General features: G+C 38.4%; 6 protein-coding genes and 3 long non-coding RNA genes across 10 annotated transcripts; 3 read left to right on the forward strand and 6 right to left on the reverse strand.

The window, feature by feature from the left end:
• Positions 1–267: 267 nt before the first annotated feature.
• nek1 (NIMA-related kinase 1) lies at positions 268–38,971 on the reverse strand. 2 transcript variants are annotated; one of them, XM_066719969.1, is made up of 35 exons: positions 38,915–38,971; positions 37,225–37,373; positions 36,643–36,739; positions 35,290–35,387; positions 34,822–34,905; positions 34,506–34,573; positions 33,969–34,055; positions 32,378–32,432; positions 31,400–31,600; positions 29,195–29,267; positions 28,717–28,874; positions 27,164–27,223; positions 26,836–26,895; positions 25,548–25,595; positions 25,382–25,465; positions 25,072–25,250; positions 24,851–24,979; positions 24,223–24,325; positions 21,053–21,136; positions 20,313–20,396; positions 18,918–18,995; positions 18,690–18,785; positions 17,847–18,002; positions 17,448–17,513; positions 17,030–17,276; positions 15,549–15,713; positions 13,541–13,708; positions 13,075–13,186; positions 12,305–12,390; positions 11,146–11,372; positions 9,595–9,749; positions 9,081–9,304; positions 7,257–7,390; positions 6,698–6,830; positions 268–1,151 (listed from the first exon to the last, which is right to left on the reverse strand). In XM_066719969.1, exons 2-35 carry the CDS (start codon positions 37,339–37,341, stop codon positions 1,138–1,140), a joined length of 3,930 nt encoding a protein of 1,309 aa, XP_066576066.1. In that variant the 5' UTR covers positions 37,342–37,373; positions 38,915–38,971; the 3' UTR covers positions 268–1,137. The 2 variants fall into 2 exon arrangements, with proteins under 2 accessions (XP_066576066.1, XP_066576067.1); XM_066719970.1 differs by lacking the exon at positions 21,053–21,136.
• A 4,674-nt stretch (positions 38,972–43,645) lies between these two features.
• On the forward strand, positions 43,646–70,430 carry rell1 (RELT like 1). Its single transcript, XM_066719971.1, has 8 exons — positions 43,646–43,828; positions 50,844–51,038; positions 60,046–60,120; positions 61,703–61,757; positions 62,901–63,137; positions 64,839–64,989; positions 66,922–66,957; positions 67,229–70,430. Exons 1-7 carry the CDS (start codon positions 43,792–43,794, stop codon positions 66,943–66,945), a joined length of 774 nt encoding a protein of 257 aa, XP_066576068.1. The 5' UTR covers positions 43,646–43,791; the 3' UTR covers positions 66,946–66,957; positions 67,229–70,430.
• Positions 70,431–74,754: 4,324 nt separating this feature from the next.
• Positions 74,755–85,356, reverse strand: LOC136766482 (uncharacterized protein C4orf19 homolog). The gene is made up of 3 exons (XM_066719972.1): positions 85,036–85,356; positions 79,023–79,075; positions 74,755–77,476 (listed from the first exon to the last, which is right to left on the reverse strand). Exons 2-3 carry the CDS (start codon positions 79,052–79,054, stop codon positions 76,621–76,623), a joined length of 888 nt encoding a protein of 295 aa, XP_066576069.1. The 5' UTR covers positions 79,055–79,075; positions 85,036–85,356; the 3' UTR covers positions 74,755–76,620.
• A 7,191-nt stretch (positions 85,357–92,547) lies between these two features.
• Positions 92,548–124,959, reverse strand: nwd2 (NACHT and WD repeat domain containing 2). Its single transcript, XM_066719973.1, has 7 exons — positions 124,689–124,959; positions 120,159–120,247; positions 110,783–110,899; positions 104,450–104,653; positions 102,021–102,168; positions 100,923–101,512; positions 92,548–98,561 (listed from the first exon to the last, which is right to left on the reverse strand). The coding sequence occupies exons 1-7, from the start codon at positions 124,837–124,839 to the stop codon at positions 94,662–94,664; spliced, it is 5,199 nt and encodes a 1,732-aa protein (XP_066576070.1). The 5' UTR covers positions 124,840–124,959; the 3' UTR covers positions 92,548–94,661.
• A 34,883-nt stretch (positions 124,960–159,842) lies between these two features.
• Positions 159,843–160,799, reverse strand: LOC136766379 (uncharacterized). Its single transcript, XR_010821725.1, has 4 exons — positions 160,713–160,799; positions 160,526–160,591; positions 160,184–160,311; positions 159,843–159,937 (listed from the first exon to the last, which is right to left on the reverse strand). It is a non-coding gene; the product is annotated as an uncharacterized LOC136766379 (long non-coding RNA).
• Positions 160,800–164,361: 3,562 nt separating this feature from the next.
• Positions 164,362–167,578, reverse strand: LOC136766327 (maestro heat-like repeat-containing protein family member 1). Its single transcript, XM_066719739.1, has 10 exons — positions 167,423–167,578; positions 167,075–167,200; positions 166,858–166,968; positions 166,681–166,760; positions 166,248–166,353; positions 165,745–165,840; positions 165,231–165,335; positions 164,980–165,112; positions 164,781–164,872; positions 164,362–164,523 (listed from the first exon to the last, which is right to left on the reverse strand). The coding sequence occupies exons 1-10, from the start codon at positions 167,576–167,578 to the stop codon at positions 164,362–164,364; spliced, it is 1,167 nt and encodes a 388-aa protein (XP_066575836.1).
• A 289-nt stretch (positions 167,579–167,867) lies between these two features.
• On the reverse strand, positions 167,868–169,861 carry LOC136766283 (uncharacterized). The gene is made up of 3 exons (XR_010821716.1): positions 169,518–169,861; positions 168,900–168,947; positions 167,868–167,993 (listed from the first exon to the last, which is right to left on the reverse strand). It is a non-coding gene; the product is annotated as an uncharacterized LOC136766283 (long non-coding RNA).
• Positions 169,862–222,885: 53,024 nt separating this feature from the next.
• LOC136766293 (uncharacterized) lies at positions 222,886–224,871 on the forward strand. Its single transcript, XR_010821721.1, has 3 exons — positions 222,886–223,229; positions 223,800–223,847; positions 224,752–224,871. It is a non-coding gene; the product is annotated as an uncharacterized LOC136766293 (long non-coding RNA).
• Positions 224,872–225,177: 306 nt separating this feature from the next.
• On the forward strand, positions 225,178–228,396 carry LOC136766328 (maestro heat-like repeat-containing protein family member 1). Its single transcript, XM_066719740.1, has 10 exons — positions 225,178–225,333; positions 225,556–225,681; positions 225,788–225,898; positions 225,996–226,075; positions 226,403–226,508; positions 226,913–227,008; positions 227,418–227,522; positions 227,641–227,773; positions 227,881–227,972; positions 228,235–228,396. Exons 1-10 carry the CDS (start codon positions 225,178–225,180, stop codon positions 228,394–228,396), a joined length of 1,167 nt encoding a protein of 388 aa, XP_066575837.1.
• The last annotated feature ends 34,799 nt before the right edge of the window (positions 228,397–263,195 follow it).

Raw genomic sequence — 263,195 nt, forward strand, 5'->3', positions numbered from 1 at the left:
TCATCAGAGTGGATGGATAACTTTCTTCCCCCTTAACTTGCCTGATTGAATGTTCAGTTGCCCATATGGTAAAAATCATGATAAAACACAATAGTAAACCTTTCCCAAAATCACACAATTTTGTAGAAGAAAACCCATCTATGTAATAAAACTTGAATACAGAGAAATAACTATAAATATTATAGATCATACTATACGATTCTGATATTTACAAAGATCAGAAATCTACAAGCAGATCACCTAATTTTGCAAATAATAAAACACAGGTTAGCAAAAGGTAAGCATTTATTCATGTGTCATTATAAAGTTTGATACATAATATCATAATTTATATTAAAGAACAAAAAAAAAAAACATGTTTTTATTTCCATTCATATAGCTTTCATTTATGTGATATAACATTATCAGTAACATGTGTATCGTCAACTAGAATTGGTACCCCAGCATTCCTCACTTGATCTGACTCCTTCAGCATAGGTTTCCCTTTACCCAAAACACTCCTGATAGAACTGGATTCTGTTTAAAAAGTCTGAGAAATATCCAAAAGTAATTTCATCAGAAAGTCTGAAAAGTACACAAAGACTTGTTGCCTGAAGACTCTGAGATAGAGCAACACTGGTCTCTGCGCTCAGAACGAATACCTGATACTGTGACATGTCCAGTAGACAGACACGACAGGGGAAGGCTTCTGAATTAAGGAACCTAAACTGACTGACAAGAATATCCTGTACACCAAGCTCTCTCTTTACCAGAGTCAAAAGAAATACAGGTTGATTTCTAATTACTAATAATTCATTTATAATTGAACCAGCGTTTATATTACATCCAAAATGATACTTTGGTTAGCTATAACTTTATATGTTTCCATATCCACTAAGGTTAGAAAAGTGCATCTCAGCAGAGCTGGGAGTAAAAAATAAATAAGAGGACAGAAAAGAAACAAAATGCTACAAATACTCTGCAGTGAACCTGTAATCCACCATGCATCCAGCCCCTGCCTGTGCCACCTTTCTTCTTTCTTCTCCAGTAAGCGTTTCTACACCCAGTGCTACTCCTTCCTGTCGCACAGCACACTTTGGGAAGACATCAAGTACTCAGAGATTGTCAGGGGCGGGCAGAGGCCTTGAAGAATTGCCACTATTCATCATTGTCTGTAAGCAAAAAAAAAAGAAAAAAAAAGCATGTTAATAAAGAAGGCACTCACTTTCAATCACAGGGTACCTAGATAGTAAAAAAAGATTAATTTTAATACATTTCAATATTTGAACTGCTATGTGCAGTATAATACACTGACCTCATTTGAAAAGTTGATTTATAGACCAGAAGCTTTGTAATGTTATTCACCAGCTCACCCTTGGGCTTGACGCACTCAACCATTTATAGAAGGTTGTTGTACATATTTGCAAACTAGTTTTCCACATCATAGGTTTTAAATTGACAAAGTGACTTTATTTCACTTTTACATTATTATTTTAAATACAGTATTTTTGCAAAAATGGTTGGTGTTGGTGAAATACTTATTTTCATGACTGAACATTCTGACAGATGAGACCTTCTCAGTAAGTAGGTACCACTTTACCCCCATCAGACAACAGTCATTCAATTCAGTTCAGCTCAGAGACTATTTTGTGTTTTTGTAAAAATGAAGTTGGTTACCTCTCTCTGTCTATCTCTCCCTCAGAATGTGTGTATGCTTGTGTATGCTTTTGAATCAAGATTTTATTCTTCTGAAAAGCAGTTTCACTTATTTAATTACATTACATTTAGATTACTTGTCATTTAGCAGACACTCTTATCCAGGGCGACTTACATTTGTACCCATTTATACATCTGGGCAATATACTGGAGCAAGCTAAGTGAAGTACCTTGCTCAAGGGTACAACAGCACTGCCCCACCCAGGGTTGTAACCCACAACCTTCCAGTTATTAGTCCAGAGCCCTAACTACTACTCCACAGTGCTGCCATTATTAATTGACTACTATCAAAAGTGGTGATTGAAACCAACACAAACCTTTAGATTACAACCATTTCTGCTGGGAAACATGTAGAAATTTAAAAGTGTAGTGATTAACATTGTAAAACCACATGCTCAGTGAGTGGAAAGAAAAGTAAACAAAAACAGGAGAAGTAGTCAACCTTGCTATTCCCAATTTCATTTGAAGACCACCAGTAATTTCCTTTAAGGACCCTAAGTGAAGATCATTATATGATCAATGTGGACTCGTGATGCCCTCTGAGTATCCAGTTAACTTCACAGTCTGAATAAGGGGACTGTAAAGTTAAACTCAAGTAACAGAAGCTCACCAATAATATTTAAAAAAAACTCCAAAATACTACAGAGCCATGCAGAGTTCCCAGAGACGGACTCTTGATCTGATTAGTAAGTTATTTAAAGAGCTCGCACCTTGCATGGTCTACTTACTTTAATCCTATCTGTGGTCATTACCAGTAAATCCTTTTATTGCTAATTGGACACCGATTTTCTCTCACTTCACTCGGACACATAATGCAGCTCTGTGTGTGTGGAAATGTGAATTTTAAGAACTGCAAGCAAGCGATTAATGTTGGCTCAACAACCTCCTCCTTGATGCCATTTTGGAATGTAGAAAAACAGTACAGCTGGAACAGGTGAGAAGCCCCGTTATAAGACGCATCATTTGCTGATACAAAGCGATAATGGAATTGCCAAGTTCAGTAAAAGAAAACGTCAGGTGATATCTCGGGCAAAAGCAGCCTCATGGTTGACACTACATCACTGACTTAATTTATCGCATACATACGCCATGCACAACATAGATTGAATGACAGTCAAACATGGAGTTCCATTGGTAATTCTGTCACTCAAGCTGAGCAAAGTATCGCCCTCTGCTGTTGTCCAGTCAGTCCATGTCAGTTTAGTCTTTCTTTGTTAACTGAAATAAGATTATCCATTTGGCCCAATTACTCACAAATATACATGTATTGTCAGAGCACTGTTGCTATGTAATTCTTAAAATACATCTTTCTATGGAGGAATCTATCAGAATCTTATGGCAAATGTGATTTTGTGAATTCACATTGTAATCCAGAGCAGCTAGCAGAATTAAACTGTTGAATCCATTTCTAAAGATCACTTCACAGCTATGTATTACAGAGAAAGCCCCGTACTTCACACAGTAAATTCTTTACTAGAAATTGTTATTGGCTTTCTTCTAGCAAGACTAATGCCATCAATCTTTAGGAAAACCTGCCTTCACTAAGGTCACTCCAGTCATAATCATCGTGTTGTCACAGCAGCCACAAGCAGGACAGTTTTCCTCACCCACGATACGTCACTTTAGATATAAGACAATTTGAACATTTGTAAAAATCTTTCCTGTAGGCATGGACTAAGATTTCGTTCAGACATTATTTTGGAAAATCAAATCGTAACCTTTTGAAAAGCAGTTTAAATCCACTAATATTGCATTAGGCCTATATCCTGTTACTGAGCCACTGGTAAAAGTTGCATGACGAATATAAAACCATGCTGTATGGCTTTACAAGAACTACAGTGTAGCATGCTCATTTTATTAGAGCATTGCTGGTTACAACTTCAATAATTTCCAGTCAAAAAATAATCTTGCTACATTTTTCTTGTGGAAAGCCAGCAATCCCCCCTCATAACTGGACTCCACACTTACCCTTGACCATTTTCAATTAGGTTTTTCATTATTAGAAGAATATGTGAAGCACCCGATGAGAAGAACATTTCAAATTCTTTATCCTTCAAGTAAATGCTGTAAAAGCATTGTCTGATTTATTATTGTCTTACAAAAGATATAGTCCTAAATAATTCTAAAATCCTGATTTTCAGAGTGAGGACAGTATTAATCATGCTCTCTTAACCTGCTGAGCCTCACAGCACAGCCTCCTTCTGGGACTCTGCAATTCTATGGAAAGTCATACGTGCAGTATAGCAACCTATGTTGAAAGTCTCTCAGCTGTAAAAGCTGAAAAAAAAAAAAAATTTGATTGAATTGAGATAAGACCAGGGTTGTGTAATATACTTTTGAAATAACAGTTCACACTCTGTATGAATTCAGTTCAATCAACTGGAATCATTATAGTTTTCTCTAGGCTTAATCATACACCAATTTTCACATTAACAGAATTTTATAATTGGTTGTGCTCAATTTTGAAATGCGCGACATTCACATATTTACACAACCACGCATTTGATCTCAATGTTTTACATGAGTGCAGGTAGCCGTTGTACTTTTGTTCTTTGTTTTTTTTAACTAAAGCCTGAAATCTGAAATATGCTTACTGGGACAACCTTCTTATTTATTTTTATTGAAAGTGCATAAATAAATATTAATTAAATATGAAGACTTAAGTGAAATAAGGTAATAGAACATTCACTAATAATTACACAATAAAATTAACATTGAAACAGAAAATAAAATACGGCAACAAGGAGTCACAAATGCGAGACCCAAATACAAAATGCAAATTATTATAAATTAATTAAAACTTAAAAACGATTTTTCTTATTGTCGTGCCAGATAACTCTGGAAAATGAACATCGTTTGAGAGCATCCCAGAACAACCAAGACAGTTCTGAAGTGTAACCATACGTTCAGTCTCTCTACCCAAGCTGCGCAGACCACAAACTGTAGTTATGCACAGCTTGGGATTCTGGGGAGGAAGCGGAGGTGCTCACCCAGCCTGTCCACTCTGATTTGTGAGCAACATTTTCGCCTCTGGCTTCTGCTTGAATTCGCATTAAAGGACCGTGAAATTAGTTCCAGGTGCCCTAGTATGGATTTTAATCATTAAAATCCTTCTCAATTGAACATGAACAGTCTTTTTAATTTTATAGTGCTTTATATTGATGTTCATTGAATACATATTCACTGAATATGTTGTAACTATACAGTTGTTTGAAAATATATAAAAATGTGACAGTGTATAAAATATGGTGTTTGAGTAATGCATATTACCACATTTCCATTGCTTGCATTGTGATAATGCCCTCTGGAAAGTTGCACAATTCTCACCTACGCAAAGTTTCCCAGGAACAACAATCTCGAGGGACTGTGGTCCTGCATAGCAGAAGTTTAAAGTACAGTACTTTAAACATTTTGTCTTAACAAATAATGCATCTTAGGTATATCCTCCAGATTAAACACTAGAACATCAGTGAGGAGGAGTAATCCATAAAACAGTTAAGTCTTTAGAGACATTCCAGATCAAAGCTGTCTCTAAATGAATTAAAATCGCTGTTAGGCATTATTTGAAAATGGGATTTGGCAGATTAATTTAATCGGCTTTATCAGCTTTTGGTACTACACTTGGGGAAATGTTTTTAGTAGGAATCAGCACAGTTAACTAAACAATTAAAAGGGTGATTTTGATTTATTCGATACTCATTTAACTGATAACCAGGGACCAAAGGAAGCCAACTGGGACCATTTTCATTTTGGCAAAATTGATCAGTAGGGGCTACGGTCGTTACAATCAGCTCCCCGTCTGCTTTGTTTAAGCAGGCAGCAGCAGGAGGTCTGCAGCCAGCTCTGAAGAAGGCTTAACCATTTTTCAATGGGTAATTATAGCATGACAGGTGCTCACACCACTGACGCTGCCTTTTATTCAACCGATGGTATCTCCCCTTTCAGTCAGCTCTATTCTGTTACTCACTGACACCCCTTCCTGTCGCTTTTTTAAAATATATTTTCTCATAAAATATTATCCAAATGAATAACAATTAAAAAAAACTTAAATAACCTGAAAATACTGAATACTTGAAACTGTAAATGTAAACCTATAGCTTCTGTCAAACAGTTCCCTTCAGAGCAGTGAACAAAAGTGAAAATATTCTGACAGGGAAGAAACAAATCTGATCTGCTCAGACAGCTGTTCAGTTTAAGACTGTTACATAATTTATAACTACTTCAACTGAAAAACGGCCAAAAATAAGGAAACCTTCCACGGAATTCAGGAAAATTCAAATTGTTGAACATTATTTGATTGAGAATGACAGGAAAAATACATTTAATGCTGCCTTTTCTTGGCTTGCATTAATTTCTGGTTAAATTGGCCGAGACTAATTCCTTAAGACATAATACTTTAAATATGCTTCCAGATAAATTAAAACCATTTGCTTGGTACCCATTTCTCAGTTACTGAAAATAATTTGGCGGCCATTACAGATAAAAGGGAAAATGAATGGAGCAACATATGGAAAAGCCCTTGAGGAAAACCTGTTGCCCTCTGCAGGAAAGCTGAAACTAGGATGGAAGTTCACCTTTCAGCATGACAAGAAGCGTGCAGCCAAAACGACACAGGTGCTTCCACAAAGTATTCACTTACGGGGGTGGAGACAGATCAAATTATAATATTTCAGTTTTGTATTTTTTATATTTTCCCCTTAACAGTGTGGTATGTAGATAAGTGGAAAAAAGCCTAATTTAAATGCATGAAACTTTGAGGCACTGACACGGCAAAATGTGAGAATAGTTTAAGGAGGTTGATTTGTGTGATTTTTGATTTCTGTTACAAATTTTCAAAAATAAGGTGCTTCTCAAAGTAGTCAAATAAATCACATGGGTCCATATCACCAATCCTGGGTGCACTATTCTAGCACTGATGATCACATGTTTATTCTGAATTTTATAAACGACAGGTTCCTATCTTTGATCCTCTCTATAATAATGGAAGAGCATTCCCACTCACCCTCCTGATAAGCCCCATCAGCCATTACGAGGTGAAGGATCTTGGGATACAAGTGCTGGTGTTCACTTCCCAGAATGTTCTGCACGATATTGGACCCGATATCGAGGTTCTCGTCTTCATCTTCATGAATAGCCTAACTCAACAAATTACAAACAATATTAATAAAAAGAAAAAGAAAAATGTGTACAATTGAAAATGTCTATGAAGAGCTATACACACCAAATTTATAATATTTTCAAGGTATAAAAAAGATTTTGCCATTTCATTGTCATTTAAAGATACATACATACATACACTTTCACATATCAAACACAATGCCATTCAATTAGTACTTGTGTACAAAGGCTTATTGTATCTGCAGAGAGAAGGACCTTCCAAAGCGATAAATACAAATACTAGAAGCTCCACATCATACAACTAATTACTGGAAAAGATCATCAATGACTTTTAAACACAATAAAAAATGTATAAAATAGAGCAACTGTGTATATACCATTTAATTTGTACTGGAGCAACTGTACACACAAAATCTGAAAATGGGGAACTAGTACAAACTGACCTTAATTTTATTATAGGCCTCGATGAAGTTCTCAAAACCCATGTCCTGCTCCAGACTGAACCTCAGCTCCTCCAGGCGGCTGAATATACTGTCCTGGTCATCAGTATCGCTTGCTGCTTCTTCATCACTGTTGTCTACACGATTAGTAACATTTTGAGGTAAATCAGAATACAATATATGCTTCAAACAGCTTCAACACTACATGACAATGCCAGAGGTTCTGATCAATCCCCAAAACAAACAGTGCTGAAGTTCTCCACAATGAGTTTAGAGTAGTCCAAACACATATACATATATTCTTTACATTCATTTTGATACAGTATTTAAATGGCTTGTTCTCAGACACAAACTACTATTGACACAAGAAGAAATCCTCAATAAACTTGAAGTAGTAGATGTTAATTCCTTTAGTTTCAGCTGCTAAAAGATAAGAACCCCTCAATTCAAATTCCTTCTTACTGGATGTCAAACCATCTCCAACAGAAAAAACGATAGACAACTTCAGCAAGTAAAAAACAAACACATGCCAATTCACAGATCTGGTCGACTTGTTAGAAACATAATGTAACAGGATTTGTCACACCTGAGAACTGTTACTGAAAATAAAATAAACATTTCAATATTTTCATTTTGAATGAAAGCCGAGTCAAAATTTCTCTCACTTTTTTTCCTTCTTTACACTATTGCATTTGGTCTGCAGCTTGTCTGTTTGAGGTATATATCTTGGGTATACACACCGATATGGCTGCTGTTTCCGTTTTGTTTTTTTCTTCATTGATTTACAGTTAGAAAAGGCACAACAGACGTGTTCGTTTTACAGCAGAGAACTTAATGTGCTTTCTACGGAGACCACACACACACACACTTGACATGAGCTAGAGAAAATAACATGAGCCGACAATTGTGTGTAAAGTATATTAATGCAATTACAATCGGGTAAATATGATGTAAAATGCATCTCAGGACAACTGATAAATAGCATTGGATTTATGCTTTGAATCCAATTACTCCAGTCTTGCTAGTAATCATGTTATGAATGGTATCCCTTTTACAGTCCCCCACAACCTGAACTAATTAATAGAAATACTTGTGCAGCGTACAAAATAAATTGATTGTACTGTCAATCACAAAATTAAATTAGTGTTATTAATGCAAATATCTTTATTTTATTGGAAGATAAAGGGTTGGTTTCACAGACCCAAAGTATCACTAGTCATGGACTACCCAATTTTTAGGTAGAATAGTCCTAGACTAGTGCTTGAGGTCTGTGAAACCAGGCAACAATGTTAATGTTCTTAGTTAGGAATACTTAACACAGATTTAAAACCGAATACATAGAGGGCTGCACGGCAAGTATTACTATGGTAAAAGACTGCCCACTGTTTTACTTCCATACTGTACTATACTGATCAAAACTCACTGTGCTCCAGCCATGTCAATATAAGCAGCAAGTATCAGCCCTTATTGCACTGATCAAACCAATAATAGCCAAAATTATTTTTAAACCATCCAAATAGGTTTAGCACTAGATTGGCCTGTAAATTAATTCTCTCACACAGTTGAAGTCACTTGTGAGTTATTCAGCAACCATGAGATTATTTAATTTTTTATAAGCCCTTTGTTATTGATTCAGTTTGCATTCTGAGCAACTCCTTGGCTTATGTTAAATGATTAATTAACTGCAAAACCTCTGAAGGCCTCTTAAGTTATAACATTCAAATCACTATCATCCAAGAGTTTTTCACATTGTATCTATTGTAAATACAGTGGTACATTCAGTTTTAGATTTAAATTCCTTAATTGCGGTGCTGGTCCACTACTCACCAGAATGCCACTCTTCATTGAGATCGCTGCCACTGCTGGGGTGGTTGTCCTCCTCTTCCAGTCCGTTGGCCTCCGGCTCAGCACCGTCCAGTGCATCTTCGGGTGGGCTGGCGTTGAACCCGGCCTCATCCTCCTCGCTGTACTCCTCGCTGGGCTGCTCCCGCAACAGTCTTTCCATGGAGGCCTGGAGCTCCTGGAGGTCCTCATCCCCATCCTCAAACATGCTGCAGCAGCCAAAGGATGACAAATCATGTTGTCGGTCAGCAGACACGCAACAGTGCGTGGAAAAACGAACATATAAAGACAAGAAGCTCCAGAGAGGTGTTATTATTGCACACATTATCTGATCGCCATTTTTACTGGCCGTTTCAAGAGTCATGCGCTCAAACATCGTCGTATACAAAGCAAGCACACAAAACATCCTTTTAAAATTGAGTAGTTCGTTCTAAATGCATGTGACAAGTGGGATAACCGTTATATTTTCACTAAGAAAGTAAAACTCTGAAATGTTTACGTGTCTTCAGAGTCTGAGTGTTCTTCAGCCTTCGTCGGCTCATCTTCCATATCATCAATGTCAAGGCTGTCCTCCGGTGCGTCGGCGGCACCCGGGTCATTCACCAGCGTCCTGAAGAGCTTGCTGAGGTCCGGCAGGGAGCACGTCCTCAGCATCTGAAAGTACGTTGAGCGTTTACTTGGGTCTTTAGCAACTGAACACACGGGAGGCAAAACCTTGTTTCATATGATAAAGCTTTTACAGAAACAACACTTTTTTTTCTGCCTTTCAGCCAAGGATTTACCATCTGTTAAACTGTAATTGACATTTGACTTATTTGTGAACATAAAACATTTAACTGCACACATCTGCATTTCTGTGCAATTTCATACTCTATACAAGTGGGTTGAGTATAATGCGAATACTTGGAAAATTAGGATCATTAATTGACTGAGTTGCAATTTGTTCCTCCGAGTCTGAACCCGATCATGCTGAACTTTCACATTTAAAGAGAACTGGTTCATTTAGTTGCTAAACTGCACTAGATTACATGGCATGTCAGGGATGCAAAAGAAACACATTAATAACAATCCACTTTTTTCTGGATTTCTTTTAGATGCATTCTTCATTGATGCAAAGCAAAAATGTATTACGAAGGATGAAGGCAATATCGAATCAGGATTGCAGGTCTGATGAAATTTCATAGGTTGGGGTCATAAATAAATAAACACGTTAGATAAATTCAATTTAGCTTTATGCTAGGTCTACTGATCAATATTCCACAGTGGCTATGCAACACAAATGTACAGAACTGTAAAATCATATTTCAGATACAATTTCAGGTTACGTCTGGTATTTTGTCATATTAGGTTAGCCTTCAATAGCTGCCTAAATGCACAGCACTGAATAATATTTAGGGATCTTGAAGGTTATTGCAATTATTATCTTGTCAAAACTGATAATCTCAGAATTCAAAACAAGTCAAGAATCTAGGCCTCATCAAAACATTGATCCTCCCGCAAATTGCGAAATTCACAGTTGTACCTTATTGCGTATAAATAGTATAAAGTGGCTTCTAACAATAAACATTAAAACACAAAACACAATGGGGTACAGATTCATGGGGAGGTCAAAGTTGAGCTCACTGCAGACATGAGCAGCTTGTATGCATCTGACCCTGTTATAGAGGAGGCTTTTTCCATAAGATCTTGAAGCAAACGTGTATTTAGTTAGTCTCCATCCTTGCTCAGATTTAATACAACAAATACGTATTAAAAGAATTAACATACATAATATGCCAGAGGGAACATGCATAAAAAGAGATGCTAAACACATACACTGAACGAATGGTTTATGCAGGATTCAATGCCGCTAGTTTTTTACAAATTAAAATGAAATTGGCAGTTCTTCGTCTCCTTGAGTTCAGGGTACTGACTGGCAGGCAGTACTGATCTCAGAGTGGACTGTGAAACGCATGCCAGTTTATACCTGCCACCACTATCTCTATCACTACCAGTGGCCAAAGATCAGCAGTGATTTATGTGCGGGAGGGGAAACAGCCAACAGACTTACCTTGGGGTTATTGGCGTCGAACAGACCGGTGGAGAGTCCGATGAGCAGCGAGTCCTTGTCTTTGGATTTAGCTGGTGAGACTGAGCGTGACCGTGACGCAACAGACTCGTCCAGTGAAGACTGCGCTGACAGGATGGCCAGAGCCACTGCCCTTCGGTGTGCCGGGGAGGACACCTTTTGGAAAAGGGGCTCCAGAGCTGGGCTCTCCTCCCAAACCCCCTCTTTGGCTGGGTGGAAAAAACAAAAACAAAAACAAAACCCAAGCTTGGGTGAAACAAGGTTTTAGCACACAGTGCTTATATAAACATTAGCACCCCACTGTGGACTTTAACTCCCCCACTGTGCTAATCAAAGCCATTTTACAGTTTACAATGAACGCGAGCGATTGCCCCAGGCACTGTCCCTGCCGGTCTCATGTCTGCCCTAATTTTAACTGCACTCACTGGTGGGTTAGAAGGCAAACCAAGGAATGTGCATGAAGATATTGTGCTTTCTATCTTCACATGAATAGTGGAAGAAAGCAGGCCAACTTTATGATATAACTTCCAGAAATTGGCAGTTGTCACAAGTTAACACAAGCCTTGGTGATGAAGTATAACAAACATGTATATGTGGTATAATTAAGGATGCGTTTAGAATAATAAATAACTATAGAAAAATAATTTAGAAAAATAATTGCAATTCTAACACTACCTCTTAACACTTCTTAGCCTGTCAGTCCTGCCTCTATGAATCATGACAGATTTCTGATGTCCCGACTCTTTAAATGTACCTTGTCCACACTGCCCTTTCCCAAGTGCCATTGCACATACTGTCATTTGTGATGACCAGGCAAACTAAAGTATAGCAAACCAAAGGGAGTTAGTCACAGTTAGTTACTCTGCTCTGCTCTGTGACGGGGAGAAGACTAAAATCTATTTCTGAGGAGTTTCACATGGCTTACAATACAAATAGACTGACACTTGACAATCATCAGTTGTGGTTAGAAAATCCCTCTTGCTTTGCTTTATCAACAGCCTTACAAAAAAAAAAAAGACTGATGACTTGCTGCCAAGATTATTCCTCCTTCAGGCAGTTTGTTTTCTTGTAATTGTTCCAGTCTAGCATATAAAGCATGATATACCCAGCTGAAAGTAAACAATTTATAAAAATAGCTAACCTCCAGGCTCTGCCCCTTGAGACAGCTTCTCAGCAGGTTCCCCATCTGTGATGGACTCTGCCTGGGGAAGACTGTCCCCTTCTGGCCTAACGAGGAATAAAACCGATCACGACATCACTTCAACTGCAATGCTGTGATTCACCAGACCTAAAATCATTCCTCTAGTCCACATTTTCTTACTGAAGTTGTAATTGTAATTATAAACTTGTTCATTGATACGTACAGTGGGTTAATGATGAGACAACCATTACAGGGATATCATAACCGCCTGTCCTATCAATAAAGGGATTATACTGGTAATGGCAATGCGAGAGCTACTGCATACAGTTGTATTTCAGAGATGGGTCTGGAAAATGAGCATAAAACTAATAAAGGAAATTCTGAGCTAAGAAAATGTGACATGACACACAGGATCAGTATGGGACATGGACCTCTCCTGAGAATGTGGACATGCAAAAGGATGCATAGATTCTTGGAGGATATGAACAGTTACCAGAAGTGCCGACTCGGGGGATTGGGGGAGAACAGCGGTTGGGGAATAGCATTGAGGGAAAAGTTCTAACATACGATATGTTATATAAAGCATGTCAAATAAATTACAAGTAACTTTACTCTTTGAAGTCAGTCTGCCTTCTGTTGGCTCCAGGTGTATGGAGTAAATCAACTGCAGGCCTCTTGGTTCTTGTTCGTTAATTACATCCAGAGGAACTGTAATTCACACTACATAGCATATTAAGAAAAATCCATTTCACTCTGAATGCCACACTTACTTTGGCACCTGTGACTCCTTCTCCCAAGCTTTAACAACACCAGGCGGAGGATCGACAGCATCAGGATTGCGGGCAACTTCTTCCAGTATCTCAGTTTCCAGGTCCTCTGGTTCTGTACAAAACCCGACAAGAGACAGGTCTTCAGTGACAAAAGCACAAGGATATCGCAGCACGACAAAGTGATTTAGTTGACAGAAGATGAAATGCAATGTATTTCACAGAATTTCCAAGAAAAATAAATCTAAAACATACTTTTAGAAAATATATTAAACATTTTTCACAACTCAAAGAATCATCCAACTGTTAAACAAGAGAAATAGCAAATTGCAGAGTAGAGTCAAGCACCGCTGGTTTAATCTAGTGAGCTACAGTTAAAACAAAGGGCAAATTTTATAATAATGCAACTGGAAGGATTACCCACTTCACAATACCGGATAATCATTATTCAATTTCTACATATACTCACCATCCGTAGGCTGATCTGATGAGACAGGCTGAGGTACTAAGGTCAGGTCTGCTGGAGGATTTTCTTCTAGCTCTACAGCTTTCATTTCTTTTTCTAGTGTTTCAAAATAATTCTTAATCACAGCATCTCCATCAGCACACATCTTGTCTGCTGTTGGCTTAAGACTTTCTGTAATGCAAAAGACAGCACAATTATTTTGTTATGGGATGATCCTGTGGATTACATCATTTAAACAAAATATGAACCTATAAAATAAGTAATGTGAGCATTGGGCAAATGAGAGAAAGACAGACGTTCTATGATTAATGGTAAAAAAGTAAAATACATAATGAAAATCTTTTTATGGAACATCGTTTTATGGAAAATGCACATTTTTAAAAACAAACAACAGACGGCTGAAGACGAGAGAAAATAATATATGTCCTTTGTCCGTTCTATAATACATGCTTACTGGGTAGCCTTGTTGGATCAAACTGAACAAAACAGAATAAACCTCTGCACTCTGCTAACAGCATAACTTCTGGCAGCACACCAGCACAGGTGGAAATCTTTAAACCAGCGCTCAGAAGAGGATTCAATACGAAATAATCACTTCTTTGTGAAACAATATTTCATTAAATTACATCAAAGGCAAAAAGAACAAGTGATAAACATCATGAGAACATCTCAGCTCACCTCTCAGAAAGGATTATTCAACGACTTTGAACCAAGTTAAAATGCCACTATTATTTAATTGAAATAAAATGTCAGCCACTGATGTTTCAAACAATGTTGAGTCTTTTCATTCACAAAATATATTTTCCATTCTACTTCAAAGAACTTGTTAAACCTACTATAGTTTTGAAACATGTTATTACAGAAAAGAGCAGCTTTAAAACGTGCGGGCACACACAGTTGATCCCCAGGTTACAAAGGGAATACTTTCCTGAAAAACACAGTTTATGTAAACCTTGTAATTTGAAGCATTATGTCTTTGGGAAAAAGGGGGATAGGGACCTGCCACCATGATATGATAAATAATGGAATTAATATCCTTAGTTAAAACTTAACTCACAAATTACAACTTGATATATTTGCTAGCACCGTAGCGGCAGATCCTGCTTCGCCTTTTAATTTCACGTTTCACAGAGTACAGCACTGAACAAATCTGTACAGTCAACCCATTATATGATGCATATATACACCAATTCACGTAACTTGGAACCTGTAAATGGGGGTCCGATTTAGAGCTGTTCTCATATATACTGTATGCGTTATATATGTGCACACACTATATATTTATTCCAGGTCAGACCAGCAAAGCTTCTTATTTATCTTCCCATTTTTTATCCGCTCTTCTAAATTTCATTTTTTGGGAATCAAGCTTAATTTGTCCACCTTTGGTGTTTTTTGCTTGCAATTTGTCCAGCGGTTTTAACATCTTCACTCTTTCAATATCACATAATTTGTTTTTGGATCCATGCATTTGTTTTTTTGTCTCCTTGTTATTCCAATTATACATCTTTCCATGCTGCTTTTTGTTTTCGCAGCTTCTGTATCATTGTCATGTCAAGTGCATTGATCAAATATTTCTCTTCCTTTCAAAAGTGTATAGTTTAATTAAAATGTACTCCATCCCATTTTCACTCTTCGTTTGATTTCTTCTATAAGATCTCTGTAAGATTTGAGTGTACTAAAACGTTTGACCAGTAGTGTACTTCAAATGTTCTTAATTTTAACAAAGCTGTTGAACATGACTTTGGTCTTACTCATGTTCATTTTGAGTCTTCTTACTTGCATTCAATTGTTCTTCAATTTGAAGCTGTAGGTCTTCAGGTGGTTTTGCAAAGACCACCATTTCATCAACAAATCATAGGATGTTCAAGTAAAGTCTCAGCTATATTATCTTGATTCCTTTTTCTTCCCACTCTAAAGTCATATACATGTACATTTTTTTTATTTTTTTTTTTTAAATATGCATTTTAAAAATTACAGTACAGCATTTCATAAAACGAAACCGATAAAATACCCTGTGCATCGACTTCATTAGTGTTGGTATTCCCCAGGAACACAGTCTGGGTCTGCAGTTGTGCCTCTCCCAGCACCTTTAACACATGTGTGTCAGGACTCTTTCCCCAGGCTCGCCTCCGGGCCTCCATGGCATCAAGTTTAATGACTTCTCCCACAGTGTGGTCTAAAGTACATAGAAAAAGAAACGAGAGACAAAATTGTATTCTCAAACTGACTCTGATTTTTCACAACACTCTTCGGGCCTTTTTAATTTAAACCTTCATTACAGATTTCATCTCTTTTAAATTCATTCAGTAGTCGAGTTCGTAAAGCTCTTGGTAAAACATGGCATTTAATTTATTACAGTCGTCTCTTTTGAAGCGGCGATTTCTTTTAGAACAGGTTATGGACCATACGATAATTGCCAGATAAGAAGAATGAAATGTATTATGTATTCATAGAACACAGATTAGACATTGAAAATGCAATTTCAAAAGACTGCCGAGCTTGACTAGAACACATGAAAAATGGATAGTGCTCTTTAATGTTTGAAACTTGAAAGGCTGTAAAAATCCTTTGGATACTTAAACCTTTTATATAATTCTCCATCTAAAAACCCACTCAAAACTAAATGTGTGGAGATGGTGAGGGCTTTCCACTCCTGCATTTCTGTACTGTGGGGATTTTGTCCTTTCAAGTTAAGCTTTGCCTTTGTATACAGAAAACATACTGAAACACAAACAAAATCAACATGTATTTAGAGGTTTGTATCCAACACGGCTGGCTGTAGCGGCGAAATCTATAAATCTAATTTAGCTTTATGTTAACCATAGAAAGATATTGATGACTACACCATCAAGTTAGGAAATCTCTGGCCTTAATGTTGACATTACAAGTTAAATAAATGACCATGAAAACTGCCCTATGCATACACAAAAGGAAAGACTGAAGTTCAAATGATCTACCTCTTTCTATACATACTTGACTAAAGTTATGTCTACCTTGGACAACAAATCAGTGCAGATGGAGATATAATGGAAGAAATCTAAAAAAGTGATGGGATGGGATGGAGTAATGGAAGAAACTGCACACTTTTCTATCCAGACAAATCTCTAATTTGCCTGACGAGAAAAGCATTTGATCAGTGCATGCTACCAGTGCTCACTTATAGCTCTAAAACCACTGAACTGAAAAATGTTACAGAAACTGCAGATGACACAAAGGAGCATAGGAAGCTGTATGCTTGGAATAACAAAAGGAGACAGAAAAAGAAATGTATGGATCTGAGAACAAAACCAAAATCTGTGACATCATTCAAAAAGCGAAAAGGTTAAAATGGCAATGGGCCAGACACACTGCAAGAATGGATCAAAGATGGACCAAGAAAGCTATCAAATGGATCACAGGAGATGGAAAAAAGACCTAGAAGATGACCACATAGAAGATGGACAGATGAGATCTGCCGAGAGTAAATTAATAAATAAATGGGAGTGGGCTGACCTGCGGTCCCCAGGCAGGTCTCTTCCAGTGTCTGCTGAGCCACAGAAATGACAGGCTGAGCTCCGGCATCCCACTTCTTCCTGTCCCCTGCAGCGGATCCTCTCTCCTCCGAGTGCTCTTCCCCGGCTGGAGGGCCACTATCTTCTGGGAGCTGGGGGTTTTCTGGGGGCTGACTTGCTTGCTCTTCATCACCATTCTGGGCCTTCAGATTCTGATTTAGCCTACGCAGTATCTCTCGTTTCTCACTCTAAAAGGGTAATTTGTTAAAGATCAAGAACATGTCGAATTTAATTAATTCCTTAATAGGAACAAAAAGCCAAGCAAACAAAAAACTATGTTCACTTGAATTTAGTAATGATAAAAACCCATAGATATATAAAATAACAAATTTAAAAAATCAACCAAATAGTATACCTACTTGAACAACTGTCGGGTCTGGCTTTTTGGATTCCTCTGCGGTTTTCTTTGCAGCTGCAAGATCCTCCTAGAAATAAACAGAAGCTATACTAAATGCCAAATAATAAATCGTAATTAATTAGGTTTTACCTTTCAGAAAACCTTAATGGGATGTCCTATTCTGGCAAGTTCTTTGGTGGCACTCTAACGTGAACTTTTCGCTCAGCTATATCGAATACAGAAATCAGAAAACTGATTTCCTGTCTGATCTGAGAAAGAAGCTAACCTTGGATTCCAATAACCAACAGCAACCTTATTATACTAACCTATCATTAAGACACTACAAAGACAAAGAAAATAAATTAACAAAAAACAAAAGCACCAGCACTGAAAGACAGTATTAGATTTGCGGTTAACTCACAGCCCCCACGTCCTTCAGAGCAGCAGTCATAGATATTGCCGGTGTGCCTGGTTTCCCCACTGGCTGAGCCCTGGCGGCGGGGTCCTGTGCTGGAAGCCCTGCTGGGGGCCCTGCTCCAGGGGCAGCCGGAGCCGCCTTCACACCCCGCCCTGCAAGCTGAACACAGACACACAGCATGGCACCATTATCCACAAAAACAAACAGAGAATGTCACTTAAAACTACCTTTTTACACAGCTGGTAAAAGTCATTACATTTTCTATGGGTTAAGCTAAGCATGTTGATTTAGTTTAGTTTCCTTTAATTGGGTAATACATTCTATAGTAATTTAAATTTTTCAGGCAGCACTGTTTACGGAACCAAACAAACTTTCTTTTAAAGCTAACACTAGGTCGGTTTCATTTTTAGCACACAACCTTGTGTACAAACATTAGTCTAAGCCAGCCTCCTAGTGGAAAATTGAAGGACTAACTTCCAGAGGAAATGGAAATCTTGCACCTTTCTCACAGACCTTTTCTACCAAACAGTGTTGTGACCCATTGTCAAGTGAATCATTTATACATTTCCTGCGAGATTCTGAAAAAGCAGGACAGCACAACAGACATCCTCTTTAAGTCTTAAAGGATTCTGGAAAACGTCAATTCTACAGAAATTGTTTTTCAGATGGTCAGATTTCATATCTACGGACAACTTTTTTTAATTTTGATCATCCTTGTTCTCCTGTATTGACATCTCAATTTAAAGTTTAGAGACAACCACCAGAGCTGGTATTTATAGATCACATTTTCCAAAACTATTGAGAAAAAACAACAACTTGACTTTTAAAAATCTTAAAACCCCTTACATGATCCTCCCAGGCTTTCTTCTCTCTTTCATAAGCCTCTCTTCTCTTCTTCTCCAGTTGTTCCTTCAACACGGCAGCTCGAGTCTTTGCTTGGGCCTGCAGTTCAGTGTAAGAGAACAGAATGGTTTCATTTTAAAAAACATCTTCATTTAAGGATACACCTTATGTTCAGAACTACAATGACCTTAAAAATGGCCCAATTCCAATTTTGGCGAGTGAACTGCGTACCTTGAGAGCTTCGATCTTCTTTCTCCTGAGTTCTGCCTCGTCGCTCGATTCCTGACTGTCTGACCCATCGCTGTCACACTTCACATGAAAAAGATGGAAAGTTACACAGATAATTTATGTAACGGAATAATCTAACTTTACCGGATTATAGGGGAGCCTATTCTTGATTATACTTTATGTAAATTTAGATCAATCATAATTATTTAGGTGTGAGGTTAATTGCCATATCTTCATTAACTGCAGATTTGGAGGTTTAAGAAATAGTTCACAATCAACAATACAATTCAATTAGGGTTACATTTTAGTATTGAATTTAGGCTTAGAGTCCCTAGTAAACATAGGCTTTCGTTAAGGCTAAGGATGATTTTCTACTAACAGCTCAATCAGGAGTAGATTTGAATGGGCATAGCTTGGCTTGGGCTGGTGCTCAAGCTGTTGTTAGGGCATAACATTGACAGGGAAATTAGTGATGTCATATCATCAGTTATAGTGAAAAGTCTCTCCATTCAGCACCGCAATGTATATGACAGTTCAGAATAAAGAATACGTTAATTTGTTTATCAACCTTTGAAATTAAGATTATCATGTGAAAGGTAGGCAGGTAACCTACTGATATAATACATTATAGCACTCCAACAATCTTTGATAAATTAAAACTTAAAAATCAAAAACATATTTAATTGAAATAAATTAAGTTTATTCTTTTTTATTATTTCACTCATGTGTGACTGTCACAATGTTTTAATACACATGCTTGAAAACCCACTGGTTGGGAAATACTGGTTTAAAGCACTCGGGGCCAATAAACTGCTGCATTCGAATCACATACAGCAAACTAGAGTAAAATCTAAACCAAATATCAGTGAAGATATTTCTTAACAGTTTGGTAGAAAGCCAAGATGCAAGCCTCTACAGGAATCAAAAGTTTGAATCTAAGAGGTACTTTTCTCATCGGCTGTTCTTAAATGCTGGTAGAAAGACATGACAGTAAAGGTATTTTTATAATGGTTTTGATTAATGTTGTCCTGGTTTGGACCTTCAGGTATTCGAACGTAAAACCAAAACAATATAAAACTGTAACCTGCCACAACCACCTTAAAAATGTTATGACAGCGCCACCAACGTGATGAGTTATTTACCAGCATGTAAACTCGGCCATAGCTAACAGGGGTCCTTTGAAACCATAATTCAACTTTCAGTGCTCAAGAAACAAAATGCATTTCAGTTATAAAATAATAAAAAAAGAAATATGATTGCAAGAAACAAGAACAGAGGTACAAAAACGTGTACCTCTGCTAAGAAATAAATAATGTGCCAACATGACGTTTTTTTCAAAAAAGCACAGTAGTCCATTTGTTTAATATGTACAGAAATACATTGAGATATGAAGCATACCTTTTCTCCACGAAGCCTGGCTTTAATCTCTTGACGCTCGTTGAAATTCTGAAGACGGATCTGTCGCAGTCTGGCCAAATACTCCTGGTGGAGAAAAAATAGACAAAACAAACAAATCACCAGAAAGGACAATACAAGATAATCATGAAAAAGTTACCAAAAGGTATGCTATGAACACTGCAAAAATCAGGCTCTTTAAATTACTGTGAAAGTCAAAGTAAAAATAAGGACAGTAAAACAAATATTGCCTTATTACTTCAACAAAAACAATATCCAGATTACAATTTGCCTGGTAGTAAATCTAATATGCCTCCCTGAATTAGCTTGGTGAGATGAGCGCAGCGGATAAATAACGATAAATGTCTGGCAGCTAAATTTGCGAAGCCCTTTGCAGACTTAAAAATACAACTTTTTTTTAAGTTAGGGAGGCATACAACTTGATTGCAGAGGTGTTTCGTAATTACAGAACGTAAAAAAAAAAAAAACGTTGTTAATAGGGGGAGGACAAGCCATTATGTCCAAGATTAAAGAGACCTTGCACATAAATGTGGCCAAACACATTCATGCAGGACAGGTAAAGTGGGATTGCTTTTCTGGGGAAGTGGAAACAATTTCAGTTTTATTTTATTTTCAATTGTGATGTTAGGCTTCTCAAAAAAGTGCTTAGGTTTACATGTCATGCACGTGAGGTTATAAAAATAATTGAGGGGACATCCAACATGCTGGAGGGGCAATCCTACCTCCTCTTCCTTGTTTCGTGTTTTCCCACCTCCTGCAGAATTTGGCCTGCCTCCATAGATAGCTGCCAGGTTTTGCAGGGCACCCTGTTTACCATTTAATGTACCACATTTCAGAAGGAACGTTGGATTTAACATTCTGTTTCAATACCTTCTATAAGTGACTGCACCTACTGCCAGAATAAGGGGAATTACGTACAAACGATCATTCAGTTCAAGCTCATGGGGGTTTCTCAGACCAATTTTCTATAGCTCGGTTAATTAATGGCACTTCATGGACCAATATATTCTTCTGCGAATAAACAGTACATTACAACAGCATCAGGACAAGCCTCCCTGACAGGAATGGATTGTCCCAGAGGTCATGTGCAATGTAGAGGGCATGTTGTTGTCTACAGGTGTATAAAATGTATGAATCAAAGGTGACAGCATAACGTGGAATGGTAGTCTGTAAGACTGCCACACAGGTGGGTCTGCTGAAAGTAGGGAATTATACGCACAAGGATTTTATGGCTAAGCGGGTGAGAATTGTGTGAATGTGGAGACAATCACAGAGGTCTAGTGCAAGTGGGGTAAAAAGGAATCTGGGGGAATGCAAAGACCAGCTTCTCTCGAGCATTACAAAATACACAGCAGTGGCAACGACACAGGAATTCTCCAGTCATCTACGAACAGGTGGTGGTAAGTTTTCCTTCTAGAATTGGTTTAAAGGACATTAAATGGTAATTTCATGGTCGATAAAGGACTACTGAACAATATTTCTTAAAATAATTAAATCAATAGTAACAGTCTACTCTCTGTTTCACGATTAGTATTAAAATTACATGCAGCAGATTATGTGCATTGTGCTGCTCAACAAGAATTGTCAACCTGTCATTTCTTGTTCTCTGCTCATTCCCTGCCAGCTGTGCACATCCCTCCCTCTGACACAGCTCCTCCTCTTGCAGTACACACTATGTGGCCATTGGCATGCCATCTATATATGCAATGCATACTTTGCACACCTTGGAACAGACATGGATGAATATCAAACAAGTAAATAATTACCTACAGCACTTTAAATAATATATGTCTACTTTGAAATGAAATTTGGTTAGATCAGCCAACACCAGCTGTCACCTTGCAATGCCAGAAGTTTAATCTCATTGCCAAAGCAATGTGACACTGGATACTTCTAACTGGCTAACTGGAAGAACAATACAAAGAGCCACTGAGGAAAAAGTCATGCAAAAGTGGAATAGAAGAGTCTGTGATTAACAAAGAATACTAGAATCAAATGTCTGATGCTAGACACTCTAAATATTTAGCTCTAGAAGACAACGCAAACAAATGACACATTCTGAATCCTAATAAGGAAATTGAGTACTTGGTATTAATATGAATGGTTTAATGACATTCTGTTCAGTAGTCGTTTATGGCCAAGGGTGGGCTAAAACCATATTCAAACCAGTAAACCACTTTCTTCCCCCCCACCCTCCAATACTTCTGGTAATACATTGACACACATGCATGCACACAGAAACAAACAAAGTGTACCTCTCTCACATCGTTTAAAATTAAATCCTATTTAGCGTTTAAAATTTCAAAGGATAAAACAATTTATATTTAATTTACTCTAACTTAATTTAAGTTTATGTACATCTCCAGTAAAGGAAAAGTTTTGTCTGCATATTAAATTTATGAACCACTTTCAACTGATTCCCCACATTACATTTCTTGACAAACCAAAATTTCATGGTTCATGGATAACTAGTTTTTGCTCATTTTTCCAAGTGTTTACTAGCCCTTTCATGCATGAATTATGATAACCTTACAAACAATTTTTTAACTGGTTTTTATTGGTCTTCAGGGCCTTTCAAACCCTTTTAAAATGATTTTTCTTTTAGTTTCAAATTTAAAGAATTATTAAAACATGTCCACTTGAGTGAACAAGAATCCACAACATAAAAAATTGCCCCGTTATCTTGAAACAGCATATTAAGAGTTTCATTTCTGCAGGAAAACTAATGCAAAGTGCAAAACTAAATGTCTGGTTTTTAGTACACTAAACTGTTCTCAAAGTTGAAACCAAATTAAAATGACAAACAGATTTTCATTCAATAATGAAAATCTCAAGTTAGCAGTATTTGTTGAATTTGGCTGATTTAATCAATCAGGGTATCAGAAAGCAGGTGCATAAAGAAGTGTATGGGCTCTGTTCCATCAACAGTCACTTTGTGCTCTCCTAGAAATGTAGGTAAGACTCCTTCAAAATCATAGCCTGTTGTTCCACAACTACTTCATCGTCACTATCTTTGTCATCGGTTTCACTGCCACCTTCACTGCTGCTACTCTGGTTTCCTGATCCCTCTGCCTGTGTGCCTGACTGCCATTCCCCGTCATCAGTGTCACTATCACTCGATTGCGATGAAATCTCCTCTACTACCCTGTATCTAACCCCTTGGCTAGATGGTCTTGATGTCTGGAGGAAAAAAACAATATGACAAAAACACTAAAACTACCACTAATGCGGTGAAAAATAATAATTTTATAATAAAATATTTTCCAGTTAACAATACTGGTGAGAGAAGATACAATTCTAAAATGAGCCTATTTATTAACAAAACTGCAATATATAGATTTTATATGAACTAAATTAGTCTTTGTATTGTATGGCATCCACTGAAATACTGATAAAAGTGAGTATTTGAACAAAACTGATAGCATATTATTCCCTAAACATTACCATCTTTGAAAAATGTTTGTATCTGCTCTCCTTGTGTAAAAGGATTTTACAGAAATCCCAGAGGTGCTCAGTGCTGCTGAACTTTTCTCCACCATTTTAATTTGACCTTTTTGTTTATGTAGTAACTGACAGCCACCAGCAGATGGCAGGCTTTGTAAGCTCAGTAGATGTCCAATAGCGAGGTAACTATGCATTTCTGCTTTCAAAACAGTGTTTCCATATGAATTAATCATTTAGCAATAGCTGTGCTGTAGTAACCACTATGCATGAAAGGGCTAGTTACAAACAGTAAATTTTTGATGTTATATTAGTTATGATTAGGGTGCTGCTGCAAAAAAGTTTGCAATCAAATAAAGAGCATATATATTTTTTTGTAATTCTTAACGAATTGACTCTGAAATGGAAACCCCCATGATCTTGAAAAGGGAAAGGAACAGGAGATCCATACCAGTTGTCCTTCAGCTCGGGCCTTGTTCAGCATCGCCTCTCTCTTCCGTTGCCAGAATTCCTCCACCTGCTTGGCCCTCTCTGCGGCCACTTGTCCTCTTTGTCTGGAAACATGTGACACAGCAGGGTTAAGCAAAGGCATTTCGTTGTGGCACCTGCACTCAAAAGAATGAAATAGTTCACACAGCAAGACTCCATACAGCAGCTGACCAACTCTGATGGTGCAGTTGTGGTTTACAACAACGTGAACTCAAATCACTGTTAGGAAGCATTTCAACTTTTGTGCAGGTGTGTTGAATTTGTGCTTTTCTTCGAAGAATCTAAACTTCTCTATCAAGCATGAACTTATTTGACACAGACTCAAATAATACAGACTCGTATGATACATTGTTGCACTGCTATAGCTCATTGAACAACTGTTATTAAGTGACCAATTTATGATGCATACATGAGAATGACAACAAACACTTTCAGATCAAAAGAGAATGAAACTGTGCATTGGTAACAAGATCAATTAACTCAGTTTCCGGTTTGATATGCTTTTAAACTGAGTCTCCGAAGCCACGATGTCTTGAATTGAAGTTTCTCCAGTAGCAAATGTCTTCAGTTTGGTACATTCAGAGACTGACCTGTTTGCATTGGCTTGCCTCGACACCAGCTCCAGTCTCTTCAGTTCTCTCTTTACAGCATCAGGATCAGGGAGACGAGCTGCAGCAGCCCCGTTGGGCAGTACTGGTCCCGCAGCTGCTGGCACGCCCCTTTTACACAAGGACAATGGCACACCTTTCACACAGAGCCATTCTCACAATGTGCATGGAGAGCAGGCTGAGATGGCTGAGGCCGAGGTTACCTGAGCAGAACGTGTCCCCCGGCCTTCACAGCGTCCTTCTGCTGCTGCTGCTTCTGCACTTGGTCCAGGGCAGCGTGGTACTGCTCATACTGGCTCCTGCTTGAGGCCGGGGCCAGAGCTGGGGCCAGAGCTGGGGCCAGAGCTGGGGCCATCCCTCCACCACCTCCAAAGAACGCAGCCTTGTGAGAAAGAGAAAGAAAGATCAAAAAAGAAGCAATGGGAAAAACGTTTTTTTAATGGGAATGTGAAACGTTGGTGATGAAGTTTCCTCCTGAATCCTCCCCCTGTACAGACACTGTTCATGCCTTACCTTTCGCTCTGGACTGCCTCCACCCCCACTGGAGCTGAGCACGTGCCTCCAGCCCTGCTCTCGAGCTCGGTTGATGCGATTCAGCTGGCGAGAGAACGTGAGAGGGCTTTTGTCAATACTTTATTTTTAGAGGACTCACAATGATTGAATGTTTAAGAGAAGTTACCTTTTCCCTTTCAAATCTTTTCATCTGTCCGGCCTTCAAGAGATACATCTACAATATTAAAAGTAAAAGTCAATGCGGAGAGGTCCACACAGCAAATAGCATCAGCTATTCTAATGAATAATTTGGATTTCACCTGAACTTGACCGTTTCAGTACTGAATACATTTACAATGGAAAAAAGTAAAAACAAATGTATACCAAAAAGTTTTATTCATTATCTCAGCTGTTGAAAGATAAGTTTAATGATGGTGTAATAACTAGGGTTATGGCAGTATTTCAAATAACACGGCTTTTGAAAAGCTTTTTTCGGTACTGACGATATTTACATAATTGTCCTAGGGAAGCAGGGGAGTTGCTATAAAAGCAGTTTTGACATCCATTGTATTTTACTGGTTTACTTCACTGAAACCCATCAGCTCTATCTTTGCCTATGATTTAATATCACAGGTCCAAAAAAAAAAGTCTCAAGGGGAAAGGGAAAGCATAACCAATCTCAGCATACATGCTGCTATGGAGAAGATGAAGTACCTCCAGGAGGTAGAGAGAGATGGGTAGAGGGTCACAAATGAGATGCGATTTCCATTTATGGCAAAACTTGCCAGAAGGTACTTGTGTATCTTTGCCACAAGTACACCTTCCGAATGGGCTTTCAGCACAGACTTTTTCTACACATGGAGTAGACTTTTGTTTTGTGAATGTCCAGTGTTCTATCATTACATTATTTATTATGTTGTTATTTGTTAGATACATTTAAAAGTAGCCCTTAAAATTGTCAATTTAATTTGTTCCGTTTATACAAAATGTTGTTCTGTTGCAGAAAATTAGATTATTCGAATAACCATAATTTATCTAATTATAAAAAATAAAAGTACAAATATTTATTAAAAACAAGATCCTTTGTTCGGTAGTGTTTTTAGCGAGTTATCGACAGCATATGATAAAATCCTCACCCCAAAACAATATCGAATATCACAATATTAGGAAAAATTCTGATATCAGACCCAGCTTAGTATGAAGGGAATGAATAAAGATCTACTATAAGTTTAATTCTAGTGTATGTACAAAAGTTACTTAAATGTTATTGAATCCTGTGAATTATGAATTTCAATGCTAGGGGGAATACCATTCATACTGAAAAAGTAATACAGCAATGAACTGCTGCCTTTTTAAGGTGAACTTTATCTGAGATCAATTATTTTCATCTCATTGTAAATTCATAAAAAAATAATTAGGAAAAGTATAAGAGTACCGCACAGCCATTTCTTGCAGAAAGACAGCTGATCACTCACTTGCTCCCTCTGCTTTCTGTCTTTTTCCATTAGCTCCAGCCTCTTCTTCCGGACAACCTCCTGCAGTTTCAAAAACATAAACACAAAAGACAGAGATGAAGGTAAGATACAAGTGAAGGAAGAACTTGTCAAGGCAAGCAGCAGGATTTGTGCTCCGATCGCAGATAAGGACAAACGAAATAAAGATGAAAAACAAGAAGAGATCAAGGGAGCTGGAGACTAAATGGAGGAAAGGTTGTCTGGTTTTCACTGGTGTTAAAAAGGAGGAGGGAAAGGAAGACATTGTTAGGAGTCAGGTTAAGAGTTATGTAGATTTCTGTCATTATACCTCATACTTTTTCCTCTGTTCTTCTGCATGACTCACTCTCCTCACTGGAGCTGGGTAGGCCTGGACAAGATATGAAACTTGACATTAGATTGCACTAACAAAGACCAAACTGATAATAAACTTAATTACATCAACACTGTACTGGTTCCAAGTGAGACATCCCCTTCAGTTTTATGAAACAGAATGAGAATCATCAAAATGTCAAAAGCATTCTTGCATTTCAATACTTACTGTGAATAGAACAACAAGGCAAAAAATCAATGCAGTGAGAATCTACCAAAGTTGCCACAATAAAAGATCATAAATGTAATGATTTTTTAATAAAATAAACTTTAAAATACTTTTTTCCAAAATACATTTTAGTCCCTTGAAAAGGTGATACATCACCAAGATAAAATTTCTCTTGGTCCAGACAACATTCTTCAGTTTGTATTTTAAAGTAAGTAAGATGCAAGTTAACTACAAGAATCGATAGTATTGAAATTAAATGAGATTTAAAAAAAGGATATCATGAACAATAACATCAGTCTGACAATGTATAAGCATACTGGGACACTACGTCATGTGTGGTTTACAGTCCTAAAGGTGATACACTAACAAAATAAATATGTTGCTGAATGTGTTAGCTCCAATGGTACCCATCAATGCTATGGTTAAAGATGCTTATTAAATTTACTGGAAAACAGACTCTTACACACATTGACCAGGTGTTTTATACTCCACTGTAAAGAACAAAATCAGAACAACTCTCTTGGGACAAAGATGAGATTAAAAGCTATCTAGTGTAGGAGATAAGACAAACCTAGGGCTAGACCAAATGAAAACTTTGACCTACCTTTAAATCACAAAGTTTAAATATATACCCCATCACAATATCATTTATTGTTAGAATCCACATTCTACAATGTATATATAAATAAAAACGTGATTGTAATTTGAGATTTGCAGGTGAGAAAGTTTTGATTTGAGCTAGTCCATAGGTTGATTATACAAAAATGCAATATTACTATAGTAGAGCAGATCAATCCTCCTGTCTGTAAAAGCAAAATCCTTCACAAACTGGACATGGAAAAAGGCAGATGAAGTTTGCACGAGAATAATCCCAAGTACGCCATTATTGTAACATTAAATAAAATTTATGAATTAAAGTGTTTTTATTTAGTGGGATGGATGGGTTTAGTCTGACTTGCACATTTAAAGTTATAACAATCTACCTCTCTGTGCTTCTTGATGTACACCAGCCTGCAACACACACACACACACACACACACACACACACACACACACACACACACACACACACACACACACACACACTAGAATTACAATTCTAGAGCAAACACAGCAGAGGTTTGATGTATCCTGTAAGTGTGGATAAGGGCGTCTGCCAATAAATAAATAATAATAACCAGAGGACATACACAGTGTTAACGGATGTCACCCAGCTTTCAGACTCTCAGCTAGGGACAGGAGTTCACACAAAAGGTATAAGAATGTGGTGCTGTAGAAGAAGCATCCCTTTGCTTTGTTAGTCTGTGGTTCAGTTTCCTCACCTGCTTGTGTTTCACTAAGGGCTTCCTCTCAGTGGACTTCTTTGCTCCATCCCCAGACTTTCTCACAGTTAAAGGCACTCCATACTTGGCAGCTGGTTTGGTGATTTTCTGAGCAGGTGCTACAGAGGCTGAGGTCGGGCCCTGGGCAGGCCTCTTTGCTACAGGGGGGGGGGGAACTAAAACAGTTAAACCTTCAACAAATTGGACCCAACTCTTTCAGTCTGAGTAATAGTTAGTTAAATAATGTGAATGATAATTCAATAATCAGGTTTAAGTTACACCACTTTAAAACATACAGTAAATAAACAGATTAAATCAGTAAATTATACTGGGACTGCTCCAATTCAGGTTATTATGATCTTCAAAATTATTATTATTAAAAGTATTAAAAAAATAAGTTGATGCAGCCAGTTTTTACAAACCGTGAATGATTATAATCTGAAAGTATCAATTTACATGCTTTGCAAGATTTGCATACCTGGTGCTCCTTGAGCAGCACTGACTTTAGGCTGGTTATGAAGAATTGAATGGCTGAATTCCTGAGCAATTATCTACAAAAAAGAAAAAGTTTTAAACATAGAAATTCTGACTATTTCACTAATAGATTACGTAAACAAACTTGTATAATTATCAATGAGGTTAATCTTGTCAGGACTGAATACAGACAAGTAACAAATTAAAATAAAAACCTGAATAAATGAGTGGAGGAACATAATGAATGCAGACACCTCCAAACAGGTGTACTGCATGATACAATTAAGAAATTAACATCCTATCATGCTCTGTGGCATGTATAAAAATGCTGAGCAGACCCAGTTGACCTTGATTTTGGATCAAGATGGCAAGAGGAAAGGATCTAAGTGACTTTGAAAGAGGGGCATGAATGGCAGGAGCTTCAGCCACACAGACGCTCAACTGGCCAGTGTTCTCGACAAGTTGGCAAGTGCATGAGTAGCGACACCAAGAGAACAGTACAGGCCTGACTGTTTGACCCCTACAGTGAGGGGGTCCGGAGGCTCTGTTATGCTGTGGGGGGCATTTTCCTGGCATGGTTTGGGTCCATTTGTCCCCTTAGAGGGAAGGGTCACTGCAAATCATGACAAAGTTATTCTGAGTGATCACTTTTATCCCATAGTGAAACATTTCTGTCCTGATGGGAGTGGTCTCTTCCAGGATGACAATGCCCCCATCCACAGGGCACGAGGGTCACTGAATGGTTTGAGTATGACAATGATGTGAATCATATGCTGTGGCCTTCGCAGTCACCAGATCTCAACCCAATTGAACACCTATGGGAGATTTTGGAGTGACGTGTTAGACAGCACTCTCCACCACCATCATCAAAACCCCAAATGAGGGAATGTCTTTTGGAAGAATGGTGTTCATCCCTCCAGTAGAGTCCAGAGACTCGTACAATCTGTGCCAAGAGCATTGAAGCTGTTCTGGTGGCTCATGGTGGCCCAACACCTAACTGAGACACTTTATATGTTTTTTTCCTTTGTCACCCATCTGTACATGAATGATGGATTCATGTACCTTTTATTATGGATACAATTTAATAATTCTGTCAAAGGTCTCAGGTAAACAAGATTACCAATTATTTAAGATGGCATTATTGAACAGTACTGCACTTTAAACCTCTAGCAGGATCAGGCTCAGAGGCAGACTCTTGAAAAGGCCAGGAAGTAATACATTAAAAGATGACTATGACATATGGCAGGGGTCCCCAACAGGTCGATGGCGAGCTACCAATCGATCATGGGACCTCTCTGAGGGGTTCGCCATACGATTTACAAAATACAAGCAAAATTGCAGCTCCCCCAAACCCAGAAGAAAGTACCATCAGCACTCCCCCACCCCAAACGAGGGCAAAATATTGTCGTCGTCCCCGGGACCAAGGACAAGATACCGTCAGCACCCCCCCAGGACTGTGGACAAAGTACCATCGGCACCGGAGACAGCCGGCGGAGATCCTTACACAAATCAGCTCTCATGATAAAAAAAGGTTGGGGACCCCTGACATATGGTAATAGCTTTCTATATTGAATTGCGTGTCGTAATACAGCATGCTGGGTAAAGCATTATGGCAGCATTTTCAGTAGATAGACAAAGGCCTTTGTGGACAGTTAGCTTAAAGCAGGTCTCCCCAGCCAGTAGATTATGGACATTCATTAGCAGACCTACAATAGCAAAAGACTAAAACGTAGAAATGTGCAAGCAATGTTCTTATAATCCAGACACTGCTCAGTAAAGACCTCGAGAGTACACTGGCTAAAAATAGAGAAAAGCAGACTGAGTGCAAAAAAGGAACAAGTTGACGCTCCTCTAAGGCAATGTTGTTTTTGTGTTTTTCAATATACCTCATGTCATCAATGAGAAATTAACAGCCATTCTGACAATCTCCTAATCTTGTCTTTTCCCTGGATGAATCTAGTTCATATGTTCCCTCCACTTATTGAGCTGTGCTAAAAAAATAAAGATTTGACCATCCAATTGGTTCATGTTATGCCTATCCTTTTATTTAAATCATTTTACCAAATGAGAGTCACCAGGTTTAATCATACGAGGGAAAACCACATCATCAATCTGTATAATTCAATGAAGTGTAACACATTCTATTCCATTATAGGTTGGATCCTGTACATTTGTGCTCAGATTTTTAACGGTTTAACGATCCACTCACCTGGGGTGTGAGGAACTTTTCTATGCGTCTGGATATGAATTGTTTCTCCAATATGGAGTTTACAGAAGGTCGATCTTTGGGATTTCTCTTAAAGAGCTGCGCCATTAGGTGACGTAAATCATAGGAGTAGTGCAGAGAGACGGGTGGGTAGGAACCACGAATTATCTTGAGTACCAGATTCTTCATGTTTCCAGCCTCAAACTGAAAGGTAAAGGGTCACGGACACTTTTTAGAATTTCACTAATCTCATTTGAAATTGTAGCCTTCAGTCTAAGGCTATACTTATCCTTCAGTCTGTTTGTTGAATACTGGCGTGCCTAAGGATCTCAATGTGCTTTAGTCTGAATGAGTGTTCAACAAACTCTGAAAAATAATTACTGACAAATAGGTACATCTTAGTGGACAATGTATATCAGACTATATTAATCACCAAATGCAGGGTGTGAAAACGTTCAACTATAGTAAGTCATTTTACTGCATATTAAGCTATTTTAGCTGAATAACTGTTATGTTCAGTATACATCTCAGCGGTGTAAACTATAGGAACCACTCTCCCACTTAATATGTTATTGGAAGTTCCATCATATACATCACGTCATGACATTTTGCAAGAATTTAGCCATCTTAATATTCTGTAAAAGATTAGTAGTTTAAAATCAGGTCTCTTATTTGGTTACACTATACTAAAGAAATATCTTAAGAATTTTATATTTAGTGAAGCAGTTTTTTCTAATGCTGCAAACCTGGCAGTGATGAAAACAAAGGGGATGCCATCTTCCTAAATTTGGAATCAGTCAAAGAGATTACAGAAGAATAAGATACATGACTCAGTAAGAGAGTAAAGACATTATTCACTGCACAGGGACACATTCAAATGGAGGATGAATACACTGAGGTCAACACCTCTTAGTTAAGAGGGAATCAACAGCTAAAAACATCATTATAGAGACATGAGGGAAAAATACACAGCATACTTACTGCATGCTTAAGGGTGCACATTTCATACAGGACACAACCCAAAGCCCAAATATCACTAGAGGGGAAAAAACAAAATCAGGGTTGCTTTACCAGGGATGACACAGTAACATCTTCAGCACTTTCCGTTTCCCCCTGAGCTGCACCTTCTGTTCTGTTCTAGTCTGTGTTGGACTGTTGTAATTTCTGCTTACATTTGTATGTGCCATGTTAACTAACTAGACTAGAAGGGAAAAAAACAAAACTTCTAAAAGTTGGTTGTAGAAAGTGTGCAGAGGCAGCAAACCAACATCACACATCTTCTCAGAAGGCATTTGTTATGGAAGAGTTGCGTTAGCATGTTAAATTACCCCAGAATTAACAGAGAAAACAACTCCCCGCAGAAAACGCAATGAGAACTAATTGAATAAGAGGAAAACACTTTATAATCAGATAATATAAAACTTGTTCATGGAAAATATTACTCAGGTCTGTATTGTTGAAGTCAAGCAACATTACCTAAAAGAGAGTGTCTATTCATTTACTACCGGCACTGTATACATCAATGCTATGCAAAAAAACAAATCTGACTACATCAGCAAAACCTTATGCATCAGACTAAATAGGAAAACCCACATAAATAAACGTGATACCTGAGATTGTTTTACAATATCTAGATTCTTAATGTGGAGTATAATACCTTATCAGGCCCTTATTAGTCTCCATGTTTGTCAATATACATTACTGGAGATACAAAAACACATGATCAGGTGCAGGCTGCATCAAAATCCCAGAAGGGCTGGGGAAACCCAAGGACAGGTTTGGGAAAGACTGCTGTAGATTATGCCATAATCTCAAACCTGTCAGTCAGGGGAGCTTTAGGCTTCACAAGTCACATAGGAAATAATGGATGAAACAACATGAGAGGATTCAAAATCAATACCCAGCCTAGTGCTCTGAATGAAGCCGAAGGGGGACCGAGAGCAGTAAACATTACATCAGCCTACACTTTATAGCTGTGTTGTGACTGGTCAACAGAGTGGCCTGCGGCCCTTACTAGTACAGCGATGGCAGGCTGTGATAATATTAGTGTTCAGATACTCATTGAAGCTGCAGAGAATTACCGGTTAAGCTGAATAGGAGGATTTGAAACAATTAATTGGGAGAGATTTTAGGCACTGATTTTCTAAAGAATTACTTTCTTGTGTTATTCCAATTATGCAATCAAGTGAAAATTACCGTGTTAATTTCAAAAAGCCGTTGATTAGGAGCAACAACTGAAACCTGTAATTATACGTGTTACAAACAAATCCATTCTTCCCTTGCCAGCTAAAGCAGTTTCCTGAATTCCCTCTCACGGAAGTGCCGATTAATCACTACAAAAACAAGCAGCTCTTCTCCAGCTGTAAAAGTTAATCATCTCAGTGTCATTCTAACATCCCTAATGCAAACACAATCTGAATTATTGAATACTACTTTCTATGCAGCCCTGATACACAGGAAAATGAAAACCTTCATTTGATGACACTTTGAATGGGAAATATATTCCATCTATATTGCATTGTCAGAACCAAAGCATTCTGGATTCTTACACAAACACAACACTATACACTACCTTTTGTTGTTGTAAGGTTTGTTTTCACAAATTTCTGGTGATAAATAGTAAGGTGTTCCTATGCAAGTCCTTGCCAACTCAACAGTGCTGGAAAAAAAGCAACAACAATTGCATTAGAACAATTTCAGGAAGAGGAAACTATCTTCAAAACAAAATTATTTGAATCATCCTTGAAAACTGAGCACAAGAATAACATGAGATAAATAAAGAGATTGGATGTCTCTTATTAACTGGCTTTATAGATGTTTAAAGACTTGTCTTTCACAGTATGCATTAATGTTTCCTGTGTATGACAGAAATGGGTGAAATCACCCTTCTTCAGCAATCCTTTGTGACATAATACACACCGATCTATATCAAAAGATCTTTTAAAGTTTGGCTAAATATGTTTGCAACATTTACCGTTGCAGGAAAACTGTCAGATGTTATTAAAATAAGTCTCACCATTTCCACTTTAAGGACTGATTCAATTAAGCGCTTTCTGCACAAATGTCTTTAATAATCTTGTTTTAAAATATTATCCATGAAAAACGTTACCTATTAAGGACTCTGGCAATTCCAAAATCTCCCAGCTGTATCGTTCCACATTTGGTCAAAAAGATATTCTAAAGTACAAATAAACAATGAAAGACGTATCATGGCCCAATAATAAGGCAATTGGGCAGGAACAGGACAGTACAAAATGCAGTACATTTATTTAATCACTGAAAAAGTTATAGAATAGGCTACTAGTTTCCATTTCAGGCATTCTGAGAAAACATCACATCTTCAGAGTGATTTCTTAAATTAGTTTTTTCCTTATCTTATATGCAGAAAAGAAAGCTTTAAATTGGGAAAAAAATCTATTTCATACCTGTGATTTTATATCCCTGTGAAGAATTTTTCTGTCATGCACATGTTTCAAGGCGAGGCAGATCTGTACAAACCAATCCATGATCTATACCGCAGAAAAGGCAAAATAAAATCAATTAATAAACAAATACATTATCGTTTGTATGCATACTTATTAGATAAACCACTAAAATGTCTTTAAGCAAGGTAGCTCAGACCTTTAATTCTGATTTTAACCATATAAAAATATTAAATAACTTAAAACCAACAATTACTGACTATCTGAGAGAGTATCATGCACATAGGTTTATGTCCACATCCCTCAAAATAAGAAAATGCTGACGATATTTCTTCACTAATTATAAATCTAATACTCATGACTCAAGCCTGCTTGGTTTATATAATTTGTACATAACATTTTTTATATATACAGTGTACAAGCAAATTGTGTACAAAACCTACAGTATTCTATTTTAATCAAACTACTTGCCTGATCTTCGGAAAACAAAATGCCCTTCTGAGCATTAATCCTCTTGAAGAGATCCCCACCCTCACAATAGTCCATGACTATATACAGACAGCCACTTTCTACACCCAAGAAAAACAAAGAATATAATTAGTGCTTTTTGGTAATAAATTAATGACTTGAAGAGAACATGACAATTCTAGATCATTCAAGTTACATTCAATAACAATCATAAATGCATACAATAATCAAAGCACATTTCAAAGTTTTCAACATATTTTTAATCCTCTATTGCACACATTATGAAAAAAATATATAATGCAGAAAAGTTATTTCAACAGGTTATTTTTAATGTTTTTGTTTACACATATATTTTGGAAGGTTAGTTCTAGGTATGCATCCTGAAAAGTAACTTTTAGTGCAGTTGCCAAACCAATTAGAATACATCACTATACACATTGTCTCCAAAACAATAAGTATTAAGTTTGCAAAATGAACACAATTATCATAATTACCACTCATCTGAACACTTTTGAACCAAACTATTATACATGAAAGTCAATAAAACAACTGTCACTTTCATTGTGCCTCAGGGCCCTCTTACTGTACAGGACTTACACCCAAAAAAAAAAGTCCCATGACCAAATAGCAGCCTGCCATTGGTTTACTAATCTGTTGACTTGGAGTTATTATAGCCTGCATCTACAGAATGTAAGCCTTTAATTGTATGTATATTATGCAGCAAAAACTGGATTGTTATTCTCATTTCATAATATGCAACAGTGGGTTTAAATAAATTGTAATACAAAGTGTTTAACCTAACAACCTAAATCAATAATAAATATATAATGTTATCAGTCTTTAGAAAGAAACCAAGTAAACATATTTGTTGATAAGCAAGTCAAGAGTCTGGACAGCCCTGACAATGCACAGAAGACATTTTGTGTACAAGTCTGTGAACCAAATCTCAGCTCTTGAATGGACTATACAGCGGATGTGAGACGTCTTTATTACCGACTCATCTTCTGGCTCTGCTGGCTGATATTTAATCATAATTCCTCTTTGGGTCTGTTCCACAGTCAGCTCAGCAATGCTAACAAACACTGTGTGCACTAGGTGACCTCATCTGTGTCATTTGATCAGGGCCACTTCCATTAAGTAATTTGTAGATTGCTGAATTACATTATGAATAAATTCAGGTCTTCTGTAGTAATGTGGCTCAATTATACTATCAGGGCAACAGACACAGGGGAAAAAAAAAAAAAAATCAATATGCCTATAAATATGAACTAATTTTTCAACTGCAGGATCACTGGGTCAGCTGTAATCAATATGAACCCACAAATGAACCCTTGGTACTTAGACCAATGGTGCTACCTTCAAATGATTCCTTGTACTGGACAATATTGGGATGTTTCATGTTTGCAAGGACAGCCACTTCTCTCCTCGATTCCTGCCTCTCCTTGTTGGACATCTTCAGAACACACAAAAAAGACAAAAAAAAGACTGATAACTGATCAGTTCCTACCATCGAGGAGTCTGATATTCAGCTTCAACATTTATCTATAGTGTATTTTTATGTACATCTGAAACCAATTGGAAAACCATTCACTGTTCAGTCTACCAAAACTCGAGATACACAATTGTACCAAAGTAGTTTATGTTTTAAACAGGAAACAAAATCAAACAACTGTCACTACAGCACTTTATACATCCTGAGTTTAAACATCAGTTTCACATTCAGTTACTTCAATTCTGATCCCTGAAAGAATATACGAACACTGACATCTGTAGCCTCTCTTTTCATAATTTTTGGGTTGTTTTAGAGCTAAACACGCTATAGAAAGACCTTATCAATAGGATTCAGGAAGTCTAATTATTTAAATGCAATATGCCTTGCTTTGTGATGCAATATAGCAAACAGCTGCTGTGACCCAGTAATTTACAGCTGTGGCTTACCCTTGAGATGCTGATCTCTTTGATGACGTACTGTGTTCCATCTTCCTTGGACTTCACCAAAATCGCTTTCCCAAACGAGCCTTCACCTATTTTGTTCACCTTAGTGTATTTATCCATGGTGCTTCAGAGGCTGCCTCCACATACTTTTTCTACATCAACAAAGCAGATATTGTCATTAATCGGACAGGCTACTGGCTGTCTATGCATAATCTGTTTAAAAAGAAAGGCTCTGGGTTTTGAAAAAAAAAAAAAAAACGTTATGGGATTATTATTATAGATCACTGACATTCCTATCAATTACAAAATATAATATATAAACTATACTATACAGTACTATACTATATCCTATGCTATATAACTAAAACCACAAAAATTGCAGCACGGTACACAAACAAATCTATACATAATAGATATTAAATCGAATTGTGTGAGATGTATGGAGCATCAGGCTTAAAAAATAATGTTGTGATTTAAAGTCTTCATGTCGGAGTATGCATTTTTCTTAGGTTTATATTTAATATCTAAAAGGACTCTAAAATGACTCTCTCCCTGGGAAAAAAAAAACCATGTAGATTTAAATTCCAGAGACTAATGAGGACAGAAGTGGATTTAGGTCACATTTCAAAATGTCACACTTCATCAGAATTCTCTCTGTATACTGTGGTTCCTAAAAGTGAATTGTGAACACAGTTTAAATACCCACCCTAGTAACTGACAGGTACATTGTTCTCCAGGTGTAAAAAAAACTAAACATTTAAATCCTACAATAATAAGAGAAGTGCCTTTGTTGATCAGTCAATACGATAAGCCAAAAAGCCTGAAGCTGTTGCAGTGCACTTATTACTGCGTATAAATACCTAACGTGTGTTCATGTAGGTGCACATAATATATATATACACATATCTTTTGACAGGTGTGAAATGGTTTCATGAACAGAGTATTTATTTACAATTTCTTCATTATTAACATGTACTGCAACTGTGTATGGTTATTAATAACTTGATTTTCTCTATATATACAACAGGGCAATAACTTATCTGTTGTTATGGCTTGATTTTTATTATTTGTTAGGTATATAGTTTGCAAATTATTCCATCTGATTCATACCAATTGCACATTGAAAACATGAGAATATAGGAACAGCTGCTACTTATTATTATTCCACAGTGCAGCTACTTTTCCAGACAAACTTACAACCAACCCTTCGTGCATGTTATTAACTGGCAACAGATCTAACATTCAAGCAACACATAAGAAACGTGACAAAAAGTACTTCATATATGCATTCATAATTAATACTTAAACAAAAAGGAATTCAAAACACCTTTGTTGTACATCCATTGAAAGCCAACTTTTTAAGTCTGAACACATAGTAGAATACCAAAAATAAAGGTAAATATTTAGTAATTTTAGAAATGCCTGAAGAAAGGGATAGACGTGTTTTATTACATTAAGTTAAGGTACTCAAATGCCATGTCTGAACCCCTGCTGGCATAGTAAGATGATGCTAAGGCAGGGCCTAGTACAGCACAACATCCCGGGCAACATCCAAATAAATCAAACTTCAACACATTTTTCGATATGTTAGTACTGCACAAACCCCCGAACAAGCGGTTATATTCAGATTTCATTAGCAGAGCTTCATGACAGAGGCCCGCTACCAATAAAATACCCCGTTTCATTCACTCACCATTGAAGTGCCCAGGTTACACTCTGCTGCAGCACCAAACCGCTCCAGCGCTCCCTGTGTCTCTCAAACTAACCTGCTGGAAGTGCCGCCCCCTTCCGCGGGGATTGGCAGAAGGATCCCGGACGCGTAACAAATCTGGGCTCTGATTGGTTGATAGTGCTGCCAATTAGTAGTTCGGTTGTGCGTTTTGTGTGTTTGGTGCAGGGATTGCACTTCCCTGGCAACGGCCGCCGCCATGTATACAAAGAGAAGAGGCGGATCTGTCCCGCTGTAGACACACAGCAGCCCGAAATGTACTTCGATACAGAAACATTGTAGTTACACAATACAAACTGTGATTTTACCCCGCGTTAACTACAAACAAACATAAAAACGGACTCAACAAGACAGACGGTCCGAGAGCACAGTTATTATACTGTTGCATTTTACAGATAAACCACAGTTTTTATTATTATCAAATGTTTTCCATCTGTGTGAATGTATACTTACACCGATCAGCCATAACATTATGACCACTGACAGGTGAAGTGAATAACACTGATCATCTCGTTATCATGGCACCTGTCAGTGGGTGGGATATATTAGGCAGCAAGTGAACATTTTGTCCTCAAAGTTGATGCGTTAGAAGCAGGAAAAATGGGCAAGCGTAAGGATCTGAGCGACTTTGACAAGGGCCAAATTGTGATGGCTAGACGACTGGGTCAGAGCATCTCCAAAACTGCAGCTCTTGTGGGGTGTTCCCGGTCTGCAGTGGTCAGTACCTATCAAAAGTGGTCCAAGGAAGGAAAAGCGGTGAACCGGCGATAGGGTCATGGGCGGCCAAGGCTCACTGATGCACGTGGGGAGCAAAGGCTGGCCCGTGTGGTCCGATCCAACAGACGAGCTACTGTATCTCAAATTGCAGAAAAAGTGAATGCTGGTTCTGATAGAAGGGTGTCAGAACACACAGTGCATCGCAGTTTGTTGCGTATGGGGCTGCGTAGCCACAGACCAGTCAGGGTGCCCATGCTGACCCCTGTCCACTGCCGAAAGCGCCTACAATGGGCACGTGAGCATCAGAACTGGACCACGGAGCAATGGATGAAGGTGGCCTAGTCTGATGAATCACAAGTTCAAGGTGTTGACTTGGCCTCCAAATTCCCCAGATTTCAATCCAATCGAGCATCTGTGGGATGTGCTGGACAAACAAGTCCGATCCATGGAGGCCCCACCTCGCAACTTACAGGACTTAAAGGATCTGCTGCTAACGTCTTGGTGCCAGATACCACAGCACACCTTCAGAGGTCTAGTGGAGTCCATGCCTCGACGGGTCAAGGCTGTTTTGGCGGCAAAAGGGGGACCTACACAATATTAGGCAGGTGGTCATAATGTTATGGCTGATCGGTGTAATCTACAGCAATCTACTAAAGTGCAAAAACCCTAACTCTATCTCTCTCTCTCTCTCTCTCTCTCTCTCTCTCTCTCTCTCACACACACACACAATAAAACATGGCCCATAAATGCAATTTTGAATTAGTATCATATATTAATATCATCTCTACAATAGCTCCCAGGCTCTGTATTTTTTCAGCTTTCTCGTCCACTCAGAAATACAATGCATGCTATAGGGAAATGTGAAGAAGGCTTTACATTGTATACAAAGTGTGGAAGTTTACATAATGCAGAAGTTGATATATTTAACAGTAAAAAGATTGCACCAGAGAATACAGTACAAATACACATGCAATGAAACCTGAAACTGGAGTTTGGTACTGCAGTGCATGGAGTTTTGAATATCGGTGTCTGCACAATTAATTATACTAATTATAACTGTCAGTAGTTGTGAGGTCAGAGCAAACTGTAGGAGTTAAAAGTGAAGTGGTGAGTTGAGGAGGTGCTGGGAGATATCATAGTGCTGATGTTTATTAGTATTTGCTGCAGTCACACAAAAAGCAGTCATGGGACACAGGAATGCATATAGAGAGATGAGACTGGAGCAGAGGCTAAATAAACACTCAAGACAAAACTCTTGAGCTAGTTTAGAGCAATAACAGGAAGCTGGTGTGAAGCAGTAGTACAAGAAAGAAGACGCAGAGAAAATACCAGGAATTCAATAAATGATGTTGGGTGAGCTGAAAAAGCTGGGTGACAGAGGTTCAGACTAGGCAGAGCTAGGGCCTCGACAAAGTATTATCACAACAGGTTATCTGAAAAGGGCTGATCCTTTAGAAGTTACTCGAAAAGAAATAGAAGTTTGTGTAAAGAAGGTAAGGTATGTAATCCTGCAGAAAGTTCTAGGAGTGTTCAGGAAACATAGATTAGTATCTAGTACATTGCTAGGGTTAATCCAATAATGTTTATTTCATAATAAACAGATTTGCTTACTCAAAACCTTTTTGTTTTGTGTCAACTTTTAGCCTGAAAAACACAATTTGTGTGCCATCTAGTGACTGTTAGTTGTATTGCAAGAAATCAACTCAATGATTGTACCTGGATACAGTTGAACATTTTTACTGTCACATTACTTTTCTTGTACAATGTGTCTGAATTAGGCTATGGGCTACTGTATAGTAGGTAGTAGGATGTTACATAGCGATTTTTTTCCCATAAAAAGTGGCAATGTGATGGCAGAGAAAATGATTAATTAATGCTACACTTTAAATAGAAATGTGTGATTATTTCGTAATCAGCAATAATGTCTGTGTATTGTTTCTTTACATTTACTATGGAAATAGCTCTCAATGTGCACACCATGGGGCAATTTACATAATTGGTTTAACTTTCAAACTAATTGTATGGTTGCCAAAGAATTCATGTTTACTTATATTTTGAAGAGTAACTAGTTTGGTAGGCTATCTTCTTTAATTCTTGTGACCAGGACAATGTAACATGTGACAGCATAATATTTGTGTTCAAACCTAAACATGTTTTGGCACCAAGACACGGGATAAAATACAAATATATTTCAAAGCTGGTGTTGCAAGTGGTAGTAATATACATTCCTAATTTAAATATAAAATGTACAAGAAATACAAAATTTGGGACATATTTTGGTTTTATGAGTGGTACACCTTCTTGTGCCCCCCATCCCATGCAACCTCCAGACAATGGCCCTCTCAAAATGGTCAACACTTTGTTTAATACAAAACAAACATCAAGAAAATATTATTATTATTATTATTAATAATAATAATAATAATAATTAATATTTCATTTGTCATCTTTATTAAATGTTATTGTTTATTCAGACATACTGAAATCATGCACCTCATTTAGTATATTCTGTATCTTGTACTATATAGTTTATTTGTATAATTCTGTATTTATTTCTATATTTGTTACACCTCATTAACAGGGCAGCAAAGCTTATGCATCAGTGCTAACCGATTTGTGATCTCCAAATGTTAAGTGAACATTGTAATTATTAATTATTGTATGCAACAATGGGGTTAGATCAACTCAAAACTTAAACTTTGACCTAATAGCGAATATGACCTTCGGCCACACATCCCTTACACATGGAGTAAAATAAACTGCTTGCATGATGGTCCTGTGATTCATTTTAGGTTGTTGCAAAATTCCTTCCCCATAATGTGATTATGTTAATTTGACAACAATGATGTTGGTGTTTATATCTTTCCACTATTTTCGAGAAAAGTCATTTTGTTCACATGAGAAACACAACATAAAAACTAAACAAAATATGTGAATCTCACCAACTTATTGACAGTAATTGTTTTCCCCATGACTTTTTCAATAGTGAAAACAGGGAAATTGAAAGTATATATGTGCAGTAAGTATACATGTATACAAGTATGTTTCTGAATTCAGAATTATAGCCTCAGGGACAACTAATATTTCACAATAACTGAAAGCTAAGTTGATTCAGTGTTGGCACTTGACAAAAGAGTAAACGTGTAATGTGTAATGGTTTATGAAGCAAATGTGATTAAATTAAAAATATATTGGTTTAGAATATTACATATTACATATTTGAAGAAGCGTAATCAGCCTCTTTGATTGTAGTTCTTTATCATGCTTTAACTAAGCCACCCAGATCTATAACTATTTATGAAAGATTCATTATAATTGTATTGTTTAAGAAACAATAGTATTTGTACTATTACAGTCTGCAATCATTCCACCTCCCATTTTCTAATGCTTTAATAGACTTCTGTTTTTTTCCTTCCATTCTTAGCTTACAATAGAAATGAAACCCCTCCCAATCCCCCGGGAGAATAAGAAGTCCATGCAATATTGGTCTACTATGAAGACAGCATTAAGAAGAAGAAGAAGTCTCAATTAACACAAGTAAAAAAAAAAAAACAGATGTGATTCCAGATGTAGCTGATGTCATCAAAAAAGGGAAAACACGTGGAGGTGATAGAAGAAATAGACAAAAGTCGTGCACACCAGTTCACAAAGTGACTCAGAGTTAAGCACATCCCACTTAAATGACTCCCATCCTTCTCCACAGATCAGAAGATGTGATAAGGCACAGAAATAAGAAGAACACATCAAAGATGGACAAAGGAAGTTACATGAAAAGAAGACATAACCTAGAAGAAGACCACACAGAAGACAGGGAGATGACATCATACGCGTTGTAGGCGTGACATGAAAAAGAGAAGTTTAGAGCAAGTGGAAACATTGTGGGGAGGACTTCGTCCAGCAGCGGATCGATATAGACTGATACAGATACAGACATGGCTCTGTAGAGGTCCAGGTGCGTGTACCGCTTTAAGAGAGGGGCGTGGCCAGCGCACCACGCTCAGAATGAGGAAGTGCTCGGACGCGTCACGCAGCCGGAATGAAAGCGGGGCATTAGAGACCGGAGTCCTCTCTTGAGCATCGCCAGGCAGACCCACAGCCACCACAAGAGCCGGGCACGACACTTCATGGCTGATTCAACTGCACCGGAGCCCACTCCTCAATGTAGGTCACTTTTAAATCCCTATTGTACGAGGATCGAGAAACCAGAAGTTCCTTGTCAGCCAACCGATCTGGCCTTCCCAATATGTTGCCACGAAGTTTTCAGGACTTGTGTGTGTGTCAGTGTCAGCCACCGCAGATGCAGAGCAGCTGACCGGGTGTGTTGTTACAGATGGCTTTAGTGCACCCAGGGGGAGAAATAAAATGAAAAAAACCAGGACACGTGTTGCTGGCAGACGCACAGAACAGGGCTGGACTCCTCAGCGAAAGCAAGAGCTGCCCCTCCAGGTACAGAAGCTGCTCTGGCTCCTGCAGGGCACCATGTTGTCATGATCGGGAATATTTTTGTTTGAAATGACTCGAAAGGCAACCAAAGCAAACAGACATTGAGCTGTATGAGGGAGAGTTTTGTATTTTGAGTTGAATATGGTTTGCTTCTGAAGTTGCTACATTGTATCAGCCAATGCACACCTTTGCAGTACCCTAACCCTACTTTTACTGTGCTATAAAAGTACTGTATCTAGCCTGTGTGTGAGTATATAGATAGATAGATAGATAGATGCATCACGACGTTATTCAATAAGGCAATTAAGTAAAGAAAGTGAAAATGATCATGTTTTAACTTTGAGAGAATTGATCTTTGCTTAAGTTTCCAGTCTAAAATTCACACCACCACCCTCTGATTCTCAGATCAAGTATGCACAATGTACAGTGACCTGCTTGTTAAGACTCTGCAATACTGAGCTAGTGGGTTGGCTGTTTGGACTTCCAGTAATTTGCCCAAAATATAATTTGACAGCTGCTTAAGGTTAGAAAACTTTGCTGTGTTCTGGAGGTGTGTTCTCCCATTGGCCCATGGTGGGACATGCAACTTGAAGGTATTTATTTGAGAATTAAATATAACCAGTTAACATTTATCAGTTATGTTATTGCACATTTTCTCTGGTAAAAGCCATATAGGGAACAAGATTTATCAAAATGAATGCTTTAAAAACCACTACTGTAGCAGTGAGTTTGAGGAGATTTTATTGTTTTGCCACCGAGGCTGTCGTCTTTACACTGTAATACTGTACAAATATTGTTATATTAAATTGCACTGCTAGCTCCGATGACCTGCACCTTTCTGTGCTACGTTGTTGTGACTGATCATCTTTAACAATTGCCTTCAAAAATCCCACGAGGTGAGCTGTATAATTCTGCCTTTTGTGACAAGAATCTGCCATTATTCCTTTGGTTTGTGAATTTGAAGTGGGTCTTTTTATTTTAGATTTAGGTACACTTTTTCTAGCCTGCATTTTTCAGTGTTTTAGGTATTTGAGGTGTTTGTTGTGAAAATAACTTTCTTTAATTGGAGAGTCCGAATATTTAGTTTCGTTTTGTTGCTCATGTTAAATGACAGCTGAGATTTTAGTGGGTTTGTGGTATGATGGGTATGAACAGCAAAGTCCTAACGCCTCAAATTCAGCTAAAGCATGGAAGTTGAAGTCTTCCCCTGCACTCACGTACAGCAGAGGGCACCTCTTCTTTTATAGCAAGGACAAGTTACTCGGTGTGTTGGGAAACTGAACTGAATGATTTTTTTCTTGGTGACGGGGGTGTAACCACATTCAGTGAATCTCTGACGTCACACACTACTAAAACCAGTCAAACCTAATACACTGCCAGCAGAGATTTTATACGCTATATTATGACATTGTTATACATGTCAAAACCATTGAGAAGTCAAGCCCTGCAGGGTGAAATCCTATACACTGTATAGCCTACTGAAATCACCCAGGATATTGCAAACAACTAAACGTAATGCTCTATAACTGCTGAAGTAACAAGCATGTTATTGGGATTAATCGGTTTGAACAGACTGGTGTAAGTTTTATTTTTAAGTAGGATGACAGACAATAGCAGACACATGGTAGAGAGAAGAATGGGGAAGAGACACCAGCATATTTGATGGAAGGCTTCAAGCAAACTCACTTAGTAATGACAAAATTGGCACTTGTCCAGGAAGAATCAAAAACAAAAATGGAGGTCTGACTCCTGCTTTGCAGCTGTAAATACAACGCAGAAATGTATAATGTTCCTCCAGCTGCACATAGAAAAGGTTTCAATAAACATTTTACTTTGAAACTATGAAATGAAGTTAATCTGAGCCAAATCCCATAATTTGAATTTGCTTATCCAAGCTGGAAAATAGCTTTTTAAATACAAATGAATACATTTTCCTAGCTACCAAATCATGGAAACTTCAGTAAACCACATTTGTTCACATCATTTTTTTTTTTTAAATCTAAATATAGGCTACACTTACCTTGCCAAATGACTATTGCAATGGCTGCTTGGGCCTAGTGCATTCCCCTGAAGATAATGTGAAAGAGTGTATGTTGTGGTGTAGTTAAAATTAGGTCTATTATTACTGCAGGTGCTGTACACAACGACCATGCTTTTCTCACCACAGCAAGTGAGATGAACTCAAAGAGGAATAGAAACTTTCAGTATCTTGTATGCGGTTCACTGTGTAGTTTATGAGATTGAATTATGCCCCTAAAAGCATCCCGGGCCATTCCCAGTACCCTCATCAGTATTAAAAGGATTCAGATAGGCAAATACTCCAGAGAGTAAACTCAATTTAATTAGTCAGATTGGAGTGGTGTCTGAAAATGAATAAGAAATGCTATTTATATTTGAAGGCCATTCAAGTTATGCAAAAATTATGGCTCGGTATATTATTATTATTTATTACTTGGAAGATGCCCTTATTCAGTGCAGTCTGGTTGAGACAACAGTAGAGCATCAAAGTCTTGAACTGAATGTGGGCCAAGATCGGGAGCCAGTGGAGGGAGTGGAGCAGTGGAGTAGCGTGTGTGAATCGGGACAACGGGGAGAACACCAGACACGCTCTGGATAAGCTGCAGTGGGCAGACCAGGTTTAGGCAGGCCAGCCAGGAGGGAGGTGAAGTGATTAAAAAAAAAAAAAGTTGACTGAAACAATCTTAACAGCCATATGAGCATCATTAGCACAGTGGGGAGAAACCGGGTAAACTGGTAAACCTTATCTTGTTTTCAGGATTTTTATGAATCTGTCGCCCTCATTTCTAGCCACTTCACTGATGAAGAAACAGGGTGTTTTGCAGTTGTTCATTTGTAAATGTATCACCTCAGTCAGGTTCCTCCCAGAAAACTATTTGAATACTGGCAACATTGTTTTGCATAGTACCTGTGTAAAGATAAAAATTGGATAAGTTCATACAAGAACATGTCAGAAATAACTGGAAACATACTGAAATATAAGTGTTGTTCTATGCCATTTCCAGAAAACGCCTTCTTAATAGTTAAATGATAATGTTCTGCAGCTTCTTCAATTTGAACACCCCTTCCTACATTTGAAGCATGTATTTAAAAAATAAAATAAAAAATACAAGTGTCTTTCTTTAATGGTAATGAAAAGGATCTGCTTCATGGAATTCCAGATAGACTAGACCTGACTGTGAGTAATATGAATGTGAAACTTTGTTTCATTTTGTTACATTGTACACAGTTCACACTCCGCTGTAGCTACACGGCAATACCTCCAATAAAATAATCATGTAAAATAATAGCGACATTTCTGGGTGGTGAAATTAGCTTTTTAAGAGTACAAACCTATGGATCTTTCGGAAACACAGGGTGATGGGGGCAATTCAACGTGCACATTGGTGACTTTTCTGATTTTCCCCATTGAATTCCAGCCAAGCAGTTCTAGAGTTAGCGCCCCCGTGACGCCATGGCCTATTCCTCGATCTCTGAATTCTGGTACATAGAATGAGCTGGACATGAAAAACTCACTCCACAGAATTTCTACTTCTGGAATAACGTGAGAAACTATGGAATTTCGTGGCGTTCCCCTTTAAGTGAAGTTACCTTATAACTGTTTGGCAAAGTGGAAAGTTATGAACATGTAAAATGTAAAATGTTGGTCAGAGCCAAACATCCTGGCCTGTGGATAGACGGAGTTTATTCTAGTCCTCACATCAGTGCTTCAGAAGTAAACAAGACCAAACGAACCAAGTCTGTGATTCAAATAGGGAACATCCCCTTACAAAAATCTACTTCAATAAGAAGTAGTATTTTATATCTCTAATTGTTATAGTTTTTATAATTATGTGTGCTAAATCTGGGGATCACTTATGTGATTCATTGTGGATTTGCACAATATTTGTCTTGGAACTACTATAGAGGACTGACTCATGGCCATTGTGAAGCTCAGGTTTGGGTGATTAATAAATACACAAATGCTTGTTGTTGGTTGTATCTGAAACAGGTGCAGCAAACATGCTAATAATACAAGCCATATAACATTACAGTTTTACAATAGTTGTTATTGTAAGACGTCTGTATTGTATGTCAGTATTGTTATATGCAGGCCCTATATTTAGAAAATGCATTTCACTTATGGAATTTCCATTTCACCTTAAATTGCATCTATCATAGGCTGTTGAGGCCTAAAGTCAGCTCCAAATAATCCTTAGAACTGCCTAGGCTGTAGACAATTCCCTGGGGTATTACTGGTGAAATTAATGAATAACACCGACCACATGGTGAAATTAAAATATGAAAAATATGGCTGGCATTAGGGATCTCCTACTGCCTGGTTTTGTGAATCATTTTGGAAAAATACCCAAATCTGGGGCATTTTAGAATTAAATTGCCTTTTTCCTCCCATTTACCTTAGTCACACATGTGATGCCAATTTTGTGCATTAGACTTAACAAAAAATCCTGTTACCACCAGATCCCATTACATAAAAGGACAAAATCTGTGCCAAGATAGCACGCTGAAATGTAATTGCAATTTAGTGTTGGAATGGAAATTTTGTGCAAAAAATGCAGCCTAATAGAACATTTTGTGTGGTAGTTTTACTTTTCTGTAATTTAATAATTACATTTTGGTCTGGTTGATATAAATGAGCATTTAATTTAGATGAGCATTTAATGAAAATGTATAATTTACATATCTTGTGACTTTAGTACTAAAGATGCATTTCTAGCTTAGGGGTTTATTCAGAATTTTAGTTTTCAAACTATCGTATCTGTTCGACACAAATGCCTTCCTTTTCTTGTAAGCTTCTTAACTAATCTTACAATAAGATCTAAATCCAGTGACTGTTAAAAAAAAATAATAAAAAAAATAAAAAATCCAATGTTACAATACACTTCATAAGGATATATCTCAAGCAAGTGACATTTTTGTACAGTGGTAGAATTGGCTCAGAATGGGTAATGTTTTTAATTATGCAGTCTCAACATTTATACCAAAATAACTATCGTCACATGTTTGGGGGATGTTGGCAACTTTGAGTCGGCTAACTAGCTTCTGTGGTTTGATTATGAAATGACACAAACTCTAACAGTTTAGTAGTTTTGTAATTTCTTGCTGTGTTGCAAGACTCAAGCCTACAGTACCTCTCCCTTTACTATTTTTAAAAGAGTGCACAAACTGTTTTTTTATATTAGATTTAATTGTTTTAAATGAGTACAGTATTATGTTTTTCCAATTTTATTTATATTTCATTTATTTTCTATCTATGTCAATTCATTGTTTGGATTTATTTTAAATTACTGTAGTAATAATTAACAATTACAATCTTTTTTATTCTTTTGATAGGGTTAATCTTTACCTTAGTTATGGCTTAGTATGAACTTTGTGGACATGTATGATGAACATTTTTGTAATTTCACCCAAACCAGTCTGCAATGTGTATGATCAGGCATTAGCCAGTTATAACTGGAAAATAATTTCAGAAACACTGAGTGACCAGGAGGCGAAAAGGCCAGTGTAAAAATCATGCAATTTGCTGATCAGTCCTCCTTTTACAATTATTATTATTATTATTATTATTTATATTATTATTATTATTAATAATAATAATAATAATATTTTTGTTAAAGTTCTTAAACTCATAAGCTTGTTATTTTCTGCACAAATAATAACTTTGGAAGTTTGATTTAATAAGTTAGAGTGTTTGGAGTTGGAAAATCTGCATACAAATGTTTAACACAATTGATTTTCTTTTACTGTTTAGTATTTTTATTTCAGATGAATCCAGCATGAACACTGAAATGAATTAAACTGCAAAATTGTTTTACTTTCCAGTAGAGGCAAGACATTGTTAGTCCTGCCCTACCTTAAAATCACTTCCTTCTGTCTAGCAAATCTAGTAGGTTGTGATTTTCCCCCCTCCCCCAACTAATTTCTTATCTAGTATCAGTACCTTGTTTAATATTTATAAGCACTTTAAGATCTAAGATTAAATGGCACTATGGTGAGAGTAAAGGTGAAAAAGTCAGCCTATATTATAGGATACTCTATTATCAGTTTCTATACTGTGAGTTCTTAGAAGCTCTTTCTATTGAATACGTGCAATATATGATAAGGTAAAGAGTTATGTCTGTCTGGTCTTGAATGAAGTAAACAGATCAAGAGATACTGTGCATCTGTCTGTGGTGGAAAGGTCTTTCTTCACTTCAATTTCGTAGTCATATATTATCATATAATAATGTTTATCTACTATTTATTTATAGATAAAATTAATGAATGGATCTGCATTTCCCTTAAGCACGCTTGACTTCAGTATTAACGGTTTATTACTGCATGACTATTAAACAGAAACTGGCAACTGTAACTAGAACACAAGTTCAAAAGTAGTGCTGTAGAGAAGGTCACCTTGACTTAATGGTTAATTACCCTTTTGTTTTAAAACCTGTCAACGTCACAATGTCATTTTATTTCTCCTTAGCTAGAGGGGGGCAGTGTGGGATGTGTGAAATTATTCAGTTGTCTTCGATATATAATATTATATAATAATAATGATGGGCCGGTTAAGTTGGCATGATGGTGTCAATTTCAATAGTAAAACTGAATAAAATAGGTTTGTCAATCTCCTGATGTGTGTAACATGACACCACCTCTTATTTTATTTCAAATTCCAATACATAACCATAGGTACTGATGCGCATAGTGTTTGTTTGTTTGTCTTTCTTTCTAGTGAAGATGACTGCAGGCAACACCACACACACGGACCGAAGCCCCGAGTACGTTGGCTTTGCCCTGGTGCCCATCTGCTTCCTACTAGGTCTCATTGGAGTCTTAATCTGTCATGTTTTAAAGCGCAAGGGATACCGCTGCACGACAGAATCTGAAGAAGTGATTGAAGATGTGAAAGATCCTGAGGAAATGAAAGGTGAGACATCCTGATTTATCTTCAACATCTTCTGTCTGTGATTTGAGCGTCATCAGTTTTTAACTGCCAAATAAATCAAATCAACAAAAACATCAAATGCCAATGCAGTTATGTGGCTTTCATCAGCATATTTTTGAATATTTTGGTTTCAATTTTAGATTTAGATTTAGATATTTTCCAAGAGAAACCCTGGAATTCCATGGACCATAAATAGGATAAGCATCAGCATACTGGGACAGATAAAGGCACTGTAGTTGGAGCCAAAGCTTTATATGCTATATGCTCAAAATCTAGGCCCTATACATAAGACATCTATGCATTCATTTTCGAAACCGCTTATCCTGGCGAGGGTCGCAGGGAAGCCGTAGCCGATCCTGGCAAAGGTGGCGCGGTGGTTAGCGCTGCTGCCTCACAGCTCCAGGGGTCCTGGGTTCGAGTTCCAGCTCGGAGTGCCTGTCTGTGTGGAGTTGGCATGTTCTGCCCGTGTCCACAATGGTTTTCTCCGGGCACTCCGGTTTCCTCCCACCGTCCAAAGACATGCAGGTTAAGAGAATTGGTCTACCTAAATTGCCCTATGCCTGCCGGGATCGGCTCCGGCTTCCCCGAGACCCTCACCAGGATAAGCGGTTTCGAAAATGGATGGATAAAAATATTAAATTATCTTGTGACATCACACCTTTTCTTATTTAGTTTTTCATCAAACGATTGCGACATAAGGTGCAATGTGGATTGTGAAGAATGTCAGGTGGTGTGTAAACAGTACTGCAATGCATTGTTGGGCACGAGTAATCTTAAAGACGTTTGTGTGAGAGGTTTGGTAGGTGGTCTGTTTAATCAGTAACTAGTCCAAGGCAGCAAACCTCTCATACCTTCACCATTATACATTAATTATACCATTACCATAATAATGGTGAAGGTATGAGAGGTTTGCTGCCTTGGTAGTAGTCTTAATTGTTATTTTCTATTGGATTTCGAGTTTCAGTGCCTCCCATTATGTTGAATTTGAAAGCAGTCTCCACCCTTTACTGGTTTTTCAACTGGTCACAAGCCTTTTGTCTACCTCAAAGCCTATATGTATTTATGAGTTGTGGGGAGTGGTAGGCAATGGACCTAACACAATTAGCTACATTGAACATTCTTTATGAGTCTTAATAACAGCTTTCTTCATGTGTCAGTAAGCTCTTCCAGCTCTTACTAGCTTGAAACTTGTTCTTTGTCAGATTTGCTAAGCAAGGCAGGGACAGGGTTATACTCTCTGTGGGAGTCTTCAAAGAGGCTTTCTCCAAATCTGTGCCCCAGTGGGTGAAATAGAGCATTGTGATACAGCAGGTACCATATACTGGATGAGACCAGTTAAAACCGATATCCTGTCATTCACACATAGCCATTAAAGATCACATGGCTTTGAAAAGCATGGGTGTTAACCACAGTGTAATGAAAACAGGTCATGAAATCTTGCATGCCTCTACAACTGACTTTAAACTAAAAGAGTTACTGGAAAAGTACATTTGCTTGATATAAGTACATTTTGGGGAGTATTGAACCTGGATTCTGTGGTGATACAGTGGATTTTCAGTGTGGTCATTTACATTAAAAGGCACCACACAGCTCCACCCAGTACACCAAAAGACCATGGGAGGTTTATAACTAATGATTTCACTGAGGGATTTCATCACTGTAACCAGCTGATGTACACGCTGAGCCCCGTTACACTCCCCCCCAAAACTCCTCCTTAATTTAGCCGCAGCAACCTCAGTCCAGGTCACCAATGTAACAGGTCTCTTCCTTCCCCTGATGAATACGAGGCCTTGTGTTGTGTTTTCATTTTGTATAAACAGAAAGTGTATAAATGAATGTCCAGGATGTTGAGGAGGTGATTTATTGAAGATATAGCAGATTTCTGAAAGCAGACTCTCATAAAGACTGTATATCATTGGAAAAATAACATTAAGATAATTTCAGAATCTTTGTTTGTCTCCTCCTTTCACTCCTTCCCAGCATAAATAGCAAATAGGAAAAGGTGACCCAGAATGGGAATTCTCCCACACCTTTAGGTAGTTTCAATATACTACTTGAAGAGAACATTTGTAACAGTACACAGGAGTTTGAAGTTCATGGAGTTCAACACTTGTAAGGCATATCTCTGTTACACTTACATTTTCAATATGACTGTTAGTAACCTATATATTTGTATATCTTGAGCAGCAGAAGTCACCCTGGGTATGGGCAATCACATATACTTTACGTATACATAAGAACATAAGAAAGTTTACAAACGAGCATGATGAGTCGAGTGGCCTCCTCTCATTTGGTGTTCAATAACTAAGTGATCTAAATGTCGCGTCCAGTCTATTTTTGAATGTTCCCAATTGTCGTCTTCAACCACATCGCTGGGAGTTTGTTGCAGGTTGTAACTAGAGCCCGACCGATACAGGTTTTTTGGGTCCGATACGGATAATTGTGAAGCAAAATTTCCTGATTACCGATATATCTGCCGATTATAGCTACCGAACAGACATTTTCTAGCATGGATCCCTCAAATCTCTCCCTGTCATATTTGTGTCAAATATGCACTGAAGGCAGGATTTTTACATAATAAACAACATAAATTTTTATAATAATTAACAACCACAAATCAAACGTTGTAAAAATGCATTAAATAAATTAGAATAAGGGAGAATAAAGGAAAAATATACAAATATGCATGTTCTATACACTAGAACAAAGCACAAGGTATGTTAACAATTTCACACAAATAGAAAAATGTGCATGTTCTATACATTAGAACAAAGAATAAGATAGTGTTAAGTGCTGGTCTAGCTTATATTTACATTTTACACGTGTGGCAGCACAGCGCAGATGCATTTAAAAAATACTTTTTTTTTTAAATGCCCTCAAGAGTGTAACTAATTTAATATGTATGTTAAACATATTGCAATATGAATCCTATCCAAAAACACGATGTACAATTTGAAATAGTTTTATAAATATGTATAGTTTCAGTTTTATCCAACATTGTCTGGGAGGTGCATTTTTTCACTCTCATTTTCTTAAGATTGTTCTCAGTGATCTGAGCTTGCTTTTCATTTGGAGAGTTTTTGTTTGCTGATATCCAGTCAACATCTTCAGTGAACATAAGAACATAAGAAAAACAGTATTAATGAGAATAAACACTAACTAAAACCATGGATACTAAAATGCAGCACAGCGTTCAAAAATACTTTCTATTACAGTGTTTACAATGTTTTAGTAAAACACGTTTATTGGTTTATAAGTCCAATGTTTCTCAGTGGGTGTGTTTTTGTTTCTCCAGAGCGCTCAGCAGTGTGTGCAGCGCTGCTGTGCGCAAGAATCACTATCAGAAGCTTCCAGCGGAAACTAAAACACCATAACTATTTTAAAAAATAATGGTAAATAATTATAATAACCACTGTAAAACCAAATAAATGTGTATTTATTTATTGTCTGAAGTCTGACAAAGGTAATATTAAAAAAAATCTTTAGCCAATAGTTTGAGAAAATGTATCGTTGCATTAACGGTTGAATATGTGCCGATACAGATATTTTTGTTAAAGGCCAATATCGGATGATATATCTGTTGGGCCCTAGTTGTAACAACTCTGTGTGAAGAAGTGTATCCTGTTTTCTGTCTTACTTTCTGCCTACTAACACAGGAGTTCATATCAACTAATCATTTTGGTGAATGTGCTAGTTAGGCTTTAGAAATTAAAAAGGATTTGGGTGTAAACTTTCATGACTCTGTACTGAGAAATCATAACCCAGTTTAGCTGGCAGAGTCTTGCTTTTGGCTCAGGTGACTATAAAACATAACTTGTTTTTGGGCTCTTATGGCAGAGTTGATTGAATATGTTTGTTGTTAAAAACATGAGATCTGATGTGGAATAGAAATCTGAATAGAGTGCTGGACTATCCCTATATCTTTTTATTATTTTTTAGTTGACCCCATGCAATCTTCTGCTCTGTTTTTACAGTTAAAGGTTTATTTTATCTTGGTTTGTATATATTTCCTTTTTATATAAAATAATTACTGAAATTAAGTTTGACACATTTAATTTGATACATATTTGTTTGTTTAATTGTTTAAATCAATTTTTTGATTTAATTTAACTCTAGTATTTGGTTTATAAATATATTTACTGCACTTTAGAATCGACTGTAAACCTCAAGTTTTTGTTCCAAAATTTGTGTTTTTATTTTATTTAAATGTATACAATTCCTCTAGTTCCTTTAAAGTACAAAAGACTGTTTATTCACCAGTTAACTAATGGTGTCAAGACAAATCATCTTGATTAATCGGTTTACATTTTTTAAATGTTATTACTCACACCTGAATGTTATGAATTCAGAAGGTAGTTGTAATTTACTGTCCTTACACCTCATGTTTTTGTGAAATCTATTTCTATATTTATTAATAATCAGCCAAAGCATTGATTTCTTATTCAATATAATAAAGATCAGATTTAGGTCAGTGATGTGCACTTCTGCAATCTATAGTTGCCAGCAAAGAAATGTGGAGGACTGACAATGCCACGATGCAGTATGGTCCCTGGTTATCTGTCTGTAGGCTTTCCAGTGAAAACACTGTGGAATTATTACCACTCGTGGCAATAGTTCCACAGAAATGTTACTCTTAAGTGTAAAATACATAAAATGCATACTTTGTGACTTTGGTTTCTAAAGTATTGCTGTCAGTGAAATGGATTTCTGATTGTCCCTTATTCTGGGGAGGAAAGGAAGGATATGGCAGATCAAGACCCTGAGGAGGTGGACAGAATTTGAAAACAGCTTCTGACATTGTTTAGGGAGGAAGGAAGTGGAGTTTTTACAAGGAAACTATTTTTAAAAAAATGGCTTCGTCACTGTTTTTTTGACTTGAATTGAGACCACTGCACATTTTTCTTAAATCAGCATCTCTACATGTATGGCAGCCATTCCATTCCATTCATATTTTTATTTGGAATTTGGGAGAAATGTTGCCAAATGTTGTCACAAAAATAATCATTTTACCCAAACACATACCTATAAAAAGTAAAACCAGAGAAACTGATAATTTTGCAGTGGTCTCTTAATTTTTTCCAGAGCTATATGTACTTGCCTTCTATTTGGGACATTTACCTGCAGCCACTCCATATTCCACTTTCTGATAATCGTGGAGAAAAAAGTATGTTTGTTTTTAGAATATTTGATTACACTGGTGTCTCGGGCCCTTTGTAATTTCTTTGCAATAGATACAATATTTACATGGGATTCCCTGCATTTACTATATTACAGAGCTCTCTATAATCTCCTTGGCTCTTATGTATTATAAAGCAATATTGCAATAGACACTGATCTCATGTGGTAAGAACCACTGTGGTTTTGAACTTGTATCCTGACATGAAGATACGTAGATTGGAAGACTTAAATGGTCTGACCAATTACCTGCTCAAAACCCATTAGGAAATGTGTGCAGAGTTCAGTTCTAAAGCCAGTAATAGCAGTCAGGAATGAAGTGGGAAAATACAACTGTGATAACATACTTTGGTGTTTTATTTTATTTTATCAAATAAAACTAAAAGTCTATGTATATTGTGAATGAAGAAGTGACCAAAAACTGTTTCTAATAAAAACAAAAGTAATACATTGATCAGCAATTTGTCTTTTTGAAAGGCAAAAATTTAAATATGAAAGACTAACAATACCAATAATCCCTTATCAACAATTTAATCTTGTGTAGCCAATTGCAGATTATGACATAGGGATGCTCATTTTGAATTTTGTTTCTGACCGATTACCGTGACTGTGTCTGTGACCCATTAAAAAAATACCAATACAACAAATGTTTTTTCTTTTTTCCGAAGGGGTTGATTTTTAAATAGCAGCATAAACAACAGAACAAAAACAGATTAACAAAACGAACACACATTGAATCCGAGAGCGCCGAGAGCGCTGGTTGTAGGCTAACGAAAACCACCTCCTCCTCCTCCGCTCTCGGCTAATCAATGATCAAAAACAACCAACGGTTAACAAAACGGAAACTTGTAGTCACATTTTTCAGACCTCAAAATAAAATAAAGAGGGCAGGCCTACCTCAGTCCTCAGCATAGTGGACTGCTTGTCTACTGGTTTTTATTCAGAAATAGCAATGTGTCGACATGTTTTGGGGTTAGTCTGGTGCGCAGTCTGTTATTATTATTATTATTATTTTATTTTTTTATTTTTTATTTATTTATTTTATTTATTTATGTATTTAATTTCTTGGCAGACGCCCTTATCCAGGGTGACTTACAACATAAGTGCAATACAAAGTGCAAGAATACAGTACAAGTACAAGGCATCACACACTACAAATTCAAATTTACATTATACAAAGCAATTCAAACTATAATACATTTTACAACTTCCAATTTACACAGGTAAGTACAGTAAGTGAGGTCATACATCACAGCTGTAACTGCCCACCGTTGTTCAAGAAGTCTACCGAACTAGTTCCATCTAGTTTTGCATGACTGGATGAGCTGGTGTTTCGGAAGTTTCATTTGTTCTTGTTTGGCCTCCAGTGCCTTGCATGCAGGGGTGCTGTGGCTGAAGTACTTGACAAGCTGCCCAGCTGCAATGATAACCCGATGCACAAACACATTAAATCCATCATTTACCGCCAGCTGCAGTGTATGTGCAAAACGGGCCAACTGAGTCCCAGTTCACCCGCGATGGAGAGTTAGCAGCCACGATGTTGCGTGCATTGTCGTGGACATATGCAGACACTTTCCTAGTAAGTCCCCAAGTCTCCACCGCATCAATTAGTTTAGCTGTGAGGTTGTCAGCTGTGTGTCTGCCTGGCATACTCTGTGTTAGTAGGACGGCCGATTTTAACCTGCCAGTCCTCACCGACATAGTGGCATGTAATTGTCACGTAGCTCTCCATTGTGAGCGCCGTCCAGCAGTTGGTTGTAAGAGCCATGAACTTAGTGCTTGCAAGTTGCGTTTTAAGCTTTTTTTTTTTTTTTCTATGCAAAATGGCCTTCAATTCGATGGGTAATAGTCGGTCTTGATGGGATTTGGTAATTAGGCTCGATATAGCACAGTAGCTCCTGAAAACCCTTGCCACAGACCATGCTGATGGGCAAAATGTCTTTCTCCACCATTTAACTGATTCTCTGAGATATCTCCTCATACCACCACGCATCGCATCTTCTCCCTGCTAACATGGAGGGCAAAGTTTGTTGTCCTCCATCACCCGATGCTGGATATTTGCTTTGCAAGTGGTATTGCATTGAGCTTGTACTACTGCTATATGTCAATACTGCATTGCATTTCTTACAAATAACCTCGTCGTCCTTCAGGTCGAAATGGTCCCACACAGTACTTCTTTTTGCTTGCTTCATTTTGCTCAGACTCAGCGAAATGTGGCTGTAGGCACATGTCCACACGCCCCCATGAGTTGACTGATATATTTTTAACTGTTTAACCGATAGTATTAACCGGTAAAGATTCGTATTGTCGGTTAACGGTTACACAGTTAATTATGAGCATCCCTAATATGACATTCATACCACACAGCAGACAAGATTTTCTACGAGAGCTTTTTCATACTGTATCATTATGACTGTAAACTTTCTTAGACTTCAAAAAAAGTACATAATATAAGTTAAGAACTATGTTTAATATACATGTTATGATACATGTGTGAAAACAGTACATGTATACATTTACCAATGGTAAATGTGCATTTCCCACAGGTAATCTGTACATCTTCCAGTTAATTGTGCATGTTTAAACAGCAGTAGGTCAGTGGATTAATTTGATAATTGTTCATTAAAATGTGTCAAAGCATCCTATGTGTTTCATTGTTTCTTCTGTTAATTGATAAGATATATAGTTTTACACTTGTCAAATGTGTCTGTATGAGTAGTTAGCAGATTATAAGATAAACAACGTGCTGGACTCCACTTTGTGATTCGCAATACATGATATTCATTTAAGTTTATGGAGTGATGTCTTATTTCTGTTATTTAGCTAGCCGACTACAAAGTGGACTAGTCTTCAGGATAATGACGTGATGTTAGTGTGGTGTTTAATTTCAAGCATTAGCCTATGTACTTTGATTTTGTCCTTACTCTACATGTATCCTTTCTAACAAATATATATATATATATATATATATATATATATATATATATATATATATATATATACACAATGGTGGTTTGGTGATCTGTATTTGATCAGATAGGTCTGTAGCTTATATGGAAATTCAGTCTACAAGCGATAATGAGCAAACAGTTCAGTAGACATTGTTCCAATGTGTGATAGGGTTAGGGTAACCATGTTAATTTTAATTACTATATTCTGAATAATGACCTTAATTTCAGAGCAGTGCAATTGAGGGCACCTGATCTGGATTGCAACTGTGAGTGCTAAGCGCACCTGACCTACCACTGTTCAAGTGTGTGTTTCTGTCCACATCAACTGGGAGATGTACAGATTATCAGTGGGAAATACACATTTTCCGTGGTGCCAGTAAATTTATACATTTCCCGCCTAGTTGGTAAATGTATACATTTACCGTTTTCACACATATACAACATATATATTCTTCTGTAACTAAAGCATCACAGAAGAGATTTTAGGAACTGTTGGGGATATGTATATATTATGCTTTTATTTAAACTGAATGTGGGGTTAGACCAATTACTATTTTATGTAACTTGATTTTTAAGCTTTTGCCTGGATATTAACAATGAAATCCTAAAATAAAAATCACTCCCCGTAGATATTAAATCAGTTGATTTTATTGGGATTTATTGCAGTGTAGCTTCAGAAATCTAAGCAGATCTGATTGTTTTTTTCTAAACCGTAAAATAGTCAAGTACATACAAAATGTATAATGCATTTTCTTCCTTTTTAAGAGGTATGATGAAGTTGAAGACAGATCCTATACATAATATGCAGCAATGGTTTAAACAGTTACATATTCATCATATATATATATTTTTTTTTTTTACAGAGATGAATGATACCTTCAGCGAATGTAATGCTGACACGGTTGGACAAATTGTGCATTGCATTATGAAAAATGAAGGTAAGTTAAAATGTCATGGTAACATCAGAGATAAGTAAAATCTATCTACAACTATGAGAGTGTGTGGGTATGCATATATCTTACATTAGCTAATCAGTTGTTATATACCATGGGGTAGTCAGTGTAGAAATATGTGTAGACATTAGGCAGTGTACGTTTTTTGATTGACCTCCCCATTGACTTATGATCATATGACTTATTATTTATCATAGTTTTACTAGTGCAAAACTGTCCAAACAGTTTTTCCACATGACGTTCCACATATATCCATTTTAATATTCAATGTGATTTAATGTAATATTCTCCACCTTAGCACACAGACTGTCACCTCTCTTTGGGACAGCAATACAATTTGTTATATACTGAATATTAACCCCCCCCCCCCCCCGCCAAACTTTAGCAAATGCTTCAAAGAGGAATCAAATGTCAAGGGGCAATATTAAATATCCTGCAAAAGTCAGTAGAGTGCAAAATATTTAGACAGACTACAGACTGGTCAACAGGTGCTGGATTTAAAGAGGTGAAAAACATTTGTGACAGTTGTTTGGAAATAAACATGAAAAATATATTCCCTCCTCTGCCTGCCTTTATAATCATGTTATATAGTTATTATTTGTTTGCATATGCCCTTGAAGGATCTTGAGACATGAGCATAGTTGAATTGTGTATATTAAATGGAAATACATGTTCTTATTTTGTACCATATACAAAAAGTATACCTTCATTTTAAAAGACTTAAAGACTAGAACAAGTTTCATAGCCGAAGAAACTTTCAAATTGATTTCCATTCAATATACAATTGAACTATGTCTCAAGATCCTGCAAGGGTGTATGCAAAGAAATAGATAATCATACTTGATTAGAAAGACAGCAAGAGGAGGAAATATATTTTTCGTGTTTATTTTCCAAACAACTATCATAATTTTTTGAATACACAAAGACCATCAATTTTGTGGAGCAAAAGCATTTAAAACACTGCATGCTGGAATAAATAGTGTTATTCATGTTTGAGAGCAAACAAGTTTACACAACAGTGATTTGTTGACATGGTGGCAAGGGTGGTGGTGTATTCTGTATACAATAGTTTGCACTATTTGTCTTCATAGCAAGTTAATATCATGGTATTTAATTTCTTACTTGGGTTTTATCCACTTAGATTAAGTTACTGGACAGTGGATACAGCGGAAAATGACAGGATTTCAAACTGTAGTGGACCGAAGTTGGCACACCCTGTCTTTGCCTCTCATCCGTAATGTTATCGCCCCTTAGGAAATGCATGTGAACATTCTTGTTATTACTAGTATTCAGTTTCACAGTTGTGAGCTATATTTCTATTTCCCACTATTTTTATTTATTTCCTCCTCAACTGTATTCTATAGAGATAAAGGTTCTTGGTTTAAAACAAAACAAATGAATGTAAGGGATTCAAAGTAAGGAAAATAAGTTTATTCCGCTCCTCTTGAACTGAAAGTATCTGCAGTGGTGCTTTATTTTAGTTTGAAATCAAATTTATTTATGATGTGTAATCAATGATTTATATTTGTTTTGTAGATTAAGGTTCTCTTCTAATTTTTTCTCATAGCTAATTCTGAGGCTTTAACGGCTATGTTTAACGATAACCGTGCTGATCCTGACAGGTAAGTTTAAAATATATATATATATTTTAAATGCATCTCAGCACAATTGTTTGTGTTCATCTCTAACTTTAGTGCAGGACTTCAAGTCTCCAGTTATTACATCAGGGTCACTGAACCTCCAACTAAGAGGCATACATGCAACATTGATGCATAAACATAATGCAGAATGAGTGACATTTGTATTGGGAATTGATATGTTTTATACTGATGTAATAAAAGATTTCCCATTACTCACAGTATTATGTAAGTGTATACTTTAACAATGTACTTATACTTATGTTACTTCTGTAGTTTGGTGTTTGTTTTAGTCTTTTAATAAAGGACATTGTTGAAGGTACTCACCTCTAGGTCTCAATAAATACGGTCCATATTCATGTGAGCTCATAATTATAGTTTATAAAAACAAATATGTGGTCATTGCTGCATTACTTTTGTCACTATAATTAATGGCTTAAAGTATTAAGATGACTGTACTATTTAGACTGGTGTGAACTGAATTTGACCCACAAGGTGGCATCATTTCCCTGCCTTTATTATTTCTGGAAGGTATTCAAGAGCATGGTTTGGTATTTAATTACACCAGTATTTGTATATATATAAGTATAGTCTGTAGAATAATTGTTAAAATGCTGCTACATATATCAATATCAAATACATCAATATAAATAAATAAATACATGCATTGCTTTACCTAATGTTATCTGCACATCAGGCTTCTGTCTTGTTTGTATGTTTTGTGGTCTTTTTGGATCTCTCGCTAAACATTTAAATGAATACACATATGCAAATGATAGATGTCTAATTGTTTTAAACATTTTATTTGAATTAATATGAATCTTTATTGCACTTCAGTCCCTGTTTTTTTCTGTTTCTATACTCAGATTTGAAAGATGGTGCTAGAGCCAGTAATTGAATAATCCAGCTACTCTGAATTAAAACAAAAAAGATGTTTGACATAATGTATATATAATAGACATAATATAACCCAAAATATGATATTGTAGAGGAGGAATTAAGAGATAAGCGCATTATTTAACGAAAGTGCACTTGACGGTTTGCAAATGAGCAATTATCCTTCCTCTACGCAAGGCAGTACAGGTTTCTGCGCTTGATTGTAAAGATGCTGATGCCCTGTTTCGACAGCCCAACCACTCCAATCACGCCTTTCACGCCAGCATCCCCCCTCACACCTGTGGCAGTCGCCAGCCCTGCCAAGCACACCTGCCAAGGTAACCATCTGCACACCGTTGGTGGGGTGGCCGAGAAGAGCGTCTGCTCGCGGTGCACCAACAAGAGATGGACCCCAATGCGCCAGGCCGGCAAGGTGAAAGAACACAGGAAGAGTAATGCCACAGAAGTCACCGTCCTCTCTGTGGGGAGGTAAGAGATTCATTTACACCTCCTCAGGTGTTAGTCTAACTAGACTGCTTCCTTCCATCTGTTTGGGAACTGCAGAGACATGCACTGAAGATACGGGGGGTGGGGAGGAATAGACATCACATAATAAAATAGTTCAAATTCCACTATTGCCTGCATTTTTCTTTTCTTTTTTTTGTCCCCGGGGTAAAGTGTGTTTTTTGGAACATTTTAAATGAAGTGCATTCCGGATTTGCCAAAGCTGTATTTAATCCTCGAGTTTCGTTGGCGTAGAGAGGTAAACAGAGAGATGCCACATGTTAAGGGAGCAAAAAGTGGCCGTTCTCCTGCTGCTGAAAGAGCCCATCAGCTCGAGTGTCAGAAGATGAACCTTGTTTGTGTGCATATTAATGTGGCAAACACACTGAGGACATATGTTCCGAATTTGTTCAGATATTCCACATGAGTCCAAGGTAAACAGGAAGGTCACAGTGCAATGAAGAAGCAGCAAATCAAAAGGTGTAACTAGATAATAAAAATGTCTAGAAACCCAAGTAATTTAAGAATAAAACGGTAAAGTATTTATTAACTGGTATTATTATGACTTTTCTATAAAGGGAAATTCTATTTGCCGATCTGAAAATATTTTTCCTTTCCTTTCCTTTCCTTTCATTTTTTACTTCTGTACTTTAGAAAACTTTATTTTCTACTTTACAGATTTTTAACATTTTCACATGAACAGTTTGCACTTAATTAGATTAAAGGAATGCGTTTTTTTAAATTAAAGTTTTAATTAACACATAGCATAGAAGGCACCATCCTTGGCATGCTTATCGCTGTGAATGCAGTGCTTTACCCTTTGTAGTGTTTTTTTTATCACAGCAAGATTTCAGACGGTATAACCTTACTATGCATTTCAAATAGATACCCAACGCTATGCCAGACTACGTGACAGATGCACTGCTAATTAACCTTTCACATATGTTTCTCATCAATAAAAAGCAACCATTTAATTATTGATAACTCTCAGTTGTTTTTTGCACGGTATGTGTTGATCTTGCAATAATTCAATACATTAAATCACTGCCGATTATATTTAAGGCTCAGGTCTCTGTTACTCAGATGATTAGATTTTTGTCCATTTGAGAAAATAATCTAATCATTTTTATTTGTGTCTGACTTGGAACAAATGTGTCTGTGTTAAATGCCTGTGGTTGGTCACAGAGAACATTTCTAGGCTAATTGTGGTTGTTTTTCTTTGTGGGGAGGGGGACAGAAAGGACAGTTAGCAGTTTTCCATCCGTTTATAATTGAAGAGCATTATTGTTCTTTATATGGACTCTGTCATTTGTTGAATTGAAAAATTGTACATTGTAAGTCTGGTGCCCTCTGGTGGGTACTGCCATGCATTATTTATTCTGTGTGTAATGGACTAGATTGCGTGTCACAGTTTAGCCAGAGGAGCTTTCAGTTGAAATTAGGAGACCAGGTACCTCTGGTTAATATTCCTTTGGCAATTATTAAATTACTGTAGTACTTATCTCTCAAATATTGACCAGGATCACAAATGCAGCCTTGAAAACAGACAGCCCAGTACAGTAATATACCTGTCTCTGTGTTTCAGACGGATTGCCAGACATCAGAAACCTTTTTACTTAGAAAAGTGTGATGTTTCTAACCTTTTGTAATAACAGAAAACATATACATATTTGTATTTCCTCGTAGGTTCAGGGTGACAAAAAGTGAAACCAGGAACCGGAAAGACAGGAAATCTGTTCAGTCCGATTCAGAGGACGGGAGAACCAATGCAAATGGGGCCGCCTCTCCTTCTCCGACATCAGAGCAACCAAAGAGCAGATCAACGTCGTTGTCACAGGTGGGAAGGGTTCTAAGAATGCACTCGGAACCTTGCATGTATCGCTAGGGTTCTTCTGGCACTGGTTGTACTAATTCAATCAAAAATCCAAATCGGAATAACTGGAATAAATCGCCATCTATTTTTTATCCGTGGTCTAGTTCGGATAACACGAAAGCAGTTTCACTTCCTCTATCTTTTCAAAATCAGAATCGAGTTCTGGTTCTGCTCAGGGGAGCTGATCTGTTGAGTACAATGCACCTTGGCTCAAGATCAATTTCAGAGCCTAGATCCAGTCTGTACATTTAAACATTATAGAATGGAAAAATATGTGTGTATCATTATGCTTGTAGTAGACTGCATTCTTACATGTCTCTAATTTCATAGGTATCTTGAGTGCATTAAGAATACATTAATTGTATAATAATGAAGATGTTTATTTTTTCATATATTCATTTCAACCTTTAAAGCAACAGTTACATTTTTGTTTTGTGGGTGCTCCCCACAATAAAACCAAATAATTATATATATATATATATATATATATATATATATATATATATATATATATATATATATATATATATATATATACACTCACCTAAAGGATTATTAGGAACACCTGTTCAGTTTCTCATTAATGCAATTATCTAACCAACCAATCACATGGCAGTTGCTTCAATGCATTTAGGGGTGTGGTCCTGGTCAAGGCAATCTCCTGAACTCCAAACTGAATGTCTGAATGGGAAAGAAAGGTGATTTAAGCAATTTTGAGCGTGGCATGGTTGTTGGTGCCAGACGGGCCGGTCTGAGTATTTCACAATCTGCTCAGTTACTGGGATTTTCACGCACAACCATTTCTAGGGTTTACAAAGAATGGTGTGAAAAGGGAAAAACATCCAGTATGCGGCAGTCCTGTGGGCGAAAATGCCTTGTTGATGCTAGAGGTCAGAGGAGAATGGGCCGACTGATTCAAGCTGATAGAAGAGCAACTTTGACTGAAATAACCACTCGTTACAACCGAGGTATGCAGCAAAGCATTTGTGAAGCCACAACACGTACAACCTTGAGGCGGATGGGCTACAACAGCAGAAGACCCCACCGGGTACCACTCATCTCCACTACAAATAGGAAAAAGAGGCTACAGTTTGCACAAGCTCACCAAAATTGGACAGTTGAAGACTGGAAAAATGTTGCCTGGTCTGATGAGTCTCGATTTCTGTTGAGACATTCAGATGGTAGAGTCAGAATTTGGCGTAAACAGAATGAGAACATGGATCCATCATGCCTTGTTACCACTGTGCAGGCTGGTGGTGGTGGTGGTGTAATGGTGTGGGGGATATTTTCTTGGCACACTTTAGGCCCCTTAGTGCCAACTGGGCATCGTTTAAATGCCACGGCCTACCTGAGCATTGTTTCTGACCATGTCCATCCCTTTATGACCACCATGTACCCATCCTCTGATGGCTACTTCCAGCAGGATAATGCACCATGTCACAAAGGTCGAATCATTTCAAATTGGTTTCTTGAACATGACAATGAGTTCACTGTACTAAACTGGCCCCCACAGTCACCAGATCTCAACCCAATAGAGCATCTTTGGGATGTGGTGGAACGGGAGCTTCGTGCCCTGGATGTGCATCCCACAAATCTCCATCAACTGCAAGATGCTATCCTATCAATATGGGCCAACATTTCTAAAGAATGCTTTCAGCACCTTGTTGAATCAATGCCACGTAGAATTAAGGCAGTTCTGAAGGCGAAAGGGGGTCAAACACAGTATTAGTATGGTGTTCCTAATAATCCTTTAGGTGAGTGTATTTATTAATGTTCACAGGTTTCAATATTGTTAAATCAGGGTGATTGTAATATTATATACAACATGTAGGCTAAATTGAATGCATTTATTTGATTTTTATATTTATTTTGATGTTTTTGTTTTACCTTTTATAGGAACATTCGAAATCTGACAAGTGATGGAGGTTGACGGTAGGTTCATTTCAATGAAAATACACAATTTGTGTAATCAGAATGCTCTCATTATTTCAAATATAATAAGCCATATATGCAAAGTTATGGATACGCTGTTCTTGGTTACAGAAGTATGAGTGTTTGTAACAGAACTAAAGACAGCAGTTCTAAAATGTTTATATATCATTTTTTATGTGTTCTGCAAATTCCTGTAGCTTAGAACTTAGTTGATAAGTTTGATAAGTACCTACATTTTTATTTTGGACACACAATTTGCATTCTTCCACAGATATTGGGGCCACTTTCGACACACAAGATGGAACTGCCTCAATCTGAACAGAGGAAAGAAGAGTGAAGGCCAACGTTTAAGAATAATGGAGTAAACGAGGCAGTTTTAAAAGAAACAGATTAAAAAAGTAAACATTTTAATTAATCATATAAGCCTTGAAGGCAGCTGGAGCATGTGGTTTTAGAGGCAGCAGATAAATTGAAGTAGATTAGAGATGCACCCCCTAAAACCTGGCAGTTGTTCGTTTGTGTCTGAGAGCCGGGAGCGATCGGTGCGTTAGATGAAAGGAAGTCACCTGAGGGGAACTTCAGAGGGAGTTCACAACAGCACCCACCCACCCCGAAGGGAGACGTCCTCGTGATTCACTCCCACGGTCACACAGACTTTTCATTTCTGGGTGGAGACAAAAGTACAAAACCTCTCTTCAGTCAGATTCACAAACACAAACCTTCACCCGAAAACACAAATGGATAAACACTCGTCCTGGACTTGTGGGATTGTTTAGTTAGTCTAAAGTATTTTTTTAAATGGTGGCAGTAAAGTAATGTAGTCATTTTTATGAAAGCAGTCAGAGTAGCATAATTGTATGTATTTAAAATGGTTATTGAAATGGCATAAAATGAGGTCAGATAAGTAGTGTTTAATTTTCGAGTGTTTGGCCCCCTTGGTGCAGTTTGACGTTATTCACATAGTGAAGAGCCATTATTATTGCAGGGAGGCTGATTGTTTTTATCGCATTGAATGGTGCATTGTCTATGCAAAATGTCTGTGTGAAAAGCTATGGGCACTTCAAATCTTTTCTGCCCGTTGAGGACTGGAAAGCTGCTGAAATGCAATGCAATTACTTGAACAATAGACCTACTTGCCTATAATATAAACCTAGTTTCATATTTCAATTCTCTCGGCAATTGAGAATTGTCAGGTGTTATTCCAGTGAATTAAATGCATTTAGAACAACGGCAGCCATTGAAAATGGTCAATGTACTCGTAACATGGGAATTAGATTGGACTTCTGTTTAATTATGCTTCATAATTTCTCAGACGTCATTTAGAGCCACGAAGTTTCAGCCACTCAAGTGTGTCTTAAATACGGAACAGGGACTTTACCAACAATGTCGACTGCGCAGATGATTTTGAAATTGGAATTTCATGGCTGACCTTCACTTCTGATGAGCTCCACTACCTAAAGTGCCTGCTTCTACATTTACGCTGTATTACATTCAGATAAAACACCTGTGCCTCCTTCTACAGCTGCACCAAAGACATGTTATAGATGCTAAAGCTTTAGTCCTAAGCTGTTAAAAAAGAGGCCTGCCAATTATTTTAGTAGGAAAGGATTTTATAAAGTGCTTAGACAATATACTAAACTCTGTTTCCCTTCCCCCCTATAAACCATATCTCTAAATTACCAAAAAGAGACTTTCAGCTGATGGATCAATAATGTTCATATTTGATTTGATATGGTGAGGAGATTCTGTAGACCCATACATAATTTCAGAAAATTATCATGAATTGACCTTTGAGTCACGCTACATTATGTGAAATTTATACGTTTGCATTGTTTCACTCCTTGGGTGTGCACTAAGACAGTGGTAGTGCACAGTTTAAAAACCATTTGTTTTTATTGATAAAGAAAGTGTCTTTGTTTGAGTAATATATTTTAATATTTCCCGTGTGTATCTAATACAATTTGTGTATATTGTAGGCACACACAATATAACCGGGGCGATTTTGACTGTTCTTGCATGTACCATGAATAGGTTATAACAAAAATGTTGATATGAATAAATTACATATACAATACAAGTGTTTAACCATGAATTTTTAAGTTCAAAATGTATACTGGTCTGCTTTTTGTAACCATTGTTAACTGTCATAATGTTTATATGTTGGCTCTCTCAGTTTTGTTATTTTTGACCTTTTTGATGGTCTTGCTTTAGTTTTCAAAACCATCTTATAGTTTTATCACTGTTTTTAGTTTTGTTTCTGCAAATGCATTAAATACAACTCAATGTCATCTACAATAATTCAGTGTATATAAACACATGGCAGACTAACAATGGAAAACTACTAAATTAATACTAGTTAATCTCTAATATTTTTTTTATAGGATTATTATTTTTTTATATAGGAATTCTAAATATTTAAATACATCCAAATTCCTATGAAACATCACTGCAGACAGATATCAGTTGAAGTAAGGCATTGTGGGGGATATTCATAAAACATGCTGTGGCACTGAGTTGGCACCGTTTGCTAATTTAATTTAGAAAAATTTAATTAAATGCTTTATTTTTATTTTTATCCACTGTGTAATTGTTTTTCATATTCCACATCATCAAAAGGGATGGCAAATTTAACGTGATGTTAAAGTTTTATGAATATGGGCCTGCATTGTCTCTGTAAGGACCATTTTGGTTCAGAGCAGACATCCTATCTCCTAAGTCTATTAAAAACTCTCAGAAGCAATGCATGCCACTGTTCTTCTGGAGACAGATGTATTTATTTATTAATTAATGTTTTAAAATCATAAGCTAGGACACATTTTGCAAGATTTCCAACATGTGTGGAAACTGACCTGTTCGGATTGGCATTTAACCATTTTCGATCGGGTACCTATTTGACCTTTAAAATATCTGTAATTTAATCCCATTCTGGATAAACTGGAAATTGGTGTAAATGTCTATAAACGGGTATAAGGTAATGTACACTAAGCTCTCAATCAGTTGGAGCAGAACTACACATTTTCTTTTCTACTTTCCATTTACTAACAGTTGCAATTTTGACTTAATTTATATCTTCATTATTGCACTGCCTTGCATGCTGTACTGGAGCAAACCTGTAGTGATATTAAGGCATTGTACATACATCCGTTGAACACATTTTGTGTGCAATGTGATGACCATGACTTTTTCTACCATGACCATGACTTTTTTTTTGTTAAAACACATAGAGAAGTTGGTTATATAAATATGTATTGGTGATACAATATAGAAATTATGGTAAAAAAAAAAAAAAAAAAAAAAAAAAAAAACTGCAAATGATCCAGTCTGTGATCATGCAAGAAAGGAACACTATTCACAGTCCTTGTTGATGCCAAGTTTTTTTGTTTTTTCCCCCATGATAAAAACATTTAAACAAGTGTTTAATAAATGTTTGTAGAACAAAAAAAAAAACTCTATTAAAAAGAATTAAAGCATAATTTGTCTGTGTCTTCTCTGTAAAGTTCAATTCAGTCACTGCCCCGGTTTTTCAAGTTAACAAATGATATTCAAAGCAGGTTTTAACACAACTGCGTGACTTGGCATAAAAGGTAGTTTATGGAAATAATTTTGTCGCTCTTCTTTTTCGCCTCTAAGTGTGTTTACTAAGAGTACAGAAGAGAGGATGTTCAGTGGCAAATTGTGTTGACATGTTATCTCTAATTATGGACAGTAATTTTGCTCTTGACAACTGCTGTGTCAAGGTAGTTTCCTGGTGTTCAAATTTATTGAACAGGGCTCAACAATAATAGCCCTTAACTACATATACACACTTTGTGTGACATCACAAAGTGTTTGACACCCATATGTGAGTTACGAGGGGAACGTTTCACAGCTAACAAGCTGTACATCTACTATGCAGAATATTAATTTTCAAATTACTTAATATAAATATTTAGTTATAGAAGTATAAGTTTATTTCAGTATGATGAATTATCTGATGTGTGGAGCTTCTTTTTATTTTATTTATTTTTAGGCATGCATGAAGATGTACTGTAATTGGTCATATTTTTAAAAGCAACATATCACCCCTGAATATACTGTAAAAGAAAGGTTTACAGGTAAAATAAAAAATAAACAATCACCGCCATAATTCAATAAATGACATCACACAGCAAAGGTTGCTCTCTCCAAATATTTACTCATTGTTGGCCTTTTAAAAGTATACATTGGTTAGACTAATTGCAAAGTTTGTTTGCATAACTTCATAAGGAAAGGAAAACACCCATATTAACATAGCTGACCATCGACATTAATACAATGGCAATTCCTCCTCCTCAGCATATGACCTTCAAAAGCATATTCTCTTATTACTCAATTTCTAAGCAGACACCCGTATCCAGGGTGACTTACAATTGTTACAGGATATGACATTATTTTTTACATTCACCCATTTATACAGCTGGGGATTTACTGGAGCAATCTAGGTGAAGTACCTTGCTCAAGGGTACAACAGCAGTGCCCCACCCGGGATTGTGCCCACGATCCTGTGTGCCAGAGTCCAGAGCCCATATACTGTGTACAGCAATCTAGATATTATTAGTGCAAAGACAGGTCTAAAATACTATTCAGGTTTGACTAACTGGCTAGTTCAGCTTAATAGGGTCCAAGAAAATGCCTATATTATTGGAGAAAACCAACTCATTCAAATAAATCTTCAGGAATTGATTATGAAATTATTTTGTTTCTGAAATTCTCATTTATGGAAAAGCTACACCTACAAAGCGTTTAGATACCAAGCTCAAAGAACAATATTCAATAGCTTTCAAATTGCATTTTAATAGTGGAAGAGTAGCGTGTGTCATTACATGCTAATACCAACTATAAATCTATTTGTATGACAGACTCATTCATTGAATGGGGTATCCGAGTGATCACCATTCACTTTACAATACTTCCAGTCGTCATGTATTTAATGTTCAGCTATTAACAGTACTAAGGAAATGTCAATAGAGTAGCTGTGAAGGACCACATTACAGTTTTTTGCGATTGCTTACACAGTTGTTGCGGAATTTGTCTCATTGTGTCAAAACTCTACACACAAGCCAAATAAGACACAACACTTGAGATCTCACTTCTATGTCAAAATGAAACTCTGCAATCAAAACCTAATAATCCTTTTTCAAAATGGCATTTTTACAACAAAATGATACACACATGCACCATATGAATCACTCTTTCAAAGCAGCGACAACACACTGATGTACTTTATACAAAACACTGCTGTCTTTAGTACTTTGTATACCTTTTTAATTTTCTCATACAGGATTCTGTGAAAGATTGTTCCAGTACAGTACATCTACTCACATTTCAACAAAAATAGAAATAGGCTTCAGAAAAAAATATATACAGCTTATTTTTTTGCCATTGCAGGTTTTTACAACAACAACGTTACTGTAAACTCACGGAAACAAAAATAATTACAGTAAAATTACAGTGCAATGATAAACAAAAAATTGTATTGTAAGGGATTGTAAGGGATCAGGTGGATGGTTTATGGATCTGGCTACATCATCCACCTCATCCACATCACAAGCAATGTCATCCCTGGCTAGGCAGCGGGGAAAATATCGCCTTGCGTGCCGTATCCAACCCTGGAGGGACCCCACCTCAGTGTCTCCACATGCCTCTTCCATCGCTTGCAGAAGAGGCAGACGGGCATGTTGTTGGCGGTCATACACTTTCCAATGCCAAGCCGAAAATAATTCCTCAATCGGATTGAGAAATGGGGAGTAAGGGGGCAAGTTTACAACTGTGAAGTTATTGTGGTTGGCGAACCAGTCCCTGACCAGAGCAGCCCAGTGGAAACTAACATTATCCCAGATGACAACAAACCTGGGCTGCTCTGGTCCGTCCTGCACAGCTGCATTATGTAGAGCATCCAGAAATGTGATTGTGTGCAGTATTGTAGGGACCTAGGGTGGCATGGTGAGGAAGAGCGCCTTGCAGACTAATGGTGCCACACAAGGTGATATTTCCCCCGCGCTGCCCAGGGACATTCACAGCGGCTCTTTGTCCGATAACATTTCGGCCCCGACGCCTGGTTTTAACTAGATTGAATCCAGCTTCATCAATGAAAATGAACTCATGAGGCTGTGCAGCTGCATCAAAGTCCAGGACTCTGTGTAACAGAAAATGCATGAACTGTACCGTGAATATGGTGTAACTCAAAACACAGGACTACAATGTCTACATTTTCACACAAGGATGGGGGTGGGGGATGGGGGACACATTCAGTCAAAACTACAAGCAACAGGCAAACCCCCTGCCTAGGTCACATACTGCTTTGTCTGAATGTATCTATGCAGTGCCAATAGGACACAATCTGCAGCCATTACTGTATCACAGTATAGTACAGTGACACTTACTTGCACATAGTCATAGTGAGGGTCTTTGACTCGGACGCTGTTCCTCTCAATGGAACCCTGTACAGCTGTGTCATCGTAGGTGGGTGTTGACGCAAGATGCGGCAGAGTGTGGACATACTGACACGGCTGATATTATGGAGTGTTGTGTGATCTGCGATGGTTTGCTCTCGTAGTTGATGTAGGCGGATGGTGTTTGCCAACACTAGATTGACAAGGGCCCAGTTCCTGTTCATGGGTGAGCAGACGTTGCCTTCCACCCTCAGCAGGTCGTCTGGCAGTTCTGTAGAAAATGCAAGAATATGATGTCATTGGTTGGGTTCTTTTTAAAAACTGTACTCTCATACTGTTCACAGTAACATCAAAACTGTATTACATATACATCATACCACTAGACCTATGTTTTTCTTCACTGAGGAGCATAGACCTAATATGGTAGGACTACATTGTGTTGTACTGTGATGCAGAATGATGTGCAACAGTTACACAGGTACAGTCTAGTGTAGAAAGTTGAAGACATGCCTGTTCTCCTGTCTAAATGTCCGTATTATGGATGCTACCGTGTAGTGACTCAGGTTGGGCTGGACTCTCTGCCCAGCCTCCCTCATCATCAGGCCATGATTTATGACATGGTCCACCAAAGTGGCCCTAATGTCATCAGAAATATGTCTCGGTCTATTGCCTGGTCCCCTTCTTTGTTCTTCTCGTCCTCGTCCTCGTCCTCGTCCTCGTCCTCTCTCTCTCTCTCTCTCTCTCTCTCTCTCTCTCTCTCTCTCTCTCTCTCTCTCTCTCTCTCTCTCTCACTGCCTCCATGTTTGCAAAGTTCTCACAGAAGAGGTGAGCTTACCTGAGGTCTATTTGTAGTGCTAAGGCTCAGACTAATTGGTGTTCAATTACTGTATAAGTGTTTTCCTGTGTGTGTGGGTGTTGCCAATTTCAGGTATGTTTTGCAATTTGAATAGAAGTGTTTTCCCAATGATTGCAAGAGATTTCATTCTTGATCGAAGTGTCTAATGTAAGAAACAGTGTGCAGTGTTTTGCAAGTGTGTTGCAGAATTGCAAACAAAGTGCAAAGCAGAAAATGTGTTTGTACTTTTGGTGCATTTGTTTAAGGCATGGTTACAAAAGTTAAGGTTTTGATGCTTTTGTCTAAGCATTCACTTTCAGTGTGTAAGCAATCGGCAAAAAACTGTAATACATGTTCCTTGTTTCAAATGTTTGTTCAATTGCAGTAACGGTATGATTCCCATTTCATTGCAAGATCTGGGAGCTGATTGGCACGGTTATGGTTATTACACTTCTGTTGATTTGACAAAGTCCACGTGACTGTCATTGTATACTAAACTGCTAACAAAATGTATTTTATAGATTAATCAACATAAAAAAAAGACTAAGAAAGCACAATATATTAAGGATTTTATTTTACAGGTTTAGGAATCACTTGCATACATTTCAGACAAAGTTGTTATACTTTTAAAAATATGTATTGTGTGCAATATTAAAATAGTTAAAGTACTGTAGAAAAATACATTCTTTGCATAATTTCAAGGAGAACTATTTTTCAGGAAGATACAACTACTGAGATGATATTTTTTCATTCAATCACTTAAAAAAATTATGTTACACTGGTAATTAATAAGCATTTCAACAGCTTTCTTCCATCCGTGCTGGTTGTGAAGCACAGAGCAATCTACAAATCCGTACAGAAGCTCAATGGTGGGTTTGTTTCACATCTCTGAATACCTTACAATTTGGGAGAATGCACATAAACTTTTAATGCACAGGGTCAACTGTTAACAAGAAAAGCCCCTAATAGAACATATCTGCTTTTGGCGTGTATCCAGAGTAAAAAAGCAGATCATAAGTCAATCTGACCATTAAATGTACTGAAATCATACCCGTATCTATTTTCTGTTCCTTAATGGAGAGGTTGCTATAACAACTGCTAGCAATTCGGGAGGTAAAAAAAAAATGCCATAAAAAAACAGCATACACAAATCATAGTTCTTCAAGGTAGTCTCTTCTCTCCCTTTATATTATTTGGCAGCAATAGAAGTCTTTCTTACACTGGCAATATCATTGTGCTCACGTTTTCCCTCCAACACATCTTTTGACTGGATTTAAAATATGGCTGTTGATGGAGAGGACAGTGGCGATCTTACTTTTGATGTATATAAACAGTGACAATTAACTGGAAAAAATTGAAATCTTTTAGGAAAATGTCACAGAAGAAATGTCTCCAAATATATATATATATATAATAACTGGTCAATAATAAGAAAAAAAACATTTACATAAGTAAAATTGAGGTTAGACCAAAAAAACTTTGACCCACCTGTGAATCGCACATTACGTTACATTAAGTGATATCACATTTTGATTTATAAATAGTACAGATTGGCTTCTAACAATTAATTAAACTGCAATAGTCTGCAGATTTGTACTTTTGGGATTCTGGTTTTCATTTGATCTTGCCACTTGTTTCAGTAGGGTGGAAAAAATAAATCAGCTACATGTGGTACAATAAAACATGTCCCCGTCTCACCCACAGAGCCCAAAATGTCAGAAAAGTTCATTTTTACAGCATTTCTTGGACTTAATCTTTTTAGTATTTAATCCAAGGGCTTTGTCTAGATAAGAAACATGTTTTAAAAGCGATTACATTTATTGGGGCTGCACTGTGAACTATTCTTGCACTATTTAGATTAAATGCATAAGGTACTAAACCATCCACATAACACTATATATTTTCATTTTCTGAATCCACTTCTTGACACAGCCTGTGCTGCGCCGACAGACTGCTGAACTCATAACTGTAACAGTGACAATGTATGTACAGGAAGATGCATATTATCAAATATATAAATAATACATCGATAGGAATATAAACACCATTCAACTCGACAGTGACGTTTCACAGTATACTGCCCAAAACACACTAATTGCTCTTCAGGGAGGGGACTCCTTTTGGTGCAAATGCTTCTCTTGATAAATATTTAATTAGAATATGTATCCATTTGTAATTGTTTTGGGAACATACTAGATTTTGGAATGTGAAGAACTGTCTTTATAACGGTTCATGAACTTGAATTTGAGCAGCTGATTTTCTAACTTAAAAGCCCAGTCAGGCCTGACATCATACAACAACTGCACACATTCCATTAACAACATTCAAGATAAAAATATATAAATATGTATTTATGTGGCACGAAAAGGAAATTGTCTTCCTCTGATGTGGACACCTCCAGCAGTGGAGAGTAAATTGCTACTCGTAGTCCTCTCCGGCTGTTGCGGCTTCCAGAGCTGCAAGTGCCTCCGCCACCTCCGAGTCTGTAATGCTATCGCAGCCATCTGGAAATGTTTCCTCTTCCTCAGAGTCTGTGTGCGCTGCAATTGATGCATCTGGCACTCTGCCATTCATTTTCGTCCAGCTAACCTTGGTGTCTGCAGAAGAGAGGCTTGCTGTGCTTGAATTAACCTCTTCAGAACTGTCTGAAGTATCACTTTTGGCATCTATTACATCATCATCTGAAGAGCAATTTCCTGAAACATCAGGCGTGTCTGGTAGGGGGCTGTTTGCTTCTGGCTGCTGATTGCACACAGGAGGCTGTAGTGTGTCCTGGAGATTTCCATTCGCAGCTGCCGGTGAAATGGTTCTCAATGCTGCAGGCTCGTTTTGAATCAAAAGATCTTCAAAATGATGGTTTTGTGATGGCTGGACTATGTAAGTATCCAAAGCAGAAATATCCAAAGCATAGGAAGAGCAGTGGCTGGGCTCTCTATTGTTTGGACTACCACAGTTTTCTTGAGCTCGCTCGGTCTCCAAGATATAGAGCTTATCATCACCTGCAGAACTTCTGACATGGCACTTTCCATCCCCCAATCCTCGTGGTTGATCTATAGAAAATACGTGGACACGATTTTTTTGATTGTTCTCATCTTCTAGATTTCCAACTCCTGGTTTCCCCGTCACTGCCCTCTTGTTACTGTGGTCTGGATTGTTAAAGGTTTGCGCTTTCCGGTGGTTGTCGGATTCAGGTGGCTTCCGTCTGTGAAGAGAGTTGTGTACATCTCTTCTACGGCCATGGACATCGACTGGAACAGACGGGTCGTATATGTAGCTGGAAAAGAAAGGAAAATCCATTTGTTTGTGCAATCCACACATTAACTCAAATCAATGCTTCCTAATGTCTACGCTTATTTTTAAAACTTGGGAGGAAATGTTTTGTCATCATTCAGTTTCTAGAACTCTTATAAGGTAGTTTACATCTCATTGGATTTACCACTACAGAGAAAGAAAAGAAAATATATTTTTTTCCAAAACTAAAGAAAAATGTATTCATAAGTTTACTCTGCTCAGTGATCTCAATCATTGATGGATTCATTTTGTTTTTGCACTATCCAGTATGATCACAAAACAAAAATAAATAAATAATACACAATTATATATATATATATATATATATATATATATATATATATATATATATATATATATATATATATATATATATATATATATATATATAATATACAATGACAGTTTGAATGCACAATCTGGATGACAGGTGTCTGTAAATGCAGCAGCCTCAGAACTTCTCCAACAATCTTTTATTCAGTCTGCTGGAGTTCAAGCCCTAGGCACCGCAACCTTTTTCCAAGCGGACAGAGCAAGAGATGTTCTAGAAAAAGCACTGGAAACATGACTAATTCACACTGACAGTAGTTCATCAGAAGTCCGATATCCAATTGCAGATACATACATTTCTTATTTTGTGCACATGATGCTTCTTGGCCAGATAAATGTTACAAACCTTCAAAAACATACAATTTGTTTAGACTGGTTTAAAGGATTATCAGTAAATAAAACATCTAGGTTTGAAAAACAACATTTTTACCATGCAGCTGCCTGACCTTGGTAACGGCAAACAGAGATCAGGGAAGCCGGAAGATAAATGCTTAGTGCATTAATTCAACACCACTTTAAAACAGAAGATTGCTATCCTGCAAAGAAGCTCGTCAGAAATAATACATCAGCACCATCTTTTCTTGAACGCCTATATTAAAAAGAACTGGAATCATATTTCAAATGGTAAGCAGTGCAAACCCATCATCCACTAATTCTTTTTTCACATTTCATGTCTTAAGTCAGCTGTGTTAAACTGACTCAAACAGGCATAATAGCTCCACAAGCACTCTGTTTATAGCAGGCCTGCAATTCTAATGCCACATCATGTGACACTGATAAACAGAGGTCCCAGCAGACCGCAGAGCAAGGAAAAACACATTACAGGTAAGAGTCTAGGAAACAATACAAATGCCTTAAAATATACCCCCCAAAAAAGAAACTGCTTGACTAGATTCTTTACAGTTTATTTGAATCCCCTTCATTATAATTGCTGTGCATTTAACATTTAGAGAAGTATTCACATGCAAACAACTGATATAACTGCCACCCTGCTATAGTGGTATATGAGTATTTACCTAGGTTCCCTGGTTGTTTATTAAAGTTAGTGTACAATTCATATGCACAACAGTACACCTTGATATGTAAAAAGTAAGGAAATTTGCAGTTGTAAGTGTAAAATGATTAGGGTGAAAACTGTACTTTTGCAAACAAAACTGCAAATCAGGGTTATATTATAGGTTTACATCGTCTTTTCTCACCTTTTTATCATCCGACAGCATCTGCACCCCATCTGGCCAGTTACGTATTCAAACTGGAGAGAGTGAAGGATTGGACTGGTTAGTATCAGGACAAATACATTCTTGAATAAGACATTAAAAAGGACTGTTGCCTTAATGTATATAATCGTGATTAGTAATATGTTGCCACTAAAAGAAAACAAATCATATTAAACTTGGTTTCATGCATCAATAAAACGCTTACACTCACGGGGAGATATAAACCTTTGACTGCCACTCTTGAGCTATATGCTTTGGTAGTCAAATGTATCCTGCTGTTTTAACTGAAATAATCAACAATTCTCTGAAAGGATAGAATTGAGACATAAGTACTGATTTTAATTAACACACATGTACCCATATAAATTAAATTAAACATCAAACACATAACCTGAAACTGTATCCGTTTATCAATATTTTAATGAACGAATCCAACATAAACCATATATAAATCCTTTATTACACTCAGCTTTAGGCAAGAAAGCAACAGAGAAGTAACTGAGGTATGGCATTTCTTTTTACGAGGCCTAGAAAATAATTCAGACAATTATTCAAATGGATGTGTTTATGCCAAGGCCACTGTAAACATCTGTTTTCACACAGTCAGGTATTTTTGCACAGAGATCTTCACCCATTCAAGATCAACAAGCACCCGATTACGTAATCATCATAAGAGCTACAAAGATGTTTAATGGTACACCTATAATTGTTATAAGGCACTAAAAGTGACAACATTACCCATGCCCTTAACCAGTTGGATGTTTTTCTCTCACAGCTCATAATTACATACATTGCCGTGCTGTGAAATGTCTTTCTGCACCCGCAGGGCCACATCTTTGCATGATCTCAGCAGCAAATGGATCTACATCTTCCACATATTAGGATTAACATTTTAGCAAATAGACCCGACACAATACAGCTGGTTGTAATACACATACTGCTTTGTCATCATCACTAATATTGACATAAGGTAATGTTTCAGTCTTTCCTGTTCCATGGATCAGGGTTTCCCCGAACACTAGAAAAAAAAGAAAAAAGAAACTTCCTGCTCTGGATTTAGATTGGGATTGTGGCACAGTGGAAAGATGGCAGCTTACTTTGATAGAAACCTCAGAAGGCCTAGATAACATCTTCCTTTATTGTATTTAAACAAAATCCCTCTCCTTCAACTACTTAAACATTCATCTGACCCCACACCCACTTTGTGCAACATATCCACCAGCCATTCAGTGTTTTACATACGATTTCTAATTTTATCTTTATTTTTGCTGTGAATGAAATATTGAAATATTTGAACTTGAACACTGCAGTGACTTTGAGACACTTTGTGACCGACAATGAAAACACATGCCTGAAAACACAGATCAAGCCTGATGTTTGAAACAATATTGTATGCGTATTTCAGTGCATAAAAGGTATAGGAAAACACCTGCTCACCTTTTCAACTTTGGAAGAATAGTACTCAGATTCTGGCACAATCTTTCACTAACTTAAACCGGATAACTACACATTTAGTGCAAATCTACAGTGTCACAGGATTCCCCTTGACAAGGTGCAAATTGGTATGAACAGTGATGAGGTGGAGTTGAATGTCCTGAAGTTGGTCTTGGCTTAATACAGAGCTCACCAGATACCCATGAATGTGTAGTTTCATTCGTGAAACCGACTAGTCCTCCACAGAATGCTTCAGCGGGATTGCCTGCACAGTGTTGATGAAGTGAGTGAATATATTATTCCAAATTTATTTATTCAGGAGTGCTTAAGGCTTCTGCACCCGACACTGCTGGGGACTCATGTTCAGCATATGCTCCCATCCAACCCTGTTATCTCTCTTCCAAGTGGAATATCTTATGGAGAGCTTACATCCAGATGTCGGAATCGCATTTTGAGGATTCAGAACATCCTCTCAATTACAGTGCGGTTCTACTTCTGATCGGTAGAGGTTTTAGGGTTGAGCACCAGAGTCCCTGACCCCCCACTTCATTGGAAACTCAACCGGCCGCTCAGACTGTCAAAAGGTGCCACATACAAATTTGAGTGAGCTTACATACAAATTTGTAAGCGGAGCTGGGAAAGCTTACATAGATGATTGGAACGTAATTGCTGGCAGCACTACTCCACATTGACAGAATCGATCCTCTTCCATTCTTTGGAGAGACACCCATTTTGGTTTTGCACATGTCCGCGATCAATGGTTTCCAGGACACAAGGCAATCCACATATCCCAGGAAATACTTTTCGCAGCTCATGAAACCAGGAAGGGATTATTTATTTTTGTCAATTTATTTAAGCTGCAGTCCCCAACTAGATACAATACAATCCAACTGACTATTGACTAGAAAATAGCCCACATTACATTACGATGCGCCAGTGGATTAAAATGCAGCATAGTACAGTGAATACACTCCAAGAAAATACATTACTGTCTCATGGTTTATCTCTCACAGCACTGTACGTGATGACCTGACAAGTATCGGTACACATTATTGGCTACAAAAAAGCCAATCATGTAATTTCTCCCTTTATCTGTGTCAATTCAATAGCCAACCGATGTATCTGGGCACCCATAATTCTAAGTGTTCATTTTAACCAAGCACAAGTTATTTTCAATTACATTTTCCTCACATAAGCTGGTCAAGCAATACACACGTATATAGAATGGAAATAGTACACAGGACATGGCACTATTTATTACCAAATAAACCATATACTTTACATTGAATACCACAAACTGATTATTCAATGGCATAATAATGAGATCACACTGCTTTGGTTTAGTAGACCAGTCTCAGATACTGTGGTGTTCCAACTTTAAAAAAACAGGAACAGATCCACATCTGGTAATCAGATATATTTAACAACAACAACAACAACAAAACAAGCTTTAAGTGTATTTAATTAACACCTTACTGTTGTGAGGTTCAGCTGAGAGCACGCTGTACATTCAATTAAAGAATATGAAACAAAAGATGTAAACGCAGATTTACTGGAGTATAAACAAGATTGCTTTTATACTGGTCCACATCTACATGTCGGATATATTTGCATAAGGCATGACTGTACTTACTCTGTTCCTAAGAGACTGTACGTCACATAAAAAGTCAACAAGGTGGCATTATAATGATTCACTATAGGACAGCCCTTTTCAAAGCAAGTTAAACAGTTACTATACAAGCAGAACTACTTAGCTTTTCCCCTTTTTTTCTTTAACAACAGAAAAAAAAAGGTTTAGTCCAACGACCCACAACACAGAATGTTTCATACACTCCTTATAGCAGTTTAGATTAGATTAAAACACAATACATTTACAGTGTTAGTTTCAAACTACCACATAAATCAAAATAATCTATCTATATCTTATGGTTAAAAAAAAAAAAACTCAACTGCCTTTTCATATACGATCTTAAGTCTTTATTTGATCAACATAACTACAGCTGGAGTTATATCACTGTAAAATGTGATTAAGGAAAGAAAAATCGTATTCATATACATCATATTCAAGTCTACAAAAGATCTATATTAAATGGTTAGTATACAGAGACAATGCTGTGAGTAACTTGACAGAACATGCTCAATATCAGCCTGGTACCAATCACTCTATTGTGGGTAACTCCAGACAGACATCTAATATTGCCCCATTATTTACATTTTTCAGTAGCACATACACTCAAATGGATAACGGCATGTAGAGCCTGTATCTAATGAAGTCAGACTACACACAATTTGGTGTATTGCAAAAAGAAAGGGCCAAATTAGTTTAAGATTGGATGACCAAGTAACCACTGACTTTTAGCCAGATTCATTTGGGCATTTTGTGTTTTGTTTTCTTGCAAGCTGACTACTCACTTTTAATGGGTCTCTTTCTAATGCATAATTGGTATTACGTCTACTTAGAATATTCTGAAATGAGACATAACTGATGCTGTTTCCCATACCTGGTAGTAATTAATTAAACTTGCATTGTAGGATGACAGTGCACAATGTAAAATAGCTGCAACGTCTTTAGGGAAATCAAATAAGGAACCAGGCTAGTTTATTTATAGTTTTTACACATTCATAATATTGACTACAATTGATAAACCCGTTTTATGTAAAACCATCCGCCAAACATAACCTAACACTCAATCTAGCTATACGTTTGATGCTGCAAATTATATATGGTGTATAAACAAGAGTGTACTCAACTGAGGGTGGACTTTTCAGCAATGCAAACCATTAATCACTTAATTACACCTGGTCAGAAAAATACAAGGGATTTATTAATTCACACAGCACTCTTAAATTATATGCATTTCTGGAATTATATTTAAAGCCCTTTTTAATATTTTTGGGTCTCTTGCCAGACCATTGCGCACAAATTACCACATCACCATTCTGCTAGTACGGCAAGTCGAATAAAAAAAGTGGGTGAGCAATAAGGAATACGGGATATGCCAAATATTTAACACGTTTACTTCGTTAACATTGAATTTTAAGACTTGGCAAAGCTGTTAGATTTTAGTAGTTAGCAGTTGCATCCTCTCTCTCTCTCCTTGGCAACTAAATCTTGCCATCAAGAATGAAACAAAGGGCCGGATTAAATCAAAACTTTGAGCCACCTGCTAATAGAAAACTACAAACCTGTTCATCATAGCGGTTACATTTATGTTTAGATGAAAGTGGCATCTTACTAAAAATGAAGCTGCAACTGAGTACAGTTCTGTAGATTGCTATTAGGGGGTGGGTCCAAGTTTTGATTTAATCCGGCCCAAAGGGGCGTTTTCTTACTACAGAACATGTATTTTACTGCAGAAGCTTAAAATAACTGCTAAGCCATAAGAGGAGGGAAAGTACACTATTAATATATAAAAAAGATTTACAGCTGCCTTTTTTTATTTTTACATTACAAGTGATCTTAAAAACAATGTTGGTATGGCCTACATATAACTTATGTCTAGGAGAAAGTGTTTGCTAACATGAAGGAATCACACTGGATTTTACATGTTAAAGCATACAACCGTGTAATGCATGTTTGTTTAAGGTTTAAAATAGCAGGTGCATTAGTCTTGTATATGTGAGGGAGTTAAATCCTGTATTTCTGGCACCACCTCTTCTTGAAGGTGCACAATATGGACGTCTCTGAAGACGAGAACACCTTCCCTTAGGTTATACATACACAAACTCTTTAAAATGCTATGGATGCCAAAGTGGCTGCAGATTTGATATGTGATCATGAGAGTTCCTCAGAAAGAGGAATAAGGATTTTTGCCTATTAAACCAGTTTATCCATTAACAGTGAGGGCAAGGAGACATTTCTCAAATGTGTGAGTCACTACTTTTAGTGCTTCCAGACTATTATAAGTCATGCAGTCTGTTGAAACTTGTGATGAGCAGGTAAAGGCTTTGGTTACTAAATAACCTGCAAAACTATACTTCAGGATACACAGTAATGTCTAAAAATATAACAGTTATGACTCCACAGGTTGTTGTTACTGTCTGTACCCAAGGGGCAAGCAACAACCTGCTGCACAAAGCGCATGCTCAGTGGGGCAGAGAGCAATGTGTCAACGCTGTGGAGTTACCAGTACAGCCACTGGAAACAGAGAACAAACCAGTCACACAAACCTGTTTTTTTCCCCCCCTAAGGACCCTCTCCCCCCATATATTCATGTGATCAACTTTATTTAAAGCGTATATTTGTTTTAAACTGATTCACTAAGCTGACCCCCACCACCCGCTTTGTCAGGGTTATTAACAAACTATATTGTGCCACGTATAGCCTGTACAGAAAGTATACGTCTGATGCTGCACATTTATTTTTCCCCTCTTCTTAAACCAAATCGTGAACGTCTGTACACTTGTTTGACTAAAGTCATCACTGGCACCGAAATAAACAACCTGTACTGCAGAACTATTGGGCAGTGGCCATCCATCTCCTATACAGACCCCACAAAGAAGATCAGCTCAAAGGCATCCACACCATGTATGAATATAATAACCGTACGAACACACTGACCTTGATCAGCCGGGCAGCAGCGCTCGTACCTGCGCTGTGGCAAAGGTGTGTCAGCCGCCGGCCCGAGATGTGCCAACTGTTTCAGCAATCGCGTCCGTTTTCATTTATTTTGCAATCAAGGAGCTTATTTTCCAGAAGGTAAAAACATGCCGGGGGAGTTAGGCAGCACAACTCAACTCATACAGTCAGTGATGTTTTTTTTCCATGTCAGGCAGGAATAAAGTTATCGCTTCCCAATGGCTACAGGCTCCCACGTCTGCGTCCGACAGGCCGATTTGAATATTAAAGGCACCAGGGCCTGTTGTGCTGTGGTTTGCATGGTCTGTTAATGAGGCGTCATGTGACCTGGGATCAAAACTTTGCATTCTCGCACACCCTGTGCTGTTTAACCCCTTGTGTGCGCTTTTACCTGAAAGAAGTGGGAAACTGGTTTAAATGATTGATGCGTTGATTATGGCACGATTATTGCTAGGCAAGAAATTCATCCTAATTTCCATACCAGCCTTTTTGAACACTGCATTGTAACAGCAACAACAACAACAACAAAGTGTATGTATCTGCTTTAATTCATGTGGCTATAGGATGTGGACTGTAAGTGATATGTGTGGACATCAGAACCATTAAGTTCCTTTATTTATCCTTTACAGGATCTATACAAAGAAAAGAAGGATAGCCTGGGTGAAATCCTACAAGATATATCCTGTTGGCATCTGTCCTAACTACTGGTAAACAGATTTAAAACACCCCCTTAATCCCATGTGCTCTGTGAATAGGTATGCGAGTATGTGTCTCGAAAACTAGTCTGAAGTAGCTTGGTGTGGACAAAATGGTAACAACTACAGCCATGAATATCATACACAAATAAACAGAAGAGAATGGAGCCAAGGCGCACACACACGCACACAAAACCAGCTGACTCCTGCTGCTCTGTGGTGTGGTCAGGTGACTTCATGTTTTCTCAATATACAAATTCTGGAAGGGGTCAGATGGTGATGCCTGATATATAAAATATAAGCAAGCAGCTTAGACATAACTTGAATAGAGTGGCATGGTATGGGGAGACACCTGGTACCTTGACAGCCTTATTTTTATGATTATGATGGTTATGATTATTATTATTATTATTAAATGGTTAGAAATGGCCCAGGGGAAGCCAGTTTTAGTCACAAAATAATCACCTAACCACAGACCTTTGAAAACAGTTACAGTTGTCATGTTAGGCGAAACATTAATTCACTTAGGTTAATAAGTAATATGTGCCCCAGTTCAAATCCTGCTTGGTGAGTTGTAAAACGTGCATTACGATGTATTTGAAGTTTTAGCTGACTACGCAACAAACACCAGAAATTGTCTACATAAATGTGTGAATTTAAAACATAGGGATATATTAATATGTAATACTCTGAGCTTGTTTTGTTTTCTTGGTGGATAGTAAAACATCTATGATAACCCACTGCAGAACAATCTATGAATATTTCTATCATTGCCATTATTCCCATTAAAATATTATGAGCAAATATTTAAATATATGGCTGTTGTTTGAAAAGCATGAGGGGAGAAGAGCATACAAGTGTACAGACGCTAGTTTGTAGTGAACCAAATTTGTAGTGAACAAGGGTTTAACCTGGAAGCATACTGGTAAACATGAGTGCCAAATTACAACATATGTACGCATAAACTCACAGCTGCCACTAGGGATCAACACCTGAGCATTGTATGTCATTCATTAACCCAAAAAAACACAGATGGTAAGAAGCAAAAACCGTGGAAGCAAATACAGTGCATTCAAGATGGAGATAAATCGTTTATAGCCAGCTGCAGCCTCTAAAACAAAACAAATCAAAAGGGTTTATATTCACAGCACTCACTGCCACATTAGAAAATAAATTGCTTTTCATGGGATCCATGTTTGAGTTGGACTTACTGGTTCTATCCATGTCAATTGACCAGATGTTACTGACTATGTACAGCTTGAAGAATCTTGTTGTCAGATTAGACTTGTTCATTAGAACTCCACATGATTCAATTCCTCTAGAGAATAAAGCGAGGGCTGCAATCTATCAAATACCTGTTATACACGGTGTCTGCCAGCTCACAACCTGCCACAAACACAGCCTGTTTCCCCAGTTTCACTCTACTTTGTTCCAGGCAAGTCAATTCTTATCCTTACAGATCTGTTTTATTCTTCCAAACAATTGCACTAGAGATTTCAACAAACACACACCTAGATGTGCATACAGACATCCTAATCTTCTTAAACATGAGAAGAAACTGTGTTTTTGTATCCAGGCTACTTTTAGTCCACTGAAGGTATCATAAGAAAAAGCTCACATCACTAGAAAAAGGTACAGTTAAAGAAGGATCTTTTATAACTGTTTTAGTTTCAGCTTGAAAGATGACAAATTAAGGTTTCAAGCTGTTTTGCCAGTGCCGAATTAGAATATTTTTATTAGAAATATATATATTGTTTTGGTAAAGACACACTACTTTTTGATTTTGTATTAGTAATACGCTATTGTGGTCATTAACCCACAGTGATGTTTGTATTAGCTTCAGTACATTAGTTTAATGTATTTATTTGATCTCTGTAAGTTCATTTATCATTGTAGCCCTGCTATGTATATTTCATGTATGGCTGCTGATCGACGTGATGTTCAGTGGGTTTTGCATCAGCCAGGCATGGAAATCTAATTTTCATATGCTTTCTTACCCCGGACAGGTGCTTCACTTTTACTCATAGGGTTTAATAGAGTATGCTGCTGTTAAAACATGCTGACTTCATTTTGAGATGTGCCTATTTTTAGCTGTGTTCTTAATTTCAGTAGTGTTTACCAGCATGAGAAAACAAAACATTTTGCATTACAACACCACTCTGTAATCTCATTTTTTTTTATTTCGTGTGTAGATAAGATTGTTTCCTCTGAGTATAATATGCCGCCAACATTTCTCTGAAGTTCAGTTTGTGTTTAGTTTACATTACTACTGATAGTGGTCAATCAAAATATAGGTTTATTGTAAATACCTACACAAACAAAGCAAAGAGTGTGTTCACCTAATCACTAATGTGGGCGGTGAAAGAGGGCATGAGTCATCAACCAAGACAAATAAGTCTGCTCATGAGGTCTACACAATTGCTTTTAGTTTCATAGTTTACAAAATAATGTATTTATATATACTGCATATACAGTGACTATAGAAAATCTACACCCCCTTTATATTTTTTCACCTTTGTTGGGTTATAGCCTGGAATTAAAATGCCTTACAATTTTATTTTTACAAGATTCCTATGTGAAAAATATCAAAGGCCTTAAATATCACTTTGAGCATGGTCAACATGATTATTCAGAAGTGGAACGTGTATTGCACCACCAAGATCCTCCCTAGATCAGCCGTCACTCCCAACTGGATGACAGAGCAAGAAAGAGACTGATCATGAGGCTGCCAAGAAGCCAATGGCAACTTTACAAGAGCTACAGACTTTTATGGCCAAAACTGGTCAAAGTGTGCATGGGTCAACAATATCCCAAGCACTCCACAAAGCTGGCCTGTATGGTACTCAAGAAAGCCCACTTTGAATCCCATTTGAAGAATGCCTAAAAAATCTCTCAGGATATTCTGTAGCCATGCGGCGAAAAGTTTTGTGGTCTGACAAAACTAAAATTTAATTTTTTGGCCTGAAAGCAAAGCATTTATGTTTGGTGCAAACGCAACATCCAAAGAGCACCATCCCTACTGTGAAGCATGGTGGTGGCAGCATCGTGTTATAAGGATGTCTCTTATCAGCAGACACTTGCCAAGATGGAAGGGAAAATGAATGGAGCAGAGTATAGAAAATACAAATCTGCTACCTTCTACAAGAAAAGTGAAACTGGGCCAGAAGTTCACCTTTCAGGATGATAACAACCTAATGAACAAAAAGTTAAATGTCCTTGAGTGGCCCAGTCAGATCCCCGACCTAAATCCCATCAAGTTTGGTGTCATGACTTGAAGATTGCTTTCCATTATCACTCCCCAAGGAACTCTACAGAGCTTGAACAGTTTTTTCCAGGGTAAACAGACGTAGTTGTCTCTGGTGAGTTTATTTCATTTGTGTATATTTGAGGACCCAGAGACGGGTTAGGTTTCTGTTGGTTTGTTAAAATAGATGCCATGGTGTTTCAACATATACCTGGACAGAAATATCATACTTGGATAAGTCTCCATCCCCCTGAGATAATAATACTTGGTGGAAGCACCTTTGGCAGATTTTACCAACTTTTCTTCTCCTGACCATTCTTCTTTACAAAACCCTTTATTTACTTCACACAGCCATACTGTTTTTTTTCTTTCTTCACATTCTCCTTTGTTCTCCCGTCTCTTTTTCCCTTTGATCCCCATGTGCTTTTAAATAATTCTCACCAAGTATATCAAATTATTCCATTAAGCCCATCCCACAACAACCAATTATACCTTGAAGAGGCTCTACCAACATGGCTACCTTGACGTCAGGCTCCTTACCCAAGATGGAGTGCACCTTGCTCAACCCCCAGGGTCCCAGAGCTCTGAGAATGCACACTCCATCACTATATAATTATTATTTGTTTTCCCATACAATTATTTTTTTTTCCCATTTGACATTGTAGATAAGTGAAAACATAAAAATCCTAATTTAAATTCCTGAAACTCTAAGGCATTGACAAAACAAAATGTGAAAAAAGGTCAGGGGGGTCTAGACTTTCTAAGTGTTTGAAAGTAAGTTAACATTTGTATTGCTGTTTATTCAACTTTGTAGTTTTTGAGATAATATATGTATGTTTTCTTGGTGAACATACCGATAAATAATATGATATAAATGCAAAAATATGTGGGCTGTAGTGCTATATTCAGTCCCAGGCCTTGATTGATTGATAAAAGTAGCTACAAACTTAGGGTATTTAACTAAAAATAAAACTCCAAATCACCTAAGTGATTTTCACCAAAATGAGTTGATAAAATGAGTCCAAATGATAACAGTCATTATCGAGAAGTTAATAATAGAAAATGGAGACAAGAATGATTTATGGATGATACTATAAAAGCTTTTCTAGCTTATGACACGTTTGAATTGATATAGTATTGAGCCTCAATGTTTAAATGGTGCGTACTGTTGTTATAGCACTTTGTTGCAACTAGTTAAAGTAATTTAAAGCAGATGATATAAGAGAGGATTTATAAAGTCCTGGGGCACTGCAGTGTCTTCCCAACGAGGTGTGGCTTTACTGCTTTACCTGTTCTAAAGCCTGGATACAGACAGGACATTCCTATACCAAAAAAGCTACAAATGTTAACCTAACAAATTACAGGTAAGGCAGACAAATATCGTTTATAATCACAACACCCCTGAATTGTCAGTTTTACTATACTATCAGCCATACATTATGACCACCTGCCTAATATTGCGTAGGTCCCAAAACAGCCTTGACTCGTCTAGGCATGAACTCCACTAGACCTCTGAAGGTGTGCTGTGGTATCTGGCACCAAGACGTTGGCAGCAGATCCTTTAAGTCCTGTAAGTTGCAAGGTGAGGCCTCCATGGATCGGACTTGTTTGTCCAGCACATCCCACAGATGCTCGATCAGATTGAGATCTGGGGAATTTGGAGGCCACCTTGAACTCGTGATTCATCAGACCAGGCCACCTTCTTCCATTGCTCCGTGGTCCAGTTCTGATGTTCACGTGCCCATTGTAGGCACTTTCGGCAGTGGACGGGGGTCAGCATGGGCACCCTGACTGGTCTGCGGCTACGCAGCCCCATACGCAACAAACTGTGATGCACTGTGTGTTCTGACACCTTTCTATCAGAACCAGCATTCACTTTTTCAGCAATTTGAGCTACAGTAGCTCGTCTGTTGGATCGGACCACACGGGCCAGCCTTCGCTCCCCACGTGCATCAGTGAGCCTTGGCCGCCCATGACCCTGTCGCTGGTTCACCACTTTTCCTTCCTTGGGCCACTTTTGATAGGTACTGACCACTGCAGACCAGGAACACCCCACAAGAGCTGCAGTTTTGGAGATGCTCTGACCCAGTCGTCTAGCCATCACAATTTGGCCCTTGTCAAAGTCGCTCAGATCCTTACGCTTGCCCATTTTTCCTTCTTCTAAGACATTAACTTTGAGGACAAAATGTTCCCTTGCTGCCTAATATATCCCACCCACTGACAGGTGCCATGATAATGAGATTATCAGTGTAATTCACTTCACCTGTCAGTGGTCATAATGTTATGGCTGATCGGTGTATGTGTTTTAATAAAAGTGATCATGGCAGTCTAAAAACAAATCCCTTGTCTTAACAGTTCAATCAACAGTTTTTTGTTTTTGTTTTCTCTTGGGTGAGTCAGGGTTCAAGAGACTCTGAAATGAATGTAATGTTATTTATGAATACGCATTTATTTGAATTAATGAATTAATAAGTAACTAACATTTCAAATGAATGCTGCGAATACTGTCAACTACAGCTATGTATATGTGTGTGGATGTAATTTTCTGTAGCTCAGGTTAAGAATATGTATGTTGTTTAATTTGGCTGTGAAATGTTTTACAATTCACATCTATGATTTATTTTGTACATTATATTGCCATCTCATGCTCTGCAGTCCTTTTTAATTCTTTGGGTGACATTGTTTTGGTACGGTGTGACATTCTGGTCATGTGGCTTTTTGGTAATTACAAGCAAACTTACCTTAGTCAAAGGTTAAGGTTTCATGTCATTGGGTAAATTAAAGCCATTAGCAATATGGCTCATGAATCAGCCATTTTTTATGTAAAATTATTTCAAATGCAATAATTTTATTTTAAACGTTACGAGATGGCCACTGATGTTATGTGTGAAGGCCCATGGCCAAATACAAATTGAAGGTTAATGTACATCATTAAATGGTCCATGAAGAGAAACATCTATAAGCCCATTTACTACTATATAAGTGCTAATTAAGACATTTTCCAATTACTTAGAACAGTTTCTGAATATGTATTATAAAAAAGTACAATTTTCAAGTACCATTTCAGACAGAAAATAGGAGTTTTAATGGAATAGCTCTCAACGGGAAATTGAGAATAGTGCTAATTTAAAGTCCATGTATATTAAATGTCTAATATAAACCATTTAGCCATAAGCAGAGAAAAAGAAAATAAAGGAATTTATACACAGTGGAGCCATCCTAGTAGAAGCTTAATGAGTTCTACCCAGGTTGCATTTCAAAGTTTAATGTAAGTGTAGTAAGCTGACAAAGGTTAGATTACAAATTATACACTATGACTTTCTGTGTAACCATACTGTGAATGGGGAATATAGTTAAATGTAGCATTATTATTCACTTTCTCTGGACTTTAATTATTGTTTTAATAGTAAAAAGGGCCATGTTAATTAAAGGAATATTCAGTTAAAGTATGTATCATAATCCCCTCTACGGGAGCTTTTAAATACAGTGATGATAATAAAATCTAGAGAAATACACACACAGTCCCCACAGTTGCAGGCATTATCAAGAAAAATGTTGCTGAGATTCTTTTCATTTTGTTTGTGTTGCATCTGTTCACCAAGACACTAACATAAATGTGTAAAAGGGAAAAGAGAACTTTCGACATTTTATTACTTTAAAATTGTCCATACAAACAATGCAGACACACTATTTCATATTGCTTCAGACATAATTTTAGAACCTCTAATTAAACAATTCTGTAACAAAATGTAAATACAACATTTATGAAAATATAAATCTCTAAACAGGTACCTCAGTCCTGACAATACAAAGAATACCATAAAAACATTCAGAATCAGTATATTTTCTATGTGTTGCAAACATGTAAGTTATTAAAAGTCATTCAAGTTACATAACATACGATATACTGTATATTGGCTTTCATATAGAAACATTCACATATTGAAACATTTTACCTTTAAACTAGCATTCCAATATAGTATAAGATGTAAGGAAACTCATTAGAAAATTGAGTAAGAATAATATTTTACTCTTAGATGGCAAATTACACAAAGTAAAGAGACCACATTGAAAAATCAGTTTTCCTTTAAATGTTCAAGCCATAAAACAAAAGGAAAGTTGCAAACAACAAATAATATAATTTGGAAACTTTGGCAAATATGTTTGTTTTTACTGTATAAAGTTATCTAATTGTGGGAAAATACATAGGCTCAATTAATTTAAGCTCAATACTTTACTGCTACAGGAGATTAAAAATTGGTCTTAGGACAATTGACAGGAGAATTGAGGGTGAATAGGGGGTAAACAAACATTTACAATTAAAGGTATAGCCCTTTTAATATGAATTACAGGTGAAAAAATAATCTGAAACATTTAATCAGTGTTGTGGATATTTACTTAAAACTATCCAATATTTCTCTGAAAAAAGACAAGGCATCTAAATAACATGTACACAACGGATAATGTTTCAGGGGATAGTACAAAACATAAACAATATAACCAAAAACCAACATAACCCCATATGACCCAATATAACCAAGTTTCATATCAGATTTTGATCTTTGAGTGCTTTCAAATAAATATTTGAATATAACTGATATTAATTTACTGTCCTCACAGTCCTGGTTAACAAAGGACTTATTGGACATTCTTATTTCTGTAATTTAGAATACCTTACAATGTCTCCCACTTTTTACCCTCCAATTTGGAAATGCCAAACCATGTCACCCCCAGCGTTACCTCACTGAAACTGAATGACTGAAAACATCCAAAACGTTGTCTGCTTTTCAAAAGTGCATATCCAGAGTGTAAACAGGAACACTATTGTATGGGCAGGAGGACTGACAGAACTCTTGCTAACATCATCTCTGAATTCAGACACACTTCTGCAGAAAAAGCACGATCAGTCCACTGCAATGGATGCCTGGCCAGAAAGGAATGGAAGTCTCTTTCATGTAATGCTCAGATGTCAAAACATTTATTCCATTCCAACGTCTTTCAATGATTTTCACCAAAACATCTCATAGGTGTAATTCTTGATTAATAAAAAGCTCTCATCAATACAGCTGCTGTTTCTCCCAGCATTTCACTCAGGCGGAACTTTATTTTAATTAGCTATACTCACTTTCTGGGTTTGTCACCTAACAAACAGCTGACTTCGTAACATTTACATATCAAAATTATGATTAGGGTGGCCTGTACTTAATTAACTCCCTGTATCTTTATGTTTTCTGTTGATAATCTGCATAAAAAGCAAGTTAAAATCCAGGCACTCAATTTGTTTGCATAAAGCAATACATAACATTTTAAACATGAATACTGTTGCAGCAGCCAAAATATAAATATACACATATATACTTTGTAATGTTTCAGGAAATTCAATTTTCGTATCTTTGCAATCAGATCATTTTTTTAAAAATATGTAAATCATTCAAATTTGGGAACTTGATTTGAATAATGACTGAATCTGAAGAACAATGTTCAGATCGTGGGCTTTCTTTCATGGGAAGCAAATTTACACGTGAGAAAAAAAGCTGCACTGTCACATAAGCACACTGTTGTCATTTAAATTAAAATAAGTTGTCTGGAATATTATTGGAAGGAATGATAACTGTTCTTTTAAAACAGTGTGTAAAACTATTCTTCAACTGCCATTAACATAAATAAACTTAACTGTCTGAAGATGCCCTGTCATGATAGTTCTGTTTCTTTGTTGGTGTGGTATCTGTCTCACCTGAGTCGGATACGTTTATGGGGCTGTCTCTTGAAAAGACCTCAGTGGACTCTCTCCAAACACAGTCTGCTAATGTTTTGTACTGAAAGGTTTGACATTTCGGCCGCACTTTTTTGGAAGCGTTGTTGACAATTTGACGGCTGTTAGATGTTGCGATCTTGATCTTTAAGGCAGCATCTACGCGATCCACTACCGTGTAGGTGCCAATGCTCCCATCATCAAATCCCACAATGATGTTGAGATGTCTCTGAGACAGGCCAAGAAAGGTAGGGGTTTTGTAAAGCGAACAAGCACCAATGCTTTTGCCATCAGCTAATCTCATAACAATCAGATTAGAGACAAAACCACTGTCTTCATCATCATCGCCTTTTCTCATGCAGATATAGACCAGGTATCGTCCATCCCGTGAGAGTCTCTGCCGCCATATGACACCTGAGGCGTGAACTATCCTCAGCTTGCCACTGTGCAAATCCAGGATATTGATGTTTTCATCTCCTCTTGACACAATTCCTTGCTTTCCATTCGGGGAGATCTGAAAATCTTCCAGTGTTTTCAAGAAATTGTTTGGCAGCTGTACTCGCCTGGCGATGGACTCTTCTGCCACGCTCCAGATGAACACAGTTTCTGTGGAAGTGATGAAAACTACATAATCGGGGCAGTCTGGAATAAGCTTAAAATTGACAATGCTGATGCCATCATCACAGCAAAATTTCTTTGACACACTCCCTGACCACAAACTAACAGCCAGCAGCTTGTTTTTTGTCATTCCAATCAGGAATGTATTTGCAGTTGTAATGAATGCATTCTGTAATGCTACCAGTATGTTACATACTTTGTGACCTGTAGCAAGTCTCCAGACTCTAGATGCATTCTGCTCGCAAAGAGAGACAACAAACTGATCGTTGTGTGTCATCAGAAGCTGGGATATTTTCTGCCCGTTAATCCTGAAAATGTTCTCCCCAGTAGTGGTATGCCAAACATATTGGCTGCATTTGTCATCAGATGTGACCATCAGATCTCCTGAAGTTGTGAGCACACAGTTTTCCACATTCCCCTCATGCTTAAACACAGTCTCAATGAAACCTGTGCTGAAGCTCCACTTGTGAACTGATTCTGATCCATCCAATGTAAAGATATGTTCATCTCTACTAGACAGTATCAGGTTTTGGATTGGCTTTCCAGTTTTATCAATGTTTGACATGGCTGTTATAATGTCTATGTCCCACACAGAGACAACACCACTCGTGGTAATGGACAAGAGCATGTTGTGATGATTAGACTTGATCAACTTGACAATGGATCCTGATATTTCTAGCAGGCTTGCCATACACTGACCACTGTCCCTCCGCCACACAAAAATAGATGAGGTATTTTCCATGGAAGCAACAATGCTTTCTGCACTCTTCGAGAGAACTGCAGAAACAAAACGCTCACTTCGTTTTGCTTTGAACTTTTCTGCCATCTTCCACAAGCTTGTGTCTAAAACCTCAATGCTCCTTGCCTTGCAAATGAGAATGGCACTTTGGTCTTCAGACAGCTCAATACCCACGACCTCATTATCTTCTCCTCTACAATCATAGTCCTCAATTATCTGCGGGTTTGTGATTTCTTCAGTATTCCAAACGGAGAGACTTCCTTCATTATCGATCATCACCATTTCGTGAATTGTGTCCAAAATGAGGAGAGATTTCACAAATCCCCCAGAAAACTCAGATGTCACTGTGGCTATTTTTTCTCCACTTCCTAAGTGAAATATAGATGTGGTATTTAGATATTGCCCACAAAATGCATACAGTCCATCTGGAGAACACTGGACACAAGTGACTTCATACCAGCAATGAAACTGGTACAAGGGCCATCCGTAGAGAAGGTCTATCACATTGACATCTTTGCTTGCTTCTAGCCAGGCAAGAGCATGATTGGTAGATAAGGTGAAACCATTTATGAAGGTGATCCCTCCTGCAACACCACAGTGTTTTGAACCTTTGATTTCAACCTCTGACAACAGGCAGGACTTGTGATTGTCATATATGAGCAGAGTGTTCTTAGTTGTAGCCACAACAAGATATTTCTCATCACTGGTAAGTTTGATCCCAAGAATCACAGCGTGTGCAGTATCTATTTGCCTTAAGAGCTGCCGAGTCTCAACATCCCAGGTGCTGATAGAACCATTTTCCAACGCAGCGATGACAATGTTAGGGGCAAAGGTTGGGAGAATCTCAACAATTTGCATGTAACTAGAGCACAGAGGGAGGCGCTCTGGGCTGTAGGTGACATCCATTGATGAATGCAGAGGGACTATTGAACAGTATTTTGGCCCATCTTTGTCACATTCTAGCAGCAGATGTCTGAGCTTTGGCAAGGAGGTAACAACAGGCAAAAGTCTCTGTTGCAGTTCAGCAGAGAGAGAGCTGGGGTTCTTCATCACCTTCACTTTAATGTTGCGTAGAGTGCTTGCTAGGAATTTGAGCTCCTTTTCCTGCGAGTAACTGTAAGCTAGGTCAATGTCTGTCAGTGCTTTCTCAAACTGACCTATCTTAATCATGGTGTAAAGCCAACTGAAGTTCATTATAACGCCAAACATGAGGTCATCTGTCCGTCCACTCCTTGTCAGGTGATATAACAGCTCTGTCATCTTCCTGTGATTGACGAAGAAGATGTCTGGCTCTAGCAAGTTGCACTGAAACACCCAAGGCTGCTCTGGGGTCTGTCGGTCATAAGAAGACTTGTCAGTGCAGGGATTTTCACTGTGTTTGGGGTTCTTATGAGTTATGTCCAGAGATGCAAACTGATTGTTATCACAATGGAATATTTTCTTTCTTCCACCAGACCAGACCCCTAGGAAGTACTCCGCTAGGAGACTGTGCATCTGATGAACATCTTCCTCATTGCTGAGGAACAGCTTCTGTGCAATTAGATGAAGATGCCTGTTGGCCCACACAAGCAATGTCACATTTCTTACATGCCTTTCAACTAGGTATCCATCCAACTCTTCCTTCAGCTTGGCAATGAGATGGTATGAGATCCTTAGTGGGTTTTTTAAATTGCTACTAACCACGATGTCACTTAGAACACTGTTGTCCAGGGAAAGAATGTCTTCTAGTTCCATTTCGCTGAGACCAGATTTGGATATTGTAATGTAACCTAGTGCTCTAAAAACAAACCTGGAACTTAGTTTGGTTTCTAGAGACCAAAACAGCTGCTGTATGCTGTCGTGTACAGTAACACAAAGCGACGTCTCATCAACATCTTTGTGTGACCTCCAATGCATGACTTCTCTGAAGATCAGATTTACAAACATGGGCAGTGTGCACTTTGCTAGTGCCTCGTTTACATATATTTGCTGCCCTGAGGTGACTTTTCGTTTGACATTAAGCAGTTGGTGTTTGAGTACCTGGCTGCACATTTTTCTGTCACGCTGCATGAGCTCAATATAATTGTTTTCATCATGAATAAGGCACCTCAATTTTTGCAGAATCCCGTGCTTGTTTGGCAGTGTAGAGATGATGATCCTCACCGATCGTGGTAGATGTACAGGAAGCCACCACAGTTTGCGGGCTTCGTCACTATCTGAAAGCTGTTCTAACGCATCCAACACAATTACCAAGGGACGATGGAATGAAGGCTCACTCAAGAGGTTTAACAGTAATTCCCTAAGGTCTTGAATTTTATGTGGATTAAAGTGTATAAGGCATCTATAGTTGATAGCTATTTGCTCACAGATGCTTTGCAGTAGACTGCGAAGGTCTGTAGAAACGTCTGTGGATCCCAGAAATCTTACAATGACTACTGGATCAGTGTCTGGTCCCATTTCTTTCTGGAGCCAAGCGTAAGCCTGAAAAAAAATGAATTCACATAAATATAAGGGAATTAAAAATCGAAAACAATAAAGTTGCTTTTTGAACAAGAGAATTTCGGCAAACCAGAAGGAAAATGTGATATATATATATAAAACTGTAACTTGTGATAATTGTGCATACAGTTTTAAACTACTATTCACTATTAGATGACCCAGAGCTTCTAAAAACAGGCTTACTCCAAGAAAACCTGCCTGTAATTCAGGATGATTCACACCATGTAAAAATGTAGATTCAAAATCTGTCCAGAGAATTGATGCTAAATTTCCCAGGTGCAGCCAGGATCTAGTTAGGTAAGGTCAGCAGGGGGATACTAATATAAAATCTGACTGTGGCTGATGGCAGGATGTTTGCAATGTGAGTTGTGTGGTGTTTTGTCCTCCAGCAGAACACATTCAGCTGTGTCCTTTACTGCTCACTTTGAGAAAAGAGGCAAATGCGTGATGATCTCAGAGGGCATGCTTGTCTCCCATTGCCCAGGGTGAGTACTGTACTATGCTAGCAAGACAGGCAGAACTAAATGAGGTGTGATGGGGAATAATAATTTATGATTCATCTTAGAAATGTAGAATTTATTCACAACCCACAAAAACAGAACAAAACAAAAAAGACAAGAATAAAACAAATATATAACACAAAGAGAATTCAGATGTGTGGCATTTGTAACTTCCTATTTTCCTCAAGTGACCCCATCTCAGAGTGTTAGGGCTGAAATAATGTCTTAATTGTGAACCAGTGGTGCAACTGTTTTAGACACCGACACAAAAACCAATGAAAAACATGATCTGTGTGGGATTTATAGTGCACGGACACTGTATATAATAGAGAACATCTCAAACATAATGGCCTGCAGAACAAATTATACAGTATGAGCTTGGCTGGTGTCCCAAATGTGTGTGGTGCAACAGAGCATGGCATTTTGCCCATATTCCATACAGTAAATCATTTTATCTTATACAAGGCAATTTCATGGCATCAATTATTTAGGTCGCAAAAGCAGGGTACGACTAGAGGCCCTCACTGCAGGTTTCTGCAATATGACCCTAATGTAAGCAGGCAGCCAGATGGCCCAGCGAAAAACAAAGTCAAATCACACACAAAAAAGACTTCATTCCAAATCACAGAAATTATATCTTTACCTTGACTTTTCAAATACAGTGTCTACTGGGGTCAGTACATGTCTCAGAATAAAGGTTCTTGTCTACAAAAGTAATTTGCTGTTGTCCATTGACTGAAACTCATATGACCTTGCAGGAAATCACAATAAAATCAATAATATGTAACACTGGCTTGGTGGTGTTTATTGAGACACTGATAGCCCGTAGTCTGCATAGCAGGCTTTTACAAGGGGCAGGAGATTATTTGATTGGGTTTATTTACAGTGATGTTGTGTCTGGTAGGTGGGGCTAATTCTAAAAAGAGACAAGAGGTTGTAGGAATGAGAAGCATTGGCTATTGGCTGTCCCAAATAATGTGTTAGGGAAGCTATTTCCACCAATATTTGAATACCTAGCAACATTTCACAAGGTTTATACCTACTGCTGACTCACAGCCTAGTGAACGAACCTTTCAACTTGTAACCTTTCAACAAAATCCCTACTTTGAAGTATGGGCTGACCTAGGGTCATTATATGCTACAATCATTCTGAAAAGCCTGTTATTTTGAGGTCTGCGGTTCATAAAGCCAGATTGCATGTGAAATATCAGATTGTGTGGGTTCAATACGAGAAAGTTGAAAGACAGCTTCTGGAAATTTCTACAAAGCAAACTTAGGTAAAAGAGATTTCTACAGAAAAAAGTTGTCCAATTCAGTTCCTCCAGGGTTGAGGAATCTTTTGGTTTTCATCCCAGCCAGGCTATGAGGTATTTAATAGACCTGATTATTTTCTCAGTTGGCCGAGCTACTGTTCAGGACTCAAAATATTCAATACAAACAAACTGTAGTTTGGATCAAGTTAAACAATAAACTGAAAGTGTAGGTGAAAAATAACATTAGATCAAAATGATTAGCTTAGGTCTTTAAAGCTATAATATATGTTTATAATTCATGTCTGTTTCTCAGTCAAATCACAGAGATCTGATGACTGATTAAACACAAATCTCATTAGTTAAGTTTTTTTTGTATTTTTTAAAACAATGCAATTCAGGAGATTTGAGTTTGACTGGCCTATCTTTTCACCTGAAGAATTACAAAAAAGGCATACTGATTATTTAAGTACAGCAACAACTGCATCTGTATCACCTGAAAATAAGTTTAAATTAGGGATGTTAATAGTTTACAGTTATAACATTATAGTGCTCTATCATATTTAACATACATGAAAAGCAGCACATTTTACCTGCTTTGCAACCTCAGCAAGCAGCAAGGTTTTTCCAGTGCAAGGCCCTCCGTACACGATCAATGGATTCATTCTCCCAGACTTGGTGGGCACAATGTACTTGTGAATGAAATTCAAAGCTTCACATCTGTACTCGTAGAAAGAGGCGTAGGTTTTGCACAAGGATAAGTGCTGCAGGACTTCATCATAGAGAGGATCTGTTTCCATGTCGAAATTCTGCTGCACTGTGGCCTGGATAATATCCACCATATCGTCATAAAACTGTTTACACAGGCCTTCAACATAATGGTTTTCCACCTCTTGAGAATAGCCAAGCTTCATGTCACAGTGTGTGACAGACGTGTACACTCTAAGGTTGGAAGATGCAACAATAGTAGGAATAAATTCATCCCTGAGTTTCATGAGTCTCTCGTGGGCTTCTTGGTTACGCGTTGTCTTGTCACCCTCCACTATTATATCCATATATTTGGCCATTTCGGGAAGCTTTGCATGTCTGTCGAAGTTGGAAATCTTCCTGATATAGCAAACACACTTTTTCAGAAATGCAGGAGTCTGCTTCCCCAAAGCGAAGTCCAACTCATCTTCAAGTGCTAAAAAAAACAACATCAAAGAGTTAATGGACATATTTTTTGCTGGTTTTCTATTTAGGTGATTTAAGTGCAGGACATCACATCTCATTGAAACCCCTGTTGTTAACATGGCTTAAACTCCACTTTGAGCTTCAAAGCCTAATCCTCACAATTGTTACAATAAACCAGCTCTCATTCACTTCAGCCATGATATAATTCCCTCAATTCAATTTAAGTGCAAAAAGTAATTATTTGTCACAGAGCAAGACAAAGAGTCCTGCAACTACACATTGAGAGTTTACAGTAGTCTACAAAATACATTATCTTGCTAATAAACATATGGCATTATTGGAAACCAAACTCTTGTGAGCATAGCAAATTATTACCAAATGTATTGTCTCTACAAGGTATGCAAAAATAACTAATCCTTCATTTTGAAATTAAAATATTTACAAGTGGTAGAGTACAGAAAAGCAATAATGGCCCAGTATGTTGTTGAATCAAGCAGTAACTATGAAAACGTATTTACCAGAGCAGAGGAATCTCTTGGCTTGGCTGTTTTTCATGGTGCCCTTTTCCTGAAGTAATGAAACAGCTGTTTTGAAAATTCTCTTAATTTCTTCTGATATATTGCGCCAGTTCTTGTCATTCTGTGAATTTGTATTGTTGGGCTCCATCTGTGAAATTCAAAAGTGTTAAATATTAATTTCAATATGTGTTCAAAATCCTATAGAAAACTGACACATTACTATTATATTTAGTGTTGAAATGATATTTCTTTGGAAATCATAAAGACAACCAAACAACAGTTTCAGATTTGTGATGATTTTCTTTGTTTTTCACTGTATAATGTGTTGATTTTCTCATTTCTGTTTAGACATGAAGCACATCTTACAATGGGTCATCCAAGGTTAATGTGATTTTAAGAAAAACAAAAACAAGTGTAAAAATGTCAATGCAAAAGTGAGTTATAGTTTCAAAATTACGTTATGTTAGCTTACTATAAACAAATGTATCACAGATGAGACAACATAATCATCAGTTGTGAAAAGCTTCCAGCAGGTGGGTATATTTTGTAGAGACTAATCCACACATGCTGACATGGATTCGTACATGACTGGTGTTAAGATCATGGAATAAGTTAAATAATTTCATTGTTTATTTTCATTTGTAGGTTGCATTTTAAAATACTGAAAGTAAAAAAAAAAAAAAAAAAAAAAAAAAAAAATATATATATATATATATATATATATATATATATATATATATATATATATATATATATATACACTCACCTAAAGGATTATTAGGAACACCATACTAATACTGTGTTTGACCCCCTTTCGCCTTCAGAACTGCCTTAATTCTACGTGGCATTGATTCAACAAGGTGCTGAAAGCATTCTTTAGAAATGTTGGCCCATATTGATAGGAGAGCATCTTGCAGTTGATGGAGATCTGTGGGATGCACATCCAGGGCACGAAGCTCCCGTTCCACCACATCCCAAAGATGCTCTGTTGGGTTGAGATCTGGTGACTGTGGGGGCCAGTTTAGTACAGTGAACTCATTGTCATGTTCAAGAAACCAATTTGAAATGATTCGACCTTTGTGACATGGTGCATTATCCTGCTGGAAGTAGCCATCAGAGGATGGGTACATGGTGGTCATAAAGGGATGGACATGGTCAGAAACAATGCTCAGGTAGGCCGTGGCATTTAAACGATGCCCAATTGGCACTAAGGGGCCTAAAGTGTGCCAAGAAAACATCCCCCACACCATTACACCACCACCACCAGCCTGCACAGTGGTAACAAGGCATGATGGATCCATGTTCTCATTCTGTTTACGCCAAATTCTGACTCTACCATCTGAATGTCTCAACAGAAATCGAGACTCATCAGACCAGGCAACATTTTTCCAGTCTTCAACTGTCCAATTTTGGTGAGCTTGTGCAAATTGTAGCCTCTTTTTCCTATTTGTAGTGGAGATGAGTGGTACCCGGTGGGGTCTTCTGCTGTTGTAGCCCATCCGCCTCAAGGTTGTACGTGTTGTGGCTTCACAAATGCTTTGCTGCATACCTCGGTTGTAACGAGTGGTTATTTCAGTCAAAGTTGCTCTTCTATCAGCTTGAATCAGTTGGCCCATTCTCCTCTGACCTCTAGCATCAACAAGGCATTTTCGCCCACAGGACTGCCGCATACTGGATGCTTTTCCCTTTTCACACCATTCTTTGTAAACCCTAGAAATGGTTGTGCGTGAAAATCCCAGTAACTGAGCAGATTGTGAAATACTCAGACCGGCCCGTCTGGCACCAACAACCATGCCACGCTCAAAATTGCTTAAATCACCTTTCTTTCCCATTCAGACATTCAGTTTGGAGTTCAGGAGATTGTCTTGACCAGGACCACACCCCTAAATGCATTGAAGCAACTGCCATGTGATTGGTTGGTTAGATAATTGCATTAATGAGAAATTGAACAGGTGCTTCCTAATAATCCTTTAGGTGAGTGTATATATATACACTTGTTATTATAGATTCCACATTCCAAAGTTCAGTTTTTACTCATACTTCTTTATTTCATTCAGTGTAAGCTCTCCTACAATTCTGAGCAGGCAAATTACTGTATCTGAATGAACTTAGTTTCCCTCTATCATTGTAATAATTTGTAGATATGCAGAACTGTGATAATGAATAGCAACGAAAGCTTGTTTGTAGTTTTAAAACAAATAAACAAACACATACATAAATAATAAACAAAACTGCCCTGCAAAAACAAAACACTGGATGATTGACATCCCCCAGATTGCCTGAACTCTGTTTTCCATTACGGGCAGGGAGTAACACTTTCTCTATCAAAAAGCTTACAGACTTTCTCTCTACACACAGTATAAAAGCACAGCACAGTGAAAGATTCTTTACACAGGCAAATTCTTAAGGGCATGCAACATTTCCCTTACTGAATTATGGTAGTTTTTCAGCATTTTAGATTTTGGTTTGAGGTAGTATGCTGGTGGAACAGCGTTTTCATCTCTGCAGTACCACTCCTCCAAAATTCGAGTATCAAGTCCAGCTTCCACAGCCGCATCCAGAATCATTTCAAACTCAGAGGACTCCACCTCTCCAGGAACGCGGATGCTGCCGTATTTTTCACCTACGAGTCCCTGTGTAGAAAAACCGAAACAAAAATACAACAACAAAAAACGAGTTTAGCCTTCACGGGGCGACACAGAGCAGATGTCCATCCTTACTTTATTTTAATCTCTGACATTCATCTTCAATGCTAGTCTAATTCTCTTAAATCTGCTCTGCATCTAATATATGTAAGAGTGCTAATTTGCAACAAGTCATAAGTGTACAGTAAACTGTAAGCAAAAATCTAGTGACAAAAATCAAATAATGAATCAGTTTTTAAGAATACCATTTTGTTTAATCACACACACATAAATCAAAAACATATACCCTATTATGTTTTGATTTATAAGAAGTAGAAAGTGACTTCTGACAATAAATTACAACATGACAGCATACATATTTGAACTTTGCGATTCATGGGTAGGTCAAAGTTCAGATTTGGTTTAGCTCAAATGTGGTATGACTACTGAAATTCAATAGAAAAAGATTAAATTAAATGGAGATATATGACCTCCTTTTAAAAGCCCCGTGCATTACACACAAAGAAGCCACACAGAAACAAGTAATGTAATAAAATGCATTCAAGCAGATCTTGTAGATGTAAACAGGTTGAATTCAAAATTGAATAAGAATTGCACCATACTTCACAAGCACAATGCAATACATTTTACAATTTCGACCTTGAAAACACACAATAGTATGGCACTTTCTGATATTAATCACACTCAAGTGTAAATGCATTCAAATATAAATATGACAAAAAAACGGAACACCTCATTAAAAAGTAGTTACATGTATATGGTGCATGTTTTTTTTATATATTACTAGTTCCTTAAATTGAAATAAACTAATGTACAGTGTATACAATTTATTAACATGCAGGACTTACTGATAATAAAAATATGATAAAAAATCTAAAGTAAAAAAACAATGAAAGAAAACAATAGTTTGGGGTATAGCAGCCATCTGCTTATTTTGTGTGGGAGAACAAATCACCACAGGCATTGACCAGTGTGTGATACTTCATTTCCACATCTGCACAATTCTTTCACCAGGCAATGTGTGTCAGGTCACATACACCAGTAGAGGGGAATGGAGGGGAAACAATGAATGTTTATGAATCCCGACTTTTATTAGCAGTATAAGTAAAATAAAATAAATCTGTTAAATAATTTTCACTCAAAAAAAAAAAACCTCAGCAATACCAATGAACTTATACACCCTTTCCAATCTTATGTTATGTATTGGCTGTTGCCAACTTAATGTGACTAACCCTAAAATGACCATCAGCTCCTAGTACTGACTATATATAGTGTCTTGGCTTTAGACCTGCTCGACACTGATTTACAGAACCTTTTATGTCTACTGCACAGCGTTGTCCGGCACAGTGTGATATTTATAACTGCAGCAATAACTCTACGAAACAGATGGCTTTCAATGAAAATAAAAAGTGACATGAGAGAACTTCATTCTTTGAAATTAAAAGTTGGTCCATAAATAACTAATACAATCTGTTGATGGTCCTGATTTATATTTCTATTTTTATGTTTTTTTTTCTTTATAAATATAAATTTGTCCCAGTGCATCATTGAGGAATAAAGAAATCTTGCAAGGAGGGAGAATAAATGATGTAGTGTGACTGCTGTCCCAGAGGTAAGACAATAAACAATGTCTTCATATCAAGAACTCTCTGTCAACCAATAGGTTTAATAGAATGCTTGTCCTTGATCAGCAAGCATCCCACGTGTTTGCTGTCACACTTCTGCACACATGCCATCACTATGAAAACATCTCTACACAGAATTTAGAAAGCCTTACACTGACAGAAACATCTTGATTTCAGTTGCCAGCTCTCTCAGTTAGTCGATTGTTTGTTTGAAATCTTTCCAGATGGATCTGTGGTCTGACAGAGATGGAGTATACTTTGCTCCATATAATCACATTTTATTTTCTGCTTATCTAAGACTAGGCCACAACAAAATAACAACAAGAAAACCTGGAAATCCATATTTAATGCATTTTGTTCTATTTATAAGGAACACATAGACAAATGAGACTTGAATATTTAATACTGCTGTGCTTGTTACTTAAAACGTGTATTAGGGCTGAGGCAGCCATGTTGGAGCCTTTAGTTTTCACAAATTACTAATACTATATCTATATGAGTATATCTGCACCGCATTAAGATAGCATAATCAATTTGCAGGAACTAAAGTAGAACCCATGGGTAGGTCTTGGTGTTGGGTTATTATACTGTGGGTCTTGTCTGAAGATAAAAAAGATAACTAAGGATCAAAATCGTGAATGTATGAATGGGTTCTTTCATTTTGCCAACTCAAGAAGAATTCAGAAACAGAATTAAAACCATTGCATTTGTTTACTGACACTAACCCTTATGACATCACTTTTTACTACTGAATAATTTTAATGGTGTCCCATATTACATTAATTAAAAAAAAGTGTTTCCCCCTCACCTCATGTTGTTATTTTGATATCTTAGTTGTGCTACTTAGTTCAAACAGGTAAAAACAGGACTAAGGTAAGATCAATTAAGGAGTTGTAAGGTATTTGCTGTTGGCATGCAAACTGAAATTTAACCCAATCGATTGCAGCGCAGGACTCAGTGCTGTCTGCCGCCGTGTCTGGCATTAGCCTCAGGATTTCAAATTGGTTTACAGTTGAACCCGAATAATGATCTCCGGTCTCTGAAGGAAAGCCTTTCTAATTCTACAATTATTTTTCTAAAATAATTAGACTACACAATGTCTCAAAGGATAGCAAAAGAAAAAGAGAGGCCGAGTAACACAGAACAATGGCCTGGACCAAATGTATGGCAACTGCAAATGACAATTAGAAAATGTAATGGTGGCTGTTTTTATTTTTGTTTGTCAATCATTTTAATTTAGTCTAGACTTATATTTAATATTTTGATTCTTCATGGCTGTTATACCCTTCATATCTTGATTCAAAGTTAAATGTTTTTGGTTGCCTAATGAATCTATTGGAGTCGTTATAATATACATTTTGTATAATCAGTATTTAATTTTACTGAAACCCTTACCAGGACAAGCGGAGACAAGACAAGAATTTAATTTCAGTTCAGCTAAAACAAAATCATTTAAAACGTTAAATATACAAACAAATCTAAAATCTAAAATATATCACTCAATAATTTTTTCTGAAAAACACTCATGGTGCAATATATTGCAGCATGCACAAAGCATTGTTTTAACAAAAATCCCCAAACAAACTATACTCCCATACTACAGAATGTAACCAGGAAATTTGATTATTTTCATTAGGTATTCATTCACTCCAGCAACAGTGATGGTGAAGCTATAAACAGGGCTGGAGCAAGGGGAAGTGACGCCATAGGCAAACTGTCCCTGGCAGCCCACCATAGACTGCAAAAAATACTCCACAGGCAGAGACACAAACCTTTAGAAAATGTCAGGCCTGATTGCAGACTGTGAAAACCTAAACCATATGCAAATGCTGGAAATCCTACTAGGGGGACAGGAAAAGCCAGCAGAACTGGCTGCTGAAAATCTATCCACCTGCCACAAAGTGCGAGACAGTCTAGGGTAGTGTGGGTTTTGGTATTAGCAGCTGCTTAAGTATTACTATATTCATATTTTTAACAAGTAGGCAGAATTATATAATAGTAAATAAAACAACAACAACAACAACAACAACAATAAAAAATATCTAGAATCAGAAGGCCAGTGAAAATCCCTACACAATTTCAAACTCATATTTGCATTATATAGCCTAATAACAACACCTCTGTTTGTAATTGTATATTAAGTAAATAAATATATATGTATATGTAATTAGGCTGTATAGTTCCTGGTATTTTAAATATGCGTTTTGCAAATTGTTTCTCCACAGAGTAATGAAGCAGTTATAGATTAACAAAAGGGTATACACTGGTTTAAATGTTAAGGGACTGGATTACTGAACTGCCAATTTCATGGTTAACAGCCACATGTTTTAAACCCACCTGCTACTGGGACTAAGGTAATAGCTTTTCAAAGTTAGTGAAATTTGCATAATTCAGCAAAACTTCTTGAAAAAAAGACACGTTTGAATGGAGATTCAGATAGCACCTGTTCAGAACAAGGGCTAGGAGAATTCACACGTTATTGCTCTGATGTAGAAAGTGGCATATGCAAATTAGACACAGTGGCTGTCTTCTCATATCTTTTTATGAGGCATGAATCAGCACCATCTGAGGTAAAAATGATGGCAAAATTGCAGAAATTCTACTGGGGAGGGGAAACTATATCTAAATCACTGCCTTGTGCAAAAGTGAAATGTCAAGTTGAAGAGAACTTTAGAATTTTACTTGAGTTTCTCCCAAGAAAAGACTACCCTTTTCAATGGAGATAAATCGCAATGTATTCTACGAGGTCACAGTCTCAGGTGCAGTGAGACGCCCCAGGCTGTGCATGCGTCAAAGCTGCCTAACGCTCAAGTGGGGACAGTTGAAAGTTTCAGTTTTAAATTATTTATTTTAAAATATATAAAGATTAAAATGATGGACAGAAGATACTATAAAAAGTAAAAGAAAACGATGGTCAGCTGGCAGAGCTCTCAGTCTGCTATTTTGGTAGTTGGACATATCATGTCTGGAGCTAATGAAAGCTCTCGGGGATTAATTGAGACAGAGCGTGCAACGTTCTCAACTGAGATGCATAACCTGCGCTCTCCTTTGGGACTGAAGGTAAAGAGGCTAAAGATAGCTCTGACTCTACAATGTGTGGGATGTCATCTGCACTGACTAAAATGTCTGACCAGATTAAACATTTTGTGGATTTGGCCGCACAGTGTAGAGGAACCATCATTATGATTGTTTATCCGTTATTCTCTTTCACATGGAAGGACAAGTTGGAAAGGATGTTGCAAAGGAGGAAAACAATTAAAACTGAAGAAAGTTCCAAGGCTAATCATATTGTAACCAGCACTCAACCTGCTGCTGATTCCAATTTCAGCATCTATATGCTCTGGAAGGTAATTGAGACAGAACGGGCAAAGAAAGACAGTGATTCGCTGCTTACGTTTGGGAGACCGCATGTGTGGATAGTGTGCTGCTGTGATTGTGCTAGCAATGAAAATCTTGACAATTATTCATTTTGATAAAAACTCTGTATGAAAATGCCACTCAAAATCAGAAAGGGTCTAGTCCATTTTATTCATTATTCTCCTTAATTCTGTTTGCATGCAGACATTTAAAAATACTTAACATTAAAATATTCCAAAAAGCTAAAGCCTTGATATTATTATTATTATTATTATTATTATTAAAAGTAATTTTCATTTACCCTGACTCTGTTTATACAGAAAGCAAAACCTCTGCCATAAAAAGGATACTGCTAAATGTAAAGGGGTAAAGAAGGTTTAAAACATATAAAAACAATAACAGTAAATCAGTTTGCTTGTAGCACCACTACAAACTGGAAAAGTTTAAATTCCATTTCTCCTGTAAAATAATTTCCTTGATACTTGACTTGGCCTGGATGGTTTAAAATTGCAGCAATCACAATGCATGCAAAACTAAATGTAAAGGACAACCTAAATGCAAGTGACTTTTGAAAAATATGTCTTGTTCACTCTCTCAGTGAACTTTGCTACCAATTATAATGCCATCTACATCCATGAATTGTTAATTTGCATTTTAATATTTTGAAATTCAATTTCACACCCAAGAGGCATTTCTTGCCTGACTGTATTATATATACCATATTAATAAAATATGAAGCACTTTACAGTACAAATATGCTGGCTACATAAGTAAAACTAAATATATTATTATCCACCTTATTTTGAAACCATTCAGGAATTCATTCCACCCAAACTGAAGATACAATATTTTGGTTTTATTGATATATAATCATAAAGTAAAGGTGGTTGGGAAAAAAAAACCTCCACCAAATTGTTTGTTTAAATGTTAAATGTTTATATGAGTGGAAGCTATGAATTTATTTTAGGTACAATGTGACTCAGTTATTAATGCATGGTTGAGATGAGCGGTTCAGTGGACACTGTAAAGTGCTGTGGACCATTAACTTCTCAGTGGAAATCCTTGAAACAGAGGTATTGACACAGTACAAAACTTAAAAGGCATACGGCATAAAGGCTTATATTGATATACCCACAACAAAACATGGACCTGCAGATGTTTTCAGGCACTCTTCAAGTAGTTTCATTCTCATGGTCTGCAGCTCAGGGCTATCCCACTCCTCTGGATCTATCCCCCAGTACAAATCCACAACCTGGAAGAGAAGCAGAAAAATAGAATGTGATATTATATATATATATATATATATATATATATATATATATATTCAAGATTAAAACATCTTACTCTGCACTGCCAGCTGTGACTAATTTGTTACTGCTACTGAATTTATCAGTATTCAGAAAACATTATTTTCAGTACCGTACATAATGCTCTGGTTCACACATTTTCTGCTTTTTTATTATACTTAATACAAATGTTCTACTTCTCCTTTACAAAGGATTAGTGCTTTATTGCTAAAAGGGGCATTTATATATTCTGCTTTTGCTTACTTTTTTCCCTTGTCCTCATCTCTTATCTGAATGTGTTTGTTTGTAGTGATTCTTCGGTGTGGCAACTCAGATTATGGTTTGACAATCTGTTTCTACTGGCCTTCAGAGCTCACATACTTTCCCACCACACTTCATTATGGCAAGCTGTTGTGACATTTAATCCATAATTGCTGATATCAAAAATACAATTGCTGATACCAGCAACTCATGGTATGCCGTTTTGACATTTAATCCTTAACCGGATGTTAATTAGTATGCATTTTTGATATCAAGAATACAATTGCTGATATCAAAAATACCAGCTCATTCTTGATATCAGAAATTGAATTATTGATATCAGAAATTGAATTATTGATATCAGCAATTATGGATTAAATGTCACAACGGCTTGCCATACTTCATCCAGTTTTACAGAAGCTTTTTGTATGGGAAATAACCACACACAATAGTCATTATTCACACATGCAATTAGATGTGCAACGAGCAAGACATTAATTTACACACAGAAATAGAGGTAACAGCAGCTACTCCTTTCATATTCTGCTTTGTGTCTATAGGCCTTGTTTATTTGTTGACTTGATGATTAATTGTTTGATTTGATGAAATTCACAGGTTCCACAGTGAAGGTGAACATGCAGAACTCAACTGTGTCCAAAGCACTGTCAGCCAATGAATCTTGATCTTATAAGCTATCATTCCCACAGCTATCTGCATTTTTAGGGGCCTATAATTGAATTGCATTTTATGAAGTGCAGTTATTAAACAATTTATTTGTGTAGTACATAGTGTACTGTAATTGTGTTTCAGGAATTATCATTCACAGAGAACTACAGCAAGTTTGAATTACAGAAGCAGACAATCTTAGGAAAATGTGGTTTTCTTTTTCTTCTAACCACAAAATACATTTCTAGAAAATTATTAAGTCCGTTTTTTTAATTTCTCAAATTATGAATCACCCATTATTCACTGGTCCAATTCAATCCAATTTCAAGATTTGTTTTTGTCACACAGTGAACATCACTTTAAGTTTTTCTGAGAATAACAGGTTTCCCTGTTTTTAATTGATGTTACTTTAGCAGACGAAGGTGTCACCAAATTTCGGTGTAAACCCAAGTTTTTAAATTGACAAGAACATTCTCACACCTGTACAGCTTTTAGAGTTTCTTCACAGATGACTATACTCATCACTGACACTTTCTAAGAAGCAGAAGACAATAGTGAAATATTCATTTTCAGTTATTCATTGCTGTGTCAGCTTACAAGCTTGTCAACATAACCTTCACAATAAACAATTCTATCTGACAACTAAAGTCTTTGCATTACTCAGCTGTAAATATAACACTTAATAAAATACTTCACTGTATATATAAATCACACTGACTTCAAATATAAATGGGAAAATAGTTCAGTATTAAGCACAGAACTGAAAATATGTACTAAACAACATAAAATATAATATAGCATGTTTTCAAGAGGTGAATAATTGTTTGCACTGTGTCTTTCCATCAATGTAATGATGAATTTAATTACATAAAGCTTCTAATACTTATGGAAAGACCTGGTACACATTGGATAGGTTTACAACAACATTTTGCCATGCATTGTTTCCTATAACTGCACAAATAAGTCTCCTGTTACCAGAGCTGTAGACACCTGTACATAGGATCATGGCAAGAGCATTCACAGAAAGTCACAGATTTTGTCATTTATTATACATGAACTTTTGCCTTGATCTACAAGTTTAACAGCTGCCAGATGTGTCATTTTGCCCACAGAGATGTAGTTTAAACAGCATTTTATGGTGCACTTAAGAAATATTTTATGGTAATGATTTAAATGGCGCCCCATGAAGGCTAATTCTGCAAAGTTCTGCAAACTCTGGGACTGTGTTCACCATGACTATGTGTATACAGTATAGAATTAATGTATACTTCATTCTGCTTATAATATAATGAGCTACAATTTTAGAGACCTCTGTGAAGTACTTACCCTATTTAAAACCAGTTGATAAATAGATATAGAAGTATTAAATAACTATAAATTATATTATTCTGCACATTGGACATCTGGACATCTGTCCTTAGCTTGATAATTAAATAATACAAATTCCAGGATTTTAATATGGGCTGCTTCAATCTGTGATGAAGTAAAACCTAAAACTGGTGAATCTCAAAGCCTGTAAATGTAACATTAGGCATGAGGCAGGCAGCCAATCGCTGTGCAGAGGTGATTATATATTGTACCAAAAGAGTATTTTCATTCAGTCAGATGTGCATGTTCTAATTAATGCTGACAGATGGTAAACACCAGTTTTATGGTACTATTTAGATGAAGAGTACAATTAATTATGTACAAGCTTAATAAAATTCTATATTTTTAATTGTAATGACTTTAAAAAACTCCAATTGCTTCCATGCATACTGGAGAATTTAATAACAAGGCGTTATTCAATATCAAAGGCATACTTATGTAAATAATACAGCACTGTAAGTCAGTGAACATGATGTGTGGAGTTTAGTTTTCATGAACAAAAATTAAGTGATATTAAATGTCTACGTAGCTATTGCTCACTAAACAATACTATAATTGAATAATATGCAATGGGTTACATTCACAGGGAATTAGTATTTTTATTTTAAAATAAGTACCAAATCACAATACAAATGTCTTTTTTTTTTAAATAAGACGCATTTAAAAAAACACAATAAAGTCAGTGCCCTGCGACTTATCCCATACCCATATTAACATGATATATTTCATTAAAATACTTTTTGAACTGCAAACTCTTGATTACATTCTTGCTGACCCATAATCTCTAGATAAGTGAGTGAGTTTTTCAGATTATTATTGCCATTGATATTTGAAAGCCATATTTCTTTTACCAGAAGACCTTCAGTTAGTAAATATTACTGGTATATTGCATGCTTGCAGTCATCAATTCACATGCCTCACAAATATATATATATATATATATAAATGGTCTTTTCTAAGTGCCCTTGCTCTCCTAAAACACCTGTTTTACATTCACTGTAAATAAATATTAGCACTGAAACGGCTGTCTTTACGTGGTTGACATGCAAGCTGAGCATAATTAATTGGGCTGCAGAATTCTCCTTGTACATTGGTGTAGCTGTACAACACTTTCTTGACAGAGGCAGTTGGGCACAGTAATTGTGAGAGGTCTGGGTCCCTTGCTAAGAGTTGCTGTATATCATTGTTGTTTATGCTACTTGTTACTGGTACTGCTAATGACTAGTAGTTAAGGCCTTTGCCCAGCAGGATTGAGAGGCCAGTGCTTTAAATTTAGGGAAAGTGTGCATTGAGAAGCTGATGGTAGCAAAGCACAGGGACAGTTTTGCTGAAGCTAACATATTTCTGTGACGAAAGAGCAGGGATCCCCTTGCTGGTAGATTTGACTGTATTAGTGCTCCTCTCCCTAACCTGTGACAGCAGTTAAAGCCAGCTCCTGGTTCTGGTGTGATAACTGCTTCCCAGTCACGTGTGCCCTGTCCGCGAAAAATCACGAATGTAATGTTTGCTCCCTGAAAATGTACTGTGCATTGTCAGCATGAGGGACCAAAATAATGTATAATTAAAACATAAATAATTTATGCCACTGCAGGGGACTTAATTTAATTTCGGTACTTGTTTCATATTGATGGAGGCATAATAGGAGAAAGCCTGCTCTCCTGCACAAGTTATTGCTGGTACATGCTGGATGTAGTTTCGAATGGAATAAACATGAGGGTTTTCATCCATTAACCTCTTACTTCGATATCCATTTTTCCATGATTTTGGGATTTCTTTTAAGATGTATATTTTTGCATTTATTGTAGGGGAAGCCTGTTGATTCGTCCATATCACTGTTACCTGTAACAATAATGAACAGAAAACCAGAGCATTGAGGGGAAGGCTACAGCAGACCTTTAGAAAATTGGGAAAGATCCTTTGCTCATTCTCTTCTCATTTAACTGAAAACATTGTTTTCAAGCAATACTTTATTATCAGCTATTAATTGTTATTGTATTATAAGTAAAACTACTGCAGATATTCCTGCTAGGAAATTACAAACCTGTACTCCATGACAGCTTTATTTTTGGTCAGATATAACTGCTATAGAGTACAGGTTTGTAATGTGGCCTAGTCACTTGAATCACAGACACAAATGCCTTATTCCATCATGCCTCTGACTGCAAACTGTAGACAAAGCAAATATGAAAGCACTTTGCAGTCTACCTCAGATGACGTGAGTCTGAATTACCCATTAAGGGAACCTGCTTTACTTCCATTGTGCTTCAGCCTGAAGAGGCACAATACCTACGATTGATAAATATTGAAAAATATTTCCCTTCTACATATGCTGCATGTTTTTATAGTGGTATTACAATCGCAGTTAGCAGCATTTTCAATTATAGGCAAGATGTAATTTAGATACGCTATAACCTTTGTTGCAAACATTCGGTAGTAAACGGATTGCTTGTGGATGCAAATGATGGCCATTTGCCAAGAAAAAAACAAATTGTTCAATTTAATCTCAGTTACAGAAGGAAACTGAAGGCACTGCTGTTTTCAGATTAGTGCTGTAGTTTTTTAAAGCTGCCTGTAAAATAGCAGATGCTGCCATGCAGGCGCCTATGGGGTAAAGGGTTGTGGCCATTTACTCAGGAAAGTTTGTTTTAGACCTTAGTTTCATTACAAACACATTTTGTTATCATCATCCAGCTATGCTTTAAAGCAAATATTAATTAAGAATTGTCTTAATATATGGGAGCCCAGGGCTTGAACAAAAATGCTTATTTCAGTAAATAGTTTGTTGTGAGTTCCCAGGGAAGCAGCGAATGGCAACTTTGTAAATGAGCTGCAATCTATTTATTTCCCTTGCACACAATGATAAGGACATTTGTAGATGTTTGCATTATCATGGTAAGAGAAATGCACACAGGAATGTTTTCCAGGTACTGGCAGGGAGCTGTGAGCAAAAGCATCAGAGCAACAACAATGTTGTGAGGGAGATTAGTTTTGGGAAGGGAAGATGAATTCTGTTATGGTATGAAAATGTAGTTTGAAAGGCTGCAGCTCTCTCGACAGGGAAGGTTGAAGGGGGTTTAAGGAGATTTTTCCACTGAAAGCGCACAGCAACGCTCACTATCTGTGTTTTAATAGAATTCCTGATTATGCTTTTTTATTGTAATTTACAAGCTTATGAAGAAGAGTTTCATCACGTCTAATAATAAATTGTAAACTTAATACACAAAGCACGTACCATATGTATGCTAAGTTTTGTTTTACTCGGTCTTGCATGTTATTAACATGTTTACTGAGATTAAAATACTTAAAAAAAATCAAACCAAAACACATACTCATCAGAATTAAGTTTCTTAAGGCAGTGATGGTACACAACATGTATCTATTTAGGATTGTTGAGGGGTCAGTTTATTTCTTGTGACCTGCCCAACAAAATACTTATTTATCTCAGCACAACATCTTTGCCCAGGCTCTAAGAGAGAGTATAAGAATAACAGACAACCATTAAATGCTGTCCTACTGTGAGCATAATGAGAGAGATGAAAATGTTTTAGAGCTTTGATTACTAGCCATGTATGATAGCAACAACTGCACAGCATCTTAAGGAGATGAGATGTGATTTTATGGCAGTGCAGGGTTGAGACGTGAGATGTGTATCATGATTTGCCTGAAATGAAATTAGGTTTCCCATGGAATTGTGGTTGTATTTTTTTAAATTTGAACCTAGTTAAAAATGCAAATAACATTAACAGCATTGTTTAGAAAACCACCCTGGGTGCTGTTTACAATTCTTCCCCTGTTGGCTCACTCGTCACTGACTGATCCTATTAAACCAGATGAATTTGTAGCACTTGACTTAATGAGGACAGTAGTTAGGGTCTGAAGTCATGGATGATAATCCCATTTTAAATCCTTAGAATGGAGCTGAAGAAAAATACAATTTCCAGCACCAATCAGCTTGATGTGTTACTTAAGAGGACTCGTGCCATCAATAAATTAAAATGTGCAATGTTTGAATTAGTACAACCCAGATGCAGTCTAGCATTGTTTGCATAGTATCGCATAAGCTTTACCTACATTGTACAAGCTGACAGTAATGAGCAGGACCAGCCGTTTGAGGTTTCCCAGGGTTAAGGTCACAGGTTTTGACAGGAGTGTGCATCACCCAGCTAGAGACTGAAGCATTAAACAGCTTCATGACTCACAAGATGAGACAGGTATATGCACATATTAAAGGATAACTGTATGTTTCCCTGTGCTCAGCTCCTTTATTTGACAACTGTGGATGAGATATTTACCGAAGGCCACATTAAGAAGGGCAACTTCAAGGAATTGTTGAGGCACGAAGATCCACTTTAACATAAAGCAGAAATATCCCGGCTGCAGAGTAATAGATAGGCTAATGTTTAATGCATTTAAAACCAGTTACTTTTAGGTTTTAAATATATAAACATGTGGAATAACTTCTCACATTAGTGGGTTTTTTGTGTGTGCACTAAGCCAGCAACATTAAATAGAATGTCCTGATTGATTACATTATGAAACAAATTATCACGCCTGTCAGATTCAAGGAAACTTGCAAAAAGTGCTGATTCAACTGACTTTGAAAGTAAATATTGAAAATGAGCATCTTCTTATGGTGTCTAGTTCTGATCATTGCCAATCCCTATAATTCCAATTACTAAGAACCTAGTAAAAATAAAGCAATTTATTTAATCCTTTTTTAATTCATCCTTTTTTTGGCCCACCGTTTGTAAATCATACTTTGATGGGTAAATATTTTAAGCACATTAATTTCACTATGACAAAACCACAATTCATTAATAATAAACAAATCATATGCTTGTTCATTTTGCATTTCTCAATATGGCGAGCAATCTATGATTGTATAATCATTATTTCCTTTTTTTATAATTATAATAATTAAATTATTAAATGACTCCAAGTAATTGAAATCTAATAAATAGATAAATCAATTAAGACAATTATGTAAATAATAATAATAATAAAGAAGAAATTACCCACTGAATAAAATGTCAAAAACAGTGTACCATCTCCATCTGTCATGCTCAGTACTGCATTTAAGAATTAAGCATGGTTAATTCAATTTTCAGAAATAACTATAAAACAAGAACTTTATATTCAATGAAAGCCACAAAATAAACAGGCTTATCTTTTGAAAACTATAAAATTTAGAAACATGTTATTAAACAAAATTTGCGATTACAATTGCATGCTTGAAGGATATGTACTCTGAGCTACTCCATGTAGATATAATGAAACTAATTTGAACTTAATTAAATAAAAATAAATAAAAACAATCTGTTGAAATCATATCAGATTAAAAACTTTAAAGGTTTGTTAGTACACTGTTGTTAACAGCTAAGACTATCATTTCAGCTGACCACAATAATTTATTTGATTGTTCGAATTAAATGCAAAGAGCAAAATGAAACTTCCTTTACATAAGGGAGGGTCCTTTGACCTAATTACTTCCCATCTTACAATTGAATCAATCAATACAGTAGTGTTTACATATTCTGGGAATAATACAATACATATCACCAGAAGGTAATATTAGTTGTTTGCAGACATTTTATTAGACAAAAAAACAAAGAAAACAACAACCAAAGTATTGCAGCAAGTAACATACCTTCAGCTGCAGCCTCAGAGTAGAATGTCTCCCAGAGCAATTACAGGCAACACTTTATATTACAGTCATCAATAAATGATTGCTAAAGAGTTTATAAAATGGTTGGAAACCATTCATAATTCAATTTATAAATTATCAATAAACCTTTCTAAGATATGATTTATCATTTATAATAAAACATTGAAACAAAACAGTGCTTTGCCAGCTCCCGAAACACTATTTTGTTCCAATAGTTTTTTAAAATAAATGATCAATCGTATATTATATAGGTTTATTGATACTTTATTAATGGAATATAAATTGTTACCCAATTACACTGCAGTCACCTAGCAATCTCTCTGTATACCAGTCCAGGTGTCTTATTATGTACCCAAGTTTTTTTTTTAAATAGCACCCAACAACTCACATTCATCCATTATGACCCAAGTAAACCAGTCACACAAATACACTTTCACCTGCCCAGCTCTATCCTCCTGGTATACCACAGTGAATAACACTCACCTTGACATTATTGTCACGTAAAGGACATAAAGAGAGTATTGGTAAAACAATGCTTAGCTTATTCCGAAGAGGATATAAACTATTACAAGTAGCACGTATGTTCTAACTGATCAATTATTCAATATTGATGCTAAAATCAATTGATTATCTACTAAAGGAAAACAGACCAAGGCAAAAACTCCTAAGTGATTCCACAGAAAACATTCTGTAGCGTTCCTACATTGTGTAATTAGGATGTTAAAACCACTGCACCATGAATGCTGTAATTGGCTCTAAAGATGTAAACATCCTACACAACGCATTAACTGCCAGTGCTCAGTCACAGAATCATTTCAACCTCCTTTATTTCAATCACTGTTATACTCTTGATGTAGATAAATGAGAAAACACATCAAGTCCAAATAGTCAGTCTTCATTAGTTTCTGCATGGCAACCAAATAAACAGGCTGATGAAGATGGATATTTTGTATTTTACTTGAATAATTGGCTATAATTTAATCATCTCGATGAGATCAAATTGAAGGGTCTTAAGAAAGCTGTAAAAAATAACTTTGGATACTGAACATTTAGGCGGTATAGTGCATCATTCCTTACTGAATACCTAAAACCACTGACCTTTCTTAGTGGCAATTACAGATATCTGTCACGATTGTAACCTTGATGTATAGACCTTTACAAGCCTGGCTCAAGCTTTTCTCTTAGACAGTTGGGTATCCTGCAGAGGTTTATTTATGCATAGTCACAAAGTCCACAGAAGAAAATGAAAATCAAAGTTGAAGTACCTGGAACTCAATGCCATAGTTTTCCCTGCAGAATTCCCTTAATTTTGGATACACATGTTCTTTCAAAGCATTTCTCTCGGCTTCTGTGTCTGCAACAGAGAAAAAATACAACACAATGGTAACAGTGTAAAAGAATGGCTGAACAATCGCAATGTTAGGAATGTGCATTACTAACATTATTCAGATTACACTCTGATACACATACATTTTGGGGTAAAGGGAACTCAGCCGATGGTGTTTATGACTATTGACCAATGCTTAGGGTCCTGATTGTCTTGATAGGATATTGGATATGCAGGGGACACAACGTGAGTACAAGGTGGAGAAAACTGAAAATACCACAACCTTTACTTATATTATCTTTTTTGCTTCACGATCGCCATGCAGTGGGTGTACAAAATTGACTGCTAGGGGCTGTGTACCACAAACCCACTACACCGCTTGAAGCACTAATGCTGTTGTTCATGGCAACAGAAAATGCAGCAGAGGTGGTGATGGGTTTATCATCTGCCTTGAGGTTATGATAATGACAGGAGACAGTCCCTCTGAAGCATTGCTCTTTTTGCAATCCTCATTGAAGGACGATGGAAAGAGAGACATGTAGTGGATATGGGAAATACTATTTCCTAAGGGAGGGACCACCTGGAAGGACTTCAAACAAAACAGCCTTAAATTCTCTTCCTCCTGCTGCAACAGTGCTTTGGCACAGTCAAAAAGTATTATATCAGTTCATTTCTTGCTTTGGTTTATCTGTTGCATCCACATTGCTTATGGAAATGAAACCGCACACCAGATCTCGAAGTGGTAATTGATAAAGTCATACCCAATTCACGCCTGATAGCCACTCTCTCCTTTATCAAATATTCAAAAGAACAAAAAGGAAAAAAATTTAAATAAGCAATCTAACAAATATTTTTTCAAGTAAATGGTTTAATAGCATTGGTTTAAGTGTTATAAAACTCTGTTCTGTGCATTTTTAGTTAGGTTTGATTCCCTTCTTCTATGTTTACAGCAATAACACTGTATCTTTCTCTGAATAGTAAATTATACCCTAAATTAAGTTTATTTCAAGGGGTCAGAATAAATTTTATATTCCAATATTTAGTTTGACCCTTCATCTTCGAACTTTCTATAAATCAAGAAAATTGGGATCTTAAGAGTTAGCAGTGACTTATTTCTATTGCTCTATGGGAAATTTTCTTGTTATTTATTATATGGTTACTGACCGCATATTAGAGACATAACATAACATCGCAAATGACGTTTGTGGGTCATGTACATCATATGTAACTTCAGCATGGTCCTATACAGTGCGTTGATTATCAGACAAAACCTGACAGTGCTGTAAAAATATTGCTTGGCTAGTTGACACTAAAAGTGTTTGTCATCTTCACAACAAGATCTTTTTGGGTTATCTTCCTAAAGCAGTAGCTTGCTTCATCTTATTTTTCCCTTGATATCAATTCACATTTGCTGTAAATTCTTAGTATGTGGGTTGTTCTTTATTCTTGTTTTTTTAATGTAAATTATATTTTAAACGTTTTTATCCCCCTAACATAGATTCTAAAGAACTGTGGTAGGCAATCAAATTCACATAGTAAAAATACTGACGCCAATTAGAAAAGCTGTAAAGTCAGAAGCAATAAATAATGCAGTAAAAATTAAGAAGGTAAATGTTGAAATGGAAGTGACCAGACATTTATTCTCTGAGTTCAGGACTGTTTAAACATGACTGATGATGTAATAAAATCAGGGACATCTCAGTAAGTTAAGAAACCCTACACTTCAGGGTTCATGTAGAAGACAGTAAGCCATCAAACACTTAGAAATGGGGATTCGCAAATTGGGAGAAGGTATGATATGCTGTATTCCATCCTAAAAACAGAAAAAATAAGGAATCATCTCTTCTAAAAAAGTAGGTGGAGGATGTATGAAAAAGAAAGCACACGATTTGTGGAGACTGCTGTAGTCATTTAACAATGTAAGAACTGTATCTTACTAACAGCTTCACCAAATCTCATATGCCCCAAGGTTTTAGATTATCTGCCCAAAGATGCCAAGATAACAATGCACTGAATGAAGAAACATACAGCTGTAAATTGTATGTAAGGAAAATGGAGCCTAGATACCAATGTATCTTTAAGATGCTGAATTGGTATTTTAAGATTTTGGAAGACCTCTGCTGAGGTGATAAATTATGTAGATATAAGATAAAAGGAAAATTTGTAAATATGTATTTGCTTGATATTGTGACAAAAAACTTACAAAGGCAACTGATACAAACAGTAAGAAATAAAGCCATTTTCTTTCTTTTTTTTAACATATTTGTTTGTTTTTGCCACCTGTGAATGGTTCTTGCTATTTGTGTGACCTTGTGGAGACTTGCATAGCCAAAGATTGTACAAGCCACTAAAATACAAAAACCTAGACTGATGTTGACCAAAAACCAAACACTTTCCCTTTTCCACTGGTCACCACAAGTGTGTCAGCAGATCTCAGCAGAGCAATACTTATAGGCATCACTTTTGCCCTCTGGTGGTAAAGAATAGTAAAGCCTGTAGGGTTGTTTCCAGCATATACTACAGACATGTTTGAGAAATGTGAAGGTACAGACCTGTAATCAATTAAAAGGTCAATCCTCCATGCAAAGCCTTTTAATTTAATTACCATATCACTGGTATTAAACTCTATACTAGGATGACCCTATCATAAGAACCCTTGTGCTTTCAGATTTCTGCAGCTAAGCTCTGTTACTTTATCGATGCAATAAAGTATTGCACTAATAAGTACTAATGTTTTGATTAATTAGACCTTCTTAGTTTGGTTTCAGCAGATTGGGACATTGATTTATATTACATGTAAAGTAAAGTCAATGGTTTGTCCCTCACCATGGTTTATTCCAAATGCAATGAAAACCAGAAGACCCAAAGACCTGGTCCTGGTCTTAATCATTCTGCTCCAAAGGTCCAAAGAAATACCACTTGTTCCTCTGCAGAGCTCCAGGTTCTACTGTTCTATTTCCAACCAAGATTTCAGTTACATAACTGAACAAAGTACTGACTTACTGAGCCACAACTAATGTAATCTTTAACCACTGGTGGAAGAAACTTAAAAAACCCGAAGGATCACGGCTCTCCGGGAGCAGAGCTGGAAGCCCCTGCCATGGGAACATACACTCAACCAGAGTGAAGAGACGTTGCCTTGTGCTCTATGTCTCCAGCTGAGCCGTATGCAGATGAACATCGATGTGAGGGGAACCACTAACACTTGGTCACAGGGGGCTCTATGCAGCAAAGGAAGAGCACTAAAAGATGGTTCCCTAGATCTACAGACTTAAACATAAATATAAAATTAACAGAAATAAATAAAATGTGTATTTATAAGTTATATTATATACATTTTACATTATGGTTTTGGAATGATCATGAGAAGTTAATCATTTGTACAAACATTCACAGTGTCTCTGTGTTTATTTGTATTTATTTGATCTGGGTTTTGGCCAGTTTACTAGGTTCTGTAAAGCCTGTTTTTAAATACATCCCTATAGCTGTTTCAGAGACTTCATTAAGTGTGGCTGAGTTAGTCACCCTAAGCTGTACAGTTTGACATTTACTGTAACAATCTGCTAAGAGACAGTTAGACAAAAGGCAGATTTGTCATTGCATATCTTCTTTTTGTTTACTATGTCTCATTTTATTAGAGTGATTTTCAAAATGAACATAAAAGCAGTACCCTTAAGGCTAAACAAACAATGCATCAGCACAGACCAGACAGACTAGATGTACTTTTCCGGGAGTATCTTAAAACGGCAGGGCTGGCATTTATTTTTGTTATCAACAACTCAGTCTTTGGCCATGCTGTGCGTCCACACAACCCAAATGCAGAACTTTCTGGTCTTCTGAACAAAACCCACAAATATTGTTCATATTGATATTCCCAACTTTTCAATTAAGGGTTTAACACTAACTGCCCTCTTTTAATCAATTTGTAAAGGGTCAACTGATTTAATTAGGCAAATCCATCAAGCTATTCTTCGAGGGAAATGATTGATCATTGCAAATGCCAGTCCGATAATGCATACATGGTTACATACATGTAATGTAATGTTGATTTATTACCACTATCCTGTACACAGGTTTTAATTAGCAGGACTTTTGTTTCTCCCAAGCATAAGTGTTAATTGATTATTTAAATAATTTTCATTGGCATTGCATACCTTAATTGATATATATTTGTCTAGGCTTTAATATTATACCTGGACCGCATTACTCTCTTTTTAAAGAATGCGCCAAACCCATGCATATTTGGAGACATTACGGTAACAGGTGGTGCGGAACAGAAAATCACTTTCTTGCATTTTCGAAACGAATGCATGGTATTGGGATTTCTCTGCAGAGAGCAATACGACTTACGCAGGAAGATTTCAAAACTGCATTTTAAGGGGAAGGAAAGTGATGGGGCTAAAAGTTGCTGCTGCCAAACGTTTTTGAATTATAACTCAAACACTACAGGTTCTCCTGGCACTCTTACCGTCCGGGTTGGCGCTGATGAAGATGCGCACAGTCCTGCCGGTCGGGACGTGGTGCGGAGAGATGCCCAGCACATTCCCGCTGAGGGCCGCCCTGCGGAGCGCGGAGTCCCGGGGACAGGACGCCCTGCTACCGGCTCCCGTCGGCCACATGAGCGGCGGCTTCCAGCGCAGCGCTGAACATACAGAAACGGGTCTGATCAACCCAGCCGTGTCCCCTGACAGCGTCAGCGGCAACAGCGAGCCATGTGTGCGCGACTGGCCAGCGGGCTGCTCTAGTCACTGCAGTTAGGCGAGCCGTGTCCACTTCGCATTTTCTTCACCCTGGACACATTTCGTGCGGCTTAAAAACCTGGTCGGTGTTGATGCTTCTGGGTGGACACTGATTCACACCGTTAGGAAAAGAACTTCCCAGTGGATCCCATCCAGGCAGGAAGAGGCTGTGGTCATTGTAACGTGGATGGAGCAGTTGCGACTATTGATGAGGGAAAATGGATATGTTCTTGACACACACACACACACACACACACACACAGTCCACTGAAACGCCCCGTCAAGAAGAGGAGGATGAAAAATGCAGTTGCCTCTGTCAACGCAAGGCTTAATCTACAAAACACTTTGCCCACAACTCATAACCTTGTTCTCGGGAATAATACGAGCAGTTTCAAATACAGGGAGACCATCTAAACGCAACTAGGATCCCAAAGAAAAACGCACTAGTTGGAAACACACACTTTGTGCAGGCTGTGCATCTCCCTCTGCAGAGGACTGGCGGCGCCGCGGCCGCACCGGTGCAGCTCTGGAGGAAGGGGCTGCGGGGGCTGAGATGCTGCTGCTTTCCTCCCACAGGCTGTGCAAAGTGACGCTACTGCCCGGTACCAGCGGACAATATAGGGGTTTGTACTACTTGGACAGTTGTCAAGAAGGAAAAAAAAAAAAAAAAGGAAAAGCAGGGACATTGCGGGACTGGACCATTTTGCAAAAGCAGGGGTTGAAACAGAACAACGGGTTGATTTAGTGCATGCACCTTATCTTCCAAGGATGCATTTTGAACATCAGACGTTCAGCATCGTTTACATGGTGGGGAATATCATCTTGGATCGCAGTTCTCAGACAGACAAGCAATCAGACACTTTGTATTTACGCAGAAAGTTGAGCCAAGTGTTACAGCTACAGAAAATGTGTGCTGCTCTTACAGACGAGATGAGATAAGTGCACGGGATTGTGGAAGCTAGTGGCATATATTTCAAATGTATTTTGTATATACATGTATAATAATTGTCATTATTACAATTTTCAAAAAACAGTAGAATTATTATTATTATTATTATTATTATTATTATTATTATTATTATTATTATAAACTTTGAGATACAGCCACATTATGATATTATGTAAACTTGCTTTTCTTCTCCTATTGCAGAGTACATTAACAAATAAACTCCTTAAAAAAGATGGAAACAAATACACATATATAATAGTGTTTCAAAGTTTGTATCATATAAAACGACATATTACTAAATATAATAATTCATAAATGATCATTTCAAACTTACAGATATGTCGATTCACGCTGCAGTTGGTGTCTGAGCATTTGGCCGTAAGCGCAGCACTATAAATGCTGTAAGCTGCTGCAGAGCCACATGTGGACCCAGCATGTACTCAGCGTGTTAAGGGAAGCTGGCATTCAGATGAGGTGTGCCGCCCAGTGGGGGTTAACCTTTATTTTATTTTTTATTTAAATCTAAAGCTGTACTGCATATAAATCATTCTTAAATCTGATCCATGGTAATGGTGTAGACTCCTTGGCAAGAGCCCACTAGTATTTCTCTGCAGTTTATATGAAAATCTCGGCTGTGGGCTCTATTGGTGTTTTTCTCACTGCTATTGGCAGAAGTTATTTCCCCACGTTGTGCAATCTGATCTAGTATTTATTACATTTAAACAAAGTCATAGCGGAAAGAAAAACTCAGTCTTGCTACTAAATCTGAATTTGCAGTAGATGTATTTTGTGCATCATTACCTACCCAACCGTGCATGTGTAATTCCTTAGAAGATTTGTTTGAGTGCTCTGAACCTTTGCTACTCTGCACAGAACATAGGGGATGACAACTAGCCTATTCAATCAAACTACAGCTTTTAAAATCTAAGCATATTGTGTAGGTATGAGTCCAGTCAAATGCCACAATTTATGAACACTAGTCAAATTATAGAGGAGTAACAGCCAATCAGTTCATATGAGGATTGGCTAGGCTGGCCTGCCCCCACCTGCTGTCGCACAGTGCCTTAATGATCATTGCAACACCACAGCCAGACAGCAGCTGTGGTACATATCCACTAGCAAGGGACAATGACCTTTGTTTTGCCATTACTTGTCATAAAGACAGCGCCATAGTCTTCTCTTCCAGGCACTAGACATTAACTACAGAAGTGGAGCACATCTGGCTCATTGCAGAGGCAGCCATATGGTGGGCTTTTACACACTTAGAGAATAAATTAGGTGACAGGGAGTTCAAAACAGTCTTATAGTACACAGGTGGTAGGTGAAAGCTGAAAGCCTTGTTAGTTCTCCCCCTGTTGAGTATGAGATGACATAAGTAAATAGGCAGCTACACAGTTCATTGGAGGCCATTCCAATCCCAGGCAAATTGCATCATTACTAATAATTCTAATTGGTGTATGCCAAAGGAAGCCCCAGTAGGCAGGCTTTCATGGCAACAGCTGGAGTATAACAAGAACCGATAGACTTTTAAATGGAGTATCAAGTTGACCAAAGCAATGCTGGTGAAATCCAGTTGGAAATCGCCAAAGTACTAGATATCCCAAAGTTATGTTAATAGTGTGTCTATCCAGTTCAAAAGAAACCAAAAGACAATTGATATGTGTTCTGAATGGCCAAAACCAATACTACACAGCCTATAAGGAGGCTACAAATATAGCAGAAAATGCAGGTGTCCATGAGAACTATCAGACTTTATCTCAAGTCATTAGGAAATCTAAAGTGGTCATCCATGACTTCCTGTTTCACCGGGGTATAAATATGAGGTGACACACATGCCCAGCCCAAAATGCCTTAGCCATCTATAAACATGGGGAAGGTCAGAGAACACACACACGAAATTGGACAAAAGGTTTGTTGACCCGGCAATGGCTATCCAAAAATAGCTACATGCCTGAAAATACCCATCTCCACTATTAGGGCTATAATGTAGAAGTTTTAATGAACTGGAGCTGTGATGGACCTTCCTGGAATAGGACATGCATGTTTTTTTCCCCCAGGCACAAGTGAGGAGATTGGTTCAAGAGGGAAAACAATTTCCCTGGATCACAATTGGAGAATTGCAGAAGTTACATGCCACCTCCATGCTACTCTCATCAAAACACAAACATCAGCTCCTGAAGTTTGCTAAATGTCATTGACACTTTAATTAGAACCAGGTTCTATGGTCAGATGAGACAAAAATAGAGCTTTTTGGCCAGAAACACCAGAGGTGGGTTTGGCATAAAAGGAGGGATGGTCATGCAGGAAATAAACCAATGGTGGTGGATATGTGATGTTGTGGGGCTGTTTTTCTTCCAAAAGCCCTGGGAACATTGCTAGGATACATGACATAAAGGATGCTGTCAAGTACCAGGAGATGTTTGACCAAAATCTGTCCTTCTTTGCCAGGAAGCTAAAACTAAAGACAATGATCCAAAGCATTCCTCCAGATCCACACAAAAATTGCTAACTTAACACAGAATCAAGCTTTTGCAATAACCATCCCAGTCAACTGATCTTAATCCCATTTAAAACCTGTGGGGTAAGCTGAAGAAGAAAGTCCACAAGGGAGGACCTAGGACTCTGAATGATCTGGAGAGATTCTGCATGGAGGAATGGTCTCAGATCCCTTGCTATGTGTTCTCCCCCATCATCAAACATTATAGTAGATTCAGTGCTGTTATCTTGGCAAGGGGAAGGTGCACAAAGTACTAATTACAGGGCTGCCAATAGTTGAGACATACTTGTTTTCAAGAAGAATATTTATATCTTGGTAAAGATTTGAACAATTTTACCTCAATTAAAGGTTCGATTTCTCTCATATTTTGAATGTAATATCAAGGTGATAAACAACAATTACATTTTTTCACAGACTTTCTTGCTCATCTTTACCAAGGGTGTCAATAATTCTGGAGGGCACAGTATATATAATATTGTATTTAAAATCTGAAAATTATGACAGCAATTGAGAATTTTCCATGCTTTGAAGTACACTGTAACTACTCCAATATTGCATTAAAAATGACCAGGACCTTGAGTTATACACCACAGTAAAGAAATAGTCAGCACTGAAATGGCCAGGGTAGTGTGTACATCCAAATGATGCTATGCAAAGAACAAAGCAAACATTTTGCATTATTCCACAAATCAATGAAGATCCATTACTCTGTATACAATAAATGAAACCTTAGTTTACTTATGGTTGCCTTTGATTTAGATGGATTATCTGTTGTAGTGCAGCAATGATCCCAAGTATACAGTAAACAAAAGCTCTCCACATTCCCCGGGTCCCCTTTTACTTACTGCAATGCAGCAAGACAAAAGCAGACAGAATAAAATGAAATACATCATCATCACTTTGAGACCTACAACTCAATCAAAGCGTTTGGGTCTGGAATTAAACTCCAATAATAATTTGAATTGGCAGAGACTTTTGTTTATGATAACCTGTACCAACCTGTAGTATTTTTATTGAAAATACAAAAGTGTGATATTGTTTAATTACATACAGTGTATTACTATAAGCATACAAGACAAAGATACAACTAAATTCAACCACACATTGTAATATATACAGTCATGCTCACATTTGTTTGTACCCTTACAGCTCATTGAAATAATGCTTCATTCCTCCTGAAAAGTGATTAAATTAAAAGCTATTGCATCATGTATACTTGCATGCCTTTGGTATGTCATATAATTAAGCAAAGAAGCAGTGAAAATAGATGAATTATTGCTCATTCTACAAAGATATTCTAAAATGGCCTGGACACATTTGTTGGTACCCCTTAGAAAATATCACAAATAATTGGATTATAGTAATATTCCAAACAAATTGGTGTCTTTAATTAGTATCACAGTGTCTCCAATCTTGTAATCAGTCATTCAGCCTATTTAAGCCTATTGGAAAGTAGTCACTGTGCCGTTTGTTATCATTGTGTGCACCACACTGAACATGGACCGAGAAAGCAAAGGAGAGAGTTGTCTAAGGAGATCAGAAAGAAAATAATAGACAAGCATGGTAAAGGTAAAGGCTACAAGACCATCTCCAAGCAGCTTGATGTTCCTGTGACAACAGTTGCAAATATTAAGAAGTTTAAGGTCCATGGAACTGTAGCCAACGTCCCTGGGCGCGGCCGCAAGAAGAAAATCGACCCCACATTGAACAGAAGGATAGTGCGAATGGCAGAACAAAAACCAAGGATAACTGCCAAAGAGATACAAGCTGAACTCAAAGGTGACAGTACGTCATTTTCTGATCGTACCATCCATTGCTTTTTGAGTGAAAGTGGCCTCCATGGAAGAAGACCCAGGAGGACTCCACTTTTGATAGAAAAACATAAAAAAGCCAGACTGGAATTAGCTAAAATGCATATTGACAAGTCACAATCCTTCTGGGAGAATGTCCTTTGGACAGATGAGTCAAAACTGGAGCTTTTTGGCAAGTCACATCAGCTAAAGAATTAAGCATTCAAAGAAAAGAACACCATGTTTTGGGGCTGCTTTGCTGCGCCTGGCACAGGGTGCTTTGAATCTGTGCAGTCACAATGACATCTCAAGACTATCAAGGCATTCTGGAGTGAAACGTACTGCCCAGTGTCAGTCAGCTCTGTCTCAGTCGCAGGTCATGGGTCCTCCAACAGGATAATGACCCAAAACACACAGCTAAAAGCACCCAAGTATGGATAAGAACAGAACATTGGACTCTTCTGAAGTGGCCTTCTATGAGTCCTGATCTGAATCCTATCGAACATCTATGGAAAGAGCTGAAATTGCAGTCTGGAGAAGGCACCCATCAAACCTGAGCTGCAGCAGTTTGCTCAGGAAGGGTGGGCCAAACTACCTGTTAACAGGTGCAGAAGTCTCATTGAGAGCGACAGAAAACATTTGATTGCAGTGATTGCCTCTAAAGGTTGTGCAATAAAATATTAGGTTGAGGTTCCCATCATTTTTGCCCATGCTATTTTCATTTGATTTATTATTTACAATATTATGTTGAAAAACAAAATCAAAGTCTGATTTATATTCAATATGGAATAAACAACGGTGGATGCCAATTACTTTTGTCAGTTTCAAGTTATTTCTGAGGAAATTGTGCATTCTTCATTTATTGTGGAGGGGTACATACACATTTGAGCACGTCTGTATATACACAAGGAGTACACACTTTAGGAACAGTATAAATACATATTGTGTACCCAACCTCATATAATCAGAACACTTATTATATAATCCATCAAAATGCATTCAGTTTAAATTGCATGAAGATAAATGTTTTTATTTTGATTATTGTGGAGGGAAGGTATGCCTTTCAGGGATAATACATATTCTCCAATTAAAGTGAAAAACACAAAAACAGTATACATGAGATCATTTAACAACGGACTCAATTGTTTATACAGTTATGAGTGCAGGGAACCAATTTTCTCAAGGAGTTTATCTAGTTGTTTTCGTGATGTATACTACTGCCAGCAATAAAAACAACCTCTAATTATTTGCTGTAATGAATGTACAGGGAAATAGCCACCAGATACCAAAATGCCCTTACAATAATACACATGCCTTGTTCACATATCTGCTCTAAATGTAATGTAGCAATGTTGTAATGTTCTTTCTGGCAAAGGATTTGAGAGTGAAGGAAAAGATGACTGTGTAGAATATCATTGCATCCTACTGTGCGTGTGTTTATATCACAGGTGGCTGCTGTCGTGAGGTTTGGAAAAGTTTGTTTCTTGCGTGCACTCCAGAATAAAGGCTTCAAAATATCAGAGAAACGTAATGTCCAATTTATGCCCATTTTGAAATACTACTGTGAGCATTAAAGCTACCTGGCTCCCCAGGTCAGCCTTCTTAGTGAAAATGTACAGGACCTAAATTGACATAATCCATATTGACATTTGACATAATCAGATCACACGGAAAAACAGCAACATTGATTTTCGAATGCTATTTTTATGTTATCTCCAGACACCCTGTATTTGTATATAAGGTAGAACGAAACCCACTGTCTCTGTTTGCAAACCTGTCTCTCTTTCCCACCTAAGTCTTCCCCCACTGATCCACTGTAAACACATTTACAGAAGAGTAACCATACAGGTCATATTCTCCAGTCTCAGTCGGTGCCCTATCAGCCGAATCCTAAGCCCATCTTTGGTTTTCTGCTTCTCTTTTTATCTTCCCAATTATCACTTGCAAATCACTGCAGTGACTCCCCTCTGAGTTGTTTTCTCTGTCTATGAAGTAAAGACACTTACATGAATGCTCAAAAATATGTATTATTGCTGTGTTTAATTTTCCTTAAAGAAATGCTTCTGCCTTAAAGTAGCAACGGTTATGTGATATATTAGCCCCAAATGTATTCTCAGAAATGACTAACTTAATAGGAACCACGGCATGCATAAATAAACAAACACATAAATACATAAACAAGTAAAAATACATAAATGCATATATATGTAGGGAAATCATTGTCAAGATGGAAATCATCCAGTTGTTATTTTACCTTTGAAGTGTTGGGTTTATCCTTGTAGTTCTGTTATCTAATAAGACCTTCAAATTCAGGTTTTCAAATACAAAACAGCTGCCATAACTCCTTTTGATTTTGTCTCTGTAATTTACTGTTCATCGGTCTATAGGCCTTGAAAGAGAGTAATGGTGTGACAAGAGCCAAGAGGTGTGGTGTCAAAAGCTATCTAGTCAAAGATGGCAGCCCAAGTTGAAGAGAAAATCCATGAAGAAAATACGAAATGCCATAAAACTAAATGTATTCCTGAAAAACAACACTTAATTAGATTTTCTGTATACTCACTTATGTAGTTACAAAATAATATTAATTTTGTTTCCAATTTTACTTTCCAATTTGTATGCGCTTCAAAGTGGCTTTTGGTACCAGGTATAAATAAAACTTATTGAAGGCGTACTGTTTCATATTGCAATCTTTAGAGGCGTTGTTATATTGAAACTTTGGCATCTTTGCCTAAAGCTTTTTTTGTCAAAAGTTCATATGTTCTGCTGTCATTTCTTCATCATTTGATTTGTGTACAATGTTGTTTCAGTTCAAACACAGTTACCATTGGTTACAACCTGGAGTGAAGTTTCCAGAAAATGAGGTGTGAGTCTAGCTTGTGGCAGGTGTTGCTAGTTCTTATTTTTTCACAGCATAGTGACAACAAATAGTTCCCTGTGCGAAGGAAAAGTGTACTTTGCCGTTAGGTTAGAACTACAAATACTGGCTAGGTATTTAGACATCTGGTATCACTATGAGATACCAAACACCTGGTGAACACCCAAAACAATGCTCCCCCCCACCCCCAGGTGAACACAGATGAAATAATGGCATCATTATTTGATGTTTATGTAGCAACTGGCGCTACGGAGTGAGAATGAGGGAGAGAGATGGTTACATTTAAGATTGGTTATTTAAAATCAATTAAAATACAGAATTTCAAGACATTCAATACATAAAATCACACAGACAAACAGACAACCAGTGAGCAGTGCAGGCGGAAGGAGACACACTTCCACACTTACTTCCCACTGTATCCTCTCACCTGCACTGCCCTGGTAGTAGCCACCCCATCACTGGCGACACAGGGGCTTTAAATAGTCTAAAATTAGATAATCCAATTAAACTACATTGCACTGCACAGGGACTGCACAGGGAGAACACAAATGTAGAAGTGCAAATGCTGAGACCGCTACATGTATGTAGGAGTTTCCTTATACAAATACAATAATATAATTTGATAAATACAATATTAGAAAAAAGAAAAATAACACATCCATGACAGTTATTATTATTGAAATTGTTCTCTGTAGTAGCGCAGTGAGGGACGTCTAACGTTGTTCCTCTAATTAGCTGCCACAAAAAGCAATGAGACAAGCAGGCTTGGCCATCATCTCTGAAGGAAACATGAAATCACTCAAGAGATTTCAGCATTTATTACTAACCAGAACAAAAATATTGTAGTTTTCAGTAAGCTAACAAGCATCCCAGAAAGATGTCAAATGGAGGGATGCTTTATGTTTTCATGATGTTTCCGGATTACTAAACAGGGCATAGTAGTTGCATCATCAAGATAATAAATTGTATTTTACTGGCAGGAAGAAATCATTACTGTAGTTTGATTTTATGAATTGGAAGAAAACTAGTGACTTACTGGGGAACGTGGATATTCCAACTATTTTTACAAATAACCACCTATATGTTAAGATTGAGTGTTTTGGGAGGTGAGGGGTGTAAAAGTATTGAATGTTGTGGAATAGGACTATTACAATCACTAACGCTGTTGATTTTATTAGGATGAGAGGCCATGTTGTTTCACAGATTACATTCTCTTGGTCCAGACTCATGGTATTCAACATAATGACTCTTGACAGCAGAGGATTAAAGCTCTTCTGATAATATTTCCTTCTCTTGAGATTCAGCGTACTTCATATGCAAACACCCTAAAGACAAAACAGAATATACATTGTTTGACAGGTCACATGTCATCAAAGGCACTACACATGTCGAAAAACACTATGATCCCAAAAAGGTTTGTGAGACTGAATGCATTTTATTTATTAGCTGAGACCAAACCATTGAGCCCCCCCTGATCAGTGGAGAAAACATACAGAGCTTATAAAAATGAGATTGGATGGGTGAGCATTGGGGGAAATATATCAGCAATATGTAGGGTATTGCTTTTTCTTGTATTGTGTGAAATGTCAAATTGAAGCTGGACAAATGTGGGTGGTTGAAAATGTGGTGGAAAAGGTATTAAAGGCACATACTTGACAGAGTAAAGCTATCAACTTGTTATGATCTGAAGATATTGGAGTATGTGTGAGTTCTATTTTTCTGCATTAGCAAATGAAGAAACTGTAAGTTATTTAGTCATCGTCTATAGTTGACTGAAAATCTAAAATTAAAAAAATCATGTTTCAAATCTCAGTTAGACAGCATAATTAGTAGCAGACACTTTTTTCCGATGTAATTTGCTTTTGTCAATTAACTATCACAAGGAGCCAAAGACATTAGGCCAACTATGACACATAATGGAAGTAGGAAATAGACAAACACATAGAAGTGGGTTTAAAAATAGGAATTATGAATTGCTTACTCACCTAGTCACTACTTGTGAAAAGAGAACCCATACTTGAAAGTTAAAGAACTACACTGGATCCTGTGCCACACAATCTTAGCATAAGATCTGGAAGGGTTTTACTCAGTCGTCAATGCATCATGATGTATGCACCTAAATTGGCTTTTTTGTGTGGTCGCACTGCACATACAAACGCTCAGTGGTTCTACAAAAGCAGAGAATTCCACCAGGATATTTTAATGAGGCCTGTTTTTGACAAGCACAGAAAACATGTCAATTCACTCTGGCAGGTTGAAATTAGAAGTGATAAATGTTACATTGTATGGAAAAGCCGGAGCAACATGAGAAGACCCAGATAAAAGGAAGGTGACGGTGACTGAATGAACATTATCTGTGACCTATTGGCTGGTGAATTGATTAGTGTGCGCACAATGGAAGACAGGCTCTTTTTCGTAAATTGAAATGGGCCTTGTCCAAGAGTTATTTTAATCATCCTGTTGCTCAGTGGGTGAGGCCATCAGTTGTTGAAAGGTCACAAAAGCAAATTTGAATGCTAAACCCTGCAGCAATTTCTGGCCATTTTGGCTACAAGGTTAATGCAGACATTGAGAAAATTACGGAATAATTTCCTAACAATCCTAAATCAAACTTTTTCGTTGTGTATCTATATCAATGAACATCAAATATAAAATGTTTAGATTATTTAATTTAACTTATCATTGCTCTTTACAGAGCAGCATCATGACAACGCATGAGGGCTAACAATTAATTTATAATTAGGTAGGTAACACATCTACTACTTGCTAATTATAAAACTCCAGTAGAAACACAAAAGCATGGCCATGTGTTGTATTTCAAGCTGTAGTGTACAGTTGGTCTTTTCTTGAGAATTTTAAGATGGTCAATTAAAGAATAAGGACCAGACATAACAGTAGTAAAAATATGATCTGAGGTTTTCTTGAATTCTGATGACCTGTTTTTCTCGGAACACCATTCCTGCTTTTATAAATTTGTAGCCTGTGCTTAAGTGTGAAATGACAATCATACCTCACTGTGCAATTTGCAGGAATGAGGTAACATACCTATCAATTTTTCACCACCTGCTGTAGACAAGATGCCACTAAAGTGCAAATGTATAATGTCACAGCCTCTTTGCAGGTCACTACAACACAGGCAGATACCAGCAAATCAATACTGAAACATCTGATACCCTCTGAAGAGTCTGCTTTAATTGTCAGAATTGCAGTTCATGAGTTATAAATAATGCAGCAAGTTTTATTTAATGATCTGTCTTTGTCTAACACTTTGATTATAAATACTTTCAATTATAATCTTCTACACTCAACATATAGAATATGTTTCATTGTAGTTGCCATATTCATGAAAATAACTAGTCATTTTGAACTTGTATTCTGATAGTGTATTTTCCTAATTTAAATCCAAATGGATTTGGATAGCATGGATTTTTGGTGAGATTGAAATCGATAAGTCTAAGTGTACACACAGTCACTGGCCAAAATATTGCTCAATGTTTGCAAAGTGATGAAAGCTACTAATCTTATTATTTAAAGTCATTTGATGTGTGTCATTTGCTAGATAGTAATCTGATTAAAAAGCATGAAAGTGTGATTATTTCCCAAAGGTTACTTTGCAAAATGTGTACAAAATGTCTGGAAATGTGTGTTTCTGTCAAGTGTTTATGAAAAAATCCAGTTCCAACCTTCTTCCATTCGACCAAAGCCAGAGAGAAGGAACCCATGTGAATAACGGATGACAGCATCTCATAGCTTGAGGGAATATTGCTGATCCTTCAAGGCTGACTTTATTTTACGGCACAAATACTCATTAAAATAAATGGTCTACTAAGGAACCATAGCTCTCCTTTATTGTACAGATACATTTCTGTCTCCGTTATTCTAACAATAATAATACTAATACATTGGGTCATGTGAGCCTGTTATTGTTACAACGTATGATAGGTCACATAAAAGACCAATTTCATAATGATTTTTATGAGGGAAATCCCAAAAGGCATTGTAAAAGTATTATTGATTACGTTAATCTTTTCTGTGCAGCAATGGTTGGTTAGATAACAGAAAATTACATCTCCTACAGAGAGCGACAGCGACATAAGTCTTTAATATCTTCTGCCATTCCCACTTCCCACAATTTGTAGCTTAAGAAAATCTAAACTAAACAAACAGGAAGAAAACAAGCATGCATCTTCTATTTTAGAACACCTTCTGCCATTGATGCCTCCTTATATATTTGTATATATTAATTATTTCTTATTACAGTATATTACTGTGGTATATACAGTGCATGCAATGAAACAATGGCATTTAGTATACGAAGAGGATTATGGTTTACAGTAAGGATTTATAGTTAGTGCCTTGTGTTTTACACAACCAACCTTCTTAGGCTGCACTTCATTCCTCGCAGTGTGGGGTGGTCATGTAGACCACTTACTAAAATTATTTATTTACATATTCTAAGAAATAATATTGAAGGAGAAATAGTAGTAATAAAGGGATGCATGTCCATTTAAATAAATATCTGTTGCAGCTGCCACATACCAATGCATGCTTATAAAATGATAAATTGAGATGATTAAAAGAATCTGAAGATTATTAATCAATAAGTGGTTTAATTAAGTAGATTACATAATCACCTTGCACTAGGAAGAATGACATGCAGCCTAAGAGAGTTGGTCATGGAAAAGTACCGGGCTCTACAAGTAGTATATTTGACTGACAAAAGCCCAATAATTGTGATTATTTCTTATTGTTATCGGTCTCTTAATTGAATCTGCTATTGAGATTTTCAAATGTATAACACCAATTTTTTTTGTTGTTGTTGCTTGTGTAGGGCTAATACCTTTTTACAAACTTGTTGCATCACTACATTGTGTTTTGTTTACCTACAAATAAAATGTAGATTGCAATTTCAACAATGCATTGAAATTAAAAATACAGTTGCTTTGCACTTGTTTTTAAAATCCTCCATTTCCCTTTAGACTATAACCCTGCAAAGACCAGCAACTACATTTTCTTTGCACGGGCAGAGGTTGAAACCTGACTCTCCCCCAGTCTCCCTTGGCATGATGCTGAAGGGCACACGGAGCTTCCACAACCATATGACTAAAATGTGAATAAGCCCGAAAAGCAGTGGAAACAAAGACTCTGCTTGTCAAGTTAGCAGACTCATTGCGTGGAATGCCCCAGAACTAAAGACGTCAACCCTTGCCATCTCATATTTAGTGTGGGAGGACTGTGCTCCTGTCTATTGTTGTCAGCTGTAACACACCAGACTGACTCCTTTACCTTGGCTGTAAGTGTTGAGCAACATCACCCCTCCTCAAATCCATCAGAAGGTTTTAAGTGACAAGCTGAAAGCGAGGATTCATTCCTACCTAAATCTGCCATTGTTTGACAGCCTCTTCAGCCTGCCTACAGCCCCTGTCATCATGAGCCCTCTGTGTATTAGCATGCCACCCAGGGTCATGTCAGTGATGCAAGGACTGGCTTTCATCCTCAACAAACAAACTTTTTCCTTATTGCCAAGCCATCCATTGACCACTCTGGCTGTGACCTGAATATTGAACACATCTGTAAAAATTGGAAAACATGTCGGATTTTTAACTGATAGTACCATATTCTGTGAATGCATTAGTTAATGTATTATTTCAATGTGTTTTACTGCAACACTTTGTGAATGTGGAGGAAAATAAAACTCTTTTTCTACAGATTAAAAAAATATGTATGTATGTATGTCTTTCAATGCAAAATGCAGTGAACTTAAAAAATCGCTATTGCTTTTCACTGTTAAATATTTTGTACAGCAAGTTCTTATTTTTTATATGAAAATAAAATGCTCTAAAGGATTACATATATCTGACTAACAGATTACTCTTTAAAATGAACATTTTTATGAGAATCCTGATGGCCTTCAAATATTATACATCTGTCCTGCCTTCATAAAGCAAACAACAAAAACAGACAAGGCATAATTGCCATTTAAGCATGTTGTAACACAACCTTAATGTTCACTGCAGGGGCTAAATTATGCTATTATGATATGCCTCAGAAACAGTTCATCTGCAAATTATTGATAGCCATTAAAACTGTGATTTTCTTGCAGTATAGATTATCAACTGCCGTGCCAGACTGGAGATGTACGTCCTTTTGTTTATATTTACAACACATAGAAGATGTTAACTTCAGTAAGTCACCCTGGGTAAGGGTGTCTGCTAAGAAATTGAGTAATAATAATAATGTATCTTACTGGTACTGGTACTTTATATGGTGCCTTTGAATCAGATTAATATAAAATCCTTCTTTGAATGAAATAAAAGTTTTAAGGCCCTGGTCAGCCCCATTAATGTGCATTGGAAATTGAAGAACAGGTGCACAAAAATGCTAACTTAAGTAGATTTGAGTGTAGGCCAGCACAATATATGGAAGATGAAAACGAAATACACTGAGCCAAGCAGATGTCTTATTAATTAGCACCTGAGAGAAAATATAAGCTTTCCAGTGCTCCATCTGCATCTCCATAGCATTTATGTTAAGCATAAAATCAATTACATTTACATATTATCTAATCTGTTGCTAATTCATGAATGCAAAAATCTAGCATGCTAATCAGTATTACAATCTGCTAGAACCTAATCTTCTCAAATAAAACATTTAAAATAAATACAGCAAAATATAGAACAAATAGTTTTCTGAATGCTTGGTATTGGGTGCTTGCTCATCTTGATAAGTAACAATAATTGGACATGTCAAGAGAAATATCAAATTGAAGGTCTTTGATGTTTGCAGTACAATTTAAAAATATCTAGATAATATTTAAATATGTTTCAGAGCAGGAAATGTTGAAAGGACTCTTCAGAGTTCTAAATCTTTGAACACTGTTTTACTTTACAATTTAAATATCTTTAAGGAATATGAAGGGTTGCATCAAAGCTGAAATTTATTTTTGTCTTCCTTGTTGGGAATCTCGATTATTTCCTGTACTGTTTTTAGTTTAGACAGTCTGCACAACATCGAGGAAAAAGTGATAGGTAATGAGCTCCCAAAAGACACAATTTCCATGGCAATCTGACAGAACATCCTATTCAATATGCACCAACGTATTATGTGTTCATCAGCTAAATGGAAAATACGTTCAAAGCAAATTATAAGCTCAAACTGCTTCCACAAAATCCTCTCCTATACACAAATACTGCATTGGGTTCATTGTAAAGCTTCTAAATAGCGAGTAACAAAGCATTGTACACACCATCAAGCATAACACTGGTGACAATGGCGAATCAACAACATGCAGGTGATGTTTCCAGGTCCTGTGGGTATTACCCTGTTGTAGACAGCGCCTGTCATCAAGAGACATGTTGAATATTTAAGTGCTGGAACACATCCAAACTGTTTAAGTCTTGCCATGGGGAGTAGCAGGTTGCAGTGATGTCTTGATTCTCATTGCAACAGACACCTCTTGCTACACTTGTAAGTAATTCTGCAAATCCATCCACACTTTCGCTGTATCAATTCTGTCTGACTAGCATAGAATACTATTTGAAATTTCTTAGCCTTGGAAGTACGTCTTTGCATTGCCGGGTTTCCTCTATGTTTTGATTTTGCTATGCACTACTTTAGCAATAATTTATTTGCTGAATTTCAGAGGCTTTTATGAGGCGAGTTCTCTCAACATCTGGTCGTTATAAGTACATATTTTAAGCTAACAAATTTTCAGTCATACATACATACATACATACAGACGGGTGACAAATTAAAGGGAAAAAATGAGTGGAGGAACATGACAAATGCAGATGCCTCCTAACAGGTGTACTGCATGATACAATTAAGCAATTAACATCCTATCATGCATGCTCTATGGCATGTATAAAAATGCTGAGCAGGCCCAGTTGACCTCAATTTTGGATCAAGATGGCAAGAGGAAAGGATCTAAGTGACTTTGAAAGAGGGGTCATTGAGGCACGAATGGCAGGAGCTTCGGTCACAGCCTGCTCAACTGGCTAGTGTTCTCGACACCAAGAGAACTGTACAGGCCTGACTGCTTGACCCCTACAGTGAGGGGGGTCTGGAGGCTCTGTTATGCTGTGGGGGGCATTTTCCTGGCATGGTTTGGGTCCACTTGTCCCCTTAGAGGGAAGGGTCACTGCAAATCATTATTTAAATCATTATTACTCAGTTATTCTGAGTGATCACCTTTATCTTATGGTGAAACATTTCTATCCTGATGGGAGTGGTCTCTTCCAGGATGATAATGCCCCCATCCACAGGGCACGAGGGTCACTGAATGGTTTGATGAGTATGAAAATGATGGGAATCATATGCTGTGGCCTTCGCAGTCACCAGATCTCAACCCAATTGAACACATATGGGAGATTGTGGACCGACGTATTAGACAGCGCTCTCCACCACCATCATCTAAACACCAAATGAGGGAATATCTTTTGGAAGAATGGTGTTCATCCCTCCAGTAGAGTTCAGAGACTCGTACAATCTGTGCCAAGAGCATTGAAGCTGTTCTGGCTCATGGTGGCCCAACACCTAACTGAGACACTTGTTGGTTTTTCCTTTAATTTGTCACCCATCTGTACATACACAATATGTCCTTCAGTCTTACATACATACATACATACATACATACAAACACAATAATATGTCCTTTTAATAAACATGTATTTTTCTTTTAACATTCTGAACGTTACCTGCATACACAAATTTAATCGAGAATTGTACATTTATTGGCTGAATTGCTACAATGTTATTTTCAAGTAGTGTAGAAAACACAAAGCACCTTGATTTCATTACCTCATAAGTGTAGAGAAAGTCACTGGCATCGAAAACTATTTAATAAATATAGATTATGGGCTGCACTTGTTTTGGGACTGAGGACAGACTTAAAAGCTTAACTCCTACAGTTGATTGGACTTTGTGTAAAAAAACAGAAACTGCAGTTTGATGTGACATTTTTTATTTCTTACTTTTGTAGCATCCAAAGAAACATATATGTAATTGCAGATGTACTGTAGAATGTTTATTTTATGATTATACATTTACTTTTTATTAAATGTCAGTATATGTTTATTAATTTGTATGTCTCTTAGTTTCTTTTTAATACATAATTTGATAATGTTACATTTATTTTCAGTATGTTTTTTGCTTGTTTTGTGCACTTCAGGGCCACCCCATATTTGCTTGTATTCTGTCACACAACAACAATTCATGCTGTATAACAGCCCAAGATTCAAACCAAGTGGCAGATGAGATGTTAACTCACATCTAACAACGTGCATCTGCAGCTAGGTCTCACATGCTGTCGCTTCTTGTTCTTCAGAGAAAATTGGCTTAATACGTTGCCTAATTAATAACAATGAACAGAACCAGGTGTTTCTGCTGAAACAGGGTTTTGGTGTCTCTTGGTAAACGAATGAGTATCATGACAACATATGCTTTGTGTTACAGCGGGTGAAGGGAAGCATCTCCCATGGATATCCTAGCTTTGGCTTCAAAGCTGATCTCTTTTATCGACATTCATCAATCTCCAACTGTCTTTTTTTTTTTCTCTGACAAAAACTTTCCTCAATGTCTCTTACTGGCTAAACAAAAAAGAAGCCATAGGCACAGCTTTACTGTATGACCTGTCATAACAGCCAACACAGCAGCATGGGAACAAAAATAATTAATAACAGTAAGAGGCTGTGCTTTGACATGAACTATAATAGGCCTTGAAGGAAAGCATTATTCTCCATGGTGGAAACTTGTATATTTCGATGATTGCATTTTTTCTTTAATGTGAAGCAGATGAAACCACGACTTCATTACATACATACACTCACCTGAAGGATTATTAGGAACACCATACTAATACTGTGTTTGACCCCCTTTCGCCTTCAGAACTGCCTTAATTCTACGTGGCATTGATTCAACAAGGTGCTGAAAGCATTCTTTAGAAATGTTGGCCCATATTGATAGGATAGCATCTTGTAGTTGATGGAGATTTGTGGGATGCACATCCAGGGCACGAAGCTCCCGTTCCACCACATCCCAAAGATGCTCTATTGGGTTGAGATCTGGTGACTGTGGGGGCCAGTTTAGTACAGTGAACTCATTGTCATGTTCAAGAAACCAATTTGAAATGATTCGACCTTTGTGACATGGTGCATTATCCTGCTGGAAGTAGCCATCAGAGGATGGGTACATGGTGGTCATAAAGGGATGGACATGGTCAGAAACAATGCTCAGGTAGGCCGTGGCATTTAAACGATGCCCAGTTGGCACTAAGGGGCCTAAAGTGTGCCAAGAAAACATCCCCCACACCATTACACCACCACCACCAGCCTGCACAGTGGTAACAAGGCATGATGGATCCATGTTCTCATTCTGTTTACGCCAAATTCTGACTCTACCATCTGAATGTCTCAACAGAAATCAAGACTCATCAGACCAGGCAACATTTTTCCAGTCTTCAACTGTCCAATTTTGGTGAGCTTGTGCAAATTGTAGCCTCTTTTTCCTATTTGTAGTGGAGATGAGTGGTACCCGGTGGGGTCTTCTGCTGTTGTAGCCCATCCGCCTCAAGGTTGTACGTGTTGTGGCTTCACAAATGCTTTGCTGCATACCTCGGTTGTAACGAGTGGTTATTTCAGTCAAAGTTGCTCTTCTATCAGCTTGAATCAGTCGGCCCATTCTCCTCTGACCTCTAGCATCAACAAGGCATTTTCGCCCACAGGACTGCCGCATACTGGATGTTTTTCCCTTTTCACACCATTCTTTGTAAACCCTAGAAATGGTTGTGCGTGAAAATCCCAGTAACTGAGCAGATTGTGAAATACTCAGACCGGCCCGTCTGGCACCAACTACCATGCCACGCTCAAAATTGCTTAAATCACCTTTCTTTCCCATTCAGACATTCAGTTTGGAGTTCAGGAGATTGTCTTGACCAGGACCACACCCCTAAATGCATTGAAGCAACTGCCATGTGATTGGTTGGTTAGATAATTGCATTAATGAGAAATTGAACAGGTGTTCCTAATAATCCTTTAGGTGAGTGTATATGCAACAGCTAAGTCTTTTAAAAATCCTTTTCCATAACTCCATTATATACACTGGGATACAAAATGTATTGACAATTTCCTGCTTAGATGGAATTAAATGTTCACTCTTGAGACATTAGCTTTATATATTTCCCTGATAGGGTAGAAAACATGAACATTTGCCACAGATCTGAAAATACATATTTTTATTTCAGCAGGTGGCATTCAGGGTGCTCCCAGATGTGTTCAATCATATTCCAGTTGTGGCTCCTTGTTGCCAAATACCTAATCCATAGGAGCTCAGAATGGATGGATTAAAAGGGCATTTCAAGATTCACAATAATTAAAGAGGAAATAGGAGTGAATTTATTATCAACACAATAACTAAGCTTATCTGTGGTTGTGTTTACACATTCATCTGACAAATAAAGTGCAATGAAACATTATATCGATGTGACACCAAGATGTTATAAACCTTACTTCTATTGCCCTGGACATTCATCACTGGCTGTCACCCTCAATTTCTAGCTTCTGATCTTCATTTCCTGGGGCATGATTCAGAGCTGTAAGTCCAAGGACACATTTGTTTACTGTCTTTTCTCATGAAGGCCTCCTTCCATTAACTCATATCAGTTATCTATCTTTGCTTGACATACCCTCCATTACATGACATCACTGTCTCGTTCATATTACACTGTCTCATCAGGCATGGTCATAAAAGTCACATGAATTAGTCATTCTTTTGGTTTCCTTGGGTTTAGGGACATTTAAAAAATAAGCTATTCCTGAATAACTTCAAGAATTCATGTTTAGTGTTTTGTAAATACAAATAATACATCAAAAACACACTTTCTCTGTATGCAAAATGGTGGTGAAAGAATATAGATGGAACAATACATTCCAATAGCTCTGGATTAAACAGCATAATTCCTGAAAATGGTCAAACATCATTTTCATGCAAGTTGGTTCATATATTATAATGTTGTCACACTACTGCACTTTGCATTTCACACAATAAATAACACACTGGTAGATGTCACCCTGCAGTCTATCCATGTAAAAGAGAAATGGGAGTTTGCAATTAAATAATTAGTCAGTAATGATTCATTCAATTGCACATTTAACATTCAACTAAGAATTTATATTTTAAAATACAATTATTATTTCACACTGATAATAATATTAAAGGAGAAAATACAGAATACACACAATTAAGAGACTATATAATGCCAGCATAAAAAAATGAATTCCTCATTCTTACGTAATGAATATATTTATTAATATATTTATTTATTTTGTTGTAGCATTTACGTGTTTCAATGCACAGTAAATGTGTGTTTGTGTGAAATTCAGTATACAGAGCGTGAGCCGAGGGTGTATGAATTTCAGTTGACAGTGGATATGGATTTCAAGTACATAGGTGATGCATTTTCTCAAACAGTACTTGATTCAATATGCGATGAATCTATTTAATATACAGCTCATGACCTCAAAGCAAGTGCATGATTCCAGTGAACCGACCTCACACACAAACAGCCATCTGCAGCATCCTCTCACACACGCACACGGCATGCACTAACAAAGTCTAAACACAAGCGGACTCCAGGGGCATTTCAGGAGGGTGTGGGGTGGGGTTATCAGAACTGCATTATATTAACAACACGAACACGATTTCCAAAATCTTCCCAAATGTCCCTGGCATCCAGACACGTGAGTAGAGATTCAATCTATTCTAAGCTGCCCAGGTCCACAGCTATACACCCCTTTCACCATCATTTTCTCTATGGTCTGTTATTAGTTTTATTATTGTTAATAATTATGTTATATACCAGATTTTGTAATAACTATGGATTTTGGTCTTTTATATTCTGGATATAATTAGGAAAATCTGTTATTTGCAGTCATGTGCAGCAAATTGTGTTAGCCAAGGCTTCAACGGCACTTGAGAAGTGATGGCTCATTAAAATAATATTTTGATTGTTTTTGAAAATGGACATGCATTCAGGGTTATGAAGACATTTATTTTGTAAGTAGACTCAGTGGGGATAATGGGCTGCCCCTTAGTCATTCCACATTAAAATACAAATTTAGACTGCATTTGTATTTCTGCTATGAGGCATTTGGGAAAGAAAAGAGGGGGGAAAGGCTATATATTAATGTAAATTGAGCAATGATCCCTTCAGAGCATGAGGGCAATTAGTAAGGTTAATATGTGATACAATTCTCCAATGCTATTATATTTTTGTGTTTTTAATTTTTTTCTTCAACATTTGGAAGAAATCACTTCCAAAAATTCTTCCCACAACCCACAATACCATGGGAAAATACTTATCCCACATCTACACACTCGAAATGGCAGGCTTTCAGTGACCTGTATGTGCCAAAGTAATATATGTTCCCCCCAGTATAACATTGTAGCAGAAATCCCACAATTATGAGATAACCAACTCTTATCATTTAATCACTAATACATAAATAAATAGAAAATTGAGAGCAGTTACATAAACTCAAGTCCTAGTGGATTTAACTCTGTTGGAAGACCTGTTTGAAGAATCAACAACAATTAAACAATACCTGTGGGCGATTAATGGAAACAAAAAATAGGAAGTCTTGGTCAAAATTTAGATTAGGCAAATTTGGTCCTCCTCTGCAGGCCACAAGTTGTTTATACAAGGTGACGGGGGCATTAGTAAAACTGTCAGATATTCATGACTTGTGGTGACTAGCAGCCTATGTAGTGTTTAGTGTGCCTGTCAGAATGAATGACATCTTTTTAGATTCCCTCTGCACATCAGCTGCTACAGCATATGTCAATGTTGATTAATTACAGCACCATCCTAATGTTTGCCTTTTCTAAAAATATACTTTGAACCATCTTAAAGATACCCAATCTTTGCCATTTTCATTACCAAACCCTGATTGTAACAGAGGACCCGAATTACATACATCACTGCAGACTTCAGGACCTGACATGGGATAGTAGTAATAAATCACACCTGAGATGTGGACTATGCTTACTCACAGAGGTTCACTACAGTGTGTGCTGCTACTATCACCAGTCCATCATCATCAGGTCATTTTCTGTGACAATTTAAAGGCAATCAAGTAGAAATTAATGTAATGTTACACCAGTTAACTCAACTTGTAAAATCTGAATTTTACACTGAAACATATTTTAATTTGATTAAACACAAACACATTTAGTGGTAAAAAGCAAACAAAGCTTGTGAGATATTTCAATTTAAAGTTAAAAGCTATAGCACCATGTCACTTTTTAATCTAATCCAAGTATCTCCTTAATATTGAGTTTTAACCATTTAATCAACTGTGGAGGGATACATTACATTTTATATTTAAAAAGTGGATTCAGATGGACCTTAGCACTAAGACATAGCGTTTTAAACTTCTATGAAAAGCCACAATTATACTGACATTTAAAAATGATAAATAGGGAGGAGTGGTAAAGCTGATTTATTAGATTCCATCTGCTGACTTTAAGACCATCATTGACTGTCACAGTTGGTGTCATTCTGGATGAAAATAAAGTGGTGATGTAAAGATAATAATCTAAAGCAGTGCTGCATTAATGTAATTCAAAATTGCATTTGGCACTTCCAATCATAATCCAGAATCATCATAAAATGTAACAGCACTTGTCTTTTTGTGATACACAGAATAGCACAAATGGGAATTTTTCAGTTGAGTTATTCAAGCTGTTTGACACTGAATTTGTTTATGGTACAGAATATTGTACACCTGTAAAATACTGGCGAAACAATATACACACATACAGGTTACCACCAGGAATGTCAAAAATACAAACTCTCTCATCACTTAAAGTGTCTGACCATGATGTATATGACTTTATAGTCAAAAGATCTAATATGCACATTATGGATGTTTTCAAAGCATTTAAAAGAAGACATTAAAAAGGTAAAGGCCCCCGAAGAGCTATTAAATAGTATGCAAACAATCTGGTTTATAGGCACTGTGGTCCTCGAGCTGTTTCATTCACTTTAGTTGTGCCTAGAGTCATTACCGATTTCATGCATATTAATGGTTGCGCAACAGCAACTGCTGCATCCTATTTGCACATTATGTTTATTATGTATTGATTTATAATCGCAGGTGCCGAAAGATATTGAATTAAATCTGCAGGAGGTTATGAAAAAGCTTTTGCATATCCATATTAAATGATCTTTTCAAATGGATATTAAACTTTTGCCTAGTCCGGTGGTTCATGCATAGTTTTTTTTATCAGCTGGAATTCTGTAAAACTGTCCCAATAGCCCAATAAAACAGACCACTAGAATATACAGTATGCATTGGCATCTTCTATATGGACCAAAATAATTCATACATTTATTTAGTATAATATATATTCTGTCTTGCACTATAACACAGAATATAACCTTTACCTGCTTATATTTCCATGGGCTCAATTTATTTTACACAAGAAAATCTGCTATCCATCTGAAATCATGGAAATGAGGGGGAAAGGCACATTATAACCACACATTGTAGTTCTGCAACTAGTTATTCTAGTGAGTGGTAATCAAAATGTTCTAGTGATTAAACTAATTTAACAAACAACTTCCATATCAGCAGCTCTCTGTGTCCATGGCTAGGGAAGTGAAAAAGGATCGGATGCCAATCGATGGCCATTGGAGAAGATCCAAACCCAGATAAAGGTAATAATTGCTACAAATACAGAGGAAAAGCATAATTTAGTCCGTATTTTATTTCAGTCACTTCTGCAACATCAGCATTTAAAATGGGCCTCTCTTTGTCTTTCAGTTCTTCCATCTCTCTCTCTAGAAACTTCCTTCACCCCACAAGGTGCCCACTCATCATCTGTGTCATTTATAGTTTCAATAACACACCTGTTGCCTAGTGTTGTTTGAAAGTATGACATTTTTTAAGTAATAGAGTATCTTCTTACAATAAATTGGCTAGAAGTTAATAGTTTATGATTCTCAGTTATCAGTTGACGTCTCAAATACTTTATAACCGAGATCCACTGCTGTCAGTGAAAAACAAGAAACTGCAGTTGCAATGGGCTAAGGTACACAAACACTGGACAATGGAGGAATTGGAAAAACATCACCTGGTCTGTTGGTTGCTGTGTGATGGTGTGGGGTGTGTTTTTGTGGGACACATTGGGTCCCTGATTTGAGTGCAGCAACGTTTGAATGCCACAGGATATCTGAACATTGTTGTCGATCAGGTGCATCCCTTCATGGCAGTGAATCCATCTACGAATGGGTTCTTTCAGCAAGATAATGCCCGATGCCACAAGGCTAGGATTGTCCAATAATGGTTTCGGGAAAATAAAAGTAAATTCAGCTCGCTGCAGTGGCCTGCCCAGTCACCAGATTTCAATCCAATCGAGTATATGTGGGATGAGATGGAACAAGCTATTTGGAGGAGAGATCCACCACCAGCCAATTTGCAACAACCATGGGAAGCAATGGAGTCGATATTGGCCAGCATCCCTGTGGCAATACCTTTTTGAGTCCATGCCCTGATGAACTGATGGCTGTTTTTGAATACATTATTTATATTATATTTTGGAGTGTATTTATTGACTCTCGGTTATAATGCTATCATTTTAAGAATCCTTTAATTTAAAAGTCTAAATACATGTGTAGATTAGTTTTTGACACCTCATGATTGACATCAAATGCTCAAATGTGGCCATGCAAATTTGGAAGCTGTTCATTTAGGAGTTTTAAGTGTTATTGTGAATTTGAGATTTTGTTTGGCATGGTGTCAGCCAGCAAATAACTTTACTGCAGATATTTCTGATAGTAAAGTGTGTGAAACTACAAGAGCACAGTAAAGGTTCGTTACTCGGATTAGTAAACTGAATCATTTGAAAGGAAATTGATATTAGGGCAGGAAAGTTAGCATTCTGTAGATATGCCTGATATTTAATGGATCTATTAGGATGCATAAGAGAGTAAACAGTAATGCCCCAACAGATACAATAACACAAACGTATAAATGTTCTTAATAAAATTGATAGTATTTAAGATACAAATTTAAGCTAATGCGGTTAGTTATTAAATAAAAGGATTACCCAATGTCTTCAAAAGTAATTAAAGTAGCCTATATGCACAAATTAGGACATACTAAGTTTTAAAAGATCTGACAATGTGTCCATGTATTTCACATGTCATAGCAGAACTATAATAATAAAAGGGAAAATTGAGATTCCTTAGACAAGTAATTCAAACATACTGTACAAATAATATTCTCCATTTAGGAATGAAAAATCTGCTTATTAGTGTGCTTTAGTTCTTTGTTCACCTGTTATTCATAATTGAAATGACCCTGTAGCTCTTAAGCCCAAGGAGAAAGATTTCAATTATAGTCTAAGTACTCACTTTGCAGAAGCAGCAATTCCAATAATGTAGACCCTGCTTGCTGCAATGTAAAAAATGGCAATGAATCTTTACCTGTAAGTAGAGTCAAAATATATCTCCCTGCCCTTCATGCAGCTGTCTCTTAAGTGTAAAACCTAATGTCTTCATTATTACAGTAGCAGCCAATGAAGGGAGCTTAAGGGATTCAACCAGCATCTTGAGATAGAACTAATTAGAATCAGAGCTGTAAATAAACACATGCAGGGATTTCACAAGAATTATTCTGAGGGCTTAAAACTGCTTTGAAATGTCTGATGCTGCTCGCTAAAAGCAAGGATTATAATTAATATGCAGAACTGTATTTATTATTCTTTATTAGACACAAACATAAAATAACATTTCACATAAATTCGTATAAAATCATTGGACCTTGGAAATGTTATTAGCAGCTTACAAGACAGAAAGTAACATTTCGTAATATTTTGTTTACCCTCCACAGTTTGTGGTTATAGTTGGAGTGTGTATCATTTTATTAAAAACACTTCAGGAGAATGGCAGCTAATTGACACATAATGAAGAAAAATGTCCACGTTAGAAGAAAATAGTTGCCAAAAGCATCACAGGCCAAATCAGCATTGTTAGATCATTGTACATTTCAAATCCGCTGCGTTTCCCAAACTCTGTCATTAGTTAAGACATTTGTGAATAGCATCGTATGTTCACAAAAGTTAATTACGCCAACATATCCTTCTCTCTATACCTCTATCTCTCTATATTTGGTCTAGGCCTTAGTCTTCTCTCTGGGTAATTATGGAATGGAATCATAGCAGATGCCGCCACATTACACCCGTAAGAATAGTAAGGCAGTGATCTTTGCCCCTATTTCGTCCTATTATATATTTTTTCTTTCAATTTGTTTTTGTTGTTTATAGTTGCTTACATTGCTGTGAGCCCCTACTTCGATTACAAGTATTTCCACCTCAGATTTGGTGAATGTGTCTTATTTTTGTGGTGTCCTTCTCCATCATTAAATGAGAGCTATTGCTTGCCTAATTATTTTCTGCACCCAGTATAATGTATACTGTAGATGACAATATGTTGTATTATTCCATTATTGTGGTGAGACATTCTTTTTTTTTTTTGCTGGAATGTGTTTGTCAGAGATGTATAGAACGATTCAATAAAATATTAATCTTTTTTTTGCTGCCACTTATTTTAAAACTAAATAAATAATGAATACATATCAGGCCTATCAAAGTTCAATAAAGCCTATCAAGTTTCCTATGCCCATTCCCAAACTCCTGATTTCAAATAATTTACACACAGAAACAAGTACACAACGCAATATTTTACTGGTTTAGCACTCTAAGAATGTGTTCAATGCTATTTAGCCTATGTTTTTTTTTGTGATGTACAGTTTTCAGAAGGTGTAGTTTTGGTAAGGTCTCCAATAATCAGTTTGCTGTTTATAAATCTTTCTAAGAAGAAAATTCTTCCAAGTAGTTCTGCTTGTGTGTGTTTACAGATCCATGCTAGTAACACAGGAATACTTGGTCTTAAGTTAAATTATGACATCAATGTAGTCTTACAAAAGTATATTTTCTAAAGATAAAGTCTACCAGAGACCCACCCGCTAATAGAAAACTACAAACCTGTGCATCATAGTGGTTACATTGATGATTAGAAGAAGGTGCCATCTTACTAAAAATGAGTACAGTCTGTAGTTTTCTATTAGCGGATGGGTCAAAGTTTTGATTTAATCCGGCCCTAAGTAAGGGAAATAATTGGAATACATTTTGAATACAGATACACGATTACTTCATATGCATGCAATATTATAGGAAATATAGTACTATTCATGTACAACAGCATGGGAATTACAGACTTTTATTACAAATAGTTAAAAACATGTTTTGCATAATTGTCTGTGTGCGTGCATGTATTTTCAATAAAGTCATAGGCCTACAAGGTCACTTTTTTTGCAGTAAGTGAGGAGAAATCCTGTCATTCATACTCTCTTTCCTGATCATGCTTTTTTCTTAGAAAACCCTGTCATACATGTTTGAAAAGGCAACCCTGTTCTTTACATTGTAATGGAGATAAATATACCTTTCAAACTTTAAGGACACTACCATGTCCTTCACACCATAATAGAGGGATCATCTTAATTAACATTAAAAAAGAACAGTCCTTCACATCTGCCTAGGAAAATTATATTCATTAGCCACAATCGGATGAAATTAAGGACTAATTTACGTCATAAATTAAATTAAGTATAATTTGCTTCATAAATATATACTGATGGTAAAAATGAGATCTAACGGGCACATTGGGAGGTAATCCAACATAAAACCAATACTAAATCTAGTTTATGCACTTTGAATAATATGCTTTCACTACTATGCTCATAGATAGTTATTGATATTATGCTGCATTCAATTGTACAGAAGGTACTGGTAGTGCACTGGTCAGCTGTACTGTGGTATGTGTGGAACAGAAATCAGCCACCTCCCAGAAATCATTTTAAATCCAGGGCAGGAAGAAGAAGAAACCTAAAATGCTTCAATCTGTCAGTTATAAAAGTGCTGTACAAATACTGCACTACTGCACTACTTATTACTGCAACATTAGGAATTAAACCATGGTCATATGAAGTATTTTTAACAATGCTAAACTGTATTAAGTCTACAGAACCATCATAGATACAGTTCTTATGCATGAACAGCATAAGGAATACAACTTGATAGAACACACTTTCCCATATGTATATAGTCAAAATAATTAACATCAGTTCATCTGAAATTATTGTATCCTGTGATTCATTCAGTTGAATAAATACTGTTAATTTAACATAATTTATTTATCAAAGATATCAAAAGAGTTACATTCTTGCAAGCGTTGCTTAAAATCAGCCTTCCAGTCTGTTTTGGGCGAGGGAATGTGTGTTTTATGTTAATTACCTCAAACTTTTAACAAAGTCCTGGTGTATGTACACCGATCAGTCATAACATTATGACCACCTGCCTAATATTGTGTAGGTCCCCCTTTTGCCGCCAAAACAGCACTGACCCGTCGAGGCATGGACTCCACTAGACCTCTGAAGGTGTGCTGTGGTATCTGGCACCAAGACGTTAGCAGCAGATCCTTTAAGTCCTGTAAGTTGCGAGGTGGGGCCTCCATGGATTGGACTTGTTTGTCCAGCACATCCCACAGATGCTCGATTGGATTGAGATCTGGGGAATTTGGAGGCCAAGTCAACACCTTGAACTCGTGATTTATCAGACCAGGCCACCTTCCTCCATTGCTCCGTGGTCCAGTTCTGATGCTCATGTGCCCATTGTATGTGCTTTCGGCAGTGGACAGGGGTCAGCATGGGCACCCTGACTGGTCTGTGGCTACGCAGCCCCATACGCAACAAACTGCGATCCATTGTGTGTTCTGACACCTTTCTATCAGAACCAGCATTCACTTTTTCAGCAATTTGAGCTACAGTAGCTCATCTGTTGGATCAGACCACATGGGCCAGCCTTCGCTCCCCACGTGCATCAATGAGCCTTGGCCGTCCATGACCCTGTCGCCGGTTCACCGCTTTTCCTTCCTTGGACACTTTTGATAGGTACTGACCACTGCAGACTGGGAACACCCCACAAGAGCTGCAGTTTTGGAGATGCTCTGACCCAGTCGTCTAGCCATCACAATTTGGCCCTTGTCAAAGTTGCTCAGATCCTTATCCATTTTTCCTGTTTCTAACACATCAACTTTGAGGACAAAATGTTCCCTTGCTGCCTAATATATCCCACCCACTGACAGGTGCCATGATAACGAGATTATCAGTGTTATTCACTTCACCTGTCAGTGGTCATAATGTTATGGCTGATCAGTGTATATACATATATTGGTAACACTTTACAATAAGTCTCCCTAGTTACAGTGTATTTACATGGTAAGTAACCACATCTCTAGTTACTCATAATTACAGTTTAATTATGCTTTATTACAATGTACTTAAAGTGTTAAAAGTGGGCCATGCCCGGTATAGCTCCAAAGGTAGACTTCCAGTGGGCATCCAATTGTGTACTTACATTTACTGCTAATCATTATTAAACATTAAGTAAATAGTAATAATGGATAATTACAGTGTTCATATCAGTAACTACTAAGTAAATACACTGTAACTAGGGAGACTAATTGTAAAGTATTACTAATATATATACACTACCAAACATTCAAACATTCAAAATGGCCAAACATTTTAGAACACCGCCATTTAAAAAAAAAAAATTGAAATTGAAGCAGTTCAAGTCCAGTGAATAACCTGAAATGGTACAAAGGTAAGCGGTAAACTGCCAGAGGTTAAAAGTTTCAGGTTTAGGCAGAGGTGGAAAGAGTACTGAAAAATCCTACTCGAGTAGAAGTACTGTTACTTTTACAGTTCTATTGATTTAGAAGTTTGTATTATTATTATTTCTAAATGGTTGTAGCTGATATTTAAATAAATAAATACAAATAAAATCACAATACAAACTTACCTGGAACACAAAGAAATGTTGATATAACTTTATTGTTAGGTTATTGTGGGGAACATCACTGCTCAGGACAGGAGGTCGTATTTGGGACAGACTAAAATGAATGACTACATGGAATATCCATTGACTATAATGGGGAAAACAGAAGCACGGTCTATATCTCCAAATCCCACACAGGAATCCTAAAATCCTGAGAATACACTTTCTTTAACATAACCTCATGTAAAACATAGAAGTGGAATGACAGGCCTTGAATATGGAAAACACACTGAAAACATAGCACAAATAGGTTTGACTGCATATATATATTCTGTCATCTACATTTTTGTACACTGCAAGTTCAATATTATCTGAAACAATAAACTGTGTTAATGGACAACTGTATGTAAAATAATGCGATATCTTGAAACAATTGTAAATCACCCTTAATCAACTGTCTGGATAGAAATATTAAAAATAAAGAATATTAAGAAACAATTAACAGCAATAAAGACAGAAAACATAATAATTAACTGATTAACTGTTTTTATTTGCTTTGCATACTTCAGAAAATTATATTGTTAATTGACATTCAAAACGTAATTTCTGTTTTATTCCATTTTAATATTAAAGCAATAGGTTTTATGAAATCAAATATGAAGTAATGTGCAACTGTTTGTTGTATATAAGGTTTGTTTAAATTTTAAAGTAAATGAACCAATCAAATGAGAAAAGGCATTGTTCTGTGTTGTCAATGCAAGGAGTGGTATCATGGAGCTTGCCTTTAAACAAACCATACAACTTCCAAAGAATTTCATTTGTGAGACCTGCTTGTAAATAAATGTGTGTGTGTGTGTGTGTGTGTGTGACTGTGAGTGAATATTCAATTTCATATGTGTGTGTGTGTGCACAAAAAGTTTAAATGATGTCCCAAACAGCCCCTCCTACACAGTAGTGTCCACAGGCATTTTTATCAGTGTAATCATATAGTTTGAAAACACATTGTTTAAATATAATCTGGTCCAACACCTTATGATGGTTTGAAACTTGATTATATCCAACTTTTATTTAAGTGATGGGCAGTATGGAAAGCTCATGTTTTAATGTAGACAGAGGGACATCTGAAGTGTGATTTAGTATTGTAACGCTGGCGGGGGCTTCCAAGCAGTCGACCCCCCTCATCAATGTGGTGCAGAAACAACTCGTCCTATTTATTCTTAGTGGAGGAGCATGCGCACCACATGCCAGATCATCCTGCTTCGTAATGTCATCGAACAGGCCTATATATGGCTAATATTCTCCTACTGAACATGTTATCAAAAGGCACACACAGGCCCATTACTGAGACTGGCTGCGCTGGGGTTATTCTACTGCGGTGCTTATATGAGGGGATTGTATTCAGAATGGACTTGATTGGGATTGTTGATGGAGTATCACAGACACTATAATATATATCTGGCCATCCCTGGAGGTTAGTCTTCGCTTTCACCGATACTCAGGACTCCTGAAATGGAGGGGATGTGGTGAGGATTCATACTGTGCCTCTTCACATCACTTGAATTGGTTTATGGCGCAGCTTGACACTGCACACAAGAAGGGCAGGACAGGAGATGTTGTTGCTCTGAATCGGGCTTTTTCAGGATTCTTCTGTCAGTCCTACATCATCCTTATTACTGCAACACTGTCAAACTACGCCACCCTGTTGAGTTGATTAAGGGGTCAGGGTCCCCTAAATTCACTTCTGTAATACCTTCCCCAGGATGTTACCAGTGAAGTGGACACAGAAATGTAAGATGTAAGTCTTTTTTTATTTTTTTATTAGTCTTTAACATAAGACAATATACTAAAAAGAGGCAGGTGTTCCCAATTCCACATTGCAGATACACATTAATCTTATCATTAACACATCTTGCTACTTATTCAACTTGAATGACTTACACCCTATCTTTACTATCAGCAAAGTACCTTAAGAATGCAGCTGGCAATTTAGAGGTTAATGATTATTATTCATGAGTGATGGTGATGGTAATATTGAGGAGATGAAAAGGCTTATGATAGAATGCCAATGAAATCGCTGCTGTAGGGACTAGGATGACCAATCAGACACTGTTAGTAAAATGTCAGGCCCTTGAGGGCGTGTCCCAGAGGGGAAATATAAGCCTTGTATGTCCTTGACAAGTTGGAAAAACAGAGAAACGTGCTTAACACTTCCTTGTGGTGTTTTACTGTGTTTCCCGTGCGCAAGTAATCCACTCGGATAAGAACTGCCGACTCGAGATCTGTCTTCCAGCACACGGGCTAAAGGTCATGGATGCACTTTTGTGGATGCCCTTGCTTTTATATACTCCCACCGCTTATTGCTTTCTGCTGTACCTCGTGGATAGAGGGATCTACTGTTTTTGGGAGAACCTTATCATTTTTGTAGCTAAATGTGTAATATTACAAATGACCATCAATGAAAGCAGCATTTGACTGATATTTGTTTTATTAATTTAAAGTGTTGGCTCCTGATACCAGCACACATTCAGTTAAATACATAAATAACAATAATAATAATAATAATAATAATAATAATAATAATAATAATAATAATAATAATAATAATAAATAATAGTAATAATACTACTACTACTACTACTACTACTACTACTAATAATAATAATAATAAAGTAAACTCTGCTTGGCCAGCTTGATCTTTCTCCTCCTCTTCTGTCCTCAGACACCGAAGCCATTTTCTGCTTCCACTTCAGATGAATTTCTGAGAAGAGAGATATACATTTACATACATTATACAGTATATACATTTGTGAATATGCATGTGTGATATTTTCCCTTTGACCTGACAGAATGAAGGCCAATGTGCTTTTTGTCCCCGGAGTTGAAATAATACGGGTCCCACAGTGAATGAATCATGCGCACTGTATACTGCACTGCCTTTCATTAATACAGGAACTCACTCTGAGCAATCAGTGTGAAGCGGACAAGTGACTTTGATACATGAATACCAGCGCCCAGCCCGTGCCCCTCCTGTACCTGACCCACTGAGCACTACTAACTTTTTATCACAAAGCTGAACCAATTATGGAACAATACAAATGTGTGACAATCTGTTAACAATTCACACCCCTAACTTGGATTTATGCAGACAAATCTGTACAAACAAAATAAATCAGCTGTACTTACAATCTCTGATCCTCATTGGCTTGAAACGATGGGTCTGAGAGAGGAGGCTCTGTCTAAGAGGGGGTTTAGCTCACTACCATAGGAGCCTCATCGAAACCTCTTTCTGTCCAAGCTGCCTATTGGCCCCTGTGTGCGTCACTCAAACAGTCCCTTCCTATTTCCTGTTTGTATATAATGTGACACACACAGGGACTTCCTGTTTGCCGGGAGACCGGACCGGTGTGACCTTGTGACCCCTGGGCAGAGCTTCCTCTCTCAGGTGACCGGGGCTGTGTCCGCAACCCGTCGCTATGTTTCCTGTGGGAAGCACTGCCCCGGGGAGGGGTTACTGTGGGACCGGACCATCGCACGGGAGGGCGCAGCAAGCTGGTGAGGGAGTCCTGCAACTCAGGTTAAACGTTTCACCTCTGAGAATGAAGAGCGCTTGTCATTTCATATTTTAACTTTGTTTAATTGTAGAACAGCACACAATACTGTGTTCTCATCATTGCTCTCACCTCACATGAGGAAGACACAGAGACTCGCACAGACACTGGAGTGTTAAAGACGCTGATAATATCCACTGCAGAGTGAGCGGCCGCTCAGCGCAGTGATCGACAGTCTGACAGATCAGAAACTCGTCACTGGAAAACACATCCAAGTTTGTAGAAACTGTCAGTCCCCGACATTTCACACGGGACAGCGATCTCGATCTCGGCTTGGAAAGGGTCAGCGCCATGAGACTGAGAAACAAATCAGCTGTCAAGGCCGGCCAGAAACCCATCTGGGACCTTCTGGCATGATTTAAGGTGAGAGCAATGATGAGAACACAGTATTGTGTGCTGTTTTACAATTAAATGAAGTTAAAATATGAAATGACGAGCGCTCTTTATTCTCAGAGGTGAAACGGTTAACCTGGGCTGCAGGACTCCAGCAATAAGGTTCACACAAAGTGACTGGTGGTACAATGTGTATATACACACAGAGACTGAGCCAAGACACAGCCGGAGCACTGGGGCATGGACAGCACAGCACAGCCCAGTGAAGTACAGTAACAACAGACACCCACAGTTACCAATGAACTGGAGCGACTCGGGGGGGAGACACACTTGCTATGAGCAGCCAGCTGAAAACACAGACTCTGCAACACGAGTCCAAGAGCAAAACGGCAAAGTGCCTGTGCGTCGCCCTGTTGCCCCGCTGGCCATACTCCTGTACAGTGGGTCTGTGACCCCGGCCCTCGCTGTGCTGTTGTTGAATCACTGTTCCCAGTAGAGTGTGACTGCGGTCTTCGCTCCTGGGCAGCCCAGATGCGTCCCCAAGGGGCCCCTGTGGCATCTATCCAGAGCTGATTCAGCAAGGCCGCCCAGGGGGTACACCTCGGGCCAGACTCCCTCACCAGCTCGCTGCCCCCTCCCGTGCGATGGTCTGGTCCCACAATAACCCCTCCCCGGGGCGGAACTTCCCACTGGAAATATAGCGACGGGTTGCGGACACAGCCCCGGTCACCTGAGAGAGGAAGCTCTGCCCAGGGGTCACAAGGTCACACCGGTCCGGTCTCCCGTCAAACAGGAAGTCCCTGTGTGTGTCACATTATATACAAACAGGAAATAGGAAGGGACTGTTTGAGTGACGCACACAGGGGCCAATAGGCAGCTTGGACAGAAAGAGGTTTCGATGAGGCTCCTATGGTAGCGAGCTAAACCCCCTCTTAGACAGAGCTGGACAGATGACCTCGTGTGACTCCTCTCCCACACCGGTGAAGTGGGCTGGATAGCTCTGCCACCAGCAGCAGCAGAGTTGGATGCCTGCAAGACAGAAACAAACCACCGCAGGTTACACACCACATATAATTTTATACCAGCTTCTCTACAATGTGCTTGAACAATATGTTACATGTAATCCGTTACTTTAACAGCAGATAACACATCAGCTTAGTCTGGGCCGTTCAGACACCATTCTGGGGTGAAGAAAGTCCCTGCTATATCAATCTTCTTAATCGATTCTTTCAGCAAAGGGAGCGGCTCTGTCAAAGGAGCCTAAAGCACAGTCACCTCCTCGATGGTCGGGAGGCGCCCCCGTGTCCCCAGCGCCGGGCCTCAGCGCTGGGGGAAGCCGGCCTGGACTTCGGCTGCCCTCCTCTGGACCCGTGGATCAGAGTCCTTCAGGAGGGCAGAGAGAGCTAGGAGGAGAGAAACACAAATAAATGAGAGAGTATTGGGGAGTATTTCAATATTTTATTGGCCCATCCTTTCATCACACAACTGGGCCGAAAGCAGGAGACACAGATGATTATTGTATCTGTTGTAAATGAAGTTCCTCATTGTCATTCTTTCACATTTCTGGCATCACAGCAAGCGAGAGCGCGGCCCTAGAAGTCACGGGCGTTCTGGTACCTGTTTTGAGTTTCCTTGAGGCCCAGAAGCTGCAGATGGTCTTGTCCATGCTCCCAAGAAGGGCCCCTGCATGGAAAAACAACATGTGTGAAGTTGTGCGAGATGCGGTGGGACAGCGGCAAAGGACATGCTTAATCTCGCCAATAAAAACAGCAGCACTGCGGACCGAGCTGCCTGGCTCTCTTACCGATGAACACAGCTGCGCCGGCGCGGAGGTGAGGGATGCTGCTCTTGGAGAGGCGCAGGGCACAGCGTCGATATACGGCCATCGCGCTGGGGAGCCGCGCTTGCTGCAGGGACAATAACCGGGTTCAGCAGGAGATACCAGAGGTGGTGTACAGACAGCGAGGCTGGAATGCTTCAGCACGCACGAGTAGCAAAACCCCACCAGGAACCCACAGTGACTCACCAGCGCAGCGGCCACGTCCCTCGCGAAGGACGGGAAGTCCAATGTCTCCTGGCTCAGGTGCCCCTCGATCAGCTCGGTTAGAGTTGGGCAACCCAGCGCCGGAGCGCACTGCCGCAGGGCCCGCTGGCACGCCTGGGGGCGACACAACAACACCGCACCGTTCAGACCACAGGGAAAGGGTTAACACTTTGAGGAAGACCACTTTGAGCAGCCGTTGGGTTTCCGTCGCTCTGAGCACGTCAGCCGGCGTGTTCCGTCTTTATATTCAATCTCCACACGGTGCCGTCCACAGAGGAACCACTCGTCCCCTTCCTGAGGTCAAGTCGGCCACTTTTTCATAGTTTACGCAGCCTTTCACTCCACACAGTTACGTTTGTGAACCTGTCAAGCTGTCGACCCCACGGTTTGCCCTGGAGCACGATTTTGAAGAACTACTGGCTACCAAAGTTTCCACTGAGATAAAGACATATGGTGGGTCTCCGCGGCCCGGTGTACTTACCTGGGAGACGGCCGGGAGCGGGTCCTGCAGGTGCAGCAGCAGCATGGCCAGCGAGCCGTGGCACTGCTTCTGAAGAGATCTTTTCACAGAAGCCGCCTTCACCAGCTGCCCCAGCAGCAGCACGGTGGCCCCGCGGATCTCCGAGTCCGGCTGCAACACAAGCACAGACCTGTCAATCTCAACGGCAGAAAGCTTGGGACTCGATCCGCTCCAGTGATGGAAACGCTATATAACATCATCTTTAATTGAGGATGGGTATATATTTATAAATAGGCACGTCTCCGCATGGGACAGGACTGCAGTGTTCAATCCTGGAGATATTGTCAAATATTTGTGTTAGATAAACACAACTGAATGAGTGAATGAATTTGAGTTTTTACGAAAACACAATAAAACATATATATCCTCCAAGATAAAATGATATTGTACATATATACAAACTATTGTCCTGGATTAAAACAAATTCATTTATTCATTCTGCTCCTCAAGAAAGCAGCTGACACACGTGGCTGCTAAACTGCTGAACCAGCACACATGAGCGACTCCAGATTCAACGAAGGCAGATTACAGCCACGGTGTTTCTGAGACAGAGGATGTTCTGTACTAATGGAACTGAGGAAAAAAAGGACAGCGAATCAGTCCAACACTTACATTCTCCAGGCACCCCTTGGCCATGTGGTACAGCCTGGGGATGATCCTCTGGGCTGTGCCGTCCTCACAGAAGCGCAGGATGATGCCCAGACTGGAGACAGCGCTCAGGATGTCCGACTGGGACAGAGCGCCGCTCAGCAGCTTCAGCTGCTCTGTGGCGTATCTGTGCATCTGAGCAGAGAAAATGTATGAACACGGTGAAAGAGTGCGTTAATAGCATCGATGTAATCACAGCACTGAGGCAGGAATGCCACACACCCAGTCAAAACCACATGGACACCAAAATGACAAGAATGAGCCTAGAAGCACGACGGGTGGATGAATGACTCGCAGCGTCTCCTCTTGCACACAGATATGATCCCCAGAGAGAGGAGCCATCGATGGGCCGTTTCTCTTTACCTCCGTGGGCTCGGACTTCAGACCCTGCATGGCCAGAAGGTGGACGTCCTCCAGGGGCTCCTCACACATCTGCAGCGTTAGGTTCCTGACCTCGGTCAGCAGACAGGTGTCAGTCGGGTGCGGCTGCCGCAGAAGCTGTGAAAGGGGGAGAGAAGAGAGACGGGAGAGTCAGACACTCTGGAGAGGATGGGACATTCACTGGACACACGCATCATAGGATCACAGTCACGGGCGTGACACTCACTCCAGCGAAGAAGGCAGCGATGCAGATCTTCTGGCCTCGGTTGGCGCTGCTGTATCGCTGCCAGAGAAGCTGCACCACCTCCAGCAGGACAGGGGCGGCGAATGTCTTCAGAGCCCTGTGGATCAATAGCACGAGGATCAGGGTCCATTCTTTACACGGCTGCTTTGCTGCCAGCTCACTGATTTTGCACATCTTTTCTCTAAAGATCAATGTCTCCCTGCTGGGGGTTGGTTATGAGGGTGTCTATGCACAGTTATCGGCCGTATTAATCTCGCATTAATGAACGCCTGTGAAGAACGTTTTTGGATCTGCTCTAGGCCTAACGCTCGGGCCCGGCTCATCGTACCTGGTCAGCCGGAAGATGCCCTCGGGCTGCTGGCCTGGTTCCCGGATCAGGCCCCAGTCCTGTTCAAGAGCCACCTCGCCCAGCTGTGCTCTGGACAGCAGGACCTTCAGAGAATCCACGACGAAGCTGGAGAGAGGGGGGAACAGCGTCAGCGGAGATAAAGGGAGACACGTTACACAGGGAGTGGTTCTGTTCTGGTGCGACGCTCAGGGTGACCCCTGGCTCCCCACACAGGCTCTTACCTCTGGACAGCGAAGTCTCCGCCTGAATCCTCAACACCCAGGAGAAGCAGAAGGGCAGCGAAGACCTCGGCAAACGTGACTGCCTCCTGGCTGAGCGCGGCCACCACATCCTGTACAGCACAAGCCTGACAACGGCAAAGACAAGCAGATTGAGTCAGAGTCTGGAGGGAGAGCGCTGTGCGTGTCCTCGTCATGAGCGGCATTCTAGACACTTACCACCGAGGCCTGACTTCTGGTTGCCGACTGTAGCTTCTCCACAAGCGCCCTGAATGTCCAGGGGCCCAGACTGCTGGCCCCGATGGCCCCCCACAGCTCCCGGCACCACTGCTGGTACCGAATGGTGCTGGAAAACACAAGCAGACACTCAGTGTGTGCCGACCCGCACCGTGACCGACCGCCTCTCACTCTCAATAGCGCACAGAGAGGCCAACACTCGATAGAATCGAGCTCGTGATGGAAACAGCACGTGGACATTGTGTGGACACACGTGTTGATATCAGACACAAGCATTTTAAAAACATCTGACAAGCTGTGGGACTCCAAACATGTATGCTCCCTTAGAGAATCGTATCCTTCTTCTTCACAGTATGGACTTATGTTGTAAGTCGCCCTGGATAAGGGTGTCTGCCAAGAATTAATAATAAAAAAAAAAATAATAATAATAATAATTATAATAATGATGATGTTTTAAATGCTCACTGGTCAGCGGGTAGCGGGTGGCTAACGAGGGACTCGATGGCCAAGGCTCTGTCCTGGAACACCAGCCAGAGGACGCCCTCCTTCGCGCTCTGCTGCACGCTCTCCTCCGCACCGGACAGGCCCAGAAACCCATGCAGCACCTGAGGGAGCTGGAGACATGCACACAGGACACTTAATACTTCACACACGCTTTTCTCTGGGCAACAGACATCTAACACTGGGCATCGATTGGTTTACATTATGAATCGTACAGATCTCTTCTTCCCTAACAGGGAGGCTGGAGCTGAGCTTCCTGTCCAGAAGCTCAAACACTTGCTATAGAGACGCTCTATAGCACAACAGATGCTCTAACTCACCAGTTCGGTGAGCTCATTAGGGTGAGAGCTCAAGAGCTGGCACAGGAGAGCACAGCAGGCCTGGGCAGAGCTGGGCTGGGGGTCCTGGAGTCCAGTAAGCAGACCCTGAACCAGAGTCTGCCTGTGACGGGGACGGAGACACTCGCTGACGATCTGAAACACAGAGACACACTCAGCCCTCGGCCATCGATGTGGCAGACATTCTTAAACCCCTGAGGTGACACGGCTCCTCTCCTCTTCCTCTCTGTGGGCCAGGTGTGGGAGAGGCAAAGCAAGACTGAAGGATATTGCCTGGGGTTGGTCAACAATACGAGTATGACACAGACGCCCCCCAGCACGTGACTCCGGGCTCTGTGGGAGGAAGACCGTGGTCCCGCTGTGGAGACGGCAGGGCTGGACATAAACCTCACCTGGACGAGAGCAACACAGGATTCCCAGTCCAAGGACTCCTCCTTAATCCACTGCCTTACGTAGCCCATCTTCTCATCGTCAATGTAACCATCTTTAAAGAAGAAAAGAAAGGTTTAGCCAACAGACAAGGCTTTGTACACTGTCAGGAGCAACACACACAAACACACACTAAGCTGCTCACTTCACAGCCACCATTACCTTCATAATACAGCCACATGTCCAGAGCCATCTTGATGCTGGTCACAGCCTGTTGAGCGACCACTGGCTCGGTGTCCCAGCATCTCGGGATGAGCGAGGCCAGCAGGCCGGCGACCGGGACGAGCCCTGACCCCTGCAGGAAAGAACAGCCACCCGGAGATCAATGACAAGACCAGTCTGGTGTCCCAGCATCAACGTGTGAACACGAGTCGCACTGCTCAACTTACTGACAAAAGCTCAATCTGACTCACCCGGGTGACACTCATCATCCCATAGATGCCCAGGACGGCGCTCACCAGTGTCATGGCCGTGACTTTTGCCACGTTGCACGCAGAGGAACAGGCGGATTGCAGGGGCTGAGGAGGGAGTGATGCCAGAGAGAGTGGGAGTGAACACAAGCAGAACTAGACCTGAATAAACACACTTTTTAAATCTCACCAGATTCGTCTCTCGTTCTTTTCATGTCAGGGCTCCTTATGGGACAGAGAGACACAAACGATGACTTCCACAGAGATGTGACATTGATCCACAACTGTGCTAGAAAGTAGGAACACCGCAGCGCCACTGAAGGAGTCACAATCTCTGCAGCATCCATATTAGTCTTTAAACATCACTGCCCCTCACTAAGCAATGGCATCTCTAGACACAGGGGCTTGTTCATCAATTGTTGTCCTATTGTAATGTGCACAGAAAAAAGAATCCAGTCTCTCAGACAGCCAATAGCGCGGCAGTCACTCTGCTGTGCGGCGAGGTGAAATGGCTGACCTCCAACATCTCCTCCAGTGTCTCGAGGCAGACGTCCTGAGTCAGCGTGGCTGTGAGCAGGGCAAAGAGGCCATATGTGTCGCCTGAGAACACCTCCTACACAAGACAGACACAAGCTGTTAGATACAACGACGGCACAGTATTCATGTGACACAAGTTTAAGGAAGGTGTTTAAATTGAACACTTGTGATCATATCTAATGCCGTTATATTGATCTCATCGTTTCTGTTACAACTCTGTGTCCGATCTCTCTTCCCTGGACTCCCATTTCTGCTCCATGTCTCTCTCGGCAGATTGAGGACAGATGACTGAATAGTATTGTTAATTCACCAACATCACACTTATTACTGACGACTCACAAAAGTCATTTGCAGCTCTGGACCTTTTTCAGTATTAAATGATGAATAGAATGAGTGGAACAGGATGAAGTGTGCATGAGGATTGTCCCGCAGGTCCCCAGTCATCGTGTCAAGACAGTGGGCCACAGACTCCACAGATCCTACCTCGAAGTAAGCCTCGCTGACGGCCTCGCTGGGGCGACTCAGGACTGCCCCGACACACAGCTGCACAAGACGGGCTTGCATCTCATTGTAGAAGGGTCCCACTTGGCTGGGGAAACAAGAGCATAAACATCAATCCCAAGTTGATTTAAATTGATCACTTCAGCCAAAACACTGAGCTGATGCAACCCATCAGACACTCATCATAGAAGAGCCGCTGTGATTCAGGTCAAGTCTCTCTAAGCACAGTTACTGTGGGGCTGATCTGTCAACAGCACACATTGAGTGTTTTTACAGTTAGAGGTGTTTCCAGTGGGTTCAGCTGAATCAGACTCTGACCCACAATGACCCATCAAGAGTCAAAACACATCTCAGCCATGTGCGGCGCTGAGAGCCGGACGGCTGCAGTGAAGGTGCGTCTCTAAGGGAGAGTTACCTCAGATGGATGCAGGCGTGCAGGACCTGCTGACAGTAGAACTGACTGGCTGCCACCGTGGGACGATCCCTGATGTATTTCTGTCGGGGGGGAAGAAAACGGGTTTCTGACACTGAAAGACAAAACACACTTGTACAGACAAGCATCTATACGAACCCAGTACTCGAGGAAACTGACCATCATCACGTTGAGCATCTCCGCTTTGCGAGGGATGTCCACCCCAGCGCTCCCGAATGCCTGGGCCATGATGCTCACGCTGAAACACACAGCTGCCCTGACGGTGAGGTCCTGCAGGAGAAGACACAGCAACTCAGTCTCTGACGGCCGTCACCGGCAATGAACAGCCAGGTGTGGACAATCACACTCTCTCTTGTTTGAGACATATCTTGCCTACCTTGGAGGTGAAGAAGGGGCGCAGTTTGGGCAGGATGTGGCGCCTCAGGTATACCTGCCGCTGTGCTGTGGGGATCTGCAGAGTTACGAACCCGTAACAGAGAACCACTCTCTTGTAGAGCTCGGTCTGCAGGAGAAAACGCGGCAGGTTATGCAAGATGGTGGCCGTGTATTGTATGTGAGCATCCTTCGCTCTTTAGGGGGAAGGTCTGAACCACGGGATCCATCCCTCAGGACTCAGATCCGTTTGGTCTTCAGTAGTGGCAGCCGTGTTGTGTATCAGCAAACAAACACAGTCTGTGTCCTGTGGGCAGGTGTGGACAGTGTGACCAGGCTGTGGATGGCGTACCTGACTGGCGCAGCGGACACTCAGCTTCCGCAGATCGCGGCCGCTCTCAAAGATCCCCACAGTGACGATCGAGGCCATCACTTCCAGCAGGCAAGACAGCGGCTTTCTCCTGGCCACCGTCTCCACTGCATCGCATATGACACGCCGATGCTTCATTGGCACCTGTGGCAAGAGCAGGACAAGAAAGAACTAATACCTCCTGTGCAGGTGTTCAGTCGGTGGGGAACTGAGCTGGAAGCGAATACAGATTGTACCTGTGTCTGTCACAATCCTCTGCGCTTTAGTAAGACTCGAACTAACTGTAGATGACTTCATTTGAACCCTATTCTTGATTAAATTAGATCTGCATGTGTATAATATACTCATTTTAAAAACTACATATAAATACATCCAAAAAGGTTCTTTCAGACTGTGTACATTGTGATTAAAAATTTCACCTCAGGGTTCTCTCCCATGTCCCGAAAGTACCGAAGAGTCTTCCGGAGACAGTCCTCCAGGTCGGCCAGCACACGTGCATCACGGCTGTCCGATGCCTGGTTTGCTCCGGCGTGGTTAGCGGTGGGAGTGCCAACTGGAAGAGAGACACACATCAGGCCGTCAGAAGACATTCAGCTGTTTTTATTGGAATATTTGAGATAGTGGCCTATAAATAATTTCCCTCATTTCCCTGTTGAAAATATACCATCAGGCCCAGGTGATTTGTTTGTTTTTAATTCTGCTAGTCTCTTTAGTACCTCCTCCTTATGTATCCTGATCTCTCTTAGAGTTTGACTGGACTGGCTGTTAACCTGTGGCATGTTATCTGTTTTTTTATTCTGTAAAAACCCTATGTGAAATACTCATTTAGAACATTTGTCACATCTTGTTCATTTTCCAAGATACTTCCATGTTTGTCTGTTTCACTTCCTGCTTTATTGACCTCTTGCTGTTGTAGTATTGAAAAAAGCTCTTTGCATTAGTTTTAGCTCCAAGAGCTGTCTTTCTTTCTATTTCCCTCTTTGCTTTCCTGATCCCTTTCTTAAGATCTCTTTGCAGTTCAACATATTCTTTGTATTTTGTTTAATCTCAATCCCTTTTGTATGCACTATTCAACATTTTCTTTCTCTTGATATTTTATTGCATTTTGGACAATGTTTTTTGGTCCTCAATTTGCTAAGTTTTGGTACAAATTTCTCCTGAGCCTCAAGTAGTATATTATTAAAATATAACCATCCATTTTCAACTGAATCTGTATCCAGTGTGCTCCAGTCTTCTAAGTGCCGCCTCATACCTTCAAGGTTTGCTTTTCTAAAATACTAGCTGGATCACGTATCATTTCAGCCACTGCCCCCATTTTGTGCCTTGCATTCAATTAATGGGTGAACTGCAGGGTTTTAAATATGGAAAACAATGACATTAATGTGCGATAACCATATGCAACGTGCTGTAGACCCCTCTGCATGGCGAGCATACACTTTGAATATCGGGCCCATAGTACCTTGTCTGGTAGGGTTCATTCCTGTCACCGTAATTCTTTACAGTTCTTCTGCAGAATACAATAGAAAAAGACAGGTAAGCAAAGCAAACACTGACATGTTATGTTACCAATTAAACCAGCTGACCGATTGGTTAAGTCGTTAAAAACCCATGCAAATCAGGGTGATAAACTCATTCACACAATGAATAACAAATCATAAATATGTTAAAAGAAATGTAAATAAATGTTTTCTTCAGTCAAAAAGATTGTATATTGGAATTTCATAAAGTGTGTAAAAACACATTTTAAATGCCTCCTGCTAATAGTAACGCCAGGGTTGCATCAGGCCCTATCTAGTACAAATTACACTATTAAACCTATATACCTATCTGGTTTTAGAAATGCTTTGCACTCCATTGCATGCATTTGATTTATTTCCCAATAAGGGTAACTCCAGTTGGCTTTGTAAAGTGCATTTCAGATGTTAGTTTCCAGAGTAAACTTGTCAATAGTATCACCAATGAACACCGAGTTGCTTTATTGAAAGAAGGTCTTAACTGCACATGGCTGACACAATGTACAACCCAGTGATATAGGATATGAATATACAAACAGAACACAAATAAAATACAATCTTACCGAATCAAAAGCAGTTGTCTTCAACTCAACAGAGCTAATGAAGTGTGGTCTCTTGTTGTGTACTGTTCACATGTAATACAGGATGCGATGAAGATGCTTGTTACGTCATAGCTGATTTACCCGAGGCTTCTGAGCCGCAGCGTTCCAAACCGGCGGACTGAGCCAGAGCGACAGCGCATGCGCGTTTGTTTTTATAACATTTGAGTCTCCCGCCCAAAGTATAATGAGATTCAAATGATGTTGAGAGTCATGTTTACGACTAGACATCTGATTCTTATTATGATCCCTGTCATCTCTATGTATGTTGTGATCCTAACTTTATTAAACGCCTATAATACATTCACGGCTCGCTGCCCACGTCAGTAATTGCACCCCTCGACTCGCCCATTAGAGACCGCAGTGCAGCGCAGATGTGTAACTCAGTCCAGACACAGACACGGGTACTTGCGGATGTGGGTCGTGCTTCGGAGTCAGTTCATTGCCAATGGACGCGCATGCTCCGCAGCCTCCTTGCGTTTCCCTGCGCAAACAGCGCACAGCTGCCCGCCGCGCCGATTTTACTATGAATTCGCTGCTCTGGCCTGAATGCGCAGACGCGAGTGCAATACAGTAGCACGTCAGTCCGGAGACAGAGATCTGGACTCCAGTGTCAAACACACGCAAACCCGGCCGGCGGCCTGTGACACTGCCAACCTCGGTACAGGACACGCATGCGTGCTGCACCCGGGCTTCACCGCTCGCATATAAACCCCGTAATAAACAGTGACTGCCTTTACGCCCAAATGAAAATGAAATACACTAGCATGGCAGTATCAGTCTAAACTGTCCTCCCAGCCTAGTCGAGTCCATGTTCATTCAACAAGAGGGTGGAGACACAACAATCACAGAAGACAGAGGCTGCAATTCTCCTCGCAAACATCCACACCATCCCTGCATGGACATGTGCATATTGCAACATTTGACAACATTGCCCAGATATTAGATGCACCAGTCGTTACTCCGGAGTCAGAAGTTACACAAATAAAGAAATAAATCGATTCCACTCAGCATGGAAGACAGCAGGTGTGAAGATTTTATCCTCCAAGCTGGAGCGGCCTTTGAGAAGTGTCTGTGGTCAAATATGAAAGTGTCTTTTCAAAATCCACAAATGATCTATATTCAACATATAAAATAATACATCTGACAATTTCAATTATTGATATTACTCTCTCGGAATATTTGTTTTAATAATCACACAGAAAGGCATCCCTGTCTACTGTTTAGACATATATTTTATTTTAAACTCAATAAGAACATACTTATATTTATTTCCCTCTAAATATTTTCTATGGGATGTTATGTCAAATACACAATTATTTCATATTTCTGAGGTTGTATCCAATCTGCTATGTTTGTTTCCCCTGCAAAACAAATTCCACTTTTGGGAATGAGAAGGAAAAAAACCTGCTATTTTACAAATAGGGAAGGACATGCTCTATTTGGATTATTTTTGTTCCAGTTTCACATCATATATTCAAACGAGCCAGATTCAGAATTGCATCTGCAGCATTTACCATTATCCATTACATTTACATTGAAATAAATTTGCTGGGGTGTAATATGACTTTTGAATTATTGTATACTGTATTGATCTGCAACTAGCATTAGGGAGAACTCCTTTCCTATTTTCAGTTTTTGCCGATTGCTTACACACTGAAAGTGAATGCTTAGACAAAAGCCTCAAAACCTTAACTTTTGTAACCATGCCTTAAACCAGGTGTGGGGAACCTTTTTCCTATCAAGGGCCATTCAAGTGTTCACAAATGTATTCACAGGCCGCAACCTTAATTAATACACCTACATCAAAACATTAATACAGATGAAACTTACATTCTAATGCAAGAACAAATCACTTTTTTCTAAACGCACACAGCAGTCAAAACAAATAACTATATAGCCTACAATAAGCAAAAAGCTCAAAAATGGCATACAGTAAGATAATGAAACAAGTGTAAACTTAAATATTGCAATAATGCTCAAAAGCAATATTTTATAGTGCATTTATATTGCATTTGTCAAAACATAATTGTACACTAAAGTAAACATTTTCAACACTGTGTAAACTTTGTTTTCAACATTCAAAGCTACAGTGAATAAAATCAATGTATTTCAATAAACTATTTACTACACCGATCAGCCATAACATTATGACCACTGACAGGTGAAGTGAATAACACTGATCATCTTGTTATCATGGCACCTGTCAGTGGGTGGGATATATTAGGCAGCAAGTGAACATTTTGTCCTCAAAGTTGAGTTGAAGTTAGAAGCAGGAAAAATGGGCAAGCGTAAGGATCTGAGCGACTCTGACAAGGGCCAAATTGTGATGGCTAGACGACTGGCCCTTGTCAATCTAGTGTTGGCAAACAACACCATCCGCCTACATCAACTACGAGAGCAAACCATCGCAGATCACACAACACTCCATAATATCAGCCGTGTCAGTATGTCCACGCTCTGCCGCATCTTGCGTCAACACCCACCTACGATGACACAGCTGTACAGGGTTCCATTGAGAGGAACAGCATTCGAGTCAAAGACCCAAATTATGAAGGTGTCACTGTACTATACTGTGATACAGTAATGGCAGCAGATTGTGTCCTATTGGCACTGCATAGATACATTCAGACAAACAGTATGTGACCTAGGCAGGGGTGGGGGGGGGTTGTCTGTGGGGGCACCTGCCTTGCCTGTTGCTTGTAGTTTTGACTGAATGTGTCCCCCATCCCCCACCTCCATCCTTGTGTGAAAATGTAGACATTATAGTCCTGTGTTTTGATTTACACCATATTCACGGTACAGTTCATGCATTTTCTGTTACACAGAGTCCTGGACTTTGATGCAGCTGCACAGCCTCATGAGTTCACTTTCATTGATGAAGCTGGATTCAATCTAGTTAAAACCAGGCGTCGGGGCCGAAATGTTATCGGACAAAGAGCCGTTGTGAATGTCCCTGGGCAGCGCGGGGGAAATATCACCTTGTGTGCCATCATTAGTCTGCAAGGAGTTCTTCCTCACCATGCCACCCAAGGTCCCTACAATACTGCACACAATCACATTTCTGGATGCTCTACATAATGCAGCTGTGCAGGACGGACCAGAGCAGCCCAGGTTTGTTGTCATCTGGGATAATGTTAGTTTCCACTGGGCTGCTCTGGTCAGGGACTGGTTCGCCAACCACAAAGTACATCAGTGTGTTGTCGCTGCTTTGAAAGAGTGATTCAAATGGTGCATGTGTGTATCATTTTGTTGCAAAAATGCCATTTTGAAAAAGGATTGTTAGGTTTTGATTGCAGAGTTTCATTTTGACATAGAAGTGAGATGTTTATCTCCAAGTGTTGTCGTATTTCACTTGTGTGTAGAGTTTTGAAACAAAGTGTTTAAGTAATCGCAAAAAACTTTATATAACATAAGTCTTTTCTACCAGTTTATTTTTAAATCCACATGCATCAATATAGTTCAAACTCAGTGGAGAAAATATTCCTGGTGTTGTTGGGAATTTTAATCTGGGTGTAAAATAACCAATTTGAGTTTCTAGTTTGATTGGGATCCAAAATTACTGTCATGCAAATTGAAATGTTCCAGTGCGGATTTAAATGACATCCCATTATTTCTTCCCAGAAGCATCTGACTTCATTATCTTACCTATCTACACTAAACTATATGTGTGTGTGTGTGTGTGTGTGTGTGTGTGTGTGAAAACAATCCTATTGTTTTTAGTGTGTTTTCAGTATTCCAGGCCTGTCATTCCACTTTTGTTTTACATGAGGTTATTTTAAAGAAAGCGTATTCAGGATTGTAGGATTCCTGGGTGGGATTTGGAGATATAGGCCGTCCTTCTGTTTTCCCCATTGTCGTTTTAGTCTGTCCCTTAATTTTACATAAACACCTCTTTACAAAACAGAAAATTGCTATTAAGTACGGGTTTGTAATGTGTGATATTGTCTGATATTTCATCCACATTGCTGAATGATGTATTCATTGTGATCATGTGAACGTTTACTGTTTCAGAGATCAGTGCTATTATTTTGAAAATTGATATATTGCGTTTTGATATCAATCAGGAATGTCAAATGTCGTGTTTTGGTGGGGAAAAGGCAGTTTTTAGCATTGGGATTACAAGACATGACTCGTTTTAGATGAAACTGTGTACTATGTGAAAGGGCACCTCTAGGAGTATATCCTTAGCAAGAACCTGCATTATGTGTGGAATTGGCTTCATTATCAAGTTTGGCCACGAAGCTCTTCAATGTCTGCTCACTATAGGGGTGAAACGATTCCACACATTTTCCATTCAGGTCAATTTTCGATTGCAGTTGTTATTTTTCTTCACACACTTGTCTCCAAATTAATAACCTATTTTGAGAAAAATTGAACAATTATTTGAATACTGCCAGCCAGGAAATGAACAATAACAGTATTAACAGTAAATGAACAGTAAGGGCTTATGAAACGCACTTTAATGGACTGTAAGTGGTTCTAGATTTGCATGAACAGTTTTCTGGATTGCAGGATCGTTAGAAACACTGAGGCGATCAGGACAGGCAGACAGAGCTGGATCAGCTGCCATTCAACTGCATCAAAACCTGCACATACATACACAAGAACAATAATACATTGTACACAATACATTTTATAAATCAGTATGCACATATCTTGGAAGACATATACAATTATAAAATAAAGAACCAGTTATAAAAGTAGCATTAAACTGAAATATAGTATTATTATGTGAAAGCGCTATGAAATGCCTCCGTCTCTATTACAGCCGTACATCAGTGCAGTAAACGCGCTTTTCAACACTACAATGTATAATATAAAATAATTAGCATCAAACAGCTAATGATCAAACACTGATCCAGAGACCTGGCTTTGCAACGAGATGAGACTGAATTGCACAGGAAAGACAGAAACGGGCTGAGCCGATCACAGAAATCTGCTAATAAAATAAATAATGACAATAAGATGAATATATGACTTGTATAAAATCACGTTTCTGGAATCAACACGATTATAACTCTTTCACAATGACTAATTTTCATTGCAAAGCCCAGATTGTCAGCTATATTGTATTCAGTATATCTGCCGCATAAACTGCGGGTTCCCGGTTGCTGAAGAAAGTGTTTATAACTGATTACATCTGAGGAGTTCACAGCTGAAACGCCGTATCGGTACTTATAGGTATTTAATTCAAATATTTAGTGACACAGAATAACGGATAAGCGGGAGAGATATTAACTGGCTGCTGTCGTTTGTTTTTTTCTGATACCTTAATTATTACATCATTGGTTTGGCGAAGTGAAATAAATCAATAAATCACGACCCCGTCTTTTAATCCGATGGTCGAAATGAAACACTCGCTTCGATCGATCTTTGATTTGGATGAAATCATGTCCACCTGCTGACCAACACTGGAAACGTCAACCTTTAATGGACTGAACACTGTGATTGGCCCGCTGAGTGCTGTGCCGGGATGCTGGACATTTGAATGTGTTGCTCTTCATTGATTGGTCTTTTTGTCTGTAATCCACATTTGTTTTTCCATGACAGCCTACAAAATGTGTACTCTGTAACGAATGCCTGTTAAAAGTAACGAAGTACAATACTTCCCTCAAAACATACTTAATTACCACATTGGAAAAATACTCAAAAAAGTACAAGTACACGAAAAAGCTACTCAATTACAGGAAGGAGAGTAGTTGTAATTCGTTACTTTTCACCCCTGGGTTTAGGTTACCAAAGACTGAAAAATAATGTACATTTTAGAGTTATATACTGTGTTACTACACCCCTTAAGTATTATTTGGCAGTGTTACGCACAGCTCCTGTGCATAGAAGCTACACTGTATTCCTAAAATGCACACATAATTTGAAAGCTTATTCTCTCGGCTATCAGCGCATTTCATTCTCAAACACATCAGATTTACAGTTTCCGTGTGGCCTGCTGTCGTTCAGAGCCTGTGTAAAAGGACAGTCTGGAAGGTCTCATTCAGACGGTCACAGATCACTCAGTTTCGATCAGATTTCTTTGGCAATAGGCATGTTTTGTTCAGAACAACCTAATGATTAATCCAGTATATATCTATCTATCACAGTGCAGTTCAGATGCAATTATGTAAAATCATTGTGTATTACACACTGTAAACAGAGTTTTCCATCTTGACATTTTGAGCTCTCTATGGGTGTGTGCTGCTTCTACCAAAACATGGATGGTCTTGTTTTGATCAGTAGACTGTCTGGTTCCAGAACATGTCACAAGTTTTGTATTCCTGCTGTACTGGGCAATTGATGGGGGCGAGGTATAAAAAACAAAAACAAATTGTTCACATCAGAGAATGCTTCACAGGGTTTCAGCTTTCATGGGATACCAAACACTTGGCAAACAACACAACAGTGAAGAGTACACATGGGATTAAAGAGAAGCACACACAAACTTTTGACTGGTAGTATAGTATACATATACAGTATATATATACACACCGATTAGCCATAACATTATGACCACTGATAGGTGAAGTGAATAACACTGATAATCTCGTTATCATGGCACCTGTCAGTGGGTGGGATATATTAGGCAGCAAGTGAACATTTTGTCTTCAAAGTTGATGTGTTAGAAGCAGGAAAAATGGGCAAGTGTAAGGAACTGAGCGACTTTGACAAGGGCCAAATTGTGATGGCTAGACGACTGGGTCAGATCATCTCCAAAACTGCAGCTCTTGTGGGGTGTTCCCGGTCTGCAGTGGTCAGTACCTACACAATATTAGGCAGGTGGTCATAATGTTATGGCTGATCGGTGTATATATATACAGTGGGGGAAAAAAGTATTTGATCCCCTGCTGATTTTGTACGTTTGCCCACTGACAAAGAAATGATCAGTCTATAATTTTAATGGTAGGTGTATTTTAACAGTGAGAGACAGAATAACAACAAAAAAATCCAGAAAAATGCATTTCAAAAAAGTTATACATTGATTTGCATGTTAATGAGGGAAATAAGTATTTGACCCCTTCGACTTAATACTTGGTGGCAAAACCCTTGTTGGCAATCACAGAGGTCAGACATTTCTTGTAGTTGTCCACCAGGTTTGCACACATCTCAGGAGGGATTTTGTCCCACTCCTCTTTGCAGATCCTCTCCAAGTCATTAAGGTTTCGAGGCTGACGTTTGGCAACTCGAACCTTCAGCTCCCTCCACAGATTTCTATGGGATTAAGGTCTGGAGACTGGCTAGGTCACTCCAGGACCTTAATGTGCTTCTTCTTGAGCCACTCCTTTGTTGCCTTGGCTGTGTGTTTTCGGTCATTGTCATGCTGGAATACCCATCCACGACCCATTTTCAATGCCCTGGCTGAGGGAAGGAGGTTCTCACCCAAGATTTGACGGTACATGGCCCCATCCATCGTCCCTTTGATGCGGTGCAGTTGTCCTGTCCCCTTAGCAGAAAAACACCCCCAAAGCATAATGTTTCCACCTCCATGTTTGACGGTGGGGATGGTGTTCTTGGGGTCATTCCTCCTCCTCCAAACACGGCGAGTTGAGTTGATGCCAAAGAGCTCGATTTTGGTCTCATCTGACCACAACACTTTCACCCAGTTCTCCTCTGAATCATTCAGATGTTCATTGGCAAACTTCAGACGGGCCTGTACATGTGCTTTCTTGAGCAGGGGGACCTTGCGGGAGCTGCAGGATTTCAGTCCTTCATGGTGTAGTGTGTTACCAATTGTTTTCTTGGTGACTATGGTCCCAGCTGCCTTGAAATCATTAACAAGATCCTCCCGTGTAGTTCTGGGCTGATTCCTCACCGTTCTCATGATCATTGAAACTCCACGAGGTGAGATCTTGCATGGAGCCCCACACCGAGGGAGACTGACAGTTATTTTGTGTTTCTTCCATTTGCGAATAATCACACCAACTGTTGTCACCTTCTCACCAAGCTGCTTGGCGATGGTCTTGTAGCCCATTCCAGCCTTGTGTAGGTCTACAATCTTGTCCCTGACATCCTTGGACAGCTCTTTGGTCTTGGCCGTGTTGGAGAGTTTGGAATCTGATTGATTGATTGCTTCTGTGGACAGGTGTCTTTTATACAGGTAACGAGCTGAGATTAGGAGCAGTCCCTTTAAGTGAGTGCTCCTAATCTCAGCTCATTACCTGTATAAAAGACACCTGGGAGCCAGAAATCTTGCTGATTGATAGGGGATCAAATACTTATTTCCCTCATTAACATGCAAATCAATTTATAACTTTTTTGAAATGCATTTTTCTGGATTTTTTTGTTGTTATTCTGTCTCTCAATGTTAAAATACACCTACCATTAAAATGATAGACTGATCATTTCTTTGTCAGTGGGCAAACGTACAAAATCAGCTTGGGATCAAGTACTTTTTTCCCTCACTGTATATATTTTTTTTACCCAGATTCACTCTGGAGAAAACAGTAAATACTTATCTGAACCAAATTAAGACATGCAAACTTCTGCATGCCACTCCATTGATTTCCAATATTACTTGGGTCTAAAATATTTGTATTTACTTTTATTGTAAAGGACTTGTTACCTGTTAAGCGTGTCCAATATGTTTAAATTATTAAGCTCTAAATGCCCAGAAACAATGTTATTTTTTAAACACCTTCTTAAATGTTTTTATTTGTTCATAGGTTTTATTTGAGACTGAAACTACTGGAAATTCAATCAGAAGACCTTCTGCTAATGCTACCTTCTGCTTTGGTCTGTGGAGCCCAACATTGGATAACATTATTATACAGCATTTTCCTGTAAAAAGCATTCTCCTACATTCTGATCTTCATAGCCAAGACTGTATTACCTGAAGAAAGTGCTGAAAGTCAGCATAAAGTGGGTCTAATCAGAAGGAAAAGATCACAAAAATATAATGGGTTGTGGGAATTGGTTCTTAAGAAGCAAATCCCACCATATTTATCTTTCCTAATAATACACTTACATTATAGTATTTAGAATAAAAGGATGACAGTGAGGGTACACATGAGAAGGGCCCATTCACACCATTTTACATGTCTGCTTTATCAGAAGTTAGTCACATATTTACAGCAATGTAAAGATGTGATATATATATATATATATATATATATATATATATATATATATATATATATATATATATATATATATATATTGTGTGAAGTTTGTATTTCACACTAAATGGCCTAGTTCAACAAATTGCAAGTTCATTTTGTCAACTAAAATATAAACTATTATTTATTGACTAATGTTTACTACACAGGACAACAACTGAAACTGTCTGTTAAATTGTATATATATATATATATATATCCTATATCATATTTGTGATGAGCTAACCTTAAAAAATCATTACAGTTTTCTAAGTTTAGCCTTGGAAGTTCATAGCAACAGCAACTCCATTCATCCAGAATGTTTCACTGTGGATAGTCTGTGGTGTGGAAGTGTTGTATTAGATGTCAGAGGTGGGAAAATGGTTTGAGCAAGGTGGAAACAAATGGAGATTGCATTCAGTTTATTTTAGGTTCATTTTATTTGTATTTATTGTTGTCTTTTGAATGTCACATTATTTAATTTTCCATTAATGGCATATACCTATTTACAGCCTAGTGTTTGTTTCATCAAAATAAAGTTGACTTGGAGCAAGGTATGTGAAGTCATCTGTGCTGTGATGTTAGTGATGTTAAAGAAAACTACAAGAATAAATGTTGGCTTTTTGAAAGCAACTGAAACTTTTCCTGTACTGTAACCATGTTTGTTTTGACCTATGTTGGTAGAAACTGACCTATGTTGGTAGAAATATCTTGTTCTAGAGGTAACAGGTTCAAATGGCCACTGCAGGCACAATTGTATCAAGGCCCCAGAGCTGGTGTCAAGATTGTTTTCCTTTATAAATCAATTCCACTAATTACTTTGGATCACACATGCTTGGTTTCCCTCAGTTGAAAACTTTAGCAAATACATTTACAAGGCATTTCTAAACCGTTTTCTAAGGTATTCAAATGAAGCAAAAGTATATATATATATTCTTTAAATAAGGTAAACAAAGTATTTGGACAGTTCAAAATATGATTAAGATATCCCTACGGCATGAGAAGGGAGTACAGGGCAATTCTGTATTGAGGCCAGCCTAGATGGATGTCTCATGTGAAACTAAAACACACATGGAATATGAGCCAATTTGAGATTGAGAGACCCAGATGATATTTAATAAGATTTAGAGATACAATAAAATATTCACAGAGCATGTTTCTATTCATTCATCTTTACAAGCTAAATATATCCCTCTAGACAATAAAGCCTGAAGGCATTTTCTGTGTTAATTTGGTTTTCTTCCCATAAGCCCACAAAACACTACACTTCACTGTATATTACATCTCTTTAAAGTCTGTAGGGGTTCAATTGAAATCAAGGCCACGCTAGAAAATGGGAATCTGATGTGAAGACATCATAGTCACCATATGTCAATTGTATTAAAATAGACTTGATGACTATTTAAATAATGTATTGATGCTACATTGATTTCTTACAGTTATTTTATACTTGAGTGACTAATGCCGACAGTGGTATCTCCAGAAAGCAAATGGTTATTTTCTCAATGCTCATGAAGTAAGTCTAATACGCTAACTGTGACTAAATGAACGGGTATATTAGATGTAATTTAATGACATGAGACAATCTTATTGCACACTGTGATGTTACAACTAATGCTGCAGTAATTACAATGTAGCATGAAAGCATTATGTATTTCTACTAAACCTTAGACCTGAGTGCTACAGTGGGACTTATTTTAATTTTGTTTAATTGTTACACTGTTCAGTTTGTATTTTGGATGGAATCTTCTTTCCCTATTAACAAACACTTAGAAATGATTTGACAGGCAATCTGTTTCAATCAGCTTTAATCAAACATGAATATTTGAAAATACAGAAACAATTATTGGAACATTTATAACACAGATAAATATAGTATCTTAGTATAGTTGGAGTTTAGTAACCCTCAGTTAAGTATTCTGTCCCTCTTGGACATTTGCACATAGAGCAACACAGGCAAATCAAACCATCAACCCATCCACCAATCTCCAATTACAAACGCGGTACTTGATTCATTAGGTAGATGGAAGAACCCTCTACTGAACAAATATACAGGTATTTGATTTCTGTTTTCCTCTCGTGGGTTGACGTTTTGATTTGGCGTGGGCTACAGAATTGAACAACTTCAATTCAGAAAATGTGGGTGTTATTAATTAAAGAAGATCGCACGAAAGGCACATGAAAAAGTCATACTGCTGCATTTAGTACATGATGTTCTTCTTACAGAGAACCACTGTGTGTGAGGTATGGAGAAGATTGCAGATTTAGAGAGACTACATTTTTAAAAATATATTTAATATTTACTTGTATATATATACTATATACTATTCTCAGTAAGGACACAGTCCCTAGGGCCAATAAATAAATATTACATAATTATGTTTATTTTCTGATTAATGGTTGTCATGAAACATGAAAGTGAAAAAATAATAATAAAGCAGTCCTATGCCAACCTAATAAATACATATACAGTTTATGCATAATAAAAAGAAGTGAAAGATGTATTTTAAGTTTTTACTAAAATCTGTGGGGGTAAGAGATGAATGTATAGTTCAAATGTTAAACATAAGAAACAATGAATTAATTGTTCTTGAAACAATCCTTATTCTTTCATGTTTCATGCCATATGGAACAAACATATTTTAAGTATATTGGTAGAAATGTGTGATATATTTATATTCGTGCATATGCCAAAATTGCCCCCCTTATTTATATATTTAAAATATTGTGTATATTCAAATTCATTTTTGGCTGTAATCCATATATTTATTTCAGCAGTTGGAAATACATGGTGAGGTTAATTTCTACAATATATTTTCTGCCTATAAAATAAATGCATAAATAAAAAATATAAAATCCCATATATTTTAAATTTAATAAAAAGTGGGCAATTGTGGTATATTAAAAAAAAAAATATTTTTTGTATGTATCTCTATGGATTGTTTCGTATCATATTCAATTAACTATTTCTGAAACATATACAATTAAGCTGTTCACACACACACACACAAACACACACACACACACATATATATATATAAATACTCACCTAAAGGATTATTAGGAACACCATACTAATACTGTGTTTGACCCCCTTTCGCCTTCAGAACTGCCTTAATTCTACGTGGCATTGATTCAACAAGGTGCTGAAAGCATTCTTTAGAAATGTTGGCCCATATTGATAGGATAGCATCTTGCAGTTGATGGAGATTTGTGGGATGCACATCCAGGGCACGAAGCTCCCGTTCCACCACATCCCAAAGATGCTCTATTGGATTGAGATCTGGTGACTGTGGGGGCCAGTTTAGTACAGTGAACTCATTGTCATGTTCAAGAAACCAATTTGAAATGATTTGACCTTTGTGACATGGTGCATTATCCTGCTGGAAGTAGCCATCAGAGGATGGGTACATGGTGGTCATAAAGGGATGGACATGGTCAGAAACAATGCTCAGGTAGGCCGTGGCATTTAAACGATGCCCAATTGGCACTAAGGGGCCTAAAGTGTGCCAAGAAAACATCCCCCACACCATTACACCACCACCACCAGCCTGCACAGTGGTAACAAGGCATAATGGATCCATGTTCTCATTCTGTTTACGCCAAATTCTGACTCTACCATCTGAATGTCTCAACAGAAATCGAGACTCATCAGACCAGGCAACATTTTTCCAGTCTTCAACTGTCCAATTTTGGTGAGCTTGTAATAATTGTAGCCTCTTTTTCCTATTTGTAGTGGAGATGAGTGGTACCCGGTGGGGTCTTCTGCTGTTGTAGCCCATCCGCCTCAAGGTTGTACGTGTTGTGGCTTCACAAATGCTTTGCTGCATACCTCGGTTGTAACGAGTGGTTATTTCAGTCAAAGTTGCTCTACTATCAGCTTGAATCAGTCGGCCCATTCTCCTCTGACCTCTAGCATCAACAAGGCATTTTCGCCCACAGGACTGCCGCATACTGGATGTTTTTCCCTTTTCACACCATTCTTTGTAAACCCTAGAAATGGTTGTGCGTGAAAATCCCAGTAACTGAGCAGATTGTGAAATACTCAGACCGGCCCGTCTGGCACCAACAACCATGCCACGCTCAAAATTGCTTAAATCACCTTTCTTTCAAATTCAGACATTCAGTTTGGAGTTCAGGAGATTGTCTTGACCAGGACCACACCCCTAAATGCATTGAAGCAACTGCCATGTGATTGGTTGGTTAGATAATTGCATTAATGAGAAATTGAACAGGTGTTCCTAATAATCCTTTAGGTGAGTATATATATATATATATATATATATATATAGTTGAAGATTTCACAATATATTTCTGAAAGGTTAATTATTTGTTCTTTCTTCTGGGAATAGACCATTCTATAATAGAATTAGAATGGCCTTAAACCTCAATTATTCTCATGTGTATGAGCCAAGATGGCCTGAAGATAGAAGGAGATCATACAGAGATGTATAAAATCCCAGCTACAGCTACTACAGCAACTGTTATGTAGAAAAAAAATATTTTAATATTTTGTTTAAAAATGGATGATACTATTTTTGTTATTGTAATATTAATCATTTGATTTTTAAAAGGTTTCTTATCTCCAGATTTTGTTTTTATTCAATATTGTTCTAATTTCATCATTTTGGTATTTGCCATACTAAATAACTTTAGAATAAATACAGTACTTACTTGCATGTTTGCATTAAGTGGGAGGAAGAATCATGTCAACAAAACATTGCCATCCAGTATTGGAACAGTAATTTATGATTTGCAGGTAGGAACAATCTTGATTTGGTAACAACATGTGTTTAAACAAATATCTATACTTTCCAAGACTATGCCATAGTTCACTACTGTTCTGTTATGCACTATCACCATGTATACACTAAAGCAAGCTCAACACTGACACACATAACAGAATAGCATGGGAAGATTCAGATGTTAGAAACTGGGAGCTCAGCACAATTCACACTCGCTGGATCAATGCAGTTCTTATTATTTTTACAATTGTGTAATTGTGTTATATGAAAATCCATGACATTGTGGTGTATTAGTGGACCGTACTATTATATAAAATAGATTTAAAAGACTCTCACTAAAAAAAAATCAGTTCTATTGCATGTTAGTATTTAGTATATAGTATATAGACTAGTATATACTACATTCTACTACTATGTATATAGACATTCTGTGGCAAATTGTGGACTGTGACATGCAATACACTTGAAAATGACTAGCATGTTATTTGCCCATTCAAAGACTTGCATTGATGCCTAAACGTCCCCCCTCACCCCAAGGATTGTTCAAGACATACTTGATTGTCAGCCCACAATACTACCTTTTTTTTCCTTTCTCCAGTGAAACCATTAATTGGATTCAAGAAATCAATTATATTTTATGCACTTGGATTCCAACCTTCAAATCACATTGTTGTAGTATGTCATAAGCAACAAAAGTGTCTTCTGTGATATTTTTCACAAAAAACAAACACGCTCGGCTGTGCATCAAAGTGAGAGATTATAACACAAAGAAAATATAGTAATAAGCATGTACTTTACAATGTTCCCTGATAGACACAGATCATTTTAAATCCTGAAGTCAACAAAATGGAACAGACATTCAGGGTCCTAGTGTTCAATAAGCTTTGTGGTATCTCAGGTTAAGACCATAGGTAATAAATGCTGTTGATTTGTGGCACATGACTCATGCTCTCTCACTGATGACGATGCTGATCATCTTATACATTTTACTGCAGTCCCTTCACATATGCTTTATGTAGAACCGTCTCTGAAATAAGTGGAGAAGTCGCGGAGATAAAGCAAATAGAACTTTCATCGAGCCGCTCGGAAGCCCCACGTCAGGAATAATTCCTTCAGTGAGACTTAATGTTTACAAACATGAGTGCAGCTTTATAGGAAAATGACGTAACATCTTATGGCCGTTCATCCAATCAGAAGATACAGGTCCGGGTCCGTTTACGATCTGTCCTCCCGTGGAGAGGTGATGGATCCAAAAAGCAGATGTGCACTAGGAAGATGCGATCCCACGGTCGTCATTTACCTAGTGCCAATCGCTCATTAACAGAAACAATTCCTGCCTATCTAGAGAAACGATTAAGTCATAAACAAATTTTCAGCAGACAGCTGTAGGCTATTTCGGCACTGTGTGATCTTTTATTACTGACAGGAGTTTCTAACAAATCAACCTTGTTGACCCTTTACTTGTCCTGCTAAATCTAATCTGCTCAGTCTGTATACATACTACTTCTAATGCTAGTATTAATATAAAACATTATATAATTATCACAAAACACTTTCTTCAACTTCCTATACAGAGTCTTCACTTTATATTCATTTGGCAAAGCTGCCATAACCAATCTTAACTTGTAATTAGACTATGACAAGAATACAGCATAGATCAGTTTCCTGCCAATGAATTCTCTTATTGCACAATATATGGTCTCAATAAGCTAAGGCTGTAGGCACCATTATATTGTGCCAAAAGATCGTTTTATACAAAGCCCTTGCTTTCATTTCTATTGCCCTTTAGTTTATGGCAAAATACATAAGAAATTTAACCATGGTATAGGTGTTTTATATAACGGAATCTGCTCTTTCATGAGTAATCAACATTATCCCTTTCGAATCTCGAAATGTCACCGAAAATGTACCTAGTGTAGATTTTTTAATGGTAATCATTTTTTGTCAGTAATATTCATGTTGCAATGTAAAATTGTGTCTGCATCTTAGTCAAGGTACACTTCATCAAGGGAAAAATTCTAATCAGAATTGGAAATCTCCTTCTTTTTTTGTTCCTACATACATATTAATGTAATATATTGTGATTTGAGAGTAGTGAGATAATTACATGACAGAGCACAATTCAGAGACTATATATAGGCCAGCCATTAAATATATACAAATATGTTTAGTGAAATTCCGACATTAAAGAACAAGTCATCCTTTGGGAAGTGGAAAGTGTCAGATATGAAAATAACTTCTTACACAACAATATTGCAGAAACAATATGAACATCTTTGATAATTTTGTGCTGCATACATTTTCTTGTCTACAGCAATGGTACTGTCTTAAAATCATTTAATTTAGTACTGTCATCCTAAAAGGCACCTACTCTCCAATATCAAATTTAAAGTCACCATGTTCCTGTTTAACTACTGTATTCAGTTATTTATTAAATACACTGAAGATTCCATATTCTCGCTTCCAGAAAGACTTAGTCATAAGGTTTAATTTGACTAACCCAAAGCTCTGTATTTTAAGATAAACATTAATGATACTAAGTAGTAAACTGATTGCATATATGAATCCCAAACCTTAGTCCTTATATAATCCTACAAAACACATGACACCAGTATCCAAAATACAGGCAAAATTAAATCTTGAAGCAACAACTATAAATTAAATTGTCCCCACTATATGACAATTGTATCCTATATTAAACATGTAATGTTGAAGAAACACTAATGACATTTTATCAACACTATTCCAAGATTTGCAATGCCCACCTCATTTGAAGTTAGAAATGCCTGCAAATATGAAACCCTAACCCAAAATCCTATGTAACACATGATAACAGTATCCAAAGGTAATGCATTCTTGAATCAAACAAAATGCATTCTTTTGCAACATTTTATGAAGCAATAACTCATCTTAAGATGCTCTCAACACCCTTTAAGCAGCAGATCTGCAACACCCACGTAATTTTAAATAATGGTTGACAACAGATTTGAAACCCTGACCCTAGTTCTAATAAAATCCTATGTGACATATGACAACAGTATCCCAAACACAAGCAAAATTATGCCTTGCAGCAACAACTATTTATGAAATTGTTCTCAACACCGTTTTCCCAGAAGAATCATAACTTATGTTTGATTTGAAATCATAGTTTCCTGCAAATATGAAACCCTAACTAATGGAAACTACTAATGGAACCCTAGTTCCAATCAAATCCTGTTACACATGACCACAATACCCCAAATATTGAAACAAGTGGGAGCACGTCAATTCATCCCCTCGTCAATTCGCCCCTATAACAATTTGTCCCTGACGACAAATGTGCCCCCACGTCAATTTGCCCCCATCATTATACATTCTCCACTTGAACATTTGTAACCATGAGTGCATTAACTTATTGTGGGGCCACAGAACACAGATATGTGTATATATAGTAGGCAGGCTATATATATATATATATATATATATATATATATATATATATATATATATATATATATATACGCACACAACAATTATTTTGTATTATTTATTATAATGTGTTTTTTAATTGATCGATTTATAAAATAATTTTAAGCACTATTAAATTATATCCTAAATTCTAGGTATATATTTATTGGATGGAATCCCCCCACCCCCATTACTAGTAAAGTACAAACAACTGTAATACTATATAATTTTAGATGTCTTTGTTGCAGTTTAAGTTAACAGCCTTTTTTATTTACTGTATTCACAATAATTAAAGGAAATCAAGTAGTAATTTATTAGAGTCTAAAGTCTTCTTCAGAACTGATCATTTTTTATGAAAATCTGAAGGAGATATAAAATGGTGCCAAAATCAAACTTCAGAAATCATTCTCTTCAGTATAAATTACCTTGCTTGTATATTATAATTATAAAAAATCAGCGGAAAGCTCAACTAAACCAGCCTGCAGAATCTCCGTGGCAGGCGAACTGCATGGTTACCTAAGACACACTGATGCGTTACCTCTGCAATGCCAGAACTGTCACAACTAGTAGACTCAAAATAATATGTTGAGCAAGGCCTGCTAGCAAGTGGACAGATTAACCGATGTGTCGCTTCTGTTTGCTCTAAGGTCTATTAGCCTGTAAGAGGATGTCAGCAATATATAGTAACATGTTGGCCTCCTCCTCAGCATACACTACAGTACTGTTATGCCTGTCAGCATTATTTGCTTCAGCTATTTTAAGAATGCAAAGCAGGAAATCACAAATTCACTGTTTTGACATTCAACACTTTAATAATCTGCACAGCACTTTAACAGAATAAAATACAATGATTTTCTATCCTTTCTTTATATCAAGGAGATACAATCTGAGCATAGAATGTAACTACTACTACTACTACTACTACTACTACTACTACTACTACTACTACTAATGTTTTACACTTAAAGTTTGATAAATTCACTGACACCTTTATTTAATCTAACAGTAAATTATACTATATTATTACATCTAATGGAGCATTATGAATAACTACTACTTACAGTGAGGGAAAAAAGTATTTGATCCCCTGCTGATTTTGTACGTTTGCCCACTGACAAAGAAATGATCAGTCTATAATTTTAATGGTAGGTGTATTTTAACAGTGAGAGACAGAATAACAACAAAAAAATCCAGAAAAACAAATTTCAAAAAAGTTATACATTCATTTGCATGTTAATGAGGGAAATAAGTATTTGACCCCTTCGACTTAATACTTGGTGGCAAAACCCTTGTTGGCAATCACAGAGGTCAGACGTTTCTTGTAGTTGGCCACCAGGTTTCCACACATCTCATGAGGGATTTTGTCCCACTCCTCTTTGCAGATCCTCTCCAAGTCATTAAGGTTTCGAGGCTGACGTTTGGCAACTCGAACCTTCAGCTCCCTCCACAGATTTTCTATGGAATTAAGGTGTGGAGACTGGCTAGGCCACTCCAGGACCTTAATGTGCTTCTTCTTGAGCCACTCCTTTGTTGCCTTGGCTGTGTGTTTTGGGTCATTGTCATGCTGGAATACCCATCCACGACCCATTTTCAATGCCCTGGCTGAGGGAAGGAGGTTCTCACCCAAGATTTGATGGTACATGGCCCCGTCCATCGTCCCTTTGATGCGGTGCAGTTGTCCTGTCCCCTTAGCAGAAAAACACCCCCAAAGCATAATGTTTCCACCTCCATGTTTGACGGTGGGGATGGTGTTCTTGGGGTCATTCCTCCTCCTCCAAACACCGCGAGTTGAGTTGATGCCAAAGAGCTCGATTTTGGTCTCATCTGACCACAACACTTTCACCCAGTTCTCCTCTGAATCATTCAGATGTTCATTGGCAAACTTCAGACGGGCCTGTACATGTGCTTTCTTGAGCAGGGGGACCTTGCGGGCGCTGCAGGATTTCAGTCCTTCATGGTGTAGTGTGTTACCAATTGTTTTCTTGGTGACTATGGTCCCAGCTGCCTTGAGATCATTAACAAGATCCTCCCGTGTAGTTCTGGGCTGATTCCTCACCATTTTCATGATCATTGAAACTCCACGAGGTGAGATCTTGCATGGAGCCCCAGACCGAGGGAGACTGACAGTTATTTTGTGTTTCTTCCATTTGCGAATAATCACACCAACTGTTGTCACCTTCTCACCAAGCTGCTTGGCGATGGTCTTGTAGCCCATTCCAGGCTTGTGTAGGTCTACAATCTTGTCCCTGACATCCTTGGACAGCTCTTTGGTCTTGGCCGTGTTGGAGAGTTTGGAATCTGATTGATTGATTGCTTCTGTGGACAGGTGTGTTTTATACAGGTAACGAGCTGAGATTAGGAGCAGTCCCTTTAAGAGAGTGCTCCTAATCTCAGCTCGTTACCTGTATAAAAGACACCTGGGAGCCAGAAATCTTGCTGATTGATAGGGGATCAAATACTTATTTCCCTCATTAACATGCAAATCAATTTATAACTTTTTTGAAATGCGTTTTTCTGGATTTTTTTGTTGTTATTCTGTCTCTCACTGTTAAAATACACCTACCATTAAAATTATAGACTGATCATTTCTTTGTCAGTGGGCAAACGTACAAAATCAGCAGGGGATCAAATACTTTTTTCCCTCACTGTATGACTAGGCCCAGGCGGAATGTGCGGAACATTTTCTCTAAATTCTGTGGAAAATCAGCATTCATATTGTTTTTTTTTATATTGTTTTATGCAACAACAGCACAAAATAAATACTTGAATTATATTTTTTACTTTATTACACCTCAGTAACATAACCACTATGTACATCCATTAGATTGAAGCCATAAATTACAATACAAACCAACTACATGTGATTAAACAATGAAAGCATTTTACCAGCTATAAGGTAACACTAAAATATTTATATTTTGCTTTTGAGAATAAGAAACACAGCTATTTGATCTAAACAGATGTACACAAAACCTCAGTCAGCAGCAGGGATGTTAAATCCAATCCATTAGGGTAGTTTTGTTCCTATCGTGGTCATCTTATTTTTATTATTATAGGTTATTTTAGGTTTGTAAAAATATTTTGTATTTTTATGACCTGACCGGAAGTTTTACAACTATGATCGGGCATTAGGCTACCATTTATGTTTTTAATGACCTGAATCAAGGTGTTTTAGAATTATAGTAGTTGCATCATTGACAAAGTCCATATGCACAATTGGTGTAATTCTGCAGATCTGCGTAAATCTGCGTAAATCTGCGCTACAAGAACGCGACCAATGGCTTCATCACAGATAAATTCTGCATGGAAATACTTTGACAAAGTAAATGAAAACACTGTTAAGTGTATAATATGTGCATTGCAATTAAACTACCACAAATCTACAGCTGGTGTGTTAACCCACCTAAAAGCTGCATACACAGCCAGATATTGCTATTTATTTCGTATTCGCTGGAACTCAAGCTCACAGGTATGTTTCTGAATGTAGACCGGCAGTCTGTGTGTTGAGTGTGGTTTGTCAACGTGGGAAAGTAAAATGTTTAGTTAAGTAGATTGTATAAATTAGCTAGATAGATATACATTTTGTATTTCGCTGTTATGACCGGAAAACACGGCCACAAGTACACTTATATTAGGCCATTTTTGTTGCAGCTCAGATTGCTAAAATATTAGGCAACTGAATGAAAAATGTATTAATACAATTTGAAAAATAAAAACATATTGGTCGGTCAGTTACAGCTGTAATTGCAAAATATTCCTTCCGAAACAAATAATCACAACCTTTATAGTTAATTTGAAATTGTGACAATAAAAAGTTGTGGTAATATCGGGAAACAATAATAATACGAGAGTCTGACACAAGATGCGTGCGAGTTGACAGGTCTGCTTTTATTGATGCTGTTATTATTTCCACACGTCTCCTAATAGGAAGGTATTTTTACATAGACTAATATTTATTTAACAAAATTGTTGTGTTAGATACATATTAACCAATTACAAAGTATTAATTCATGGGGAAATGATCTGTGATAGAGACACGCATTTTGAGATTCTGCTGAAAAGAACCTTGTGTGGTTTGTTTACATTGCGTTTTTGCTGGGTTTGCAGAACTGCAGAACATAGGCATAGTATTGACCAATGGAAAGGGCGTTACTATGTATATGTCATCAGCCTAGAGATCTTATATGTTTTACCCAATCACATACCATGACTCTACGAATATCTAGTCAATCCAAAGACCCTCTGAAAACCCTGGAACTCAGGTGTCAGATTACACACTGCCCCGGAGCGCAGATGAGAGATTATTTTACAGCACATGTGTTGCATGATATGTTATTACTTGGGGGATGTTGCTATGTTACAGTAAGTAATACTTTAATTTCGCTCATCAAGTTTTATTTTAATACATTTTCCGTGGGCCTGAGTGGATTCTGTGAGCTTAAGTGCATTCCAAGATTTTTCGTTAAAAATCCACGCCTGCAGATTCCGTCTGGCCCTGTTTCAGGTCAAGAGGTCAATAAAGGAGGAGGTGAAACAGCTTAAGGGCAAGAATGGAAGTATCTTGGAAAATGAACAAGATGTGGCAAATGTTCTAAATGAGTATTTCACAGAGGTTTTTACAAAAGAAAAAAAGGATAACATTCCACATGTTAACAATCAGTCCAGTCAAAGCCAAAGAGAGATCAGGATAAATGAGGAGGAGGTACTAAAGGGACTAGCAGAATTAAAAACAAACAAATAACCTGGGCCAGATGGTATATTTCCAACAGTACTTAAAGAGATGAGGGAAATTATTTTTAGGCCACTAACTCAAATTCAAAATTTCACTTGGAACAGGGGATGTGCCAACTGACTGGAAGACAGCAAATGTCATACCAATCCACAAGAAAGGGGACAAAACTGAGCCAGGAAATTACAGACCAATCAGTCTCACCTGCATCACCTGTAAAATGTTGGAAAAAATTATTAGACAGAAAATAGAGGAGCATCTTAATGAAAACCATATTCTTGGAGATAGTTAACATGGGTTTAGACGAGGCAGATCATGTCTTACAAATTTATTGGAATTTTTTGAACATGCAAGTGCAGCTGTAGATCATGTGAAAGCATATGATATGATATACATAGATTTTCAAAAAGCTTTTGATAAGGTTCCACACCAAAGACTGATCCTCAAATTGGAAGCTGTAGGCATTCAGGGTAATGTAAGTAGATGGATTATGAACTGGTTGATGTCTAGGAAACAGAGGGTGTCGATTAGAGGAGTCACTTCTAACTGGAGTGAGGTTGTTAGTGGAGTTCCACAGGGATCAGTACTAGGGCCTGTGCTTTTTCTAATCTATATTAATGATCTGGAATCTGGGATAGTTAGCAAACTTGTCAAATTTGCAGATGATACTAAAATAGGTGGCTCAGCAGATACAATCTCAGTAGCACAGGCTGTTCAGTTGTGGGCCAACACCTGGCAGATGAAATTCAATGTGGACAAGTGCAGGGTAATACATGCAGGTAACAAAAATGTCCACTATAATTACACTGTGGGAGGAATAGAACTAGATGAAGTAACGCATGAGAAAGACCTAGGATAATAAAAAAGGCAAACAGGATGTTAGGGTATATTGTCAAAAGTGTAGAATTGAGAACAAGGGCAGTGATGTTCAGACTGTACAATGCACTAGTTAGAGCTCATCTGGATACTGTGTGCAGTTCTGGGCTCCACACTTATCGTTGCTCTAGAGGCAGTTCAGAGGCGAGCAGCCAGACTTATTCCAGGTCTGACGGGAATGTCCTACTGAAAGACTGAGGGAACTGAACCTTTTCACCCTGGAACAGAGGAGACTACGTGGGGACTTGATTCAAGTCTTCAAAATAATGAAAGGCATCGACCACATCAAACCAGAGGAGTTTTCCCAGATCAGCTGGGACACACGCACCCGGGGACACAAATGGAAATGGGGCTTCAAGGCATTCAAGATAGAAAATACATTTTGACAATACATATCAGGTGTCCATGTTATTATTTGGAGGCCTGATGTTGGTGTGAATTGATTGTGTAGCTGCTCAGCATCTGAGATAATAACAAGGTGTTATATACAAGTAATGACTTATAGTGTATACATACATATAGTGTGAACATACTGTATGTGGGTGAGTCTGTACACAAAAAGAGTGCCGAGTGACACAGTTTTTGGACAGTGATCATTTTCAAAATTATTATCTTGCATGTCAAACTAAACACAATTCTGCTGGGTTTTTAACCCCCACACATTAATAAAAGACGTGCATAAACAACAACAAATATGTTGTTTGATAACAGGTACATTCAAATAAAAAAAATGTGTACATGACCTAAAACAATAGTTAATATGCATCACATTTCTATTAATCATACACAAATTATATTGTATAATCACCATCACCATCACCATCATCCTGATCTACAGCTTCTATTTTCCATGTCACACCTGCAAAGTGCATGATTTCATCTTCCTATCTTTTATGTGGTCATCTTCTAGGCTTGGACAATCTGAAGTCGATATATTTTTGTTAGCTGGATAAGTATTCTAGCTGCTGTCAGTGCAGTCAAAATCGATGATGTTACTCTTTAGTCTCCTGGTTACAATTAACCCAACACCACTTGTTCGACCATTTGTGGGGTTCAATTTGTTATTTTGCTTTTCTTCTAATTACACTAAGTATTATACCATTCCATTTAACTTATCCAAGTTCAAATAATTGTAGCCAGCGTCAGAACATTTCATTGTTAGCACCGTCTGCTTCCAGACTCTCCTGACCACTGCCTTGGTCAGTGGCAATCCAGCTGCAGGTGACTGAGGGACGTTAATTTTGTTTCAACATCATGGGGGTTTGTTAACCATAACTCACAATATTGGCGAGACAGGTTGTTCAGAACCTCTTTAGACAGATTTGTAAATCAGTTGTTTTACATCTTACTGTTGCCACACCAAGGTAGAGTGTGTTGAAGTTGTTGATGAGAAACAGTGAAGACATTTCTAGGAAATGCAATTAAGGGTTTCTTGTAAAGCATTACACAAAGAGCATGTTGTGGGGTCTTACAAATGGAGCATACTAACATGTGTTCCTACAGCTTTTAAAGTAGCGTACCTGTAATCTTTCACTTTATCCTTGCCCGTGTTTTACAGTAAATAATTGAATCATCTAAATTTTAAAGGCACTTCATTTATAGTTTTTACATGATTCACCTTGAATGATAGTGTAATTTTCTAATAATTCAGTCTGTTTTAGAATGTATATCTAGTTTTATGATACTAACCACAGTAGCAGTCGTGACCAGAAATATATGAGATTAACTAACTTCAGTGCCTGTCTCTAATATACTAGGGTGCCAAATCCAATGACAGAAGTGATGAAATATACTTACTTAATGGGCTCTTGGTGGAAGCTGGAGGCAATAGACCTTAACAAACCTATCAGCAAAACAGTTTTATTTTAAATTAATATAGCACTTTCATGGTTACACCTAGAGTCTCAGACACCTTCACACATGAGATTTCAATCAAATACATTTGGGCAGTGAGCTTGATGGCTTTATATTTTTTCTCCAAAAGTGCACAGTGAACCCTGGAGCAAACAAAAGGTCAAAACAATATTACAACAATCTGCAGAGTTAATTGTCTTTCAGGTAAAGCTAAACAGTATGTGATGTAAAAGCTTAAATGGTGACAGTTTAGCATGACTTTAATTCCTTTTCTACTGCATTTGTACATATGTAATATTATGTGTGTGTGTCCCTCTTTACTTTTACAATAGATGGGGCATAAGTTTGGTTGTGGGCAATTTCCACACTGCATACATGTCAACTGATATTAATTTACATCCAGGAGACCTTGTGAAAGAAATAAACACACACATGCATATATGTACAGTATGTATGTAAAATGATCGAAATAAGTGTTTATTATTATATTATAGTTTTTAGGCATGTCTGAATTTGTCAGGGCACTACTCTAGATGACTTGAGAATTCAACACTTCTTGGTAGAAGGAATACATTTCATAAATAGGTTTTGCAAAGTGTGGACTGTTTTCTAACCTTTTGAAAAAAAAAAAAACGAATGTCTCATCCATTACATTTTTAAAGTGCTATATTTTTAATGCAGCTGACTGACTGGTCTGCTAATGAAGAGTCACATTCCTTGCATTTTTATGCTAATCAATTACACAATTTGCTGCCAAGAGCAGACTTCAGTACAATCAGAAAGACATCTCTTGTGTTGCTGCTGAACTTTTAAATGTTCCCATCCTAGAATTATTGAGGCTTTCTCTGAACACCACCTGTTCTGCTCCAGTAAACTCTCCAATTATTTCATAGATGGTGACAAGACTTTGTTTTATCATTGTTCAATTAACAAAAAATTAATTGTTTCTGTATTTTTTTCTAATGTAGCCTTTCTATATATCATGTAAAGAAAATGAATAGGTTCTGGCGAAACATACATTTGACCTAGAAAGCTTATTTATTTTTGCAGTTCTTACTTCATTTATGCACTATAGTAATTACAAATATAGCATTTAGTAAAATTTAAATAATTGTATCTGAAAGCCTTTGCTTAATAAATACTGCTGTAAGATGTAAAAAAAAGACACAACAACAACAAAAAAAACACGAACAGATGTAGATAGTAGATGAGACGGATTTCATAATCTTTGCTATGTTGAGAACAGCTGGCCTCTTTAATTGGAAAATACTGCAACTCGCCTAAGATGTTACCTTAATAATAGGAATAGTTTATTTCAAAATTGATTATAAATGGAAATCAAAACAGACTTTTGCTTTAGTTATAAACTACCATTTACATCATGTGATTTATTTTCTTTAAATGTTTTACATGCATGCACTACATAAATGTATGACCAAAAATGTGCTTCTTGTACCAACACAAATGTCCCAATTATTCAACCGAACACTATTTTTGTTCATAAATTTAAATAGTTTCAATATGTGGTAGACTGAACATATACTTGTAATGCTAGTTTATATGCCAGAAGTCCCACCATATGTCTCTTTCATTGTAAGGCATTAGGTATGCAAGTATGCTGACTGGACACTTGAGCAGTCAAACCGCATTAAGAATACCTAAACCCAGGTTGTGCCTGTAACACAACAACTGGGGCATTGTGTAGCTTTTCAGTTTGGTTTAATTGGATTCATTGATATATTTTTTGTGGTTTAAAAAGACAATCTATTATTGTCCTTTAACTGATTATGCTGCACTACAACAGATTGACAAGAAAATATACCCTGTTATGTTGTTTTGAGTACTACTACTTCCATTGCAAATGTGTGCTTCTGGTGGTGTGCTAACCGGGGTTTATCCAAGCGCAACATTAATGAAAACTAGAAAAGTAGGAAACTCAAACATACATAATCTTCACCTTATAAATAAACTTCACCCAAATATTTAAGCTTTGACAGTAGTATACCCCTTGGTTTTGTGAGCAGTATATGATCAAAGCCCTTTAACTCCAAGAGCCCCTGTTTATTCTTTTTATTTCTAAAAGCCGTAGTGCTATACATTAACAAGAAGTGGCAATACTACAGGTTGAAATCACTACTGTTGGTAAGCATGAAAGAAGCTGTCACTTCTAATCCTTATCAGCTGGGGTAATTCTGCTGCTCTTTATGTGGATCAGACTTTATTTGCCTAGTTTTATTCTTCATAGATGTACAACCTCTAGGGTGATACAATGAGTCATTTTTGTTCTCTGGAGTAAAGGATTGACTCTCATTCCAGAAACAGGCTTTTGTGTCTAAGGGCAGGATTAAGGGCAGGATTAAATAAAAAATGTTGGTGCTGTGAGTCGCTCGCAGAAGCATTAGCGCATGTCTGTGAATGGACATCGCGCTGCTAAACTATCGCGGTATTAAATCTGACTGTGGAGTTGTCTAAAGCCTCTCGCGGTTGAGACACAGTGGAGAGAAAGACCGTCCGGCACAGGTTTGCGCAGGCGCAGCTCCGGGTTTATTCACAGCCTCCGTTTCAAGGTACTGTTAATTATGAAAACCAGAGCGAAAGGCTACCCTTGATTGTAGTTAAAGGAAAGGGGCCAGCCTTGTGTGGCAGGAATTGGCTGCAAAAGCTCACATTAAATTGGGAAAAAATAAAACATGTCAGTCAAGTGCGTCAAGCAAAGTCCCTTGAAGAAGTGCTGTACTCATGCTCTGAGGTGTTTAAAGATTAATTGGGCACGCTCCATGGGGTCAAAGCAAAGATACTAGTGAACGCTAAAGTTGCTCCACATTTCTGTAAGAGTCGTCCATTACCTTTCGCCATGAAGGCATAGGTTGATACAGAACTGGACTGTTTAGAAAAGGCCTAAATAATAACTCCAGTGAAATATAGTGAATGGGCAGCACCCATAGTACCAGTAGTGAAGAAGGACAAAACCATAAGACTATGTGGCGATTACAAATTGACTGTGAATCAAGCAGCTGTTACTGAGACTTACCCACTACCGCAGATTAAGGAATTGATGGTGACACTGAGTGGAGGAACCATGTTTTCTAAAATTGACCTGGCTTCAGCATACCAACAGGTCCTGCTGGATGATGAGTCGAAACAGCTGGTAACTATCAACACACACAGAGGGTTATTCGTTTATAATAGACTACCTTTTGGTGTCAGTGCAGCACCTTCTATATTCCAGAGAATTATGGAAAACATAATGAAAGGTCTTGATGTTGTAGTATACTTGGATGACCTGCTGGTAACTGGGAGAACAGAAGAAGAGCATTTGCAGAAGTTGCAGGAAGTGCTGCAGAGATTGCAGGAGACCAGCTTAAGAGTTTCACCAATATCTGTGGGGAAGGAAATTCAGAATGGTGACTGATCATAAGCCCTTGTTGACCTTGTTTGGGGAACACAAAAGTCTACCCACAATGGCAGCAGCCAGGATTCAGAGATGGGCAATCATCCCTTCAGCTTATGACTATGTTATTGAATACTGTCCCTCAGAGAAACACAGTAATGCAGATGGTCTTTCACGGGTGCCCCTGGCTGACATGAGCCAGGAAAATTTTGAACAGGCTCCCTTGAATGCAGATCAGGTAGCACATGTGACGCCCACGGACAAAGTGCTATCGAAGGTGTTAAAGCATGTCATGGAGGGGTGGCCGATGGAGGTGGATGAAAGTTTGAAAACTTTTCACTCACGTAGACTTGAGTTGTCTGCAGAGAGAGGATGTGTTCTCTGGGGTACCAGAGTGATAATTCCTGATAAACTGAAGAAGACTTGAAGGAAGGAATTGCATGTAGGTCACATGGGAATAGTCAAGATGAAAGCGCTTGCCTGCAAGTATATGTGGTAACCCAAAGTGGATGCAGATTTGGAGCAGGTTAGCAAAGCATGCGAGACATGTCAGATAGGACAAAAAGCTCCAAACCTGGCCCCCCTACATCCTTGGGAATTCCCTGGCCAGTGCTTGAAAAGACTGCATGTGGACTTCGCTGTGCTTTTATTAGGACACACATTCCTGATAGTAGTAGATGCACATTCTAAGTGGTTACAGGTGTTCAGAATGCCAAACCTCACTTCACAAGCCAGCTTATGGGCTGCCTGAGCACATTGTCACAGACAATGGAACTCAATTCATGTCTGAGGAGTTTAGAGTGTTCATGCAGCAAAATAACATTCGTCATTATACAAGTGCCCCAGGGCATCCTGCTACCAATGGCCTTGAAGAAAGGTATGTGCAAACTTTTGAGAGTGGAATTAAGAAACTCGCACATGTAACAACAGATTTGGAAGATCGGATCTCTCTCTTTTTAATGCAGTATCGCACTACCCCAAACTGCACAACAGGTGAATCACCAGCTGATCTGTTCCTGAACCGGCATGTTCGCACTGGCCTGGACTTCATCCATCCTGATGTCACTGTTAAGGTTAATGGAAAACAATACATGCAAAAGTTCTATCAGTTCTCTGTGGAGAGGTCCTTTTCTGAGAAAGACGCAGTATCCATGCATAACACCACTGGAAAGGAAAACAAATGGATTCCGGGAGTGGTAGTACAGCAAACAGGGTTCAGGGATGAGACACTGATGACATTTTCAGGAGACATGGTGATCAGCTGAAAGCCCAGGTTACAGAGGATGAGCTTGCTGAAGAGACAGACTGTCCAGAGACTGGAACCACGGTTCAACCCTCTGTACCTGGAGAGGATAATGAAGCAATGCCTGAGCCTGCTCAGGAGGACAGTGGAGGGTCGACAGCGATGATTCAAAACCCTCGTCGCTCATCCAGGATTAGGAAGTCACCCAAACGTTTTGACCTTTGATGCTCATTAGAGATAGGAAACCATTGCATCATTACCAGCAGCACTGAACTGTTCTGAGATATATATGTAGAGCCATATGTGTAAAAAAATAAAAATAAAAAGTGATAGTTTTGGTTGTTAAACAATAATGCTTTCACGTTGGTGATTTGTGTTCTGATTGTTGGTGAAAACAATGGAGTGTACTGTTGTTTAAAAGGGGGGAAAATGTAATGTATCACAATGCTGGTGCTTATAGGTTTATTGGAACATTAGAGATTCCGTAGTTGAAGTGTGTTGGTGCGTGCCGGGATGTAATCAAGAAGTGGATATAGTAAAAACGTGACACTGCAGTTCAGACGTGCGTCTCATGTGTATTCTTTAGTTAATACATCACAGTACTGATGACTGTTCAATTTCAAGTGATGATAATAAAAATTGTAATCAGTGTTTATATCACAACACCGTGTCCAGCAGTGGCGTGTTTAGTGGGGGAAATGGTGCCATGGTTCCCCACTCAGGACTCGGACCCGCAACTCAGACTCAGAGCCCCGACACTGTGACACCTGCCAGGACAATCAGGCAGATATGTTGAAGCAGGCTGCTTAACACTGTACTTATTAATTTGGAAATACTCTAAAGCTCAGTTTTGTACATACATACATACATACATACATACATACATACATAAATACATTTTTGATTTAATCCTGCCCTATGTTTACTCACAGGTGTAACCTTTTAGCAACCAGTGTATTTCAGAGAGCTCCACAGCATGAAACCAATTACAAATACTGTAAAGCTCAGTTTTGTACATACATACATACCTACCTACATAGATACATGTGTGTGTATTTTCAATATATGAAATCAATCAATATACAGATAAATATATGTGTTTTAAAACACTGGATACAAAGCGAATACGGATATCAATACAGAACTCTAGTAGCTGCTTGCAAGAATACGGTTGGCTGAGGGAAGTGATTTCTGTGGAAACTAATTTGAGTCCATGGGGATGTTGTACAACATGCATACTGTTATTATTACATTAGTCAAGCCCCTTCCTGCCCCTACAAAAAAATAAACATGTGAATTAAATTACAATTCTGTACTCATTCAACCACTGTTTTGCCATTTACCCAGCAAATATGCTTAATTAGATCTGTTCAAAATGTGTAAAGCAGCTTTTCATTCATACATCTTCTGTTCAGTGTCTTTTGAGTTATGTAGTTGCCTTGTCCTAGGGAAAAAAAACATTTACACTAAGTGCTCCACTGGTGAAGGTGAAAACAGAAAGACAGCAACTCCCAATTCAATTAATGTTCATAATCACAAAGTTCCAAATTAATGTTGTGTGTTTAATTACTTTTTTGAGTAAGTTATTGTAATTATTTACATGGTATGCAAAAGAGGCTTGCATGTTTCGACCTGTTGTCTTCTTCAGAACATAGTCAATGAAAGGGCAGGGTGTGTGCCTTTTAACATCAACATTGATTTCAGGTGATCGTTTGACACATGCTATTCAAATCAATTCCAGAGAACAACAATTACAAAAGTGGTAGTTGAATTAGGTAATTCATTATTACTCGTAATTAAATTAAAATGTCAATATGGGATCCACTTCCTAATCACAATAGAACTTGGTTAGACAACATCAATAAAGAGCAGTAATTATTAAATACACTCAATTGCAGAGAGGGAATTAGTTACGTCTTATATTTCAATAAGAATTATTTGTGTTTTTCTATTACATAATATATTCACAAATAATTACAACAATCAAAAGTCAACCAAAATACAAACACAAAACTCAAGTTAAATGAAGGGGCATCATGAAAACAAAAAGGGCATCAATCTATCCCAGAGTCCATGATCTGGACTCTGGGATAGATGATCTGGAATCTGGGATAGTTAGCAAACTTGTCAAATTTGCAGATGATACTAAAATACGTGGCTCAGCAGATACAATCTTGGCAGTACAGGCTATTCAAGGGGACTTAGATAATATTCAGTTGTGGGCCGACACCTGGCAGATGAAATTCAATGTGCAGGGTAATACATGCAGGTAACAAAAATGTCCACTATAATTACACTGTGGGAGGAATAGAACTAGATGAAGTAACGCATGAGAAAGACCTAGGAGTCTATGTGGACTCCTCACTTTCTCCATCCAAACAATGTGGGGAAGCAATAAAAAAGGCAAACAGGATGTTAGGGTATATTGTCAAAAGTGTAGAATTGAGAACAAGGGCAGTAATGTTCAGACTGTACAATGCACTAGTTAGAGCTCATCTGGATACTGTGTGCAGTTCTGGGCTCTACACTTCAAGAAAGATATTGCTGATCTAGAGGCAGTTCAGAGGAGAGCAACCAGACTTATTCCAGGTCTGAAGGGAATGTCCTACTGAGAGACTGAGGACCTGAACCTTTTCACCCTGGAACAGAGGAGACTACGTGGGGACTTGAATCAAGTCTTCAAAATCATGAAGGGCATCGACCACATCAAACCAGAGGAGCTTTTCCAGATCAGCAGGGACACACGCAGCCGGGGACACAAATGGAAATTGGGCTTCAAGGCATTCAAAATGGAAAACAGGAGACACTTCTTCACACACACACAGTGTTGTCACAATCTGGAACAAACTCCCCAGCGATGTGGTAGAAGCTGAAAAATTGGGAACATTTAAAATCAGACTGTATAGGATCCTTGGATCACTCAGTTATTATTGAACACCCAATGAGCACAATGGGTCGAATGGCCTCCTCTCGTTTGTAAACTTTCTTATGTTCTTATGTTCTTATGTTCCTAATTAAATTCCTAATTCAATCTGAAAGGTTCCAATGACTGTAGAGTAAGCAGCCAGTAGGCTTCTCTCCGCAAATGGAGATTCCCCACTTGGGCAGGTACATTTATCTTCTCCACACCCACAAAGTGTAGTGCGTGACGAGAAGATCTATGTCCCACCTGAATGTAGTGTTTGGTAATCGAATACTGATGATTGTTGTTCCTGATTTCTGGCTTATGTTCAGCAATCTGTACTTTCAAAGCTCTTGTTATTTGTCCAATATAAACCACATGGATATGTCAATATATAGGCAACATCCGTGGTACTGCAATTAATAAAACCCTTAATTCTAATCTTCTAACCAGATCTTGGATGGGAAAAAAATTGGGTCCCATAACAATTGGTCCCCGTCAATTCGTCCCTGACAATTCACCCCGGCAAACAATTGGTCCCCACGACAGTTCGTCCCCTTGTCAATTTGCCCCCATAATTATATGTTCTCCACTTGAGCATTTGTAACCATGAGTGCATTAACTTATTGTGGAGCCATAGAACACACATATGTGTATATATAATATAGGCAGGCTATGTATGTTTTTAATTGATACATAATAACGTCAATAATTCAGTTTTATACAATGAATCATGACAGCTGGCAGCGGCTGCTGAAGGCTTCTTAAAACAGGTTTCAGATTAACTTTGTATATCAGTTGGCACAGTGGTTAAGGGACAGCACTGTGAACCTGGTGATCTGGGTTAAATCGCCAGTCTAATGCTTAATGCTTTTTTTTTTAATATATAGAACAGTAACAGTTAAACAGTATCAGAGTGTATTTATGTATATATTTATATAGCCTGCCTATATATACAGTGAGGGAAAAAGTATTTGATCCCTTGCTGATTTTGTACGTTTGCCCACTGACAAAGAAATTATCAGTCTATAATTTTAATGGTAGGTGTATTTTAACAGTGAGAGAAACGCATTTCAAAAAAGTTATGAATTGATTTGCATGTTAATGAGGGAAATAAGTATTTGACCCCTTCGACTTAGTACTTGGTGGCAAAACCCTTGTTGGCAATCACAGAGGTCAGACGTTTCTTGTAGTTGGCCACCAGGTTTGCACACATCTCAGGAGGGATTTTGTCCCACTCTTCTTTGCAGATCCTCTTCAAGTCATTAAGGTTTCGAGGCTGACGTTTGGCAAATCGAACCTTCAGCTCCCTCTTTCTATGGGATTAAGGTCTGGAGACTGGCTAGGCCACTCCAGGAACTTAATGTGCTTCTTCTTGAGCCACTCCTTTGTTGCCTTGGCTGTGTGTTTTGGGTCATTGTCATGCTGGAATACCCATCCACAACCCAATTTCAATGCCCTGGATGAGGGAAGGAGGTTCTCACCCAAGATATGACGGTACATGGCCCCGTCCATCGTCCCTTTGATGCGGTGCAGTTGTCCTGTCCCCTTAGCAGAAAAACACCCCCAAAGCATAATGTTTTCACCTCCATGTTTGACGGTGGGGATCGTGTTCTTGGGGTCATTCCTCCTCCTCCAAACACGGCGAGTTGAGTTGATGCCAAAGAGCTCGATTTTGGTCTCATCTGACCGCAACACTTTCACCCAGTTCTCCTCTGAATCATTCAGATGTTCATTGGCAAACTTCAGACGGGCCTGTACATGTGCTTTCTTGAGCAGGGGGACCTTGCGGGCACTGCAGGATTTCAGTCCTTCACGGCGTAGTGTGTTACCAATTGTTTTCTTGGTGACTATGGTCCCAGCTGCCTTGAGATCATTAACAAGATCCTCCCGTGTAGTTCTGGGCTGATTCCTAACCATTCTCATGATCATTGAAAGTCCACGAGGTGAGATCTTGCATGGAGCCCCAGACCGAGGAAGACTGACAGTTATTTTGTGTTTCTTCCATTTGCGAATAATCGCACCAACTGTTGTCACCTTCTCACCAAGCTGCTTGGCGATGGTCTTGTAGCCCATTCCAGCCTTGTGTAGGTCTACAATCTTGTCCCTGACATCCTTGGACAGCTCTTTGGTCTTGGCCATGGTGGAGAGTTTGGAATCTGATTGATTGATTGCTTCTGTGGACAGGTGTCTTTTATACAGGTAACGAGCTGAGATTAGGAGCACTCCCTTTAAGAGAGTGCTCCTAATCTCAGCTCGTTACCTGTATAAAAGACACCTGGGAGCCAGAAATCTTGCTGATTGATAGGGGATCAAATTCTTATTTCCCTCTTTAACATGCAAATCAATTTATAACTTTTTTGAAATGCGTTTTTCTGGATTTTTTTGTTGTTATTCTGTCTCTCACTGTTAAAATACACCTACCATTAAAATTATAGACTGATCATTTCTTTGTCAGTGGGCAAACGTACAAAATCAGCAGGGGATCAAATACTTTTTCCCCTCACTGTATACAGAAAGAGAATTTTATTTCCTCAATTCTGATAAAATTGTTAAGTAGCACACCAGGTAAGTAATTCTGGCATCAAATATGATTTCAACACAATGCCTGGAGGAACGGAAATAAGGAAATGTAAAGGTCATTTGAGACTCACATAGAGAAACTGAATCTATTTAATATATCTTTCTCCTACGCAATTAAGTACAAATTATACAGTATTATACCCTAGCTAATATTATGAAGAAGACACATTTGTTTTAAGAAGAGGTGATTATTGCTGGCCTGATGGTGTTTCAAAAAGGCAGAAAAGTAAGATTTAAAAAAGCAATTTCAACTGTCATGTCCTTATTTTAGCTTCCTGTGAATTGCAGAAATAAGTCACTAAATGGGATAACTCCTTTTGAGCTCGATGATTTATTGAATCTCCAAATTCCTTTACATAAACCACACTCAAAGCTTAAATTACTATTCTGAAATTGTTTATAGAAACATAAGTAGAAACTTTTAGTAGAAAATTGAGACCGAAGAAAGCATTTGTATTTTTTAATGTTTTTGTTATGTATGGACACCTTTTGCTATTAAAATGGATGGGAAAATACACTTTTTACAGTATATAATACATTTTGACAAACACAAAAACAATAATGTTATCCATTCAAATTTCCAAGACCACCTCAGTCACTGTATGCCTGTAAAATGTAATTATTATATGTAAAGTTGAAATGATAGACACTCAAAGAACATTAATAGTAAAAAATAAACAATGTTTTCACAGACAACTGTTTCTTTATTAAAATAGTTATTTATAGAACTATTTTGCTGTCCTCTTTTGCTGAACGGACTGGAATTGAGAGAAATATTTGTTCTCAGCACCAGGAGTTTAGTCTCACCCACTGAGCATAAATGTAATGATAATTAAAGGATGGAGGGTATATTAATATATTATTATTTAATTTAAACAGTGTTTAACATGCACATATTAACTAAGAATTCACTTCTAAATCATATAATCGATTACATGTGTTGCCACACCCTATATGGGGATATGAGGGCTTAAGAACCCCTTTTAAAAATAAATTGTATTCTCTCCCAAATATTAATTTGAACCCTAATATTGTGACATACTGTAATTTAGTGAATCAAGACATAGATGCATTAATTAAAACAAAACCCCAGCCTAGATATTATAACCTCGCTAAAGAAGAACAATCTGCTCTGAGACAACTGAGCTTAAACAAAGAGATCATTATCCAATCAGCAGACAAAGGAGGGGCAATTGTCATCATGCAAATGGAGAAATACAGAACTGAGTTACTATCACAAATCAGTAATATACAGTTCTACACTCCATTGAAAGCTGACCCTACAGTGACTATCAAAGAGAGAAAATTGATTGATTAATGAGGTTGAATATGATTTCTTGAAAGTCAGCCACCCAATTTGTTAAGAATTGTAGTACCTTCCTAAATGACATAAGGATCAAACAACCCCCCTGGGGACACCAACTGTAGAGGGATTGGTTCCATTATTGAACATTTATGTCAATATATTGACTTTTTGCTGAAATCTTTTGTTTGCAAATTTCCCTCTTATTTATCTAACACACATGATGTAATGAATTTTATCGATGACCTCAAAGTAAAATTTTCAAGTATTCTTGTTTGTCTTGATTTGACCAGTCTCAAATATCCCACAAACAGAGAGCATTGAAGCTGTTATAAAAGCCAACATCTAATTAATTAAATGTATATAGTAGTGATGACAAGCAGTAAAGAAGTCGTCTCAATGAATATTAGTGAAATTCCAGATGTGATTCCAGAAGTCAGCTATGCCATGCTGTTTCTTCCAAATGAACTCCACCACATTTTTACTCTTCTTTTGATTTCTTACACAATATCACTGATTTGTTGTTCAAGGTAAACATAACTTTTGACTTATTTGAGTCTCTGTTGATCTAGTTGTGTTCTTAGATTTAACAAAGCTGTTAAACATGGCTTTTGTTTTACTCAGGTTAGTCCAGCTTGCATCTGAGAGTTCTTGAAATTGAAGCCGTGATGTCATCAGAAAATGATACATTGTTCTAATCAGCTCCCTTTAACTTGACATTTAACGTGCCATCATTGAAAGAGTGAAAATGGTAAAATGGCAATGGGCCGGAAACATTGTAAAAGATCAAATCAAAGATGAACCAAGGAAGCTATTGAATGGACACCAAGAGATGATAAAGACCTTGAAGACGAACACATAGAAGATGGGAAGATAAAATCATATACTTTGGAGGTGTGACATGGAAACAAGAAGCTGTAGATCAAAGCAAGTAGACACATCTGGGGGAGGCCTTCATCCAGCAGTGGCTGATAGGTGATAGTGGTGAAATATATAAGTGGGACATCATTAAATAAGAAAGAATGCTGTATAATGCAGGCCATTGTTGCCTTCCCACAAAATTCAGCAGAATCGTTCAATCACATGTCATCTCAACCATGAAACAAAATAAGATGTCATCTAACTTTAAATCTTCCCTTGAGAGTGTCAAATGCATTTTACAAATAAATACTATTTTTAGAGACACTGAAGGAACAAATTACCTGTTTAATATTAAATATGCTCAGGTGTCTTGGTTTTCCAGGATCCCTTGTGCATCTATTTATACTTCTTCTGCTGAAGTCACTGATAACGTCTCTGCAATTGAATAACAGATAATTCCTTGTAATTTTGCAGGTTATATCAGGATGATGTTATCTGACTCATAGCAGTTTCCAACTCCTGTCAACTCCACAGCTGTTTGCTATGCTACTGACTGAATTTAACATTGTGATGTTTGTCATGCATGATGTTTCTTTCAGTATGCAATAACAAGGCTCGAGTTATTAAGCCTCACGTAAGTTTCAAGTTATGTATCTATAAAATATAAATTGCTAATGACATTTGTATTATCATTACTTGAAAATGAACAGTGATGTGTACATTAGTACAAAGTACATCATTTTAATATCACTCGATGTCATCTACTGTAAGAGGCAATAAGTGTAGCATTTGCCTATTTATTCTGGGAGGGAAACCAATTTACACCTACCCAATTTATGCCACCACCTTTAGTATACCAGGGCGGCTGGGAAGGAGAATAATGCACAGTATGGTACAGTCAATGAGGAGGAATCAGGGAGACAGAAGTAAATAAAAATGGCCTTTATTACAAATAACAGATAGCCACTTACTTTAAAATCCCTTCTACCCTTTTACTTCCCTGCCTATACACGTCTATAAATTTGGGATGAAGGTCAAAATAACTGGACCTCAGGGAGGTCCTCTACACGCCCAATATAACAAATAAAGATAAATGAAAGCAAATCAACTCCAAAACCAAATCACAAACCCCACAAAAATATAAAATGGCATTCAGTAACAACATATTTTCTCTCTGTGCAATAGATTAAATTTCATCTGTGTGGATGTTGGGCGCAACGTAACACAACGTAATTTGTTTCCTGGACACCTGTATTGCCATTACTGCAGCAATGAGCAGTTATTTCCACTGGACACACAGAGGAGGAGGCTGTGAATGAACCCGGAGATGCGCCTGTGCAAACCTGTGCCAGACGGGCTCTCTCTCCACTGTGCCTCAACCACAAGAGGCTTTAGACAACTCTGCAGTGTGTGAAATTAGAGGAGCTGCAGAGCATTGACAGGGGGTTTTCTCCGGATATTTCCTTGATTTAATACAGCGAAAATGTAACCACTCCCACTGAATTGTTGGATTAACTACAACTTTAACCAGACGCTAATAGCAAACTACATCAAACTGTACATCATGGGATTTCCTTTAAAAATTAGAAGAGAGTAGCATCTAACTAAACATGAAAGCGCGACTGAGTACAGTTTTGTAGTTGCTGTGTGAAAGCTGTGTTTTATTCCCTCGTGTTGTGCAAGAAAAAAGCTGCAAGATGGTCATTTTGCGGCGCAAAACATGTAGATTTATGGCCAAATTAAATCAAAACTTTGACCCATCCACTAATAGAAAACTACAGAACTGTAGTTAATTTTTAGTAAAATGGCACTTTCTTGTAATCATAAATGTAACCACTATGATGTACAGATTTGTAGTGGGTCAAAGTTTTGATTTAATCCGGCCCTTAATACTGCGATAGTTTAGCAGCGTGATTTCCATTCGCTAATGCTTCTGTGAGTGACTCACAGTGTGAACATTTTTTATTTAATCCTGCCCCAAGTCATGTTTTACAGCTTTGTAAAATTAAACTGGTCACACTTTACAATAAGGTACCACGATTCCTCATGAATTAATATATGAATACCACATGATAAACACATGAATATGTCTTGCACTTATGTTAATCTTATGTTAATCACATGTATAATAGGGTTAGGGTTAGGGTATGGGTTCATGTGCTATGTTCATGATTGATGTTTAAATCCTATGGTATTCATATATGAATTCATACCTTATTGTAAAGTGTTACCATTAAACTAGATCAACAGCTACTTAAAAATAACCGCAGATGGAGATATATAAAAATGTTACAGAAACTGCATACGACACAGGTGAACATGGAAAGTGTATGTTTGGAATAGCAAGAAGAGATTTGAGAATTTTCTCTGATCCATTAATTACTTGTTCTAAAAACATGATGTCATTGAAAGAGTGTATATGTTAAAATGGCAATGGGCCGGACACACTGCAACAAGAACAGATGAAAGATGGACAAAGGTAGCTGTCAAATGGATCCCAAGATATTAAACAAAACGTAGAAGACCACATAAAAGATCTTTGCAGGCATGACATGGGCAAGGGAAATTATAGATTGAAGCAAGTGGAAACATGTTGGGGAGGCCTTCATCCAGCAGATGATGGATATGGGCTGATGACAATAATGATATAATATAAATCTTGATACAACATACTGAAAGAAACATTAGCTTTACAGACACCAGATAGTTAAACTCAGTCAACACACACACACACATACACACACAGTAGGTTAATCTTTTACAGATTAGAAAACTATCGTTACCTTTCAAGTCGAGAATACTATCCAAAGGGGGTGGAGTACATTATACCCAAGTCATCGCATGGGAGGCAGGCAGCAGACAGATAAGAAAACTAGCCCTGGGGCCTGAGCCTGCTAAGGGAAGGCCTCAACTTATAATTTGAAATAAGAAGAGGGGGGGTGGGGTGCCAACAGAGGCCCGCATGCCCACACCCCTCGAAAACAGAAACATTACGGAGGGTTCTCCCCATACCACAACTTCGTTGTAATGACTGCCCTATCCATTAACCAGTATATCGAAAGTTTCTAGTTGACTGGACCAAGATAAAACATATACTGCTACTCCATCAATTTATTCTTTGGGGAATGTGGTAGTTACACCAACCAGTCCTGTGACTTAATATACTCTACTGACACCACCGATTGCATTTAATAAGACAGAATGTCTCCCAAATGCTGTCTTCACAAATCAGGGGTTTACTCCTATTCATCTCCTTATTATATATGCTCTATAAGATTATCTTTTTGTCATTTCGTCTGATAAAACAATTTTTCTTGGTGATGAACTACTCCAATAATAATAATAATAATAATAATAATAATAATAATAATAATAATAATAATAATAATAATAAAACCTTCTGAAATTAAATCCCAAAGTTGAAGGCAGTATTCAAGGCAGGCAAATTAATGTTACACAAAGCCAAGCAGCCTATTGAAGAAAATTAAAATAAGTAGACTTTGCCTTCCTAATATTTCTCCAATTCTATTCTTGTCTTTTCAGATATTAGACATTTGTATTAAAGTTATGTCAATGCTCTGCTTTTTCTGAAACTAAAATAAAATCTGATTCACATTATCATCATACAATGCATGTCGGATAATGAATTAGCTGACAATACACCAAGACTGTTTCTAATTAAAATATATAAGTTTGTGATAAATGGTGAAGATAAATCTTAGTTTCTGCTGTAAAACTCCTATAATGCTTGAATAAAGGCTGATATTTTAGAATTGGATGATTGGGCTTGTTGTGTATTAATTTTAGGTATGTGACACAAAAAAGTCTGTCTATATAATTGTAATATCTTTCACCGTTTGGTTTAATTTTTTGTACTAGGACTGGCCCAGAGGGTGTTAATGCAATATTGAATGTGTATGGATCTGACAACCTGCCCTGAATACTGGTAACCAGTTGCAGAAATGTATTAGGGCCTTAAATACACATTCTTTCACTTGAACTACCTATCAGGCAACATTCCTACTGGTTTTATTTTTCTAACATATTAATAAAATAAAATAAAATAAAATAAATGTTGATTTTTGTAGATACATGATTTTAAAATGCATCCAGTTTATTAATAATATACATTAGATCACTATCTAAACCCAAGTAAGGTGTGTATGTGTTAACTGAGTCTTATTTATTTATACAGTGAGGGAAAAAGTATTTGATCCCCTGCTGATTTTGTACATTTGCCCACTGACAAAGAAATGATCAGTCTATAATTTTAATGGTAGGTGTATTTTAACAGTGAGAGACAATAACAACAAAAAAATCCAGAAAAACGCATTTCAAAAAAGTTATAAATTGATTTGCATGTTAATGAGGGAAATAAGTATTTGATCCCCTATCAATCAGCAAGATTTCTGGCTCCCGGGTGTCTTTTATACAGGTAATGAGCTGAGATTAGGAGCACTATCTTAAAGGGAGTGCTCCTAATCTCAGCTCGTTACCTGTATAAAAGACACCTGTCCACAGAAGCAATCAATCAATCTGATTCCAAACTCTCTTTGTCAGTGGGCAAACGTACAAAATCAGCAGGGGATCAAATACTTTTTTCCCTCACTGTATTCAATATTCTCTCTGTGTCTTGATAGCTGTTTACTTCAACATTATTTCAGTTATATTTACTTTCAAAGATATAACAAAGCTGAATCACAAGCCAGTCATTGTTAATTAATTTATCTGTGTACATAATTATTTGTAATGATTGTTTTTAACTTCATAACTTCTGAGGAAATCATTCTAACTGCTTGTATGTTTTGGATATATTTGTATTCCCAGGATTCATTAAAGAATTTTGCTGGAAATGTGTATAAAGTTGCCAATTGAGAATAATACATTAATTAACATGTAGCATAAATAATGCACACTATTTTGCAGTTGCTTTACATAACAATAAGCATACAAATGCCATATGATTTAGACCCACATAGAATACATACAACAACTCTGGCAATCCTTCTTAAAACCGTAAATCTTAATACAATCTTAGGTTATCTTTCACGTCGCACTGCCCGAGGGTGGGGAGGGTGGGGGGCGGTTCTGCGCACTTCTGTTGGAACCCAATCGAAACATCTCTATATCAATCTGCCATTGGCCCCTGTGCACGTCACTGAAAACAGGTCCCTTCATACTTGCTGTTTGTATAAGAGGTGACGTCTGCACAGGAGCTTCCTCTTTTGCCATTTCGCCTTTGGAACATCAAGTCATGAGAGCTCTCTGTGTTTACAACACAAACTTAAACTCTCGGTCAGCTGGCTGTACAAAGCGTGCTGTTCACCCACTGATTTGCCACATTTGTCTGTCTCTGTGTATTTTTCAGTTAGTTATTAACTAACACCATTCTGTGACCGGCTGCACCCCAGAGGTCCGGCTGCACTTCGGTTTCAGTTTTTAAAATACATCATGCAGGTCTTATCTAGACGTTTTAATATCATTATTGTGATTATATTATTTACAGACTAGTCGCTGTGTTGGTATTTGTCCACAGGGCTTTTCCTCCACAGCGAGAGCGTCAGCAGCAGCAGTAAACCCGAGCCCCCCCCACCCGGCCTGAGCCTCAGTGTGTCGAAAGAGATCTCGATCGCATGAGGTGCTCCTCCGCTGGCTTGCAGCTGCACTACAGCCCACACCTGTGGCTGTAGGAGATCTCGCTCTCTTAGCTGGCTGGGATCGAGATCTGCTGAGCTCCACCATCCATGTGTGCGGCCTCGGTTCTAGGCTCCGCTTTGGCTGGTGACCTACTACCCTCGGCCCCCTGGACCCCGCGTCACCTGGGGGCGATTGTACTAACAGGATCCGATCTTGATCTTGATCTCAATTGTGTTGTACTAAACGGATCAGAGCTCAATCTGAACTAAGATCTGAGATCAATAATGATCCTGCTTTTGAGCAGGATCATAACTCGATCCGACTTTTTCAAATGCAGGAAGTCTGTATACTTCATCTAGTTCGCCGGCATCAAACACAGACCGTGGGTATTTAAAGGCAGGCAAAACCCTTTAAAGGTTTTTTGGGAGGAAGACTATGAAAGTGGTATAGATTAAGAGAATGAAGCATATTTAACCTCACAGATATAATCGATCCTGTTTTAGGACCTACATCTAAGCGCAGTCATAATTACCAAAATGTTTGAAGCTCTGTTTAGCGTTGAGATATTTTGCAACCGGCAGATTTCAGCAAATAGTAGGTAACATTATAGATAAATAAACAATTTCATGTTTCTACTGTTGTTTCTTTACGATGAGGTGTAGTTTGTGTGCAACTATGTTTTTTTTAATTTACATTATTCAAAAACATAATGTAAAAGCTCTTATTTCTCCAGTACCCCGTTGCAAACTGGAGATGAAAGTTGGGTTTAAGACATTTATTAAAACTCACCTTTAAAAAAAAAAGCTAAGATCTCTCTTAGTTGCAAGTTTTTAAAAATACTCTTGAGTTTCTACTGCGGTGTTGCCTGTTTGATCTTGTCTGTTTTGACTGTTTGACTTGTAGTGCTATTGGGTATGAGAGAAGCACGTTATAAATACAATTGATTATTACCTGATTATTAGTATTATATTTTTGTAGTTGAGGAGTTAAACAAATGCACACCAGTGCAATAATCTGGAAAGACTGTGTACTTTGTGAGGTTTTAATGGATCCAATGTGCCCTGTGCTTGATGGACAACTTTTCGGATGACGGACTACAAATGATCGTGTCAGATCCAGTGGCAGCGATATGCACACTGACATTAACATTCATTGGGAAACATACTGAACAACTAACTGTGTTTAATTAATAAACTCATCAGCAATAGCACAGTATAGTTTTGTGAAAGGTTTACGATTGTCATTAGAGCGGTAGATGTTCAAAGAGCCGCACTGAGACTGACCCCCCCCGCTCTCACATTGCCCCCCCCCCCCCCCCACCAGCTCTCACGTTTTTTTTTACCGTCACACCCCCCCCGGTCTCACGTCGGGTTTTGATCGTCACCACCTGCTCTCACAACCTGCACTGTTCCGGGACCAGTGCCTGCCTCGTCAAACACCTGCTCTCATATACACTTTGCGTTCCGGCACCTTCGGATTTACAAATTATGCACTGGGTAGAGCCCACTGTTGTCCTGCATCTAGCTTCACTAGTAGGTGACAACTGCTCAAGTGTTTCGTGGAGGGTGCATGATCTGCTTCCTACACCCCGCGATATATATATATATATATTATTATGACAGTGGAGCTGGCTGCTCTGTACTGTTCAGATGAGCGAGATTGCTCCTGTGCTGCACGGAGGCATCATGAATGTTCCTACTCTAGTGTCTGACTAGCCAGCTGTACATTATGTTGAAATACAGTGAGTCTGTGGCCCCACCCCTGTGGGATCAGGGGTCCACTGCCACAAGGTAGTGCAGGGGGCACAAGAGTTGCTCTGCTTGTCCCACACTGTGTATGATACAAGTAGATCTGTGGCCTCACTCCTACCTGTGCTAGTAGAGCAATCGGCCTTTGCTACTGTGTAAGCGGAGATCGTAAGAGTTGACCTCTGTAGCCGCACTTTGTATATGCTGGTTGTAGACAGTTCCCAGTAAGAGTGTGACTGCGGTCCTCGCTCCTGGGCAGCCCAGGTGTGGCCCCAAGGGGCCCCTGGTACTCCTGTCTGGAGTTGTTGCCAAGGCCCCCTAGTGGTGCACCTCGGGGCAGGCTCCCTTATCAGCTCGCTGCCTCCTCCCTTGCGATGGTTTTGTTTTACAGTAACCCCTCCCCCTTGGGCAGTGCTTCCGACTTGAAAGATAATGATAGGTTGCGAATTCAACCCCAGTTATCTGAAAAAGGAAGCACTGCCCAAGGGTTGCAAGGTCGCGTGGGAGTCCTGGCTCCCGGCAAAAGAGGACGTTCCTGTGCAGACGTCACCTCTTATAAAAACAGGAAGTATGAAGGGACCTGTTCTGAGTAACGTGCACAGAAGCCAATGGCAGTTTTGATATAGAGATGTTTCGATCGGGTTCCAACGGAAGTGCGCAGAAACCCCTCCCCCTTGGGCAGTGCTTCCTTTTTCAGATAACTGGGTGTGCATTCGCAAACTATCGATTTATAAAGAAATACACCACATGTGGGACAGTGTGTCTGTGTTTCTGGGTGAAATAGAAGGTTGCCCTGAAGTAATGCTTTCATACATGCTCTAGTTGTACAGCAGAAACTGTATTGAAGGTCTTTTAATAGAGAATATGAAAATTATTAATGTGTGTTCCAGAGTTGTGAGCCTCACTGAAAGTGACTTTTATGTATTACGAATACATTACAAATTAACCTTGTGCACTACATATTGAAAATATACATATTTAAAATATATCCTACATGTTTTAAATAAACAAATGTATAATTTGTTGTAAATACAATAAAATCCTTCTGAAATTGTAAAGGTCCTGATATAATTACGATTATTATTAATATTATCAACAACAACAACAATAATAATAACAGTAGTAGTAGTGTACATTTACTGTATATAGGCCTTTGGATTTGGGATCTGGGAGCACAAATATATGTTTTTCTTGACCTTTGACCTCCAGAGTTTAGAAACCAAGCTCTTGCTCAAATTATAAATGTAAACAACATAAAAATTCCTAGACATATACCTTGTCAGGAAATGTATAAAAGATATATAATCACATAACGAACACCCATTGTTAATGATATTATTAATTAATCTTGGCAAAACTGAAAAAGAAACACATTGCTGAGATTATTCATGGTTCATGGATTGTCTGTGCACTATATTTATTTTCTCTCCATGGAGGATTGATTAACCTCTTCTACTTTCCACTATATGTAAGCTAATGCTTAAAATCCTTGTGGCTTATCATCGTCTTAGCGATGATAAATGACTTCAAAGCATCTATCTGCAAACTGAGCAAACTAAATAAGGTCATTAGCACCCGATAATCGTTGGAGGTGTCAACAACTTTGTTATTTCATTCAAAACCCAAAGTGTCAGGAAGCTATACGGTAAGCCATTTAATTAGAACAGACTTAAGGACAAATTCAAAGTAGATTTATCACCTCAAAGAATATGTCTAATATCTGTGAAGGCAGGCTTAACAAGAAATTAGAACATTGGAAATTATTTAAATAAACCATTCGTTTACAGGTTGGTAGTTCATATTCGGATTTGTGATCTGTTGACTTCTAGGTAAGTGCTGTAATCCACTGGAACAATCAGTTTATTTTTTCTTTATAATTTCTCACCATAGTATTAAAAATGTCAGCATTGTCATCTCCCACAGGGCACATGGAGGAAAAGGGCCTCAATATGAATTGGATGATGTATATCATTAATTGTTTTCAAATCCTGGCCATGTTATTGCCTGCTTAAGCCAGGAGTTCCCAGGGGGCTGTGTTGCCATAGCTGGCTGGGCAGAAGTCTGTTGGGCATTCGACAGATCATCGTAAACCAGTGACTCCAATGGCTGGGATTGTTAATGGTTGTAAATAGGTCAGATCCTGCAATTGATGTAATAGCTGGTCTGCGGTCAAACTGATCGTGTGCAGAAATGGGGGTTGGCTTTCATAACAAGCATTGCAGCATATGTATTTGTTGTCTCATCTCACCTGAGTTTAATTCCAAATTGTCTTCAAATAGGTATTGACATCCAGTTCTAGGGCTAGTTAGGGCTTTATTTGGGTTGTTGTCTATCTGTTCATTTATACACTACCATACCCAGGCTTGTTGTTTCCTGAGCTCCGCCTTTAGACGCCCGATACCATGTCCAACCCCACATGGTGTCACAATGTATTTGAATAAACGTCTCACTTTATTATCACATTGCTAGTTTGTTATGAAAAATATATTTTACTTTTGTGTGCAATGTAACTTTAAATTATTTGTGCATTCATTGAGGCTTCAAATTATGAATTTGTGGTGGAGAAACAGTATTAGGTTCAAACGAAAAAAAAAACAAATCACCCAAGTACCTATATTTGAGAAATCCTTTCTTTCTGCATTCATATAAAAAAGATGGAGAGATAAAGTAAAGTACTAACCCTGCCCTTAATACAGCTGCATCAGCAGTACAATCACAGTGTATGGTTATTTATTTAAAGAAAAGTCAATTTGAAGTGTATAACACCAAATGTGTAACCATTTCAGATTCAGCACTGGAAATAAATTCTTCTAAGAAAGGAAAAAAAACATAAATAGAGCAGAAGCAATCCTGCATGTTATGCAAACATTTCTGTTTGACTGCTAATGTATTGTGAAGTACCTTTTTAACATTATGTCAATGGAGTCACACAGCCAATGCAACGCATTACTACACACATATAGGCCTATAGCCTATATATTAAAACTTGCATTTAAACAGACAAGCAGCGGTGAAAAGTAACTAATTACAACTACTCTAATTTCTGTAACTGAGTAGATTTTTCGTGTACTTTTTACTTAAGTATGTTTTGAGGTAAGTATTGTACTTCGCTACTTTTAAAAGGCATTCGTTACAGAGTACACATTTTGTAGGCTGTCATGGAAAAACAAATGTGGATTACAGACAAAAAGACCAATCCTCAGATGTAATCAGTTATAAACACTTTCTTCAGCAACCGGGAACCCGCAGTTTATGCGGCAGATATACTGAATACAATATAGCTGACAATCTGGGCTTTGCAATGAAAATTAGTCGTTGTGAAAGAGTTATAATCGTGTTGATTCCGGAAACGTGATTTTATACAAGTCATATATTCATCTTATTGTCATTATTTATTTTATTAGCAGATTTCTGTGATTGGCTCAGCCCGTTTCTGTCTTTCCTGTGCAATTCAGTCTCATCTCGTTGCAAAGCCAGGTCTCTGGATCAGTGTTTGATCATTAGCTGTTTGATGCTAATTATTTTAATAGAGACGGATGCATTTCATAGCGCTTTTACATTGAATAATACTATATTTCAGTTTAATGCTACTTTTATAACTGGTTCTTTGTTTTATAATTGTATATGTCTTCTAAGATATGTGCATACTGATTTATAAAATGTATTGTGTACAATGTATTATTGTTCTTGTGTATGTATGTGCAGGTTTTGATGCAGTTGAATGGCAGCTGATCCAGCTCTGTCTGCCTGTCCTGATCGCCTCAGAGTTTCTAACGATCCTGCAATCCAGAAAACTGTTCATGCAAATCTAGAACCACTTACAGTCCATTAAAGTGCGTTTCATAAGCCCTTACTGTTCATTTACTGTTAATACTGTTATTGTTCATTTCCTGGCTGGCAGTATTCAAATAATTGTTAAATTTTTCTCAAAATAGGTTATTAATTTGGAGACAAGTGTGTGAAGAAAAATAACAACTGCAATCGAAAATTGTGGAATCGTTTCACCCCTATAGTGAGCAGACATCGAAGAGCTTCGTGGCCAAACTTGATAATGAAGCCAATTCCACACATAATGCAGGTTCTTGCTAAGGATATACTCCTAGAGGTGCCCTTTTCACATAGTACACAGTTTCATCTAAAACGAGTCATGTCTTGTAATCCCAATGCTAAAAACTGCCTTTTCCCCACCAAAACACGACATTTGACATTCCTGATTGATATCAAAACGCAATATATCAATTTTCAAAATAATAGCACTGATCTCTGAAACAGTAAACGTTCACATGATCACAATGAATACATCATTCAGCAATGTGGATGAAATATCAGACAATATCACACATTACAAACCCATACTTAATAGCAATTTTCTGTTTTGTAAAGAGGTGTTTATGTAAAATTAAGGGACAGACTAAAACGACAATGGGGAAAACAGAAGGACGGCCTATATCTCCAAATCCCACCCAGGAATCCTACAATCCTGAATACGCTTTCTTTAAAATAATCTCATGTAAAACAAAAGTGGAATGACAGGCCTGGAATACTGAAAACACACTAAAAACAATAGGATTGTTTTCACACACACACACACACACACACACACATATAGTTTAGTGTAGATAGGTAAGATAATGAAGTCAGATGCTTCTGGGAAGAAATAATGGGATGTCATTTAAATCCGCACTGGAACATTTCAAATTGCATGACAGTAATTTTGGATCCCAATCAAACTAGAAACTCAAATTGGTTATTTTACACCCAGATTAAAATTCCCAACAACACCAGGAATATTTTCTCCACTGAGTTTGAACTATATTGATGCATGTGGATTTAAAAATAAACTGGTAGAAAAGACTTATGTTATATAAAGTTTTTTGCGATTACTTAAACACTTTGTTTCAAAACTCTACACACAAGTGAAATACGACAACACTTGGAGATAAACATCTCACTTCTATGTCAAAATGAAACTCTGCAATCAAAACCTAACAATCCTTTTTCAAAATGGCATTTTTGCAACAAAATGATACACACATGCACCATTTGAATCACTCTTTCAAAGCAGTGACAACACACTGATGTACTTTATACAAAACACTGCTGTCTTTAGTACTTTGTAACCCTTTTTAATTTTCTCATACAGGCTTCTGTGAAAGATTGTTCCAGTACAGTACATCTACTCACATTTCAATTAACACATAAATAGAAAGGCTTCAGAAAGGAAAATGTACAGCTTATTGTTTTGCCATTGCAGGGTTTTACAACAACAAAAACACACAAACAAAAGTAGAATTACAGTAAACAATACAATATGTTACTGTAAACTCACAGAAACAAAAGTTACCGTAAAATTACAGTGCCATGGTAAACAAAAAATAGTATTGTAAGGGATTGTAAGAGAAGGGGTGGATGGTTTATGGATCCCGCCCTCTGTTAGGGTCTGGCCACATCACCTCATCCACATCACAAGCAATGTCATCCCTGGCTAGGCAGCGGGGAAAATATCGCCTTGTGTGCCGTATCCAACCCTGGAGGGACCCCACCTCAGTGTCTCCACATGCCTCTTCCATCGCTTGCAGAAGAGGCAGGCGGGCATTTTGTTGGCGGTCATACACTTTCCAATGCCAAGCCAAAAAGAATTCCTCAATCGGATTGAGAAATGGGGAGTAAGGGGGCAAGTTTACAACTGTGAAGTTATTGTGGTTGGCGAACCAGTCCCTGACCAGAGCAGCCCAGTGGAAACTAACATTATCCCAGATGACAACAAACCTGGGCTGCTCTGGTCCGTCCTGCACAGCTGCATTATGTAGAGCATCCAGAAATGTGATTGTGTGCAGTATTTAGGGACCTAGGGTGGCATGGTGAGGAAGAACTCCTTGCAGACTAATGGTGGCACACAAGGTGATATTTCCCCCGCGCTGCCCAGGGACATTCACAGCGGCTCTTTTTCCGATAACATTTCGGCCCCGACGCCTGGTTTTAACTAGATTGAATCCAGCTTCATCAATGAAAGTGAACTCATGAGGCTGTGCAGCTGCATCAAAGTCCAGGACTCTGTGTAACAGAAAATGCATGAACTGTACCGTGAATATGGTGTAAATCAAAACACAGGACTATAATGTCTACATTTTCACACAAGGATGGAGGTGGGGGATGGGGGACACATTCAGTCAAAACTACAAGCAACAGGCAAGGCAGGTGCCCCCACAGACAACCCCCCCACACCCCTGCCTAGGTCACATACTGTTTGTCTGAATGTATCTATGCAGTGCCAATAGGACACAATCTGCTGCCATTACTGTATCACAGTATAGTACAGTGACACCTTCATAATTTGGGTCTTTGACTCGAATGCTGTTCCTCTCAATGGAACCCTGTACAGCTGTGTCATCGTAGGTGGGTGTTGACGCAAGATGCGGCAGAGCGTGGACATACTGGCACGGCTGATATTATGGAGTGTTGTGTGATCTGCGATGGTTTGCTCTCGTAGTTGATGTAGGCGGATGGTGTTGTTTGCCAACACTAGATTGACAAGGGCCAGTTCCTGTTCATGGGCTACGCAGCCCCATATGCAACAAACTGCGATGCACTGTGTGTTCTGACACCTTTCTATCAGAACCAGCATTCACTTTTTCAGCAATTTGAGCTACAGTAGCTCGTCTGTTGGATCGGACCACACGGGCCAGCCTTCGCTCCCCACGTGCATCAATGAGCCTTGGCCGCCCATGACCCTGTAGCTGGTTCACCGCTTTTCCTTCCTTGGACACTTTTGATAGTTACTGACCACTGCAGACCGGGAACACCCCACAAGAGCTGCAGTTTTGGAGATGCTCTGACCCAGTCGTCTAGCCATCACAATTTGGCCCTTGTCAAAGTCGCTCAGATCCTTATGCTTGCCCATTTTTCCTGCTTCTAACACATCAACTTTGAGGACAAAATGTTCACTTGCTGCCTAATATATCCCACCCACTGACAGGTGCCATGATAACAAGATGATCAGTGTTATTCACTTCACCTGTCAGTGGTCATATTGTTATGGCTGATCGGTGTAGTAAATAGTTTATTGAAATACATTGATTTTATTCACTGTAGCTTTGAATGTTGAAAACAAAGTTTACACAGTGTTGAAAATGTTTACTTTAGTGTACAATTATGTTTTGAGAAATGCAATATAAATGCACTATAAAATATTGCGTTTGAGCATTATTGCAATATTTAAGTTTACACTTGTTTCATTATCTTACTGTATGCCATTTTTGAGCTTTTTGCTTATTGTAGGCTATATAGTTATTTGTTTTGACTGCTGTGTGCGTTTAGAAAAAAGTGATTTGTTCTTGCATTAGAATGTAAGTTTCATCTGTATTAATGTTTTGATGTAGGTGTATTAATTAAGGTTGCGGCCTGTGAATACATTTGTGAACACTTGAATGGCCCTTGATAGGAAAAAGGTTCCCCACACCTGGTTTAAGGCATGGTTACAAAAGTTAAGGTTTTGAGGCTTTTGTCTAAGCATTCACTTTCAGTGTGTAAGCAATCGGCAAAAACTGAAAATAGGAAAGGAGTTCTCCCTAATGCTATGTGCAGATCAATACAGTATACAATAATTCAAAAGTCATATTACACCCCAGCAAATTTATTTCAATGTAAATGTAATGGATAATGGTAAATGATGCAGATGCAATTCTGAATCTGGCTCGTTTGAATATATGATGTGAAACTGGAACAAAAATAATCCAAATAGAGCATGTCCTTCCCTATTTGTAAAATAGCAGGTTTTTTTCCTTGTCATTCCCAAAAGTGGAATTTGTTTTGCAGGGGAAACAAACATAGCAGATTGGATACAACCTCAGAAATATGAAATAATTGTGTATTTGACATAACATCCCATAGAAAATATTTAGAGGGAAATAAATATAAGTATGTTCTTATTGAGTTTAAAATCAAATTATTTTTCATTTAAACACACCTAGAAGGCAATGTGAATTTGGGATAAGAAACCCATGTTTGTGTGAAGGGAGAATTAATGTGACAGTCATCTCCCAGCTCATAAATTACCGACTGTACACACATATACATATTAAACCCGTTATTGCCGTGTCAAATATAAATACTGGAGCCTACAATGCCTAATAGTGACTTTTCTCATGTGTGTCAACAGTGTGGACGTGATTTCCTGCACGCAGAGTCCAGGCACATGGATCAGTCATGTGTGTGAATGAGGCTCCTATAAAGGCACATGTGAAGCCCACAGCAGTGATATAGCTGTGGATGCTTCACGTCAAACAATCTTTTAATGCATTTTATTTTTATCACATTTCCCCCGGCATGCATTATGCACATGGGATGGTGTGGATGTTTGCGAGGAGAATTGCAGCCTCTGTCTTCTGTGATTGTTGTGTCTCCACCCTCTTGTTGAATGAACATGGACTCGACTAGGCTGGGAGGACAGTTTAGACTGATACTGCCATGCTAGTGTATTTCATTTTCATTTGGGCGTAAAGGCAGTCACTGTTTATTACGGGGTTTATATGCGAGCGGTGAAGCCCGGGTGCAGCACGCATGCGTGTCCTGTACCGAGGTTGGCAGTGTCACAGGCCGCCGGCCGGGTTTGCGTGTGTTTGACACTGGAGTCCAGATCTCTGTCTCCGGACTGACGTGCTACTGTATTGCACTCGCGTCTGCGCATTCAGGCCAGAGCAGCGAATTCATAGTAAAATCGGCGCGGCGGGCAGCTGTGCGCTGTTTGCGCAGGGAAACGCCGGGAGGCTGCGGAGCATGCGCGTCCATTGGCAATGAACTGACTCCGAAGCACGACCCACATCCGCAAGTACCCGTGTCTGTGTCTGGACTGAGTTACACATCTGCGCTGCACTGCGGTCTCTAATGGGCGAGTCGAGGGGTGCAATTACTGACGTGGGCAGCGAGCCGTGAATGTATTATAGGCGTTTAATAAAGTTAGGATCACAACATACATAGAGATGACAGGGATCATAATAAGAATCAGATGTCTAGTCGTAAACATGACTCTCAACATCATTTGAATCTCATTATACTTTGGGCGGGAGACTCAAATGTTATAAAAACAAACGCGCATGCGCTGTCGCTCTGGCTCAGTCCGCCGGTTTGGAACGCTGCGGCTCAGAAGCCTCGGGTAAATCAGCTATGACGTAACAAGCATCTTCATCGCATCCTGTATTACATGTGAACAGTACACAACAAGAGACCACACTTCATTAGCTCTGTTGAGTTGAAGACAACTGCTTTTGATTCGGTAAGATTGTATTTTATTTGTGTTCTGTTTGTATATTCATATCCTATATCACTGGGTTGTACATTGTGTCAGCCATATGCAGTTAAGACCTTCTTTCAATAAAGCAACTCGGTGTTCATTGGTGATACTATTGACAAGTTTACTCTGGAAACTAACATCTGAAATGCACTTTACAAAGCCAACTGGAGTTACCCTTATTGGGAAATAAATCAAATGCATGCAATGGAGTGCAAAGCATTTCTAAAACCAGATAGGTATATAGGTTTAATAGTGTAATTTGTACTAGATAGGGCCTGATGCAACCCTGGCGTTACTATTAGCAGGAGGCATTTAAAATGTGTTTTTACACACTTTATGAAATTCCAATATACAATCTATTTGAATGAAGAAAACATTTATTTACATTTCTTTTAACATATTTATGATTTGTTATTCATTGTGTGAATGAGTTTATCACCCTGATTTGCATGGGTTTTTAACGACTTAACCAATCAGTCAGCTGGTTTAATTGGTAACATAACATGTCAGTGTTTGCTTTGCTTACCTGTCTTTTTCTATTGTATTCTGCAGAAGAACTGTAAAGAATTACGGTGACAGGAATGAACCCTACCAGACAAGGTACTATGGGCCCGATATTCAAAGTGTATGCTCGCCATGCAGAGGGGTCTACAGCACGTTGCATATGGTTATCGCACATTAATGTCATTGTTTTCCATATTTAAAACCCTGCAGTTCACCCATTAATTGAATGCAAGGCACAAAATGGGGGCAGTGGCTGAAATGATACGTGATCCTGCTAGTATTTTAGAAAAGCAAACCTTGAAGGTATGAGGCGGCACTTAGAAGACTGGAGCACACTGGATACAGATTCAGTTGAAAATGGATGGTTATATTTTAATAATATACTACTTGAGGCTCAGGAGAAATTTGTACCAAAACTTAGCAAATTGAGGACCAAAAAACATTGTCCAAAATGCAATAAAATATCAAGAGAAAGAAAATGTTGAATAGTGCATACAAAAGGGATTGAGATTAAACAAAATACAAAGAATATGTTGAACTGCAAAGAGATCTTAAGAAAGGGATCAGGAAAGCAAAGAGGGAAATAGAAAGAAAGACAGCTCTTGGAGCTAAAACTAATGCAAAGAGCTTTTTTCAATACTACAACAGCAAGAGGTCAATAAAGCAGGAAGTGAAACAGACAAACATGGAAGTATCTTGGAAAATGAACAAGATGTGACAAATGTTCTAAATGAGTATTTCACATAGGGTTTTACAAAAGAAAAAACAGATAACATGCCACAGGTTAACAGCCAGTCCAGTCAAACTGTAAGAGAGATCAGGATACATAAGGAGGAGGTACTAAAGGGACTAGCAGAATTAAAAACAAACAAATCACCTGGGCCTGATGGTATATTTTCAACAGGGAAATGAGGGAAATTATTTATAGGCCGCTATCTCAAATATTCCAATAAAAACAGCTGAATGTCTTCTGACGGCCTGATGTGTGTCTCTCTTCCAGTTGGCACTCCCACCGCTAACCACGCCGGAGCAAACCAGGCATCGGACAGCCGTGATGCACGTGTGCTGGCCGACCTGGAGGACTGTCTCCGGAAGACTCTTCGGTTCTTTCGGGACATGGGAGAGAACCCTGAGGTGAAATTTTTAATCACAATGTACACAGTCTGAAAGAACCTTTTTGGATGTATTTATATGTAGTTTTTAAAATTAGTATATTATACACATGCAGATCTCATTTTACTTGACTGTTTTCAAGAATAGGGTTCAAATGAATTCATCTACAGTTAGTGTGAGTCTTACTAAAGCGCAGAGGATTGTGACAGACACAGGTACAATCTGTATTCGCTTCCAGCTCAGTTCCCCACCGACTGAACACCTGCACAGGAGGTATTAGTTCTTTCTTGTCCTGCTCTTGCCACAGGTGCCAATGAAGCATCGGCGTGTCATATGCGATGCAGTGGAGACGGTGGCCAGGAGAAAGCCGCTGTCTTGCCCGCTGGAAGTGATGGCCTCGATCGTCACTGTGGGGATCTTTGAGAGCGGCCGCGATCTGCGGAAGCTGAGTGTCCGCTGCGCCAGTCAGGTACGCCATCCACAGCCTGGTCACACTGTCCACACCTGCCCACAGGACACAGACTGTGTTTGTTTGCTGATACACAACACGGCTGCCACTACTGAAGACCAAACGGATCTGAGTCCTGAGGGATGGATCCCGTGGGTCAGACCTTCCCCCTAAAGAGCGAAGGATGCTCACATACAATACACGGCCACCATCTTGCATAACCTGCCGCGTTTTCTCCTGCAGACCGAGCTCTACAAGAGAGTGGTTCTCTGTTACGGGTTCGTAACTCTGCAGATCCCCACAGCACAGCGGCAGGTATACCTGAGGCGCCACATCCTGCCCAAACTGCGCCCCTTCTTCACCTCCAAGGTAGGCAAAATATGTCTCAAACAAGAGAGAGTGTGATTGTCCACACCTGGCTGTTCATTGCCGGTGACGGCCGTCAGAGACTGAGTTGCTGTGTCTTCTCCTGCAGGACCTCACCGTCAGGGCAGCTGTGTGTTTCAGCGTGAGCATCATGGCCCAGGCTATCGGGAGCGCTGGGGTGGACATCCCTCGCAAAGCGGAGATGCTCAACGTGATGATGGTCAGTTTCCTCGAGTACTGGATTCGTATAGATGCTTGTCTGTACAAGTGTGTTGTGTCTTTCAGTGTCAGAAACCCGTTTTCTTCCCCCCCGACAGAAATACATCAGGGATCGTCCCACGGTGGCAGCCAGTCAGTTCTACTGTCAGCAGGTCCTGCACGCCTGCATCCATCTGAGGTAACTCTCCCTTAGAAACGCACCTTCACTGCAGCCGTCCGGCTCTCAGCGCCGCACATGGCTGAGATGTGTTTTGACTCTTGATGGGTCATTGTGGGTCAGAGTCTGATTCAGCTGAACCCATTGGAAACACCTCTAACTGTAAAAACACTCAATGTGTGCTGTTGACAGATCAGCCCCACAGTAACTGTGCTTAGAGAGACTTGACCTGAATCACAGCGGCTCTTCTATGATGAGTGTCTGATGGGTTGCATCAGCTCAGTGTTTTGGCTGAAGTGATCAATTTAAATCAACTTGGGATTGATGTTTATGCTCTTGTTTCCCCAGCCAAGTGGGACCCTTCTACAATGAGATGCAAGCCCGTCTTGTGCAGCTGTGTGTCGGGGCAGTCCTGAGTCGCCCCAGCGAGGCCGTCAGCGAGGCTTACTTCGAGGTAGGATCTATGGAGCCTGTGGCCCACTGTCTTGACACGATGACTGGGGACCTGCGGGACAATCCTCATGCACACTTCATCCTGTTCCACTCATTCTATTCATCATTTAATACTGAAAAAGGTCCAGAGCTGAAAATGACTTTTGTGAGTCGTCAGTAATAAGTGTGATGTTGGTGAATTAACAATACTATTCAGTCATCTGTCCTCAATCTGCCGAGAGAGACATGGAGCAGAAATGGGAGTCCAGGGAAGAGAGATCGGACACAGAGTTGTAACAGAAACGATGAGATCAATATAACGGCATTAGATATGATATTAGGTGTTCAATTTAAACACGCGTGCACGTGTGTCACATGAATACTGTGCCGTCGTTGTATCTAACAGCTTGTGTCTGTCTTGTGTAGGAGGTGTTCTCAGGCGACACATATGGCCTCTTTGCCCTGCTCACAGCCACGCTGACTCAGGACGTCTGCCTCGAGACACTGGAGGAGATGTTGGAGGTCAGCCATTTCACCTTGCCTCACAGCAGAGTGACTGCCGCGCTATTGGCTGTCTGAGAGACTGGATTATTTTTTCTGTGCACATTACAATAGGACAACAATTGATGAACAAGCCCCTGTGTCTAGAGATGCCATTGCTTAGTGAGGGGCAGTGATGTTTAAAGACTAATATGGATGCTGCAGAGATTGTGACTCCTTCAGTGGCGCTGCGGTGTTCCTACTTTCCAGCACAGTTGTGGATCAATGTCACATCTCTGTGGAAGTCATCGTTTGTGTCTCTCTGTCCCATAAGGAGCCCTGACATGAAAAGAACGAGAGACGAATCTGGTGAGATTTAAAAAGTGTGTTTATTCAGGTCTAGTTCTGCTTGTGTTCACTCCCACTCTCTCTGGCATCACTCCCTCCTCAGCCCCTGCAATCCGCCTGTTCCTCTGCGTGCAACGTGGCAAAAGTCACGGCCATGACACTGGTGAGCGCCGTCCTGGGCATCTATGGGATGATGAGTGTCACCCGGGTGAGTCAGATTGAGCTTTTGTCAGTAAGTTGAGCAGTGCGACTCGTGTTCACACGTTGATGCTGGGACACCAGACTGGTCTTGTCATTGATCTCCGGGTGGCTGTTCTTTCCTGCAGGGGTCAGGGCTCGTCCCGGTCGCCGGCCTGCTGGCTTCGCTCATCCCGAGATGCTGGGACACCGAGCCAGTGGTCGCTCAACAGGCTGTGACCAGCATCAAGATGGCTCTGGACATGTGGCTGTATTATGAAGGTAATGGTGGCTGTGAAGTGAGCAGCTTAGTGTGTGTTTGTGTGTGTTGCTCCTGACAGTGTACAAAGCCTTGTCTGTTGGCTAAACCTTTCTTTTCTTGTTTAAAGATGGTTACATTGACGATGAGAAGATGGGCTACGTAAGGCAGTGGATTAAGGAGGAGTCCTTGGACTGGGAATCCTGTGTTGCTCTCGTCCAGGTGAGGTTTATGTCCAGCCCTGCCGTCTCCACAGCGGGACCACGGTCTTCCTCCCACAGAGCCCGGAGTCACGTGCTGGGGGGCGTCTGTGTCATACTCGTATTGTTGACCAACCCCAGGCAATATTGAGTCCTTCAGTCTTGCTTTGCCTCTCCCACACCTGGCCCACGGAGAGGAAGAGGAGAGGAGCCGTGTCACCTCAGGGGTTTAAGAATGTCTGCCACATCGATGGCCGAGGGCTGAGTGTGTCTCTGTGTTTCAGATCGTCAGCGAGTGTCTCCGTCCCTGTCACAGGCAGACTCTGGTTCAGGGTCTGCTTACTGGACTCCAGGACCCCCAGCCCAGCTCTGCCCAGGCCTGCTGTGCTCTCCTGTGCCAGCTCTTGAGCTCTCACCCTAATGAGCTCACCGAACTGGTGAGTTAGATCATCTGTTGTGCTATAGAGCGTCTCTATAGCAAGTGTTTGAGCTTCTGGACAGGAAGCTCAGCTCCAGCCTCCCTGTTAGGGAAGAAGAGATCTGTACGATTCATAATGTAAACCAATCGATGCCCAGTGTTAGATGTCAGTCTGTTGCCCAGAGAAAAGCGTGTGTGAAGTATTAAGTGTCCTGTGTGCATGTCTCCAGCTCCCTCAGGTGCTGCATGGGTTTCTGGGCCTGTCCGGTGCGGAGGAGAGCGTGCGGCAGAGCGCGAAGGAGGGCGTCCTCTGGCTGGTGTTCCAGGACAGAGCCTTGGCCATCGAGTCCCTCGTTAGCCACCCGCTACCCGCTGACCAGTGAGCATTTAAAACATCATCATTATTATTATTATTATCATTATTATAATTTTTTTTATTATTTCTTGGCAGACACCCTTATCGAGGGCGACTTACAACATAAGTCCATACTGTGAAGAAGAAGGATACGATAAGGGAGCATACATGTTTGGAGTCCCACAGCTTGTCAGATGTTTTTAAAATGCTTGTGTCTGATATCAACACGTGTGTCCACACAATGTCCACGTGCTGTTTCCATCACGAGCTCGATTCTATCGAGTGTTGGCCTCTCTGTGCGCTATTGAGAGTGAGAGGCGGTCGGTCACGGTGCGGGTCGGCACACACTGAGTGTCTGCTTGTGTTTTCCAGCACCATTCGGTACCAGCAGTGGTGCCGGGAGCTGTGGGGGGCCATCGGGGCCAGCAGTCTGGGCCCCTGGACATTCAGGGCGCTTGTGGAGAAGCTACAGTCGGCAACCAGAAGTCAGGCCTCGGTGGTAAGTGTCCAGAATGCCGCTCATGACGAGGACACGCACAGCGCTCTCCCTCCAGACTCTGACTCAATCTGCTTGTCTTTGCCGTTGTCAGGCTTGTGCTGTACAGGATGTGGTGGCCGCGCTCAGCCAGGAGGCAGTCACGTTTGCCAAGGTCTTCGCTGCCCTTCTGCCTCTCCTGGGTGTTGAGGATTCAGGCGGAGACTTCGCTGTCCAGAGGTAAGAGCCTGTGTGGGGAGCCAGGGGTCACCCTGAGCGTCGCACCAGAACAGAACCACTCCCTGTGTAACGTGTCTCCCTTTATCTCCGCTGACGCTGTTCCCCCCTCTCTCCAGCTTCGTCGTGGATTCTCTGAAGGTCCTGCTGTCCAGAGCACAGCTGGGCGAGGTGGCTCTTGAACAGGACTGGGGCCTGATCCGGGAACCAGGCCAGCAGCCCGAGGGCATCTTCCGGCTGACCAGGTACGATGAGCCGGGCCCGAGCGTTAGGCCTAGAGCAGATCCAAAAACGTTCTTCACAGGCGTTCATTAATGCGAGATTAATACGGCCGATAACTGTGCATAGACACCCTCATAACCAACCCCCAGCAGGGAGACATTGATCTTTAGAGAAAAGATGTGCAAAATCAGTGAGCTGGCAGCAAAGCAGCCGTGTAAAGAATGGACCCTGATCCTCGTGCTATTGATCCACAGGGCTCTGAAGACATTCGCCGCCCCTGTCCTGCTGGAGGTGGTGCAGCTTCTCTGGCAGCGATACAGCAGCGCCAACCGAGGCCAGAAGATCTGCATCGCTGCCTTCTTCGCTGGAGTGAGTGTCACGCCCGTGACTGTGATCCTATGATGCGTGTGTCCAGTGAATGTCCCATCCTCTCCAGAGTGTCTGACTCTCCCGTCTCTCTTCTCTCCCCCTTTCACAGCTTCTGCGGCAGCCGCACCCGACTGACACCTGTCTGCTGACCGAGGTCAGGAACCTAACGCTGCAGATGTGTGAGGAGCCCCTGGAGGACGTCCGCCTTCTGGCCATGCAGGGTCTGAAGTCCGAGCCCACGGAGGTAAAGAGAAACGGCCCAGCGATGGCTCCTCTCTCTGGGGATCATATCTGTGTGCAAGAGGAGACGCTGCGAGTCATTCATCCACCCGTCGTGCTTCTAGGCTCATTCTTGTCATTTTGGTGTCCATGTGGTTTTGACTGGGTGTGTGGCGTTCCTGCCTCAGTGCTGTGTTTACATCGATGCTATTAACGCACTCTTTCACCGTGTTCATACATTTTCTCTGCTCAGATGCACAGATACGCCACAGAGCAGCTGAAGCTGCTGAGCGGCGCTCTGTCCCAGTCGGACATCCTGAGCGCTGTCTCCAGTCTGGGCACCATCCTGCGCTTCTGTGAGGACGGCACAGCCCAGAGGATCATCCCCAGGCTGTACCACATGGCCAAGGGGTGCCTGGAGAATGTAAGTGTTGGACTGATTCGCTGTCCTTTTTTTCCTCAGTTCCATTAGTACAGAACATCCTCTGTCTCAGAAACACCGTGGCTGTAGTCTGCCTTCGTTGAATCTGGAGTCGCTCATGTGTGCTGGTTCAGCAGTTTAGCAGCCACGTGTGTCAGCTGCTTTCTTGAGGAGCAGAATGAATAAATGAATTTGTTTTAATCCAGGACAATAGTTTGTATATATGTACAATATCATTTTATCTTGGAGGATATATATGTTTTATTGTGTTTTCGTAAAAACTCAAATTCATTCACTCATTCAGTTGTGTTTATCTAACACAAATATTTGACAATATCTCCAGGATTGAACACTGCAGTCCTGTCCCATGCGGAGACGTGCCTATTTATAAATATATACCCATCCTCAATTAAAGATGATGTTATATAGCGTTTCCATCACTGGAGCGGATCGAGTCCCAAGCTTTCTGCCGTTGAGATTGACAGGTCTGTGCTTGTGTTGCAGCCGGACTCGGAGATCCGCGGGGCCACCGTGCTGCTGCTGGGGCAGCTGGTGAAGGCGGCTTCTGTGAAAAGATCTCTCCAGAAGCAGTGCCACGGCTCGCTGGCCATGCTGCTGCTGCACCTGCAGGACCCGCTCCCGGCCGTCTCCCAGGTAAGTACACCGGGCCGCGGAGACCCACCATGTGTCTTTATCTCAGTGGAAACTTTGGTAGCCAGTAGTTCTTCAAAATCGTGCTCCAGGGCAAACCGTGGGGTCGACAGCTTGACAGGTTCACAAACGTAACTGTGTGGAGTGAAAGGCTGCGTAAACTATGAAAAAGTGGCCGACTTGACCTCAGGAAGGGGACGAGTGGTTCCTCTGTGGACGGCACCGTGTGGAGATTGAATATAAAGACGGAACACGCCGGCTGACGTGCTCAGAGCGACGGAAACCCAACGGCTGCTCAAAGTGGTCTTCCTCAAAGTGTTAACCCTTTCCCTGTGGTCTGAACGGTGCGGTGTTGTTGTGTCGCCCCCAGGCGTGCCAGCGGGCCCTGCGGCAGTGCGCTCCGGCGCTGGGTTGCCCAACTCTAACCCAGCTGATCGAGGGGCACCTGAGCCAGGAGACATTGGACTTCCCGTCCTTCGCGAGGGACGTGGCCGCTGCGCTGGTGAGTCACTGTGGGTTCCTGGTGGGGTTTTGCTCCTCGTGCGTGCTGAAGCATTCCAGCCTCGCTGTCTGTACACCACCTCTGGTATCTCCTGCTGAACCCGGTTATTGTCCCCGCAGCAAGCGCGGCTCCCCAGCACAATGGCCATATATCGACGCTGTGCCCTGCGCCTCTCCAAGAGCAGCATCCCTCACCTCCGCGCCGGCGCAACTGTGTTCATCGGTAAGAGAGCCAGGCAGCTCGGTCCGCAGTGCTGCTGTTTTTATTGGCGAGATTAAGCATGTCCTTTGCCGCTGTCCCACCGCATCTCGCACAACTTCACACATGTTGTTTTTCCATGCAGGGGCCCTTCTTGGGAGCATGGACAAGACCATCTGCAGCTTCTGGGCCTCGAGGAAACTCAAAACAGGTACCAGAACGCCCGTGACTTCTAGGGCCGCGCTCTCGCTTGCTGTGATGCCAGAAATGTGAAAGAATGACAATGAGGAACTTCATTTACAACAGAAACAATAATCATCTGTGTCTCCTGCTGTCGGCCCAGTTGTGTGATGAAAGGATGGGCCAATAAAATAATGAAATAGTCCCCAATGAAACCAGATACACCCTGGTGACCCTGATGTGAGAAGCTTCTGATCTGAGACCCTCTCATTTATTTGTGTTTCTCTCCTCCTAGCTCTCTCTGCCCTCCTGAAGGACTCTGATCCATGGGTCCAGAGGAGGGCAGCCGAAGTCCAGGCCGGCTTCCCCCAGCGCTGAGGCCCGGCGCTGGGGACACGGGGGCGCCTCCCGACCATCGAGGAGGTGACTGTGCTTTAGGCTCCTTTGACAGAGCCGCTCCCTTTGCTGAAAGAATCGATTAAGAAGATTGATATAGCAGGGACTTTCTTCACCCCAGACTGGTGTCTGAACGGCCCAGACTAAGCTGATGTGTTATCTGCTGTTAAAGTAACGGATTACATGTAACATATTGTTCAAGCACATTGTAGAGAAGCTGGTATAAAATGATATGTGGTGTGTAACCTGCGGTGGTTTGTTTCTGTCTTGCAGGCATCCAACTCTGCTGCTGCTGGTGGCAGAGCTATCCAGCCCACTTCACTGGTGTGGGAGAGGAGTCACACGAGGTCATCTGTCCAGCTCTGTCTAAGAGGGGGTTTAGCTCGCTACCATAGGAGCCTCATCGAAACCTCTTTCTGTCCAAGCTGCCTATTGGCCCCTGTGTGCGTCACTCAAACAGTCCCTTCCTATTTCCTGTTTGTATATAATGTGACACACACAGGGACTTCCTGTTTGCCGGGAGATCGGACCGGTGTGACCTTGTGACCCCTGGGCAGAGCTTCCTCTCTCAGGTGACCGGGGCTGCGTCCGCAACCCGTCGCTATATTTCCAGTGGGAAGTTCCGCCCCGGGGAGGGGTTATTGTGGGACCAGACCATCGCACGGGAGGGGGCAGCGAGCTGGTGAGGGAGTCTGGCCCGAGGCGTACCCCTTGGGGGGCCTTGCTGAATCAGCTCTGGATAGATGCCACAGGGGCCCCTTGGAGACGCATCTGGGCTGCCCAGGAGCGAAGACCGCAGTCACGCTCTACTGGGGACAGTGATTCAACAACAGCACAGCGAGGGCCGGGGCCACAGACCCACTGTACAGGAGTATGGCCAGCGGGGCAACAGGGCGACACACAGGCACTTTGCCGTTTTGCTCTTGGACTCGTGTTGCAGAGTCTGTGTTTTCAGCTGGCTGCTCATAGCAAGTGTGTCCCCCCCCGAGTCGCTCCAGTTCATTGGTAACTGTGGGTGTCTGTTGTTACTGTACTTCACTGGGCTGTGCTGAGAACACAGTATTGTGTGCTGTTCTACAATTAAACTAAGTTAAAATATGAAATGACAAGCGCTCTTCATTCTCAGAGGTGAAACGTTTAACCTGAGTTGCAGGACTCCCTCACCAGCTCGCTGCCCCCTCCCGTGCGTTGGTCCGGTCCCACAGTAACCCCTCCCCGGGGCAGTGCTTCCCACAGGAAACATAGCGACGGGTTGCGGACGCAGCCCCGGTCACCTGAGAGAGGAAGCTCTGCCCAGGGGTCACAAGGTCACACCGGTCCAGTCTCCCGGCAAACAGGAAGTCCCTGTGTGTGTCACATTATATACAAACAGGAAATAGGAAGGGAGTGTTTGAGTGACGCACACAGGGGCCTATAGGCAGCTTGGACAGAAAGAGGTTTCGATGAGGCTCCTATGGTAGTGAGCTAAACCCCCTCTTAGACAGAGCCTCCTCTCTCAGACCCATCGTTTCAAGCCAATGAGGATCAGAGATTGTAAGTACAGCTGATTTATTTTGTTTGTACAGATTTGTCTGCATAAATCCAAGTTAGGGGTGTGAATTGTTAACAGATTGTCACACATTTGTATTGTTCCATAATTGGTTCAGCTTTGTGATAAAAAGTTAGTAGTGCTCAGTGGGTCAGGTACAGGAGGGGCACGGGCTGGGCGCTGGTATTCATGTATCAAAGTCACTTGTCCGCTTCACACTGATTGCTCAGAGTGAGTTCCTGTATTAATGAAAGGCAGTGCAGTATACAGTGCGCATGATTCATTCACTGTGGGACCCGTATTATTTCAACTCCGGGGACAAAAAGCACATTGGCCTTCATTCTGTCAGGTCAAAGGGAAAATATCACACATGCATATTCACAAATGTATATACTGTATAATGTATGTAAATGTATATCTCTCTTCTCAGAAATTCATCTGAAGTGGAAGCAGAAAATGGCTTCGGTGTCTGAGGACAGAAGAGGAGAAAGATCAAGCTGGCCAAGCAGAGTTTACTTTATTATTATTATTATTATTATTATTAGTAGTAGTAGTAGTAGTAGTATTATTACTATTATTATTATTATTATTATTATTGTTATTTATGTATTTAACTGAATGTGTGCTGGTATCAGGAGCCAACACTTTAAATTAATAAAACAAATATCAGTCAAATGCTGCTTTCATTGATGGTCATTTGTAATATTACACATTTAGCTACAAAAATGATAAGGTTCTCCCAAAAACAGTAGATCCCTCTATCCACGAGGTACAGCAGAAAGCAATAATGGGTGGGAGTATATAAAAGCAAGGGCATCCACAAAAGTGCATCCATGACCTTTAGCCTGTGTGCTGGAAGACAGATCTCGAGTCGGCAGTTCTTATGCGAGTGGATTACGTGCGCACGGGAAACACAGTAAAACACCACAAGGAAGTGTTAAGCACGTTTCTCTGTTTTTCCAACTTGTCAAGGACGTACAAGGCTTATATTTCCCCTCTGGGACACGCCCTCAAGGGCCTGACATTTTACTAACAGTGTCTGATTGGTCATCCTAGTCCCTACAGCAGCGATTTCATTGGCATTCTATCATAAGCCTTTTCATCTCCTCAATATTACCATCACCATCACTCATGAATAATAATCATTAACCTCTAAATTGCCAGCTGCATTCTTAAGGTACTTTGCTGATAGTAAAGATAGGGTGTAAGTCATTCAAGTTGAATAAGTAGCAAGATGTGTTAATGATAAGATTAATGTGTATCTGCAATGTGGAATTGGGAACACCTGCCTCTTTTTAGTATATTGTCTTATGTTAAAGACTAATAAAAAAATAAAAAAGACTTACATCTTACATTTCTGTGTCCACTTCACTGGTAACATCCTGGGGAAGGTATTACAGAAGTGAATTTAGGGGACCCTGACCCCTTAATCAACTCAACAGGGTGGCGTAGTTTGACAGTGTTGCAGTAATAAGGATAATGTAGGACTGACAGAAGAATCCTGAACAAGCCCAATTCAGAGCAACAACATCTCCTGTCCTGCCCTTCTTGTGTGCAGTGTCAAGCTGCACCATAAACCAATTCAAGTGATGTGAAGAGGCACAGTATGAATCCTCACCACATCCCCTCCATTTCAGGAGTCCTGAGTATCGGTGAAAGCGAAGACTAACCTCCAGGGATGGCCAGATATATATTATAGTGTCTGTGATACTCCATCAACAATCCCAATCAAGTCCATTCTGAATACAATCCCCTCATATAAGCACCGCAGTAGAATAACCCCAGCGCAGCCAGTCTCAGTAATGGGCCTGTGTGTGCCTTTTGATAACATGTTCAGTAGGAGAATATTAGCCATATATAGGCCTGTTCGATGACATTACGAAGCAGGATGAGCTGGCATGTGGTGCGCATGCTCCTCCACTAAGAATAAATAGGACGAGTTGTTTCTGCACCACATTGATGAGGGGGGTCGACTGCTTGGAAGCCCCCGCCAGCGTTACAATACTAAATCACACTTCAGATGTCCCTCTGTCTACATTAAAACATGAGCTTTCCATACTGCCCATCACTTAAATAAAAGTTGGATATAATCAAGTTTCAAGCCATCATAAGGTGTTGGACCAGATTATATTTAAACAATGTGTTTTCAAACTATATGATTACACTGATAAAAATGCCTGTGGACACTACTGTGTAGGAGGGGCTGTTTGGGACATCATTTAAACTTTTTGTGCACACACACACACATATGAAATTGAATATTCACTCACAGTCACACACACACACACACACACACATTTATTTACAAGCAGGTCTCACAAATGAAATTCTTTGGAAGTTGTATGGTTTGTTTAAAGGCAAGCTCCATGATACCACTCCTTGCATTGACAACACAGAACAATGCCTTTTCTCATTTGATTGGTTCATTTACTTTAAAATTTAAACAAACCTTATATACAACAAACAGTTGCACATTACTTCATATTTGATTTCATAAAACCTATTGCTTTAATATTAAAATGGAATAAAACAGAAATTACGTTTTGAATGTCAATTAACAATATAATTTTCTGAAGTATGCAAAGCAAATAAAAACAGTTAATCACTTAATTATTATAATGTTGTCTGTCTTTATTGCTGTTAATTGCTTCTTAATATTCTTTATTTTTAATATTTCTATCCAGACAGTTGATTAAGGGTGATTTACAATTGTTTCAAGATATCGCATTATTTTACATACAGTTGTCCATTAACACAGTTTATTGTTTCAGATAATATTGAACTTGCAGTGTACAAAAATGTAGATGACAGAATATATATATGCAGTCAAACCTATTTGTGCTATGTTTTCAGTGTGTTTTCCATATTCAAGGCCTGTCATTCCACTTCTATGTTTTACATGAGGTTATGTGTGGGATTTGGAGATATAGACCGTGCTTCTGTTTTCCCCATTATAGTCAATGGATATTCCATGTAGTCATTCATTTTAGTCTGTCCCAAATACGACCTCCTGTCCTGAGCAGTGATGTTCCCCACAATAACCTTAACAATAAAGTTATATCAACATTTATTTGTGTTCTAGGTAAATTTGTATTGTGATTTTATTTTTATGTATTTATTTAAATATCAGCTACAGCCATTTTGAAATAATAACAAACTTTTCAATCAATAGAACTGTTACTTTATTGATACACATCTCTGCACTCTGGGCATGACTGAGGAAAGAACATATATATATACACAGGGGCGGAAAGTAACGAATTACAACTACTCTCGTTCCTGTAATTGAGTTGCTTTTTCGTGTACTTGTAGTCTTTTTCCAATGTGGTAATTTTTTGTATGTTTGTATGTTTGTATGTTTTGAGGGAAGTATTGTACTTCGCTACTTTTAAAAGGCAATTGGTTCCAGAGTACACATTTTGTAGGCTGTCATGGAAAAACAAAATATGTCTGACAGACAGAAAGACCAATAAATGAAGAGCAACACATTCAAATGTCCCGCCCACAGCACTCAGCAGGCCAATCACAGTGTGTGTGTGATGTGACGGCGGCTCAGTCCATTCATCACGGATTTGAGGTCAGTCCTCAGTGCAGCAGCAGTGGGTCAGTGAACTCGCTATGTAGCCATCAGTGTTGTTGAGTCAAGTGAACATTGTTTAATCGAAACGAGCTTTTGCTTTTCATTTCGACCATCGAATTGAAAGACGGGGTCGCGTTTTATTTATATTCTCCCGCTTATCTGTTCTTATATGTCACTAAAAAATTGAATTAAATACCGATACGGCGTTTCAGCTATGAACTTCTCAGATGTAGTAAAAACACTTTCTTCTCCAACCTGCAGTTTATGCGGTAGGATATATTGAATACAATATAGCCGACAATCTGGGCTTTGTAATAACAATTAGTCCTTGTGAAACGGTTCGTGTTGATTCCTGAAACATGATGATGTACAGCTGTAATAGAGACGGAGCCATTTCTAAGCGCTTTCACGTTGAATAATACTATAGCTGTTATATTTCAGTTTCCTGCAAATTTTATAACTGGTTCTTTGTTTTATAATTGTATATGTCTTCTAAGATATGTGCATACTGATTTATAAAATGTATTGTGTACAATGTACAGTGAGGGAAAAAAGTATTTGATCCCCTGCTGATTTTGTACGTTTGGCCATTGTCAAAGAAATGATCAGTCTATAATTTTAATGGTAGGTGTATTTTAACAGTGAGAGACAGAATAACAACAAAAAAATTCAGAAAAACAAATTTCAAAAAAGTTATAAATTGATTTGCATGTTAGTGAGGGAAATAAGTATTTGACCCCTTCGACTTGGTGGCTAAACCCTTGTTGGCAATCAGAGGTCAGACGTTTCTTGTAGTTGGCCACCAGGTTTGCACTCATCTCAGGAGGGATTTTGTCCCACTCCTCTTTGCAGATCCTCTTCAAGTCATTAAGGTTTCGAGGCTGACGTTTGGCAACTTGAACCTTCACCTCCCTCCACAGATTTTCTATGGGATTAAGGTCTGGAGACTGGCTAGGCCACTCCAGGACCTTAATGTGCTTCTTCTTGAGCCACTCCTTTGTTGCCTTGGCTGTGTGTTTTGGGTCATTGTCATGCTGGAATACCCATCCACGACCCATTTTCAATGCCCTGGCTGAGGGAAGGAGGTTCTCACCCAAGATTTGATGGTACATGGCCCCGTCCATCGTCCCTTTGATGCGGTGCAGTTGTCCTGTCCCCTTAGCAGAAAAACACCCCCAGAGCATAATGTTTCCACCTCCATGTTTGACGGTGGGGATGGTGTTCTTGGGGTCATTCCTCCTCCTCCAAACACGGCGAGTTGAATTGATGCCAAAGAGCTCGATTTTGGTCTCATCTGACCACAACACTTTCACCCAGTTCTCCTCTGAATCATTCAGATGTTCATTGGCAAACTTCAGACGGGCCTGTACATGTGCTTTCTTGAGCAGGGGGACCTTGCGGGCGCTGCAGGATTTCAGTCCTTCCCTTTAAGAGAGTGCTCCTAATCTCAGCTAGTTACCTGTATAAAAGACACCTGAGAGCCAGAAATCTTGCTGATTGATAGGGGATCAAATACTTATTTCCCTCATTAACATGCAAATCAATTTATAACTTTTTTGAAATGCGTTTTTCTGGATGTTTTTGTTGTTATTCTGTCTCTCACTGTTAAAATACACCTACCATTAAAATTATAGACTGATCATTTCTTTGTCAGTGGGCAAATGTACAAAATCAGCAGGGGATCAAATATTTTTTTCCCTCACTGTATTATTGTTCTTGTGTATGTATGTGCAGGTTTTGATGCAGTTGAATGGCAGTTGATCCAGCTCTGTCTGCCTGTCCTGATCGCCTCAATTCAGTCATGAAACTCCAGAAAGCTGTTCATGCAAATCTAGAACCACTTACAGTCCATTAAAGTGCGTTTCATAAGCCCTTACTGTTCATTTACTGTTAATACTGTTATTGTTCATTTCCTGGCTGGCAGTGTTAAAATAATTGTTCGATTTTTCTTAAAAAAAGGTTATTAATTTGCAGACAAGTGTGTGAAGAGAAATAACGACTGCAATCGAAAATTGAGCAGACATTGAAGAGCTTCATGGCCAAACTTGATAATTAAGCCAATTCTACACATAATTAAGCTATTGCTATGGATGTACTCCTAGAGGTACCATTTTCACGTAGTAGATTTTTACTTCAATTAAGGTTCAATTAAATTATTGAGAGCCCAGTTGGAACAAAAACCAGCAGGGTATGGGGTCCTCCAGGACCAGGGTTGGGAACCACTGCTTTGTCTGCTATTTCCACCTGGATGCACTCGCACCACCTCAAGCTCAACCTCTCCAAATCGGATCTCCTCTTTTTCCCCCACTCTTCCTCACCTTCTGCTGACCTCCCCATCTCGATCCCCTTGGAATCCACCACACTCTCTCCTTCTTCTTCTGCTAAAAATCTAGGAGTCACCCTCGATCCTGCGCTCTCCTACACCCAGCACATCACCACGCTGACACACACCTGCAGATTCTTCTTGAGCAACATACGCCAGATCCGTCCCTTCCTCACCAACTACTCGACTCAGCTACTCGTCCATTCCCTGGTCCTCTCCCGCCTGGAATACTGCAACTCCCTCCTGGCCGGCCTGCCTGCATCCACTACCCGCCGCTCCAGCTCATCCAGAACTCTGCGGCTCGTCTGGTATTCTCTCTGCCACGATTTGCACACGCTACTCCACTGCTCCGCTCCCTCCACTGGCTCCCGATAGCGGCACGCATTCAGTTCAAGACTTTGACCCTCACCTACCGCTGTCTCGACCACACTGCACCAAGTTACCTTCAGTCACTCGTCTCTCCATACATCCCCTCCAGACCACTGCGCTCCTCTAGTGCCAGAAGACTAACTCTGCCTCCTCTCCACTCTCCTTCCTCCAGAGCCGCTCCTTCTCATCCCTGGCCCCTAAGTGGTGGAACGACCTTCCCACCGAATTCAAAACAGCAGAGTCCTTGACCTCATTCCAGCGCTTACTCGAGACGCATCTTTTCCGACAGTATATTAGTCCTCTATCCCTGCTAGATAGCACTTCACAGTTTTTATTATGCTTCTCGCGTTCTTGATTGTTTTCCTCCTTGCTCCCTTTCCCGTAGCCCTTGTCTGTGACCCTACATCTTGACAGCACTTAGCTTTCACCATCCAGGATGTAGGAAGTCACTTACTGTAAATTATAAATTGGAATTTGTAAAATGTATTTTGATTTGTACTTCTCTGTATTTTTGCACTTTGTTTGCACTTATGTTGTAAGTCACCCTGGATAAGGGCGTCTGCCAAGAAATAATAATAATAATAATAATAATAATAATAATAATAATAATAATAAGGGGACAAGTGGACCCAAACCATGCCAGGAAAATGCCACCCACAGCATATCAGAGCCTCCGGACCCCCTCACTGTAGGGGTCAAACAGTCAGGCCTGTACTGTTCTCTTAGTGTCACCACACATGCACTCGCCCACTTGTCGAGAACACGAGCCAGTTGAGCATCTTTGTGACTGAAGCTCCTGCCATTCGTGCCCCAATAATGACCCCTCTTTCAAAGGCACTTAGATCCTTTCCTCTTGCCATCTTGATCCAAAATTCAGGTCAGCTGGGCCTGTTCAGCATTTGTATACATGCCACAGAGCATGATAGGATGTTAATTGCTTAACTGTATCATGCTGTACACCTGTTTGGAGGCATCTGCATTTGTTATGTTCCTCCACTTCTCCTTTAATTTGTCACCCGCGTGCGTGCGTGTTAGCGTTTGCTTAGAGATCATGTGATAATGCTTTGTTAAAAGTAATTATGTAATTTGTACTCCAAGTACTTTTTAAATGTGTTACTATTAACTTTTACATGATTAGTTTTCTATACCAGTACTTCTACTTCTACTTGAGTAAACTTTCATCAAAGTAACAGTACTTCTACTCGAGTAGGATTTTTCAGTACTCTTTCCACCTCTGCAGACAAGATACATATTTGAAGGAAAGGAATATGTTGTACTTTGAGTGTGGTACACAGACAGATAGGATTCATTTTAATAGTGGGCCTTATGCTGTTTGCATCAATCAAAAAAAGGATCTCTTGAGACATTATGTTGAAGATATGTCTCTGTTTAAAGCAATTACTGTTCAGTGTAACATGTAGTATCATGGGAAAATATCTTCATGCATTAATTGTGAAATGTGAATAATACATTTATTACATACAATAGTATGTCCAAGCATAATTAAGAGTACCTTTGTAACACAAGGGAACATTTTTTCTTTTTAATTGTAAATGGCTAAGGCAAGTATTAGGTATGGTTTCTAATTGATGTGATTTCTCCATCAAACATTAATGCTGATTAATCTGCTTTGGCAAATCAGATACAAGAAACACTTGAAAAATACTGTCTAATTCATAATTCACATTCATATACATCTGGAGACTCAGTTCAGTTTAAAGGTGTATGCTTTATAATGCAATACATAACGGGAACAAGTCAGTTTAGATCTGCGTCAAGACCTTAAACGTGTGCATAACTCTCTTCCTTTATATGGATGAGGCATTTATGAGGCATGAATGATTCCTATAATAAACCTAATATCATATATAATTACACACAATCTTCATAAATGTAATATAATATATCATATAATATATTGCTGCTTTCCATGGAAAAAAGAAATTGCAAGATTAAACATTCTTTATATATTTATTACTCATTTCAGTGTAGCTCCATTGAAATTAATATTGTATTAATTTGATTGTAAATATGTTCATTAGATATGGTTTGATTTGATTAATTTTTCTTTTTTTTTGCGTTTCAACATTGTCGCTACATAATACTTGTTAATGATCATAACATATAATGTGCAAACTGCAAACCATATATCACAAATGTCAAAACATCCTATTATCATTGTGATTAGAATTATTAGTAGTAAACATATTAATTATAATAGTACAACCCTCCCTAGATAAGTAGGTAGTGACTTTCAGACAGCTCATTCCTTTCAGTAGAGAATTAACTCATCTGTTTGCTCTGAGAGTGTTTACTGCAAAGTGTTTTAAAATCACACTTTTATACTTGATTTAAAAAGCAATTCAATCTGCATAGTAGTCAACTAGGAGTCATTGGAGCAGTAATTTGTAATGGGATGTCTTCAAGTTACCAAGCCACCTGAGTTTCCCTTCAAGTTTTGGTTGTTGATCTCTTATGTATCAATAATATGATGTTACAAATTCATATTATTGAATAGATTTTCTATCAGTGGTTAAAAAAACACACCTTTATGAAGGACTTATCAACTTTATGAATGACTATTTTCTAAACTGTTTTATAAACTTAAATGCTTTTCTGCAGTGCCAGATGGATTCAAATCCAGCAATACCATCTGTAACCATCTTCAGAAGTGCTGACACAGCCCTTGTGTTGCATAGACAGATAAAGTGTGTATTGTATAAAACCTTTGGATAGATAATGAAAGATAATGGCTGGTCGATATAACAAACTACATGCATGGCAGATTTAATTGATTTTACATTAACGAGGAATTATTCTGAGCTCAGTGGTGTATGCTGAACTCCTGCTGGATAGTCTATTTGAGGATTATCCTTTAGTACAGTAAATTTGAGAACTACAATAAAATTCAATTTTTATGTAAATGGCTCTTCTAAAAGAAAAAAATAATTCTAGATGCCTGTAGTATCTGTTTTAAGCTGATACATTACATTGTATTATTATTATTAATAATAATAATAATTAATTACTTGTAAGCACCATAAAACATTATAAGAGTTTCTAAAATAGGTTTTCTTATGGTAAAATATATTTATGATCCTGTGTCTGTAGTGCGGGTGGTCATATTTGAGCCGCCTCAGAGTATCAGCTCTGCACATCCCCAACAGCGAGATGAACCTGCTTTTCCAAAGACTGGTCCCATTATGCAGGGCACATGGGATTTGGAAACAGATGGAAGTGTTTATTTTAAGATGGTTATAAGAACATTAGCCGTGTAATGATTCACAGCTAGGTTTATAAGGGGGTTTTGTTTTTCAGCGAGGCCATCACGTTCTCAAAGGATTACACGTCTAAATGAACAGATACATACAGTACATCTTTATCTCTAGTAAACCTTCTCGTCCATCAGTTAAACACGCCCGTTATCTCAGAACTTTCTGTTTTAGTGTGGATAACATCTGTGATTCTTTATCCTGAAAACATATCCTAGACATGAAGATTAATGAAAAACATCTGGTCCTTGAGTTTGCTAGAATCTCTACCTGCTGTCTTTCTTACTCTGTCAATTTATACTGTAGTGACAGCATACCAGGCAACCGGGGAAATGTAACACAGTTTGAAGCACTTTAAAGTGTATGATCTCATATTTGAAAGACATTTCATATCTGTGGCTAAACTGTCTGCCATCAATTCCTCAGTAGAGTTTAGTCATTTTATATTGTTTGTTTGATAATACAAGATTCTCTGTTATGCCTTCCTATCATTCTGCTAAGATTATTCCGTTGCTTACTTAAAAGCTTTTCTGTACTCAAGTCTTGACAGCTGACATCTGGTACAAAACAGAAAAATGCTCAGATTTAAAAATTACTGTTAGTGGAATGACAGCATTCCAGCTGTACGGGTTAGCATGTCACGATTCATTTGAAATGAAATTATTCAGCAATATGTTGTAATTTATTGTAAGTCCTTCTTATTAGCATTCCACACTTTTGAACAACTTTACATGTATAGTTCAGTGGAAGTGCTTATTGTAGATAATGTACCTTCTTCTTTATGCATAATAGTATCTGCTTTAAATAGTTGAATTGTTTTACTAATAATTTTCTCTAACAGTGTTTTATTATCTAAACATATTGAAACTTTGCCTACAGGCGAATTACTATTCAGTAAGAAGATGCAGCAAAGCATATAGAACATTTTTCTCATGCTGTTCTCAGTGCTACACCATTTCCCCACTTTATCTAAGCTAGCCCTCATCATGGTGCACGAAAACCAAATTCTCTCACTGATAACATAGTGAATCAGCTCCTACAACCTGATTTGCTTTTGTACATTCAGTAATAAGTCATTTCCCAAATCTTACATAAGACTAGTACAGTAAAATATAAATAATCCTAATATTAGGGTCACACTACACGATTTCTACAATTATCATTTATTATTTATTTATTTATTAGCAGACGCCCTTATCTAGGTCAACTTACAAAACAAAAGAGCATTATGAAAGTGCAATACAGTCTCAAATTACAGATTAAAGCATAGTACACATTACAAGTTAAAAATTACTTAAGTGCATAAGAGAAATATACAGTTAATCCAAGTTTTACATCCTAGATTTGTGAGCTAATAATTGCAGACAATCAGACCTGATTTTCAGAACAGTGGGCAGCTCACACTTAACTAACATTTTTGCTCCATGCAAATGCTCCATGCCAATGCATTATCTGAAATCCTTAGCCGTGGGGATCTCCCACACAGCCTCGAAACTCCCCAAATCTTGTGGAATCACGCGTGATCCATCCAGAGAAAATGTAAACAAACATGGACCTGCACACTCTAATTACGTTAACCTACATGAATCAAGCAGCTTGTCATCACGATCAGTGCAGATTTGTCAGGAGGGCCAAATCGTGCTAAAAATCACATAGTGTGACCTTACCTTTAATTATTTTTTTCTGTCCTTGTCACTGATTGGCATTTTTTTCTGTAGCGTTGTGCTGTGACCCGCCTCTGTCACTCAATTGCATCATATCCTCATTCACTGTCATATAAATTGTTGTGGTTTACAGCCGTTTCTTTTTTTACTGGGTATAGATTAGCCGAGTAAACTGTTGCCGTCATTCGACTTTGAGCCTGTTTGGCATGTCATTTTTTGCCATTAAAGATTTAATTAAATTGATTATATTCAAATGTTTAATACAGATCATGTTTAACTGCCCAATGCAATGATTTCGCCCTTTTGAAATCGCGCTTCTTCTGAGCTGTGTTCTTCATTGTTGTGTAGTCGGAACTGTTCATGAAGTAGCCAGCTAGGCTAAGCAAGCCAGTTAAAAAGTTTTCGTACAGAAAAGCCTAGCCTACCTATACTAGATGGAAGCGTGTTAATGGAACATGGCTAAATAAAAGGTCAACATTTGTTGACTAAATGGTGCTTTTTTCAGTGATTCATATATATTATTTCTTGATCTCCGATGGTATATTTGCTGTCTGGCCAAACAAATGTGTGAATTTTGAGGGAAAAGTACAAAAAAATATATATATATATAAAAACACAAGCGCTACCGCAACCCCCCAACCCCCCGCCTCCATCAATGAAAATATTGAATTAGGTAAATTGGAGGAAATGTATACAAGTTAATAATAATGTTAATATGAACATGAATTATTGGAATTATAACATATCCTTTTTATTTTCAAACCACTTCCTGCTTCAGTGAGCCAGAAACCTTGGGAACCAAATAACTAACATATCCATTAAGCATCCCTGAAATTCTTCATTTGTACCATAATGACAGAGGGTATTTTAGCAATTTCATAGTGATCTTAGGTACAGGAAAGAAAGCAGGCTATTTGTTAGCTAAATGGAGGGTACTACAGAGAATGAACCCTCTCTAAACAATGGCCTTTCTTTACAAAAATTGGGGGAGAATGGTGTATTTCATGGCTTCTTCCATTTGTGGAACCTAATGTCCCAATGCTTCAAAAGCTGTTGGGCGCCACATTATGGGTCATCAATGTGCAACATTAAAGTTTCCTACCTTCTTGCCTTCAGACATTATGGAAAACACCCCAATGTATTCTTAGAATAAATTCTACAGTTAAACCAAACACAATACACAAGCCTCATCAAACTGCTGTATCTATGACTCACATTATGATGTTGGAAATTTGCAGCATCAGCCAAGAGTCCTAATTTCGGTCCAATCAAGCATCTACATATGTTAATAGTTAATTAAAATGCCAAGAAAACAAAAGCCTGCAGCCTTCCCTGAATAAACCTTATTTTATGTCATGCAGTGGGCATTGTTTGTGACTCATAACTACACATATGTGTTTATGTTCTTCTGTTGACAGTAGCCTCTCTGATAAGATATGGTCCCCAAAACACTCTATTCTATTCTAACACTCACTCTATTCCACAGAAGAGAACAACTCTGTATACACTCTATACTGTGTGTACAGCAATCATGAGCAATTATCATAATTACATTTACAGGGAAATTCCCAGTGCAATATTGGATTGTACCAATTGCACTATTGTGAATACAGTGGTATTAAACCACCCCATAAAGCTTTACTCTAAACATAATTATGTCTATAAAGATGAATGCTTCCATCCATGCACAACAGGAGTTCATCCTTTCTGAACCGGGATGTGATAATCCTAGAGTGTTATGGTCCCTCGAGTATTGGGTTAAGAACTAATTCATAAGAATGCTGATTCATACCCTTAGGTGTTGGTTGTCCAGGGACAGGAACTGATGTCTAAAATTGTATTGATTCAAAGAACCACATTTTCCATGATTGCTAGTTTTCAGGTCACAGATATTTACAAAGCTGATTTGGAATTGTATATACGCAGATGAGAAACTGGCCACTTTTTCTGGGCTGAAATTATGAAGATTGTGATTTTTTTTTAATAATAATTAAGTACCTCCTCTTTTGGATGTGATTTTTGAGCTTCATTTAACAGAACACTCACAGAGTCAGCCGTTAAATTTTTCAAACCTAAACTGTCTGTATAACTGGCATCTCCAGAGAATCACAGGGAAATGTTAACTATTTATTGACCACTATTATGAATATTGATGAAGTAAAAAAAAAAAAAAAAACACCCTTCAAATAATTCATAAGATGGTTAAACACCCCTGGGAATTTCTACACAGACAGAAATTGCAAAACATAAAATCTAGGTACTGTTTTCAGAGGCAATGCAAGAAATGTTAGGGTGGCATGTGTACCCTGAAACCCAAGTACCTGTCAGATTGTTCAATTATCATAGTTTTTAACTGGGTATCAATTATTAATTTGAGAACACTTTTTTCCATATGCATTTTGTTGGATAACTCTGGATAACATCAGAAATCAACAGATAGTCATGTTTGGAACATGACATCATAGGCTGACAAATAACAGAGTTGAAGAATATCACACAGGATAATTTAACAGTTATTTTGACATAATGGAAACAATAATTATATAACAAAATTGAAAAAAGTTGGCACAAAAGTAAAGGTTTCATTGCTTATATGCAGTAAATACCCTAATACAGTTATCGTCCAGTTTTTTGTACTAAAATAATTCAATATTGTGGTTTACTGCAGAAAACAGACTGAAAACTATATAAAAAAATCTCATTTCATAATTATAAAGTATATTAACAAAGAAAGTCATTCACACATCATGTGCAAAATACAACATAAGGAAAAACATTACTCACAACATCGACTACTTAAATGAATATACAGTGGCCTCCAAAATTATTATAAAATGTAACAAAATTATTATTTAACAGAAGAAATGCATGTGTGCAATAATTGTTTTTGCTAAAATAAATTTAAAATAAGTGAAAAAGTTATACTAACAAAAGTGCAAAAAGCAGCTACTTTTGTTTTACAATAATTACATTGAAAAAAACACACACAATGTTTATTCAAGGCAAGGGAATCTCAGTCATATAACCTAACTGAGTTAGTAATGATTTTTTTGTTTTTTGTTCACAGAACCTAGAGCATGCATCTGGTGTCAGCGGATTTTTACTAAATTCTTAAATATACTGAACTAATGCAATTAATGTCTTATCCCAAAATATAAACATAATATTTGACATTTTCAAAATATTAATTCGTATGAACATCCCAGTTATTTTTCTCAGCCTTGGCACTGGTTTTTGAACACAGTCTTTTCTTAGGACATGAAGTAAGTACTTTAATTTAAGGTTAGATTTATGACATCAAAAGAGCACTTTACAGAAATAAATGAGCTGTGCATTTTCTTTGAAAGGCTAAGTGCTTTCTACTGTACCATACTCTGACATAAAGCTTTTTTTCCCCAACTGAATCTATTATGAAAATTAGTTTAGCTCCATCTTTCAAGATCTTCAGAGAAAAAGTATTTCACAAAAGGTGTTTTCATGAGCAACATAACAGTGATTTATTGTTCAAAAAATCCAATTCCATTAACTAGCCTTATTTACAGTAATGTGAACAGACAATCTTGTGGAAATGTAAACAGAAACAAACAAGAAACAGAAAGTTAACTATTACATTCAGGACAGAATGAATTTCTTCCCCAAAAATCACGGGCTGGATTAAATCAAAATTTCGACCCACAAACTACAAAGCTGTACATCATAGCGGTTACATTTATGATTAGAAGAAAGTGTCATCTTACTAAAAATGAAGTTTTTCAATGAAATGTCATCTAATACTTCTCATTCTCTAAAATACTCACATGAATTATTTATTAACAGAATGTTATTGAGAAACAAAAGAGTTTTTCTGTGTGTTGTCTTTGTATGGAGGAGTGTATAATGCAATAGATTCCTTTAAAATATAAATATAGGAGACTTTGAGCAAAAACACCCCTGCCTAAAAAAGAACTCTAATTACAATCAAGTTTTAGAATAGTAATGACTGCAAGCAGTGAGCTGCTGTCTCTCTGAAGTGATTAGAGATGGGCATGTTAAGCACAGTGCAATGCTTTGTACACATCCTCAATTTAAGCTTGATGTCTCTTTCTGATCAGGTGGAAGAAAATTAGGCATTTATGCTAGAGAGCACTTACACTGTGAGGTGGCTTACAGCACTGTGGTTACTGAAAGCCTCACACGCAGAACAATCCTAGTCCGTGAAAAGTGCTTCCTGATTATAGATTGTCTCAAAAGGGCTGCCTTTACCTCATCATTTTGAATAAAATATGGGAGTCTATTTCAATTTAAGCTTTTGTATAAATGAATTGTTTCCTGTGTGTCCTTCAGCATACTGGACTGTAGGAGTAGTACACAATCAGCAGAAAAGCAATACCATGATTTGCAATTAACTTGTACCAATGTCTATCATTCTTATTAACAGCACAGTGTAAGGAAATCCTGCTGTATTGGTTCATGGAAAAGGGTCCATAGGATGTTTAAATTCATTGTAAGGCTATACTGAGTGACACAATATCCTTTATTGTAAATCATTCAAATGTGTTGTCAATTATTAGGTGTCTTGTGTTATTGAATAAAACATCACTCTAGTTTCCTCAGATAGTTTTTCTATTGCTTACTGAATTTACTTTACGTAATAATATACTCATTTCTAGGATTTCATTGGCTAACCTCAAAATTAAGAAGTCAAAGAAAGACTGTGATGTCAATTAACTGACAGCAAAAGCTGTGGGAAGAGAGACTTAATATGGATATCAGAGTCTAGTTGTTTTTGTGGTAAAGTGTTTTCATCTTCTCAATCTGGCAGTGATATATCAATGCTGGCTGACTGAGCGAGTGAAGAAACCAGAGACTATGAATAATTCAGTTATTTTAATACAAACCTGTATGTGTATTTAGCATTTAAAATGTTTGTGTATCATTCAATTATTTAAAAGTAGCGTCTTATAAGATCTGCATCCAGAAAATCATTTTCAATGTCCTTGATTTCTGACCTTATTGTCATTTTCCATGGTTGATGTTGACTCTGTGTGGAATAATTCCTTCTACGATAAAGCTGGACAATTTGTAATTACTTGGATGAGCATTAGCCCTTGAGGATGAAATCTTCTGAGCTTGTGTTGAATGGCTCTTGGGCCTGTAGTTTATAGTCATAGCTTAAAATGAGTAAACTGTTTCTTAAAAAAAGGAATAAAAAATAAGCTAATCAACATTACATATGTAATACCATCTGCTCAGAATTAAAGAAATGTCACAGAAGTCTCTTAGAGAAATTGAAATTGAAGTAAAGTAAAATACATTTCAAAGGAAAATATATGGTCTAGACAAATTAAATGTGAGTTGATATGGACAAGAAATGAGTTGCAATATAATATCCTACTGTATATACATCCCAAAGATAACAACACATTTTTAATATTAGTAAATATACTGTGTATATATTGTGTCTGTGAGGAATGTTTTAGTGCATGATAATATGATATTCCATTTTAATAGATTTTACAACTGAAATTCATAAATACAATTTTGGGAGTAGACAACTAACTTTTTCTATCAGTCTATGTTTCTAGTAATTTACTTAGAAATAAATACATGATTATTGCCTGTATATCGTTTCCAGTGATCACTTGAATACACATAGGTACAATTATTATATTATGCACTTATATGCTTGTAGAAACACTATACACAACATGTTTGTAGGCATTATAATACACTGAGAAATGTTTAAGCGTCTGGAAAAAAAACCTTGATAACACGCAGGAGGGGGGCATATTTAGAACTTGTGCAAAGAGGTGAAGAAGTAGGCAGACAAATCTTAAAACGTATATCTTAGAAGTATAATTTTACCATAAGAGTCACCAGTGTTTGTTTTAGAACTGCTTGTAGGTTTATTTTTTTACTCTGCAACTAGATTGTATCATGAGATGGTCTCCGAGTACAAACTTTTTTCTTTTGTGGCAGCGATATGCAAATATATGTATAAAAATATATATATTATTTATATATCAATAACAAAATGTATGCGAGAAAAAAAATCTATGGGGGGGAAATGTATGGGAAAAAAAATCTAAGTGCAAAAAAAATCTACGTGCACAAAATTAATTCTATGGGCAAAAATAAATAGGAAGCAATTGCAACATGATGAAGTTGATATTCTAAATAGTAATAAATACACTATGAAAAATTTATGAAATTAAAAGATTATGAAAAATTACCTACATAAATTACATAATACATATGAAATGTCCTTTATACTACTTCATCATTAAATCATCATTCATATACATTATGAAACAGATCAATAATATCTGGAAGCATGATTCTTTATAATATATAATAATAATATTTTATAATACTTTCAGTATTAAATGCAAAATTATAGCTCTCCACTAGTTAAATCTGGAATTCCATCAAATAGCAAATCCCGCTTGACATGTAGAGACTCACTAATAAACACAAAGAAGATCCTTGTTTGTGACTCCTTAGGACAAATAATTATTAAAGCATCATATTTAATTATTAAAATGCAACTGATATTTTGCCCATGTAATTAGTCTGCAAAAATAATGCTGTATGCAAATATGTATCTATATATTTAGTCCATATTTGTGTCCATATTTATATTCAGGAAAATGTCAGTACTATAAATCTGTTATAGAAGACTGTGGAGTGTATTCTTTGTCTTAATTTAGGAAACATTTTCCCCTAGGCAGCAAAACTTCAGTTTTTATTTCTCAATATTGTTGTGCTATACATAGAAAGGGTTTCTGTAGCCTGATATCAAGCTTCCTGGCATTACTGTGAGCAGAATTTGCTTAGTCATTGGCATCAAAGATATAAGTAAAACATATAGTGACTTAAAGCCTCTGACTCACCCAGTTTTTTTTGGTAACATTGCTAACTCGTCAGGAGTCAGGGCACTAGTTAAAGTGTATACTTTGGTTAGGTTTTCATCTAAATTAAATGTAAAGCCTTCTGGGAGTAATTTATAAAGATGTGCTTTAACATTTGCTGTTTTCAGTTATTATCTTAAACCGTTTTATTGTCAATCTTTAGTGAATGACATTGGAATGGTATGTTAAATGTAGAAAAGCAGAACAACATTTAAAAAAAATACATGAACCTTGTGCCTGGTACCAGAGGTCATATTTATAAAGAATTAAATTGCCAATAAGTGCAATCAAGTAAAAACCTTTATCATTATGTTTTACCTAAGTGTTCTGATTTCACATGGTGATTCAAATGGTGATTTGACACTGGGAACTGTAAACCGATTTAGGCTCACTGTTAAAAAGGTGTCTTGTAGTTATAGTTATGCTATATGTTATACTAATATTACTAGGGCATTAGATTTTCTTGTAGACAATTTAACCAGATTTTTACCCCCCAACTAGTTATTTTGGCATTCGGGTTATTAAACACAGAATCTCCCAAAATCAGTGGAAAACATGCGCAGCTGTCTGCTATGGCAGTGTTCATGGTAAATTGAAAAATGTTAATACTAATTACAAATGTTATTTTAATTATATTTTTGTATTAGGGTGTTATAGCTTTACTGTTTTTGCTTCAATTTCAGTTGATTTGGAGAATGCATTAAGGATGAAAGCTTTAAACCCGGGACACACCATTGCATTGTGTGACGTCATGGCGCTTATAGCATCAATTTTGAATGTAACAGATGTATATGGACTCAGATACAACAGTGTGTTGTGTTGCTTCAATTCATGGGGTGTTGTGTCAAGATTTCTCCCAGAGCAATTTTTAAAGAGACGCGTGGCTCTCGACCAATCTCAGTCCAGTCCTGAGTGACGTCACCACTATCATGTTTTACATTACGTTATACATTATTTACTTTATTTCCCTTTTCCAGGTCCTATCTACCATCCAAAATCAATCTCCCCACCTGTCAGAGTTTATACATTATATAGTTTATAAACTATATAATCCCATGAGATTGGCAACCGGGAGATGGGTGCTGTTCAAAACAGGATGTAAAGCACATGCATAACAAAAAATACACAAGCATGCACACAAAAACAAAAAATGCACTTATCTATGTTGAAACACAAACAGTACAAATTATTATTAACTGTAAATGTTCTTTGTATTTAGAACAATAAAATTACTTTTTTAAACAAATCCTAGCAAGACAGTGCTTGCTTTTTTACACAGTATGTGGTGAAGAGGATTTGTTCAGTTGACTGAGCGCTGCTATGCCAGTATATTCAGTATTTAATTAAACAATGCCTCTTCTCGCGGTGCTAATCTGACTATTTTACAGTGTTGAAGTAGGTTTTATATCCTTTATGAACTGCAAATGCTGAAATGCTGCCAACTCACATTTCCTCCCTGACGTCATTAACAATATAACATTGTGCTTTTTAAAATTCAGATCCTTAATCTGAAATCCCTAATCCACTAGCTGCTGTGAATCTCATGGAGAATCTTCAGCAGCATCCCCAACGTAAACGTATAATGCTATAATAAACCTGGGAAATACTTACAAACTTAGGAATTCTACAATGGGAGAAATAAAAACTGAGAGGCTGTAATGTATAGCAACATGTCCCTTAAAAGTAAGATTTAAAAGGGTTTTGGAAATGTGCATTACAATTGTAGAATTAATTAATTTGGTCAAATAAGTGAGTTTGCATTATACAACAGGGATAAAAGTACTCGGCTAATGTGATTAACAAATAAATAGAATTGAATTTTAGTTATTTGGGGGGGGAAAGGGAATTTGTTATGTGAATCATCCAATATTCGTTTCTTGGTAGGGTCTTTTAGAAATAGGGTATTGATCAGATGGAAGTTGACAGTGCACTTTATTGAATCTGCTTCCGTAAATGACTGTCAATGTCCAAGCTAAGCCCCTCATTGTGGTTAGGCTCAGTTGCTACAGTGCTAGCAAATCTAAGCCTAAGAAAACGACATTTTTAGGATTAAGATTTCACAAATGTATGTCCTGTTAGCCAGTGTATGCTGAGTCGACACACACAACCATACGTACACATACATAAACAACTCACTGGTACATCCATAAAAACTTTGTATGCTAATCTGAAATATTTCTTATGAACCTGTTTCTGCATGTGTTTTTGGAATTAATTAATTTCATTTATTTATGAGGATTTTGACTTCAATTAACCCAAATATTCACTGATCACTGAATGGAAGATAAGCTAAAGGCAACACAATCTCTGTAAGTGGCTGAAAAAACAGCTGACACACAGAGAAAAAAATATTTATGTGCTTTTAAAGTAAAAGAGCAAAGTGGCATCCAATTACTTACTATCATCGCAAGTCTAATTCTATTAATGGTAACTATCAATGATTCCTTATACATTTATTAGAAAAGGAAAGACTATTTATGAGCAGAATACATTTACAGGCCATTCTATATATATATAACATTATGTCATTAATATAAATATATTCCCCTCTGAAGTACAGACTATTGTAATTCAATGTTTGATTTATCTTGTCGGTATTTCAAGTGCAGTATTTTATTACAATAAGAAGAGTCAGCAGTTCCTTCCGGGCACCTCTGTGAAACATGATTGAAGTGCTAGTGGAGCAGACAGGGGTGGATCATTTAACTATTTAAGCATCTACACAGTCTTATTGAGCAGCAGTGTGGAGTTGTGGTAAGGGTTCCTGTGTGGAGGGGCGTGGGTTTAATCCCAGGTGGGGGCACTCCTGTTGTACCCTTGTACTGTACCTAGATTGCTCCAGTTAAAACCCAGCTGTATAAATTAGTTTCTAGAAAATATGTTTGTTGACTTACCTCATTTCATGGTGCATGAATAGGATGACTGTCACAAATCTTGCATTTTTTGTTTTATATATTAATTCAGTAAAACTTATGATTTTTTAAAGATAATATATAACCTTTCAGGAAAGCTGAAATGGAAATACACTAAGCTCCAGGAACATAATTTTAAATATGTTTATCAACATCATGATCCTTTCTCTGAGGATTTGATACTAAATGAAGATAGGAAAAAGTGTCTGGGATGACAGGACTCAGAGAGCTTCCACCTTGGGGTCTTGTTATAGGTCTGCATGTGAAAATATGCAGAGTATTGTTCTCTTACAAAATCTTTATTCTGTTTATTACTATTATTCTTCCTTTCATCCGGACTGCTACTCTTACAGTTCTTAAGGTAAACATACCAAACTTCACACACTTATTCATCCTGATACCGTTCAGGATGCTTTTGCTTTTCGTACAGATAGGATTGATATTTACTAAGTTATTGAAAACCCAAGATTTCCCATCGACTTGAATGGTGGAATGGATTCTAGCACACAGACAGACCAACTGAACAGCTGGCAGCCAATCAGCATTATCTGTGGTAATTATGGCCCAGGCAGTAGCCAATCAGAGGTCACGGTTCCCAGACTTCGATTCCTCCTCCCTGTCTCTGGTATACTCTGCGCCTTGTGCGTTGCACTGGGATTTCCCACTGCGGTCCTCATAGTGTATATTATTTAATTTCTTTATTAAATACTGTATTATTATAATACTTATACCACTGCTACTACTACTAATAATAATTATACTACATTAAATTGCACTACAAGACTTGGTTAGAAAAAAGCCTACATCTCGGTTTATTCTCTATAATATAGCATGTTTTCTATGATTTTACCTTGCTTTTAAGAAGTTTTTACCAGATACTATATTGTATACTGTATGTATACTAAAATGCATACCGCTTGTACTAATAATAATACTTATACTAAATTAAATGTGTTTAATACTGTATTATATACTAATACTTATTCCACTGCTACTAATAATATATATATAGTAAATAACATTTGTTTAATACTGCTTTACATACTAATATTCCACTTAGGTTACTACTAATAATAATACAACATTAAATTCATATATACAGAGCTTTACTACCGACTGACTGACTGAGCTTAGAAGAAAGTAAAATGAGAAGATACAATAAATGGGGGGCCTGCAGACGACACATATCTCAATTAGATAAAGGATATACCGATAACGATATAACAATAATAGTTTAAAATAAAGTTTCCCCAAAATAGTGCAAAATATAACATGAGACGCCTTCCTTCACAATTCAGCAGAGGATATTCAAAGAACTATATATATATATATATATATATATATATATTGCTATACACTATATATATATACAGTACTGTGCAAAAGTTTTAGGCAGGTGTGAAAAAATGCTGTAAAGTAAGAATGCGATCAAAAATAGACATGTTAATAGATTATATTTATCAATTAACTAAATGCAAAGTGAATGAACAGAAGAAAAATCTACATCAAATCAATATTGGGTGTGACCACACTTTGCCTTCAAAAGAGCATTGCAATTAAGACATTGATGAATATTAAATTCTCAGTGTCTCTGGCACAAATATGGGGTGGAGACTGTGCAAATGAGGCGTGTCATTTATTAAAATAAAAATGTACTAAAGCTACGAGACTTAGCAACACTTACAATTGTGTCATTTATTTAAGAACTTTAGAAAGCATGTTTTAAACTGTCATAATCAGCAATCCTTTCAAAGGCAATGGGGGAAAAACACCATAAGCTTACCAAAATCAAAGAAACAAATCAAGAACAGGTACAGTCTCATCAGCCACACCATTATTGAGGTACTGGATGGTCTATAAGATGACCTGCAGCCTGCAGCAATGCTTTCCCTGCGGTGGTGAAACTATTATCCACCCTCCATTTTCTTGCCTCTGGTCTTTTCAGGGGACTCTGGCAGCAGTTGCTGGCATCTCCCAGTCCACATTCTCCTGTGCAGCTGTGCCTCATGCTTATTAATGCATAGATTAATATTTTTACCTAAAAGCGTGCTTTTACAAGCCTTAAAAACTATTTTGAATTTCAGGTTCCACCACGTGGGACCAATAGACTGTACATAAGTGCCTTTAAAACCTCCCATTTCTTCTGAGCATATTTATAGATCAATAAAACACCCATTATAACAATGTCCAGGTGTTTTGTGATTCAAACTTAATAATCACAAATGTAAAAGTATCCGGGTACAGTCCATGACTATTTTATTTATTATGAACAGTCAAATATGAAACCATCTGAAAGAAGTATGGGAATGGCTGGCTATTTGGAATATATACTGGGTTTAAATAGTTAACAACTGTGTAAATGATGGGACACTCAGACTCTGAAATTCAGAACAACTCAAAACACTTTCACACTGACATTTCAGCCTTTGTGCTAACTGTGTTTAAAATTGTTCACTACCTTGAAGTTTTGTATATGTAACTATATATACATTTTGTATATGTATATGTAACCAGCTACACACAAGGACCAAGATGATTGAATGAACCTTCTTCTTACTCAAGACCAGGCTGCAGTAGTGTAGTCAGCTGTGCACATTTCAGCTGCTGCAATTAGTTTCTTAAAATATTGCAAATCGTATACAATGCTGCTTGCAAAGATGTCATTAGATATTGTGACAAAACATTGTCACGCTATAAAATAAAATACTAAATACTCCTAGCACACCTGCAAAAGGACATTTAACATTAGAGTCCTTTTTGCACTGTGACTGGCAGTTCTTAGTACATCCCGCCCCAAAACCTTCCAGGACTTAGTGAATTAAGAAAGTTATACATTTCAGCAAGAAGGTACCAGTTCTGTATGTATTTTTTTGGTACCATTACACACTCCTCTCAGAGTCAGCCTAGTTTCCAGCTTGTAATCTCAAGGTTGCAAGGTCCATTCTGGAAGCTGTAAAATGTAATTAATCTTCTTCCCTTGGTGCCATAGAGTCATGACATAAAAAAATGTATTAAACAAAGTGGTAAGACCCTGACTGGCAACTGGGATTAGCATGTCTAAATTCAGCACATTTGAAACCCGAATCATGCTGTAGTACTTCAATTATTCCATTGGTCTATTGGGTTTTGACACATTCATAAACACTGATGTCTTGGGATAATAATGACTATATATTTGTCTGAACAAGGAATGTTCATACTGGCAGAGCAGTATACTTCATACCAAATTCAAGTATATCAATTTACGACCCAGTGGGAAGCATCATTTATCAAAATACTGTTATTTTTCAGCTCGAAAATAGTTCCCAATAAGTAAGTATGGGATATTACCTCACAACCAGGAAACACATGTAGCCGTATAGCAAAGCTGCTGATAGGTGCACTTCTTCTGCTTTGCCTTTTGTGATCCTCTGAACTTAAAGAATTTATCATCCTTGCATTCCCTCTTTGTGTTTATTTTGTTTGGGATTTTTTCTGCCGCCTTTCTCTTCGTTGCAGATCCTGGGGCTCCAGTTTCTGGAGATCTGTAGAGACACATCTGGGCAGCAGTGAGTATTTCTCCAGGGCTCTGGACTCTCCACTTTCCTCCCCTTCCTTGCAAAACACTGGAGAGTAGATTAGCATGGGAGTAGAAACTCCAAGTATTGTCTCCACAGGGATTTTGCTTTGCTGGGAAAACAAGACACAGCCGCTGGGACTTCAGCTGGCCTTTGCAAGTGTCATGCTAGATTTCTCCTTTAGCCACGGCCCTCTCCCTTTCCACTGAACGACACTCTAACTCAAACCCATGGTTGTAAGGTGGAGCTGGAGCTTTGTGTTTGTGTTCCTTCCTCCCATCTGTGGGCTCATTGCTATGGGGGCAATAAGGACTCTGACCTCACAGTTCTTGCAAACCAGATGTTGGAGTTCACAGAGTTTATGTGGTCACAGCATAGTGGTCCACAATGGGATCCTGATGCCATTTTGTTGGAGGCCTCTGATGCATACAAGAAGAAGGCTGGATGTTCTGAGCTCCATTTCATCTCTTGCTGTGCCTGTTTTAAGTTTGGCTAAACTACTCAGCAGTTCAGAAGTCTGCCTTCTTGTTCATCTAACATGTTGTTTTAAGCCCCATGAGGTCTTTCTCAGGTGTTGTACCTCTGCTTGCTCCTTGTCGATCGAACGTGCTGCTCCCACTGCTCCATTGTGTGTCTGTGAGTTTGTTTGATATTAGTCCTCCCTCTTGACAGCTTGTGTACACACAGTCCCATACTCCCTTATTGGGAACTATTTTCAACATAAAAGATGCCACCCTGGTTATCTGAAAGAGATTTTTTATGTTTTTTCCCAGAAATCCCTTGAATCATTAGAAGGCTAACAATGTATGGGGATCACACTTGATAACCAAGTGAAAAAAAACTGGTCACAAATTAATTAGATGCCATGATGGCCTGTAATGGCTACGGTTAGATTTCAAGTAGGGGCTCCATTAAATTAACTCACATGTAAATTGAGATGCTGAACTGTCATGACCAAAAAAGTGCAAGTGATTAGTTGTTGCACTTTTCATGTATTTCTTGTGACACCACAGTTGTATCCTTTCCTTTTATCTTGATGAAAACTAAATTAGGTTGGCACTTTCCAGCAGCCCTGGAGTAAAATATGTTTTGTTTGTTTATGTTTAATTTTCTTCTGTGTATTATTAGAATGAGAATGAAAATAGTTATCCCATCCAGAGGCCCTAGGGACCTAGATTGTGAAGTGCCACTAATGTGCTGGTGTTCAGGAGATAAATTGGCTCACACAAGCAGAACAACACTGCTTAGCTAATATTCCCCTGACATTGACATCCATTCCCATCTCTGTAATGTAGAGTGCAAGTTGGAAGAACTATCTATAATTTAACAAAGGAAGAAAGCCAGCAAACTCAGTTTACTAAGCTAAAGGATTGTGTTTGGAGTTTATTCATAGTATTGGAAGGTTGCATTATTCCCATTCAAAATGCCAGCAAAGTGCTGTCCATGCTGAGAAGGTAATCAGCTTTAAGAAAATTTGCTAGGTATTGGGTTTTTATCATCAACTAAGCTCAGATTTTTTATACCACTGTTTATTATTTATTTTACAGAAAATGGACATTGGTTAAATCAGTGAGTGAGCTTGAGCTGACCAGTCTATTTAAATGTCTATAATGTAATTATTTTCTGTAGAATAGATACAATTACATAAGAACAAATGAAAGATTACAAATAAATATGTAATAATTAATTACAGAATTGTTAAAATTGAAAAAAAATTAACAATAAAATTTGAGTATTTTTCTATGCTGAGTTTGGATTAATTGGTTTCTTGGTCTTGCAAATTTGTGATTAGTTTTTATAATATATTTAGAGAATTTACAATTAAGCATTGTACTGTTACAAAGAACATCCATGCAAATACTGTGTTTGATAAATACAGCATAAAGGATGCAGGTACCATTAATAGCATTTTTTTATATACTTCACTGTACTGTAACTCAATTATGAAGGGGGATTGGCTTGTTAATTCAAAAGTTCCTTGCCCTGTATCTTGTAAAGTTCAGATAATTTGTACATTATCTTTGTTAAGGAGAACATAAGTCATTAATAATTCACACCACCTAACACTGATCAAAAACACATTCATAACACTAGGTGCTGAAGTCACAAAAAGACCAATACTGTGTCAATTCTACAATTTTTTTTAACTCAAAACTTTGAACTCTTTCAGTACTGAATCGATAAAAAGATTATATATATATATATATATATATATATATATATATATATATATATATATATATATATATATATACATACACTCACCTAAAGGATTATTAGGAACACCTGTTCAATTTCTCATTAATGCAATTATCTAATCAACCAATCACATGGCAGTTGCTTCAATGCATTTAGGGGTGTGGTCCTGGTCAAGACAATCTCCTGAACTCCAAACTGAATGTCTGAATGGGAAAGAAAGGTGATTTAAGCAATTTTGAGCGTGGCATGGTTGTTGGTGCCAGACAGGCCGGTCTGAGTATTTCACAATCTGCTCAGTTACTTGGATTTTCACGCACAACCATTTCTAGGGTTTACAAAGAATGGTGTGAAAAGGGAAAAACATCCAGTATGCGGCAGTCCTGTGGGCGAAAATGCCTTGTTGATGCTAGAGGTCAGAGGAGAATGGGCCGACTGATTCAAGCTGATAGAAGAGCAACTTTGACTGAAATAACCACTCGTTACAACCGAGGTATGCAGCAAAGCATTTGTGAAGCCACAACACGTACAACCTTGAGGCGGATGGGCTACAACAGCAGAAGACCCCACCGGGTACCACTCATCTCCACTACAAATAGGAAAAAGAGGCTACAATTTGCACAAGCTCACCAAAATTGGACAGTTGAAGACTGGAAAAATGTTGCCTGGTCTGATGAGTCTCGATTTCTGTTGAGACATTCAGATGGTAGAGTCAGAATTTGGCGTAAACAGAATGAGAACATCATGCCTTGTTACCACTGTGCAGGCTGGTGGTGGTGGTGTAATGGTGTGGGGGATGTTTTCTTGGCACACTTTAGGCCCCTTAGTGCCAATTGGGCATCGCTTAAATGCCACGGCCTACCTGAGCATTGTTTCTGACCATGTCCATCCCTTTATCACCACCATGTACCCATCCTCTGATGGCTACTTCCAGCAGGATAATGCACCATGTCACAAAGGTCGAATCATTTCAAATTGGTTTCTTGAACATGACAATGAGTTCACTGTACTAAACTGGCCCCCACAGTCACCAGATCTCAACCCAATAGAGCATCTTTGGGATGTGGTGGAACGGGAGCTTCGTGCCCTGGATGTGCATCCCACAAATCTCCATCAACTGCAAGATGCTATCCTATCAATATGGGCCAACATTTCTAAACAATGCTTTCAGCACCTTGTTGAATCAATGCCACGTAGAATTAAGGCAGTTCTGAAGGCGAAAGGGGGTCAAACACAGTTTTAGAATGGTGTTCCTAATAATCCTTTAGGTGAGTGTATATATATATATATATATATATATATATATATATATATATATATATATATATATATATATATATTACTGTTGATTTGACTCACTTTCACAGATGGACTCGACAGACAATACTTTGGCTATCCTGCTTTTTCAAACCAGGGGCAATTTAAGATAGACTACAATCAATTATCCAGTTAAAATACATGACAAATATGTGGATGAAGGCCGAAAAAAGGAAACAAACATACAACATAATTAAAGCAGTAAATCAAAATTTGACTCTCTTGTAATTTATTACCTGCCTCTTCAAATAAATGACTTTTAATCTGCGGGTTCTCTCCATCAAGGAACTTCTACATACAGTGTATAATACTAAACATGGCAAACTCATTACGTTTTTTTTAAACTCATATGGGAACACATAGAATGATCAACTATGTCTGGGAAAAAGTTATCTTCTGCTTGTGCATAATTCCTCTAAGTCCTAATACAATATAGCACATATAATGCAAGTTACATATTGCATTATCTTGCTTGTATCACAGTTCTGACATGAATGAGGTTGGTAGGGGGTTTCAAAGTGTCTTTTAAAAATCTGTAAAATCATCTCCCTGGTGTTCAGGTGCGTGGCGATCTCTGATTTAAGCCGATTGACCAATTTTATTTGGATATAGCCTTTTCAGCATTAGAGCAGATTTTATTCTTGAAGAGTTTGACAAAACATGTAGTTTAATACACAAGTATAATTTAAAATGTAGTAATTGATGTGTTACAATGGCTTTGATTGTTCTCTTATTTCAGGTTCTCTGTAGTTTAACTAGGTAAAGCTTACACTAGAGCACACATTGAGCCCTATTGCCAAGACATTGGTGGTTTGAATCTGGCATTTATTTTACCATAATTGAGCCTTTATTGCATAATGTGCAGTAATGTATCATCTAATACATTAACAAATATGTCTGTACATCTCTGTTGCCACACTGTGAAATGATTGTATAATTCTAAATTGTGTTCTATATGCACACAGAGATCTTCCATTTCAAAAATGAATTTTCT

The sequence above is a fragment of the Amia ocellicauda genome, chromosome 13, assembly GCF_036373705.1.
Source record: "Amia ocellicauda isolate fAmiCal2 chromosome 13, fAmiCal2.hap1, whole genome shotgun sequence".
NCBI lineage: Eukaryota > Metazoa > Chordata > Actinopteri > Amiiformes > Amiidae > Amia > Amia ocellicauda.

What these genes read in the sequence shown, in the direction of transcription:
- nek1 (XM_066719969.1), bottom strand. Translation starts at nt 37,341, where the DNA reads ATGGATAAATACACTAAGGTGAACAAAATAGGTGAAGGCTCGTTTGGG. An exon ending in GTACAAGGAATCATTTGAAG is followed by an intron (nt 35,388 to 36,642) that starts GTAGCACCATTG and finishes TCTTGGGTGTAG; the next exon opens with AAAGTGGCTGTCTGTATATA. An exon ending in AAAGATTTGAAAGGGAAAAG is followed by an intron (nt 25,466 to 25,547) that starts GTAACTTCTCTT and finishes TTCTCTCGCCAG; the next exon opens with CTGAATCGCATCAACCGAGC.
- rell1 (XM_066719971.1), top strand. Translation starts at nt 43,792, where the DNA reads ATGGCTGATTCAACTGCACCGGAGCCCACTCCTCAAT. An exon ending in AGATCCTGAGGAAATGAAAG is followed by an intron (nt 51,039 to 60,045) that starts GTGAGACATCCT and finishes TTTTTTTTACAG; the next exon opens with AGATGAATGATACCTTCAGC. An exon ending in AACCGTGCTGATCCTGACAG is followed by an intron (nt 61,758 to 62,900) that starts GTAAGTTTAAAA and finishes CTGTTTCGACAG; the next exon opens with CCCAACCACTCCAATCACGC.
- LOC136766482 (XM_066719972.1), bottom strand. Translation starts at nt 79,054, where the DNA reads ATGGGGTGCAGATGCTGTCGGATGATAAAAAG. An exon ending in TGCTGTCGGATGATAAAAAG is followed by an intron (nt 77,477 to 79,022) that starts GTGAGAAAAGAC and finishes TTTCTTTTCCAG; the next exon opens with CTACATATACGACCCGTCTG.
- nwd2 (XM_066719973.1), bottom strand. Translation starts at nt 124,839, where the DNA reads ATGTGGCCGACGGGAGCCGGTAGCAGGGCGTCCTGTCCCCGGGACTCC. An exon ending in TGAAAAACTACCATAATTCA is followed by an intron (nt 102,169 to 104,449) that starts GTAAGGGAAATG and finishes TGAATTTCACAG; the next exon opens with ATGGAGCCCAACAATACAAA. An exon ending in CAAGAGATTCCTCTGCTCTG is followed by an intron (nt 101,513 to 102,020) that starts GTAAATACGTTT and finishes TGTTTTTTTTAG; the next exon opens with CACTTGAAGATGAGTTGGAC.
- LOC136766327 (XM_066719739.1), bottom strand. Translation starts at nt 167,578, where the DNA reads ATGAAGCATCGGCGTGTCATATGCGATGCAGTGGAGACGGTGGCCAGG. An exon ending in CACGCCTGCATCCATCTGAG is followed by an intron (nt 166,354 to 166,680) that starts GTAACTCTCCCT and finishes TTGTTTCCCCAG; the next exon opens with CCAAGTGGGACCCTTCTACA. An exon ending in TCAGCGAGGCTTACTTCGAG is followed by an intron (nt 165,841 to 166,247) that starts GTAGGATCTGTG and finishes TGTCTTGTGTAG; the next exon opens with GAGGTGTTCTCAGGCGACAC.
- LOC136766328 (XM_066719740.1), top strand. Translation starts at nt 225,178, where the DNA reads ATGAAGCATCGGCGTGTCATATGCGATGCAGTGGAGACGGTGGCCAGG. An exon ending in CATGTGGCTGTATTATGAAG is followed by an intron (nt 227,774 to 227,880) that starts GTAATGGTGGCT and finishes TCTTGTTTAAAG; the next exon opens with ATGGTTACATTGACGATGAG. An exon ending in CCTGTGTTGCTCTCGTCCAG is followed by an intron (nt 227,973 to 228,234) that starts GTGAGGTTTATG and finishes TCTGTGTTTCAG; the next exon opens with ATCGTCAGCGAGTGTCTCCG.